The following is a 224240-nucleotide window of genomic DNA, read 5'->3' as shown; positions in this document are numbered from 1 at the left end:
GATCTAGCGGTTTGTGAGTTTGAGCCTCACATCGGGCTCTGTGCTGACAGCTCTCTCTCTGTCCCTCCCCCTGCTTGTGATCTGGCTGTCTCTCTCAAAATAAACAAACATTTAAAAAAAAAATTGTAGTTTCTGTTTTCCTAATTGGACCCTGACTGACACAAACGATTAGGAAGCTGGTACTCACTTTTCACTGGGGCCCTAAGCCAAGAGAAAGTAAATTTGTAAGTGCCAGGGGTCATCATGAGAGGTCAGCCTGCCTGGGAGGGAGGCTGAGACAGAAGACAGATCCCTGACATGTTAAAGCACCTAGATCTAGCTGTGCCTATAACAATTCTATCCTTTGGACAGTTTAGTTATCTGGGCCAATAAGTTTCATTTTCTTTCTTTTTTTTTTTCTTAAGCTATAACGGGTTAGATTTTTGTTTACAAGCAAAAGGGTGCTGACTAATTCAAATTTCTTCATCCCCACCCCCAGACGAGGTGCCCCACCCCACAGCCACTGAACAGCCAAAAGCAACCACCTCCTACTGAAAATTTTAATGAAACCAATAAGTTAATAAGTTAACAAAGTGAGGTACTTGCATATCCGAGAACTGGGTTGGTGGGGGAACCTTGATCGTGGAAGGAGAGAAGGCTTCATCCCAAGTCTCCTTTGGTCAGAGGGTAATCCCATTCTCCTGCCCCTCTCCACAGCTCTGTCTCTGAGGGGATGGAGGGTAGCTGTCTGGGGACAGTGCAGGTGAGGTGAGCCAGGACAGGCTCCATCCAGGACATGATGGTCACATGCAGAGGGTATGTTGGGGCAGAGGCTGGGCACCATGGGGCTGAGAAGACCCAGCCCCAGCCCTGGCGCTGGTGCATGCAGGTCCCCAGTCATGAGACGCAGGCAGCTGGGCTGAGCCCCTGTTCCCTGGCACCCCACAGAGGGTCACCATTGGTCCACTACCCATCACCCTCCTGCTACCTGCATTGGCTTCACAAAAGAGGGACAGGAGGATAGGGAGTACCAAAGAGGTGCTGGGGGCCTGGAGTGGATGGGGGGGTACTTATGCCAGTATGGGGGGGCTGCCAACTGAAGTGGAGAGCGGGGTGTGGAACGAGGGGAAACAGTGCGTGTGAGTGCCAGGTACGCAGCTGGTGCCCGACAAATACTTGCTAAATGCATCATTATTGTCCCAGAGAGCGAGAAAGACTAGGAAGGGGACAAGCCTAGGTGGAAGCAGGCCTGGTACCCCCGCTGGGGAAGGGCCTGGGGTCTTTCTAGTGCTGTCCAGGCCCCTGAGGTCGAGGCCTGAGTTGTGCTGTATGGACACCAAGGAGGGCCCTTGGGAGCAGCAGAAGCAGCAGATAGGGCTCCTGGACTGGTGAGAAGTAGATCTTGAGAAAGGGGAACTGGTAAAACTCTGGGGTGAGGCCTGGAGAGGCCTGGGGCCACTTCAGAGCTCCCTCCCCTACCCAGATGGAGTGGCAGGCTCCCTCTTGGTGGACATCACCCTGCAAGGCCCGCCCACTGGCATCAGCGGCAGAGGCCCAAGAGAGGCTGAGGGGCGGTGTGCTTGTGTCTCCAAGCGTGTGTGGTTGTGTGCATCACTGTGAGTGTGAGAGACTCTCTGCATGTCTGGGGAAACTGTGTGTGACCATGGGGGCACTGTCCATGAGAGATGTGGGGGCAAATACAGAAACTTGTGCTGTCAAAGGTGTCTGGAGGGCCAAGGAGGGAAGTGGACATCCAGCAGGAAGAAGGAGCCTCTGGGAGAGGGTCCCTGCAAAATGGAAGAAAGGCCCAAGCACTGCCCTTGGGGAGGAAAGGGAGAAACAAACAGGCCCCATGCGGGGTGAGGAGGGGGTGATAAGCCAAAGAACAGGGATGAGGGTCATGGCCAAGCAGCCTGAGACCAGCTACTGCTGGAGGCCCATCTCCCAAGGAGGGAGGGGCAGAGGGACCCCATGGGGGTCCCCAAAGTTGCATATTTAACATAGTTTGCATATATGGTGCCCAACTGCCTCGTGGCAGGGTCCTTTGCTAGTCGGTACCTATGGGCACCTTGGGCCCACCCCCAAGTGGGGCGGGGACTTGGCGGGAGGGTTTCCCTGCTCTGTCCGAAGGGCGGGCCAGAGACCTCACCTTGCATAGCTGGAAGCTGGGTCAGGGCCCAGGACCCCAGCGCCCCACTCTCACTCCCGGGACAGTGCCCCTGCCAGGCGGGCTGTGTCGGGCCTTGATGGAACGGGCAGGGCACTGGGGGGGGGGGGGGGGGGGCGGCGGAGGAGGCCGCGGGGCAGCTGCGGCGGCTGCCCTCGGTGCGGCCTGGCATCTCACGCTCCTGAGGTGGGGTGGGTCGCTGGCACCCCCACGGCGGGTATCTCGCCCACTCAGGCAGCTCAATACTGCGTGTGGCCTCTCTCCCCACAAGGGAGCAAGTTCAAGTAAGAGAGGAGTCCGGAGGCCTCAGAGGGCGGGTCCGAGCGCCAGGCCCAGGGGCTGGCCGTGTGCTGCCCCGCCCCTGAGAAGCCCCTCAGTCCATGTTGGTGCTGACCGAGCGGGAGATGCTGAGCGTCTGTGCGGAGACAGAGATGTCCTCGTGGTCCACAGGGCTATGGTAGTCGGAGGTGATGTCGGGGTCGAAGAGCGGCACTTGCACGGTGCCCAGGCTGGCCGAGGTGCCAGAGCGCAGGCAGCGCGAGTAGAAGCCCAACAGCAGGTCCAGCTTGTGCTCGATGGACTGCACCTGGGGGCGGGGCGCGGTTGGAGGCGGGGCTTGGGTGCGGGGGCGGGGTTTGGGGCGGAGGGCGGGGGCCAGGACGCGGGGCTTGGCCGGGGAGGGGCGCTTCTGGGAGACGCGGCTCCTCCCGCGGGAGGTGAGACAGGAAAGGCGGAGCTTGGCCGGCGGGCGGGACGAAGGAGGGAAGCGAGGCGGGGGGGGGCGGGGGGGGCGGGGGGGGGGCGGTATTCCCGGAGGGAAACTTAGTTGTGATTGGTTGGAATAGTCCGGGAGCTAGAGACAGACAACTGAGGCGGGGTTACATGGAAACAGGTGAAATTTAGACGGGTTTATCTGAGACGTTAGCGACTTGAAGGCGCGGCTTGGCAGAAAAGGGTGGGTTTATCGGGGTCGTCAGGTAGGAGTGGGCGGACTTCCTAGGAGGCGCGGCTTCTCTGTGGGGCGGGGATCGTGGGGCCCGGGACGCGTCTGCCCTGCTTGGGGCCTCCCCGGAGGGTGCTCTGGATTGCGGCTGAGAAGTGCACCCTCCCCTTGTGCTGGACCTCGCAGCCTTCCGGAGCTTCTTGGTCAACGACCAGCTCCGCCATACGAGCGAAACTCCATCCCATACTCACCTGCTTCTCCACCTTGACCACGCGTCCCATCATACTGATCTCATCCACTGCCTCCGTGTCACAGGGCCCCTTGTCTCCCTTCTCTCGGGCCTTCCGGTCCCCCGGCCCCCGGCCCACAATCTGGTCCACCCTGTGGAAGAAGGTAACCTTCTGGGCGTCGAAGCACCCAGTCACACGCCCCCCCCACCCCCGCCCCGTCCCTCACTCGAGAACTCTAGATTGCCTGCTGAACGGGGAAACACAGCCCGCAATGGGGAGAAGGGACCATTTTGCCCCTGACAAATGGAGACAGGTGGATGGAGGGCCCTGGGCCCCTGCTTTGAGTGTTTTCAGACTAGCCGAGCAAAGGCACCACACACGAACATGACAAGTAAATCCACTGCCTGGTGGGAGGACAGGTAAAAGAGGGAGAGACACAAGCGGGGATGTGGGTTATAAGGTGGACAAGCCTGGAGCTGTTCCCACCTGATTTTTCTGCTCTCCTTTACAAGCATGATTCTTGAAAATGTTATCTCTGTCCGCTTCTCCAACTGCTCTCCTCCCTTTCTCTCTTATACCTACTCCGGTCACGCTTTCATTCCCACTATCTCACCAAAACTGCTGTTGTCAAAATCCAAATGACCTCCATGTTGCTAAATTCCATGATCAGTTCTGAGGCCTCATTAAACTTGACCTTTTAGCAGCATTCGGACACATCTGATCACCCTTCCTCCTCCACTTCATTTGGGGCCGAAACCACCACCTTCTCCCAGTTCTCCTTCCTCACCGACTTCTCCTTCTCACTTTTCTTTGCTGGTTCCTCCTCCTTTCCCGCCACAAAACACTGTAGGCCCCAAGGCTCACTCCTGGGACCTCTTTTCTCTATTCACTCGAAGCGACGTCTTCAGTTCCAGATTTGCAATTCCTCTGTACGTTGTTGGTACCAAAGCTGTATCTCCAGCCCACACCTCTCCCTGGAAGTCCACACTCCTCTGTCTGGCTGCCAGAGCAATACTCCACTTAGATGTCCGATGGGCATCATAACCCAACACTCCCCAACTCTCCCGAGCGAGACGTGCCACAGTCATTGCCTTCTCCGTGTCGACAAACAGCAACTTTTTCCCGTTGCTCAAGCCAAAACCCTTGGCTTCAGGCCTTGACTCTTTTTTTCTCCTATACCCCATCAGAAAACCCTGTCAGCTCTACCTTCAAAATATATCTGGAGTCGGCATATTTCTCCCCACCTCCACTGCTGCCACCCTGGTCCAAGTCCCCATCATCTCTGGACATCTGGACATCTGAAGTAGCCTCCTTACTGATTGCCCTGCTTCTACCCTAGCTCCCTTGTAGGTCATTCTCAGCACAGCACTTAGGGTGCTCCTTTTAAAATGTAACTCAGATCTTGTCAGTCCTTTGCTCAGAGCTCTCCAAGGCTTACATCTCCCCGTGGATGAATGCCAGCGTGTTTGCAGTGGCCTACAGGGCTTTAAACAGTCCAAATGCCATTCGCCTTCTAATCTTGCCTACTTCTCTCGGGCTAGAGAACAGACACACTGGGCTCCTTCCTGTTCCTGAAACAATACCCCAGACACCTGCCCAAGTCTTTGCTCTTGCTATTACCTCTGAAAACTCTTTATTTAAACAGCCACAGGGCTGGTTGCCCCACCTCCAGTTTGTTTTTTTTTTTTTTCAAATGTCAGCTTACCTATTTAAAATCACAATCCCCAACACCCTAACCCTTAGTTTTCTCCTGAGCCTTTATCATCATCTGACATTGTCTAGTTTCACTTATTTATCATCTGTTCTCCTTCCACTAGAATCAAAGCTCCACGGGGGCTGGGAATTTTGCTTTCCACCAGAGCCTCACTATCTGGCAAGTAACAAAAGCCCAACGATTATTTAAGGAAACAAGTGAATGAATGGGCAGTGATAATTCAGGCCACAAGAGAAGGGAAAGGTGTAGGTGATTAGGGTCCTGGTGCAAGAATTCTTCCTATATGCTAGGTGGAGAGAAGAGGTGCCAGAGGGTCCCAGAGGCCAGAGGTGGGTCCCACTGAGGACAATCTGCCTATCCCCTTGGGAGATGGGAGATCACTGATTATTTTCATCCTATTCTTTTAGGACCAGGAAACAGTCATCTAAAGACGTCCCCCGAGGAGTGCAGGTCAGTAGGGTTCGCACAGAGGACCTGCGCCTGGGTCCTTCTTCAGGCTTGGAACAGGTGCAGGGTGGAGCCTCAGTGGCGAGCTGCAAGCCAGAGGCCTTGCCCAGGCCAAAACTCCAGCTCCCTCCGCGGTCCCTAGGGGGCGCTCGGGGCTCTGTTTGGGCGCGAGCGGAGGGGCTCCCACGAGCAGTCCTTGGGTGGGGGCTGGGGCCACGGCCTCACTGCCGGAGCACCCACCGAGCCTGCAGGCTCTTGATCCGGCCCAGCATGTCCAGGTGCCCGGCCGAGTACTGCTCGATGACGTCCTTCACGTCATACGGTCGCAGCGTCTCCTTGAATTTCCTTTTGGCCACCAGGAATTTCAGGATCCTGTCGGGAGAGGGGGGTCTCAGCGGGAGGGGATTCCTTCCCAGCCCCCTTTCCATCCCTTTGCTAACCATTTGCCTACCATGAGGGGATCTTCTGCTTGGGTCACCGCAAACAGCTTCTGCTGGGTCAGACTCCCAGCCTCCTTCCCTACCCACCACGTTCCACCCTCAGCCCTCATAGGTTGGTTGGTTGGTTGGTTGGTTTTTAATGTGCCTGTATCTGCCTGGGAGGTCAGGGACTGGGCCTGGTTTCTGCCTGGGCAGTCCAGGGACTGCCCTGGACACAGGGCAGGCATCTGTGAACACTGATGATCAAGACCACTTAGGGGAAGACATTTTTGCTTTCACCCACACATGCTTGTTAGTGCCACTGTGCTGGACCCTGGGTACCCAAGGGGCATCAGATCCAACCCCAGGTCTCAAGAGCCCTGCTCTGGGGTGGGAGACAGGACACACAATTATGGGGAGACAAGGGCTGTGTCAAGGAATGGAGAGACCTCTCATAGTCTGGGACCAGGAGAAGGGGGACCTCAGCTGGAGAGGTCAGAGGACAAGTCTTGAGAGTGATACTTTCCATCCCCAAGGCAAGAGGAGGATGAAGGGAGGCTTTCCGGACACAGACAGACATGGAGGCATATGAGTGAGATTCCATTCAAAGTAGCTGGAACAGAATGTGAAGATAAGGGGTCAGTTCCCCCCCCCCCCGCCCCCTAGGGAGGTAGGGTGGCACAGAAGACAGAGAAAGAGATTGGCCTTGCAAAGGAGGCTGGTGGGTAGGAGGAAGAGGTACTCAGAAGAGCCCTGAATCCCTGGCAGAGATCAGGCAATGAGCAATTGGGGTGCTGAGGAAGGGGCGCTGTGGTTTCCTCTATGTTAGCATGATGGTTCTGCCAGCCTGTGTGGAGAATGCCCTGGAGGGGCAGAGTCTTGGGCAGGAAGACTAGACCTAGGGGCTGGGCTTGAGCCAGGAGCTGGCAGCTTTAGAGCAATTCAGGACAAAAAGGGACATCAAGGCTTCTGAGTCTGAGTGCAGAATGATGCCCATGGCTTAGGCAACAGGATGGATGGTGGTGCCCCTGCCTGAAATGGGGACACGGGAGGAGGAGCAGGTTTGGGGTATGCTGGGTGTGAGTTGCTCTGTGGGGTGGCCAAGGAGAGCTGACCCAGGCTATGTGGCAGCTCAGGCGATGTGTTCCAGAAGCCTCACTTGGAGGGGGAGAGACAGCATGTATGAAAAGGGGGTGGGGAGAGGCCTCAGACTCTCTGGGGAGTAGAGGGGGACCCAGCTGACTCTGATTTTACAAAGGACACAAAAGAAAGAGCCTGTGGGTGGATGCATCAGCCAGAGAAGAGAGGAGGTGAGTCTGGAAGGCCTGGGGGTGAAGGAGGTCTCTGGAGCTAGAGCTGCAGGCCAGAGACAGAGTCTAGGCCAGGACTCCACGCCAAGAAGCTTGGGGGCTAGATGATGGCTGAGCCATGGCTAAAGGGCTCGGGGGGGACTCTGGCCCACTCTTGTCAAGGCAGGGAGACAGCCGGTAGAGTCAGCAGGGCAGGGATATTCAAACTCGTTTAACCAAGACCCACCATAAGAAATACATTTTACATCAGAAACCAGGATACACACACACACACACACACACACACACAACTTCAATGTAGGTTTCATAAACATTATTTATCCTTCCTACAGGGGATGCACTCTGCTATTTTCTATTCTTTTTTTCTTTAAATGCTGACCGTGACCCACTAAGTTGATTTCACTAAGTTGATTTCAAACTGTTGGGACCTGTGGTTTGAAAAAGCACTGCTCTAGAGCAAGCCCTGGGGGAGACCGACAAGCTGAGATCAAAACACCCAAGGAGAGAGAGAGGAACTTTGAGACACAGAAGCAAAAGGAAGATGGAGTGAGACACAGAGATGGAGGGAAAGAGCACACAGGACAGACGCAGGGAGAGTAGGTAGCTGGTACACAGCTAGGGGGAGAGAAAGGGGTGAGGAGAGGAGAGAGACACAGAGAGGACACCACGGGGGTAGGAGAGGGACCGTGGTGGGCAGCCGAGCCTACCGCCCTACCTAGCCGGCCGTCCAGACGTGAAGGGGATGAGCAAACCCTGCTGGGAGCCATATGCCCCTCCCACCCCACCCATACTCCAGGGCCCCCCGCCAGCCAGCACCGCCAAGGGTGCCAGGCGGGCAGCAGCTGGTGTGCCCGGGAGCTAGGCCAGGCCTGGCCATGAGGGCAGGCCCCAGACGGGGAGCAGCAATGGGTGGCAGACGGATTGGGGGGCCGGCGGGGGGGGCACCTCAGGCCTCAGTCTCACCTGACAGAGCGGATGACCGTCTTCACGGCAGGCATGACATCGTCCACTGTGAGCTCACACTGGTAGCTCTTCTCCTCTGCCACTTCCTCCGAGGGGCCCTCTGCAAAGTCAGGGGGCCCGAGTGGTGGCAGCAGAAGGGGGCCACTCCCAACCCCGACCACCACTTGCCGAACCACCCTTAGAGATACCGATAAAGAGAGGCTCAGTAAGGGTGCAGAACCTTCCTGGGGGCACGAGGCAGACCAGGCTCCTGCCTCCCTAGCTGCCTTACCCAGGGTGGAAAACCCTGGTTTACTGCGTGCCCATCTGCCCTACGACCAGAGTAAGAATCTGCCCAGTGGCCAGGTGAGCGGAAGCTGCTTTAGGGCACATCTGGTTTGGCCTGAGGCAAATTACACACAGCCCTGGAGGAAGGCCTACGGTCCCACCAGGACAGTTAGCCCCAGAGACAAGGGGGAAAGGCCCTGGAAAGCAAGTCATTCTCTCCCCGGGGAAGAGAAATGCTTCTTCCCAGGCCAGTACGCTGCATGGAGAGGGGATACTATCCTTGTTCCATGGGGGGGGGGGGGGGGGGGCCGGAGTGGGGGAAGGCCAGGCAGCTTCTTGGGCAGGGAAGAAGAGGCCCTGGGCACTAGCCATGCCCAGACTCCCATAGGTCAGCACCACCACCCCCCCCCAAAGACTGGTTTGTGGGATTCTGTAACTTTCCAATAAGTGGCAAAGGCCAGGATTCAAACCCAGGCAGCCGGGCTCCAAAGCCTGTACTCTTAACCACTACCAAGTGCCACCCTCTGAATTCTCATCTGATTCCAGAGGCCAGCAAAGCAGGTGTCACAACACCCATTTCACAGACCAGAAGACCAGAGCCCAAAGATGGTCCATCAGCTATAGAGCTGGGACTAGAACCGTCTTTCTGCCCCCAGCCCGGACTGTGTCCCCACCCTGCCCCCCATGCAGTTAGGTCCTGGGTCCCAGACCCCCAGGGGCTCACCCTCAGCAGAGGTGCGGGGTTTGAGTCTCAGGGAGGCCCGGAAGCGGGTGCGGTCATTGAAGCTCCAGCTCTTCTGTACCTTGGTGGGGCTGGTGGCCTCACCCACCTGCTCGCTGCTCGGGGAGGTGGGCATCGGTGGAGGTGCCAGGTGCTGCTTGGAGGGGCCCGTCCGTCGCTGGGAGCTGCCCATGCGGATGCGGTCCTTGATGGCCATCCGGCTGCTGGCAGGGCAGGTCGGGTGGGGGAGAGAGCCAAGTTAGCTGGAGCTGGGGGCGGGTGTGCGTGGGGACACCGCTGACTTAGGACTTGGGCGTGGCTACTGGCTTTTGATTCTCCACCAAGTGGAGACTCTGGGGATGGAACAAGGGTGTGGTGAGGGGGACCCTGACTCCTACAAGAAGCTGCTGCAGGGTCAGTCTGAGCCGATCCCCTCCCTACCCCCATCTCCCACCCCTCATTGCGCGGACAGATAAGGGGTGCACAGGAGACAGATGTCAGGACGGAAGGAGTGAGAGACCCAAGAAGGGAGTCAGAGACAGACAGGAGGATGGGAGAGCTGGGTCTGGCTCAGGTGGGTGGGTAGAGGTGGAGATGGCCACCCTTTGGGCACAGACAGGCTGCTGAGGGGTGGAGAGGCTCACCTGGCCATGCACACTGAGAAAGGCCTCTGGGTCCTCACTGTACACAGAGGCAGGCCGCATGGAGTCGAGGGTGTGTGTTTGTGCACGTGTGCGTGTCTGTGTGCGTGCGTGTGTGCACATGTGACGGTGTGGGTACCCAGGTACCAGGGTGTGGACACGTGTCCACATTTTCTTCCTTTCCTGCCAGAGCTCTCTGATCCCACACCGGTCAGGTCAGGGCTTTAGGACCTAGTGCAGCTTTGCAGACGGTGCAAAGGTCCGCACCACGCAGATTTCGGCGTAAATAGTGCCCCTATTACAGGGCGCGGTGTGCCGGCTACAGAGGGTCCAGCTACTGGGCCCTCATATCTGCCCCAGACGTGCCTGGTGCCCAGCCTCCCGGTGAAGGCCTGTAACCTGGTTCTGTGGTCTCCACTGCCTGAGCTCTGCCCACCTGGACTGATGTCCTCCCTCCCAGACCCACACCCCCCACTGCCTAATGAACCCCCATTTCAACAACACCCACACGTGTCTGTGTGCACGGGAACACACCTGTGCATGTCTGTGTGTGTGCTCAGACTTCCCTTCCCACACCCCAGCTCCCCACCACATCCCCCCAGATCTTGGAGGAAGACAGATGCGGGGAGGCCTCAGGTTGTCCAGGACATGCCCAGGTTAGCCAGTACCTGGTACAGAAACTCTGTGTCCAAGAGTTTCAAGGACCGTGTTATCACTGTCTGAATAGGACCTAGGCAAACATCCCCCATCCCATGCCCTGGGGTGTCACCACTGCCTCCCTGCTGTGGGGACCTTCCCAGGTTGGGGGCCCTTCCACCCCAAACGTCTGGGGCCCTGGCTCAGGAGAGCACCAGCCAGTCTTAGAGGAGGCCTAAGGTGGGGCAAGGGTTGGGGGAGGAAACTGTGTCGCCTACTGTTAGGGGCTTTCGGGTCAAGAGTTAAGCAGAGGACGGATTCTGGTTTCAGGGCTGGGTGGGAGCTAGGGTCCCCCATGCCTGGGGCATGGGGTCCAGGGTACAGAGCCAAGGTGCTGCGGTGAGGAAGACGTCGAAACCAGGGGCACCTTCGGGAAGGCAGCCAGGATGTAGGGCCATCCTTAGGAGTAGGGGCCTCTGCCCAGAAGGGAGAGGTTACATAGGTCATGGATTGGGGCCCTGAGGATATCAGAAGGGAAGGACGAGGCAGCCCCACAATCCAGCATGCTGTTTGCTGGCCCAGGATCCCCTCAATGCATCCCAAAGGTTCCAACCAAAGTTTGAGGTTGGCTCTCCCAAACTTTCCTCTGCAGAGCCATTCCTTGGGGCTCTCCTCATGCTGGCAAGCACCCCCCACCCACCCGGCCCGTGCAATCCCTTCCTTTGTCCCCCACTCCTCCAAGGGGGAGAGCAAGAGGGGGGTGGAGAAGGCCCTGCCACTTAGCCAAGGGCCTGGAACCCCGGATCTCTGCGCCCGGCACATCACTCCAATGACGTTCTGGGAGAAGGAGGTGACCTCCCTGTCATGAGAAGTGTGCAAGCAAGACTGAGCTTGCTCTCAGCGGGACTTAGGGAGGAACGGATCTGGAGGCTTGCACTAGAGGCCTTGAAAGGTCCCTTTCCAGCTCTGATGCTGTGATGGTTGAAGGAGCTTCCAGCCTGGTTTGTGGGGTTCTGTAACTTTCCAGCCAGAGGCCCTGGGCCCCTCCGCAACAGAAGGAGGCACTGTTTTCCCAGGGGTGGCCCTAGATTCCAGCTCCTTGGGCAGGGCCCAGGAAATGGCTCACGTCAGCCTCTCTGGAGCCTAAATGCTCAAACAAAATGGAAAGAAACCTGGCACACGGTGGACATCAGAAGTGCTCCTTCCCTTCCCAAGCTCCTCAGAACACTCGAGGTCCTGTCTGAATGCCTTGGCCCTCCCAGCTCTCTTGGCCACTTTGTGTGCTGGGCTCCACGTTTACAGACTGGAGTTTACAGACTGGAAAGGAGGTAAAACCGCCTGCTCAAAGTCACAGAGCCCTTGTGGATGCAGCAAGGACCAGGACCCAGTTTTTCCTGACTTGAGAGACTGTGTTCTTTTTCTGGGACTAGCAATTAGGAGAGTGTCTAGGGCAGTGGTTCTCTGAGAGCACCTTCACTCCCTAGGGGACGTTTGGTACTATCTGGAGACATTTTTGGTTGGCCCACTGGAGGCTGCCCCCAGCATCTAGCAGGTTGAGGCCGGGGAGGCTGCTAAACCAGGCTACGTAATGCACGTGACAGCCCCCCCCCCCCCCCCACCAGTGAAGAATGATCCGAACCAAACTTCCATGGTGCTGAGGTTGAGAAACTGGCCTCAGGGGTCTGTTGGTGCCTGGAACCCGGATGGGGTAGGCTTGACTGAGGCTATCCTGGGTGGGAGGTGGGGGCAAGCTCTGGGCACAAGCTGCCCTTGACTGCCTTGCTGGACCCACCCCTATGCTCGCTTCCACATGGAATGACTCTAAGGATTCTGATACCGAAGGCCAAGCTTACGCGGGGAAGAGGCAGCCTACCCCTCTGGTGCTGCATAAAGCCCCTCTTCTCACGACTATAGAGGCAGCCTCAATGTTGGCCCCTCTGCTCCGGCCCTGTCCTTCCTGGCCATCATGCCCACATAGCTGAAGTCACCTTGCAAAGGGGCAGATCTAACCCAGCGACGTCTTGGCTTAACCCTTCAGGCGTATTCCCATTTCCTTCAGCTATGGTTTCCAAGCTTTTTTTTTTTTTTTAATAAGATCTTAACTGCTCAACATACCACATTGAACAAGGCCAACCATTCATACAGCACTTCCTATGAGCCAGGCCCAGTTCGAGTGGAAGCAGATGCTATTACCATCCGTGTTTTACTTTGGAAGAAATTGAGGCCCCCAGGGCTTATGGTCACGGTCCCCTAGCTAGTGAGTGGTGGCCGGGTTCAGATCCAGAGCCCTATTCCTAAGAAGCACTGCATCTTGGATAAGCAGCCAGGAGCTCTGTCACCCATCTACTCCTGGGCCCCTCAACCCCACAAAGCTCCAGAGGCACTTTGGGGAAACCCGAGACTCAGTGAGCCCAGGCTGCCAGGCAGGGCCTACAGGATGATGCTCATGCAGGGCTCTGGGGTTCTTCGGGATCCAGCTCTGCCCCCAGCCTCACTCCTGACCCCCCCCCCCACCACCACCACCACTCTCAAATCTGGCCACACTGGGCTGCCTGCTCCCTTCCCACGGCTGTGCTCTCTCACCTCCTTGCTTTGGTGCACGCTGCTTCCTTGGCCTGGGATGCCCTCCCTCACGTCCACTCCTTTTGGGGCCTCCTCTGGGAGGTGAAGTGCCTGACCTTGGCTCCGTAGCCCCTCTGCTTCCTCCTTTTGTTGCATTCATCACACTGAATAGTAATTGCTCTTTGCAACGCTCCAGGCACCATTTTATTCATCACTGTGTCCCTAGTGCAGGGCCTAGCACAGGGCAGGTACCAAGGAAGGTAGTGGTGATGCAGCTTTAAGAGTTGGGCTCTAGAGTTAGCAGAAGAAGTGCCAATCCCAGCTCCTTCAGGCATCTTCTAGGTCCCTAGGTGGGCAGTGGGAAGCCAGGAAGCTAAACCCAAAGCCCGGCAAAAGTCAGAGTGGGAAGGACCCTCAGAGAGCCTCTAGTTCAATCTGCCCATTCCACAGATGGGAAACTGAGGTCCAGAGAAGGGAAGCAATTTGACCAAGATCACACGGGGGTCAGCGGCAGAGCCAGAACTCATCCCAAGGCTCCTACAGATGTCCCTCCTGGCAGAGTCCCTCCAGAGTCTGCCCCCCAGACCTGGCAGAGGCATCCCCAGGAAGGTAAGAGGCTCATCAGGGACCCAAGGCAGACGGCAGGCGGCAGGCACATGCACCTTGTCCTTGGCCTATCCTGTCCCCCTCTCCAGCCCCCGAACTGGCTGGGGCAAGGAGGAGTGGGGACAGGAGGAGCAGGCGAGGGGGTACCTCGGTCTCCAGCTGGCGTGGATCCGAAAGAAACTCCGTTTATTACTAAACATCTGGCTGGAAGTTGAGAACAAGACACAAACAGGTTAGTGGGGAGGGGGCAGGTGGGCAGAGCATGGGGGGCTGCCAGGATGGGGCTGGCTTCCTGTGGCTGGTGGGAGAGAAGAACCCCCACCCAAATCATCCTCCAGCCCGCATCCCCAGGATGCAGAGATTCTCAGGATCTGCACACGGATCTCCTGGGGAGCATGTTAAATAGGCAGAATTCTGTGCCTCTTCTCCAGAGATTCTCCTTCTGTGGGCTTGGGGAGACATCCGGGCATCTGCATTTTGACCAAACACCCCACAGGTGCTGATTCAGGAAGTCAGTGGACCATGCCTTGAGAAATACCAACTTAGCGCCTCATCGAGAAACCTCAAAGAGAGGAGGTGCTGACCCTGGCAATACCATCCCCCAGGAAGTTCTGTTCCTTGTAGTCTTGGAACGTGCTCAGCCTGGGTCCATCCACAAGTAGCACTAAGGGGATGACCAATGAGGAGGAGTATATAAGTGTATGTGGGTGTGTGTGTGGGGGGGGGGGGGTCCTGTCTGGAGTACCCACCCCATAGGTCCAGAAAGCCAAGAGTGAGGATATGCCCACTTGGCCTGAGCCTGATGACTGATGTCCTAGAAGTCACAGCTCTAACCCCTGGGGTCTCTGGGAAGAAGGGACACTCCACCACCATCACCATGAGCCCCAGCCACACAGACACTCCAGGGCAGACAGACGCAAGGCTGGGAGTTAGTGATGGCCAAGCCCCTAAGCAGTCATCTGGTCCTAGGCTTTGGGGGACGCAGAGTCCTGGAGCAGCGGTGGGAGGGAGGGGTGTTCCGCTCCGGGTTAGTCTCAATTTTCAGTACCTTTCTATCCAGGCAGGGTGAGACCAGAGCAAACCAGACGCTCCAGAGAGCACTGGTTCAGGCCCTGGGCAGGGCTGCTCAAATTCCAAAACTCTTGAGTCTTACCTATAAGCTGTGGTTGGGTGAGGTCGGGGAGGACAGTGAAGGGCCTTCAAGCAGGGACAAGAGAATCCGGCTAGGACCGCACCAGGGACTCTCTTCCAGGGAGCTCCCAGCCTGGCCTGCCCAGTCATGCTGCCCCTCCTTCTACCCCCTGACCTGGAGGGACCCTCATTCTCCCTGCTTCCTGTTCGGCCCCTGGCCAGAAATGCCCTCACAGAGAAGAGGGAAGCAATGTCGTTCCCAGCATCCTTTGCACCAACACTCCCTCCTCCCTGTTCCCCAGGCCTTTTAAGCCCAGAAACCCAGAGAACCCAGAGCCCCTGATCATCCTAAACATTGCTGATGTTCCCCCTAGGACCCAGAGGCCCAGAGTCCCTCAGTGACTGTCTCAAGGACACACAGCATCAGGCAGCAGAGACAAACTTTCACCATGCCACCTTCTGATCACTGAATGGCTGGTCTCTTCTCCCCTCCCTTGTTCTGGGTCCTGGCCTCAGAATCACAACTGAGTCTCAACGCCCAGATGTCTACCTGGCTGATCAGGGATGATGTGTGAAGATGAAACAAAAGAAAGAGATGGGGAGGGGTCAGGGGAGGAATGAGGGGGGATTGAATCCTTGACCTCAAAGCTACACTTCTATGGGAGCGGCCACTTTCCCATACTGTGAGTTAGTGAGCTTCCCTTATCCAAAAATGCCTGAAACTCCACTCTTTTGAACATTTATGTGGGGGTAAGCATCGTTCTTTCTTTGTTCTTCTTTCAGGATGCAAAAGCTCCAGGAGAGACAGGTTAAGGGGAAAGAGAAGGTTACGAGCAGCAAAATGTCCCTCAGTAAGGAAGAAAGGCATTATGGGAGCATCCCAAGAGGACCCTCTGGGATTAGCCAAGCTGTGGACAAGGGTTGCACAAGACAAGAGCATTAGTCATTGGTTGAGTTTACGTAGGTCCTAGAGCGGTTCTTAGGCACAGAGCTCTCTCTCCAGCTGGCTCCTCACTCCCGAGAGGCAAGTTCAGGGGCAAGCCCCTTCTAGAGGAACATGCTGGGGGAGGGGGTTCCCTGCCCTCATGCCCCAGAATGGTGCCCACGATTACCTGAGCCGTAAGCACCTGTGGCCAGCGGCCTCCTCCTCTCTCCAGCTGCCCAGGAGGGATGGGGGTGCAGGGATGGAAGAGTGAGGGGGACGCGGAAACAGAGAAAGAAAGAGGACAATGGAATGAATGGAGGAGGTGCTGGGAAAGGACAGTGCGGATAGCTCCCCCACTCAGACCCTTAGAGCCCCAGGTGACAAACAGGTGAGTCCAGCCTGGCCTCTGCAGGGAGGCTTTCCGTCTGTACCTGTCAGGCCATCCGACGACAACTACCCAGGCCTCATGACAAAGCCGGGGAGTCCCCGGAACAGGCCCAGACACCCATATGGTGGCTGCAGGCAGGTCTGAGAGAGGATGAGACAACGAATGGAAGAGGAGGAGGAGAAGCAAGAGGAGGTGGCGGCCCCGGGGGGCCCCTACCTTTCCCCAGGGCAGAAGGAGGCGCTGCCCGGCCGGTGGCAGGTGGCAACGGGCGGGTAACGGGAGGGTGCTCCATCGGGTACCGGCGCCCGCCGCACCTCCAGGGGCCGTAGGCCCCCGTTGCGGGCCCGTTGCACGTGCTCAAACAAGAGGGCCAGCTCTCTGCAGGAGAGGGCGCCATCAGCGGCAGGCAGGGCCGTGGCACCACCCGCTCACCTGGTGGGCAACGAGCTCCAGAGCTCAGATCCTGCCAGCCTCTGCCTCTAGAGGTGCTCACCAAACACCCCAAGCCAGAATAGGCAGGGTCGCAGGTGGGAGAGACGAGCCTTCCTCCCTCCTTTTCTGCACACAGTTCTTGGGAAATCCTCAGGGCTGCTGGGTACGGTTTTGCAGGCGGGGCACAACTTGAGGGCACCCTCAGAAGGTGGCAAGTGGGAGCTCAAATCCAGCCTCCTCTCTGCTCATCAAGCAGAGTGCCCAGACGTGAAACTGTGCCTCCCTGGAGGCCAGCGGCAGCCCTGAAATCCTCACCCTCCAGATCCAATGGGATCTTAGGGGGAAACTGAGGCGCAGGAGAGAGACTTGATTGGGTAGCTAGCCCGGCTTCCCACTCCTGCAGCATCCACTCCTGCCACTGGGTTCTTGGAGACCAGATTGGGGCTCAGCTTCTTCCTAAGCCTCCAGGCCATTTCCTGGTTCCATAACCCAAGGAGGATATCTCCCCTCTGCCTTCCCATTGTATGGATGGGGAAACTGAGCTCCAAGGAGCAGCAGGCCCATGGACCTAGAATCTCCATACCAAGCTCTGTTCCTCCTACTGGAGGGCCCAACACTATCCCCAAATCTTCCCTCCGCCTCACATACACCATACTTCTAACAAACCAGCCCCTGCCCCACTCCCCAAGTCTACCCCTGGAAAGGGAGGCTCCTTCTACAACCCCTGTCTCTGAGGTAGGAGCTTGCGTCTGTCAAGTGGAGCCCCCCTTCCCAGCCCCTTGTCTCCTGTTCCTCCCCTAGGAAGCCCCTGGAGGCAGGAGGGAGCAGGGAGGGGGAGCCAGGTGTAGGGGTGAGTGGAATCACGCAAGAGCTGCTCTTGGAGAACTAATCAGGAAAAAGACCTGTGCGCAGAAGCGCTGAGCACAGCAGCCTAGCCCAGCCTCGTGCTAGATCCCCGCTTGCCCGCGGGACTGAGCCACACTCTGTGGTCTCCATTCCTGCCCAAGGGCCTGGCCAGGCACCTGGCCACACAAACCTCGGAGATGGCTATTAATAATCCTCTTCGTGGAGCCACCCCCGGGGGCAGTCCTACCCTGGCCTGGGCCAGTGGGACGAACCCACTTCCGGGTGCTAGGGCCAGTAAAAATAGGGTCACGTTCACACACACGGGTGCTGGGGTGTGTCCGTGAACCCAACTCTGGCACACGCGTTCTTGCCCCTCCCACACTTGCTCTACCCGGCTGCAGTATGCCAGGCTGGTAAGGAATAACCCTACCCTCAGCTCGGAGGGGAGATGAGCTGGCTGCCCACCGCCCTGAACGGCAGCCCTGTGGGTCAGCCTACGGACGGCCAGCTCTCCAGAAACCGGGGTGCAGCCCCATGGGGCAGGGCTCCACCCCATGCCCAGTGCCCACCGCCTTCCTGGGGCAGAACAGGGCGGGAGAGAGGACACTCCGGGCTCTGCGTTACATAGGATTTGCAGAGCCAGCCCGATAACGCCTCCGGGAGCCATCACCCCTTCCCCACCCTCCAGGGCTGAGTCCCAGCCACTTGTCCCCAAGGGGTGTTACCACCAGCCCACGCCTGCCCATTCCGCCCGCCCCCCCACCCCCCGGAAGGCAGGGCCTACCTGAAGGATGGGAGGATACTGTCATAGTAGTACCAGGTGGCCGTCAGGTAGGCCCGGCTCGTGTCGGTGGAGTACAGGCGCCACGCAGCCTGGTCGAATGAGGGAGAGGAAGGGGGAGGGGGAGGGGGACAAAGCATCAGGTAAGCCTCTGAGCCCCTCAGAAGGAACCCAGTCCTTGGGTCGGCTGAAGGGCACTCAGAGCCAGAGGCCAGCTTCAATTCCATAGCCATCAGCAGGACCAGACAGACTTCCGCAAGGTAGGGATCAGGTGGGCATCCGAGCCAGGGGTCTAAGGGAAGAGCTGGGGTTTTGTAAGGCAGACATGGGTTTCCAGTCCCAGCTTCGCCCCTTACTAGCCTGGACAAATTAAGGGAAGCTGCAGAGCCCCTGTCTCCTCATCTGTAAGCCGGATGTAATACTACCTACCTAACAGGGTATCATAAGGATTAAAAGGGCAAATGTGTATTAAATGCCAAGTGCAGTGCCTGGCACATGGAAGACACTTAACACAGGGTTCCCCTGTTGAACGCTCCTGGTACCTCCCCCAACCACAGCTAGTAAATCTCCATTCATTGTGTATTTGATTAATGTCTTCCTCTCCCCCTAGACCCTAAGCCATGTCTTGATCACTGCTGTATCCTTTAGCACATAGTAGGTGCTCTGCAAACGTTAGGGGAATAAATACTGACCGCGTGAATTATAATTACTACTAATAAGTCCACCCCATCTTTTGCAGCTGCCTGTCCCTGCCCATGGGGTTGAAGAGGGAAGGAAAGAGCATCAGAGCATCACCTACCAACCCCTCAGCATCCACAGATTTGCAGGATTTCCTCTGCAGCGGGAGGGATGAGGGCTGGACAAGAGGAAGGACTGTCCCTCTCCCTCCAGGTAACGAGAAGAGCCAAGGAGAGACTGTGAGTGGGGTGATTAGGGAGGGCAGGGAGGCATGGACAGAGCACAACTGAGCCCTGGATGCCCCCCCCCCCACCACTTCGGGTGCCTCTTGTCCTTAAGGGACTGCCCACTGCTGACCTCACTGGCCAGGCACCCTCCTAGGACAGGAATATTTTTACTTCCTGCTTGCCTAGGCCCCTGGCTTGAGCTGGGGAGCAGCTGCCAGAGCTGTCTCATTAATTATGGGCACCACAATACCAGCTGTCTCTTGGCCTGGACAGTGCCAGCCGCCTGCCCCTACAATGCCCCTTGGAAGGCCAGCTCGCAGGGGACAACGGCCATTATGCCCCAAGGGACGCCGAGAAGGAAAGGCTGGGCTGGTGGCTGGAGATAGCAGGGATGGGGAGGGGCTCCCACCCTGGGGAGGAGAGATAAGTGGGGGTGAGTCAGACTTGGATTAGGGAGTGCGAGGGTGGCATGCTGGGAGAAGGCCAAGCTGGGATGTGCCAGTATTCCCTGAACTACTTCCCGCAGGGGCTTCTCTTGCACACACCCTGACTCGAGAGAAGCCAGGGCTGAGTCACAGACTCATATAAAATTGGAGCCCTTGCCTCAGCCCATGCCCTATCAGAATGCCGCAGCACAGTGGGGGAAACTGAGACCACACGCTCCTTGGTTTTCTTCCCACCCCTCTGGCTGTTCCTCCTCTGTCTCCTTGACTGGCTCAACTCTGCGGGCCCTGTCACTAACTGCTGGGGTTCCTAAGCATTCTGGACCATCTTGTCTCCTCCGTCTTTCCTCTCCCTGCGGGGTGAACTCATCCGTGCCCTGGGCTTCATTACTATCCAGGTGCAACGGCTCCAAGCCTTCTCTGCCCAGCACACCCCTCTCCTCTCAGCCGCAGACCCGCATATGCAGCTGCCTCGTCAACATCACTGCTCAGGGGCTGAGGCCCCCCAGACTCCACGTGCTCCAGCCAAGCTCACATTCCTCGTGTCTCAGATCTGGTCCCCCCTCGAGGGAGGAAGGCGATCGATCATCCAGTTGGGCAAGCCAAAAACCTGGAAGTCACCCCCCACACATGTCCCTCACTCTCTTCCTCACTCCCGATGCCGCTAACTTCACCTCCGAACTATGCAGAATCGGCCCACTTCTCCCCATCTCGTCTGTTGCTATGCCAGTCAGGTCACCCGGCGCCCTGCCTTGCCCACACTGTGGCCAGAGCCTCTTATCATCTCACACACACACCTGGGTCACCCTCCAATCCATTCACCTATTTTCAAAACACAAATCTGATCATGTCACCCACTCCTGCTTTATACCTGTCAGTGGTTCCTCCCTGCTCTTAAGAAAATGGGAAAATGGGAAAATGGGAAACTCCTCCCCGTGGCCTTCGGGTCTGGCCCTCACCCACTTCCCCAAACCCTTCCTCCTTGAGCTTTCTGTTCCAGCCTCCCTAGCTTCCTTCCAGTTCACCAAACACACCATGTTCCCCTCCACCACAGGGCCTTTGCACATGCTGTTCCCTTACCCTGAATGCTCCCCCCTTTACCTCTACACCTAGTTGACTCCTATCGGTCCTCCATCTCTCAACTCGAGTGTCCATTTCCCAGGGTCATCATCCCTGAGTTCCCCCTCAAGGTCAGATCAGGCCAGGACCCTGTTAAACACTCTTCAGAGAACAATTTCTTTCTTTCAAAGTGTTTAATCTCAGTTTATAGCTACAACATTCATTTGTGTGAGTGCTTGTGGAATGAGCTTACTGATGACTGCACCTTTGGGTGGCAGGACAAGAGGCCCTAGGCCCCATTCCAATGCAGGCCATGTAGAGTTGGGGCTGGAGCTGGACAGTGGGGCAGCTCTGGTGAGTCCTGAACTGAGCCCAGGGAGCAAGAGAAGTTTCTAGCAGTCCCAGTTAGCATCCCAGCTCTGCCTCTGACTTGGCACATGACCCCAGAAGAGTCACATCTGCTCTCTGAGCCTCAACGTGGAGCCACAATTGCGAAACTGGGACGCGTGGGTCAACACACAGAGTTGATACACCAGTTCATTTCATGCTTCCTTGGCGTCTTGTACCTGGATGAGGTTAGCTGCAGGCATCCTCCTCTTCTCGAAGTGCTTCTGCCGGTGCTGCTCCTGCACCTTCAGGGCAAAGCCAGAGCCAAGGATGCCCTAGGGGAATAGGCGTGGTTGGGGGGGGGTGTGGGGGGGACAGCAAAAGGCAGAGAAGGTCTCCATCACTGCCCATCTGAGATGTCCCTTTCCCATCCATGCAAATGGGGGCTAGGGGCTTGGCAGGCTCTGCCCCCAGGACCTCTCTCCCCCGGGATGGGAGATCCTAAATGGATGGCGACTCACGGCAGGCAAGGCAAAGAAGGAGATGCCTAGTAAGGCGAAGCCGGCAGCCAGGACCCTGCCCAGCCACGTGTGCGGTGTCTTGTCACCATAGCCAATGGTTGTCAGTGTGATCTGGGGACACAAACAGTTTACCCTCAGGGCTGGTCTCGGGAGCCACCCACAAGAGCTTGTTGGGACACAGGCAGGTGGGAGCCTGATCATGAGGGCGGTGCCCTGTGGTCACTCACAGGGGCTGGTTAGGGGCATAGATGGATCCCTCCCCATCACTCCACCATGCTGGTCAGGGGTAAGGTCACAAGGGCTTGGTGGGGAACTACATGAAGCACAAGCAGATTTACTGGGGCAGGATGGGGGCTAACACAGGGGCTGGTCACAGGGGGTCCCAGCCTTAGCAGAGAGGACAGAGACAGGCCCGCTCAACCTTGAGTCAGGGTCACAATGGTCACGCAGGGGAGGGTCCCAGGGAGAAGGGCAGCCCTGCACAGACCCTCACGCACCGTCCCCCACCAGAGCGAGTCGGCGTAGGAGGAGAAGTCAGAGTTGGCGTCCTTCTCGGCCAGATAGACCAGGAAGGAGGCAAAGATGAGCACCAGGAATCCGATGTACCAGGCGGTGATCAGCTCCTGCGGTGACAGCAAAGATGAAAACGTCAGGAGGGCCGAGCCAGAGGGGTGTAAGGAAGCGCCTAATACTGTGCGTACCTGGGAGAGGGGGGCAGGTGGGAGGTTCCCAGAATGACCCCGAGAGGCCTTCTGGAGGGGGGATAAAGGCGCCCCACCGCTTCGAGTTGCCTGGGGGCGGCTGCCCATCTTTCTTTCCCAGCTCCTCCTTCCGGGGAGACCCTGCCCCGCCTTCCCGACCTCAGGGTACGCCCCCGGCCCCGCCCTTGACCCCCCCCCCCAGGTTCCAGGTTCCGACTTCAGTCCCCAGGCCCACCGCCCCTCAACGCCCCACACACCCCAACATCCAGTCGTCCCCCCCACCCGCCCCAGCTCCCCACTTTGCTGTGCACACAGACTCACCTAACCCAGAAGCTTCCGACTGAGCCCCTCAACCCCTTACCCCTCAAGCCCCTCCTCCTGGCCTGCACCTGCCCTCCCCCTGCAGACTGGCCCTTGTCCGGCCTCAGAGATCGGCCCCTGTGGCCTGGCCCCCCGCCGGGCCCACAGTCTCCCCAACCCTGGGGCTGGACTCGGGTCCTGCCCCACCCCCCACCTCGGCCCCGGGAGCCGTCCCGCCGGCGCACCTTGCTGTGCGCGTAGACCACGGAGCCCAGCAGCTTCCAGGTGCCGCCGCGGCGGTCCATGCGCACCATGCGGAGGATCTGCAGGAAGCGCATGCTGCGCAGCGCAGACGTGGCGAAGATGTTGCCCTGCGTGCCCGCGGCGATGACGGCCACCGAGGCCACGAACACGATGAAGTCTGCAGGGGCGGGACAGGCGAGCTCACCAAGCCACCGTGCATCAGGACCCGCGGTGGGGATCCTGGGGCTGTCTGCGGGGGAGAGCGGGGGAGGGGAGGGCGGGGGGGGGGGGGCGATCCTGGGGCTGGGGGGGGGGAGGGAGGGGGGAGGACCGTGGTGGGAGGCGTGGAGGGAAGGGTCGGGAGGGTCGTGGAATCTCTGTCAGCAGCGAGGGTCTGGGTCAGGGGTGGCATCAGGGCGTCAACCCTGAGGCTTGGGGTCAGGGGTCAGGCGCGGGCAGGGCAGGCCTTGTTACCGATGACACAGAAGGGTTTTCTGGCAAAGCGGAAGCGGCCCTGCCATCCTCGGTAGCGGCAGCAGCATCCCGCGGACCACACGCGGATGATGTACTCCAGGCCAAACACCACGATCATCACGAATTCCTGCGGGACCAGGGGCCTGAGTTCTCGTCTCCGGCCTCCAGGAGCGAGGGCCCAGGTCACACAGCACCGGCCCAGCCCGGAGTCCTCGGGTTAGGGGTACCAGGATTTCCTCAGACCACCTCTGCTGGACGTTCTTACACCTGGCTGGACCCGAGGAGAATTCCAGAAGGCACGTGGCGCCTTCCACAGACTGAAAGCCCCAGTCTGTCTTCCATTTCCTGTCCACCAGCTGTCTGGCTTTTTCTGAGCTTCAGTCTGCCCTCCCCCTCCCAGCTATCCCAGACTCAGTAACCCTGACTGGGTGACCTAAGGGGTGGCTATCTGTCAGCTGTCCACTTCCAAGGTGCTTCTGTTTAGAGAGAGAGAGAGAGAAAAAAAAAAAAAATCACACCAGGGGTTGACTTAGCAGTTTGGGTCCTGAGAAGGAGTAGGGCTTTTTCAACCTCTTCTCTGAGCCCAACATCAGCCCTGGCTAAGCGGCAGGAGGTCCCTCAACACTTGCTCTAAAGCAGAAGATGAAGTCCAGAGAGGGGCAGCCATCAACTCAGGGAACACAGCATAGCAAGCCACTCTCTGAGCCACAGTAGGAGAAGCCTCTCTGTCCCTCTACCCTGAACCCCACGGTGCTACCTTACACAGCCTCGCTCAGACCCGGACTCTGGCACTCACCAAGATGAGGAGACATTCGTTGGCAAGTTCCTGGTGCTCCTGAATTGTGGACAGCACGGACAGCACCAGGCAGCTGAAGACCAGCAAAAATCTGCAATAGCAGCATGGAGAGGGTTAGAATGCTGCATGGACAGGACAGCCGAGGAGCCTCTGGCAGGGGGCTGCGGGGTCGCAGGAGGATTTGGGAAGAATTATCTGGAAGGCAGAATCAGAATGAGGGTTCCCTGGAGTTGTGGTTCTGTGCTGGACACCAAAGGGAAAAGCCCCAAGGTCTGGGCTACTGAGCTCACAGACACCTTACAGGCCTCTCAGTTCCCTTCAATGCGGGGGCTGCAGCCTGGGGAGGTGGTCATTCCTCTGGGGGGCGGCAGGTCTGTCTGGGCTGGTGGTGGAAACACACCAGCTCAAGCTCCCACAGTCAGGAAGCGCCTCCAGGCTCAGCCATTTGCAAGTGGTGCCCTCGGTTTTAAGACTGTCTTAAGTATCTCAGAGGTCAGCTGGGGGGCCAGGCACGGTCGGCAGCTGAGGGAGGGGTCTCTGCTCCCTCTGAACTCCAAGGTTGGCAGGAGCATCGCTCCATTTGCAGAATGGGGACAATTGCCTCTGCCTTCGTGGGCTCTTAGGGAATTAATAATAATGAGACAACTATGAAAGGAAAGGGGACTAAGGAGGACAGGGAAGGAGGGAAGGATTCAGAGTGGGGTAGGGAGGGGAATCAGGCCTCATGGAGCCATGCCATGGAGGCCTGGAACTCCCCTGAGGGCTGTGGGAAGCCCAGAGAGAGACGTTTAGAAAAGGGAAGAACTTTATATGCCAGCTCAGCCAACACTTCCCACAACCCCAACCACACACATGAGGAAACTGAGGCCCAGACAGGGAAAGGGATTCACCCAAGGTCACTCACTATGTCCAGGACAGAGTTGAGATTAGAGCCAGGGTCCCCCACTTCCCAGTGGACGGGAAGAGGGGGAAAGGGCATGAGGAGGGAGGCTGGAGGCCTCAGACAGTACGTGAATACGTGCAGAGGCAGCACAAGGAATCTGGACTCCCAGAAGCGCTGCTCTTTGGGAGGGGGATGTGCCGGACACACATGTGCCCTGGAAGAGACTCCGGGGGAACGGGCTTCTCTGGAAACACATCCCTTATGAACTGACCCACAGCGTTCCCCAAGTGTTCCCAGCGTCTCCCCGCCTGGGACGGCTGGCAGGGCATCCTGCCTGAAACACCCCAGAGTCGGAGCCTGCTGAGTCTCTGCTCACCCTCGGCTCTGGGAAGCCTCGGGGATGCCCTCCGCCTCACTGTTCCCTCTTCAGATCGCCCCTTCCCCGTGCTTGCCCGCGTGTATGTGGCCCACGTCACTTTCCATATGGCTTCATTTGTGTTTCACGGTGCCAGGGGCATGGGCTCAGGGTCAGAGAGACCTGGGTTCAAATCCTGATCCGGCTTATACAGTCCCCTACCTTCCCTGAGCCAGTCTCCACATCTGTACGGTGGAAGCTGATGGGGAGATAGACCCGTGAAGGGCATGGCTCTACCTCCCTGGACAGGCTGCTTGGAGGGCAGGCTTAGGGCTGCATCCCAGCACATGCCCTTGGGTAGAGGAGGCAGGTGGCAGATGTCAGCAAAGGGTTTTGAATGAATGAGTGAGAAGGAGGCTTCCTTGGCCAGTTCCAGGCGAGAGCTGAGTCAGCGAAGACAGAAGGCACAGGGAGAGGAGCGGGGAGAGCACCCACTCCTCACGTTCAATAATTAACCACAGAAAACCACATCCCCCAGGGAGGGGGGAAGGCCGCTGACCCAGGGCTCGGGGGCAGAGGGCCTGCCCCCGCAACGCCCTGCTGAGGTCATCTCATTCAACCCCCTCCCCTGGGAAGGGCTGCAGCCAAATCTTGATGGGTCTTCACCCCAGCCCTGGACAGAAATCCTTCCGTCCCAGTGCTCAGTTGATGTCAGATCCACGGGTGAGTGGACCACGCTAGGGGCTTCCTGCTGAGGCTTTCAGGAATTTATTTTTCCCAACACTGTTCTTTCTATGTCTATAAAATGGACACATCACAACAGGCTAAATGAAAGAAGCAGATCATAAAACCTGATCCCAATTTTTACTTTTTTTTAATGTTTATTTATTTATGTTGAGAGAGAGAGTGTGAGCAGGGAAGGCGCAGAGAGAGAAGGAGAGAGAATCCCAAGCAGGCTCCACGCTGTCAGCACAGAGCTGGATGCAGGGCTTGAGCTCATGAACTGTGAGATCATGACCTGAGCCAAAATCAAGAGTCAGACGTCCAACTGACAGAGCCACCCAGGTGCCCCCCAAATACCTATATTTTGAAAATGGGGGGGGAGGGTAAAAAAATTTTTTTAAAGAGGGTGGCGCCTGGGTGGCTCAGTCGTTTAAGCTTCCGACTTCAGCTCAGGCCATCATCTCACGCTGCGGTTTGTGGGTTCGAGCCCTGCGTCTGGCTCTGTGCTGACAGTTCGGAGCCTGGAGCTGTTTCGGATTCTTTGTCTCCCTCTCTCTCTGCCCCTCCCCTGCTCACACTCTGTCTCTGTCTCTGTCTCTGTCTCTCTCTCAAAAATAAATAATAAACATTAAAAATATAGTTTTTAAATCGGGGGGGGGGAATCCCTGCTTGGGTTCTCTCTTTCTGCCCCTCCCCCATGCACACGCACTCTTTCTCTCTCAAAATAAATACATAAACATTAAAAAATAAAATATAGATATTTTTAATATTCATACCAAGAGTCAGAAGGGCTTATCTCTGGGTGGCAAGATTAAGAGCGATTTGGCTTTTGTTTTACATTTTTGCTCCTCTGCATTTCCTCATATTTTGTTAGAATAAACAGGGGTGATAACAAACTAATGGGAATTTTAAAATGCATTTCCTTAAAAGTACAGAGAAAGAGCCACCTTCAATCCTGCCCCCACCTCTTTACCATAATCGCTTCTGCCGTTTGGCAGGTGACAGGGCGTGGCAGCCTCTCCCCAGGAGTCCAGCTCACATGTCCAGCTGTCTACTCAGCATCTCTTCTCAGATGTCTGGTGGCCTCTCAAACCAAACATGTTCAAAACCAAACTCCATTTGCCCTCAAATCTTGTTTCCCTCCGGTCTCCCCATCCCAGTAAATGGCACCACCTGCCGCCCAGGGGCTCGGGCCAAGTATCTAAGAGTTGCCTTTGATTTTCCCTTTCCCTCACCCTCCACATCCTGCCCTTCAGCAATTTCTATTGGCTCTACCTTCAGAATAAATCCCTGCACAGTCCACAGCTCACCATCCTGACCAAGCCGCCACCGCCTCGTCTCTGATTGGCCTCCCTGCCTCCACTCTGGCCCAGCCGTGACCCACTCTCTCCAAAAAAGCTGGCGTGATCTTCCTACAATGCAAAGTTGGACGCCATCACTCTCCTCCAACTCTCCCCTGACTTCCAAATTCCCATCACATTTGAGAGCGAACGTTAAACTCCTCAGCATGTGCAGCAAGGCCCCGTGAGCTCTGGCCCCCACCCCACCTCTCAGACTTCATCTCCTCCCCTCCCCCGCCTCCATCACTTTGCTCCGATGACCCCGACCTCCATGCCATTCCTGGAACACCAAACCCATTGCCACCTCCAGGCTTTGCACTTCCTTTGTTGCTTCCTCTGCCTATTTATTGCTCCTTTACTCATCCAGGTCTCCGTTCAAACATCACTTCCTCCGAGAGGCCTTCCCTAACCACCCCCTCTCCAGAATAATAGCCCCATCCCCACTCTCTCTCTCTTTGCTCTGCTTTATTTATTTTTCATAGACTGAGTAAATGAATAGCAGAAATTCACATGAAACAAACATTAAAGCACCATGTCACCAAAGCCCCCAATTTGTACCCACTGAGAAGGCTCCCAGAGCTCTAAGCACATCCATCCCTGACCTGTTGGACTCCCCCAGCGCCCTTCCTGAGAAGGGAAGAGAAGGCAGGTCTCTGACCTTGACCAGCTCCATGTGGTAAACTGTTTAAAAAGCCCCTGAACTTCACTTCCCCTGCCTTTATACACTGGTTGAGAGTTTCTCCACCCCAGATGCTCAATACAGTGGAACAGATACATTAAATCTGATAAAGAACATCTTGTGTCCCAGGCACCTGAATAATTACCCCCATCTTCCAGATGAAGAAATGGGGCTCAGGAAGGAGGGATAGACTTGTTCCAAATCAGTGAATCAGTGTGATCCCTCAGGCTACCTTGGCCCTCCTGAGGGGTCCTCACACAGACACCCACTCTTGGGACAGCAGAAGGGAGACCAGTGTCTGGAGCTTAGGCAGAGAGGAGACAGAGAGAAGGAGCTGTAATAAGCCAGGGTCTGGTTGTGAATGCCAGAACCACCATGTGGCTTCATTCATGCAACAAATAAGGACTAAGGATTGCCTCTGGCCCCCTGTGGGGCTCCAATTTCTCTCTCTCTAGAATTATAGGTAGTATGCAGGAGCTGGCTGGCTTGGGCCATCTACAATTGCCCCAACAGAGAGGTCAGACTGCCGCTTTCTGGAACACTTTTGCCCATCATGTCTGGCTGCAGTTTGGGGCCCGTGTCCTCTCTTGCCCGGCCCAGGAGGCAGTGCCGGGACAGGTGGGTGCTGCCTGGCTGGTTCTCCCTGGCTGGGCTTATCCTGAGACTCATCACAACCCTTCCACACCTCCACCCCCATGCTGTGACTATCCCGCTCATTCAGGAAGGCAGTGAGGAGATTAGGGACTGAATAGGTAGCTGGTTTGCTTAGATCTGTGGTTCTCGAACTACAGCTGGTGTCAGAATCACCCAGAGGACTTGTTAAGGTACTGACTTCTGGGCTTCACTCCTAGAATGTAAGTATGAGGCGGGACCGGAGAATTTGCGTGTCTACAAAGTTCCCTGGTGATGCTAATGCTGTTCCTCCGGGAACCATACTTTGAGAATCACTGGCTCAGCTGATAGGCCTGCCTGTGGCTGACTCAATTATTAGCCAACTCACGGCTTTTTAAACAACTGCCATTATTGCCTTCCCCGCCTCACTCTCCCCCCACCACCTTCTTGAAATCACTGCCCAGAAACAGCCACGGGGCAGAGGTAGCAAGGAAAGCCCTACTGGGGAGGTGGGTCTCATGCCAACATCAGCTTCGCCCCCAATTCACCGTGTGACCCCCAAACACTGGGCCAAGCCCCCTCCATGCTTATTTTTAATTACTTCTCACAACAACCCTGTGAGAGCAGCGTCAAAGTTACCCAAGGCTTATCGGTGAGAAAGCATAGGCTCAGAAGGATACTCTATGATGGCTGCCCAACTCTAAGTATACTAAAAAACACCGAATTATAAGGGGGGATTTTATGGTATGTGAATTATAGCTCAATAAAGCAGTTATTTAAAAGGAGAAAAAGAAAGGCATACTAGATTGTCCAAAAGTCATAAGGCCAGGACCTAAACCCAAGTCCACCTGGACCCCCAAGCCATACTACCTCTCTGGGCCTCAGTTTCCCCATCTATAACATGAAGTGGGGGGTGTCAGCCTTAAGACTCTCCAGCAGAGGGGTAGAAGGGAGAGGGTCAGCCATGAGCTCAGTTCCAGATTCTCTGGGGATGTCCCCGGAGAGACAGATGCTTGGAGGCTGAAGAGGTGGGGATAGGAGTTGGGGGTTTGGTTTCTAACCCGCAGAGAAGGGGTTATCTCCTAACCTCTGAGCCGCGTTCACTTAAGAAATGTTCTTTGCCATCCATACTCAGCCAGGTTGATTGCAAAGCCAGAAATGAATAACCCAGACCTCCCCCCGCTCCAAGAAATTAACAACTATCGCAAAGCAGTGATAGGATGGACAAGGGGATAACAGTTTGCCAAGGGGGTTGGGGGGGGGAGCCCTAAGACAGCTTCCATAGAGCCAATGTGGAGGGATCAGTGAAGACACGGAGAGGGTGATGGCCAGTGCCTCCAGCAGGGCAAGCAGGATATGTGCAGGCACCCGAAACGTGGGGGCCTACAGACAGCCCCCGGTGGTCAGCAGTTCTGGATGACTCGGGGCTGAAGTGAAGGGGCAGTGGAGAAACCAGAGGGCCAGATCCAGTGGGTGCCGCGAGGGGCACCCTAAGACATTACGAATGCTATCCTCAAGGCAAGGGGGAGCCATTGGAGAGTTTCGAGGGAGGAATGACGTGGTATGCTACGTGCTCCAGGACTACCACTCAGGGGTAGTGTGGAGCATGGACCGGAGGCAGGGAGACCGATGGGGAAAAGCAGGTAGAAAGTTCCACAATAATTCAGATGAGGGATGAAGGGGACAGCACCAAAGAGAAGGGGATGGATGGAGGTTTCAGGGAGGAGGATTTGGTGATTATTTGGAAATGGGGACAAAGGAGGGAGAATGACTCTCATACTTCTGGTGCGGGCACCTGGTGGGTGAAGGTGCCGTGAGTGAGCAGACACGAGAGACCCTGCTGGAGGGGCAGCTGGGGGCGATGAGCTCCATTTGGGACACGTGGAGACTGACAGGGCTGCGGCGCACCGGGCAAACGGTCACGGGCATGAAGAGAGACCGAAGCCGGAAGTGCCGACGCGGGGTACATCGGGGTAGAGGCCACGGGAGTGGCCGAGAGAGTTCGGAGAGCACGCGGCACATTTGGAGAACGACCCAATGGGACCCCAGAGGCGCAGAGGGAGGTGACACACTCCACCCAGACTCGGAAGGAGCTGCCGGCGGCGAGATGGGAGGGAAACCAGAAGAAGCAGCAAGGATGCCGAGCAAGAGGGTTTCAAGGAGGGAGCGAAAGCCAGCGTCAAATGCTGTCAAGAGGTCAGGCAAGATAAGGCCTGAAAAACGTCCACTGGATTTGGTGACAAGCCGGTCCCTGGGCACCTTGGCAAGGGCAGCGGAGACCAAGGGGAGGCCTGGCACAGGCCCAGGTGGGATGAGAAAGGGAGAGGGGCAGCGATAAAGAGGCAACAGAGGGCGTACGGATGGCTAAAGAAGCCTGACGGCACAGAGTAGAGGCAGACAGGAGCCGGAGAAGGACGCAGAGCACTGGGACTGGGCTTTGTTTTTTATTTTAAGATTCAAGAGCCAGAGTGGAAGGAGCCAAGAGAGAGGGAGAAGATGAAGATGGGGGAGAGAGAGGGAGTGATCGATGGAATGAAGTCCCCAGGACAGCAGGGAGGCCCGGATCCAGGCCAGGCAGGGCGGGTGCTGAGCAGAAGGGACCCTCCCACCCCCCAGCCCCGCCCCCAGCCAGCTTGGGACAGGCAGCAAGGAGGAGGGGCTAGGTGGAACCTGAGGTTGGGGGGCCAAGGAAGCCGGAGAGCTCCCTGGGGGCTTTGACTTCACTTCCTCTGTGACAGAGGAGTCAGGCCTCCTTCCTGGGGGAGGTGGGGAGCATTTGAACAGCTGGTGTGGAGGGAACTGACCAGGCCCCGGAGAGGGGTCCCCGTGGGAACATAGGACCATTATTCCCTGCAGTCAGCATGGGAGAAAAGAGCCAGAACATCACAGGTGCCCCACACGTGCATTTTGGGTTTGGTTTGTTTTGGGAGTTTTTGTTGTTGTTGTTGTTTAATTTTTACCCCTTGAAGTAATCTCTACGCCCAATGAGGGACTCAAACTCGTGTCCCCAAGATCACAAGTCACATGCCCAACGGTTGAGCCTGCCAGGTGCCCCCTCTGGTTTTGTTTTCAAGGCTTGGTGCTCCTGAGGGAGGAAGCAGCCAAGTGGGATGAGGGGACGCCCCAGCCTCCAATCAGGCTACAGTAAATGCAGAACCAGGCCGTGCCCCTTCCTTCCTCCTGGGCCTCCTTCCTTCTCTCCAGTGTCCCTCCTCCCAGACACCTCTACCAGGGTCTGTTGCCTGCTTGGCCACCAGCTGGCTCCCTCATTTCTACATCTGGCCTTGAGAGTATGTGACCCCTTCCTCACCTCCCAGACCAGGACCCCAAAGGCGAGCTTCTGTCTTCCCCCTGGGGACAGCTAGGGCCAGTCTGTCCCCATTCAGCCAAGGTTCCTGGAGGACAGAGGCCATAACCCCACCACCTTCCAGCCGGAAAGGGCTTCTTAAACCCCAAACCAGAGTTGATAGTGAAGGAGGGACCTCAGCCCAACCTGACAGGCTCCCCCTGACACAGGGGTGCAGTGTGGTCTGGAGGGCCCTGGGCTCCTCTGGGGAGAGCAGGCTCTTACTCTCTCTTGCAGGGGGATAGAGGGGAGGGGCAGTCAGCCAGGCCTCAGAGCGAGGCTCTTTCCAAGAATCCTCAGGGGCTGGGACGAGAAGTTTCCCCTGATCCAGCGATTCTAAATATGGCAAAGGGAGCAAAAGCACGTGACCCAGGGCCCCACACCAGGGCTGCGGCTGCGGCTGCTGCTTCTCTGGGCCGGAGGCCTATGCTGGGGGCTCAGGCTTAGGGATGAGGTCTCAGTGGAGCCTCAGTTTCCCTGTCCATAACATGAAGTTGGGGGACACTCAGCGAAGGGGGCCACCCCCTCCAGCCTTAGCATTTTCCAGAGTGGGGTGGAGGGGAGAGGGCTGAGCCCTCAGCTCAGTTCCAGATTCTTTGAGGGTGTCCCTGGAGGGACGGCGGCCGCCAGCACATAGTACAAAATATGAAAAAAATGCCCCTCTTGGAGAAGCAATTAGAAAAAGGCGTTCCCCTTTAGCCTGAAAAATTGTAAAAAGTTGACCCCTCCGGATGGACCCACCAGAAACAGGCATCCCCTGCTCCAGGCTGACCCAGCCCTAAGCAGAGCCTGGACTTCAGTGCCACTGACGTCTTCTCGGCCAGGCCCCTTGGCAATGCACAGGATGTACAAGGACATGGGCAGCCCCAGGGGCGGCTCTGACAGCCACCACAGGCCTGGAGGGGCCACATGGCTCCGTGCCGCTCTCCTCGCCACCACGGATTCGTCTAGAGCTGGAGACGGACCCAAGAAAGGTCCCCCTGTAGGCGGGGTCCAGCCAGTCAGGTTATCTTTCTCGGGAATGGAACTAAGAACCACAGAGCAAAGTTGGCAGGGATGCAGAGAAAGAAATGGACGTGAGGCCGCTGTTCCCGAACCTCATCTCCCCTTCTCTATTTGGAGTGCGCCTCCCTCCGTGATGCCACGAAATTCTTCCCGAGCCTGGCAGGAGTGTCCTCCGCCTTCACATGCCAGGTTTTCCTGAGCTAGTGTGAATGGTCTCAGTCCCAGTAGGATGTGGAAGGCAGTGTCTTCTGGACAAGGTGTTTCATGAGTCATAGCCTCGTCCTCTCCTACCTGGTCTGGCTCCAAACCCTCCCACTCGCTCTGGCTGCTTCCCTCTGCCCATGCCAGCCAGACAACCTGGTGCACCAGGTAAGTAGGCTGAGCAACGTGTCAAGGGTGGGAACAAGGAGGGAGCAGGGGCCATCCATCTGTTTAGGGCTGGCCAGGCAGCATGGACTCCTCAAATAAACAGGGAGCGTGGGCTCCCCGGCAGGAGGCCAGAAAAAAAAAAAAAAAAACCGAAAGCGAAGTAAGGGGTGGAGCACAGGCAGCCTGGATTCTGAACACTTAAACAAGATAGCCAATGGAAGGCTTCCCCAGTTCCACCTGAGAAAGCTCCATGTGGATTCGGGTGACTCAGTTTTACATTCTGGGCTTGGCATAAGATTCCACTTGAACGAAGAGCTTTGCTGCTTTTTTAAAAAGTGTGAAATCCACCAACTTACAGGCTCAGGCCCAAGCTCCTAAGCAAGGAAGGCCCTCACCACCCCCCACCTCACTCTCCACCACGCAGAGCCCAAGCTGGCACTTGACGCTCCATTGTCAGAGCTCTACCCTGCAAAAGCAAGCAACTTTTCCCCTCCCGATCTTCCTTCCCTCACGTCTGCCCCTCCTCCAGCCCGGCTGGGTCCGGTGGGAGCCCACCTCAGACTCCCTTAATCCCCCACCCCCATCTCTATGCCCATCTCGGTCGTGGCAATGACTTCAACTCGAGAAAGGCTGTTTGAGGCACTGCCTCCTCTCACAGACCAGGAGCTAGTTGAGGTCTTGTCCTTTTCCGCTTGAATGCCCCAGGCCCAACTCAGAACGGGGCTCCCTGAGAGAGAGCACAACCTAGGCGCTGGACCCCAGGCACCACCCACCCTCCAGGGTGCCCGCGCCGCCCTGCTGGCCACTCCTGGCTGCACATCTCAACCCTTCCTGCAGCAGGTGGGGTGAGTGGCCCTGAGCACGCAGGCCAGGGCCCTGGAGCACTCACTCACTGCCTGATTCACTGCTGATTTGGTATTTACTGAGGGCTCCCCATGAGCCAGACGACAAAGACAGGCACCGTCCCTGCCTTCATGCGGTGTCCTGGGGGAGACGGATAATAAGCAAGTAAAGGTTGAAAATGTGAGATGATGATGGAGAGAAATCAGGTGGGGAAAGGGGAGAAGGAGCAAGGGTATGGGAGTTGGGGACTATTTTATAGAGGCTGGTTGGGGAAATAGCATTGAGAAGGTGACTTTTCAGCAGAGAGCTCAAGGAAATGAGGGAGGGAGCCACGCAGGTATCTGGGCAAATCGGGTTCCGAGGAGAGGGAAAAAGCAAGAGCAAAAACCTGAGCCAGAGGTTGCCTGGTATATTCCAGAACATCACGAAAGGAGTGCCCCCAGAACGGAGTGAGGAAGGGAGAGAGTGGTGGGCAGAGGAGGTGGGATGCAGATCATCTACCGGCCCCTGTGAGGATTTTGGCTTTTACTCCAAGTGGGATGGGGAGTTCTGAGCAGGGAGTAACACGATCTGACTGGCTGGCGTTTGCAACAGCACAGGCTGTTGAGTAGAGAACAGACATTGGTGCAGAGAGGGGATGGGGTGGGGGACGGTTGTGTGATTCAAGCAAAAGATGACGGTGACTTGTGCTAGGGGAATGGAGGTGGCAGGAGGTGAGCAGATGCTGACTCTTTTAGCGCTGAAAGATCCCCTAGAGTGAATCAATCCTCTCATTTAAACAGGGGAAACTGAGTCCCAGAGAGGGGCCTGATCTACCTGGGATCATACAGTAGATCGGCGGCATGGCTGGGTCTGGCACCCAGATTTCTTGATTCCTAAGGTAATGTCCTTCTGAGTTCTCCTCTTCCTGTAGCAGGACCCAGGCACCTGCCCCTCCCCCACCCCCATCTCAAAAATTCCCTCATCCAGGCATCAGGCTCAGGCCTTGCCCCTGCCCTTCCTGCTGTATGTGACAGGGTGGCACTGGGTTCAAGGATTGCCCTGGCCTCCAGCTACTTGAGCCCAGTAGGGGTAAGGGTCACCTCTAAGGAGCCTTCTGTCCTCTGAATCAGCAGAACTTTCGCAAAGGGGGGAGGAGAGAGGAAGAGAAGAATCCAAACCAGGGGAAAGAGCTTAGTCCCCAACACTTGGTTGTCAGCACTCCTGGAAAAGAGAGGGCACCAAGAGCTGACAGGGTGGAACAGGAGATTCAGGGAGGGCCGGGCCCCCTGGGGAGTACAGGCCCCAAGGCTGAGCCCAGCCTGGGAGTGCTATAGGCCCAAGCCAGTGAGCATCCCACCCAGTGGGAGGTTTAGGGGGCGTGATGGGGAGGGGTGTTTCAATGCCTTTGCTATCAGCAAGCAAAGCAGTATGCAAACTCATGGGCCACACCTGGGGCAGTTGGTTACAGCTGCCCTGAAAGCCTTGCTCCCCATAGGAACCCCAAATCCAGGCCCAGCTGGACTGAATCCAGCAAGACTGACTCCAGTGGGCCCTGACAGCTGGGAAAGGCTTGCTGTATGACCTTGGGCCAGGAGCACAACTTCTCTGGGCCTGTTCTGCAGCCAAGGTGGAAGGATGGTTTAGGAGGGTCTTAGGCTGGAAACCAGAAGCACATCTGCAGACATCCCTTCAGTTTCCTCTGCTTTTAACAGGAAAGGCTGCCCAGCCCCTAGTTCCGGCTGTTTCAGAGTCCTCTAAAAGGCAGGAGCCTGCTTGATGGCTCTGAGCTATTTGTCAGGGTTGGGGCTGCAGAAAGGAAGGCACAAGGGCATGGACAGAGCTAGGAACCTGGGTCAGTGTGCTCTCTATCCTGATTCTGCCACCACTTAGCTAAGGAGTTAGGGAAGCTGTCTCTGAGTCTGGCTTTACTCCTGAGGAAGGGTCTCTGAGAGCCCTATTTTTCGCTGATCCATCTGGGACTGGTGATTTCAGCTTCTCAATTGGGAAGTGAGGCCCTAGAAGCTCCAGAAAGAAGCTGCCTGTCCTGAGCAACTTCTGGAGTCTGAGGAGAGGATCTTTTACATTTCATTTGCATGGTGCTCATTTGCATAGAAAGGCTACCTCCAAAACTCCCCCTATAATTGAATAATAATAGCAAGGAGGAGTCAGGGTAGACCAAAGCAAAACTTTCAATGGCTCATTAACCACAGAAAGGGTGTTGGAGGTCAGGGAAGGGACTTATTGCATCTCTGGTCCTGATTCACCCTCTTCTAGCGGAGGAAGACAGAACCCTACAAGCATCAGAGCCAGAGGAACAGGGCTTGAATTCCGCTCAGATCCTGACCTCTGCCAGGCTCAAGAATTCAGCCTTGTGTGTGTGACCTTGAGCAAGTGAGCCGTCCCTCTCTGGGACTCAGTTTCTTCGTCTATCGAATGGGGCCAGGGACGCCCGATCTGAGTCTGGAGTCGGGGGATGGAACCAGTGCTGAGGGGTTGCGGAAAGGCTTGGGTTCACTTAGGGACACAGAAGAGGCTGACTCCGGGCGGGACTCCTCGGGAGAGGGTGGGGCTCCTGGGAGGAGAGCTCCTGGGGGACTCCTCCCCCCCGACGGTGCTCTACCCCCTTCCGCTGCGGGGGCCCCTTCCTCTGCTGCCGACGCGCAGCAGTTCCGTGCTCCGGGGTCCGCAGAGCCCGCCCCGCCTCTTCGGCACGGGGAGGGCTTATTACAAGGGGAGGGGCAAAAGGTGGGGGCGGGACACTGTGGTGGGCGGGGCTCCGAGTCGTCCCCGGGAGGGGCGGAGCTTCGCCGACACCCGGCACCACGCGCAGGAGGGGCGGGGGCGGGGGCGGCGCTGCGGCTCCAGTTACCTCCCTGCGGCCTCCCCCGCCCCGCCGGCTTCTTTTTCCGTTTCCAAATTAACAATTGAAAACGCGGCGGCCTGAAAGGCGAGCAGCGGGCCAAGCGGAAAGTGTGAAGGTGCCGCCGCGTCCCCGAGGACGGGGGCGGAGAGGGGGGCGCGACACCCTTACTGCCCGGGGCTTGCCCACCTAGTACCGGGTGAGGGCACTGAGCGCCCCAGGGCACAGAGGTGCCAAGGCCCCTAAGTCGGGTCCTGGCCTGATCCAGTCCCTCGTACTGTCCTGGCCTAGCGTCGCGGGACCCAGCGCCCAGGCTCCGGGTGGTGCCAGCCCTCGAGGGCGCTGGCGGAGGTGGGGGGGAGGCACTAGGGCTGGGTTACTACTTTCAAGGCTGAGTGCCCAGGAGGGCAGGTGCCAGGCAGCACCCTCACAGCACCGTCCTTAAGGGCTCCAGGAGTCAGCTAGGTTTGCATGTGACCTCAAGCAAGTCATTTCACCTTGCTGAGACTCAGTTTCCTCATCTGAAAAATGGGGAGGGAAGATTCAGAGCTGGTGGTGAAGAACAGGTGAAATGAGAAGATGCCTGAGGCTGGTCCACAGTGAATACAACAGAGAGCGGCCATTATTATCTTGTGTTGATAATGATGATGATATTGAGTCCTTGGCATCCTTTCACCTCTGCTGTCCACCAGTGGGGAATACTGGAATTGACTGGTCTTTTCCTCCCCTCATTTCCTCGGGGCTTCCCCAAAGCCACACTTAACAGATAAAGAAACTGAGGCCAGGAAGGTCCTTGTAAGGGGCTCCAAGTCATTTGTGAGTGAAAAGAACTAGGGCCTGAGCCCAGAACCTGACCTCCAGGCCTGGACTCATCTTATGGAGATGAACAGTCCCTGTGGCCAGGGCCCTGGGCATTAGACCTCCCTCGCCAGTGTCCTGAGACACGGATGCTGATACTAGGGCAGCTGGAACAAATGAGGGGTAACGGAGACAGTCCCCTCTCCCAGGCATGCAGGGGCATGGATGCAGCGAGCCAGAGGGTGGACACCCAGGAAAGCTACAGTTTCTGGCCCCCAAGTCCCCCATAATGTAAGCTCCGTGAACACAGCGACTTTATCCTGTTCACTACTATCTCTCCCACACCTAGCACAGGGTCTGGTGCATTGTGGGTCATCAATAAATATCTGTTGAGTGAATAAGCGAAGGAATGATGAGCAGGTGCCTTCTTATACAGCTGTGGCCTCCCACTCACCACTGGTGTGAACTGGTCTTCCTTAGGGAGGTGGGTCTGGGGTTAGGTGCCTCTCTCCCCAGCGTGGAGACACAGGGCCATAGAACGGGAGAGAAGGAGACAGAAGGAAGAGGGGACAGAAGAAGAGACTCCAGAAGGCAGAATAGAGGTCAACTCTTTCTGCACAGCCTCCCGCTTCCTACTCCTGTCCATGGAGGGACGAGCCCCATTCCTCCTCCCTCCAGCCACCTCTTCACTGACTACCATGATTCATCCCCACCCCCACTAGTCCATTACCTCTGTCAGTCTGAGTGCTCCTCCCCCATTTACAATCCTACAATGGCTCCTTACTATTTACCACCTAAAATCCAAGCTCCTCAGCCCAGAGCTTGAGGCTGGAAACACACAAGTGTCAGACACACTCCACCCCTGTACATTTCTGCCTTGGTGACTTTTGCGTTCTCTCCTCTCCTGGGGATGTTCCCCCTTCCTCCCCAAGAATCCCTGATCTGCTTTAGGGAGAAGTGCTTCCCCCAGCCCCTTTGGATTCCTAGCCCTCTCTAGGTACCCTAGGATTCCCTCCTGCTGAGGCTGTTCTTGCCTCTGTCCAGCCCCCACCTCCCCAACCACCGCCAGATTAGAATCCAGCCACCAAGGGCAAGGCCCTTGCTGGCTGAGTAGATGCTCAGACAGTATCTGGCAGGAATCAGGAAGACCACCAGGTCACCAGGACCTTGAGCATCAGTGAGTCAGGGCTTTCCACTGTCCTGGGAAGCCTGAGAACTCTGGGTACAGGCATTTGGGGATGGCTGCAGATGTGGGTGGGTGGAGTGAGGGCAAATACAAGCCCATCCTGAACACTGGCAGGGTTGGAGAAGAAGTACAAATGGGACACACAGACTATTAGTCTAAATATTTAAAAGTTTAAATCAAGCTAGCCAGCTGTTAGATAAACTATGTTTTACCCTTCCTGACGCATATACCTTCATAACGATCTGGAAGGCCAGGTTTGAATTTAAAATCTTGGACTCTTTATAGTTCCATGCTGGAATCTGGCAGGGAGGGGCTGCTACCCCATAGTGTGCCCTCTTCTCTTCCCACACTGGGCTCATCCCTCAACAGGGGGGCCTGGGGTCCACTCCTGCGGGCGCCCCAGCCCACTCTTCCAGGCTCCATCTACACTGGCTGCAAACAGCTGCTGTTGGTCCTAGGAGAGCTCACACCACTCCGGCCCTTGGGATGATGAACCAGGAAAGAGGCCTGTACATGCCCTGGCACAGACACAGGGATTTAGGGGTCGGGGGACTTCAGGGTTACCTGGAATGTGTTCTAGAATAAGCATGGCTGTGTATAGGCACTGGGTTGCTGGTATGCAGAGCCAGACAGGCTGAGTGGGTAGGATTCTGAGCCCCTACCTTTGAATCCACCCAGGGTGGCAATGCTTTGATATGGTTTTTTTTTTTTTTCTTTTAATGTTTTTTTCTTATTTTTGAAGGAGAGAGAGAGCATGAGCAAGGGAAGGGCAGAGAGGGAGACGCAGAATTCGAAGCAGGCTCCAGGCTCTGAGCTGTCAGCACAGAGCCCGATGCAGGGCTTGAACTCATGAACTGGGAGATCATGACCTGAGCCAAAGTCAGACCCTTAACCGACTGAGCCACCCAGGTGCCCGCTTTGATATGTTTTATCTATTGCCCTCCTGTGTCACATTTCATCTAGGGAACCAGATCTGCTTAAAACAGTCTGCAAAGCACTAATCTAGCCCCTTCCCTCTTACTGAGCATAGATGCTGAGGCTATGGGGTGTCAGTGACCATAGTCATACAGCACTTTAGAGTAAATCCAGGGTTCCTGCCTCCTGCCCAGACCTTGACTTCCTTGAGCACATTTATGATCTGTAAGACCCAGTGCCTTCAATACAAGCTGTTGGGAGGTGATGAGTGCCCAGCCCCTGGTGGGGTTCAAGCAGCCTGCAGCTGTAGCCTCCTGCCTTGGTAGGGGTCTGGCTCCTCAACTCATGTTGCTTAGCTCAGGAGTAGATTGAGAGGCCGGACCAGGCCTGAGAAGGAGAGGGAGTCCTGGTATAAATAACCGTAGGGGGGGCCGGGATGTTTGGGCCAGTCTCCTGGGCTACGGCTATGTTTACTGCCCGGGGGTGGGGGGGGGTGTGTGCATAGCCCATACATTTGCCTCCCTGACTTATAGCCAAATTTCTCCAGGAAGGGGTGGCCCAGGATTAGCCCCAAACACTCCAGCTCTGCACCCCATCAGGTCCTGCCCGTAACTCTGCCCAATGTGAGCCCTAACCCCCTCAATATCGCCCCACTGTTCAGCCCCAAGTGCTACACAACACGGCGTCTCCGTGAGCCCCAAATGCCCCCAGCATTTGCCCCCATAAGTCTCAACTCTGCTCAAATCGTGGGAGGGTGAAGAGCATGAGTACGGCAGAGGAAGGCCCCAAGCAGAGGAGCTGGGTATGTGCCAGGGATCTGAGCTGGGGCCACTGGGCAGGGGGGCAGAGACAAACCTCTCCCACGGCCCTGGCCAAGACAGAGGAGGGCTGCAGTCCCCGGATTAGGAGAGTGCAAATCCCTCTCCCCAGCCCAGTGCCCATCCCATGCCTGTCATGTGCAGAGCATTAGATGGCCAGACCCCAGTGTGAGAGGGGCGGGCAGGCGCCCTGTTGGTCACACCACAGCCAGCTCCTCTCCCTAACCAGCCAAGAGAAAAAACCCTCAGTGCAGAAGGGCAAGTGGGTCCCCTTCCCCATGGGACAGCAGCTGCAGTCTGCCCAAGCATGGAGGCCCAGGGGTTGATGTGAGCTGAGTTCCAGCCTTCAGGCCAGTCCAGCTTACCATACACACACACACACACTCTGCCCAACTGACTGTTGGGTCTTGCTTGGGACACTAAACTGATACGCACTGAGAGCAGAGGCTCCAAACTGGGGCCATGTCCATCAGGGGTCTTAGGTGCCTGGACACCTGGGCTCCAGCCCCATATCAGCTACTTCCAGCTGAATAACCTTGGGCAAGTCACTTCTCCTGTCTGAGCCTCAGTGTAAAATAGTGTAACAATATCTCCTCCAGGGTTGTTGGGAGAACTCAGTGGGATTCCACTGAGCAAACATTAATTAAGCCCCACAATGGGCCAGGCATGGCTTTAAGTGCTTTGTGGACCATCCAGTGGAGAGGGGGTGTAGCCTTTTTGTTTTTGTAGCATTTTTGTTTTTGTTTTGTTTTAAAGTTCATTTATTTATTTTGAGAGAGAAAGACAGCATGCATGAGCAGGGAAATGGCAGAGAGAGAAGGAGAGAGACAATCCCAAGCAGGCTCCTCGCTGACAGCGTGGAACCCAACTTGGGGCTCGATCCCACAAACCGTGAGATCATGACCTGAGCTGACACCAAGAGTCAGATGCTTAACTGACTGAGCCGCCCAGGCGCCCTAAGGTAGCATTTTGGACCCAGAGGCCGAGGCTCAGGGATGTGAAGAGGCCTGCCAAAGACCACCCAGAAGGCACCGGGTCCCCGGTCAGCTCTGCAGAAAAGTTTTCACTGCAGAAAGTTTTTCACTGTTATTTATAGGTGTTGGGGACAACTGAGACTTTTGAGCTAGGCTGGGCTGCAATCTGAGCTCTGCCACTGACGTAAGTTCAGCCCATGCCCTGTTCTGGGCCTCAGTTTCCCCATCAGTAGAATGAGGGGATGGGGTGAGACCGGTGATTTCCACACTCTATTGAGCTGCAAGAAAGGGAGGGGACAAAGAGGTGGGGCAGGCTGGGCCACCCGAGCTCTGTCCTCCAGGACACCGCACCACTAGCTGGGCCAAACCCCTGGGTGTTCTCGCGAGCCTGTTCTAAGGCCACTGTTCTAGGGACCCACATAGATCCTCAGCCCTATCCCCAGACATCCTTGCAGACAGCCTCCGGGCCTGCACCCATCCCCTCTGCTTCCAAAGGCTCCCTGAGCTCAGCCACACACACCTTCCCCCAGGCCAGGCTTTGCATAAGCAGCTGAACTTTCCCTACAGGCAAAGTCCTAGGGCTTCAGGCCAGGTCTGGTCAGGCTGCGGCAGAGTTCGTGGGCAGCTCCAGAGGAGCCACTCAGGGGGCTGGGCCGAGGGGAGGGGAGGGCAGAGGGAAAAAGAGGCCAAGTGGATGGCATCCCCGTGGCTCCCTGCCAGAATTTCCCCCCTTACCATCCTCCTTGGAGATCCACAAAGGCATTTCTAAAATACCAATCTGCCCAGGGTACTCCTGTCTTCACTTCCTTCCTTCTCCTCCAGGAAGTCACTGCTCCTCAGCCTGACACCCTCAGCTCATGTCCCAGCCTCTTCTCTGCATACCTCCTGCTCCCTCCAGGCTCCCACTCTCCTGACCTCTTGGAGGTCTTTGCAAATGCCATGGTCAGCCTCACCTCTGGGCTTTGCCCATGCTAGTCCCTCTGCCCAGAATGCTGTTCCATGCTCCTTTTGGCTTGGTTAACTACTACTCCTACTCATGTTGTAGGGCTCGACTTAAACCTCTTCCTCCGGGAGGCCTTCCTAGCCATGCCCAATTTAAGGCTGGGTTTGGCCCCTTTGTGCTGGGCTCCTACAGGACTCTGCACTCCCCGGACAACCATCAGCTTCTGGCACATCTCCCCGGGGACCAAGGGAGGGTCTGATTCACTACTCTGTCCCCAGCACCTGGGACAGTGACGGGCCCCAAGAGATTGCCAGTGAAGGCTTCCCAAATGAGAGAGCAAGTTCCCAGCGCAGAACTGGGGTGGAGGACAAGACCATGAACTTTGAGGCTCAGCTGGTTCTCATACTGGCTGCAGGACCATGAGGGCCAGTCAGGCATAATATGATGGGTAAGCCTTTGCTATTATTATCTCTTTTATTATTGACAGACATAGTAGGAGAGGGAGGTTGAGGCTCAGAGAGGAAGGTGACCGCTGGAGGCCACCCAGCAAGAAGGTGGCCTTCCCATCCCAACCCACATCCCCATATACACTGTGAGCGCCACCGCGCGCCCCCCCCCCACCCCGCCCCCTCACACACACTGACTGCGGCCCTGAAGACCCGCTCACCCCAGAGTCCTTGCACGCTCAGGCTTAAACTCCCGCCCTCCCGGGTGTGCAGCATTTACTGTCTGTGTGACAAAGGCACATGCTTAACCTTTACGCTTCAGTGTCCTCTTCTGTGTAGTGGGGTAATGATAGTACCTACCCCCAGGGCTCTTGGAAGGATTAAATGAAGTGATATTTGGAAAACATTTGGCACAATACCTGAGATATCTTTTTTTTTCTTTCTTTTCTTTTTTAAAGTTTGTTTGTATTTATTTTGAGAGAGACGGACATCGCTTCTCAGCCTTTTGGCTAAGATCAAGTGAGAGAGAGAGAGAGAGAGAGAGAGAGAGAGAGAGAACACTTGTGCCCGAGCTAGCAGGGGAGGGGCAGAGAGAGAGAGAGACAGAATCCCAAGCAGGCTCCACACTATCAGCACCGAGGCTGACGCGGGGCTCGAACTCATGGACCGTGAGGTCGTGACCTGAGCCAAAGTCGGAAGCTCAACCGACTGAGCCACCCAGGCGCCCCTTATTTATTTATTTTGAGAGAGAGAGTGAGCACGAGCAGGGGGAGAGGCAGAGAGAGGGGGAGAGAGAGAATTCCAAGCAGGCTCTGTGCTGTCAGCTCAGAGTCTGAGTCGCGGCTCGATCTCACAACTGTGAGATCACGACCTGAGCTGAAATCAAGAGTCGGAAGCTTAACCGACTGAGCCACTCAGGCGCCCCTCCCCAGTGCTCCCTTAACTGACAGGTGAACCCTGACTGTGGTTGACCCTGTCCCCACCCACCCCCAGCCCAATCTTGGCTAGAGCCCGAGCTGGTCCTCACTGCACTCTGGGTGCACAGGCCCAGAAGGAATGGGTAGTGGAGACTGACCATCCCCCTAATCCCTCCATCCCACCCAGACTCTTCCGGCCTTCGAGCTCAGGAGGGAGGAGGCTGGGTGTCGCCCAGACTCAAGGATTTCACACACGGGGTAAAATTTCCCAAAAACACTTGGGGACTGGTTGTCAACTTTTTATTTTGCCAAGTAAGGACATTTGAAAAAAATTCCCAGCCCCATCATTTCATAAAAGAAAGGACATAATCTCAGACTAAAACTCCTTTAAGTGGAATAAATTTAGCTTTATGAAAAAGTCATCACATTGTCCTTATTTCCTTCAATTTTGCCTTAGGCCACTGAGAACCGCATGGGTCTGCTGACGTATCTGAGCGACATCCGGAGCTTGGGCCGGGGGCCACACGGACGTGGGTTCGAATCCTGGCTCCCCCGTGGACAAGCTGTGTGATCTGGGGCAAGTTATTTCTCCTCTCTGAGCCTTAGTTTCCTATCTGCAAAATGGGAACAATGGTGTTTGCAAAGCACTAGCTCCTGGGAAGAAATCAGGCTTCCAGCCAGTGGCACCTCCCGGTCCTGCCACTGCCTCTGGCTGTCCCCCACTGCCCACAGGGCAAAGTCTACCTCCATAGCCTGATGATCCAGGCTCCACCCTCAGGGCCGCGGACACAACAACAGACTCTGCAGATCCTGGGGCAGAAAGGGTAGAGGAAGAGCATTCCACCCCAGAGCCTTTGCTCTCGCTGTTGCCTCCACGTGGAATGCACTCAGGATAAAAATCGCTAAAGCTTCCAGTTCCGTGCCTGCGCACAGAGGACCTGGGGTCCTTATTCCAACCTCTCTCTAGTTGGCAAAACCGTTCTCATCCTTCCAACCGCCTCAATGCCACCTTTATTCCCTTGGCTCAGCAAACATTTACAAATTACCAACCACACGCTGAGGCCCGTGCTCAACCCCCACCGGCCAGACCTCACAATCCTGGTGCAGAAGCGTCCAGAAGAACACGCAGGGCTGGTTGAGCGAAGCCAGCGGAGCGGAGCTCTGGGGAAGGGCCCCCTGTTGAGCCTGGGGTGGGGGTGTGCGGGGAGTGACTCCAAGAAGAGGTGGTCCTCAAGCTGAGAGGCGAACAGGAGTTCTTGAGATGACGGATGGGCGAGGGGAGGGAGTTTCAGGGCGAGGGGAAAGCAGAGAGAGCATTAAACAGCACGTGCTGGAGACACAAGTTGCTGCTTACGTGGGTCACTAAGGATGCTTGAGGAAGGGGTTCCTGCCTTGGGCAGCGAGGGTATGAGCGTCACCGTCAGGGGAGACTGGGGAAGGGTAGGCTGGAGGGAGAGGCTGAGTTTGAGGTGCCCACCAGAAGAGAAGGCAAAGCGTCCACAGGAAGCTCAGGGCTGGAACTGCGGAGGGGCAGGCTGTCATCACAGAGGTGACTCCCAGTGACACAGGAGGGCATAAGCCCGGCCCCCCCCCCCCCCGCCACAAAAACTCTGTACAGGGAGGAGGACACAGGGCAGAGCCCCGAGGAACCCCAACATTCTACAGGCAGAAGGAGAAGAGCCCGAGAGTCAAGGGAAGGGCGGGCTCCGCAAGGGAAGGCCCAACAGGCTTCGACCCTTAGGGGCGACGTGGCAGCGACCCGGGGAACCACGTTGTGGGTGTGAATCCTCCCTCCACTACTTAGCAGCTATGTTGCCTTTAGGCCTTCATTCCCCCGTCTGTAAAATAGGGCTAATTTATTTTTTACAGAAAGAGGAATGAAGGGCAGAGGGGAGAGGGCCGACAAGCTTGGGCGGCCTTCACTGCATCCCCAGGCTGTACCTCCCTCCCTCTGCCAGCCCAGCCCGGGTCACACTTCCGTCCCTCCTCTGTCTCTCCCACCAGAGTTCCAGCGATCCCCAGAAGTCGGGAAATTAGACGAGTGAGTGAAATCAGGGGTGGAATGCAGAGGGAGGCATTCCTCGGTCCTGGAAGATTACAGTACAACACCCATCCACTGAGGAGGCCTCGGGCAATCGGGTCTCTCCTCCTGGCCTCAGTTTCCCCATGTGTGAAAAGAAGCTAGCCGCAGGACAAAACGAGAAGCGGTGAGGGGAGAAAGGCCTATTTGTGCCCCAGGGAAGGACATCCCGCAGGGGTCTGGGTCCCCATTGGGCCCAGGGACCCATCTCTCCGGAAGAGGGTGGCAGCCAGGCCAAGGAGGGCAGGAGCAGAGGCGCCCGGGATTGTGCTGACAAAGCTGTTCCTTCTCCCCTCCTTTGCTCCCTGCCCCCTCCCCTCCCAGGGGACAGCCTAGCCCAGCAAAAAATAAACCCAAAGACGGTGACCTGGACGGGCCTGAGGCTCCCAGGGAGGAGTGGCAGGGAAGGAAGGGTGGCAGAGAGGTAGCTTGTGACCACCTCCCCCTCCCACCAAAGCCAAAAGATACCGGATTGGACCCCTCTCCCCCCAGCCCCCAGAGCTGGGCTCCAGGGAGCAGTCTCTGTTTTCCATTCTCACACTGTTAGGGAGGGGTACCGCTTGCTTGCCGAGGATAATTAGCGGAGTAGATCTTGTCCAGCCACGCTAGACATGGGTCCCCAAGCTTTAGAAAGAGCACCCCAGGGAATTCGCTCTGCCTCCTGGTTGTTGGGCAGTCCTTCCTGCTGTCTGACCTGCATCCCTTATGCTTCAGTGGGAGCCCTGCTCCACTGATCTCCAGCAAGCTTTCCTCCCTCTCCCACCTGCCTGGCCTAGATGTCTGAGGAGTCAGGAGAAAGTACCCCCCAGATTTCCCTGCAGGGACTGGGGAGGGCCCCTAGGCCAGAGACCCCACTCCACCCACTCTTCCCCAAATCTCCAAGAAGTAAGAAAGAGGGAAGGAACTGCTGAGCTCCAGCTCTCTTTGCCTCCCTCCCTCAGGCGCTGCCCACAGATTCCCAGCCCAATTAGTCTGCTGCCTGGGGCTGCCCCTCCCATTCCCTCCTCACCCCCCACCAGGTGCCAACCCCCAGGGCACGAAGATCCTGCCCTAGGGAGAGAGTTGCCCAGAAAGCCTGGAGTCCTAGGGGCACTTCATGGGGGCCCCAGAGGTCTGACCAGCACCCTCTCCCCACCCCCTTAGAGCCCCAGCTGGGTGCTCCAGCCTTCTGGGTGCCCTTCTTGGTGCTCCCAGTCCTCTGAGGGGCCCAGGGAGAAGGTGCTGGAGACTGCCCAGGTCCTCGCCTGGCAACACTCAGAGTCTATACGGTGGCTCTTCCGGCCCTCCAGAATCACTCTGCGCCTGATAGCCCTGAATGGTCCACTTTCCAGTTCAGCCCCATTTTACAGGGGAGGAGAGTGAGGCTTGGGGATTGGGGTGGCGTGGGGGTGGGTACCTTCCCAGCAGGTGTTGAGATCTCTGAATCACCTTTGGGATTCCCTGTCCCCATTCCCCAGGATGATACACTCAGGAGAGAGTGGGGTATCGCCCTCCTCTCCCAGCAGCCCCCCCCACTGTCCCCCTGAGCACCATGGCTGTTCTTCCATCTCCCTGGGGCCAGGCTCGCTGCAGGGTTTGCTAACGTGGCTCACACCTCAGCCTGCCTGGCCAGACGGTGACCCTGTCGCATACACGCTCCTCCCCCCGCACCACACAGACATGCTCACACTTACCCCCCAGACCTCTCCGCCAGTCCCTGGGAGAGGAAGCAGGAAAGGCCAGTGGCCAGACAGTCTCAGCAGCCTTCTCCCTGGGTGCCAGTCCTAGGTCTGTCTCCCTGTGCCCAACCCCCCCCCCCCCCCAGGCCTGGTGGAGAGCGTCCTAAGGATCCAAGTTGGAGTCCTGGCACCACCCTTCACTAGTTACGTGACCTGGTACAAGGTAGCATATAGGTGGGTGGCACCCTCTCACGGGCCTCACTTTGCTCAGAGGTGAACGCGGTTACATGAGGGACCACAGGAAGGGGCTCAGGCTGGGGCCCTCAGGACCCCCGCGGAGAGCTCACACTCTGCCCCCTACTGGGCCAGCACCCGGTCGGACCCTCCCCAGGAAGAACAGTGAAAATGACAACAACACAATAAGCCGGTGCCCATGCCCGTGGCTGCGGCCCATGCAGGGCACAGAGCAGGTGCTTTAACCCACTTGGCCTTGACTATCCCAGAGGCTGGTATGGTCATTCCCAGCTTTCAGATGATAAAAATTGAAGCTCAGAGACGTGAAGTAACTTGCCCAAGGGCACATAACCGCTAAGGGTAGAACCAGAAGTGCACCCAAATGTGTCCGGCTCAGATCCCATGCTCTTAACCCTCGGTGGGGCAGCCACTGGAGACAGGACACGTCGCCCCCTTCTCCACCCCAGCCCCACGACTCCCACACTGGGGGTGTTAGAGAGGGGCTGCCCCCAGAGTTCCCCGCTGGGCCCCTTGGCCCATAGGAGGGTCAGTCCTGCGCAACGGCCCCCGTGCGTGTGGTGCGGGGAGGAAGGGTGATGAGCCGCTCTGAGTCGGGGAAGCTCCCTGCGTGGCCTCCTTTGGAGCAGGGGCAAGGCCTTGGCCACAGACTCTGCAGAGCTTTCCTCTCTCCTGCTCCCCAGGCGGGTCGAGCTCCCTTGACTGGCTCAGAGAAACTTCAATTAATCACCCACTCAAAGTGCTGCCATCAGCCCAAGAATAATCACCTCTTGAAACACTCCTGGCTCCAACATTCAAGAATCTAGGCTTCCACGGCAATACGGACTGAAGTTAGTCATTCAGCACGGCTTCCTCAACGGCAGGAACGAATGTACTACGGGGTTGGGGTGGGGTAGCAGTGAGGAATCTAACCTGCTCCGGTGACCCCCAAAAGAGAGTTCGGGCAGGAGGGTGCAAAGGGACCTAAGGGGGAGGGTGGGGAATAGAAGGGATAGAAAGCTGGCAGGATGGTCTCTCCATTCGCCCCCTCCTCACAAAGACCAGACAAAAGAATTAAGAACTTAAAAACAGCGGCACAAAAAAATTGGGGTCACGCTCCAAGGTTGTCCCCAGCATCAGGCCAAGTTCTTGGAGCATCAGCCCGGGGGGGAGGGGGTGAGGAACACTGTCATCTCAAGTCCTGACCTGGGAGGCAGAAGGCCTGGGCTCCTGGCACAGTCATACCACGGATCTGCCCCTTTCCGTGCCTTGGTGTACCCAGCAGCACACTGCAGGCCTGGGCAGAAGGGCCTCAGAGGGCCCTTCGGGGGAAGCAAAGGCCAGCAAAATTCTAGGAGGCCACCCACGCTGCTCCCACGCGGGCCTGAGGCCGCCCTCCCAGACAAACGCACAAATACACACAGACCTGTAAGGGCAGCCCCGCAGGTATGGACAGGCGGGGGGCAGAAAACTCGGGAGTGGGGTCAACTCCGCTCTGTCCTACGGGTCTGGGCTGGGGCCGCAGGCCCAGGTGTGTGTCTGTGAAGCGAGTGCAGAGTGGACACAGCTGTGCATTAGGTTTCCTTTCACTGGATGCCTGCTGTAGGTGCGTGTGTGACATCCACGGCCGTGGGTGTCCAACTTGTAGTGAGCGTGTGCATGAGGCAGGCCGCTGAGGGTGCCGCGGGGACATGTGTGCAAAGCCGTGAACAGCAGAAGTATGACTGCCTTGGGTGAGGCTGGGCAGTTTCCACCCAATCCCACAAACCCTTGTCACTGCCCACCCCCTGCTGCCTGTGTGCTGGGTGCTGGGGCCAGAGAAACCACTGACACAGGACTACCGCGCCTGGGGCTGGGCCTGGGGCTGGGCTGCTTGCCGAAGCCGAGTCGCAGGAGAAAGACAGCTCTGAGTCCGACCTAGCTCTGAGCAGGCTCCTCAGTGACCTCTCTTGAGCCTCAGTCTCCCCATCTGTCAGAGGAGGAGGAGAACAGTACCCTCCTCAAGGACGTGGTCTACGGAGAGCACTTAGCATGGTGCCCGGCCACATAACCGATGCCCCACGCGTGATGAGAAACTTCAGTTCAAATTCCAAGGGCCAACCCAGGCGGCTGCAGGGAGCAGGGGGCGGTCCTGGACAGGAAGTCAGGAGTCTTTGCGTCTGGTTCTGCATTTGCTTCTCATTCACTGTTTGACTCGGGAGCCTTAGTTTTCTCATAAGCAAAATGGGCTGTCAAAATGTGAGGACCCACCTAGTGGGGATGCCTGAGGGCTCTGGGCCCCCTCTGCTGGACTTATTTCCAACCCAGGCAGTGATCTTTCTCAGATGGTCAGGGTGGGAGCTTGGAGGACTCCCGGATTAGGAGTCTAGGGCCCCAGGAGTGGCGGCCACCTCCTCCCCTCCCCATTCCCACAGCTTCTGACCCCAGGGACAAGGCTGAGGAGGATGTTTACAGAGTGTAAACCTTCACATAGAGAAAGTGCTGGGCAGCTGGGGGCTGGAAGCAGCCAGTCTCACAGTGGCGCGGGGAAGATGGGAAGTGATGGGGCCTTGCCCTGTATCAGCCCCTTCCAGCGCTCTGGCTTCAAAAGGGAGGCTGGGGTGGCCTTTGAGAGAATGCAGCAAGGAGGTGAGCATCCTTCCCGAAGGCTCAAGAAGCAGGATGGGCAGTGATGTGGTATTTCTCAAAATTCAGAGAGCAGGGTCTATAAAGGGTTGAGGGCTTAAGCCAAAGGCTGGGGATGCAGAGGAGGGACTGGCTGAGAGGACTGGGAGCCTAAAGAGAGGTGAGAGAGCTCAGAGATGGGCCCACAGTCCCTCATGCTGGACCTCAGTAAGGAGAAGACCGGAGTTAGCGGTTCCCACTTCCCAGAGGCCACAGCTGCACTGGCAGGAGAGGAAAAATCGGGGCTTGTCTTCTGGGTAATCTCCCACACCTCGGTGCCAGAAAAGGTGCGGGGCCCAGGAGGACCTCGCTGGCAGGTGTGAGGGCGGTGTCGCCTGGGGTGAACAGACCCAGCTCACCCCAATTCCCTCCTTCTGAGCCCTCCTCTTCCAGGCTTTTCTGCCAGGGCCCTCCTACTTGGGCCTGAGCCTCTGGGAAGGGGGTGCTTGCTAACTGTGCATATTGGAACCCCTACGCTTGAGCTGCCTCTGAGCGCCATTGTGGAGTGGGGAAAGGATTTGACCAACAGTGCAGCGGGAGAGCTAGAAGTCCAACAGCAGGAAGCACTTCCTGGCAAGAACAGCCAAGACCCTACAGTGAGTGACTGAGAAACCCCACACCTGGAGCGCCTCGAGAATGGGAGAGGCTTCCTGTGTGGGCCCCCTCCACCAGCCCCAATAATAACATCCATCTTTTACACTCAGACCCTTCCAGCTCACCAAGCTCTTTCCCACCTATTACCTTATCCAAGAGGGAGGTCCACAAGGTTGGGGTTTCTAACCACTTTGATGGCCGAGACATCTAAAAGCTCAGAGAGGCCCAGCCATCAACCCAAGATCACACAGCACACAAGAGGTGGGGCTCCCAACCCCTCACTTCCTTTGATCTCTAAGTTAGATGACCAGTTCCCTGAGAACTCCTAAATGTCTGGATGTTTTCACACTGCATTTCCTTCCTCAGAGCTCCTGAGATGCCTCATCCCTGGGCTCCCGGGCACAAGTGGTCAGAACAAGCGTGCCCCTGGCCAGGGCATTCCTGGCATCTGGAAAGGGCAGGATGTGGGGCAAAGGTGCCAGCGGATTTAGCTCCTGGAGAGGAAGGAGAGGCCCTTCCAGAGGAGGCAAAGACAGTGACTAGCCAGGTGACATGAGGCTGGTCCTTCACCTCCAGTGACCCCCGTGGAGACTGAGAGGCCAGGCCTCGGGACTAAAGACCCCCACCCCAGAGGTCAACTGGCTTCCCCAGGCCCAGCCATGCCTTGGACAAGTCATCTCCCGAGAGGAGCCCATGGAAGGCACAGCACTGTCTGTGTCTCAGCCTCCTTGGGCACCCCAGGCTGCAATGCAAGCAGTACAACCACCCTTAATTAGCAGTCCCCCTGCTCCTCTCACCTGACTCCACTGTCCCTTGTACTGTCATCACTCCAGCAGTCCTCTCTGCCTCGAAAAATATTCAGCTTGGACCCTCCCAATGGGCACGGGGGGGGGGGGAGGGGGGCGGGGTGGGGTGGGGTTGAACTACTCCTAACAGCTGACCATGACCCTAAACCTGACCTCATGTCCTGACAAACTCCACTCTGCCCCGGGGCCTAGCCCAGCGGGGGTCTCTGCACAAAGTCAAGGCTACACCTCCACCCCCATCCCCACCCCTGCCCCCAAGCATACTGGCTGAGAGAGTTCTTTTCCTCCACCTTCCCTATGGCCGGGGTGGGGGTGGGGGGCTCTTTTGCTAGCATTTTCCTCCCCTGCACCTCTGAAATTCTGTGGGCCCAGTTAGGATGGGGCAGAGGCAGGCAGGAAGACAGACCAAAAGACAGGAAGAAAAAGACAAGTAGAAGAGTGAGGCAGGTGGACAGGCAGATGGACAGATGGACAGGCAGGCACACAGAGGGACGGAAACAGACAAGCAGAGGGACGGCTGGACAGTTAGGGGGAGAGATGAATAGACGGGCCAACCACACACAGGTGGAAATTCCGGCACAGGGCCAGCCAGACAAGGCAGAAAGACCGTCTGACAGTCAGGTGGGTAGGCAAGGGGACCACCCAGGAGACCCCAAGACCAGAGAGCCCTCTCTGAGAGCAGCAATAAGGAATTAATATCGGTACATTTTCCAGGGACCGGAGGTCTTTCTCGGGCACCTCCGGGCGTCCCAGCGCCAGGCCCGGCCCTTCAACTGATATCCGCGGGGCCTCTCATGTTCCCGGCTGGGCCAGGCCGTCCCCCAAGACTGAGCTCTAAGCTGCCAAAATTCACTCTTTACATCCAAGAGGGGTCAGTGTTTTTGAAAGTTGTAGGAGCCCGGCAAGGGGGAGGAGGGGGCCCGCAGCGTCAGTGTTTCCAAACCTACCCCTCTCCTCTTTCTTTTTCCCCAGGGTGCCCAGCGCCAGGCCTGGTGCAGCAGCCAGCGAGCTGGGCAAGCTAGCAGGGCCGCCCGCTGCTGCCACTGGGGAGTTGACGGTGGAGGGGAGGCTGGGTGAAGACAGACATACAGCACACACGAGTGTCGGGGCTCAGGTGGTTCACGGGGACCCCCAAACACCTACAATGGGGGGCCAGCCCCAGAATGGGGTGGAGGCCATTCCTGGACAGGGTCATCTCCAAGGGGAGCCCGGGGGGAAGCCCACTCTGCCAACAAAGTTGGGGAGATGGTGACAGAAAGTGTGTGGGGGCCAATGGTTCCTTTTGTGTCTGGGGCACAAGGAGACAGGCAGGGAAGAGGAAACGGGACCCCGCTGTAGTGGCTCCGGAATGCAGAGAGGATGGGGGACCAGAAGCTGGATGTGGGGAGTACCTGGGACAGAGGAGCAGGGGTTGGAGATCAGGATGAAAATAAAGAGTTGCGGTGGGGAGGTCAGAAGCGAGGTCAAGCGGGGATCAGGACCTGGGGATCAGGGTTAAGGTCAGACCGGGGGATCAGAATCGGGCTCAGGCTTGGGGGTAGAGAGGAGGGTCGGTCGCGGGAACTTGGGGGGGGGGGGGGTGCGGGGGGCGGAGTCATGGCTGCCGACCATCCCTGGGGAGCCCCGGGCTCGGGCAGGGGCCGCGCGGGGGTCGACACACGGGGGCGCGGCAAGGGGCGCAGGGTCGCAAACTCACATGAAGACGTGGTAGACGAAGGCCCAGCCGCGGGGTCGCTCCAGCACGTTGTAGACCCAGTTCTGCAGGCGGCGGTAGCGCTTGTGCGCGGCCGAGGAGCGCTGGCCGCAGGCGGAGCCCGAGCCCGAGCCCGGCCCAGGGAGGGGCGCGCCCGGCGGCAGGGGGCTGCCCAGAAGGCCGAGGCGGCGCGGGGAGCCGCCCCCGCCCGCCTCGCCCCGCTCGCTCTGCACCGCGGTGAGCGCCACCAGCTCGGCTCGGGGGGCGTCCCCGGGCGGGGGGGCCAGGCCGAGGCGGCGCGGGGGGGCCTCGGCCATGGGCGGCGCCGGGCAGAGGGGGGGCCGGGGCCCGGCTAAGGTCCGGGGCGGGCGCGCGCGGGGCGCTCAGCGGCGCATGGCTCGGACCCGGGCCCGGCGGGGCAGCCCGGGGCCGGCGCGGGGCGGCGGGGGCTAGGGGCCGGGCCGGGGAGGCGCGGGGGCCGGGGGCGGGCGCGCGGAGCCTGGGGGCCGCCGGAGCCCGCACTGACCGCCCGCTTCCCCGGCGACTGGGGCGGCTCTTTCCGACTCCAACTCTCTTATTACGCGCTCCATGCCGCTCGCCTTTCCACCTGCCTCAGGCGCGCCGCTCACATGTCATCCTCCCCCGCCCCGCCCCTCCCCCGCCACCCCCGCCCGCCCCGCGGCCGCCTTCCCAAATCGGGAGGGAGCGAGCGGGCGGGCGCGGCGAGGCGGAGGGGGGCGCGCGGAGCGAGCGGAGGGGCCGGGCGCGCCGGCCGCGCGGGCCGCCGAGTCGGTGCCGGGACCCGACCGCGTGGCGGCGGCCCCCGGGGGGCTGTGGCCGCGTGCAAGTGGCGTGCACCGCCGCGAGGGGCTGCCGGGCCCCGAAGGCCGGGCTGGGGTGGGACGCCCGGTGTGTGGCTGCGGAAAGTGGGGCGTGGAGTGTGGAGTTGCGGCCGCGGCCGTGGACGGGGCTCGGCGTCCCGTGGAGTTCGGGTGCGAGTGGATGCAGAAGTGCGTGCTCCGTGTGTGCAGAGCGGGCGGCTGCGGGTGCGCGCGGTGATGGGATGGAGTGCGTGCAGGTGTGGGGCGTGGGCACGATGGGGAGGGGTGTGAAGAGGAGTGTGCACGGTCCAGGCCCCGCTGGGTGGTGGCGGTGGAAGCGATGAGGTGTGTGCCCCGTCGGGTCGTGCCCTTAGTCCGCTGGGCGGCGTGTGTAGAATGTGCCGGTGCCGCGTGTGGCTCGGCGAGCAGCTCCTACCTGAAAGGCCTGCTGTCCCAGCGCTGCCGAGCTGGGTCACAGTGTGTTGCACAGTGGACCCCGGGTGTGTCCGTTCTTCCTCCCACCCCCAGCCCCACCCCCACGTCTGAGCTTCCCTTCTTCGTGTTGGGGAAAGAGCCTCCTGGCTGGCCACCCTGCCCTGCGAAGAGTCTCCTCTGATGGAGGGGCCTGCTCCCAGCCAACCCAGCCTGAACCGCTACCTGGCCTCCCTCCCAGGTCAAGGCACGTGGGTGATGGGAGGTGAGCTCTGAACTAGCGCTGCGGGCCGGACAACTTTCTCCCCAGAGGCCCACAGAATCCCACCCTCAAACGGGAGGCTCTTTTCCCACGAACTCCCTCTCCAGCTGGAAAGTTCTTGGTGCCTGACCTCCTCTAGCAGTAGGGGGCAGCCCTTTCGTTCCCTTTAGCCCTCTGGGCCCTGCGCGGAGTGGTAATTTGGGTTTCCCGATCCTCCTTCCCTCTTCCCCTGACGGAAGCCTGGGCCCCACCAGCCGCTCCTCCTCCGGCCCTGCCCCAGGGTGAAGGCTTCCGCAGCAAACTCTTCTCGTTCCTCCGGGAGGATCTCGGGGGACCGAGCGGAGCGGGAGGGGCGGGGCAGGGGGCGGGAAGGCGAGCTCGATTCTCAGCTGTCAGCAAAGGCAGCATTGATCTGCTGAGCGCCTGTGGGGGAGGGAGAGAGGCAGATCCGCAGGCGGCGGGGAGGGGGCTGCCGGGACCTGGGGGGTCCCCGAGCCCAGCTTGGCAGCTGGCCCACACCCGTGCCCGGCTAGTGACCCTTTTCCCTCTGCATAACACGGGATGCCTTCTGGGGTCTGACCTGAATCTTTCCTGCTGCTCCTTGAAGCTGCAGGTGTGCCCAGGGCCAGAGCCTGGTGCCTCTGGGCAGGTTATGCCCCGACCTCGCTGGTAGCTGGTGAAGGTTTCTGGACCCCAGGGCCCAGCTACAGATGCGCCGCATCCTTCCTGTCTCCCTGTGGGATGAAGCTAGCACCCCCTAGAGATGCGGCACCACTCTCTTGTACTCTATGGGACTGTCTGGGCTTCCACAATCAGGGAGGGGTCCTGTAGGGTAGGACTAAGAAGATCTGAGGACTTGAATGGTAGGTGGAAAGAAAAGCAGTTGTTAAAGGATCTGGGTTGTTCCGGAGATCTTTTTGAGGCCGTTCTGTGGCAGAAACGCCACTTGAACCCAGGTTGCCCTTACCAATACCCAGAATATCTGACCCTGGGTCTGTTCTTGGAAATCTGATCTTTAAGCTTAGCGTCACCTCTGGACCCCACGGTTCTCTTCCCATCTGAGATGCTGAACAAGTCGCTGCCTCTCTTTGTGAGGAGCCCTCACTGCCAGGAGAGGGCCCCTCATCACCTTTGCCAACTCCAGCTCCAGACAACCTCCTCACTGGCAGCAGGAAAAGGAAAGAGACCATGGCTGCCGGAGGGATGGAAGTTAGATCTCAGGAAGGACTTTCATAGGACACAGACTTTGCCTGTTTCTCCTGCAGGGGTGTGTGTAACGAACGGAGGGACAGGCCCACTCCTTTTTAAAGTGGAAAGACGTGGACTCTTCTTAAGGGGTGAGGGGAATGGAGAAGATGGTCCTAGGAGGCCATAAGTGGTTTATTTGGTGTGTGTGTGTGTGTGTGTGTGTGTGTGTGTGCGCGCGCGCGTGCGCATAAGGACTGGAAGAGGCAGAGGAGAAAGTCCGGTTCCGAGAGGACAGGTGGCCACTGTGAGGGTCACCCGGTGGCCTTCCTGCCCCCATCCGGATTCCCAGGACATGACTGGGAGGATGGACTTTCCTCACCACAGCCTTTAGTGACTAAGACACTTTTCTGAGCAAACAGCTGTCTCAAGCTCTCTCAGTCCGCCTCCCTGCTGCAGGGGTGGGGGTGGGGGGGGCGCTGTGGCTTCCCACCCTCCTCCTTCTCTTCCTCTCTCCCACCTGTTCCCTGCACCCCACCCTCAGCAGCTTCTTTCCCACCCCCCAGCCCCTGCACCTCTCCCTGGTAACACTGCCTAACACTACCAGAATGTCTCCACTCTGCCCAGACCCACCTGGGCGGGTCCCTTCCCCACTATGGGCCTCAGTTTTTCCATCTGTACCAGAAGAAGAGGGCAGGACTCCAGGATCTCCTGTAGTTCATCACTGTCACCATCATCCATCAATGGAGCAAGTATTGATTGAGAGGAAGGATGGGGAGGGAGAGCTCCCATTTGCAGGGCACCAGCTGTGTGCCAGGTCCTGCCCCATCTGAGACAGAGAGCAGCCATTTGCATGTGTGGAAGCCGAGGCTCAGAGAGATACAGGAACGCACTGAAGGATATACAGCCCGTGGGTGACCCCAGAACTGGCTGTGACCTGTCCTCCCTGCTGGCTGGCACCTGCCTACTATGCACTGGGATCCTGGGACCAGTGCTGTAGGCTGAGGGGAACTGTAGATGGCCTGATCCTTGTTCTTCGTGGCTCACCCCTGCCAGGGGTGGAGGCTCCCGGGTCTGTGAGGGTTCGGGTCTAAAAGTGTCTGGGACCTCTGTCCCAGGGCCAGGCTCAAGCCTGTCATTGACTATAACAGCCCACCGGTGTGATCTCAGGTCAACCAAAGGTGCAGATTCTTTTCTTGGAGTGGGAAGCGGGGTTTTAAGTCTGTGGTTTTCCGATTTTACTAACAGTGGAATCCTCCTTATAGACAGAATCGTAAAGTAGCACCCCAACATGTAAGAAGTATTCAAGCACAGGTGTTCTGCTTGGGTTGGGGTGAGGGGGGGGTCGAGGTTCCACCCACCCGACTTCCTCCTCTTCCCTCTCCCCCGGGTTTTCTTACAGCTCTTAGGGCTGCTAGAGGTCAGACAAGGGAAAAGTCTCCACTGGCAATGTCTCCACAAGGGGACAGGGGCATGGGGGACTCGGAGAGGTGCGGAGAAGTGCAGCCAATGACGCCTGCAGACCCCGTTAATGAGGTCCGGGCTAAATGCTAGGCCTTATCCAGGGTGATCCGCCTGCATTGTCTTATTTCGGCACCCCAACCCAAAACCCTGTGATGCAATGCTGCTTACACCCCCATTTTACAGACAAGAAGACTGAGGGTCAGTGAAGAGACTCATCTAATCTTGCTCTCTACCCCTGTGTTGTAGGGTGTGTGTGTATGTGTAGGTGGGGGGTAGGGATGGAGAAGTTATAGAGCAGAGGGGAGGAAGGGCAAGCTTGGCAAGGGGGACACCAGGGGCCTTGAATGCTAAGCTGGAGGGTCCAGTTTGGCCTGATAGGAAAGAGTCTGGCCACAGCCTTAGCCTGGCCATGCTGCAGAGGTGGGGCTCCATAGGAGAGGGCTCAGGAGGGGTGGAGTTGGAGGGATCGGCACCCAAGGAGGCCGGCAGTGCCAGGGGCAGAAAGAGCGCCGAACTACAGGTCATGGCTGGGCTTCCTGCCTCTACCTCTGGATTAGCTGGTAACCTTGGGCAAGCCACTCCACCTCTACCCCACCTTGCCCAGCTATCAGGAAGACTGAATGCATGGGAGAGGGGACATGCTGTGAGAAACTCCTAGTCTTAGCAGCTCTTCTCAATCTGGGAAGGCTTCCTAGGAGCAGGGGCTTGGCGTGCAGGGTGGGGTGCACACGGGGTAGTGACATCACTTGCATCATTCACTCCCAGGGCTCCACTCCACTGTGAGCAGGAGGAAGAAGTATAAAGATCAGGCCTGCTTCTGTTTCGCAGTGAGGCCAGAGAGAACAAGAGACTTAGGCCCCTTGGCAGGTGGGAGGTACCGGAGGGAACAGAGGAGTTTCTATCCCCCCAGATCTCCGTGTGCCCCTGAGCTTTCCCCAGCCCAGCCCACGCAGGCCTTCAGGGCCAGTCAGTTCAGAGACACAGGAAGTAGGGAGGGAACGGTGTTGCTGAGCTCAGCGAAAGTGAACCCCCATTGATCCTCAGGGCTGGAGGGGGGCCCACAAAGAGGAGACACTGAAGGAGAGGGGGTGTGGAGTTGAAAGTCAAAACCATCCCTTCTTTTGTGGCTCCTCCTCTGGCTTCGAGATTCTTCCTCTTTGACCCCCAACTCCTGGAAGACCATGCAGAAGGCTCCACTACGGCTGCAGGTGTGCTGGTAGGCTCCGTGTTCTCAGTGAGATCCGCTGGGACTTGTGGACTCGGTTGCAAAACGAAGAGGAAGGACGTTTCTGACTTGCTGAGGGTGCATTGGAAGAAAGCTTCCCTGCTCCCCTGGTGGGAGAAGCTTCGATGCAGGCTCAGGGAAGGAGATGAGGTTAGCAGAAGGGACTGCAGACTGAGTAGCAGAGAAGCGGGTCCAGAAAAGGGATAAGACTTGGTGAGGGAGATAGGGGTCCAAGGAGGATAATGGGGGCTCAGAAGGGAGGCTGGGGGCTCAATGACAGGGGTCGAGGCCCAGAGAGTGGGACTTCCAGGTCGAACTTGATTGAACATGTATTAAAGTCCCTCTTCCTTAAAAGATATATACAAGATAAATTCTGGACGACTTATAAAAATATATCCAAACTCAAAAGCAAGAGTGAGAAGTCTCTAAGGGCCAGAAGTAAGAGGGCATTCTGGTGAATAGTAGAGGCCATACCTCTGAGGAGGCATTCAGCAGGACAGAAGGTATAGTTGCAAACCCCACAAGTGGCAGGGGCTGCCGTAGGCTCCCTGCCTAATGCTGGGTCTGGGCAAGTGCTGCCTGCCATAAACAGGACTAATAGATCTCTGCCTGCTAGCCTCCTGGTCTTGGCTCTGGGCAGAAAAGTCCCAAGCCAAGACACTAATATAAGAACTAGTTTGGGGCTGTGCACATCCACATGGTTTGGGCAAATACAGCTGAGAAATCAGCTCTTTGGGTGGCTTCTATATCTCCAGGTATGGTCAGGAAAATGTGCTGAAAAGAACTATCTCAAGGATAAACTTTACAACATGTAAGAAAAAGTACAATATCTCGAGAGACATCTCTCTCATGGGAGACTTCATACTGAAAGATCTAGAGATAACGGAGCAATCTGAAAGGAAGTGTAATATAGTTAAAATCCTCAAGAAGATAAAAGAAGGAATAGCATCTATAAAACAAAAACAGAACGATGTCAAACCAGGTAGCAGATGTGAACAGAACTATCTAGAAATTTTAGAAATGGAAACTAAAGTCACTGACATTAAAAAAAAAAAAATCAATACGTGGGTTAGTAGAGTAAATGCAGCTGAAGAGAGAATTAGTGAATTAGAAACTAGAACCAAGGAAATCCTCCAGAACAAAGCACAGTATGATAAGGAGATTAAAAACATGAAAGAGGCATTGAAGATTGAATAAGAAATCCCAGCATGTTTTATCTCCAGAAAAAGATACTGGAAAGAGTGACTAAGATCTTTCCAGAAATAAGACATGAATTTCTAGATCGAAAAGACTCAGACTGCCTAGTAAGATATCTTTAAAAACAAAACAAAACTACATCTAGACACCTTTTAGCTAAAGTGTAGAATATCAAGAATAAAAAGGAAATTCTAAAAGCCACCGGAGAGAAAAGATAGCTTATCTACGAAGGTCCAATAATTGAACTGACAGTAAGCGTCTCATCAGCAACAACAGATGCCAAAAGACAATGGAATAGTATCTTCAGAGTGCTGAGCGCAAATAATTGTGAAGTTAGAATGCCACCCGTCGCCAAACAAAGGGCAAAATAAAGACATTTGACACATGCGAGATCTTAGAAAGCTTCTGTCTCAGAATTTCACTTGAAAGAGAGAGGCACAGGGGCTTGGGGGAGAGTTTGGGAGCTGGAGAGGTGAGGGGGCTCCAGGCTGCCGAGGGGGGGCTGGCTACTTTGGACTGTTCCTCAGCACCAGCCAGAGGAACCCAGCCCACCCTGTTCTCAACTGGGACCCATCTTATGTTCTCCCCTCCCGGGCACCAGCCTTGCTGCTTCTCCCATCCCCTCTTCCAAACCCAAGCTAGGGAGTAACACCACCGGCCCAGCTCAGGGAGCTTGGGGAGGCCACATCCAAGTTGCTTCTGTGACCAGGCACTTGACCTCCCCTCTAGGGTCCTCTCCTCCTGGGAGGTCAGATGCCCCCTTACAGAGGCCTACAGACGCTGGAGTCGTGGGACAAAAGCTAGGTCCCTACCAGGGGAGGGGAGTGCAGGAGCTCTCATTCTCTAGCAGAGAAGAATCCTGAACAGAGGGGAGGAGACCAATGGGGCTGAGCCCGGCTGGGACAGGAGGCTTCTTGAAGCATCTGGCTCCACTCGGCCAGCTGGTGACCTCAGGTAATTTCTCAACCTCTTTGAACCCCCACTTCTCACTTATAAAACGAGAATACCTACCTTATGAGGATGTAAAGATGAAATGAGATCATCTATTAGGCATCAAGCTTAAATATATTTTCCTACACAGAAATTTCTCTAAAGAATAATCTCTGTCTACTATCCCTGCCTCTCACATTATCAGAGCTCAATAAAACAAACAAAAATTGTTAACAAGGGAAAAGCAATAGCAAGAGACGAGAGGAGGTGGGAATGAGCGCGGGTGTGGAGGCCCTGTTTTCAGGGAAGGGTTTATGTTCATTCACTCTTCATCAGTCACTCGTATCCTCTTGGTCCCAGGCCCTGTGCTGGGCTCTGGAGGTGCAGAGAGGACTCTGAACTGGAGGAGGACCATCTGTAAGGAAGACAGCCAAATCCAGAAAATTCTAAGAGTGATAGGGGATTTCTGCTACTGTCTCTCTCTCTCTCTCATTCCCATCCACCCTCTCCCCTTTCCCCCAACCCAATATAAGCTCCACGATAACACAATCTCATCTGGCTAATTTTCAGCTGTTTTTACAACGTCCAAAACAATTTCGGACACACAGAAAGTGCCAAGGAAATATTTGCTGAATGACTGTGAATACGAGCGCAAACAGGAGAGGCTCTAGACGCTACCGCGGGAGCATGGAAGAGGTCTTTGCGGACTCTTCCCCAGGAGTTAGAAGTTTCTCAGCAAGGGCCATCTATTTATTTATTTTTTTTTTTAATTTTTTTTTTTTTAACATTTATTTATTTTTGAGACAGAGAGAGACAGAGCATGAACGGGGGAGGGTCAGAGAGAGGGAGAATCTGAAAGAGAATCTGAAACAGAATCTGAAACAGGCTCCAGGCTCTGAGCTGTCAGCACAGAGCCCGACGCGGGGCTCGAACTCACGGACCGTGAGATCATGACCTGAGCCGAAGTCGGCGCTCAACCGACTGAGCCACCCAGGCGCCCCAGCAAGGGCCATTTAAATCAGGCCTTGATGGATGTCTAGATCAGTAAGTGGAAGAGGAAGTAAAAAAAAATATTCCAGGCATTGGGGCCAGTACATTCTGAAAACACGGAGGTGAGGTCAGGGACCAGTGGGCAACTGAGTGCGTAGAGTGGAGAGAAGAGAGTGGAAAGACACAAAACTAGGGAGATAAGAAGGGCCTTGAATGAACTTGGGTTGCCAGAAAGTCTTATTAAAATCTGAGAACTGGGGTAACTGGCTGGCTCGGTCAGTAGAGCATGTGACGCTTCAACTTGGGGTCATGAGTTCGAGCCCCAGGCCGGGTGTAAAGATTACTTTAAAAAATAAATAAAACCTGAGAACCTACCTTGATGTAATACTTGGACAGTGTTTGCAGCCCTCAGTTGCCCTAGAGATGCCCCTGCCTTCAAAAGTTAAGGGTCTTACCAGGTATGGGGTTAAGAACTTAGGACCCACTGAAAAAGGGGACAGTCATACCCCCTTGTAGTTCCTAGAACAGCCTCAGGTCGGGATAAGGGTGGGTGAGACAGGGCACCGTCCGGAGGCTTGGGGAAGTGCTGCCTGCTGCCCCCTTGTGGCCTCAGCAGAACTGAACAGCAAGGAGGCTGGCCAGGTGGTCTTCAAAACCCCAGGGGCCTCCAGTCTCCAGCACCAGTCTGAGAGAGCCATCCCAACCACCAGCTGTCCACACACCAGATCCAATTGCTTTATTTATTCCGCGTATACCCAAGACTGGACCAATGGCTTGGGGAGGCAGAACAAAAGGAGACTGTTCACATTTGGTAAAGTCTTGTTCTTCCGTGCACCCCACCTTTGGCCGGAAAGCCACTATGTATACACACGGGGTCAGGATACCACCCTTTTAGCTTCAGCTCCACCCCTATTCACGGAGTGACCTTGGGCAAGTCACTGCACCTTGCTAGGCCTCCCATGTCTCCATCTGTAACACAGGCATCATTATCCCTCTTGCTGTCTCCCCTGCAGGGTCACTGTGAAGATCATCGGACGCTGCAAGTGCTAGGAAAAATGTTGAAAGCGTGCTCCGGATGTAAGGGGATCGTGCTGGGGATTAGACAGGGGCTCTCTTGGGCTGCACTAAAGTGTTTGTTTACACCCAGATAGGCCTTGCTGGCGGGGAAATTTAAAGGGAACGTGCTCAGTAAGGAAGCTGCTTGCCGATCACAACTGACCCAAACATCTCCAAAATGAGAGTGGAAGTCCATGGGAAACGGGGACCCTCCGGCTGGTGTGAAAATCCAGCTACTTGGGTTTTCGAGAATGAGTTGAAGAGCAGCAAGGTGGGGCAGCGCTGTGGCCTCAACATGGGAGGTCGGTGAGGAAACGAAATCGCTGGGCTGCTGCTGTTCCTCTGAGGCTGGCGTTCCTTGAGCCTGCATTTCTCCGCGTGGGGCTGGGTGAGACTGGGTACAGGACAGTGGGAAAAGCCAGATGATCCCCTTCGGAGAGAAGTTCAGAACTAGAACGAAGATAACTGGACACGGGGGGCGGGGGGGGGGGGGGCGCTAAACTTGGGAGTCAGGAAGAAGCCTGGGGCGCTGCCCCTGACTCATGGGGGCGGACCTACCGACTTCTTGTGATAGTTATCACCTGCTTCACCTACCAAGAGGTCACCAGAGGGGAACCATGTATCCAAAACCTTACAACTGAGAAAATCTTTGCTTTTGAAAGACAATGTTACTTTTCTTCCCTTTATAGTATGAATCTGTTACCTGGTCTCATCTTTTTGCCTCGGTGGCCAGGGAGCCCAGGGCCAAATGTGAAATTGAATTCAAACAGCTACGTAGGTCTTTATGGCCAGAATGTTTGTGTTCACGTTTACAATCTGGATTTCCCACTCAATGATACTCTTCTTAATCCTAATTTGTCATATTTTATTATGTCTTTCTGTATGTTTTCTACACAAGCCATCTTAATTTTTCTTGTGGAATACTATAAGGTACACTTAGGTAAATGATTGAAAATGAAATCGATGATAGGTGCCCAAGTACTTACCATGGTTAACAGCGAGGGACACTTGGTGTGAGAGTTACCAGGGTCTCAGGGTCAGACTTGCCATCACCTCCTATCAAAGCCCCTTCCCTGTCCCCATTTCACTCCTTAGGATAGTCCAAAGAGAAGGGAGTTGCCCACGGTTTGATGGCGTATTACCATCAGAGAAGAAATTAATACCTCCTTCCTCCTCGCACTCCATTCCCTGCTCTCCCCACAACAACAGGCCTCACTCAGGTTGTAAGGATGGTACAGTGAGGGTTAGGAGAAGAGGCTCACCGCTGGCCTCTGTGGCCAACAAAAGCCAGTGAAGAAGTGGAATGCTCTATTCTTCCTGCTTCGATTATCGGGAAGCACACCCTGGCTGTGAACCCTCTGATCTGCTGGCTAACAAGAGGCTTGGGCTGCCCTCCGTGGCAGATGCCATGCCTCTGGTAATGGGCACGGCTGTAGCCAGCAGCTCAGAATGGCAGCCTGCGCCAAGGCAGAAGTGGAGGGACTGATCCGGGTCCTGATTTGAAGGACAGAGACAGTTTCTTCCACGAGAGATGCTCTCTTGACGCTCAACCAGCAGGACACCGCTGCATCTGGCCCACATGTGGTAGTCTAGGAGGGAAGGCAGGCGGGCGTCTCCAAGCAGCAAACAGATTCCGATCTAGTTCATTTGCAAAATCAGCGGAAGACCTCCATTTGAATCAGATATGCAGCATTAGCTCCCTTAGCTTTGGACGCCCGCTCTTCACAAGGGTCCCGCTCCTTCACAGACACGCAACCTGAGGGCAAACAAACCTAATTTCCAAGCCTTCCCAAGAAAAGTGGCCCATGAATGCCCCAGACACAGAAACCCAGACTCTAAATTATCTAAAATGAGATTTATTGCATTTCATGCAGTTTGAAGTCCATGCAGCAAAGGAGACTAGCACAATTTTTAATGCATTTTAAAGATAAAAAATGGGGGGTGGAGGTGGGCAAATGCACAAAGTTCTAGTCTCCTTGGGTCCCTGGGAGAGAAGGGTTTGGAAATGAAACCATCCACTCTCCATGGCAAATGAGTTCACCTCTTAAACGCAAGGAATGTTTCCACGGCCTCTGGGTGCAAACACACAGAGCTCTGGGACGAGCACAGGGTCACGAGGAAGAGGACCACTAGTGAGAAAGAAGCTACGTGGTCACCTAATTCAATCTGCGGGCAGAACAAGGTGGCAAATCCTAGGGCCGCAGCTGCTCCGAGAGTCAGGAGATAACATACCCCCCTGAGGAGATGTGCTCCTGGAAAGAAGTGGCGGTAAGAATCAAAAAAAAAAGGAAAACAAAAGAAGTATTTCTTCAACCACACTCTTCAAGAAAATGCCATAAATATGTTATTTAATATTCATTTCATAGCATTGGACACACAGCTCAACATACTGAAATATTGATTCCTCGGAGAAAAAATGGAGAAAAAGGAAATAAAAAATATTGCATCTTTCTGTTGGAGAATCTCGGCCTCCAGCGTGGGGCGCAGTGCACCAGTGTCCTAGCCTGTAGGAGGCGCGGAGGTCGGCCGGGTCCTCTGGGGAGGGAGGCTGTACCCATCGCCCGGAGCTGTATGGCAAAAATTGTGTTGGGCGTCCGTGGCCTTGCCAGCTCAGGCCCTCAGTCGCCGGTCACCTGGGGGGCCTGCCCGTCGGAGGGCTGGTTGGCTGACTGGATGAACATGGGCTGGGCGAGGTCCTGGCCGGCGGGCATGGTGACTTGCTGGATCTGGTAGAGCTGCTGCGAGGGGTGGAGAGGAGAGAGTGAGGTCACCCCGGGAGAGGGGCATGCAGCTCCCTATGGGCCTCGAGTTGGCTGGGGGCCCCGGACACCTCGACCACCACCCACTGTAAGGCGTCGGAGGGAGGAGGGGGAGTGGGGCTCTGCGGGGGCTGGGCGCAGCAGACACAGGAGGCTCCGGCCCGGTGTGAGGGGGTGTGTGTGGTGGGCGGGGAAGAGGTGCAGGGAGTTGCATTTCCCGTGGCTTTCACTTCTCTGGGCTCTGCCTCTCCCGTTAGCTCAGAGCCTCGGGCTGGCTGCGCGCTGTTCCTCTGTGACAAACACAAGCAATTCGATCCACTGTACCAGCAGCTTGGAAGTCAGCATTTCCCCAACTCTTGGTAATCCTCACTAGTAGGGACAGTAGGATTACCCCCTCTCCTCCTCCTTTCCTCCGAGTACCTGGCTCAGGCCGAGGCTACAGTGAACCTGCGTTTCCTACATGGGCCCTGCTGAGGAGGTGGCCTGGGTTTAAACGCTTACTAAGCCAAGACCCGTGAGGCGTGGAGAAGCAGCTCAGGTAGCCACTATGGAAAGGCATTCCCCCCTCAAAAAGCCCACAGGCGAAGACCCCCCCCCACCCCGCACCCCACCCCGTGCCACAAGAGCCCTGGCATGTGAGCCTAGTGTGTGGTGCAGGCAGGGGCCAGACGTGGGTCCTGATGCCGGCTCCTCTCCCTTCTGGGCAGCAGAGAACACAGGCGTGGGGGCGGGGGGGTGGTCATCCTACCATGTACTCGGGGGTCTCTGGGACCATTAGAGGGAAAGGGTGACTCCTTCCTCACATGAGTTCAGAATTACTAAATTCCAGGCACCAAGAGAGCTTGAGAAGTCACATGTTCGCTGCATTTCAACTAACCCATGCTATTAAAAAGCGGCATAGCTTAGAAAAAACTAGTCCTAAAGAAGGAAACAGGAGACCCGCATTCTAGTCCTGGTTCTGCAATCAAGAGCTGCATGAGCACAGACAAGACACTTCTCATCTCTAGGACTCGGTTGACTCATCTGTAAAATGGGGATTGGGACTATATAATGTCTGAGATTATTTTCAGCTCCCACAAATCTAAATCTAAAGGATTTGTACTCCAAATTCAAGACTGAACCCACTTTAACAATTTCTGTCCCCTCATTAACAGAAAATAGGACAGCTGCCGTAACCATCCAAACCCACAGATCTCATACCCGCTATCCCCCCCACAGCCTCTCCCCCACGGCCCCTCCCCCAGTTGGGTGTCCTACCTGTCCGTCCGTGAACTGGCTGAACTGCTGCTGTCCTTGCTGCACCTCTGTCTGCGTGATCTGCAGGAATCAAGATGGCAGAGTAAGGTCAGCTGCAGGGTCTGGCCCACTCCTCCGGCAGCCCACAACCAGGAGAGGGTTGTGAAGACTGCGTGAGACAATGCACATCAAGTGCCCGGAACGAGGCCTGGCACAGAGCAGGTGCTTAATGAGTAGCAGGAGAGCAACTACTGATGGCTACTCCGAGCCGAGGGCCACAGAGGGGACCACAGAGGACCCCGGAACGTGTAACATACACAACTTCCATAACCCTCTCTCTTAATGTCCACCTGCTTCCCACCTGCTTCTCATTGCAAGCTCCTAGGTGCTAACATGACAACGCCTAACATTTACAGCTTAGGCAGAAACCCCAGGAGACCTTTAGCCAGTGAATGCAGACTGCAAAACGCGGGGCAAAGGGGTGAGTGGTCTGTTTCATTCTTGGAAGGTGGGCTCCAAACCAAACCCGTATCACCTAGATTATCTGCCTGGAATATGAAACACCCTGGCGGGGAGGTGGCCTTGGCCCTGGAAGCCCTTGTGGCACACCTATGAAGTACTTTTTCCGAGACAGGCCACGTGAAGTCGTCTGGGCCAAGCAGGGGGTGGGGGTGGGGGATGGGGGGGGAGGGTGGAGGCGGGTGGAGCAAGGAAAACATGTATCACGTGTATTTACAATCTTACGTGGGGATTTTAAGTACATTTGAAAAGAAACGTGCTGGCTGACGTGCAGAACCGCATCATATAGTGCGAGCTGCGGACGCAGCCTGGTAGACTAGTAAGAAGACGAAAGCAGGCTTACGTGTATATGTGCACCTCTGCAACATCTGACTAGGAACGTCCTCTGTGTACCATCTCCTGGAACCCTCACAGCCAACCTGCAAGGTACAGACTATCCTCTCGAGGGTCCTCACAACAGCCAAAAACACCCTGTCAGGCCTACCCGTAAGGCCGTCAGGAGTAAGGAGGGGACAGGCGTGATAGGGCTTCATGACGGTTTCCTACTGTTGTCCCTTACTGGGGGTCCTTCCCCTCCCACCAGTCTACCAGTCTCTAAGTGGCTATGTTTACAACCTCCAGTGCAAAGTTAAGTATTCAAGAAATGTCTACAGAATAAATGAATGACCCTGAGACAAATGGCAAATATTCTTCATAGATGAGAAGGTCAACTGTGCCCTGTGGCCAGCAGGACTGCTCTTCACACGAGCTGAGAAAATTTCATTTACCTTTAAATGCCATTTACATGTTATTCACTCAGCAGTCGTTCAACACACACGTACTACTACATGCCGGGCCGTCACAGTCACAACCTGTTGTAATGTAGTTGTTGTAATGGTGCCCTCTTCTTGCTTCTTCCCCCTCCTGTCTGACAACCCAACTCTCCCCACTCACTGGCTTTGGTTTCTGGCCCCCAAACTGACCTCTGAGGAACTAAAACCTCTTCCTTCTCATTTCCTCCCACCCCCTCGCCATGAAAAGTTTTTGGACCCCAGGTTAAAATCTTACAAGACTTTTTGTTTTTTGTGTTTTAAAAAGAGGGGTACCTAAGGGTGTGACCTGACCGGTTTGGAGATGTGACTCCATGCCAATCAGCCCCAAAGGAATTAGGGAAAAGGCCAAGCCCTTATGTGAGCCAAGGCACGGGTTTAGAACAGGCCCTTTAATGATCCCAGAGACTATATGGAACTCAGAAGCCTTGCTTTTGGCTCATTCCTTATATTTTCCCAAATGAGATCTTTGGAGACCTGCTCTACAAACTCAGCTCTGTCACCACTGTCAATAGATACATCACCAGAAATGCAACTGGGCCAGACGGGTCCAGCTCTTAAACGATCGCTGCTTTTTTTGGGTCTGAGGCAAAAGAATCCATTAACAATGCCTCCCCCTGACCAGCATCCCCCATCCAGTGCAAATGATGCCCATACTCCCCAACCCCCAATCCTCAAGCCCAGGGAGGCTGTCCCCTCAGCACCTGTGGCTCACAGTCCTCCGTCTCTTAGGGCACGAGAGGAGACGAAGCGGACAGTCTCTGGCTGGGCGTGCATGGGGAAGTAAAATCCAGGCTAACTTTCCAAAGGGCACAGCGGCTGCCAGAACACAACAGCTATTTAGGTTCAAAGATGGAAACTCAGGCTGACGATGAGGCAGTCTGTCAAAGTGCTTCCTCTGGTCAGACATATACACACATACATCAGGCTTTCTTCACAAGCGTCCTTGAGATTTCCCCTCCTTTGCATTTCTTTGTCCCTCGAGAACAAGATGGTAAGAGACACGCTTTGAATCCAGTCCTCCACTAAACCCCGTCTGTCCTTTGGGGTGAAGAGATGTGAAGGGTGTGGAGGTGTCTCTTGCTGAAGGGTGAGGTGGCAAGAGAGCGACTGCTGAGCCCTCCTTTCCAGCCAGAGGCCAGCTTGGGCCGGTCCCCTACCCAAGCCCTGCACCTTTGGGGCACATACCTGTGGAGCGCTGGTGGCAAGTGTCTGGATCTGTCCCTGCACGACTTGGGTGCCTGATACAGGCTGGGCTAAGCGAATGTACTGCAGCTGGCCGGCATTCAGCTGCACCTAGGGTGGGGCAGACAGACAGACGCAGGGGACTGAGTGTGGCCTCACCAGGCAAGCTTCCCCTGCGGTGACCATCCCCTGCCCCCCGAGCTCTCCAAAGAAGCTGACTCTGAAAAGCTCCTCTTCAACAGAGGTCAACACAGGCAAAACCAGAACATCCCCACCCCACAAGTCACAAAACACAACAGAGAATATGTTCCCTGAATGGACTGTGGAAAAAATTCCCAGAGGATCTGGCCACATATGTGACGAACAGCATGGCTGCACCCTCAACATTCACGGACTCTTAGCTGTTTGCTTAGTTTATCTTAGGATTTTATCCCAAAGACTGTGAGACATGATCGGAATGCTCTGTCCCTAAAGTGTGGGCCTTTCCCCCCTCTACCTCCACACCCCGCCACCCTATTTCCCGGGATGGCTGATCCAATACTCACAAGAGCTCCAGCATCTGCCAGGAGCCCAAGGCAGATGGCCGTCACTCCGTGCCCTAGCCCCAGTCCTGCCCAACCCCATGCTGCACATCTCGGAAGAAAAAGCTGGCCTGCTTCACTATCTCTGTCCCCAAGAGCCAGGACCAATGGGGGTCTGTGGGACTTTTAGGATCTTTGGTGTTCAGCACTAGCTTCTAGCCAAACTCCTCCTAAGGGGAAACTGAATCAATAAACCTTTCAGAGAAAACCCCATCACGGGAAACCAAAGCTACAAAAAGGCCTTTAGAGTCCCTCATGCTTAAGATTAAGTCTCAGATAATACAATAATACCACATGCTGCATTTAATTGTGCGCTAAAAGCCTTAACTCAGGCTCTTAACGCTCCAGTGTACCATGGAAGTCTCTGTGCCTCGAGCGGGAACGGAGAGACCAAGGCGGTTGCACTGAGAGGAGCCATGGCTCAGCAGAAGAGAGTCAGCAGAGCACTGCAGACATCCACACTCGGGATCTGGGCGATGAACGAGGTACCAGAAGGACAGACTGGTCTCTCTCTATCTGGGGGCCCAGACACCACCCTTCCTGGCTGCCCAGCCTGCCTTTGTTGCAAGGGTGAACTTCCTGACGTGAACAGGTAAGTCATGCCTCCTTGTCCCAGAGTGAGTTCTCCCCTTGCCTTCAAGAGCCAGCTCCCTGGCAGGGAACTTTACCTCCATGAGGACAGTGCTGGTAAATGCAACTGCCCGTGTGCACGCAGTGTTACGTCACATTGTTTCTCTGCAACTGCGGTCTCAAAGGGGATGCGACCCACCAAGAAAAGACCAACACTTGGTAGTCAGTGTAGACCTTGGAAGTTCTTGGTAGACCATTCCAGAATTGTCCACTTAGGAAAACGGAGGGATAGAAAATCTAAACCCGTTAAGAACCGGGTTCACAGGAGACAGGGCAAGATATTGCGACCTGCGGTCTTTTCTTTCCGAGAACACGTCAAGAAGAGCTGCTGGGAAGTTGTGATGCCAGGCCCAGACCGCCCCCCTTATATCCCGTAACGTGGCTTCCAGGCAACAACACTAAGTTGCTCGCGGGGCTGAAGGCAGCTGTGTGGAGGCTCGGGAAGCCTCGTCTGCCGACACTGATGGTGGCTGGTCCCAGGAGTCCCCGAACTCCAGACCAGGAACCAGGATGAAAGACTAAAGCCTTGTCTCAAGAACAGGGAAAGTATACTGACAGCCACAGAGATTTTACACCTCTCAGCTGGGAAGAGCTCTTTGCAGAAACAGATGTGACTGAAAAATTGTGAGCCAGAGAGTTTCCAAGCAGTTCTTAGAAGCAAGAAGCTCCTCTTTTAGGCTTATGTTTAGACGTCTAATGATGCTCTGCCCTCAGTGCTCTACCACAAGGACAGGTCTGGGGCGCCTGGCAGCTTTTTGACGTTAACTACAGGATAAATAAGCCAGCTCCTTGGGCTTTCCAAAAGAGAAGCAAAGTTTCCCTCCTGAAGGTCCCCTCTATTGGGGCGAGCACTCTTGAGTTCAGAAATGCAGACTCCTACAGAAGGTATCTGAAAATAATGAATTTGCAACAAATATGTGCTAAAGCTCTGTACCCCAGAGGGTTAAAAAGACTTGAGTTAAAGTTACTGTAAAGTGGGAACTCTTCTCTGCTTAAGTAAATTTGTTTTGGTGCCTTCACATGTAGAACAGAGGACCATTCAAGAGAGAGGTCTTGGTTAGTGCCTGACACAATGAGGCAAGGCACCTGAAACTGATGGGTCTGTATGTTGGGGGGGTGGGGGGGTGGTGGAGGGGGAAGGGGGAGGGAGAGAGGGAGGGAGAGAGGGAGAAGGAGCAAGCTCTAGCAGAGGGAGAGTGCACCAAAAGCGCAAGAAAGGGAGGGAGGGAGAGGAGACAGAATGACAGGCACAGAGACTCACACACTCCACTTTCCTAAGCTTTCTCTTGGTCTATCTGCTAACTTAGTAAGAACAGTTACAAAAACAGAGCTTTCTGCAAAGAGGAAGTGATTAGCCAAGTCCAAATGACTTTCTGTATCTGCCTCCATGTCATTTACAACAGGCAGACCAAGGGGCAGAAACAGAAGGACTGCTCCGTGTCACTCACGTTCCACGTTTTCGGGTGGCAAAATGACCAGTGTATAGATGGCAAGTGTTAAGATAGGACATTTCTTACAAAAGAGCAAGTACAAGTAAAAAAGCCAACAAATCTAAGAAATGAAATCCCTCAAGGCACACAGGAAGCAGCAGTCCACAGTGAAGGAATGGGTAAGTTAAATGAAAGCCAAAAATACACTTTGCTGCAGGCTCCACTGGGAACTGACTCATGAATATGCAACAAGTGTTATTTATGGCCTTCCCCGTACACCTCCCTCTTATTCTCTGCTAATCAAAAGACAGGACTGCCTCCCAGGGCCGTCAGGTCCTGGCATGGAACAGTGGTTACCAGCATCCTCTGCGTAGGTGGAGTGCGGGGACGTGGAGAGGCGCTGCCCCACGGTGGCAAACCTGAAGTGGATTAGAGGAAAGCAGGCAGTATACAGGGAAGCAAGTTGTGGTCTGGGTGAACAGGGACATAGGTTTAAAAAAACACGTGTACATCTACACATACGGGTATACGAGATCCTCTGTGTGTAAGATCTGGAAGCACTCCCGCCCCCACACGAGCACAGCGCCTTGCGGCTGCAAGGCAGAACGGGCCTTACCGGGATCTGCTGGATCTCTCCTGTGTTTGTGATGATCTGCTGCATCACCTGCATGGTCTGTCCGGTGCTGCTCTGGGCCTGCTGGGCTTGACCCTGTGGCTGAGCCTGGACAATCTGCACCTGCTGACCTTCTCCAACCTGCATGGTCACAGGTGTGGTCTAGAGAGGAGTTATGAGAAAAGAGGATTCAGCTCGAGATTAGAGCCACTGCGCTTACCAAGGGGTTAATAACGACCAATTAACTGGGAGCAAACCCCCTCCACGGACACCCAAACTCACCTTAACACTATTTAGCAATACTCAGAGTACAGGGCACTGCTAAAGTTACTCTCCAAGACAAAAGATGGGAGAAAGCCACGCAGATGTTTAGGCTCATGGTACAGAATATTTGCCCAAGCCCCAAACACCTCTATGCTTCAAATACTGCAATCTTTCAGAGCTCTTGCAACGAAAGAAAGGCACATCCAATACAAAAGAATCAAAAGCAACCGTGACAGTTCATTTGAGAAATGGCCAACGTCAGGTCTGGAGCAGGTGGATTTGGAGAGCAAACTGAATGGAAAGCGGGGTCAGTACGAATTTACTAGGTTCAGGATCCTGGACTCCATTCCAGGCATGCAAGACACTGGGAGGAAACTAAGGCGCACGCTGGCTGCACTCAAGCAGCAGAGCAGCGCCAGCCCACACCGGCCAGCTGGCTGCTCTGGATCCAGCACGGCTTCCCACGGGAGAGGCAAACGCCACTAAGATGTGGATGTTAACTGAGGCCACCCCTAAGTCACAGAATTTAATAAAGCGAGAATTTTATCTTTCCAGAAACAAGAATCTCAGATGTAAGAAAATTCTGTCTACCACACACGACCTGGCAGGTTCTGCATCTCTCACACAAACTTAGTGGGTTGCAGTCCTATGAAACTTACTCCTTTGAGAGACGGTAGACGTTAACTGTCAAAAGGGTTGGTCGGTCACTTGTTCAAAATCTTAAAACGTTAGCCCCAGATGTGACCTTTACAGATTACCTAGAGCAGTGGGCACAGCACACGGTTCATGTGGTGGGGGTGGGGTGGTAGTGGCACATGGCAATGGAGGGGTCAGGGGGTGGCGGTCATGGGAGTGGCAGGAGGGTGGAATCTTTTAAACTACACTCACACCCCCAATGCCCCAATTTGGGTATGGTCCCGTCCCACTCTGAATTAAGAATTACCTCAGTAAGACAACTCTGGGAATCTCAGTGAATCTGGGCTTCTACTGATGTTGTTATTCTGATGCTCTCAGACTTTGCCTGCATACGTATACTACGCATCTAGTTACAGGAGAAGGGGATGTGTCCCAGGAACTATAGAGGAGATGCAGGGGACTACTAAGGAAGGAGAAATTACTATGAACTGGACACAGCGGGTAAAGAGGACAGAGGGATCTCTGTAAAAATACATGCGGTAGGCCAGGACAACAGGAAACACCTCCTGTTCTCTCACACCACGATTTTCAACTCAGCCTATTCTAGTCCAACCTCCAGGAATAGAAGTTTCCAATTTTATGACAGAACGCACAGGATTCACTTTACCAAAATATGCTTTCCTTCCAACTTTAATATGTGTTCTGTCCCGCAAAGGTTATCTGAACTCAACCTGAAATAATCATTACTACAGGCCTAAGCAGGGGTGATACAGCACAAGGCCACCCTGAACCGGCAGAACAGAGAACCACAGCTAGGAGACACAGAGAGAGGCCAACTTCCCCATCCCCACAAGCCTCACCAGCTCCAAGCTGAGAAGTCTGGGGTGGCAAAGAGAATAGATGAAATTCTTGCTGACTAAAAAAAATGTATACTGCCAACTCATCACTGTACTTTACCAACTCAATTTCCCCAAGAGGATTTCCACGGTATTTCTGAGTCATTTCAGGAAAATGAAGGCTTGTGCTAGTTGGCAGCTGTCAAATCACGTATGGCGTGTGCCCTGCTGTCAGGACACAACAACCACGACGAGCTTCTTAGATGTTGAGTCGATGAGAGCCAGCGCTTCGTAGACTCCCTCAAAGTTTGCTCTGTGGAGGGATAAAGCTCTCACCACTGCAGAGGCACAAGCCTCGGCCAAAGAAGATCCCTTAGGCATCATGGTACAGTGAACGCCTTGAAGCAGGGACTAGGCTGTGATCATCTTTGAACCCCTCCTGCCCGGCACAGTGTCTGGCAAAGAGCGAGCACCCTAAAACTTGTTATACGGATAAAAAAGGGAGCAGGGAATAAATCCTAAAATCATAATTAATAGTTAAATCTACCTCCGTCATCGTTTTTTCCTTCTAGGCAAACCCAGATCCTTACCAGCATACACAAGACTATCTAGCATGTGTCCTCTGCCTCTATTTTCAGACTTGCCTAGATGTCCCCATGCTGACTGCACCCTCCCACCACTCCCGGTGCGGGTTCCCACCTCCAAGCCTTTGCTTGTGCTGTGCTACTGGGAAAGCCCTCCTTGCCCTCTTTATCTGATTCATTGCCACTGTTCTCCCTCTAAAAGTTGGATTATTCCCTTTCGGGAACCTTCTCTGACATCCACTTCTACCACCTCTCTCACATTTTTGTTAGGTATCCCTTTTGATGTGATCCCTTAACACCCTTTACACAGCCCTAAGAATATTTCTACACTTCTCAGGTGGTGGTGGTATGACCTTTAAGTAATTGTACCCTACTAGTTTGTGGAAATTTTTTTTTTTTAATGTTTATTTGTTTATTTACTTATTTATTTATTGAGAGAGACAGACAGACAGACAGACAGCACCAGCAGGAGTGAGCGCATGAGCAGGGGAGGGGCAGAGAAAGAAAAGGAGAGAGAGAATCCCAAGCAGGCTCCACACTGTCAGCACAGAGGCCGGTGTGGGGTTCGATCCTACTAACTGTGAGAGATCATGACCTGAGCTGAAATCAACAGTCAGGACGCTTAACCAACTGAGCCACCCAGGCACTCCGACTGTGAAAATTCTTAAAAATAGGGACTGTTTTATTCATGCTTATATTCCAGGCACATAGCATAGGACTCAATCTTTGGTGAATAAATTAATGCTTGTCAGGGAATCTGGAGTCAGAGCTCAGAGAACAGAGTTCTCCACAGCCTCCCGTGATCCCCAACAAGCATGGATGTTACTGCTTTCACAACAATACCACTGGGGGGAGGGAATATTCTGGTTGCTACTGTAAAAAGATCACTTGACACAACTATGGTGTGACAGAGAAATGACAGGGAGACAGGAGGGGAAGTACGCAAACTGGAAATGATGCCTGATCTCTTCCTTAGAGGTACAACAAATCCTAGTTCCAGTGCAGACACAGGCATGGGGTCCACTTGTAATACCTCCCATGGGGATGTTACTACTCTTCGTGGGGGCATGATATAGACTTTTTTCCTTCCAAAATGTTTTAGGTCATAGGGATCCTGGAGAGCATCTTCTCACTGCAATCTCATGTGACCCGTGAGGAAACCAGGACCCAGAGAGGTCAGGGTGACATGTCACTCTGGTGGCTGAATCTGGGGAGAAGCCCAAGTTTCTAGACTTCAAACTTGGTGTCGTAAAACGACCGGCCTGCTCCTCTGCCCCGGCCGTGCTCTCCCCAACCTAAGCGGTGCCGTGTTGCCGGTGGGCGCCCTCTGCAGCTCACAGACCTGGCCCTGCTGAGGCTGCGCGATGATGATCTGCCCAGGCTGGATGGTGGTCGTGGAGCTGGTGGTCTGCTGGCCCTGCTGCTGCCCCTGGACTTGCACGGCAGTGGGCTGCTGAGCCAGTGTGAAGTAGTACTGGACGGGCTCAGCGGGAGTCACGGACTGGCGCACCTCCTCCTGTGGGGTAGAAGGAGCAGCAGGTAAGAGGAAAAGAACTGACTCAGCAACCGCCACAGTGAATTTCCATTCTTCCCCCAAACGGACTCTGTGCAGTTGCCTGCCGAATGCTGAGCTCTCCACATTTGAAGCCAAGGGAAAGTGGAATTCGAAGAGACCAGTTGTGCTAAATCAAACTAAAAATAACAGATTCCATAGGCTTCACAAAACATACAGCCAATTTTCTGAAGTACAGAGTAATCACCCATTGCGTGATGAGTTGCAAATGGGCAAATAATTACCGTAACTAAAAACCACGCACCAGCAGTGCCTGTCAGTAAACGCTGTCAAGGCCTGTGATCTGCAAACGGTGCTAATTGCGAGCACTGGGAAGATGCTACCCAAACATCAGGCTCTCATCTCAGGCCAGCCCCCAATCTCCCCAGTAGGCAGCACTCTCCTTATTTGGTTCCTGCCAGCTCTGGAGGGACAGAGCAGGGAAAAGGGAAACAGGGCTTTCCCCGGGCTGGAACTTCAGAATTGAGTGTCAGGATTGAGAGCACTGGTAGGTAAGTGCCTAGCTTTTCACAGCACATCAAGAGCTCCGTGGTCACTGAAGGCACATCTGTCCAGCGTCAGGTCTGGTTCTGGTTGTACTTAGCCACAGAAGCGCAACCCAGGGGGCCTGAGGGACAGCTCTCCGCTGGGGGGCGGCCTTGGCTGACTAGGGAGGTCGCATTCTGTCCAATGTGCGGGATGAAGAGACTGTTCCTTCTTCAGCTGACGTTTTCCATGGCAGAAGGAGTAAACAACCCTCTCCCAGCCACCTTGAGCTCACAGCTGAGAGTGTAGGATGTTTACACACACTACAACATGGTTAGAGCCTGAGGGTCCGGGGTTGACCGGCCCCCGACCACTGACACAGAGATCGGCGTCTGCTCCGGAGGGCCCTGCGACACACGGTGCCCCTGCCTGGGACAACAAAAACAACAGAAACATACAACCACTTGGGTTGACTGAGCAGAAAATTTGCTTCATTTACCCAATTCCTTGTTCTGGGCTAAGTATGCCAGGCTCAAGAAGAGAGGAAAAGACACTTCTTCAAGGTACAGAGGCACTGTGGGCTGCCTCAAAGTTCCCCAAAATGACAATGACACAGCCGGTATTGACCCGATACCCTCACTATGTTAGGTGCCCCAATCTATGTTGTGCAGTCCTTTCCTCACTACACTTTGTTTTGCTTGTCAAGTGCCCTCCCTACTTGAGTGGAAGCCCTATGAGGGCTTAACTCTTGCTCTCCACTGTTCCAGCCATTCATTCCCTTGTAGGTACTTAGTAAGAGGTTGCTGAATGATGGATGGATTTATAGAGCCAGGCAGACAGCTGCAGGTAGGAAAGTGCTTTTTTTTTTTTTTTTTAAGTAAGCTCTATACCCAGAATGGGGCTTAAACTCACGACCCCAATATCAAGAGTCACATGCTTTATTGACTGAGCCAGCCAGGCACCCGGGAAAGTGCTTTTTAGCTTAAGTTGGTGTATGACAGTCTCTTGAACCCAACAGCTATTACCAACAGAAAAGAGTAGCTACACTCTCTTTTGTTACCTCTAGGATTTTGTGGTCATGGTGTGGGGAGTTCATGTCCCCTACAGAACAGGCCTTGCCTGGTGACTGGGGGTCCAGGATACTAGGACTGTTGACATCCAGGCTTTGAGGAACTGGGGTCTTGGCATGACAAGATTCCCTAACGGCCACACACCCAGCCTCAGCAGACACTTCTAACATTCTGGATTTCTAAGCTAGTTCTCAAACAAGAACGAATTTTCTAGGTTAATGCAGTCTGTGCTTTAGACCCAAACAATCTGAACCCTGACCATAACCATGCTGAGGCAGAAGAAAAAGGAGGTCCCCTTTATTTTCACTGAGGTCTCAGTTTCCAGAACAATGTAACTGTGACATCATCACCATCTCCATTTCAACTCAACTTTCACCATTATAAATAAAGGCCAGCCTGTCAATTAGCTCTTGGCTGTGGCAGGGATAAATACAGATACCCTCCCTTAACCAAGAAACAAAGGCCAACAGCTCTTTTCAAGGCTCCTGAAATAGGTTCAACATATTTATTTTCCACTGAGAATGCCCTTCTCATTTTATAAAAAAAACATCCATCACTGTAGTCTAGACCTAACTTACAAAAGCTCTTGGGTAATGAGAGGGTGTAGAGAACCAAGAACCCCCCACCCCCCACCGCCACAACCAACTTGAAGGAAGTCAGGGAGGAGGGAGAAACTGGCACCTCCCAGCCCCAACCTGTGATTGCTCTGTCTCCAGTTATCTCTGACTGCAACTGGTCTACAAGTGAATATAGTCTTTTTGCCAGACAAAAAGCAAACCCTTTAAGCATCCCTTTCAAAAGCCAAAATACTCCTTGCCAAAAACTGTGACAGCAGGTAAAAAGCTTCCCCTAAACTGCCCATCACTCCCCCTTAAGTTGTTTATGAACTAGGCAGTGTCTAGGTCACTCTGAGAGTACCAAGTAGAGGCGCCTAGGTTTGTGTTGTGAGGACCAGGCGAGATTGTTCTCGAATCACTGGAATGGAAGGAGGCACATCTAAGGTTCTTCTGCATTATGAAGACTCATCCGGCCAATGGAGGGCAAGCTAGCAAGGGAATGATTATGCTTGGTTTAAAGAAATGGGTGAAGAGAAAATGACATTTCAATGGGCAGGAACTTTCAACTCATAGCTTTAGTGGAGTAGAAGTCAGCCTCAACTATTCTCTGCTTCTAAATAGCCTTTACTGGCTTCCCCAAAGAACAAGAGAAATTTCCAAGCATTTCTTGAGAAGTCAAGGACCTTAGATCTACAATTCAGTATTTCTGGCTAGTTTCTCTCCCCAGCAGTGGGAAATCACCCCCTGCGCTAGGACAATCTCTGAATGACTGGATCAATCCAGAATGGGGCACTTGCCCAGCTTTCGCAGTGGCCTCCCTGACCAGAGGGCTTACGCCTGGAATCTTTTCAGAAGTGGTGACTGACAAATGTCAGAGAATGAGCAGCATCCCAGGGGCATCACTACAGAGTTGTGCAGCCAGCCCCAAACTGAAAAAAGTACATTTGCTTCAGTAGCCAGAAATGAACTGCTGCCTCCTTCAGAAAGGGTGAGTTTTGGAGAGTAGGCGCTTTTAAAGGACTTAAGGAGGTGCCAGCCAATTTGGAGCTTGGGAAAACTTTGAGTCTACAGAGGATTAAAAGTGCTATCTTAGAATTTCAGGCCAGCTTTCAGCAATCTCAACCTTTCAAAGGCCAGGCAGCAGCTGTCCCCAACAGGACGCCAATCAATGGCTTGAACACCTACAAAGACCTGAATCCAGGCAGCAAGGAGCTGTTTCAGCTAGACATACTTTAAAAGGAGATGGATCACAGCATTGTGAGCCGGGCTAGGATGGAACAAGGAACTGTCTGACACCCTGAGTCAGTCAGGCACCGAGGGCTTGAGGAAGGGACAGGACATGACCCTTCCCTGCAGCCAGCTGGTTCAGCAGACGGCCCATAGAGAACAAGCAGGAGTTAGCACAAGGCCTGACTTTGTCACAGAGCTCAACACCTTGTTTTTAAAGGGGGCTTCTGGAACAAATTCCAACAAGGAGAGCAGGGGTATGGTAGCATTTGTTTTGGGGGAAGAGAAGTAGTCGGAGTTCTTGCTGTAGTGACTTCTCAGAGAGGAGGGAAACACCCCAAGAGGAGGAACTGAGCCTGTGGGCACAAACCTGCAATTGTCTCAAAGGCGATGCGCAGCGGGGGGACGACCGTGGCAGCCTGCCGCTGTAAACATCCGACTGAAAGCTCCTCTGAACACCTTACAGCTTCCAGTCAAGGATGTTTACAGTAGCAAAGACTGCCCAGAAAGAACGGAGCCGCAGTGAGGCACCTGCTCTAGTAAGGAGGGGACAGAGGATTTGCTGATCCAAAGGCCCCCAGGCAGGGTCAGGATTACAGGTGTCCTTTAAGATGCCCACTTCTATACTTCCTGACTGATTATTAGTATGAGACAGCATAGGACAATGGTTGTCACTGAATGACTCTGTTCTAAGGATAATATATTATGAAATAATTCATTCAAAACACTTAAAATTTTATTAACAAAATAAAGCGAGGAGAACAAGGCACGGCTTTGTTCCTGTCAGACCCTGCCACTATTCCCCAAGTGTCTCTACCACACCGACTGAGTCATGCAATCCGTGTGCCTCAGACAATGAGCTCTACAGGAAAGGGGTCTATTACAACTGCAGTTAAGAGCTTTATGCACCCAAGGTGCTGAAAAGACAATCAGTGTGGCCTTTGGAGAGGGGCAGGCAGAAGAGAGGGAAAGACAGATATTCACATTCTTTCTCATGACTGCTCAGAAAACGGTTTAAGTGGTGGTTCTCAAACTTGGGTGCACGTTAGGCACATCTGAAAAGCTCGACAAAGCACTGATGCCTGGGCCTCCCCGTCAGATTCTGACTCAGCTGGTGTGGGGTGGGGCCCGGACACTAGTATTTTTTTAAACCCTAACAGGTGATCTAATGGATAGCCAGAGCACTATATAGAGAACCGCAAACCAGAGTAAGAGAAAACCAAAGTCCATTCAAATACCACTGGGCACACAGAGAAGCTGTTTCTTTGTATCTGGAAAATCTAAAATCTGTGCCTTGCTGGGAATGTTCTCCCATCCCAGATTAAGAATTCTGAGAAATTCCCTAGGATACCTTGAAATGAGCTTCACTTTCCTGTTTGTAACTTGTCTTTAACTTTCATTTTGTCTACTTTCACTGAAATACCACCTCAGAGGCACTGAGTTAAAAGTATCCATAAATGAGTAACAGAGGGAGATGTTAAGGATGGATCTGGTCTAGAGAAAGAAAAGCAAAAGGAACAGCAAATGACTTGAGAGAGGAAAGGGAGCATATCTGACACCAGCACGCAAGGTGCTCTTTGGTCAGAAGCAGCAGCAATGCCTTCCCGGCTCACCTGACGCTTTGGAGGTTTCAGTTCATCTCTTGGAACAATATCGATGAGAAAGTCAAACTGATCAAATTTTGTAATTGCCATGGCGATATCATTCCTCTGTAACAAAGAAAAGCAGGGTGAAAAATTAGCCTGGGGAGAAACTAGTTCACCTGGCTTTACACCCTCCACGTTACAAGTAAGATAAGATGATGACTTCTAAGCCAAACTCAACAACCACAGCCAAGGCTATAGCTAAAGCAAGCACAGCCAAACTCATAAACTTCACATCAGACTTCACGGAAGATCTACATGTAGCTCATGCTCTACAAGCTAGGGATTTGAGCCTCCAACTACAACTATCACCTCTGCTGGATCCTACACCAGGCCTGCCCCACAATTGTTAAATTATCATCCTCCAGCTAAATTTGTACAAACCTAGCAATCTCAACTGGCAGGTTTCAAGGTTAGGCTACTATTCAATCTTATAATCTTTCTGAATCTCTATTGAAATCCTAATAGCTTTTTACAATTATTTTCTAGTCACTGGATCTATATGTTAGTTCCCACAAGGCTATGATTTTTATTTTGGAATTCAAAGTCACAATGTTAAATCCGTGGTTTATATCTTGTTTAATGTGATATGAATAAGGGGAAGTCTAAAGTTACTAGAATTGACTAATGATACCAAAACCAAGGCCTGTTCCAATGGAATTCTAAGAGTGATACTCCCTTTCTTTAAATAATTTTTAAAATTTTGTAATTAAAAACTAACACATGATCCTTAAGATCTGTATACTTCATTGCATGAAAATTTTAAAGCAAAAAAAAAAAAAAAAAAAAAAAACAGGAAAAAGTAGTGAACTCTAGTGAGTGATATACATATTCAAGTCTTGAGGGGAAAGTAAACTTTGAAATGCACTTAAAAACAGATGACTTGATGGACAGAGGGACAGACAGATACAGGGATAAAGCAAGTAAACTTAACGGTAGGATCTAAGAGGTAAGTATACTGTAAACTTTGCTTATGTTTGAATGTTTTCGTAATAAAATGTTGGGGAGTAAATGAACATGGTAACAGAAATCCCTAGCAATCTCTCTATATATCACATCTTAAGAGAGGTGACTCACCAGACAAAACAAAAGGGGATGGAAATTTTGTTTTTTCCTTCCCTTGTCTCTGTGATGGCCCCAAGCCACTGAAATGCAAAACTCCAATCCACCCTTCTTGCCAACCACCAGCTTGACAATAACCCTCCAACGGAAGCGGGGCGCATCTTAAGGCCGCCAGGTCTCATTTAAGATCGGTACGATACAGTATCACATTCCTGATGATGTCACCTACTCAAAGCTATCTAAACAGCTCATCTATGGATGGAATTGGGGGAACAGTGGGGGTGGGGAACAAAAGAACACCTCCAAACATACACCAAAGTGTGCTACAGTATTTTGGAAACACAAATATACTTAGAGTTGGTCTTTTTTTTATTTTGCCTTTGTTAAAGCCAGTAGTATTTTACTGAATACTCATATTCAGTAAAATACAGAAGTCTTGAGGACACAGCTTGATGAATTTTAATAAATATATGTACCCACACAGCTATCAACCAGATAAGATTATAAAAAGTGTCCTTCTATCCCTTTCCAATCAACTGCCCTCCCCCCTGAATCTGAGGCAAGCACTACTCTGGTTTCTATCACCACAGATGGTGAGAGTATATGGAATCGTGTGTTATATAATTTTTTCCCCTCTGGTTTCTTTTGCTTAACATAATAATTTTTTCAGATTTCACCCACAGTGTACGGAACAACAGTTTTTTGTTATTGTTGTTGACTAGTAATCCACTTTATGACTATAACCTTTTGTTTCTATATCCCCATCTTGATGGATATTTGAGTTGTCTCCAGTTTTTGGCCATCATAAGTAAGCTTGTTATGAACATTCTTACACAATAACATCCACACTTCAGTGTGTATACGCAGGAGTAGAACGGCTGTGTCACACAGTGGGGATACGTTTAGGTTTATTGGAAAGTGCCAGTTTCCCGAAGCAACTGGACCACTTCACATCCTGACCAGCAGTAAGTACTATATGAGTTTCACTCACTCCACTCCCTCACCAACACTTGGTATTGTCAGTCCTTTTTGTTTTAGCCATTCTAGTGGATGTAAACCAGTGTCTTGTTCTAATTTCTAGTTCCCAGGTGCCAATGATGCCGCACACCTTTTCATATGTTTATTGGTCATTTGGGTATCTTTTTTGAAACACTGTCCAAGTATCTTGCTCATTTTTTAATCTGGACTCATCTTGAAGACAGCTTTAACTGGATCTCTCTAGAGTCATAGGCTTCCTTCACAGCAGCATAAAGTAAGTTCTCAATGTCTAGCTGCATTAGAATGTAGGCTTCCCAAGGGTGTGGGGGTTCTTCCTGTTTTGTGTGAACACTGCTTGGCATACTGTGGGTGTTCAATAAATACTTGCAGAATAAATAAGCACACATCTTCAATTTGGAGGTAAAGGGACGTTCACACACAATGTGAATGTTGATTTTTAAAATAAAAGGAAAATGAAAAAGAAAAGGAAAGGGTTCCCAGGAAGGCAGACAAGGAACAAAAAGGCAAATGAGGTAAGTGAGATGGATTCTCCCTGGGACTGCCCTCTCCTGGAGTCTCACAAGGCTTCCAACCAGAAGTTGTTTACATCTGGAAATAGATCAAACACTTGAGCCTCTGTCTATAGTCAAAGCTCACCAAGTGAAGAGTTCAGTCACTGAGCTGTGAAAAACGTGAGAATTGGCAATTAAGATTCTTGGTGGGGAAATACAATCATGGCTATAGAGTATGCCTGCCTCACAACAGTGGGAGGAATATGCCAATTACACACATCAGCTTGACAGAAACCTAAGGAAGAACAATCTTTGGTCCAAAACGATGCAAGAAAAGCAGACAAAGGCAAGGGCAGTTGCCTGCCCCCTTTCCCCATGTACGTCTACAACATTACCTGTAGAGTCCGGCGCTTGTTATCCTCCGTGTGGATCCAGGCTCGAAGAGTCAACTCTGTGATAAAAATCTGGGCTGCCTTGGCAAAGAGCACAGGGGCTTCTGCACTGATCATCTGCAACAGATGTAGGCCCTCCCTGTCAATCACCAGCATGTTATTCAAACCAGCCCACTTGTCCCTTGCCTCACGTCCTGCCATCGACGATGGGGTAAAGGCCGGAAAATGAGAAGGTGGCAGTCCCAAGAGATTCCAAGGTAAAGTAAATCCTTAAGAATCGGGCAAAGCAGAAAGCAAGCAGAAGAAAGGAAGAGGGAAAAAGAATACTTTTCTAGCAACTACCACATACGTTCTTATTCTCGTAACAGACTTTCAAAGAAACCTAAAGAAACTAGGGTTTAGGAGAGGTAAAGTGACTTGCCCACGGCCAAAGAGCCAGTTAAGTGGCAGCGTTAAGGTCCTAATCCAAGGACAGACAATGTGGGGAAAGATAATGAGTTTGAGAGCCAATGGATTTAGATAAAATTTCAGGCTTCCCATCCTTCTGGGTTTTACTTTTCACATACTGAAAAAGAAGACAACCTTTCAGTGTTGTTGTGGGAATCAAATGAGGTCATGTATATAAAAGCACCCAGCACAGGACCTGGCACTTAGTAAGTGCTCAAGTAATGTAAGCTGCTTTGCCATGTCTGATTTCAAAGTTCAAGCTCTTGGTCAAACAAGGCTCTGAACCCTTGGTGAGCTGGTCTGTGCAGGACAGAGCCATGGAAAGAGCTCTGGAGTTAAGGAAGGAGAAGTGAGAGCTAATAAAAGGGAAAATTGCTGTGAACTGTTAGCTTTCTATACAAACACAAGGGACTATTAGTTTTCAGTGATAAGAAGAGTGAAGGGGCACCTGGGTAGCTCAGTTAAGTGTCCAACTCTTGGTTTCAGCTCAGGTCATGATCTCACCGTTTGTGGGATCGAGCCCCACATGGGGCTCTGCACTGACAGCACAGAGCCTGCTTGAGATTCTGGGTCTCCCTCTTTCTCTGCACCCCCGCCCCCAACTCACGTGTTATGTGTGCCCTCTCTCTCAAAATGAATAAACTTAAAAAAAAGAAAAAGCTGTAAGTGTTGCTCTCTTCCTGAGAGTTGAAATAGGAGGTGGGCGCCTAGGTATACAGAAATAGCCACCTGCAAGGAAACCTCACAGGTTGTCATTCACGTAAAACAGCTCACAGATTGAAAAATTAGAACAAGAGCAGTATCTTTATCAAGCATTTCTTAGAGCTTATATTGACAAACTAGAGATTGCAATAAAATGCTAACTGAGAAGATGGCACTGTCCTGCTGATATAATTTGTGTTTACCCTACACAGTGAAAAGGATGGGTGATTCAAAAAGCAAACAGCAGGGGTGCCTGAGTGGCTCAGTCGGTTAAACGGCCGACCTCAGCTCAGGTCATGATCCTGGGGTTCACAATTTGGGAGCCCTGCATTGCGCTGTGTGCTGACAGCTCAGAGCCTGGAGCCTACTTAAGATTCTGTGTCTCCTTCTCTCTCTGCCCCTCCCCTGCTTGCTCTCTCTCAACCTCTCTCAAAAAAATAAACATTAAAAAAAAAAAGGCAAACAGCATATTATCAACATCTGGAAAACAAGATATCCTTAATTTCCAGAGAAGCACGATATAATAATTAAAACTGTTCAATTTCAGCTCACTTAACAATTTTAGACAGGAACGAAATAAAAAAAGAAACAATAACGAAATTTTCATTTTTAAGCTTTGAGCACTACAAAAATGAGCGACAAACTACCCACCATTATAACTTCAATATGAATAATAAAAACGAATGTGAATTCACCTTCACGTCTTCATCCAGTTTCATGATCTTCTTAATACGAGCCAGTGGGAGTTCTTGTACTCGGAAATCTTTCTGAAATGAGTAACAAGAGGCACATAAATGGTGGGGACAATCAACAGGGCATGACAGGCATCTTGAAACACTGTGACTGGTTTAGTCCCTCCTTTCAAAAAACATGGCAGGAGAGGAGCTACAAATTAAATGAAGAGAATACAAGTTTCAGAGCAAAATTCTTCTTAACCCATGCAGAGCTTCAGACAATTAAAGGTTTCAGGATAAACTTACAATGCCATCTAACAGTGCCCTCATGAAGAGTAGCCCCAAACAATATCATATTCTGTGCCAGCACAATATTGAGGTGCATCTTGAGTGCCCACCGCCGCCCCCCTAAGCACACCAACCAGTCTGCGATATGTAGATTAAAATGAGACTTTTGCCTCAAGGGCATTCCTTTGAGTTGCTAGTTTTTTCTTCTATTCTGGGACTACAAGGGCAAGGTGCCAGTAGCACCTGACCACTGTGACCCACAGTTGTCTTCAGCCAGCACTGGCTGATATGGGCTACTTCTGACCTTTGCACTAATCTGACACCAGAAATCGGGGAGGAGGGCCTTTCCCATCACAGCAGCAAAGGCCTGGTCTCCGAAGTTTGCTTGGGGGTGGGGTTGGGGGTTGGGGGTTGGGGGTTGGGGGTTGGGGTGGGAGTGGAAGAGTATGGAGAAAAATGGGTAAATTTTTCAGCTGCCTTTTAGGAACTGCCCTGGGGCTGGGAGGAAACCACGTGACTTTACTAGGGACAGAATTTAGGAAAGGGCTTTCTTACCAGCACTACTCAATTATTTGCGATTTAAGCCCTTTTGATACTATTGGTACTTAAACACATGCCCAGTGATGGATGCAATTCTAGAAATAAAATCAATTCTGGGTTTCAGAGCCGCAGTGAAGAGAAAGGTGCAAAGGGAGAGATTGGCTAAAATCAGCGAAACCCCTACTGGGCCCAGGTGTCAAGTGACTGATTCTATAAGTGGTCTGAAATGTGACTCACCAAACCCAACGTGCTCACCTGGGAATTTGCATCATCACATTATGGAAGGAGCAGCTATTATTTCAGATTTGACATAATGAACATGCATAAGTGAACTTTCTATTCTAAGACCAAAAGAAACTCTCAACTATATGTCAAAGAAGGCAGTGGGGCATTTTAGAAAAACATCACCAGCCTTCCCAGAATCCATTTTTATGACTACAGAAGGAAGAGTTAGTTTTATTAGGATAAAATGCACACCGAGACACTGGATTTCTCCTCACAAACCCAACGGGCTGCTTGGGACCACTCACCAACTCCACAAACCTCCAACACCAATTTTTGTACCTTTTCTCTTTCCAACTTAGGTAAAACAGTTTCCATGAGGCTTCTACTAAAACTACCTCTGGAGTGGCAGAGCTTTACAAGTTCAAATGACTGGAATTTCACCAGAAAAGGACAGGAGGATACATTCCTTCTATACTTATTTTTCTCCTCTTTCATTCACTCATTCATGCAACTCGACCAATAGTGAATGTATGATACCTGCTACTATGTAAAAGATGCAAGTCTATTCTTACCTTTGAACAGATTTATAGTTTAATTGTTAGAGACCGTCACATAAAAAATATAACCCCCTATGCTATACTAGGATGGGGGTGTAAAATCGCAGTGACAAGAAAGGAAATAGGCAGCTGGTGGGGCAAGGGGAGGGGTTGGAATGAACAAGAGGAGCTGGCAAATGTTCCACAGAAGGGCTGACATCTGAACTGTGTCTAAAGGATGTTACAAAATTTGCTTGTTGGAAAAGTATGAGAATGTTATTCAGTCAGAAGCAAAAGTATGGTGACACAAAAAACATGGCCTATTTAAGTTTTAGATGTATGATCTGAGTACAGAGGGGAGCAGCAGGAAAGGGAATGCTGGATTGGGGCCAGACCCTAAAGGGATTTTAAAAAACGTTTAACCACAGAAATCAATCACTGGTCTTCCTTCTTATGTGGCATATCACACAAAATGATGATGCTAAACAGAAATGCTAAAGAGAATGCTGGGGATAATTCCTTTGGAAGGCCTCCCACGGTGATACATACAGCACAAGATTATGACCACAAGATTTAACTCTCTTGCAAGTGTGCTCTCATTGGGCTTGGTTATTTAATGTATTTCCACACGACTGTTCTAAAATTTCTTAACCAAAGCCCAAAGCTGAGAAGACCTCCTTCCCCAACTTGAAAGAGAAGAGTATTACTTCTAGAATTTCCATGAGACTATTCTTCAATCAATAATTCTTCAATCTATTACTTCTAGAATTTCTATGAGACCATTCTTCAAACAAAAACGGGTCCCATCTTGTAGAGATATAAAATGTGGCAGAAATTTACAAAACAACTCTGCTCTAAGTCTCCCTTCCAAAAAGCCTTTTCTTTTGGGAAACTTTATCGTGATCCCCAGACCTTGAGATCTCAAGGCGCAGTGTGTGAAAAGTGGATCTTCATATGTGCGTGTGTGGTTCATTATTGCTGACAAGACCCCAGTCTTCTATAATCTCATCCTACCTTTTCAGTCACGTGTAAGGGTTTACGACAAGCTTACTGGAGAGGGGAGCCCTTTCACCAGCAACAGGCTATGGTCCACTAAATTGCCTTTCAATTCCCTGCTCCCCTTATCAATGGCAGCCATGCAACTGATGTGAATAGCATTTAACTTCTCCTGATGCTGATCCAAGTGGACGAACAATTGACACATACTGACTTTTCTTTTGTACCCTTGGGAGTGATATCAGCAAGGGGGAAGAACAGATTCACTCTCAGAAAATTCTCATGATCCTGACCACAACCAAAGAACTACATTAAAAACACTGCCATCTGAAACCGCCGAGTTTCAAGAAGTCTGAATTCACTCACTGAGAATCTGGAGCCAAAGAAAAGTCAACGGGTCTCAGGCTGCACTAAAGAACATCCGAAGTTTCAAATAATGATGAGAAATCTTTTCCAGTCCTACCCAGTCAGGCATTCCAGCAAAGTCCATGTTCTAATCCTCTCCAAAGCACTGATTCTCAGCCTTGGCTGCATGTTAGAAACACCTGGGGAGCTTCTGAAAATCAAGAGGCCTGGGCTCTACCACAGACTAACTAACTGAACAAGGAACTCTAGGGGGCATCAAGTGTTTTGAAAACTCGCCTGATGACTATGACCCACAGTGAGAGTTAAGGACCACTGCTTTATTTTTTTTTTTTTTTTTTTTTTTTTATAAATTTTTTTTTTTTTTCAACGTTTTTTTATTTATTTTTGGGACAGAGAGAGACAGAGCATGAACGGGGGAGGGGCAGAGAGAGAGGGAGACACAGAATCGGAAACAGGCTCCAGGCTCCGAGCCATCAGCCCAGAGCCTGACGCGGGGCTCGAACTCACGGACCGCGAGATCGTGACCTGGCTGAAGTCGGACGCTTAACCGACTGCGCCACCCAGGCGCCCCAAGGACCACTGCTTTAAAAGCCTTGCTACTCAAAGTGAGGTCCTCAGACCAAGCAATGGCATCACCTGGAAACTCAAAAGAAATGCAGAACTTAGATTCCACTCCAAACGTACTAAATCAAAATCTATATACATATATATGTGTGTGTGTATATATAATATACATACATTATAATATATATATAATACATATACACACACATATAAATATATATACATATATATTTTATTAACGTTTATTTTTGAGAGAGAGAGAGAGAGAGAGAGAGAGAGCAAGCGAGAGCCAGAGTGAGCAAGTGATGGAGGCAGGGCAGGGGGTGGGGGCAGAAGATCTGAGGTGAGCCCGGCACTGACAGCACAGAGCCCGATATGGGGTCCGAACCCACGAACTGAGAGATCATGACCCCAAAATGAAGTCGGATGCTCAACCAACTGGGCCACCCAGACACCCCTCAAAATCTGTATTTTAACCAGATCCTCATCTGGTTCATATAGACAATAAACTTTAAAGAGGCGCTGCTCGACAGGAAGGGCTCAAACAGCACAAGACCTGTTTTGTAACAGCCCACCAACCTTCATCTCCAAGTTCTTGTTTAAACGGTTATCTGGCTTGATTGTAATGTTAGAAATGTCACCGTCCAATCTGAAGGCACCAAAAAATAAGATGTAACTGGCAATTAAAAGAAAGTGGCCTACGCATCAAATTACAGCTAACTGAAGGCTGAACGGAATGGAGGGAATAAGAGGAGGAGATTTTTCAAGATTCAGCATTGCTGCACTTCCCCACCTGCCCCCCAAAATATGAAGTTAGCTTTTTCTTCCCCACTTTCAAAGAGGTCTAGAGGGATAAAATTCAATGCCAAGAAGTCTGTTAATTATCGTTCCCAGAGCTCTGTTGAGCAGGAATACGGTACTTTGCACAATCATCCTAGTGTACATCATTTTGGTATGATTTTTAACCAATTTCAATCCCAACTGAACATCACCTGGATTTATGGACAATTACAGAGACTTTTAAGAGCGAGGAGAACATAATGGCCAAGCTGAGATGAAAGATAAATTGCTTTTGCAAAGCTGAGACCAAAATGATTGGGTCCAGTGTTCCCAATGCATCATGAAATAGATCACCTAGCAAATTTCAATTTGTTTTTAGAACAAATTTGTCCCAGTTTTAGAGGGACTCCAACACCTTATGAATATTCGCAAAACCTTTATTTACATTTGGACAGTTTGAACCTATGGATTTTTTAAAAATCTGTTCGAAATTTTGAGATGTCAACCTAAGAGGCTCTGACATATCTGAAGAAGTCTGGTTGTAAGTACTGTTGAGTTCTGGAAAGGCACAGATTAAATACTAAAGTATTTACACAGTCAGAGAGGAAGATGCCTTTATGTGCTGCAGGCAGAGGAGAAAGAAGGGTCCTACCAAAGGAAAGAGCACCCCAACTTTAGTAGACCGCATCCCTACTTGAAGTCGCCACTGATGTTGCCTCACACTCAATCTCAAGTAGGGGAGTCTAATTCACTTAAATATTTATTGTGCACCTATTAAATGCCAACCGCTGCTCTAAGCATCTAAGGGTTCCCATGGTAGTGGTCCAGGAGTCTTTTTCAAGGGGAAAAAAGCTTTAGCCATCTATAGAAGAATCATTAAAGACAACTGTCCTCCTTGCTGGTCTTTCTCTTCATTCATAAAATGTGAACTAAAACTGAATCCCTCAGAGTAACCCACTTTGAACCTCTGGTAGACTAGCTGTCTAGAGAATAAAAGTTGGTCAACACCACCATCTGCTTTTTTGGCAATCAAACTTGCAAATTAAACCAAGGCGAATAAAAACCAAAGCCCAGAGTCTCAAAGAGATATGTGAATACACATGTTCATTGCAGCATTATTCACTATAACCAAGAGGTGGAAGCAACGCAAATACCCACTGACAGATGAATGGATAAACAAAACGTGGTATACACATATATACGGAATACTATTCAGCTTTAAAAGGGAAAGAAATCCTGTCATAAGCTACAACATTACACTAAGTGAAATAAGCCAGTCACAAAAAGGACAAATACTGTACGATTCCACTTATGGAAGGTACTCATAGAGTGGTCAAATTCAGCAACAGAAAGTGGATGGTAGCTACCAGGGGCTGGGGAGAGGGCAAAGGGTAGTTGTTGTTTCAGGGGTATAGAGTTTCAGTTTTGCAAGATGAAAAAGTCCTGGAGATCTGTTTCACAATAATGTGAATATACTTAACACTACTAAACTATACATTTTAAAATTGTTAAGATGACACAGTTTGTTACATATTCTTTTCCACAATTAAAAAAAAAAAAATCAAAACTCAAACTACAGAAAAATGCTGAGCTTGAACCTCCAGAGTTTATTTGGCCACTTGCCTGATCCTGAATTTTTGCTTCCATGCTCAAGCTGGAGTGTCGACTTGCGGCACTGGCCTAATCCCACCACAGCCCAGGAGGGCACTAGCTTTATGCCTGGCTGACTCCTGCACCAACACCTGATAAGCGTGACTGAGATTACCCACTCAAAATATGAGCAAAATACCCTACATTTTACTTTATCATTTCTTTTTCTCCTCTATCTGAGACAGTATAGGTAACCACCACCTTTACACTAAATAAAAGAAACAATGACTTTTCAGTGGAAATTCATCTGTGAATGCAAGCCACTCTGAGAAAAGCCAAGCCAAATTCAGCTGCTGAAACGTCCCATATAAACAAACATGACCTACAGGTACATCAGAATATGAACCTGTTTTTTTTTAAGCCCTGAAGTCAGTGGGGCCTTTACCACAAAGAGAAGTTATTTTATTTTATTCATTCACTACTTGTTTATAGAGTCTCTCTCTCCCACCAGGATGCATGTTCTGTGAGTGCAACGATCTTGTCTGGCCCACTACTGGATCCACGGTAAGTAGCACAGCCACAGTAGGTATATAATGAATATTTGCTGAATAAGCAAATAAACTGACCTCCTACGTCTGAGATTTAAAGACCACTAGCTCTAAGAAAGTGCAACATGAGTTCTACATTAGGAAGGAGTCCGGTATCTGTTCTGCTAGGATGCTTAATGCCTTCGGGCAGGAATGACACATCTAAAACAGAGAGATCCTTCAGTATTTGCTAAAATGACACCAAATGGAACAGTCTTCACTAAGAAAATAACACTACACTCTTGAAATATTTTCATTCTAATGAGTCTCACCTCCTTCTACCACTGTCATACCACTTTACTCCTCCCTCACCCCTATTACTCACACAGTAACCTCCAGCCACTCTGAACTTCTTGTTGTTCCCTGAAACATAACGCCCTCCCCTCTGGGCCTCCAGGCCTTTACGAATGCCAATCTCTCTACCTAAGATACTCTCACACTCATCCTTTCCATCTGGTGAATGCTTCTCCTATTTCAAGATCCAAAAAAATGTTCCCTTTACTTAAAGCCTCCCTAACTCAACCAGGGAGGAACAAGCACTATGTCCTCTGTAATCCCGTAGCACTTTGACTTTTACTGCTTTAGACTCATCACTGTGCCTGCCTCAGTAAGTATATTCACTATTATATTCAATAAATATTCACTGAATAAATGACTCTGGTTGTAATTACTAGATTGTAAGCCCCTCAAGGGCCAGGGTTATATTTGATTCTTCTAAGTCAGTGGTTCTCAACTGGATGATTTTAGCCCCCAGGAGACACCTGCCAATGTACGGGGACGTTTTTGGTTGTCACAACTGGAGAAGATTGTTACTGGCAACATGCGTAGAGAGGCCAGAGATGCTGCTAAACATCCTACGATGCACAGGACAGTCCCCCACAGCAGAGAATGATCCAGCCTAAATGTCAATAAAGCTGCTGTGCAGAAACCCTGATCTAAAGGGTATCTTTTAACACCTAGAAAGAGTGCCTGCTTACAGATTTGTTGTTGAATAAATTGCCCAACAGCATTTATGATTCCAGAAATTTGGCAGGGCCACTGAAACAGGACTAAGAAATGAGCTACAGCTACTGAAGGAAGGTGAGAGCTCTGTTTTTCCACATTCTCTAAAAGATATGCCTCACATTAAGCTATCTCTGCATCAAAGCATCCGCTATACACCCACATGCCTAAGGAAAGCCACTAAGATATAAAAAGAAAACCCCTGTAGTTACCTCACTAAGGTAAATTACATCTTCATGTTCCCACCCAAAGGTAAGGAATGAACTATGCCTTTGTAAATGTACTTGAAATGAAAAACGTTTTACTCTCAGTTATTCATCTCATAGTTCTTTACACTCCACAAGCTTCTCATTCTTACTTACCACTGTTAAATTCCGGATTTCTTCCATGACACGAGGCCAGAAGGACTGGAGGCTTTGCTGGGCATCACTGCTGCTAGTGCCACCAAATCCTCCTTCTGTGGACATTCTGACAACTGAAAATAAATACATACATAAGATACATTAGAAGTAATAACGGCAGACTTTCTGTTCAGGTTATTTATATCTTTCCTTATGGCTGTTTTCACAAATTCATTCAATTTTTCAATCTGAGAAGGTACATAATTGTGAAGAGGCTCTTGACACAAACTTAAATGTCAGCAAAAACATATGGAAAAAGTTTTCCCTTCTATCCAACCTATACCACAGACACTAACAAGGAGCTCTAACTAGAAAACCTAAAATTACTAGAAATCCAAACTGAAATCTTAATGTGAATCAGGCCTTTTAATGTCTTGTCTTAGGAGGGGGCAAAAAGGGTACTTGGTTGGTGCTCTAGTCTGGTCCATAATTTTCAATGCCATTCCCTTCAATGTTTTTTCAAGTTCAACATGGTTTCTCACATTCCATGTCACAGCCTGCAGCAGACATACTGAGGGTCCCAGTGACTAACACTGTATAGAAATGTAAACCCAAGTCTTAAAAGTAAGAGCCCATTTTATTCCTTTGTTTCAGACACCGTGGCCCCATTTCTTTGAGGCTACTGATGATTATTATTCCTTCTACTCTCAAGCTAATCTGCCTCCAAGGACACAGAAGCACTGAAGCCTTGGCCAATAATTGAGTGGGTGGCACCAAGTCTCCAAACTGGAACCACTTCCCAGTTCTTTCCTTACCTGAAGCCTTCTGTCAGGAACAAAGCCAAACAAAGCACACTGTCAACTGGACGCTTTAAAGGTGGTTGAAAAATAACAGGGAATTAAATTTAGGATGAAGAAAAGAGGGTCAAAACCTGCATGCAGTCAACTGCTTTTGTGATGGGGGAGGGAAGATGAATAAGAACCCCCATATCAGTTAGAACAGTAGATGATACTATAAAGTCTTAAAAGATTTACGGTGGGAAAGTAAAAAACTCCAGATGGCATAAATGCTTATCTGGCAAATACTTAAATGCAAGAAACAGTTTAATTAAATACAAAGAACAAGAAACTTAGTGATGTCCTAAGAATTTCTATTCTGGGAAATTATTTAAAAAGGTTTAACATGCCAGTGACAGGATGCTGGCAGAGAGCTATGTAAATCATTAAGAACTAATTCTGAAGGGCTGAAAGAAAAGCACCAAAGCCAAGCATCACGTGACCAAACGTGTTCCTTTCCAGACCCTGTGTGGACGCACACTGGGCAGATCACTCTCCGTCAGCCGAGTGGAATGAGGGCTGATAAATCATCGGTTTAGACTGTGAGGGTGTTTTGATTCCCTCTTAAATATTTGCCGGGATTGTCCTAGAGGTCTCTCTCTTTTTTTTTTTTCTTTTTCCTTCTAAAGGAAATGATGAGAGGAAAGAAATGGAAGGAAAACAAGAGTACAATCTTCAAAGCAAATTTCACTCTGGTGTAATGACATTAGTGGGTGATGATGTAATGGGAAAAGATTTGGAGCCAATTTCTGGTGGTGGAGGCCAACAAGCAGCTCCATACATCAACAGAACTCTAAGTACTAGGAAGCAATATGATCCTGGAGTTTCTGGAGGGAATTAAAGTGAAGAGTGTTGAATCACAGCTGAAACGACTAGATAAAATCTTTAGTCCTCAATAACCAAGTATGGTCCTCTCAACTCAGCTCCCACGACATTTTCATTCATCATTGTATGCACATGGCCTATACACTATTCTCTTAGATGTACTGAGAACAAAGAAATCAAAGTAATCTAGAGAAGTTTTTTTTTTTTTAATTTTTTTTTATGTGTATTTATTTTTGAGACAGAGAGAGACAGAGCATGAACGGGGCAGGCAGGGGCAGAGAGAGAGGGAGACACAGAATCTGAAGCAGGCTCCAGGCTCTGAGCTGTGAGCACAGAGCCCGACGCGGGGCTCGAACTCACGGACCGTGAGATCATGACCTGAGCTGAAGTCAGACGCTTAACCGACTGAGCCACCCAGGCGCCCCTAGAGAAGTTTATTTTTATTAACAGATATCTACAAGGTACTCAGGACAATGAAGACTGTATGTAACCTTTTAAAATGGAATAAAAAATCTTTCCAGAAATAAAAATAAGTATCAAAAAACTTAAAAAGAATCTAACTTTTTATTGTATGGATCCATGGATAGGCCTGATCTAGCAAAATTTGCCACACAAACTGCTACAGTCAAAGGAGGAAGATGAACCATTGCCAGTGTGATATTTTTGTATACTTGCTAGTGACGGGTAGATTCAGTTTGAGTGCAAAAGGTCTGTGAGATTTAGAAAGTTGGTAACAAGTTTTGGTTGTCCTGTGATCTGTTCCCACAAACATTACAAAGGTGCTCAATTCAAGAAGCACCTTTAAATTCTGTCTGTGGACAGTATGCTTTTAAATTTTGAACTATCCCAACTAAGGATGTGCTGGTATGATCAGTTCCCAAACATCTGTGCAGTCAATAGATTATCAATGAACCTGGCTGGCTCAGACCCACACACTGTTGGGAGTGAAGGTTAGGTACAAAACAGAAGTTGTCAAATATTTCTAGAATTGAAAAATGTACTAAAGGTTAAATATCTAACTTCAGATGCCCATCGGCATTAGAAAATCACAGACAATGGCAAAATATAGTCAATAATAATGTCCTTTGTATTCTATTGCATCACAGAAGTTTAGGACTGAAAAAAAAAAAAAAAAAAGACATCAAAAGCCACCAAGGCCCACCTATCTAAAGAACACTGCTCTACTCCAACCTCTGCCGAACCTCCTCAATCCCATCCCAAGTGGTCATTCAACTTCAATATGAGTATCTCCCTCCCCAGTTTTGGGAAAATGGCTTGCTGATAAGGCATTCTTTTCCATCTTTGAACAGCTCTCACTGTTCTACTTTACATTAGGTTTTATTTTCAAAGTTCCACTTGAGCTTTGGATTTAGAGTTATAGGCTTTATGATTTTTCCATCCAGAAACCTCTTTTTATAAATTTCTGACTTCAAAACCAAAGGTATTCTCATCAGAAATGGAAGATCTCATTAGGAGCAGGATTTCTAGCATCTCTGCACAGAGACTGCTTCTCGGCCTTTTGGCTAAGATCAAGTGTAGCATCTTTGCACAGAGATGATGAGTAGGTAATTCTGTTAATACCTCTTTGTTACTGTAAATTCCAAGAAAAGGTGACTACTTTCATTCAAAAGGTTTTCATTAAAGCAGATCTGGTCATTACACAGGGCTTTAAAAATTAGACCAAATCTCAGGGTGCCTGAGTGACTCAGTCAGTTAAGCATCTGACTCTTGAACATGGCTCAGGTCACGATCTGATGGCTCCTGAGTTTGAGCCCCACATCGGGCTCCATGCTGACAGTGTGGGGCCTGCTTGGGATTCCCTCTCTCTGCCCCTCCAGTGCGGGGTCTCTCTCTCTCTCTCTCTCTCTCTCAAAAAAAATTAATTGAAAAGAAATTAGACCAAATCTCAAGCAACAGATTTTATAAGAACAAATTGGTGTTCTCAATATTTTCCCACTGAGGCACAGGATTAAAATAATGAAACCTAATCAGCATTTTGCTCACCAAACACCCCAACAAGTTAAAAAAAATATAAACTGACCTTAATCTTATTACTTCTGATTTTAATAATACATTAATTGCAACTGAGTTGATTCTGCCACAGAAGTAGCCTATTCATAACATTTACAGCTCATGAAATACATGCCAGATTCATTTTCTAGAGTAATGAGAGAAGGTATGTTAAAAAGTAAGAAAGATTTATATTCCAGGATCCTTTTTATTCCATGTTAAATTGCTATCTCATCACAGGACAAAGCTATTTATACACAGCTGACAACAAAACTGCTTTAAGATCAAGCTGTATTAGCTTTAGATCACTCATGAGACATGCAGCATAGAATTTCCCAGATTTAATTATTAGTATTAGATTTACCATTCATGTTAATTACTTCATACTACCTGAATAAGATGTTTAACTATTTAATAAAGACATAAGGATCAGATCAAGTATACAGAATGGTTGTTGCCAGAGGTAATCTCAACTCCCAATATCGATTAATTTACCTGCTTTTTTAAAAACAGTTTGCTTTCCAAAGCTAGAAAGAGAAGAATCAAGGTCCATCACAAAAAGGCTGTTTCTCCAATGCTCAACTTAACAGCCATCTGTCCACAAGTCTTCTCTAAACATCCCCATCCGGACGTGATCACTCCTTCCTGTGAACCTTCAGGGCCCTTGATCTGCACCTCTTTCTGCCTTCACCAGATTATCTTGTATGATCATTATTTATGTGTATGTCTTATATTTCCCTTTCTGGTTTACAAGCTCCTTCTAGGTAGGACCTAAATATGATTTATCTCTGGATCCCTCACAGTATCTAGCACCCAGTTTGATTACTTCTGAATGAAGAGGCAAGAGAGTTGCTGGGTATGGCCTGAGAAAAAGAGGTCTCTTGAGAAGTGTGGCCCTGAAATAGACTTAATGGGATTGCCTGAACAACCAAAGGAAGTGGTTATAGGAGCTATTCTGGGAAGCTCAGATAAAGGGGGTTCTCTCTGGGCCTTTAAAGTAAGAAGGACAACAATGAGAAATCCACCTGAAACTTACTGAAGTGAATTTAAGATAAAAGGGCAGGGTAGGAAGGCCACACCCCCACACCCCCATACACACCTTGTGCAAGTTGCAAGGCAGACTGGAAAGCCTGGAAACATGGGTGCATACCATTCCCAAGTGTAAATCTTTGGAAAGACAGAACTTTGTCAGGAAGGTGACCACGATAGATTAGAAAAGTTTGAAAAATTAATGACAAAAGGTAAGTAGGAGGAGGGCAAGTATCTCTGGCCATACATTAGCAGGAAGAGAAGGAGAAAAGCATGGAGGAAACGAGATGATTCAATCATATCATTCAAGGATGGAAAATCTAGCTGTCACTCTAATATCCAGTTACTCTATCATTGATGAAGAAAGAAAAAGAGACCTAAGCAGTTTTCAAAACATCTCAGAACAGAGTGTTCCTCTTTTTAAGATCTTGGAAATATTCCAAGCTCTTACTCTTGACCAGGTACCACGATTCACCAAATCCTCCCTCAGTGACATGCCTAGACATGAAACAGGATGTATCAAAAAGATCTACCTCATAAAATTATATAGAAATGTAAGTTTTATTGCAATATGCTCTGGCTTCTAAAACTCTGTACCTTTAGACTTTAGCTCTCTTTTCTTGGCACATAACCTCATTCGCTCTATGAAAGTCCTTTACAATATTCCTAAACCCACTTTATAGCTCTTTGAAAATAACTAAAACCAAATAGATGTTGTTGGGAGATAATACCTAAAACCCTAATATAACAACTGTTCAAGGAAAAAAGATCAAAGAAAGCTCCCTTGAAATGAAACCCAACCCTTGACCAATGCTGCTTTCTATTAAAGTACTAGAGCTGACCCATTCCAGGCAGTCAGGTTTCACCTAAAAACAATACTCTTACTGTCAAATGCAAATATATCTTAGCCCAGTTTTGACTGAAAAACAAATCTAAACATTGGTACCACCATTTCCTTTTAATGACCGCCCCCCAATCCAACTTGCGGCCTTTAGGCTATAAGCAACCTTAATCATTCCTGTGTATCTCCAACTTAACATGTATCAGTTATCTCCCTATGTGCAAAGCACATACCTTCTTCACTCCCTTTTGTGTCTTGCATTTTGAGCATGCCTTCCTCTGTCATTAGATGACATGTTTTTTATCTTGCCCAACTGCCAGCATTTTTGCATGCCTTTTATTACATTCCAGTACTGTTCAGATATTTATTGTAGTTAGCTCCAGGTTTATTTGAAATAGCCAAAACTGTTGGAATGTTATATTTCAAATGGTGAGAGAGCGATACACAGAAAGAAAAAAAAAAAAAAAAAGAATGTTAATGTGAATTACTAGATGGATAAGAAGGGGGTAGGATTTAAGCTTATTTGTGCTTGCTATTTTAGATATTCTTCTAAACTACAAAGAAAAGTGTAAATGACATTTGAAAACTGAGACTTTTGAAACCAAACAATTCCACCAACAGTCAATTTGGTTCTAAAGTTTGTACAGATGGACCCATCATCAATCATGGCTAAAGAGTATTTCAAACCTTAAGGAGGCATGCGTTCTCTACAATAAAACCAATCTCAAATCAACAATTTCAGGAGAAAAACAGCATCACTCTGGAAATTAAAAGACCTACGTCTGTGAACTGGCCTACTGCCTACTAATTGGTGGCCCTGGGCCAGTCATTCCACTAAGGCACTCCAGGAGCAATGTATACTCACCATGCAGGCCAAAGGGGTGGTCTGGTATGGAAGACCGACACTTCACTAGTTGATGTAATAAATGAATGAATACAAAAGAAGGCAGGGTGACTAGAGAGAAAAGAGGGGTCAACAATCTTTATTTAAGCTCATCTAAGGTTTCTACTTAATCACGCAAGAAAGCACTGAGCGTAGTGCCAGAAACCTTCTTACTTAAGTTCTAACCCCTTACTTGACTGTGTATCAGCTAGTCATAGTTACTATTCGCAGGTGATTATACAGTATCCAGTACTATAAGAATGAATAATGCAACCTGACTAAAGACCCCTTTCCCCAACCCTGATTAACGTCAAGTTCAATGTTTGAGGGTGTGTCTGTTTTTAGCTCCAAGAGGCTAGGTATGAAGTTGCTTTTCAAACTGCCTACTAGAAAAACCATGCTTCCCAAAAGACGAAGGGTTGGAACTAGCTGCACATTGCTCTCCCCAAAGATCTGTTCACAAGGACACATTTTTAAATTGGCAGCAGAAACACTTTGCTTCAAAAACAAAAACATGTTTCTGTTTGCTATCTACTACAACATAATCTTTTAAACAAGGGCCAGATCATAATGCAGTTATAACTAGAAAATAAATGAAGGCACAGCATCTGGTATAAGCAATGAAACTTATAGGAAGGCATGAACAAAACATTTTAAGATTTGTTTCTGTGGAATAGAAAATGATGTGTAAACATCTTACTTCACACACTTTCTTCATTTCTTCAGTAATGTTCTTAAACCATCCCTCCATACAGGACAGCAATAAAACACTATTTTGTATGTTGGAGGAAAAAAAATCAAGTATTTTAGTGAAGTATTCTAAAGCAAGGGTCTGTGAACTACAGACCACAGGCCAACTTTGGCCTGCAGCCTGTTCTCATAAAATAAGTTTTATTAGAAGACTGCACCGTCATTCATTTACACTAAGGCTGCTTTCATGCTACATTAGCAGAGCTGAACAGTTACAACATAAACTGTATGACCTGCAAGCCAAAAATATTATCTGGCCCTTTACACAAAAAGGATCAGATAACATTTAGAACCCAGTTCGAAACTGTTAAGTTTTATTTCAATGAATCCTTCCATGACAGAAGAGTGTCATCCCTCATTTACTGATGGGGAAACTTAGCACCAGAGGTGGAGAAACTTGCCCTAGATCACACAGCTGTTACACAGCTCCCTCACCTGTTCAGCCTCCATCAGGAAGGAGTGAGCTGGGCCAACCCGCTCCGCCCCACAGGAATATTTGTTAATCTCTTTGACTCTCCAACCTCTGGAGAGTAAATAAATTCTTGCAAGAAGAATGGAGAGTTACTGGTTTTTCAGGCTCTGAGCCTGAAAGAGAATTCTGACATGAGTTGGAGACAGAAACAGTGCCAGGAGCCTGAGTTTTAAATTGTATCCTAAAACAAAGAGGCATTTTGCCTACTGGATTCCTTCTGAGATTCAGAAACCCTGAGAACCACCTCTTCCTGTTCTGGCAGGATCCTGTATTTGTGTGTGCCCAGGAGAGGTGAGAAGTAGGACTCTGCAGAATGTTTCGATGCCAACTTAAGAGCTGTTGAGTTCACAAACTACTTGTCACAGTCATTACCCTTAATTGATCTTCACTCAGCTCAGTGATAAAGAGATCAATATTTCAATTTTACAAATAAGAAAGCAGAGGATTAGTTATCTTAAGTTACTTGCTCAAGATCGCAATATAGTTAATGGTGGAGCTCTAAAATTCTGTTCTTGCCTTAAGTCAGCTTGTTCATCCTCACTTTTTGCACTGTTTTAAGGTATGTGTATATTCAAACTGTTCAGAGAGATAAGCAGTCTTGGCTTAGATCAATGACTCAAATCCTTAACCCAAATGATCATTTTTAAACACTTACTCCCATCATTTCTGTGACAATAATAGAAGATGCTAATAGCACTCTTATCTACTACCATATAAACATCCTTTTCTTATTTCTCTGTTGTCTCTTTCCAAGCTCTGTTCTTTTTTCTTTCCTATTTTTTCCTTCCCCTTTGCATGTCTCCAGGTCAGTAGGCAGCACCTATGAATACTCAGCTGTGAACAGTGGGGGGCAGTAAAGTACAGGATAAATACATAAAGAAAATGTACTGGACATGGAGGTTCTCCCTCTCTGACGACTAACTTGCTATGTTTATGATCTTGGGCAAATCTCTTAACTTCTTGGGGGCCTTTGTTCACCTGCAGGAACACCTCACAGGGCAGTTGCAGCACACAAATGGGAAAATACATGCTAGAAGGCCTCGAAAAATACCAAGAATCATACAAATGCCAGATGGCATATAATCTTCGCTGCTCAGAGCTAGATAAGACATCTAATCCTGGCCTGAATGGTCTCAGACAGAACATCAAGTCCAAAGTCCAACCTCCCTTAGGTACTGTAGCCAGTAACTCAACTTGCTTCATCCTCTAATTTAGACTTACTTTGTTTCCATGCATCTGAAACTGGACTCTTAGAAAATATGCTAAAAACAAATACAGAGAAATCTTCTCCCATCTCTTTTAATAGACAAGAAATAAATTTTAAAGCCCTTTAAACTATTAAATTTAGAATGAGTGTACTGATCCAAATAAGCAAAGAATTCAAATGGAAATGACTAGGAATGCTCCACATTTAAATCCCTGAGAATGTCAATGACCAGTAGCTATGCAGGTTTCCCTCCAGACTAAGCCAAAAACATTTAAATTCCTAGAACATGTCTCCTTGGACACCTCAGACTTCTGTAAGCTAGGAGTGTGTGTGGCTGCTTTGTCCTTCAGAAGAAATCTTGTTACTTTAGAGGGCACAGGAGACCTAGAGTCTAGGCAGCCTCCACCCTACCTGGCCCCAAAGGCTAAGAAAAAGATTCTGTTTTGAGCTCTGAAGAGACCTCTGGCTCCTTCCATCTCCATCCCAAACCCTGGAGTACAGGGAACATGTTCTGAAAGCAAGAACTATTCAGACTATCTCATGGACTGAAACCAATCTTTTACGTTTTTTTTTTTGGGGGGGGGGGGAGAGCACTGTTAAGAAGCTTGCTTTTTACAGTACAACTGTAACAAATTAAATATACACGCTCACTAATTAGTGACCACTAAATTTTTTTCTCCCCAAGAAACCATTCCCAGCACCCAATAAAATCTATTTCTACAATTAACATATTCACTTTCGTCAGACTTGTGTGGCATGTTATTATTTGGCACATTATTTCTTAAGCCTAAAATTTCCCTGCTCCTATCTTCTCCCCAGTTCTTATGTAATTGTCTTTGTTTCTGGCACATCCTCAAGGGAAACATGCCTTGCTCATAGTAGGAATTCAACACAAATCTACTGGACAAATACAAGCTCCTCAAGAACTATTTTAAGGGGCGCCTGGGTGGCTTGGTTGGTTAAGCGTCTGACTTCAGCTCAGGTCATGATCTCACGGTCCGTGAGTTCGAGCCCCGCGTCGGGCTCTGCGCTGACAGCTCAGAGCCTGGAGCCTGTTTCAGATTCTGTGTCTCCCTCTCTCTCTGCCCCTGCCTGCCCCGTTCATGCTCTGTCTCTCTCTGTCTCAAAAATAAATAAATGTTAAAAAAAAAAAAATTAAAAAAAAAAAAAAAGAACTATTTTAAGACTCCAAGTATCTTTGGCCTCACTCTGGGTCCTTTTCTCTGAAATGTTCACATGGGGAAACCCCTGCTTAAGTGCCTGTACTCTGCTGTGCAATAACCTTTGTGCAGTAATCCAACAGAAAAGTAAAAAAAAAAAAAAAAAAAAAAAAAAGTAGGTATGGAGAGAAACCTGTTCTTCTTCAGAAAACATACCACGAATGCAGATAATTCTCTAATCATGGACTCCACTGGAAAAATGGGAGACTGTGCTGATGAGTTAATCCATCTAAAACCGGGGGTAGGGCAGTGAGCAAAGAATTCTCAATTAAAAAACCTGCAGGGTATTGTAAGAATGTCAATGCGAGCTTGGTTGTATTGATTTGGCTGTATGGATTCTGCTGATTCACAGACACACTAAATTCTGCCCTCTGCTAAGTGTCTTTTATCATTGACTTAAATGTTGAAAGGAAGGCAGGCAATGAAAAAAGCAGAAGAAACAAATCCTCCAGGCCCAACAAGCACTGACCCTCCTACCTCCAGGTATGTAGCTGTCAGGAACTGAGAATGTAAAGACGACTTCAAAGAGTGGAAAGCAACTGAGATGGTAATGCTAGTCCTTTCCATCTGTGCATGCTGTATGTACACTTTGTACAGTAGCTCTCTTTCTGTCATCTCATTTGTTTTTCGCTATAAACACGGCACAGGTACTAATTAATATTCCCATCTGACAAAAACACTTCAGATAGACTGAGGGACTTGTCAGAAGGCACAGGGCAAGCACATGCCAGAGCTCAAATGAAAATCCACGTGTCCTGACACTCAGTTCTGTGCTCTTACACCGCATGTCCTCCTCCCTTCGTAGAATTAATAACTCAACAGAGGACCAAAAACTTAAGAATGTATGGGTCTTCGAAGCCTGGAACATAAATAAGTCCATCATTCTCCTGGAAGAAGTACTCCAAAAGACCAAGATGCCAGATTCTTATACATTTCAAAGTGGAGAGCTTTGTTTTCAAACTGGTTAAAGCTGCAGTTGCCCACAAGGACTGGGAAGTTGGGGTTATCTGGTCATTAACCAAGAGCGAGGATGAAAAGGTTTGGTAGATCAAGTTAACTCTCTGGGGGCCTGGTGATGGGAAGTCCCTTTACTGCTTCCCTTTGGTTCAGAGATAGCCTTAGCCTGGCCCTCTGGCTGGAGGTGTTTCCAGACGAGCACGTTAACAGGAGGAATCACCTGACTCAGTATTACTCAGTGTCGCAAAATTATAGCTATTGCCACATTGTGAACATGATGACAATGTTATTTTACTTGTGCAGCCATCACTCCAAGAAATCAGAATTCCTTTGTCCTAACTACCTCACTAGGGGTAAAGCAAGGATTAGAAATCACAGCTAGGAAATATAAAGCAACTGATTATCTAAAAACACCATAAGGCATCTAAAAATACCAATCTGTGGTTCCAGATAAGAACACAAATCTAGGGGGTGCCCAATACACACCATAATGTGTGCATTTGCACAACTAAGGAACACCATAGAACACATAACACAACTCTAACCTCATATCCGTTCGGAAAAAGTCCTTCAACTACTTACCTGACCTTAGTGAATTTAGGATTCAGGAAAGACAAATTTCCCACCACACTGGTGGTACTCATTTAGTACCTATCTATTTGCACTATGCCGTGTTCTGAAAAGAAAAGCGGCTATGTTTGAGAAAACTTAAAAAATAGGGGCGCCCAGGTAGCTCAGTCAGTTAAGCGTCTGACTCAGGTCATGATCTCTCTCAGTTCTGTGAGATGGAGCCCAGGTCACGCTCCGCGCCGGCAGTGTGGAACCTGCTTGGGATTCTTTCTCTCTCCCTTTCTGCCCCTCCTCCACTCATACTGTCTCTGTCTCTCTCAAAATAAATAAACTTAAAAAAAATAACTCAGGGGGCACCTGGGTGGCTCATTCGGTTAAGCATCAGACTTCAGCTCAGGTCATGATCTCACAGCTTGTGGGTTTGAGCCCCACATTGGGGCTGTGCTGACAGCTCAGAGCCTGGGGCCTGTTTCAGATTCTGTGTCTCCCTCTCTCTCAGCCCCTCCCCCACTCGTGCTCTGTGTCTCTCTCTCTCTCAAAAATAAATCAACATTAAATTTTAAAAAAATAGTAATTCAGTTTGACTATATATATTTGCTCCTTTTATGATCAACTGTTTAGTCATTTCATGTAAGATTATGTGTGATCTCTGGAGAAAAAAAAATTTTTACGTGTCTCCTTTCTGGGGAAGAGCAGCACACACAAGAAGAGGTGGAAGGAAGAATTACTCCTAGAAGATGGACACAGCTATAGCTTGTTTTTCATACAAAGTAACAAGGTGCAAAGAGCACAGGGCTTATGTCACTAGGCTCTGCCTCTTATTTCCTCACCCACAAAATGGGGATAATATTTCTGTCTTACCTACCTTAGGTAAATACCAAGTGACAGAATGGATATCAAATCATTCCATTAACTGTAACGTACTATTTCATATAAACATTACATACTATTATGCTACTTAACTACCTTCAAGGCTAGCTTCATGGGTATTTGGCCATTTAACTACCAGGAGAGACATAATCATGGAATTCAGGATATAAATTAATAATCAACGTAGGATGGCTGGAAATTTACCACTTTTTCTTCAGTGAAAAGTTTATTACTTTTATTTTAAATTGAGGGTAATTACAACATACCTAGCCTAGAAACTAAATATAGGTGCCTTATATTAAAAGTTCTGCAAAAAAATAAAAATAAAATATACAAAATAAAAGTTCTGCTAAATCCTACAGATGAGGCTATCCTATTGCTGGTAATTTATATTGTATGCTGTTCATTAGTGTTATCATGATCATGTGGCTATAAGTTACTTGCTAAGCAAATGCTACCGAATTCCTACATGTGTATTTATGCTTCATGCAGAGGCTGCCATTTGAGACTTTATTATAAAGTTAACACCAGTGAAGATCAAGCCCCATGCGACTTGGGAAACAAACCAACAACCTCGTTTTTGTTGTTGTTTTAATTTTTTTTTAAGTTTATTTACTTATTTTGAGAGAGAATTGGAGAGAATGTACGAGGAGGGGAGGAACATAGAGAGATGGGGGAGAGAATCTCAAGCAGGCTCCACGCTGTCAGCCCGATGTGGGCCTCGAACGCACCAACCGTGAGATCATGATCTGAGCCGAAACCAAGAGTCAGATGCTTAACTGACTGAGCCACCCAGGCCATCGAATGACTTAGTTTTTGCACTGGACAGAAGTGTGTATATGGTTAAAACTTAAACAAGAAAGCTTATGGCTATACATACCTACACACATATACAGAAACATATATATAACTAATCTCAAGGAACTAGTGGAAAACATTTCAAGGAAATATTTGTACATATTCAGAAGAAATGAAGGCCACCCGATTTTAAAGCAGGATTTCTAGTCTTCTACGCATCAAAGCACACACTGAAAATGTTAATATTAGCTTTCTGAATAGTTAAGCTATGGGCTGATACTGACGCCCTCATTCCGTTTAACTTGTCACAAGATCATGTATCACGCATGGTGCTCTAAGTATTCTGAGAAAAATGTGGGCTAACAATGACACCTTACTTCGTTATGTAGGCCTGGAATAGGGAAGCTATAGATATTCTCTGGTTTTAACTAAACCAACATTTTAAAAAAGGAATAAGCAATTTTAAAGAATACTAACGCATATATGGGAGTTGCACACTCAGACGATAGGGGTGCACAATCAAAAAAGCTTACAGAACACTGACCTAGACAACTCCACTATGTTCACTTCTACATGTCTCAGCTTGAGGGTACAACCTTTTGTTTCCAATTTTGACATGAAACTTTATTCTTCCGGTCCTTCTGTCTATTTTCTCCCTTGATTCTCTCTCATCTTTTCCCCAGGTTCAGCCATAATCTCTACAGCCCAAATTCCAAGTATACATTACCAGTTCTGCTATTCCTCCAGTCCTGCATGTTGGACCTCCCAACTGGAAAGCCACCCAGAATTCAAACTCAAACTCCATGTGTCCAAATTCTTCCTCTTTCCCCAAACCTGCTCCTTCTAACTTTTCAGTTTCTATCGTCCAGTCACCTAGGCTTGAAACCTCAGAGTTGTCCTAGACTCTGTTGTTCAATTCTAATCAATTCCAGGCTCTGTAGTAACAGTGTCCAACAGTGTCCATCTCCTGACCTTTCTTCATATGGCCACTATCTCTATTCAGGCCCTCATCATCTCCATATAATAACAAATATGATGATCATAATACCTAATACTGGTTTAGTGCTGTGTGTCAGGTACTAGCATTGCTCTCCCTTTTCACCCCCATAACAATCCTGTAAGGGTTGTGAACCCAGTATGCAAACTCACTGCATCGTTCACTGTTTCTGGTGCCTTCCACTCAAATTCTACTCATGTCTACATAATAAATACATAATAAATCTCTTCATAAATCTTATAAAAGCACACACCTGATACTGCCACATCAATCTATTACCCCAGATCTTCAACGGTTCACCAATTCAAGCAGAGATGGTTCAAATTTCTTGACAGTCAAGGCCCTCCAACAGCAGACCCCAACTCACTTCTCCGGACTTCTTTTTCCACTCCCTCCTGTCCCTAACTCATCTCCTTATATGGTCTAAGCAGACTGGACCATTCACTGCTCTCTTCGGCACATGCTGCACTTTTTCAGTCATGACCTTGCTCCTCCTTTCCCCATGCTTGGAATGCCCTTGTTCTTACCTCCCTGAGTCCAACGCTCAGTTAAACTGCCTTCCTTCATTCCTAAGTCAGAAGTAGAGGTCTCCCCTCCTCTGAATTGTGTCCTTTGCTTGTACTTTCCGTATCAGTTTCATGTACTTGATATACATCCTCTGTTTCTCCTACCAGATTGTTAGGTCCTGGAGTAAAATGTTATTTGTGCACGTTTTTAAGTCTCCACGTATAAGACATGCGTGCATGCTGAATTAGTGGAAGAAAGTATAGAGCGTACACCTTTGGGACTTCCTCGTAGGTAAGAACTATACAGGTTAAGGAGATAAAGGAAAAATTCATTCTATCTGGGTATTTCCAGTCAAGCAGGTCTTGCTTTAGTTTTCTATGTAAATGAAATGATGAAGACAGACCAAATGATAATACTTCCAAGAAAAAAGGTAACCAAGCGAATCAGCACTGCTGTTTGCTGTGGTTTGTCTCCTTTCTTCCTTTGAACTAAAGAATACAAGGTCATAAACTATGTTATGCCACTTTAAAGTTAAACATTTACTAGATTTTTTTTCTTTAGTTTTGCATTTACACTGGAATTTACCTTTATTTCTTACCCTTCAAGTGCCCTTTTTCACTACAGAGTGCAGCACTGTAACTCAATTTATAGCAAACAATCAACAGAGGAAAACTTTTGGTCACTTATTGAACAGTGGGGTCTGGCTTTGGGACACCAAGGGGAGAGACAGGAAGAGAAGAATGACAATACAAACAGAATCTGACCAAGTTCTAAAGATCTGGGCCCAACAGTGAGGCAGCAGAAAGAAGAGATTAAAAAGAAAACTAAGCTTCTGGGAAATTCAGACATGAGGAAGATACTATCCAGCTGTGTCTATTCTAATTTTCAGACACGGTATGCCTCAGCACTTAAACATTACATAAGATGCACATCATTCAGGCTCTCATTCTTTCAATGAATTGTAACTTTAATTCAAATATATGAAGGTGGTGAAAAGAAATGCAACTACAAAGAAAAAATGTTAAAGGTTCAGGGGGCACTTGGTGGCTCAGGTCATCATCTTGCAGTTCATGAGTTCGAGCCCCGCATCGGGCTCTGTGTTGACAGCTTAGAGCCTGGAGCTGCTTCAGATTATGTGTCTGTCTGTCTCTCTCTCTCTCTGCCCCTCTCCTGCTTGCACTCTCTCTCAAAAATATAAACAAACATTTAAAAATAAGTAAATAAAATGAAAGTTTCAAGTAGATTATAGTCTATCAGAGAATGCAAAATAAGAACAAAACCAAATCCACAACTACCCAAACACACACGTGCAGACACACAATACAACTGTTGGTGGTAAAGATTAAAGTCAACATAGTTAAAATATTATTTGGGGAGTATACAGATAACGATTTCTATTTCAGTCTTGTCTAATGCTTAAAATGATCCTGAGGGGCACACGGGTTGCTCAGCCAGTTAAGCATGGGACTCCTGATTTCAACTCATCACAATCTCACAGTTCATGAGTTCAAGGCCCACATCGGGCTCTGTACTGACAGCATGGAGCCTGCTTGGGATTCTCACTCTCTCCCTCTCTCTCTGCCCCTCCCCTGCTCATGCTCTCTCTCTCTCTCTCTCAAAATAAATAAATAAATGTTACTAAATAAACAATAAAATAAAACGATCCTGAGACCTTAGTTATAAATACCAGTTGACTCACTTGAACAACCAGGCCCAAACTTGTTTGGGAGTTAGCTTGTTTGTAAGATGTATTCACCACCACCACCACCACCACCACCACCACCACCAAAAAATCAAAACTAAACAAAACAAAAACCCAACTAACTGGCATACGGGTGTTGTGTTTGTACACCTTAGTCTACTTCCTTGTAATATATGAAAGTAACCAGCTCTCTGGGACACCTCAGCCAGGTGGACACCATTAGCTTCCTAGCTGATTCTCTACTTTCTGAATAAGCAACTGGCTGAGGCAAGAAATCTTCATATCCCAAAAGGGACTATAAGTCTGCTGTCACAGCAGACTTTCTAACCAACAGACTCCACATGGAGACTTCTGAACCTCTTACCTAGCCCATTTTCTCTGTTCCTTCTGTGTTCAAACAGCAAACCTGTATGGATATGCCAAAAGGAAGAGAAATATGAAAAATAAAAAGTAAAGAAACCTGGAATGAACTAAGTGGGAGCTGAATCTCTGAATTTGCATAGGCCAGTCATTAAAAAGCTGACAAGACTGGGGCACCTGCGTGGCTCAGTTGGCTAAGGGTCTGACTTCGGCTCAGGTTGTGATCTCACGGTTTTTTTATGAGTTGGAGCCCTGCATCAGACTCTGCGGAGCCTGCTTCAGATTCTGTCGCCCTCTCTCTGTCCCTCTCCTGCTTGCTCTCTCTGTCAAAAATAAACATTAAAATTAAAAATTAAAAAAAAAAAGCAGCTGACAGACAAGGGCACCTAACCTCTCTGGGCATCAACTTCCCCACTTTACAAGAAAGGAAGTAGACTAGATCCTGAAATGATTTCCATCAGCTTAAGAGTATAAAAACTCTGTATGCCTATGTTATTGGGGATAGAAATAGGCAAAAATAAATCCACTCATGAAGAAGACCATGTATAAATGATTAGCTTTAAGAATGCTTTTGGGGTTACTGATGCCTCCACGAAAAGTATATAGCTTCTCTAAAAGGAGATCTCATTTTGTTTTAGGAACAGAAAGCCCACAGTGACCATGACTGTTGTTTTCAAATATACACATCCCTGGAAGCGGACTTTTATTTGGAGAGGCCAATGACAATTTTGGCAAACCTTATTCTGTGTGAATGATTCTTTCAATGCACAGAAAGGAGGCAGACATCAATGCTGACTGACCACGCCTGAGAGGAAGTGACTTAATAGGACAGGAAATCAAATAGATCACAAAATATCCACCCCACCCCAGGGGAAGAAAAAGAGTCCTAAAAATAGAGGACACCAGGCATGTAAAATGGGTGATAAAGAACCCCCCCTGGGTTTCCACCATTTATCTTGGAAATTTATCTGTCACAATATGTATCAGCTATGTGAAATTCATGCTAGTGCTTATATTTTGATGAGAGACCAACTATTTTTTTTTTTTTTTAGTTTTTATCTCAACATTGACTGGTTTGCTACTACTTTGCAAGCTATAACTACCTCCCAAGCTTGAAAACTGACCAAAAAAATCATATGACCACAAAGCAAACAACAACAAAAAATGGCTCCAGTTTACTTTATAAATATTTGGTGCACAAACTAAAAATGTAACCTCTGCTTAGTAAACATCTGCAACTAACTATTAGAACTCACCTGCATTATAACACAAATCAGAACAGGTTCCCAGTTTTTACTGAGAGGTTCCTAAATCTAGTAAGGGTTTTTTAAAAATCAGCATTCCCATTTCATCTTATTCTGAGAGACTCTTAATTTTTGAAAAAGGGGTTAAAATTCTTTCAAAGGAATCCTGGTAAGGGAAGGTTTGATGGTCTCAACATATGAATTACATAGGATCATGTCAGCACAAATGGGAATATGCACGTGAAGGCACACGGAACCGGCTTACAAAGACGTGTCGAATTTAAGCAAACTCCTTTGTAAAAATATTAAAATACTGGCATTCTTTTCTCTGATGCCCATCTATCTTCCTAAGTATTTAACACCCCTCCCCCAACAGTCTGGATTAGTAACAACTTATATTAATGTAGCAATTCACAATTTGCAAAAGCACTTTGACATACATGAGCTCATTTGAGCCTCACCACTAAATAGGAAGGTGCTATTTTTAGGCCCCATTTTTACATGTGAGGAAGCTGACACTAAATGGCTGACTTGCCCAAGCTCACAAAGCTGGTGATAGCTGAGTGGAACCTGAACACAGGTCTCCTGACTTTAAATAGCCTGCTTTTGCTACTATACCATACTACTTCATATACTGTCATCAGAGTAAACAAATGCCCAAATCTAAGACCCCATCTAAGCCTCACCCATCCCTACACACCAACCCCTAGTCTAAGTTATAGTTAACTCTAGAAGGCCTTTGCTCCTTATGGAAGTAGAGTTTCCTTCCTTTTTCTGGGAAACATTTATCTGGCTAAAGTATTAAATGAGGAGATCACATAAAGACCATTCGGCATATACTGGAAGATTTCTCAGTCACCAGGAGTTCTGCATAGGCATGCCTATATGCATTTTTCCAGGTAGTGGGTCAGATTCTCAAGAGTCCATGATTCTGAAAGGTTAAGAACCCAAGCTAGAGGCAATAGCCACATATCTTTCCAAGAAGCTAAATCCACAAAGTTCTCAAGAGAAAGAGTTTTTATCAAGGCCTCGTACTGTGCCCCACTTATTCTGCCTTGCCTGCTCCAGGCCCTCTCCCAGGCTAACAGAGTCATTCCGTATCTACGAGTTTTTTAAATCATACATAAAACCTGGAGCAACTGGTAACATATAAATCAATGACTTATAAAAAAATAAATGGAAATTAATTACCTGTTAAAATGTAATCCTTAACACATACTCCTTTCTCTTATGATTTAACTTCCCAGAATGAGTCTTCTTACCATAAGCATTCCAATTCCCCCAAAGAAGTTTTACAAACATAACTGCTTTGAACTCCTGAAATGCCATTCTTCACTAAAGAACCCTCTAGATTACACAGAAGACAAGGTAGCGTGCAAGGAATTCTGAATCTGTTAGGCAGTTCACTCAACTATCATACCAAAAGGATTTAGAATTTTTTTGCTGGGGGAAGGAACGGAGAAGAGTGGGAGAGAGAATGAATGCAGCCCCATTGTCTTATTGCTTGAAAACTCCTAATCTGAATCTATAACATATTCCTACTAACCACTCGACTTGAACATCAGAAGTACAGTCTCTTTTCATCTTAAATAGAGCTTTTCAGTCTAAATCTGTATAAACAAACTTTGTCCTTCAATCTTTCAACTCCTCGGCAGTTTTTCAAGGTCACTTTTGCGAGCAACGACAGAGGCCTGCATCTAGCAACTTTCACTGCAACACCACTCCAATTCAAAGAGCCCCGAACCTAAACCCCTATCGATCCTCTCAGGTAAATCCCTTACAGGAGGGGAAGCCAGGGGAAGGCAAATCAACACCCTCCAAACTTCTCTACTAGGGCCTGTTCCTTTTCCCTACCCAGAGACTGAGTACTGCTGGCTCACTGCTCCACACTGAGTCTGCTGCAGAAATGTTCCAATGACCTTCATTCCATATTTGCAAATAAGAAGAAAACAAAGAACTGCTTTTTAAAATCAAGTGTATTATAGATGTTAGTACACGGGACAGAAGAGTGCACTATTCACAAAAACTGGCTGGTTACTGATTAGCAACCAGCATTAGCTTCCTATACCTAAAAGAGGGGAAAAATATATCAAGGGCAAAAGATAGGGTTGCCTGTACTCTTAACTTTCCAATTCACAAATTGCAGGTAAATTAGGATTCGAAATATTTCATACAGAAAATGAAAAGCACTTTGCTCACATCACTTTAAAGAACCAAATCAATGCCTGACAAAAATGTGTGAAATTGACAGAAAAAGATTTGCTCTTGTCACTACCAATATAGTGGAAAAGTATGTTCCTCACCAGCATTCTAAGCTCAAATGTGCATTTCAAAACAAAGACTGTTATTTAATTAGTTGGTACGTATCAGAATAGAAGCAGACAGGTAAATCAAGAAAGTTACCGGGAGAATTTCACACTGCCATGTGGGCCTTCACCATTAGAAGCTGCATTCGTGCAAACCGTATTTTCACACAAATTTAGCACAGCAATAGTGTTGTTTCCACCTCTGAAAACACAGATGTCAACAAAGTGCATGGAAACAGAAAAAGTCTTACAACAACTCAGCTTATTCTGTAGGAAAGCTTCAGTGCACTTGAACAAAGGAAAATTATTTGGAAAACAGTTAAGTTTACCCAATGCGAAGAGAAAGTGCCTTGTTTCTGTGTGCCCCTGAAAAATGATTAGCCTTTCTTCATGTACCTGATCTTGTCAATACTCAACTAGGAAAAGAAATCCTAGGTGAAGGGCATGCAAAATCTAAACAGAGCAAGGTATTCTAGGTGCACCAAAAGGTATGCATGGAATGTAAAGTGGCCATTTTCTGAAACAGTGCAACTTGTCTACACTCTCTGAAGCTAAACAGTTTCTACCATTTTAACACAAAACAAAGAATTAAACTTACCGGGAACTGCATTAATTTTACATGTAGTTATTTATATCTCCTCGGACAGGGAGAATTTAAGTCACTCCTAGCCCTCCCCCCCAAAAGGACGGAGGAAACAAAAGGCAGCAGGAGATGCAGAAACCTGAGTCTGGAATGTCCACTCCAGTGAAAACCCGAACAGCTGTCCCCCCACCCCCCAGCAAACTATTCGCCATTTTTCTTTGTCTTTCAGCTGACCCCTGCCTCAGTGAAAAACTCCGAGGCTCCAATGAAGCCCTGCAGCCTCCTTCCACTTTAACAGTCAAAGGCATTCAATCTAGCATGCTATTTGACACCAAACCTTGCCTCCAGAGTGGTCCCATTGGCTGAGCTGCTTTATCAGCTAAGAACACAAAGCCATGATTGGCTGTTCACGTCATCAGTTACCTCCTTTGTACACTTCCTGTTTTAAAGTTACCTTGAGAAGCAGAACAGGGGTCAGATCCAGACTTCAAACTACAGGGAACTTAAGGCTTGGAAATGCCTGGCAAATGCACACAGCAGATGCACTAGGGCCTCTTGTGCTTCCAAAACACAGGAAACTGCAAATTTACAACTGTTCTTTTAAAATCACACGAAAGGGTTGCTACAGTTCCCACCCAAAGGATTTCTTATTGGCTGTCAGAGTTCCATTTAAAAAATTTAAGGTAATTTAACTGCTTCTGATTGGCCATCAAAGATGTCTGTAAGATATTGCTACAGTATCCTATGGCAGTAAACCATAGAAGCAATGTGCACAAGATCTGAAAGTTGTGGCTTAACTATCTACAGTTTTCTGTTGAGCATTAACAGAAGAAGAAAAAGAAACCAGGGTGGGCTCATCAAATAGCTCCAGAGAAAATGTAACCTCTTTAACAGCTGTTACAAAGAGTGATACCAATGGCCTTACAACAGTTTGTAGGATTTCTAAAAAGGAATCTGTCATCTTGTCCCTGGTAATTTTAAAAGCACATATTAGGGGCGCCTGGGTGGCTCAGTCGGTTGAGCGCCGACTTCGGCTCAGGTCACAATCTCGCGGTCCGTGAGTTCGAGCCCCGCATCGGGCTCTGTGCTGACAGCTCAGAGCCCGGAGCCTGTTTCAGATTCTGTGTCTCCCTCTCTCTGACCCTCCCCCATTCATGCTCTGTCTCTCTCTGTCTCAAAAATAAATAAAAACGTTAAAAAAAAAAAAAAGCATATATTAGTGCTAGGAAAAATCACCTTACTTTGAAACACAAACTAACCTAAACAGGAAAATTCTGCAGTAATGTCAGAAGGTAGTGACAGGGACAGTGGCATTGCCAAAAAGTCTACCAGGAACCCAAGAGGGAAATATAATAATAAAGGGTGGGGAACACTGGCAGAGATAGAACACCAGTGATTACACTGTTTAAAGCATATTATAGTTCGGATTAATTTATTTAGAATGGTCATAAAATGTTTATCAGCTTTTAATCTTACAGAGTTCTGATATCATGGAAGATAAACTTTTTACCACATTTTCAAGAATAAGTAGCAGGTATGAGCCCAGGAAAGATACTCTAAGTACTGCAGTTATGGAAAACATTCTGGGGTGCTGAGGTTTACCAGTGGTCAAAGATTTGCTTATGGATTTTGTGCCCAACTGTTGAGGTATTCAGAGGAACCTCCTAAAAAAGGTGAAAATCAGTTAACATGTCTTCTTTTCTTTTTACAAAATGGGTCAAATAGAAACACTGCACTATTACTGAAAGTTCTGAACAATCTCCTTAGAACTGCTTCCTCCCATGAAAACTAAGCATCCCAGGATGAAACAAACACGACTGTTTCCTCAGGACGAGTCCTTCTCTAGAAATACCTCAGCTGACCTTACATGAAAAGTCATCATGGGCATACGCAGAGATGTGGCAGAGTCCTGAAATAGAAGCAAGGTGGTCAGGGTCCCTAGGTGGGTCAGTTAGTTAAGCCTCCAACTTCAGCTCAGGTCATGATCTCACGGTTAATGGGTTCGAGCCCCGCATCAGGCTCTGTGCTGACAACTCAGAGCCTGGAGCCTGCTTCAGATTCTGTGTCTTCCTCTCCCTCTGCCCCTCCCCTCCTCACACTCCTCTCTCTTCCAAAAATAAACAAACATTTTTAAAAAATTAAAAAAAAAAAAAAGCAAGGTAGTCCGCCTAATCACTTTGCCATCCATATTAACTTCTCTACACACATTCTACTCATTTCTCAAACTGCAATGAATTAATTTCTGAACACCAATTAGTGCCAGGTTCTATGCTAGATATTTCACAGACTTTCCCCCTCTAATCCTCACTATCCTCTTTTATATGTGAAAAAGAGTGAGGTTCACAAAGCTTAACAACTGGCCCCTAGCCATACATCTAGAATGCAAACTCAGGTCCCAACCTAGGGCGGTATTCTTTCTATTGTACCACAAGGCTGACACCAAGACATGGAGCACCCCAGGGCACATCCAAGGAAATTCTTAGGAGTCACATATATGTAGAGGTAGCATAAACCGTTAAACCCACCTTCATTAATCTAAAAATTAGAAATCTGACTGATGTTGAACTTCACCTGATGGTTAGAGACCTAGCTGAGTATATGACAAAATAGCACCCTATAAGTTGATACGCATTTTACTACTGAAGTATTAGGGGCATTTAACCAGTAGCAAATCACATTTATAATTTATCAGGACTTGGAACAACTAATGATTAAATCATTAACACAAAATAAACTGTTACGGGATTGTGTGGCAATTTTACTATGGCATCTAAATAAGAGTTTAGTTATGCCAACAGGGTGTGTTGTAGGACGACTGCTGAAGCTACAGAACTGCAGGTATTATAGTTCTTTTCTCAGAAGTTTCAATCCCAGATTCTGAATAGCTACCAGCCTGAGAAGAGAAGGCAGAGGGCCAAAAAGCCAGTTGTGTCTCATCCACACTAGAGTCTTTCAACCCCTCAACACTGGAGGTCAAGTCGGCTGGAAGGAAGCAAGAAGCTTATATGAGGTGGGAAGCAGAGGAAGAGGGAGAACATTCACATCGCTGACTATTAATTAGTTATCACTAGGAAAAAACAACTAAGCACCTGGGAATCAGGCAGAGCTCATTTCAAATTCTGACTTCTCTGCTTATTAACTGTATGACACTGAACTAACCCTGAGCCTCAGCTTCCTCATCTGTAATACATGGATGTCACCATTCTATATCCAGAGCCACCATAAGTATTAAATGAGTTAACACATGTATATTGTATTGTGCCTAGTAAGCACTGAAAAACTGTAAAGTGCTAGAAGTCATCCAGTCCAAATTCCTTGTTTTATACAGGGTTAAGATGCAGAAAGGTCTCTCTCCTTAAGGCCCCAAAGCTACTAGGAGGGGCTGTCTCTCCTCCATCTCCAGCATACCCTGCAACCCTGCAGAAACCAACTCCTAAGCCATAAAGGGCAGTGTGGGAGGACTCCCAGCTGCTACAAAAAATCTTCCCCATGCTTTTCATCACCCATCCAGGCCAAGATTTGGTTGTTGTTCCACATGCCCATCCTTTGATACCCGATTAAACCAAACATGTCCCTTAATACTCTGTGAATACCTTTGGCATAGTTTTTATTAGTTCTTGGAAGGTTTGCAAGAAAACCACTCGAACCCCTCTCATCAACAGCCACCTTACTAGAATTCAAGCTACTAGTGGGAAGAGAACTGAAATTATCCTAGAATTTCCATCTGGCGGCTTACTATACTGTACTTACTTACTATAGCTTTCCCTTCTCTTGCCTGTTGTTACTGTGGACTAACAGCCTCATGGGATCTCTGGAATTCCGACTCACATTCTTCCCTGGTCCTGGATATCAGCAGCCCTCTGCAACAGACAACTGCATTGTCTTGCCCTAAAAAAACACCCAGATCACTATGAGGCAAAATGACTGCCTCTGGTTACCTGGTTCAAGCTCTCAAAGTAGGCAGCATGGGAAATGATGCTCTTGGTCAGAAAACTGATTCTGAATCATAGCTACCTATTTACTGGCTGTTTATCTATCCCTAACTCACTTCTTCATGTATAAAATGGAAAAAAAAATAAATAAATAACACCAACCCATGGGAGCATTGAGGTTTAAATGATATAAGGTTAAAGCACTCAGCATTGGGGTGCCTGGGTGGCTCAGTCGGTTAAGCGGCTGACTTCGGCTCAGGTCATGATCTCGCGGTCCGTGAGTTCGAGCCCCGCATCGGACTCTGTGCTGACAGCTCAGAGCCTGGAGCCTGTTTCGGATTCTGTGTCTCCCTCTCTCTGACCCTCTCCCATTCATGCTCTGTCTCTCTCTGTCTCAAAAATAAATAAACGTTAAAAAAAAAAAATTTAAATAAAAAAAAAAAAAGCACTCAGCATTAACACCTAGCATGTGGTAGATACTCAATAACATCTAAATATACACTTGACTATAGCATTTATCACACATTATAATTACTTTTAACCATGTCTCTATTACCAGAGGAAGGCTTCTTGAAGTTAGTGGCTGTGTTTTATTTATATCCACATATATCCCCAATACATCAAACCCAACCTTAGCCACAGTGTCAATGAAGTAACGAGTAATGAGGACTGAGGAAAACTGGAGAGCGTATGTCCCATCTGAAGGGGCAGCTACTATTCAGCTCCAACTGACAAAAGCCATGAAGGAATACTAGTCCACTGTAGCAAGAGCCTCAGAGTCAATAAAAGAAACAAAAGTCAGATCCTGAACACAAAAAGCTGATGCCAGAACAGCTCTTGCTCTGGGATCCTGAGGAATGACTGAAGGACCAGAGTTATGACAGAAGTTGGCCTTAACCACCCTGATAAGTCTTGTCAAGGACAGTCTTGTTCAGTCCCCCAAGATTACCTATCTTGGAGGTTATGCTGTATCAATCACATCAGAAGCAGAAATAGCAGCAAAGAAACTGGGCTCTTCAGTGCCCTGAACATTTTATTGATGTTGTCCCTAACTGACTTAGTAAAGTAAGTACACTTAGAAGCCTCAAGAAATATCAGACAACCTCTAGAGAAAAATGAACCTTTCGTATGTTGTGATATGAATACAAAGCCATATTCACTTGACTATTAAATACATTGTGTGACTTATATACTAAGTTGATGAGATGGATGTATAAAGCAGTATTGTACTGATGTTATCAGTTAGGCAGATGGGCTATTTTTTTAAGAATACCTTCCTTTAAAGCAACCACTCAGAATCAAACACTGTATTTTGCTTATGTCAGTTAGAAACAAGGCTGAGTTAGTCCCTTAATATCATCTAACATATTGTATAATAATATTACACAAACTGCTTTGTAATTTTCACTTAAATATGTGAACAATTTTCCATATCAAATCTGTATCTATATCATTTACAATTGGAGTATATTCCACTGAATTCTATCAGTTTTATGTTAATGACTTCACTGTCTACAATGTTTTATAGTTTTTACCTTTTGATGTATGACACACAATGTTACACTAGTCTCAGGTGTGTAACATAGTGATTCAACTTCTCTATGTGTTATGTTATGCTCACAAGTATAGCTACCATCTGTCACCACACAACACTATTACAGTATCACTGACTATATTCCCTATGCTGTGCTTTTCACTCCTCTGATTTATTCATTCCATAACTAGAAGCCTGTATCTCTCACTCCCCTTCACCCATTTTGCCCACCACCTCCCACTCTGGCAACCATCAATTTGCTCTCTGTACTCATAGGTCTGATTCTGCTTTTCTGTTGTTCATTAGTTTTGTTTTTTAGATTCTACATATAAGTAAAAATCATATAATATTCATCTCTCTGACTTATTTCACTGAGCATGATATCCTCTAGGTCCATCCATGTTGTTGCAAATGGCACAATCTAATCCTTTTAAATGGCTATGTAATATTCCACTGTGCATGCATGTATGTGTATGTGTGTATACACACATCTTCCTTATCCACTTGTCTATTGATGGACACCCAGCTTCCACATCTTGGCTACTGTAAATAATGCCAAGGATGCAATGAACATAGGGGTACATATATCTGTTTGAATTAGTGTTTTCATCTTCTTTGGGTAGATATCCAGCAGAATTATTGGATCATACAGTATTTCTATTTTTAATTTTTTGAAGGAAAAAAAACAGCACACAAAGGTTCCTTTTTCTCCACATCCTTGCCAACACTTATTTCTTGTCTTTTTGATTTTAGCCATTCTGACAGGTGTAAGGTGGTATATCTCATTGGGTTTTGGTTTGCATTTTCCTGACGATTAGTAACGTTGAGCATCTTTTCACGTGTTTGTTGGCCATCTATATGTCTTCCTTGGAAAAATGTCTTTTCGGGTCCTCTGCCCATTTTTTAACTGGACTGTTTACTTTTTGGTGTTGAGATGCAGACATTTTTAGTATACTTTAGATATTAATCCCTCAGTATCTTCAATTTTAAAATATTGTAAATAGCATCACAGAGAACATCTATTATGCCCATTCCTTATACCCTCATTATCCCTTCCAGAACCACAGCAATGACTTCATAAATAGTATCATTTTGTCTGGTTTAAGGAAAAAATATATACAAACATGAAAGCCAGATTGTTTGAATGTTAAATCTTTCCAGTTTCAATTTTGGTTCAGTTTTTTTTTTTTTTTTTTTTTTTTTTTAATTATAAGCAGACCAAAGAAATTATGGGCTGCCAGATTATAGCTTCTGACCCATTTCTTTCACCTGACTTGGTCCTGAACAACTATTAGTTATTTCCCAAACCAAATCCACCTTTGAGGTTTAAAAAAGTGTGTCCACACATTTTCAAAAGAATCTGGCAGAAGTTCTGAAGATAACCCCCAAAGAACCCCAAAGTCCCAGAAACATTTTGAGCAATGATAGTATCATTAGAATAAGGAATATAGCGCTGGTGCCCAGTAAATCACTGCTCAACAAGTTAATGAAGTAAACTAATAAATGAGACCTTAAGTGGATTATAAATTCTGAATTTTTTTTTTTTTTTTTTTTTTTTTAATGCTTGAGAGAAAGCGAGAGAGAGCCAGTGGGGAGGGGGAGACAGAGAGAGAGGGAAAGACGGAGAACCTCAAGAAGTCTCCACACTGTCAGCACAGAGCCCAACATGAGGCTTGTCATGAACTATGAGATCATGACTGGAACCAAAATCAAGAGTCAGACACTTAAGCAACTGAGCCACCCAGGGGCCCCCTGAATTACTTTTTTTTCTTTTTTTTTTTAAGTTGAGAGAGAGAGAGAAAGAATGTGAGTGGGGGAGGGGCAGAGGGAGAAGGGAACAGAGGATCCAAAGCAGGCTCCATGATGACAGCAGCAAGCCCAATGCGCACCTCGAACACGGAACCATGAGATCATGACCTGAGCCAAAGTCGAACGCTCAACCAACTGAGCCACCCAGGAGCCCCTGAATTACTTGTTTTTAAAAATAAATTATATTCTCCAAAGCATAAATTAAGACCAATGGATGGAAAACTATTCTAGAAAACTATTCTATTCTCTCAGAGCTGTCCAAAGATGGCACAAGCTGCTTCAGAAGCTATGGATGGGGTTGTTAGCACAGGCTGTTTGAACACTTGACAGGAATATGTAAAGACAAGATGAAAAAGAGCAGCCATGTGGAGAAGCAGGGGGGAAAAAACAGTCTTTGCAGCTAGACAGATTTAGATTCTAATCCCTCTTCACCTCTTTTTAGCTGAGTAACCTCAAACTAGGTATTTAACCCCACTGAGGTCAATTTCCTAAACTATAAACCATCTTGCAAGGCTGTAAAGATTAAGGAAACTTTCACTCATTCAATAAATACTTAGGTGTAGGCATTGTGCTAAGACGTGGGGATCCTAAACAATACAGTCCCTGTCCTCAATGAGACTAAAGTCTATTATAACAAAGAGGAAAATTAAAACAGGCAATCATAGTGCTCTATGTTAAGAGATACAACAGGAACAAATGCACGGTACAGGACATAAGCAGAGCCCCTTAGCCCATGGCCTAACTCAATTTCAGGCCAGTCAGAAATGGCTTCTTGGGAGATTTAAATCCTAAGAATAGGAACTTAATGAGACAGACAAAGAAACTGTATGTGCAAAGGCCTGGAGCTGACATAAAGCATTACATTCCTGAAAGGGCTATAGTTTGGTATGGCAGTAGCCCAGGGGCAAAAGGCTACAAGTTAACTCAGAAACATGAACAGGGCTGGACAAGACTAAGATGCTAGAACTTTATTCTAAGGGACAACAGTGAGCCATTGAAGAGTTTAAGCATGGGACTGGCACAATCAGAATTACCCTTTTATTTTTTTTAAATTCTTTTTAATGTTTATTTATTATTGAGAGACAGAGAACAGGAGAGGGGTAGAGAGAGGGGGAGACACAGAATCCGAAGCACGCTCCAGGCTCTGAGCTGTCAGCACAGAGCCCAATGCGGGACTCGAACTCACAAATTGTGAGATCATGACCAGAGCCAAAGTCAGTCACCCAACCAGCTGACCCACCCAGGCGCCTCTCAGAATTACCCTTTTAAAAGATCATTTGGGGTACAGTATGGAGAAGTGGGACTGGGTGGGAGACTGGCAGCTCTAGACAGATAGCAGGGAAAACAAGACACTGCAGTACCCTAGTTACCAGAAAACGTAGCAATGCAGATGTTGAAAAGTAGATGAATGGGAAATATTAAGAAGGTAAAAAAAATACATAACATGAAGACCAGTGGTTAATAATGCATGTAGAACACCACCACCGACTGATAAACAGCAAGTGCACAAAAAAATGGTAGCTGCCACCAGTGTCACGGATGCTGGCAACGGGGTTAGATGGCCTTTGAAATCATATTCACCCCTAAGAGTCTATGTTACTTTGGAGACCTGTGTTGTATGTTCCCAGAAAAATTCTTTTCCACTACTGGCCAAACTATCCTATACAAAAGATTCATTTTTTACTCATAAGCTCTCTGCACTAGAACTGCTCAACTGGGCCCCACTACACCCCAGTCATAACATGAAATACTTATTAGATGTTCTCACGAACAGGGTTCCATGGCCAAATATGTCCAAGAAACACTGCATTATGTATCCTCTCTCTTGAAGGGTCATAAGGCACGTAAACACAAAGGCCCTGAATACTAATTCTGCAGTAAAGAAATGCATTTCACTTTAGCTATCATTTTGTCAAGGATCCTTTTTTCAACTCCAGAGGACATTTATTACATTGTATAAGAACTAAAGTTCAATGAAACAGTTTAGGAAATGCTGCGCTAAGCTGCCTTACAGATTTTAGCGGAATGAAAAGATTATAGGCAACTCTATTCTGACCACCTTCCAAAATGGTTGGAGTTTTACACACATTATGGCCTTTCCCTTTTAATTTAGTCCTACTAAAAATGACATTAAATATCACCATAAATAGCAATCCTCTGCCTCCCAAATTACTGCCAACCAAGTGTGCTTTGCTTTTTAAAAAGGCCACAACTTTGTCAGCTGATAATGAGCAAATTCTAAGCTACTTACCCTTCAGGGTACAGCAATAATTTTTAACACAGTTAAAAATGACAAAGATGTTCAACTGTGCAGATTGCACGTACTTTCACTTTCCTCTCTTAAATGAATTGATCACACCACTAGTGAGGAGGATAGGTCTTCTTAACATTGGGCAAAGAATCTCACTTCATACAGATCACTGGACAATTTGCAGCTCCTGAGGAAAGGGTGAGCAACAACAGAAACTGTGAAAACCTTCAGTACAGTAGTCCCTCCTGATCTATAGGAGACATGTTCCAAGACACCACTCGCGCCCTGCCCAGGAGATGCCTGAAACTGCAGATAGTACCAAACCCTATTTACAATTCATTTCTTCCATACACACACACCTAAGATAAAGTTTAATTTATATAAATTAGGCGCAGTAAGAAATAATAATAATAAAATAGAACAATTATAACAATATACTGTAATAAAAACTATGTGAATGTGGTCTCTTTCTGCCTCAAAATCTTATTGCTCTGCACTCACCCTTCTTGTGATGCCGCTAAATAAGATGCCTTCGTGATGAGCTGAAGTGACGTGAGGACAGACATTGTGATAGGGCACTGGGCTACTACTGATCCTCTGACAATAGTCAGAGGAGGATCATCTGCTTCTGGACCACGGTTGACCATGGGTAACCGAAACCGTAGAAAGCGAAACCACAGGTAATGGGTGGGACGACTTTAACTCTAATAGATTTAAGCCAGTGACATCATACAAAATATTCCATACTCCGATATCATTCCCTATGAGTCACTGAGGCATTCATCGAAGCACTGGTCAAGATCACTGTTTATAGCTCATACCCATGAATGTACTTAAGATTAATTCTTAGGGGCGCCTGGTGGCTCAGTCGGTTAAGCGTCTGACTTCAGCTCAGGTCACGATCTCATGGTCCGTGAGTTCGAGCCCCGCATCGGGCTCTGGGCTGATGGCTCAGAGCCTGGAGCCTGCTTCCGATTCTGTGTCTCCCTCTCTCTCTGCCCTTCCCCCGTTCATGCTCTGTCTCTGTCTCAAAAATAAATAAAAGTTAAAAAAAAAATTAAAAAAAAAATCTTTCCTTTAAAAAAAAAAAAGATTAATTCTTAAATCTGATCTGTAACAAGATACCGTTGATTTTAAATGGAGAGTATTCATCTAATGAGGACACCTTATGTACCTTGGACATGAAGATCTGAACCTTTAAGGTAAACCTATTCCACTGGAAACATTCAAATGCAAAGGTTAGCCTAGTCCCTCTCTCTAAACTGCACCTGAAGTTTATCCATTAGAAAGCTCTCACAGTATAAAAGTACACTGAATTTAGAAGTAATCTGTCTGCAAACAAGTAAGGACTTAACCCAAAACAGAAAATACAACTCTCACACTGAAAATGAGCACAAATGTTGCCTCACTGTTATCAGGTACATCACTGCTAAAACATGGAGAAGTGTGGGAAGGGTGCAGCAAATTTCGCAACCTGGCAAAAAATTTCTGCAGGCAGACAGACTTTTTTTCTTGAACCATTTTACAATGCTGTCTTCCTGCTTACTTCAAAGAAAATGTTACCAGGTGACTACAAGCCAAACTGACAGTCCCACTTCAACTGACAACTTCTACAATTAGAAAAACAATTTTTTTAAGTTTATTTTGAGAGAGAGAGAGAGAGATAAAGTGCAAGCAGGGGAGGGGCAGGGAGAGAATGCCAAGCAGGCTCTGTGCCATCAGTACAGGGCCTGATGTACAGCTCGATCTCACAAACTGGGAGATCATGATCACAAACCATGAGATCATGACCTGCGCCAAAATCAAGAGTCAGACTGAGCCATCCAGGCACCTCCAGAAAAAGTTTTAAATGACTATAATGTAAATCTTTCTGGACTGAAAGATAAAACTGGTTGTTCTGATTTTAGTAATTATTGCTATTTGGCAAATACAGAAAAGTTCTCATCTCATCAAAATCATTACCACTTAGCACCCAAGAATGAACAGAGGCAATCAGGAGACAACCTAACTCTGAAGCAGAAGATGTTACTGCTTTGTGCATTCATAAATAATACAGACTAATAATAACAGAGATCCACTATAAATCAACTCCTAAATCACAACACCACAACTAAATTAGGTTATTTCTTTCATGTCAAGTGGTTGCTCCCCCATGTAGAAATCTTACTGTACATGAAAGAACAGACGATTACAAACGACCTTCTCATTGGGGAAGCTTTAACAGGCTGACAGATTTTATGCTGTTCTAAAAGGAAAGGGATGTGTTCCCTCACTTACTAAGGTCCACTTGGTGACAGGCACCTACCATATGCTGCTGTATTCATTTTTCATAACTACTCTGTAACAGAGGTATCATTACCACTACTTTACATAGGAAGAAACTAAGGCTTAGACAGGTCAAGAATCTGACCCCGAGCTCACACAGAGGGTAAACGCAGACAGAATTCTTTCCCAGGTCTGACTCCAGCGTCAGCAACTACACTACCCCCTCCCAATGGCATTTTTTGGCCAAAGTATTTTAAATCCACTTCTTCCTATGATTAATCTACTTAAATTATGTTAGGTACTTTGAGTCACTGGGAAAATACTAAAATGACCTTGTAGCCTTCCTAACTAGTCACAGCACATGCATGAAAAACTGAATAAACAAAATGAAAAGAGACTGGAAGACATCAGATAACTCACAATAAGTCTGCTTTGAGCACAAGAAACTGAATGGAAAAGAACAACTTGCTGGCTAAGGAATGTTCTTCCTAGGTTGTATGCCTGAGGCTGGAATAAACCTCAAGAAGGTCATTTGTATCTTTAATAATGTCCTCTGCCATTCTCCTTCCTATGAATGAGGCAAACTTGTCAAAATATAAAAGGGCCTTAGAGTCATCCCTATCATCAAGCCAATGTTTCCACGGAAGAGGCAATACTGTCCAGTGGAATGAGACTGGTCTGGGAATCCAACAATCTGGGTTACACCTGGCTCTCCCCTTGCCAAGCCAAGTGACCTTGTCAAGGTCATCACACTCTAGGGCCTCAGTAAAAGAGTACCTGCCTGAAAAAAACTGAAGGTCACTTTCTGATCTAAGATGCAGGAATTTTTCTTTTCTCATAATATTTTAAGGTGTCAAGAAAACACAGTTTAAGAGTAAGGGTTCCACAAATTTTGTAGGAATTAAGAGTTATAGACTTAAGTTTGAATCTGAGCTCTGCCACCTTGTGTGACCTTGAGCAAATTACCTAACCCTTCAGTTTCTTCACACACAAAAATAAAGGTGGTAATAGTGTCCACCACATACAGAGTGTGGATAATATATACAATACATTTATACCCTAGCTGGTGCAACATAACCACTCAATAAAAGTTAGTAACTAACTATATCATTCCTGAGCTTGATTCATAGATCCTTAATGGCTCAGTACCTCTGAACTAAAAGAGATATGAATTTCAAAATTGCCTCAGAGACACCTAGCATGGCTCCTCATTTCACTTTGCCTCTGCATCTCTCTGTAAATGAGGTTAAGAAACCCTGTATCTTTTCTAGTACAATGAATCAGTTTTGACCAAATGGAAAATATGTACACATAAATAACAGAATTATGTTATAAAAATTTAGGTAACAAGACATGAACACAGTCTGTTAAGTATTAAACATTAGTATGTCTGCTTAGAAGACACAGCTGATGTTCTCAAGTTTTTACCATAAACTCAGACCTACTCAGACCTCCTGGGATTCCAGATTTTTAGGGTGGTCCATTCCAGAAGATAACAAGGCCCAGCAACCGGCCATGGATGTAAGGAGTTAATGGGAATGAAGGTGATCACCGTTGTTGAAGGGAAGGTAATTCAGAAATGCTTGCTGAATATGTGTATATTTGTTTTTGCAACCTTGTCTAGACTTACTAAAAAAGAACTAAGTCATGGATGCTGTAACATTCTTCATATTTGGCTAACTTAATGACTAAGCCAAATGAAGCTTGAGATGACCAATGTACAAAATATGGCAAGCCCTAATTCCCCTTGTATTTTAACTCTATCTCCTACACTGCAGTGTAATTGCAAATAAAAGGGAGGAGACCCTCACCTAATTGCATTAAGTCACAAAGTAACTCAGACTACCAAATCATTGGTCTCCCCTTGAAACCTGAATTATTTAAAGATTTCCATGCAAAATTGGGATTACAAATATTTTGTTGTATCCAGTTTTAATTTTACACATCATTCAGGATAAGCATATACTAGAATCACTATCCCACGGTTTGAAGAAGGCACTAGGCTTCTGGACAGATCCCAGTGCTTGGAGACAAACATCTAAAGTACTAGTGATATTTGAAAAAGCTCCCAGGTGAGTTCTTTATATACTTGGTAGTTCCTCACTCTTTGACATTAATCACTTCCATATATAGAAAAACTATGTCAGCAATATTCTGAAGACTGGTTTTAAAGAATGCAGATTCTTAAACTTTCTGTACATACTTTCCCCTATTATCTACCTGGCTTCAGAAAAACTCCAACAGTTTACTTTTTAATCTTTCTCTACACAATAAAAAACAAGAGATATGATTTAAATATCTAGTTGAAGAACCTAGATTCTACATGGCTCCTACCCTATGGTCTGAATCTTTGAAACAGTACAACAAACTCTTGTTAATTATGTTCTCCTCACTCAATATGCTCCTAATTCCCAGCAATCAAAGAAAGATGATCCACTTTGAAATACAATGCTATCTACCAAGGGCACAATGTATACACTGTATGTTAGCTAACTTGACAATAAATTATATTTTAAAAAATAATAATTACTAAATAAATAAATAAATAAATAAAATATAATATAATGCTATCTGGAAGTTTGACTAGTCAGGTTTATACTGATAACACGACACAGCAGATAACACTACAGGCTTTGCCACTGGGCAACTTGGATATGAATCCCAGTTCAACCACACAGACACTGGACAAGCTACACAACCTCTCTGATCCTCAATTTTTCTCATCTGCAATATGCAAATGATAATGCCTACATAATAGGAAATATGTGCCCCAAAATGTCAATTCCCTTCCTCTACTACTTTCCTCTTCTCTCTTGAAAATGTTGCATTCACAAACTGACCACATTTGAAAACCGGAAAAGTTTCTTGAAATTGGTATAAAAACAGATTTATAGCATCTATCTGAAATTAGAGAGGACCACCTAACATAGACAAGGAAAAACAAATTAGGAAACAGAGAAGTTTAACACAAATGGTTTCCACGATCCCTAAACCTTGGGAAATGCAAATGTAGAACAATTCAAGTCATAACAATAAATCGGAAAATGATAAAATACCTCCAACAAGCTTACTCTAACAACTCTTGATTAGAACAAAAGTTTTGTGAAATACAAACCAGAAAGTGTTGACAAGTCCTGTTACTCAAAACAAGATGCAAGGAACTATGTACTAGTTTATTCTCAAATCTGCTTATTTCTTTAAAAAAAAATTTTTTTTAAGTGCACAGGAAGATGAGTGTAATTTTTAGGTATATATAAAAGAAAAGAGGGGCGCCTGGGTGGCTCAGTCTGTTATGTGTCTGACTTGGGCTCAGGTCATGATCTCACAGTTCATGAGTTCCAGCTACACATCAGGCTCTGCACTACTAGTGTTTGGGATTTTCCCTCTCTTTCTGCCCCAACCCCACGTGCATGCACTCGCTCACGCTCTCCCTCTCTCTCTCAAAAATAAACTTTAAAAAAAGAAAACAAATAAGTCAAGGTCCAGGATCTCTGTTAAGCTCTCTTCCACTAAAGAGATACCTACCAATATCTATTCAAATAAATACCAAGTATCTAATATCTGCCAGCAAGCGTAGCTTTAGAAACTCAGCCCTGACCTATATCCTTCCTAATACAGGAAAACTTTATATAACAACATTACAAAATTAGCCGCATGGTCCTGAGACCCAATAATCTAGAATTGCTCCCTTACTATAATTCCCAATTCTGCAAATGTTCCCCCAATGCTTCGCACTTCCTCATTCTTAAAGATGTCACTACCTCATGCCCCTGCCTCTTAGACTTGAAGGCCCAGCGCACTGGTCCAATAGGATCCACCTCTCGGGCTGGGTCTGTTTATTTTCTCCTCATATCACATCCTAGGATCCACCTCTCGGGCTGGGTCTGTTTATTTTCTCCTCATAACACATCCCAGGTCTGGTAACTCTGAAACCTCGGTTTCAATGCTATCACTCTCCAGCAAAATTCTTGATCTCATCCTATCCTTTAGATAGGTCCCTAAGGCCCAGATGCCTTTTTTCCTATACCACGCCCTCAGACCTGACATCCATGGACATCAAAGTCATTCACAAACTGTGTTAAACTCCAGTCTATCTTAACTATAGAGAACAAACTGATGGTTACCAGGGGGGGAAACAGGTGGGGGGGGATAGGTGAAACAAGTGATGGAGATTAAGGAGTGCACTCCCCGCCACGAGCACTGGGTGTTGGGAATTGTTGGATCATTACGTTACACACCTGAAACTAATGTAACACTCTATGTTACCTATGCTGGAATTAAAAAACAAAAACAAAAACACCTCCAAGTCTAGCACTCTTGGATCTCAAAGACCGTCTCAGACCCTAACTCAGGTTTCAGCGTTTCCAAGCATGGCACCCTTGGGGCTTGTACGCCTCTCTATGATGGGCCACGCATGTTCCACGGAGTGTACCTCTGGAGTTAGGAGTGCCTCCCACTCCGGGCCGTGCACAGGCTATCCCCACAGTACCTGCCAGACCATCACCCTGTTTCCCCCTTAAGGTCTCTAGGCTCGCCCCCGGCCTCCACCCCAAGCCTGCACCGGACGGGGTCACCGCCCTGCCGTCCAAGCCCGAGACGCGCGCATCCCCGCAGCCTCCGACTCCTTCATCACCCCCCAGGCCCGAGCCAGCGCGACCAATAAGGTGCCAGGTCCGCGGCCTCCCCGCCACCGACCAATCACGAGCGAGCCCCCCCGCAGTCGCCTTCCGCCAATGGGAGAAAGCCCGCGGGCCGGGCCGACGAGGCGCACGGACCCCAGGAGCGCGACGGCGGCGACAGCGGCGGGCCTGGCGAGAACACAACATGGCGGCGGGCAGGCCGGACCGAACTACAGCGGCAGCCGCGAGAGGGAAGTGAGGTCTCCGCCGAAGGCGGGAAGCGCTGCCCCTCCCCCCGCCGCCGCTCGCCTCTCACCCTCCCTCCCACAGACGCTCCCGCACACTCACACGCCTCTGCTCAGGAGTCCAGGGAAGAGCAGGAGCCGCCCCCGCGCTCCTGCGGAGTCAGGCAATGCAGAGGCCTGGGCACAGCGGAGGGGAGGGGGAAGCGTGCGTCACGGAGAACGGAGCGCGCGCGAAGCGGGGGCACAAACAAGATGGCGGCCACGCCGTTTGCACCGTCTCCCCCCACCTTCCCCTCCCCCTCCCTTGGCGCCTTGACTCCCAGTATCTTGAAGTGCGCAGAAGCTGGGTTGTTTGAAATCTCGCGAGAATTAGGAAGGGGCGACGACCTGGGGAGGCGGAATGAGATCAGAGAGCCTTCTGACCCCACCCCCTTCTAGGGGACCCGGAGGCGTTGCCTGGTGACTTCCACAGGGTGTTCTATGCTTGGCGTTTGATGTGGTGCGCACCCTTGAATGTTAGGAAATACGTTTTTTTTGGTTTTTTGGGTTTGTTTAATTTGGAAGGAAAGAGCTGGGGGGACGAAGGACGACACGGGGATGCCAGATTACGTGCGCCGGTAAAGAAGATAGCTACCAGTACCATAAAAAGGGATTTAACACCAAAACTGTAAAAATGATATACTCGAGTAAAGAACAGCACATCCCAAGAATTGTCGCTGGTAACCTTACGTTGACATAGACACTGCTTTTCTCATTTAAATGCAGTTTAAAACTTCATCAAGACGATTGAAAACCCCAGTTACAATGGGCATTACATCTTTTTAGCTCTTTCATCTCCGCAACCACTTGGTCCCAAGGCGTTAGTATTTCTGTTTTACAGATGATAAAACTGATGCTCAAAGGGTTAAGTGACTTGATCAAAGTCCCACAGCTATTAAGTGTCAAAACTCAGTGTGAGTAGCTCCAAAACTTGTCTTTTATTCACCAAATATGTATGGAATGGGACTATCTACATTGAACCAATGGGTTAGGTGTAAGCACAGAGACAAATGAAACTGCTGGTGCTAGTGGTTACCTTAAATTTTATAAATGACCTTGGAGCCTTTCTGAGACTTGGGTTGCAGGGGTCTTCAACAATATAACCAACACACTATTATTATTTCTTCCCTTTGAGTGTATGACCCTGGTGATAAAGGTGTTGAGCATACTGGAATAAGCCCTTGACTTGAATTCAGGGAAACTGTTTTCAGATCCAACCTGAATAAATCTCACTTCAAGCACTCAATAAATATTTGATGAATGAATGAACAAAACCTAACTAGCTATACGACACCTGACTTCACTGAGTCTCAATTTCTTTGTCCGTAAAATGATCTAATTCCTGTCTCCTGGGAGTGTTGGTTGGGGAGATTGAATGAAATAGTGTAAGGGAGAGTGCTTCACAAACTGCAGAAGTGTCATAAAGAAGTTAGCGATAATGATGACATTTTCAGACATGAGAAATGGCATTAAAAATTCAAAACAGAGATGGGGCGCCTGGGTGGCTCAGCTGGTTGACCATCTGACTTCCACTCAGGTGATAACCTCACAGTTGGTGAGTTCAAGCCCTGCACCGGGGCTCTTTGGGTTCAGCACAGAGCCTGCTTCAGGTCCTCCGTCCCCCACTCCCCACCCCCTGCCTCTCTGCCCCTCCCCCACTGGCCCTCTCAATCTCAAAAAATAAACATTAAAAAAAATTCAAAACAGAGAGACCCAAAATAAATACTATGTTAAAATGGTACAGAGATGAGCTCAGCTAATGGGAAAAAGCTAAGTGAGTCTTTCTACAAATACTTATTAATTATTGCATATACTTTGTTGCAAAAGATGTAAAAATGTGTAGGAATGAGCACAAATTAGTATTATTAGATATTGTTATAATGAAGTATTGACAGCACATAGGGGCTTCAGTCAGTTTCCCTCTAAGAGCCTGGAAATCAGGTTGCCCTCAGAATTAAACTAATAAGAATTTACATAGTGGAGGAAATCAGCCAAAGGTGATTATAAACATATTTAACTACAAGTAGGGCTCAAGCATTGATCTAGCAGATTTGCAATCCATAAGCTGTCCTGGAGAGAGCTTTCTGTGCCAGATATTAACCCTTTAGTTGCTAATTTGTGAATAGTTCCCAGGAGTGGGGAGTTCTCAGGAGGCTTGGGACAGCAGGCATTAATCAGTACAAAACCATTTCACTATTTTGATATTATAACTGGTACCAGTCATACTGGTGCACAGGCTGAATACTAGTCCTTGTTGTAGACTATTATTATCAATATTCTCTGCCCCTGCCTTTCTAAAACCCTGCCTATCTGGTCTGTCTGTCCCTGGGAGATTATACTTCTCACACTAATGTCATCAAGCTTGGTGTTATTTTGATCAATGAAATATGAAATGACATGAGCCACTTCTGAACAGAAATAAATGGGCCATCTAATGATTCCACCATATTGTTTTTCTTCTGCCATGAGAGCAGCATGTCCCAAATAGAACTGCTTCTCCAAGGTTGGTCCCAGAACGAAGATGTGCAGAGCCACAGCTGATGTACGTGACCTGTAATGTAAGGTGAGTGAGAAATAGGGGCGCCTGCGTGGCTCAGTCGGTTGAGCGTCCGACTTCGGCTCAGGTCACGATCTCACGGTCCGTGAGTTCGAGCCCCGCGTCAGGCTCTGGGCTGATGGCTCAGAGCCTGGAGCCTGCTTCCGATTCTGTGTCTCCCTCTCTCTCTGCCCCTCCTCCATTTATGCTCTGTCTCTCTCTGTCTCAAAAATAAATAAATGTTAAAAAAAAATTTTTTAGAAATAAACCTTTGTTGTAAGCCACTGAAATAGGTTTAGTTGTTTGTTTCCGTAGCATAACCTAGCTAGCGTAAGCTGACTAATACAACCCTAAAATTAGCTATCTGTGGCAGTAAGCCAAGAGTTTCTCTACAAACACGATCAAAAAGCAAACCAAACTCTGGGCCAGGTCATACAGGAGGAATCTCACGAAAGCAAATGTGATTGTAATTTACTAAATAGATGCTTAGTCAATCTTATCAACCAATCATTCTATATCCTATTTGGAGAGAGATTCTGTGAACCAAAGGGCTTAATCAGCCATGACAGCCCAAAACAGGGCAGTCACAGAGGCAAACTTTAGCATTGCCCTTCTACGCCCTGCCTCAGTCAAGCTGACCTAAGCATTAGGATTTCCTTGTCCGTGTCATCCCTATAGTGGGTGAGAGTATCTCAGGCTGCCTCAGCTAAGAAAAGATCAACGTGCTTCCCTGGTGTGATTCTGTGCTCACCCAGCAAATGTCTCCCCTGTGGGGACAGAATTTAGTGATCTGCTGCCTAGAGGATCTCAGTTCTTTTGATAATGACATTTTTCATTATAAATCAATCTATTGGATTCTGGCTTATGTAACTTCCAGTCTCTGTGAACTTAGTGGATACAGGAGCCCCCTTGAGAGATGATTCCCCTCTGTTTACTTATTAAAATCAGGGTTCTGAATTTATAAAGTTGAAGACCAGTTCTGGGATGTTGGTAAATTCCTTAAAGTTGTAGCACTGTAGAGGGACCTGTCTAGAGTGCCAGCTAGACTACCCTCAACTATATCTCTCTATCTCCTTGTGTGCCTTCTGTGATCCAAAAGGGGTGCCTGGCTGGCTCGGTCGATTGAGTGTCCGACTCTTAATTTTGGCTCAGCTCATGATCTTGCTGTTCATGGGATGGAGCCCCACTCAGGTTCTGAGCAGATAGAATGGACCTGCTTGGGATTCTCTCTCTCTACCTCTCTCTCTCTCTCTCTCTCTCTCTCAAAATAAATAAATAAACTTTAAAAAGAAAAGAAAAGCAGTAAGTGTTAAAGACAGACATAATTCACAAGCTGTAGGAGTTCAAAAAAGGGAGTGATTACTTCCACGTAGTATGAAACAGGGAGGAGTTCGGGAAAGATTTGCAAGGATGTGACCTTTGAAGGGGGTCTTGAAAAAAATGAGAACTAGGGGAAGAGCATGCCCTTTGTAGGTGGCCACTGGAGCAAATATAGGAAGCAGGAGATCACTTGAGGAAACATAGAGTAAGAGGAAAAGGAAGAAGAATCATCTGGAAAGTTACATATGGTCAGATTAAGGTTCTTGGGTTTTATTTTCTGCTAAGTAGAGTTAGTGTGGAATTTTGTTTTTGTTTTTGTTTGTTTCACCACTTTAGCCATTTTTAAGTATATAGTTCATTGACATTAAGTACATTCACATTGTTTTGTAAATATCAGCACTGTCCATCTCCAGAATTGTTTCATCACCCCCTGTTGAAACTCTGCACCCATTAAACAATAATTCCCCATCCTCCCTTCCTCCAGCTCCTGGTGACAACTGTTCTGTTTTCTGTCTCTTTGCATTTGACTATTCTAGGTATCTCATGTAAGTGGAATCATTCAATATTTGTCCTTTTGTGTCTGGCTTATTTCACTTAGCGTAATGTATTCAAAGTTAATCCGTATCACACCAAAATTTCATTTCTGTTTATGGCTGAATGTAGTATTTTGTTATGTATATATAACACGTTTTGTTTATCGTTTATCCATAAATGGACATTTGGGTTGTTTCCATCTTTTGGGTACTGTGAATAATGCTGACTATGAATATTGGTGTACAATTATCTGAGTCTCTGCTTTCAGTTCTTTGGGGTATATACCTAGAAGTGAAATTTCTGGGTCATATGGTAATTCTGTGTTTAATTTTTTGAGGAGCTGCCATACTGTTTTCCACTGTGGCTACACCATCTTATATTCCCAGTGATAGAAGTTTTTACAAAGGGATTGACATGGTCAAAACTGCATTTAAAGACAATCTGGCAGAGATAATAAGATGGAATGGGATTGTAAAATGACCACTGGAGACTTTCACAGTAGTTCAGGCAAGATACAATGAACTTTTGAATACATCAGTAGCAGTGAGAATGGAGAGAAGAGTGTACAAGTGCAGGGGTGACATTTCCAAGGTAGGATTGGAAGGACTGGAGAACTGATTGACTATTTCAGGGGAGAGGGGATCAAGAGGTGTTTAATATGACTTCTAGCTTTCACAGTTAGGAGGATGGTGGTCTCCAGATGAAGACTCCTGGACTTTTTCAGAGCATGGAGAAGTCACGGGTTCAGGTTGGAACAGGTAGAGTTTGAATTATACATGAGACATTGTAAGCTATAGGTGGACATTTGTTGTCTTGCCTGCTCAATGTCTTTGCCCTTTCAACTGAAATGGCACTGTACGTTTTTTCTTCTTTTAGATTGTAGAACCATCCTTCTTCATCTGCATGTAGTGCTGGGCTGGGAGAGTGTGTGGCCATGAGAATGCACTTTTCAGATCTCCAACTGGGAGAAGTGTAACTCCTCAGCAGCCCAGCTGCTGAGCTATGAAATCCATCACCCCTCACTCCCAGGCTTCACTCCCCATGGGCTGCTCCTGGCCACTGACAGCCCAGCAGGAATTTCAGGACAGGATTTTTTTTTTTTTAGGATAAACGGATACTCTTCTGATGGGTGACTGTGGCTCAAGGACTCCTCAATGGCCTTGCCAGACTTTCCTTAAAACTACACTGCAGTCAGAGACCCTTCCACCTAGAACTCCTTCCTTCTCACTCCTTCCTTCAGGGTCGGATTTGCATCACTATCTGGTGGTCCTCAGTCAGTCTCTCTCAGCTTCTGCCCCATTTTCTCTCACAGGTCTTTTTCATAATAAATCCCTTGCATTTAATCCTGCCTCAGTATCTGATTCTCTGAGGATCTGAACTGGCATAAGGGGAAGAAGGATGGTCTATTTCCTTCCCCAGTGTTTCTTCCATATCCCATCAGCTGTAGGGATAGGCATGTGACCCAGTCTGACTGATCTCAATGATCCCCACATCTTGGCCCAGTGCCTCTTCAGTCTCTCAGTGTGATTCACTCTCAGACCATTAGTTATTTGGTCCACCTCACCCACAGGCATGGCTGATCAATTCTGAGTGAGGTCTCACAGCTCTGCTGCCTGAGGCCAACTAATTGCAAACGTATATTCTCTGGCTTCTGCAAACTTCCAGACCCTGATGACACACCTCCTCACAGAACATGAGCTCTGGCTTCCCGAAGGGGCCAATGAAGCAACCTAGAAGTACAGACTTCATTACCCATAGGGCACAGTGATCACTGGGAGACAAGAGACAGGAAGTGGCAGGAGAGAACAATCCACTCTCTTTTCCTTCCTCTGATGGTCTGTTTTAAGGTGTAATTTCTCTATACAACCTGTCTAGAGACATTCTGCATGGCCAAGTAGGTGGACCTCTCAAGAGAGTAGCTGTGTCTGTTCACAGCTCATTGTGAAGAAGTAACAAACATTTGCTTGCATTGCTTCCCATCTTTTCCTGCTTCCCCCTCCCCTCATTCTCACTGCCCTGGAAATGTGCGTCCACAAAAGCCTTTGGCACATAATCCCTTCTTCAGGCTTTGTTTTCTAGGAACCCTTGCTAAGACAGGTCACAGTTTCTGAACAGATGAGCACATGACCCAAACTAAGCTGAGCAAAGCCCTCTGAAAGATGTGAAGCACAGGTACAGTAGAGACAGGACGTTTCTTCTGGAGATCTTGAGCCATAAGGATCTGTGAGTGGCCATCATTTCTGCTTCATGAAGAGAGTCTGCCTGGGCATGAAGGGATCACTGAATTTTTATTTCATTTTCAATTTAAATAATTATATGCACTTAATGACTACACATTGGACAGCACAGACCTAGACTACTGGTCTGCTTGGGAAGGCAGTAGGGAATGTTGGCTAAAGCATGTGCTTTGGAGTCAGTCTACTCTGGGTTCGAGTCCCAACTCTAGTTCTTAGTGGTGTAAATTGAACAGGTTACTTAACCCCTCTGAGCTATAGAGGTGAAAGATGCAAAGAACAGTAAATGATATGTGATACCAGAAAGACCTGCAAAGGCACAAAAAGTCCATTGAATTTGGCAGTTAGGAGACTGAGTAGATTAAGACAGAAAGTGTTAAAAGTGTGTTGGGGTGAAAACCAACCAGCAATTTATCTGTCTTTTGGACATCTGCTAAGTTTCTTTCCTCTGGAGGGGGATCCCAGGCAGGGAGAGACAAGAAACACAAAAATTTTCTCTTAATCCTGATGGCCCATGGGGAGTTGAGAACTGAAAGGCGTGTCCTAAAAGTAGGGCTCCAAAGTCAAGCCAGAAACACAGAATCAAACACTATCAGTCATTAGGTCTGGAGCCAAAGATGGGGTTGTCTAGACCAAGGAAGCCACAGGTAATGAACATCTCCTATACATCCCCTCACTACATAACACTTACTACGTGACTGGATTGTGAGTCCTTCGAGGTTCAGGGCCTCGTTCATCTTGGTATCTCCAACACCTAGTAAGTTCCTGGCACCATAGTAGGTGCTTAACTAACATCTGTAGAATGAATGAAATGTGAGTAAGTCAGTTGACTTCCTGATGCATGGTAGACACTCTATAAATATCAAGTACATCATCAGGGGAAAAAAACTCTGCAGTAAGAAGGTGGCCAGGGAATCCTTGTTGGCTTGGAAACAGTTGGAAAGGTCCTTAGCATATTGCCTGGCACAGAGGAATTAATTGCTTAACAAGTGGTCACTATGGTAATTATTATTGGTGGGGGGAGGTAAGGTTTTGTATAAGGATGGGAAAAGGCCTTAATCATAAGAGCTAACACGTATTTATCTAATTTAATCCTTAAGCCAGCTTGATAAGGTAGGTTTTATTAGACTAATCTTACAGATGAGAAAACTTAAAGAAGAGATGTGATTTATCCAAAGTTAGCCAGCTCAGAAATGGCAGAGCTAGTATGGAACTTGAGCTTACCACTCCAGATTCCAGGCTCCACCAACAAAGGAAGGAGCAGGATTCTCAAAAGTGGGGTTTAAGGAAGGCAGTTCTTGAGTCAAAATTTGCTTGTGATTTCAGGACACCTGGGTGGCTCAGTCAGTTAAGCGTCCAACTCTTGATTTCAGCTCTTTGATCTCACGGTTGTGAGACTGAGCCCCATGTTGAGCTCCACACTGGGCATAAAGCCTGCTTAAGATTCTCTCTCTCCCTTTCCCTCTGCCCCTTCCCCACTCAACCTCTCTCCCTCTCTTTCTCTCTCTCTCTCTCTCTCACACACAAAGAAAGTTTACTTCTGATTTCTGTCTGTTCGCATAAATTGTGATGCCTTCTTCTCCCTTCCATGCCCACTACTTGCCTTCTTGACAGAGTCCTCATCCCTCTACTGAGTTCACCTCTAGGCCACCCTTCTTCTTCCTATCCCATTCAACCATATCTGGGTTGACTTAAGGAAGTGGCTATTGAAATGGGATCAAAGGAGACTTTTGAGACTCTAGAGAAGAGAGACTCAAGAGAGTTTAGAGAGAGACTCTAAAGAAGAGAGACTCTAGGGGCAGCTGGGTGGCTCAGTTGGTTAAGTGTCTGACTCTTGATTTTGCCTCAGGTCGTGATCTCACATTTCGTGACATTAAGTCCTACATCGGGCTCTGTGCTTACAGTGCATAATCTGCTTGGAATTCTTTGTCTCCCTCTCTCTCTGCCTCCCCGCCCCCCTCACTCGCTCTCTCAAAACTACAAAAATTTAAAAATTAAAAAAAAGAGAGAGAGACTCTAGAGCAATTTTATAAACTCAACATTCCAGTAGACAGGAAGAAATTGGCAATGCAAAAGAGAATAGCTACAGAGGTAAATTCTTGGTGTTCTTGTGTCAGGTTGGAGAGAGGTTCACCTCCAATAAGACATGGGACATTGTAACTTTCCTTCAGAGCAAAGGAAGACAGGGAATATGGGTACAAAAGCAGGAAAGTTAGCAAAGGTTAGGATGATTCAAATCAAGAGTTAAGTTTTACAGCAATTGATGATGGCATGGTATAGGGCAATGTTTTTCAAATTGCAGGTCCTAACCGTTAGATCATGAAATCATTTAGAAATTTATGAGCAGCTTTATTTAAAAATGGAATAGAATTGAAAATTTGAATTAATTGCACATAGCAGGGTAAATACAGTGAAAACTGTTGTGAAGCTTTATTTCAGTTATTTATACAGCTACATGTGTACTGGTCACACATGTATTGAAGGTACAATAAAAAACGTTTAAACGCCACTGGTTCAAGATGTGACCATGGGAAAAGTGGCTGATTCCTAGAACTTTCTTTCTCTTCCAGATTTTTCCATGATGCTCATAAATTGGTCTTGCTTTGTGGATTGCTAATAGGCACCATAAAGGGCACAAGACTGATCACCTCTGCCAGAGCTTCCTACACAGTGGCCACAGCATCTGGGTTATGTGCCCCCAAATCAATCTCCCAGTCTTCAAGGCCACTCTTTCTTCCTGGTTTCTGCTCCTATTATTGTCCCAAGATGACTGCCAACAGCCCCCAAGGCCTTCCTGCTTCCTCATTCATTGCTAGCAAGGAAGAGACAGCCTGTGTGCCAGCCTTCTCAGCAAAAATCCTGAAATTCCCTCCGATTGGACTGGCTGATTCATATGACCACCCTGAACCAATCATTCTGGCCAGTGGGATTGACTGACTCAGCCCTGCTCTGCTCCCAGGGAGCCAGCTTCCTAGAAACACATGGATCCTAGAAAAGGGAAAATGGAGTCATGAGGTAATCAGCTAACGTCCAATACCTATGGCCTTTAAGGTGCCCAAATGAGGTGTAACTTTCAGTAGCATTTGTGCTGGTCATTTGCCTATTGCTCTAGCCTTTCAGTGCTCTGCTTTGTACAGAAGAATGCCGGGCCCTGAAAACTACATTTCCCAGGCTCCCTTTGCCAACTGGCTTCCTGTCAGATTCTGCGAATGGGAAGTACAGGTGAGAAACGGTATGCCAGGAGATGGGACCGGAGCGGGACAGGCAAAGTCATTTCCTCTCTGCATCCACTGGAGACTCTGGCAGCAGCTGGTGGTTATGGGCTCGGAGACATTCAGCATTTCCAGCAGTGGTGGGTTACTGTCACGGGCTCTAGCAGTGTTGGTGGTCCTGGCGGGGGGGTGGGGGGGCAGCAGTGGGTACCTGTGGGCTCCAGTGACCTCGAGCAGCTCTGCCAGCAGCATCATTTCAAAAACTAAGCTCGCACACTGTCAGCAACAAGTGCACTTCAGGAGCCAGGAATACCCTTCCATTTGATCTTCCAAGCCTGGTAGAAGCTTGCTGCACCTATTACTCTCTAGCCTGCCCCACCCTGCCCTTTGGCTCCTACAAGCCAACAGGTTTCTAAGCTGTCCTCTGGAATAAATTCCCTCTGTTCAAAATTCCAAGCACATTTTCTATTCTCTTGTCTTCACCTGAGCTGACATACTGCCCGGGCCATTGGATAGGCTGACTGCCTTGACTCATTTCCCAGTTGTGCCATTTGGAGTTGCGGGGCTGGGTGATGCCACAAGAGAAGCACACTATGCCCTCTAGGGGGCGCTGGGGAAGGAGCAAGGGCAGACCCTGGAGAAAGCACAGAGACTTCCCACTCCTTTTGCTTCCTCGCCTACCCCTATTAGAACTGTGAGGTGAGAACTTACTGCTGTCTCCCAGGATAACTTGAATCTGTGTTATGATTGGGAGGGGTGGGCTCATCCTGACCAGGTGACAGTGCAGCAATGAGAACAGTTCGTGAAGGGGCCCAAAACAGAGGGGCCAGGACAGGGTGTCCTTGCTGCAGAGTAGAGTTGAGGAAAGGAGGATGGGCAAGAACTATTACTTCTGCTTCCTCTTTTTCAGAGGTGCTGGTTGAAGGAGGGACTCAGCCTTTCCTTTCCTGTCTTACCTTCTGTGAAGGGCTCTGTAATCAAAGCAAGAACACGGACTCTTCCAAAAGCACTTATCTTTGCCAATATGTAAAGAACCATTACTAAATGCTTGCATCTAACCTTCTGTGGGCTCCTGGTGCTACCCATGCCACTGTAGGGTAGCCAAGTCTCTGCAGGGACGAGAGCGGTAAGATGGTGAACGATCCCCAGAGGCCTCAAAAGGGCAGCAGGGTGGGGGCGCCTGGGTGGCTCAATGGGTTGAACGTCTGACTTCAGCTCAGGTCATGATTTCGTGGTTTGTGATTTCGAGCCCCACATCAGTCTTGCTGCTATCAACACAGAGCCTGCTTTGGATCCTCTGTTCCTTGCCCCGCCTCTGCCCCTACCTGTTCATGCTCTCTCTCTCAAAAGTAAATAAAACATTTTTAAAAAGCGGCGGGGGGGGGGGGGGGGGGGGAGGGACAGTAGTGCGAGCACACCATGTCTCTCAGAGGTCCCTTGCCATGGCCAGCAGTGTTTTGCAAGATGTGTCCTGCTTAAGTGTGATCCGTGACTGGAGACTCTAGTTCCAACTCACCTGTCTACCTGCCCTGTGATCTTGGGCAAGTCACTTAATCAAGCTCAGTCTCATTATTTTCATGTATTTTAAAAAGAACAGAGGGATAATTTTTTAAGTTCTTTTAAAATAAATTGTTTCGGGGGGGTGGATGTGATGGGAGAAATGATAGGTATTATCCTCTACACCTCACTTCTTGCCCATTCTCCCTGGGTTTCTGTGAGTATCAAATAAGACAACAAGCATGAAAATGCTCTGAAAAGGACAAAGTACCATACAAAAGCAAGGAAGTATTATTATCAACATAGTTGTTAGTTTAGAAAGCTGACGGCAGGGCACAGGCTGAGAGCCAAACAGCTGGAAGGCAGGAAATCTTAGCACCAAAGAAGGAAACTTTCTTTGTTCACAATCTTCCTGGAGTGGCACTTTCTTTGGAGCAGACCTGGCACTGGACTCCTCTGAAATGCTAAAGTGGGTCCAGGAAAGTGTTAAGGCAGTAGGTAGGGCATTCAGCAGCCAAAGACACTGGAGAAACACCAGCCCTGGTTTCTCAGTTCCTTTGTGATCCAACAAAGGATGCAATGGACAGGGGGAGGCAGACTATCAGCAGGGCTCAGGTTCAAAGTCAGGTACGTGTTGGATCCTCCTACAGGCTCTTTAACCAGTCACCAAGCTATTTCGGGAGCCAGGATGTCATGGCACTCTGTAACTAACGCTGAACTCAGTGGCCAACAACCTAAAATTCATTCTCTCTACATGGTGTTCAAAGCAAACATTGATCTGGAGAAGACCATGGAGATGGTCTAGTCAAACTGAGGTGCAGAGAGAAAGGCAGAGACTGACCAACATAACAAGTAGAGTCAGCCTCATTGGGCTGCAAGGTACAGAAATCTACCCAATGTAGCTGAAATATAAAGAATTTTTTTCTTGTGAGGACTGGAATTGAAATGCCAGCAGGAATGAGGCAGCCCTAGGACTCACTGTTCTATTCATTCTCCCTCCCCTGACACCCTCCCCATCTCTGCACAGGGCTGCTCCTTTCTCCTCTTCCTACTAACCAGCTTCTGCTGCTTCTTGGTCTCTGCTCTGTCTTATCTTGGCTTGCACATGGCTTTACTGGCTGAGGCTCACTTGTCTCTGACCTCCCTACTCCAACTCCCTCCGCTACCTGACAGTTTCTTTCTGTTCCTTGGTCCAAGAGAGCCTCTAATTGGCCTGTCTCAGATTGTTGTGGTGGGCCATTAGTTAAAGGTCACCGGCTAATATTTGAAATGGTAACCCTTGGCTCTGGTGCTGGCCCCATTTGTTCAAGTCTAGAAGCTGAAGGGGCCAAGTGGTCTAAAGCAATGGGCTCAAAAGGGTTTGCGGTTTGGGCAGCTTTTCTTCCAAGTGAGTGTAAGTTGGGCAGGCACTGTGCCATCACTGGGACCATGTGACTGGAGCCCAAGGCTCCAGATTTCCTGCCCAGAACTTTTTCCATAGAATTTGTCATTTCTTTGATTTATGCAGCAGACATGTCTTAGGGCTTGTTCAATGTCATTTGTAAAGATCTTCCTCCTCCTTCCTCTCCTCCTCCTCCTCCCTGCCCCAAGGAACTTATGGTATAGTGAAGATAAAGACAGGAGAATAATTAGAATACATGAGTGCTTTAGAAGAAGTATAAACAAAGTATTAATACCTACCGCTTACTGAGTAGTCTGTACAAATCACTGCAGATCACTTTACATACATGTTCTCATTTAATCTTTACAACTCCCCTGTGAAGTCAGCACCACATTTTCCACATGTGGAAACCAGCTCAGAGAGTGGTTCACAGATGATAAATAGCACAGCAGGGCTCTGATACCAGAGTCTGGTTTGCACTATGCAGCCATGCTGTTAGGGCACAGAGGACCACCTTGGCCTAGGGTGGAGGCAGGGATGGGTGGTGAGAGCAGTAGACTTTCAGATAGAGCTGAGCCTTGGAGCAGGAGTGAGCTTTCACCAGGCCAATGGGGGTGGGGGAGGGTCTTTGTAAACAGAGCCCTGTGTGTGGACAGCAAGATATGAGCACCGGAGAGTCTGGAGTGGGGGTGTGGACGGGGAGCAGGGCCAAGGACACGTTGCACACCCTTGACAGTGAGTGCCTCCCTAAGTTTGCACTCTGGGCACCTCTCTTGCTGTGCCTTCATCCAAGCCCTAGCAAATGCTAGCATGTGGAGTTGAGGCCACAAGGAGCATTGAGGAGAAGGATCTAGAAGACCAATTTAACACAGCCTATGAAATGCAATTACTAGTATCTGGGCCCTGGCACCTGAAATAGACTCTCAGGGCAGAGTCCAGATGAAAAATTCGGGAGGGATGAAAATCTCTAAAATAACCACATAAACAATCTTCCCCAGACCAGATTCCCCACAGGGCTTTCTTCTGCCTGAATTTCAGGTGTTGTCTTGGATGTCAGTTCCTCTAGGAAGCCTTCTTGGTCTCCCAAGCTTACCTTCGGGTACTTGGGTTACATTTTTGTAATTGCCCTTTGCTTTGTCCCAGCACCAAACTGAATTCCCTGAGGGCAAGGGCAAGGGCAAGGTCTTACTCTTCCAACTCCAGGAGAGCTTTTGGCTCATAGTAGCTGCTCAGTAAAAGGTAGTCTGATGAAAGAATAGCAAAGAGCCTCCAAAGAGCCTCTGCCAAATCTTTTAGGCCACGTGGATTTTTTTCTCCTTGTCTCTGTGGTCCTACCAGCCTCAACAACTGGAATCTTACACATGTTGGAGAAACCTTAAAAATCATCTAGCTATTGGGGCTCCCGGGTGGCTCAGTCAGTTAAGCGTCCAACTTCAGCTCAGGTCATGATCTCACAGTTCATGAGTTCAAACCCCAGTCTGGGTTCTCTGCTGCCAGCACAGAGCCTGCTTCAGATCTTCTGTCTCCCTCTCTCTCTGCCCCTCCCCTGCGTGCGCTCGCTCTCTCAAAAATAAATAAAACCTTTAAAGAAAAAAAAAATCACCTAGCTATCTCCTTCCTCCTACCATTTACAGACGGGATGATTGAGGTCAAATTTTCAAGTATTTGCCAACAATCTCAATTTTGTGTCTGCAGCCACTATTTCTTCCCTGGACTCCAGACCCAATCAGCTGCTTCTGCATCCCGTATCTAGGACGCCCCACAGTGCCTGTGCCTGAACACATCCATAACTGGCCTCAGCACCTCCCCCAGTCCTGGTCCTCCTCCAAGCTTTCCCAATCTGGTGAAGAACATCACCACCCACCCTGTTGCTAGGGCCGAGATGTTGGGAGCCCCTTGCCACCTCCCGCAGCCTCCTACCACTAAACACCAAGGCCAGTGGTTTCGCCCACCCGAATCACAAAATGTCTCCAAATGCTCTCTGCCTCCTTGGTTTAAATGCCCCACAGCTCTCAGTGGGCCCCTGCAAAATCGCCCTCATTAACCCCCCCAATCTGCTCTTTCCTTGTTCCAAACCATGCTCCTCACTGCAGCAAGAATGACCCTTAAAAAATACTTCTTTATGATTTAACTCCTTTGCTGATAAACCGTCATTGGCTCTCTACTTAAAGCAAATTTAAATAATAATTATTGTTACTATAGCTAACATTTACGGAAAATTTATTATGTCCTAAGACCTGTTCTAAGGACCTTCTATATATTCACTCACTTAATCCTCACAACTATAAATAGCCCCATGGTACAGATGAGGAAACTGAGACTCAGAGAAGCTTTTTTGCATAAGCTCTTACCCTATCCTTGACTCTGCTCTGGTTGCTATTCACTTGAGATGGAGTACCTTGGGGGAGCATTCTAGCACCTCCCTTACTAGGTCAGGCCCTCCTAGGGCACATATTCCAGTTTGTAATTATGTATTATTTTGGTGTGGGATTCATTTGATTGACGTCTGCCCTCCTAACAGACTTTAAATTCTCTGTTTTTCTCATTGTTGAGTCCTCAGTATTTAACATGTAACAAATGCTCGCTTGATATTTGTTGAATGGGTCAATGAAAAGGGTTTTCAGTAGGAGAGTAGATGTGGACAGATTTGTTTTAGAAGGCTTTCTCTTGTGTGAAAGTTTGGAGGTGTTGAGGCCTCCACACCAAGTCACTGCCAGCAGTGGATTCAGGAGCGAGAGGAGGGCAGTGTGGACGAGGGGAGCGGCCATGGGGGACGGATAGCAGCAAATGAACCTGGGGAGTATTTAAAAGGTAGACTGCGCAGGCCCTGATAATGAACTGGATGGAGGTGAGGACGAGGGAGGAGTCAAGGGTGACTCCCAGCCTTCTGACTTAAGCAACTGGTACCCTGAGCTCAGGTGGGGACTATCTGGGAGGAAAGAGGCAGGTTGGGTCAGCAGAGCAGGTGACCCCTAGACCAAGTCTATGGAACCATAGAAAAGTTCTCAAAATCTTCTTGCCCAAACTCGAACTTGGCCCTAGTATATTTGTCCAGCCTCATCTCTAACCTACCCCAGAGTCAGACTCAGACCACTGCTCCTCCCCTAAGTTCCACTCATCCTCCACCCAGACTTGTAAGTGTTGCCCCACTCCTTCACCCCTCTCTCAAACTCCACAGGACTCAGCTTCAAGGGCCTGCACCTCTCCTCTCTCCCCCGTGGTTAACAGGGCCTTGAGTGTTCCCAGGATTCACTGTGTCAGAAATGTTTCTCTGCCTGTCTCCCCTAATGACTGTTTTTCTCAACTGAATCCTCAGCACCTGGGACAAAGCCTGGCTCAAGGTTAACTTCAAAAAACTTTGTTTCATTGAATTCTTCCAAGGCCTTGGCTTTCTCGTATCAAGAGTGGGACCAAGAGTCAGGCTTTGAATCCTGATGCTGCTACTTCGAATTTGGACAAGTCACTTCTCCTCAAATCCTGTTTCTTCATGTGTGAAATGGAGGTGATAATAAAGTGGACGTAGAAGAGCAGCTTTGAGCGTTAATGAAATGCTGTATGTTAAGTGTTTGGTACAATGCCTAGAACATTGTTAGCTTCCTCAAAAATTTAGCTGTTATTTATTTTAAGAAAAAAAGATCCCATGGGGCGCCTGAGTGGCTCAGTCGGTGAAGCGTGCGACTCTTGATCTCTGGGTTGTAATTTCAAGCCCCACCCTGGGTGCAGAGATTACTTAAAAATAAAATCTTAAAAAAAAAAAAAAAATCCCACCTTAACGTCTGAGAGCTGCACGAACTGGAACCTTGGATTACAGGATTACAGTTCCCAGGATGGCCACACGAGGGAAGTGGTGAGCAACATCGGGGCTGACTCTGGCTCTGCTGTGCTATAAGCACCTGCTGTGGACCCAGATGGCCCGGCTGGGATTTCCGGGTCTTCCCGGCCCCTGAACAGGTGGGCGCTGGCCAGGGCGCTGTGGGAGGAGCCTCCGCAATGTGCTTGGCCCGCTCACAGCCGCCGCCGTCCCTTCTGCTCACCCGTTTCTCAGGGGACAGTAGTAGAGGGCAGCTGGGATTTAGGGTCTCCAGTCTGTCATTTGTCTCTCAAACTTGAGTATGATAATTTCTTCTCTATAGAAGTTTTTATAGTGTTTATAGTGTCTATCGTCTTCTCCATAGAAGTTTTAAATTTTATCAGTATTTTTCCTTTGGCCTCTAGCTTTCACCATGCTTAGGAAAGTCTTTTCCGTCTCTAGGATTATTTTTTTTAACGTTTTTATTTATTTTTGAGACAGAGAGAGACAGAGAGAGACAGAGCATGAATGGGGAGACAGAGCATGAATGGGGAGACAGAGCATGAATGGGGAGACAGAGCATGAATGGGGGAGGGGCAGAGAGAGAGGGAGACACAGAATCGGAAGCAGGTTCCAGGCTCTGAGCCATCAGCCCAGAGCCCGATGCGGGGCTCGAACTCACGGACCGTGAGATCGTGACCTGAGCTGAAGTCGGATGCTTAACCGACTGAGCCACCCAGGCGCCCCCGTCTCTAGGATTATTAAAACATCCATTCATGCTTTCTTCTGGTACATTTGGTGTTGTTATATAAATATGCTCTTCACCTGGAATTTACTTCGGTGTACGGTAAGGACACAGCTTTCTCTCATTTCCTCAAATGACTTGCCAGTTATTTCACCCATTTGTTGAAAGTCCTATTTCCTCCATTTACCTGAAGTGCCATCTTTATAACACCCGAATTCCTTTGTGGAGTTGAATCCATTCCTCTACCCCATTTTGCTTCACTGATTCGTGTAGTCCTGCTTCAATACCATACTGCTTTAAGTACATTGACTTTATGTCTTAATATCAGGTAAGTAATATTGGAATTGTAATGGAAAGGTAATATCTTTCCATTCCTTTTTCTCTAGATTTTTTTTTATTCCTGCATATTTATTCTTCCATATGCACTTAAGAATCAACCCTCCACCCAATCCTTTGTCCCTAGAGTCCCTAGAATTATCTGCAAAGCATACATTGGCACATTTGTCTAAGTTGTCATCAAATGCGCAAAGGGACCATGATTCCAAAGGGAGCCCCTGGTTTCCATGTCTCTGTGATAGGGAGCATGGGAAGAGCACAGGGGAACCTCAATTTCTCCCTCCTCTCCCACATCCTCACAGGCTCTGCTCTCCCTACCGTTCACCTCTACCATTGTTCCAGCCGTTTCCCTGGTCTCTGTCTTGTCCCTCCAATCTAATAATGCCCCTGCTGCTCCAGAGCATTCATGCTACAACACGGGCCCTAGTTCTAGGCGTGATGTGGATTAGATGATAACAAAAGCTTAATTAATGTGTGAATGGAATTGAGTCCTGGCTTCCCCTCTGGCCAGTTGTGGGATCCAGCTTCAGGTCTTCCACATTATCCGGTCACAGAAAGTTTTTTTTCCTCACAGCAGGCACTTGCGCAAGGCTTTTCTCCTCTCTAGGCTTCAGTTTTTCCACCTATACATTGCATTTGAGTTTGTAAGTCATTTCCTCATCTCCCACCATCTGACTTTCCTGGATCTGGTCCAGCAGGGAGTAGCGGTACCATGGTGCCAGTGATGTCCTGCGAGGTTCCCCAAAGAGGAGGAAGGATGAAAAAGTGCAGATATAAATGGTGGTGGAGAGGGGGACCAGTCATGAAGCCAGAGTGTCCGAGAGACGCGGAGAGGCTTGAGGCGTCCTCTAGACCCCAAACCCTTCGAGGCTGGTCTTGTTACCCTGGGTGGCCTGCAACTGGGCAAATCCAGACTCTCCCCATTCCCCTAGGTTCCGCCCACCACCAAAGGCCCTGCCCCCATTAACCCCGCCCCTCCAGTGGCCCCACCCGCTGGCCGAGGCCCCGCCCCCGTCAGGCCCCGCCTCCCTCTTCGCCTCCCGCCGGCCGGGGCTTGGGCTTTGCACCCGGCGGCGGCTGAGAACCGTGGCGGCTGCGGAGCCAGCAGCGCAGGCGGGCGGAGCGGAGCTGCCCGGCCCGGTGTCGGGCGATGCCCCCGTGAGCCTCTTTCGCCGCCCCTCCCCGCCCCGCGCCCCTACCCCCTCGGAGTCCGCCGCCCGCCTGGGACGGGGCCGCGCCCACCGCCGGGTCCGCGGGGCGGGGTCCCGGGGCAGCACCTGCCCCGCCTTGTGGAGCCGCCAAGCCCGGCGGAGACCCCTCCCTGTCTAGACCCTGGACCCACCTCCGGGTAAGTCAGTAGGCCTTGCTCGCTTGGGAGTGGACGTGGGGAGGGGGCTTCGGAGGTCTGGGGGACTACCAGCGGGGGAGGGGGGCTCGGGCCGTGAGGAGCCACGTAAGGATGTGAGTGTGCAGGGTCGGGGGGGGGGGGGGCGGGGCCTCAGGGGATCAGCAGAGTGTGTTTGATGGCTCTGGGGTGGGGGCTAAGGTATGAGAGGGGAACGTGGGGTGTTTGAGGAAACCTGGAAAATGGGGTAGAGGACCCCAGAGTCTTGAGTTCTTTGCTGATTCTCAGAGCACCTGGGGCCATGGTCTTCAACAGCATTGCCTCGCATGGCATTTTTGGAAAGTGCTTAAAATCTCTCCTGGAAAGGGAGCTGGAAGGCAGCCTGCTTTCTCCCTCCTGCCTGTGCCCTGGTTGACAAGCAGCCACTCTTTCCTCCCAATGAAACACCATTGTGGTGCCCAGAGAACCCCCTCAGCCCATGAAAGGAAAGGGATGGTGCTCACTCCGGCCCTAGGAGGGGAAGAGGGGGCTTTTGGGAAACTGGGAAAGGCAGTTGGTCAATCCATGGTGGGGAGTTCAGGGAGGCTTGGCAGGACTCTTGGTGGGCAACCTGGACACCCGTTCATTCAGGGGGAGGGTAGCTTCACTGGCTAGCCTCCAGGCTGCCTGGACCCATGCCTACATCCCCTTGTCTGGATAACCCAGCCCAGAGGAGTGGGTTTCTTCCCAGTATTCTGGGCCTGGAAATCCAGGGAGCACCCATAGCTCCTGTGGTCTTGATGGAGTAGGCAATGCCATACTCAAGGCCAGGGAACAAGGGGTGCTGGCTGGCACTGCCGCTTTGGGGCTGGGGAGCCTAGGTGAATGTCAGAGTCTACCTCTAGCCCCATGGATGTTGTCTGGGTGTGGAGAGGAAGCCTGATGCCCCTTTGGTCCGGTCCTCTGCCTATGATGCCTTCTTAAGTCTAGGGTCCTTGGGTTTGAGGCCTGAAGTGGTGGGGAGAGGGCCTTTCTGGGCTAGGCCTGGTCACCAGAGGGTTAACTAGCCACCACCACCACCACCCCTCCCACCCCCCAAGAATTGCTGCCAGCCACCAATTAGTCTGTAATCAGGCAGCTGCCAACTGTCCCTGGGGGCATGTGGGCAGCCTAATGGGGCATTCTCTGGTTGGGGGTTGGGGGAGGTGACTGGGGAAGGGGTCTGTGAAATCTGTGCTTAAACCAAGCACTGTGCCCTTCTGAACCTGTTTAGGGCCCATAGACCCTCCTTCCTGACCTCAGTGCTGGGCTGCCTGGCATAGGGACCTCCAGCCCTGGGGTTCCACACGTACTCGACCTTCTGCAAGGTATGAAGTCCAGAGTCAGGCAAACTTGACTTCAGACCCACCTCTGCCACTTTCTGGCTGCTATTGAGGAAATCCCTTCCCCTCTCGGAGCCTCCTTCAGTAAAACAGTCCCACCTTCCAGTTCTGCTGGGAGGAGTGAATGAAATGGTGGATTTGAACTGCTTCACATAGTACCTGGCACTCAGGGAAGCTTGGGAGAGAACTACTGAACTCACTAGCAACCCCTGTGCCAAGGACTTGACGGGACAGGCAGGCAGAAAGAAGCCAGGTATTGGGGACCCAGCCCGGGACCAGGTTCCCTTCCCTCAGGGCATGTGGTTGTGGGCCAGGCGCTGTCTCTGTCTTAACTCTCATCTCTCCCTCCTTGCTCACAGACGTTTCTGGTCTCGGGCATTAATTGGATTTTCCTCTGCAGAGCCTGGGCCAAGCCTCTACTTTCTGGGCTCCCCCTATCCCTAACCAGGTGCTACGCTCTGTGGGGTCTTTCAGGGGTCTGCGTGATGTCTGCAGCTGCAACAGCAGCTGGCCCTTTAAGGAGGGAAGAAAACAATTATCTGGCCTGGGCATTGCATCAGCTGGAGGCTGGAGGGTCCCTGGGGAAGGGGGGGCAGGCTGGTGGTTGATTTCATTAGTGCCATGTGAGAACTCTCACCCGAGTCTGCCCCGCTCCCCAGCTGCAGCCTCCTGCCCCCAGCAGCTGCCGCCCCAGCCCCATTGCTTCCCCCTACCCCACCCCAAAAGCACCACCTTGGAGGACTCTGTGCACCCCCAGAGCATGTCATGGGCCCTGGGCAGAGAGGAGTGAGGAAGTTTCTCTCTCACAGCAAGTCATTGCTGACTTGGGATGCAGGGTATACCTCCTGTACCAGCATTTTGCTGACAGTGGGGGTGTCTCCCCCATTAGTGTTTGGCTGACCTGGGGGGTATTTCTACTACACTGGCATTTTGTTGACCCAGGGGAGGGGTGACTTCTACACCGGCCTCTCACTGATGGGGGTGCTGCCTTCTGCGCTAGGGTTTTGCTGATCTCACAGGGTAGCTGAGCTGCCTGGGTGTGTGTGTGAACTGAAGGCATGGGTGAGAAACAACTCTCCCTGGTTGGAAGGGAGCTGGCTCCAAACAGTGAGTCATAGGGACAGAGGGGATGCCACGTATTTGGGCACCAGACAGGCCTGGGTTCAAATCCTGCATTCTCCACTTATAGGTTCTGTTGCCACTTCAGGCAGGTGGTCTCAGACTCCTCTGGAAAATAGGAATAATTTACATTCATAGTGCCCACCCCCATCTGGAAGGTGCTTGGGGATTAGATACAGTAACTGGATGTACAACACCCAGCCCAGGCCTGGCAGGTGGGGCGTGGGGAGGATACTCTATGATGATTCTCTTCCCCTTGCAAGTTTGAGCTTCTCCCACCTTGAGCTCGAGATGCCTGGACAAGAAAAAGAGGACTAGGGGGGAGTGGAGAGAAGGGGAGAAGGAGTGCAGGACCCTCCTGCCTCTGTTGCAGGGGGATGCCTTCAGACACCTGATGTACCAAGCGTTGTGAGCCAAGCAGCCCTGCCTCCATGGAGCCTGCTTTCTAGCCCAGGATGGTCCAGGGCAGGTGATTGCCCCTGTATCGTGTGTCAAAAGGAGAGATTCAGGGAGCCTAGAGTGACCAGGAGTTAAGGCAAAGAAGCAGCGATGAGGAGAGGGACCAGTGTGGGCTAAGGCCTGGGTGATGGCAGGTGGGGCCTGGTATGGGGGAGGGGAGGACAGAAGTGGAGGAGAGAGGGTAGAGAGTGCACAGGTAGCAGAGGGCGGACCTCCCTGGTCCAGCAGGATACTAAAGGCTTGGGAGTTATCCTGAGGCCAGTGGCAGCCCCTGAAGGGCTTTAAGGCAAGGAGGCAGGGTTTCATGTCCAGAGAGCGTGGGCTAGGGTCTGCGGCTCTCGGGCAGAGCCTTCTCAGGAGTGACCTTTTGCCCTCTCACACCCCCTTCCCTGTGTAGCAGCCCTGGTGCCCAGGGAGCTCGTTGTTTATGTGGCTCTCCCCAGGAGGGGGCCAGTCCCAGTCCCTTCAGCTCCCTCCCCCTGGGCCTTGTTGACAACGTTCACCCCTTGGGGCCAGGTTCTCCCTACCTCCCCAGGAAGCCAGAGGGTAAGAGGCAGGGCTTCGGCACCAAGCTGGTCTACGTTCACATCCTAGCTCTGCATTGCACGAGGCAGGTGACTTCTGGCAAGGCACACCCCATCTCTCAACCTCCGTGTCCTCAACCATAAGACAGAATTGATGTTATTTCTATAGGAAGGATAAAACGAAATTCCAGATGGAAATTATGGAACCCATTCCAATGTCATTTGGCACGTTACTTTGTAGCATGGCACTGACGTCTACTCCAGGCCAGGCCCAGGGCTGGGTGGGGGCGGGGACAGGGCTGGCTTCACGAGTCTGGTTGCACGGAGCCCTGGGTTAGAAGGACCCCACCCTCAGTTTTACTGTCACCGTCTTGAAATTCCTAATTTTGAACAAGGGGTCCCACATTTTCCTTTAGCACTGGGCCCTCCATCGTACATAGCCCTACAAATTGGGTAAGGGTAGGGAGAGGCCGGGAGAGACACAGACTGACAAATAGTTCCCAAGTGGAGGAGGTGTAAGGTGGAGGGCATGACTAACTGTCCCAAGGTGGGCGGGATGTTAATAATAGTAACATTTATTTAGTGCTTACTGTGTGTTAGGTTCTCTGCTAAGTACTCATCCTCAAACAGCCCCATGAGGTAGGTAGTATTATTGCCATTATACAGATGAGGAAAGTGAGGTTACATTTGGCCAAAGTCACACAGCTATCAAGAGGCAGAACTGGGATTCAAACCCAGGTTGTTGGACAGCACAGTGCATGCCCGGACCAGGGAAGTCTTCTCTAGGAGAAGGGGTCCCCTGAGCCAAGTCTGAAGGTAACTCGGAGGAAGAAGAGGGCTGTCTCTGCCGGAAAGCGTCTGTGCTGAGGCCCGATGCTTGGCCAGGAGAGTGGGAGCCAAAGCCTGATGCCCCCTGGGGCTGAGGGAATTAACCTTTGGATTTTGTGGTTCTCACTTGCCAGGCTCAGAGCTCTTGGTCACTCTTGCCCCCAGGCCCTGCTGCCCCCAGGATTCCTCCCAGCTGTCCCTGCTCTCGTCTCGCTGCCCTGCCCTCTCCTCCTCCGCTGCCCGGTAATCTCCTTACCCTCTTGAGTTGAGTGATCTCTTCTGGGCTCAAGCCCTGCAGGTCTAACCACATTTAGATGTCTCACAATCAGCCTAGAGTCCAAACCCAGGTCCCCAGCTCCGCCTGCCAGCACCTGCTCTGCCTCCAACATCCCCAGCTCATCTCTGCTGCCACCATCCACCCACTTGCTCAAGCTGGAAAGCTGGAAGTTCTCCTGGACACCTCCCTCTCCCTCACCCCCACAGCCCACAGCCATCCTCAGCAATCGTGTTAGCTGTCCTGTGTTTCTCTCCCTGCCCACCGCCCCATGCCAGACCACCATCGGTGCCCACCTGAACCGCAGCGATAGCCTCCTAGACTGGGCTCTGTACGTTTCTGTTCTTGCCCCGCTTTGTTTCATTTTTCACACTGTGGCCAGAGTGATCTTCTAAAGATAAATGTTTGACTGTATCATTTCCCCGTGTAAGACCCTTCTAAGACTTCTTGGAATAAAAGCCAGACTCTGATGTAGTCTGCAGGGCCCTGCGTGATCTGGTCCTTGCCTACCTTTTTCGATCATCTGGTCCCATTCTCCTCTCTCCCAGCAGCAGGACTTTCACACATGTTCCTTCATCCCGGAATGCACTCCTCCTAGTGCCTTGTTAACTCCTACTTATCCTTCAGAGACATATCAGCTCTTGTGGCATTCCCACAGTGAAGCGTAACAACCAGAAACTGAACACCGCCCCCCTCCGTGGGACCTCATACTTCTTCAGGACACTCAGGACACTGGAGTTGCTTCTCCCTTGTTTCTCTGTCTTGCTGGCCTGTGAACTCCGTGGGGTCAGGGGTCCTGTTTTGCCCAGCCCCAGCACCCAGTAGGTACACAGTGAGCTGCTCAGTGGATGAAAGGGCTAGATGAATCATTGCTGCAGTACCCTAACTGGCCTCCCTGCCTTCAGGCCTGCCTTCTCCAGTCCTTTCTTCGCGGGGGCCCCAGAGCGATCTTTCTAAAGCACAGAACTGACCCTGTCACCCCCTGCTACTTAAAATACTTCAATAGCTCCCTATTGCTGACAGGAAAGGCCTCATCTTCTTAGCATAGAATTCAAAGCCCTTTGTGATCTGCACCCGACCGGCCTCTCCAGCTTCGTCTTCCCTGCTCCCCCACCACACTTTGAACTGCTGGCAGTTCCTGTAACACGTCAGGCTGTTTTGTGCCTCTGTGCCTCTGCACTTGCTGTTCCCGCCGCCTGTAATGCCTCCCCACCCCAGCTTTCTCTCCCTGGAGAACGTCCTTCACTCTTCAAAACTGGTTTAGCTGCCACCTTTGCTGGGAAGCCTCTGAGGACCCTCCTGGCGCTTCCTGGACAGAGCTAACCCACCCTCCCTCGGCCACATCTTCTCAGAGTCTGCGTCTCGACAGACGTCGACTCTTCCTCATCTCCCGGTCAGCTGAGCTCATCCAGGGCAGGCACAGTGATTTTTTTTTTTTTTTTCCCTCCAGGATTGTCCATCTTTGTGCCTCTTAGCTCCCAGCTTCTCCCCCGTCTTAATTGGGTCTCCGCTTGTATATAGAAACCGACTCAGGTCAGCTTCGGTAATAAAGAAGGGTTTATTACCAGGACACAAGAGATTCCTGAGAACTGAGGGGCAGAAAGATCGTTAGCCTCTGGGAGGCAGAAACTGTAGGCCAGGAGAAATGGAAGCAGCCATTCTCTGCACCTTGCTGGCCGCCTTTAGCTTGCTTTCTCCACGGACTGGTTTTTCCTGCTTTACCAGACCCTGAACTACCTATAGTTCCTGTACTGTGTCCTGCGTTCCCGCCACATTCAGAGAGGGAACCCAGGGTTCGCCAGATCCAAATCCAAACTTGTATGAGAGGATCTGATTGGCTCAGCGTTGGTCAGGTGCCCACCCTGGTCCAATCAACTGCAGCCTGCTGGGAAGGATCTCAAAGTCAGATTTGCAGACGTTGCTCCTGACCCCCTTATGGAAAGGTGGTGGTGGGGAGAGTCTTTGTTATCTGGGCAAGTACTTTTTAAAAGACATCTGCTAGAATCCTTAGAGCACCAGGCTGTGCCTGGCCCCCACCCTTCCATCTGGATAGCACCTGGAGAAAACAACCCAGGCATGTGACTTAAAGGGGTGTCTTTTCCTGGGGCAGCAATGCTAGGGCAGGCTTTGAAGAGCCTGTCAGTTGTCATTCAAAGGCCAGAGCAGAGAGATAGATAGATGAGACCCAAAATTTTCTCACTTGTCTTTGGAGGAAGAGGAGGGTGGGAGCAGACAGGATAGTTCTCCTACCAAAATCATATTCATTCTCTAAGATGGAACTCATTTCCTCTCCTCTATGAAGAACCATGCCATGCCTACCTCCCCGCTCCCCACCGTCAGCCATTTTTTATCTGAATTAATGCTATTCTTTGTACTTCCCTCGTAATAAACATTTTTGAGCCCTTACTTTGTGCCAAACACTATGCACATGCATTATTTCATTGAATCCTCACGCCCTATTAAATAGGTACTATTATTATCCCCACTTTACAGACAAGGAAACAGGTTCAGAGAGGTGACTTTTATGGCTAGGGACACACAGTGTGACTCCAGAGTAAAAGTTCTTACCCTCCACTACTTACTCACTTGCCTGTTGGCCTTTCAGGATTGTGAGGGCCTCGCAGGCAAATACAACATTACCATTCTCCCTCTCCTGCCCACTGCCCAGCAAGGGGCCAGCCCAGAACAAGGGATCCCAGAGATGAGACAAATGGAGACAGGTAGAGTTGAGGGTCTCCCACTCGTGGACTTAACCCTGTACAGCTATGTGATTCTGGACAAATCTCTTAATCTTTTAGAGCCTCTATTTTCTCATTCGGAAATGGGATGATAATTCCCGGTACGCAGCTCATACTAGATAGTGGCTCTAAGGATAATTGGTAAATGGGAAAGAACTGAGCAATTTCTAAGGATTATTATTACCAGATTGGACTGTGGTAACAGGGCTCCGGCTAGCCACTGTGCCCAAGCCTAGAGCTTCCCACTGTGGGTAGTAGCACCTTCAGTGAGACCTGAGGTGACTTGCAGTGGCTCGCAGACCTGTCATGACAGAGCATTGGCTCCCATAGTGAGAAAGTTGGTTCCCTTTCCACTCCATCAAGTCCAAATTTGTCCCAGGGAGAAAGTGCCAGTATGTCTTTAACAACTTGCCAACACTGCTGCCCTTCCCTTTTTAACAAAGAGGTCTTGACTGGCAACTCCAGGTAACTAAAATTTAGTAATACAGCTTTGCTTTTACTGTAGGTATTGTACTTTCATTTTCTACTTATTAAAAGCAATAATAGTTGCATTTATAGTAGTAACACAAAATTTCTACTTATAATAAATGCATGTAAGTTAAAAGTGTCAATGTCAGCACAATAAATAAGGAGCAGTACAAGAGTATGGCAGAAATCATTGAGAGGGCACACAGTGTTATGCGGATAATGCAAAATTGGGAAGTGTTGTGGGGATGTCAGAGACATGGACTGTTCACCTGGGTAATATTGAAGGTGCCTTCCACCTGCCTGGAAAACGTAGGGGTCTCTCCCTGCTCCGCCAGCCTGCTTCCCTCTCCTCACCACATGCCCCGTCTTGAGATTCTTTCAGAAAATCCTGCCATGATTATTCTGCAGACAGAATTTGTGCCACTCTTCCCTCAGTCCACGAGAGAGGGAGGCTCTTGGAGTTGGGGTGTCTAGACGGCGGTAGGATGCCCCCTCATCTCTGAGGCGGCATGTGGGCACTCCTGGGGAGAGCAGGAGCTGTAGACTCCACAGTTCTCCTGGTCCCCAGGCACAGCACAAACCTCGGGGCCTCCCAGAGGGCAGGAGTCCCAGGGAGCACAGAGGCCGTGGGAGCTGCCAGTGAGGGCAAGGCCATCCCTGGAGCCTGGTGCCCCAGAGCTTGGGGCCCCGGGGCCACAAAGCCAGGAGGCTTCGGGGTCTCAAAGGTTCCCTTTCCCCAGTTACCCCCTTCCCATCCCTTTGTGCCGGTGCCTACTTGCCCCCGGGGATTGGGCAGCAACCCTGGGAGTCCTCAGAGGACACAGAATTTATCCACAGGAGTCAACACTGGGGCCAGGCAGGAGGGGTGGAGGTCCCGCCTGACTCTTCCCCAGTCCCCAGTCCCATGTCCACAGCAGGAGGGCAGGCCTGGGCTCCAGGAGGGTGGGGGGCCTGGGTAGTGTGAGACATGTGCTCCTGTATCCACGGTGAATGTCTGAGGGTCTCTGTGAAAGCATATTGTGTGTGTGTGCACGTGTGTGACAGAGAGTAAGTGTGTGTGTGTGTGTGTGTGTGTGTGTGTGTGTGTGATGAATGTAGCTCTCCAGCATACTGTGTGTGTGTGCACGCGTGTGCGTGCACATGTGACAGTGTGTGTGTGATGAATGTAGCTCTCCAGCATACTGTGTGTGTGTGTGCGTGTGTGTGATGAACGTAGCTCTCTGGCATGGTGTGTGCATGTGTGTGTGCCTGTGTGACTGTGTGTGTGTGTGTGTGTGTGTGGAGTGTCGCTCTCCAGCATACTGTGTGTGTGCGCGTGAGTGTGACTCTGTGTGACTGTGTGTGTGTGTGTGTGTGTGTGAGACGAGTGTCGCTCTCCAGCATACTGTGTGTGTGCACGCGCGTGTGACTCTGTGTGTGTGTGTGTGAGATCCATGTAGCTCTCCGTGGTGATGTACTTCTGAACGATATATCTGAAGGACTCTGAGCGCATGTCGTACGTGTGTGCGCACACAGCGTGTGATATGTGCATCTGTGGTAAATGTATTGCGTGGGATAAATCTGAGGTTCTCTGTGAGGGAGTTTTTGTGCAGCATGTGAGTTTGCGTATGTGTGGCAGGGCGTCTGATGTGCGTGTGGGTCTGTAGTGAACTCATCTCCACGTGGTGCGTGTCTGTGAGGCATATTGTGTGTGTGCTGTGTGTCTAGGTGGCTGGCTGCTGGGTGCGGTGTGTGCCTGTTATTCTGTGTGGCCGCTGGCTTTGTACAGCGCGCATCCGAATACGTGGTGTGTCTGAGTGGCCGCGGGAAGCCGTGTGGCGTGCGCGCGGGTCTTTGTGCCCGGGCAGGGGCGGGGGCGCAGAGCAGTGGGCCCGGGAATGCTGAGCGTGCCTGAAGGTGGCGCCTGCCCCAGCCGTGCCGTGCCGTGGGTGTGCTGGGTTCCCGGGGAGGGTCCCCAGAGCTCGGCGAGAGCGGGTGGCGCCTTCCGGCTAGGCGCGGGGCTGGTAACCAGAGCCCCTTCCCCCATGAAATATTGATCGGCCTCGCAGCGGCCCTGGAGAAACAGGGGCCAGGGGGAGGGGAGCGAGCGGACCGGCCGCTGTCCATGGTGCTGCCGGGAGGGGGGAGAGAAATCTTCCCCATCCACCAACATGCTCTGGCTGGGGCCCCTGCCTCGGAGGATGAGCTTGCCTGCTCCTATCCCCTGTGTCTCAGTTCCGCCACCCCATCTAGGAAGGGAGAACAGGGATCAAACGGGCATTTTGGAGGATCTACCATCTTCTGCCCCCTTCCCCCCCGCTGTGGCTAGGCTAAAAGTAGGGCTGTGTTTGGCTGAGACAACCCTAATATACACCTGTGGTCCTGGTGTGATTGTTGGTAGCATCTCTGCTTACTCTCAAAAGTCTTATTTGGATGATAAATTATGTGCATCCCCACAATAAGGTTTTGCTCCAAAGACCTCTTATCCCACCTTCTCTGCTCCGGGGTGGGGGAGGGGTTCTGTAGGTTCTGGGGGTGTGAGCACTAAGTGTGTTTGCAGGTGAGGGGATGGTCCTTCCTGTGCTAGGGCTGATCTGGAATAAGTGCTTGGGAGCCCCAGGCCCCTTGGGATCGTGCTGAAGCCCAGACATTCCCCAGGGAATCCGTCCTCTTCTCCACCAATCCAAATCCTGCTTTCTATTCAAGCTGTGCTTTTTTTTTCAGGCCTAGACTTTCCTTGCCCATCTACATTCTTGGCTGGGCAAGTCTTCCCTTGGTTTTGATGTGACGGTGTGGTAGGGCCTCCAGGTTGGCCATCTGTATACTCATGGCATTTTCTCTGACTTCTCTGCTGATACTCCCTTCTTCACTGGATTCTATATTCCTCCTATCCCTCGCCCTTTGCTCACTTTGTACTCCCCTCTGGGCATTCTCTTTCCTTTCCATATGCCACTTTTCCCCTCAGGGTACACATCCAAATCCTGCCCACTTACATTGCTCTCCTGAGCTCCAGTGAATCTGCTTACCTGCCCAATGCCTCTACGTGGGAGTTGCAGTATTATCTCAGACTCATCACATCTAAGATGGGACTCATCTTCCCCTTAAGCCAGTGTTTTCCTCTGGGACCTCAAGCCTTGCTGATGGCACCTCCCAGTCTCTACCCTTCCTATAAATCACTTTGGATTCTGTTTTTTCCTCTCCCCAACTTCGTCCCATCACTAACTCTAGGCAATGCCCCAAGCCTTCTCATGACTCCTGACCACCCTTTTCCTCTTCCCATCTGCACTGTCTGAAGCAGTGCAGTCTTCTTATCTGCTTTTTGACTGTTTTTCCTTCTGTCAGGCTTTCTTCTGATTCTGCACTCAGTGTCAGATTGAGCTCTGTAAAACATTACATCTAAGTCATGTCAGATTTCACTCCTTACAGGATTAAAGTCAAGCTTCTTAGCCCTGCATTCAGAGCCCTTCACTGGCTGTGCCAAGCCTACCTTTTTAGCCTTCTCTTCCGCAATTGTACTTACCTCCTGTTCTATCTGCACTGCCCTATTCACCATCCTGTGAACATAACACTTCCTCTCTGGTCCTTCCCAGGTAGTTTCCATTTCTCTCCTGCCACTTCTATCTCTCCTAATCCTGCCGATCTTTTGAGGTATTCTGCAATGCACTTCCCAATGTGCCTTTTCTAGTCTCCTCATCCTGAAGCATTCACTCTTTTTTTTTTTAATGTTTACTTTTGAGAGAGAGAAAGCATGAGTGGGGGAGGAGCAGAGAGAGAGGGAGACACAGAATCCAAAGCAGGCTTCAGGCTCTGAGCTGTCTGCCCAACGCAGGGCTTGAACCCATGGACAACAAGATCATGACCTGAGCCGAAGTCGGACGCTTAACTGACTGAGCCACCCAGGCACCCCCTGAAGCATTCACTCTTGAAGAACAACCAGAGTATTTAATTTTTAACTTTCAGTGCCTTGGGTCGCCCATAGACCAGCAACATGGGTATCACCTGAGACCTTGTTAGAAATGCAAAATCTCAGGTTCCACTTGGGACCCATGGGATTGAAATCTGCATTTCAACAAGATCCCCAAGTGATTTGTGTGAATATTTAAGTTTGAGGGTAGGATCTTTTGTTTGGGAATGGCCTTCAGCCAGGGCTGGTGGTGTTCTTAAGTGCCAAGTCTAACAGCCCCCATCAGGTGACAGGTGGCACATCTGGCCAGATCCCACGAGCTATGAGAAGGGGTGGATGGTTGAGATGGCTGTGAAGCATGCATACTTTGCCTGGCCCCTCCTACCTGGAATCTATGCCCCAAAAGGCCCCAGAACTCAAGCTCTGTAAATCTGACTCGAGAAAGTACTCTAGCGACACAAGGAGGAATCAATTAATCGATGAAAAAGTAGTTATCAAGCATATAGCAGAACTTCTTCCTCTTCACAAAACACATACTGGTGGAAATGACTGTTATTTTAATGTATATTTTGAAAAGAAAAATATGTATTTTAGTTTTTCTTTATGATCGCATCAATACAGTTTCTAAAGTGGGAACTTAAAAAAACACGGTATGTCACATGAAGAAAATAAAAATAACTCACAATTCTACTATCCAGATATAAATATTGTCAATTTAATATTTGTTTGAGATTGTCATTCATTCCTTCAACACATTTAAAAAATTTTTTTTTTTTTTTACATTATTTATCTTTTGAGAGACATAGAGAGACAGAGCACAAGTTGGGGAGGGGCAGAGAGAGAAGGAGACACAGAATCCGAAGCAGACTCCAGGCTCCGAGCTGTCAGCACAGACCCCGACGCAGGGCTCAAACTCACAAACCGTGAGATCATGACCTGAGCCAAAGTCGGACGCCCGACCAACTGAGCCACCCAGGCGCCCTCAACACATTTTTACGGAGCCAGGCCTATGCCAGGCACTGGAGGTTCAGGGTGAAGAAGACATGGTTTCTGTTTTAGGTGGAGTGTGGGAGACAGGCATTAAACAAATTAAGAATAGCAGTATATGAGTTTCCTAGGGCAGCTATAACAAACTGGGTGGCCTAAAACAATAGAAACTTATTCTCTAACAGTCCTGGAGACAGGTGGCAGGATTGGTTCCGCTGAGGGAGATGCTGTTCCGTGGCTCTCTCCTAGCTTCTGGTGACCGCTGGCAATCCTTGGTGTTCTTCAGTTTGTTGCTGTATCAGTCCAAACTCTGCCCACATCATCATGTGGCATTCTCCCTGTGTGTCTCTGCCTTCATGTGGTTGCATTCTAACATTTATTTATTTTTGAGAGCCAGAGACAGGGCAGGAGTAGGGGAGGGGCAGAGAGAAAGGGAGACACAGAATCCAAAGAAGGCTCCAGGCTCTGAGCTGTCAGCACAGAGCCTGACATGGGGCTCGAACTCATGAACCGGGAGATTGTGACCTAAGCCGAAGTCGGACGCTTAACCAACTGAGCCACCCAGGCGCCCTTCATGTGGTTGCATTCTTATGAGGACACCAGTCATATTGGATTAGAGACCCACCCTACTCCAGCATGACCTCAGTGTAACTAATGACATCTGCAATGACCCTATTCCAAAACAAGGTCAGATTCTGAGGTACTGGGGTTACTACCTCGACATATCTTTCCCGGGGGGAGAATTCAACCCATAACAGGCAGGGACAGTACAGAGTCTGGGAGAGCATGACAGGGGGAGTCATTTTGGGAAGACTCTCCTAGGAAATGACCTTCCAACTGGGACTGAGCAATGAATAGGGATTAGCCAGGCAAAGGCAGCACACAGAGAAACAGAGGGCATCAGAACATGAGGGTGGGGGTCAGCTGGAGAAGAACATTCCAGGCAGACAGGAGACACAGGGCACTTTTGAGGAATGGAAAAAAGGCAAGTGCAGCTGGAATACAGAAGCAGAGCAAGAGCACGGGACGATCTGGCTCACTTGGCTTGTGGGCCTTGGTGTGAGGGGTTTTTACCTTCTCCTGAAAGAATTAGGGAGCTATGGCAAGCTGTCTTGCAGGAGTGATTCATTCTGCCTTGTGAGTGATCTCACAAAACTGAGCTGTCTGAAGGCTGTGTGCTTCCTCTATATTCCCCAGTTCTGAGGGAAGACACATGGCCATGTCCTCAGGAGCCCCCTGGCTGAGGAAAGACACACGGTAGCTCTGTCTGAGGAATGGAGGCATGGCCGTGTCTTCAGCAGCCCCTGGTTCAAAGGGGGAGGACAAGCCCTGCCCTCAGGAACCTTGATCTGAGCAGGACACAGGGTGCAACCAGCTCTGGGTCTATCTTGCCCTTCAGTGTCCTGAGCTCTTGGAGTTGTGGACAGAGCTTTGGGTCCGGCTGCCCCACCCTCTGCCCTGCCATGAAGACTCTGTCTAAGAATGTGTCCAGGGTAGGCACATGACCCACGTAGGTCCCTGGAGCCAGAGGCGCCAAAGCTGAGGGAGGCCAGGGGCTAGGTTTTGCAGGGGCTATATCCTGAGCACCTTGCTGCCCTCAAAGAATGTCTGGCTATTTCCTTTCTATGCAGGAACTAGCCTGGTGCTCAACCCATCCCTCACCACACCCTCAGAGACTCTTTACTGTGTGTGACAGGAGAGGGCCCCCCTGCCCAAAGCTGCCTTTCCTCCCTTGCCTGGGCTGGGTGGGCCAGGCTGGGTGGAGGAGAAGTGGGTCAGCTTGGTAGCCATGGTGACAGCAGCTGCTCCCTGCCAGCCTTCTCATCTCCTCACCACAAACCTCACCGATGAGCTCTTTTGTCCGGCCTGCAGGGATGGGGGCCAGGAGGGTGGTACTCAGGGCTGGAGCTGGTATGAGTGTGTACGTATTCAAGCTCGCACAAGCACCTGCTCAGAGCTGGTGTGCGTGCCTCAGCCAAGAGAACCCAGGATCCAGGTATGACCCTTCCTACTTCCCTGCCCACTAAAGGGATGGGGCTCCTCCCACCTCCCTGGGCTGGGCAGAGGCCAAGGAGGGGTGTGTGTGTTTGAGTGTGCGTGGGTGTGTACACATATGTGAGTCTGCAAACGCCTGTGACTGTCAATGTGGCTGCTTCTGTGCACCTTTGTCTTGGGGGTGCATGTGCCTGTCTGTGTACGTAGGGGATTATGTCTTTTAAGTGTATATCATCCGTCTGGGTCGGTATGGTGTGTGACCACACATCTGAAACTCAGTGCCCTGTGTCTCCCCCTGTGTGTGTATAGTGTTGTGCATGTGAGTCTGGCTTGGGGGAGACAAAGGTCACATAATCAGGAGGAGACCTGGCATGGTGCTCCCCATGCAAGCTGGGTGTGCTCCCTCAGCCCAGCCTGCCTCCCCCACCATATGCCAGCCTTGTCACCCGCCCATCTTTTCCTGGGGGTGGGGTAAAGCAGGGCTAGAAAAAAAAGAGAACCCTTCTCCCCTTCTGTGGATGCAGACACTGGCCCCTGACATGGACACAGATTGGTACGGGAGATGTAGCGGGAAGCCCTGGTGGTGGACCGGGATTGGGTCGGGGCCCTCAAAAGTCAGACCCAGCACCCAGTGAGGGCCCAGGAGCTGAGAGGCTGGCAAAGAAAAGCACAGTTTCACGTGCCAGCTCCCACCTCAACTGAGAGGCACAGGGACCCACATCCCACGCTGTCCTGCACTCTGGGGGGAAGCAGGTGAGAGGTGATCCTCTCGGTCTCTGAGCCTTCCCATGAAGTGGTTGCACCCGGTGCGCAGTCCGGCCCAATGAGCACTGACACCCACACAGTCCTTCCCTGTTAACAAAGGCACCATTATGAGTAGTAACAGTGTAGTTGGCCAACCGAGCATTTAGCACGTTACCGATCCTTATTTTGTAGCATCTCATCTAATAATCCTAAGGCAGGCATTATTATCCCCACTCTAGTGGTGAGGAGCAGTAGGCCGGGGGCGGGGGGCGGTTGTTAAGGAAATTGCCCGGCGTCATACGGCTCGCAAGTGACAGATCTAGGTTTTGAACCAAGTAGGTCTGCCTCCAAAGCCTGTGTTTTTAATCAGCGTTTTCCTGCTCCTCGTTATCCCATCCGACACCAAGTCCAGCTTGGAAAGTGGGGCTGCGTCCAGGTGGCAAGTAGACCCCCCCCCCCCCCCCCCCCCCCCCGCACAGAAGAGGAGACGGAAGTTCAGAGAGGCTGAATGACTTGTTCGGGGTCACATGGCTGGGGGTGGAGCCAGAAGTGCTCCACCCCCCATCCCGGGGTATCTCACAGTATCTGGGGAGGGACATCCCTTCAGTGGGAGGAAGGACTGAGGAAGAAAGAGTAAGATGTAGAGCTCCTTAGCCGTTGGACCTCCATTTGTCCCTCGTGTGTTAAAAGTCGTAAAATTATGGGTGGGGCTTCAGCAGCAGTTTGACATTAACGTGCCTACAGGCAGATTCGGGGACCCAGGAGTTGAGATGCTTTCTACAAAGTAGGAAACAGAATCAGAGAGTTTAAATGATTTGCTCAACATCCCACAGCCATCTCAGAAGTCTGTCTCTTAACTCTGCAAGCTCCTGGAAGCCCTTAAGGATAGATGTTTTCACTACCTTCCTCTAAACTCCCCTCTTTCCTTCCAGACTCTTATCACATCACCTCCTCCTAGAAGCTACCCTGATTGCCTTCACCTCCTTTCTTGAAAACTGGTGTCTGGGCAGAAGTTAACAGAAGCCTCGTGTAAATGCCCTAGGGGTGTGCTGTTGGTAGGGGCACAGCCCCCTGTGATGTGGAACACCACGCTCAGATTCATCAGTTGGGTGAGTTTGGGTTTTCTTCAAAGTGGGGAGGAAGCACCTGCCAGGTGATGTGGGACCTGGGAGTTAGGAGAATTGGGTTGGAGCTCTAGTTTTGTCACCAACTTCCTATGGGACCCTGGATGTGTCTCTTTCCCTGGGCCTTGATTTCCCACTCTGCAAAATGAAAGACTCAGGCTGGAATGGGGTTGGCAAATCTGTTTTAAATCACGGGCCACTTTTCACCAATTGGTGCTGGAGCTGTGTTGAGAGGGATTCTGAGGTTAAATCTGTCCTTGGTGGGAAAGAGATGGATTAGTGATGTCTGCTGTGGGTGGGAGAAGGAGAGAGGTGGTAAGAGCCTCAGTTATTTGCCATCCCTTCCAACCTACCAGTCCATCACCCTGTGACAGATTCCTTGGTCTCTCCTGTTGAAAGAGTGGGTAGCTAGGTTTATGTTGGGCTTTTGGATGGCCCTGTTTGACTCTCAAAACAGGCTTATGATCTGGTTAGACACATGAGGGACCTGGGTAGCCTGGCAGAGCTCTGAAACCCTGTCAGGATTCAAGAGATGGTCTGGGGAGCGCTTAGGGTACTGTGACTCCAGGGTAGAGGCCAAACATCCATAACTGGAAAGAAAACACTAGCCTCCTTGCTTGGGAAGCTTTGAAGGTATCTGCGGGCATGGAGCTTTGGCAGGAGTGGGGACAGTAGGACTTGTCCCTGGAGGGGACACCCGAGCCATAGTAGTAGATGCTGCTGTGGCAGTAGATGGGGGTCAGCGGAGAGAACTCCAGAGTGAGGTGTCTGTGACCCGGCGAGGAAGGGCCCCCTTCCTTGAGGTGCCATGAACTGGGCTGGGAAAGGGACAGTCCTGCTCAGAGGCAGAGAATTGTTGAAGTGACTTTTGTAGAAAGGATATAGGTCATTTAGCAATCTCTTGGAACCACCAATATGTGAGATGCTGTGCTCTGTGGCTTGCTGGCCCCTCACACTCTGCCCCCATCCCTGCCTGCTGCCCCTTCCCCGTCCCTGTGGTCTCATGGCTCAGAGGGCGCTATGAGTAGGACTTACATGGGGGCCAGGTGGCTGGCTCTGTCTCTCTGTCTACCCCCCCCTTTTTTAAGCCTTTTTTTTTTTTTTTTTTGAGAGACAGAGACAGAGCATGAGTGGGGGAGGAGCAGAGAGAGAGGGAGACACAGAACCCAAAGCAGGCTCCAGGCTCTGAGCTGTCAGCACAGAGCCCGACGTGGGGCTCGAACTCACGAACTGTGAGATCATGACCTGAGCCAAAGTCAGACGCTTAGCTGACTGAGCTGCCCAGGTGCCCCATACCCCTCTTTTTTTTTTAAGTTTATTTATTTATTTTGGGGGTGGGGGAGAGAGGACGAGTGGGGGAGGGACAGAGAAAGAAGGAGAGAGAGAGAGAGAGAGAGAGAGAGAGAGAGAGAGAGAGAGAGAATCCCAAGCAGGCTCTACACTGACAGCACAGAATCTGATGTGGGGCTTGGACTCACGAACCATGGGATCATGACCTGAACCGAAGTCAGACACTTCACCGACTGAACCACCCCGGTGCCCCTCTGTCTTATCCCTCTTGAACTAGACTGTCAGAGAAGCAGCCAGAGCCCCCATTCTGCCAATGCAGAATGTGTTCTTAGGCTCTGCTCTCCAGTTACAAGGACTTGTAGAGATCACCTAATCCAACCCCTTCGTTTTACACACAGATGAGGAAACCAAGGCCCAGAGAAAGTGACACAAAGAATCCATAGGCATTCTAATCCCACTTTCTGATTCTTCATTCTCCCAGGCTGCCCTGCCCAGCACTCCTGCACCAGAGGTCAGGCCCTAAGACCTTGGGTCCACTGCTTTGGGTCTGGTTCCTCCTGTCCCCTTGAGGGTGGCCTATCTGGCTGGGCCCTCTGAAGCATTCACCAGCTCTCTAGGCCCCTCTGGGTGATCCCTGGGTAGTTAAAGATGAGAAAGTGGCTCCAGATGGTGCAGAGTCCTGGATGTCAAACCATCTGCTTGTCAATGTCATTCATTATTCATGAGGAAACATGAGCCCCTGGGTTGGCAGGGTCAGGAATTTTGTCCCATACTTTCTTCCCTTCTCAACCCCTGGGAGTGATAATCTTGAGCTGCCTGTAGGCTGCGCTAGGGAAGCGCTTCCTTCTCCAGCTGTGTCTGGGTGGGGTTTCTACTGCCCCCAGATGCTTGTGCCTGCTGTGGAAACCTGGCCCAGAGAGGTTTTTCTCATCAGGGATAATTTTCTTGCAGAGTTTTCAAAAAGCCGGAGACCCAGGGCAAAGCCTGAGTGAGAGGGATGGGCCTACACCTTTGGGTGAGGTCTGGGTTGATGGGGCAGGAACTGCTGAGTATGTTCACATCTTTGTGGGAAGAGGAGACCTGGGTTCGAGTCCAGGTGTTGCCATTTCGTAGCCAAGTAGGATGGGCAAGGCCTTGACTTTTCTGATCTGTGACGTGGAGATTACCATACACCTAACAAAAATAATTTAAACATTTTTAAAGTTTATTTTATTATTTATTTTGAGAAAGAGAGAGAGAGAGAGAAAACGAGTGGGGTATGGGCAGAGAGAGGAGAGAGAGACTCCCAAACAGGCTCCGCACTGCCAGCATAGAGCCCGACTCAGGGCTCAAACTCATAAACCATTAGATCATGACCTGAGCTGAAACCAAGAGTCAGACGCTTATGACTGAGCCACCCAGGTGCCCCTAACAACAATACTTTAAAGAGTAAGTTAGGCTTACGCTGGAAGCCCTCTCCCACCATTCACCAAAAGACCATGCAGGTACCCAAAAAAAAACCACACAAATTGGCACTAGAATTGGAAACTGAAGAGAAGAGATCATCATAGGCCCAAGTCCAGGGGGACTTTCCATTAGCTGCAAGGTTAACGGGGGATGGATGGAGAAATACAATCCGGGACTCTGTGTACATCACAGGGTGAGCGAAAACAGTCCAGACAACCACAAAGAAGGGAGAACACAGCTTTGACTCATCCCCACTGTCAGCCCTAATCTGCCTGGTTGGCAGGAGCCATGCTGACCAGGAGGCCAAGTGGCCACCGTTTACAGCTACCTGGGGCTGAAATCCTCTAGAGTGGCATCCTCCCTCCTCCCTCCTTCTCCCCTGACCTGACACTTCAACTATGTCCTTTTGAAAAGGCAGATTCCCTCAGGGTGACAGGGCTGAGAGCAGAGGGTCGAGCAAAGTGACCGGAGATGGGCTGCCCTGGGAAGAGCTCTGTAGGCTGAGACAGAGCTGGGAAGGGCTGTGTGCACAGCCTGCCGGAGCAGCCGTTTTTCCCATACTCTGAGCAGAGGGCACCTGCTGCAGCATTGGACCTTCAGCCAAGTTGTAGAGGCCGATAGCTGGAGATCCCATCTCTGTGCAACATTGAGCCACCCAGCTCCCCCAGAGTGGCTTCCAATGCCCTCTGTCTTCCCTAGCACTCATCAGAACAATCCGATTTAATATTTAATTACATAATCAGTCACTCGCTGTCTGTCTCTCTTGGACTGGAGGCTCTGAGCGGGCAGGACCAAGTCGGCCTGGCTCGCCGCTGCTGTATCCTCGGCACTCTGCACAGGCCTTGAAATTTGGGGGGGGCTTCGATATTTTTTGAACCCAGCTTTGGAAAGGAATTCGGCAATATTTTACAAGAATCAGAGAAATGTTTATGTCCTTGGTATCAGGTAGGATGCTTTGGGATGTAACTGAGACCACTGATTCAAATTGGCTTAAGCAGTGGAAAACACATTATCTCACATAACCAGAAGGCCAGAGAAAAGCAGGCTCCAGGGTGGCTGAGGTCCTTTCTGTCTGTGCTGTGCTGCACTCGACAACACTGGATTCCTCTTGGGACTGGGCCCTCTCTAGGGGGAAGAGTCTTGAGGGAAGAAGTGGGGAGAGAGACCCCACTTCGCTGGTAAGCATGGAATCCAAATCTTCCCCTTAAGTCAGATGGGGCCAACTTAGTCATATGCCTGCCCTTGTACCAGTATGAGTTACCAAGATGAGGGCCGCTCACTGATTGGCTTGAACTAATCAGGATCTGCCTCTGAAATGGGATGGGGTGGTGGCTGCACAAAACCAGCGCTCTGTCAAGAAGCAGGAAGGGAGTGTGGCTGTTGGGGAGGCTCCTAGCGGTATCCACACTCAGCCTAGTGACTCTGTTTCTGGGACTCAATCCTAAGGAAATAAGTAGATCAAAGTAGTGTTGAGTGATGTTGTTTAAAAGACAGGAGAGGGGCGCCTGGGTGGCTCAGTCGGTTAAGCCTCCGACTCTTGGATTTTGGCTCAGGTCATGATCTCATGGTTTGTGAGATGGAGCCCTGTGTTGGGCTCTGTGTTGACCACATAGAGCCTGCTTGGGATTCTCTCTCTCTCTCTCTCTCTCTCTCTCTCTGCCCTCCCTCTCCTCTCTCTCTCAAAATAAATAAATAAACATTAAAAAAAAAAAGAAGAAGAAGACAGGAGACAGAGGAGGAAGTCAGACCCGATCTAAGAGGTCACGATATTGAAATACTTAAGTCAATTATGCTACCTCTATACAATGAAATATTATGGTGGCGTTAAAACATGTATACCAAGCGTTCACGACAGTGGGAAATGCTTGTGATATGATGTTAAATGAAAAATACCAGGATGCAAAATTGTATTTGCACTATGAGTTCAATTATTTTTAAAAATGCATAGAAAAGAGACTGGGAGGAAATCAGATCAAAACGCCTCCAGGGGCCGCCACTCCATGGTGGGCTTCAGGGCGACCTGTGCCTGCTTCTTTCTACTTTTCTGTGCTATCCCTTCCAGCAGGAGGGCCCCTTCTGGAGCCGCCACCCCCACCCCGACCCCACAGGCTGGGGCCAGTCTTGCTGTCTCTGTTCTTATTATTGGCCATGACAATAATCACACTTACTATTTACTCCGTGCCTGGCACTGTTTTGGCGCCTTCACATGCTCTAATTTAATCCTTACGACAGTCTTGTGAGGTGAGTGCTTTTATTTCTCGTTTTGCTGAGGTGTTCACTGAAGCCGCGAGGTACTTGGTCACAAGATCACACAGGCAGTGTGTAGAGGCCTTTGGAATTCAAGAGTGGGCCGTATGACTCCACAGCCTCTGCCTTGACCTGGCCAAACCAGGTCACTTGCCAGGATAGCCATGTGCTAATAGGAAGAGTTCCATTATTGAGCCAGACCCTGTGCACACGCTTTACGTTTATTGATTCATTTAATCCTCACAGCCTCAGAGAGGCCAAGTGACTTGCCCAAGGTCACACAGCTAGGAAGTGGCGGGCTGCCGTAGAGTGGCCCCAGGGCCTGATGTGGCACCCCTTTGTTTCCTGCCCTCCCCCCACAGGATTGCCTGAGGCCTTGCCGCCCCTCGGACCATGTTTAACGGGGAGCCTGGTCCGGCCTCGGCCGCGGCCTCCAGGAATGTGGTTCGGAGCTCCAGCATCAGCGGTGAAATCTGTGGCTCCCAGCAGGCTGGGGGTGGGACCGGGACCACCACGGCCAAGAAGCGGCGCAGCAGCCTTGGGGCCAAGATGGTGGCCATCGTGGGCCTGACTCAGTGGAGCAAGAGCACACTCCAGCTCCCCCAGTCTGGTGAGGGGACGTGGGACACGGAGGGGGTGGGGTGGGGTACCTTGCAATGACAGGGCACCCAGGGGGTGTCCTCATGCCTACAAATACTTATATAGCACTTACCGTATACCAGCTGCTACTCTGGGGCCAGTGCGTGTCCTGACTCATTGGATCCCCATCAACTCCATGAGGCAGATCCTGAAGCAAGAGAAGGGAAGTAAGATGCCCCCAACTACATAGCAAGCGGGTCACTGGAGCCTGAATTCAAAGCAGCCGGGCTGCGGGGTTCATGCTCCTGAACTTTACGCTGTGCTGCCTCCGTGCGCACCCTTACGCATTCAATAGCCACCGTATTCCTGGCACTGTGCTAAGTGGCACGGCTTCACAGACACGCATCCACAGGATACAGTCTCACCTGCATTCTCTGAATTTCCCAAGTACAAATAGCCGCAGGAGTGCAGCTACACATCACCAAGTCACAAGAGAGACACACACACCTTGTATCGTCATACGGTGTGTGCTGACTTGCTCAGGTGACTCACCCCTACTGCCAGGAAATCATACTGCAGTCATTCACGCTTGTACATGGTCACAATAAAGCCAGTCATGCAAATCACACAAGCACGCTCCTCTGAGTAGTAATGTACAGACCCAGATCACTGAAGCACAGTCGCGTACGCACACACACAACAGCCCATGGTCACAGAAACATGTCGCACATGTATACGTATACGCACATACCTCCCAAAGCCACGTTCACACACGCCTTAACAGCTACATCCTGAAAAATGTATTTTCTCAGCCACCTAGTTTTGGAGTCCTAGTGATGCTCGGACTGGGGGGTGACCCACTTTGTCACACACAGTCACCCTGGACCCCACATCATGGAGGAGGAGCCAGCCCTCCCCTCCCAAGACCTCCTCACTTTGTGGCATCAGCCCAGACACCAGCTGGTTTTGTTTTAAAATCTCTTCCTGCTTATTTTGTTCAGAGTAACAACTTCCCCAGGAAACCTTCAAATAGGCAGCTGGATGGGGGTGGTGAGGGGGCGGGGGCGCCGGAGGATCCAGAGAGAATGCTCATCAAGACTCCCAGTTGAGGGTGGGAGACTTTTCCAGGCCTTAAAATAGATTTTTACAAAGCCCTTCACAGGAGCACGTGGGATGGTCTTTTCCAGCAATCAAGCTACAGTGTGTTTTTTAGCTCAGAGAAATGTTAGATGGGGAGGGGGCTTCAGGTTATCAGTGGCCCAGGAGGCATGGCCTCTGTGTTTGCAGTGTGGGCCTGGTGCTAGGGAATCAGGGGGATGGGGATCCAGGAGTTCGGCTGGCACAGAACCAAGGGGTGGGATTAAGGTTGGGGGATTAAGATTAGGAGGTTGAGGAGGTATTGGGCTCCAGGAGTCTGGCTTTAGGAATCTGGCTGATTCAGCTTCAGACCCAAAGGCTTCTTCATGCCCGAAGTGATTTGAACAGATGGTTTTCCAAGGTCAGGGCTGGGGCCTGAGTCACTGGGAGACCTTCTGGTGATCTGCCTGGGGCTGTCCACCTACCCAGACTCCACAGTCAACAGGCAGGGACTGGAGTAAACACCAAGAAGATCTCAAGCCTCGAGGGGAGATGAATGACGGTGAGGCTTCTGGATCACTTGTCTCCATGGTATGCATGGGTACAGCTGAAGGCCTGGGGCCTGAGCCAGGAGAATTGCCCAGATGCCCTTTTAACCAAAATTCTCTGTGAATCATCCAATCTCCGAATGGGAGAGCAGGAAGGGCCCCTTGGGATCATCTAGTCCCCTACACTCATTTTATCGATGAGGCATCTGAGCCTGGAAAGGAGAAGGCACTTTCCTGAAGAACAACTTCAAGTTGGCCTTCAGAGCCACACCCTGTCATTTAGTAGTTGCATGACTCAGGCAAGTTACTTCGCTTCTCCGAGCTTGCTTCCTTGATTGTGGAATAAGGACAATGATACCTGTCTTGCAGACTTTCCAGGGAATTACATGAGACAGGATATGCAAAGCCACTCAGCCTCATGCCAGCACATAATAGATACCTGGTAAATTGTTGGTATTATTATTTCCCATGGCCACACAGTAGGACCCAACAAGAAGTGAGTTCTCTAGCCCCCACAACTCTGCCTCTCACCAGTAGCATACTCCTCTCCCATCTGTAATTCTTTCTTTCCATTTTTTTTCTCCCCAGTCTTGAGGTTGCCAGTGTCCCAACTTGGAGCCCCCTTCTGGGTAGGAGAGTCTGGCCCCAGGGGGATGTATGGGCTACCTCGCACTGGCTCTGGAAACTCGGTTCTGGGAAAAGATCCTAGCAGGGTGCCCCTGCTGCCCCCAGATGGGATGGCTCAGTTCCCTGAAGGGCTGGGCTGTGTGAAGTGGGGAGAACTCCTCTCTTGGACCCCAGCTTCTGAGCTCTAGGTCTGCCCTTCCCAGCAGCTTCCTTCCTCCTGATCTGTCCATACTCTGCATTGGCTCCAGCCCCACCCATCTCCTCCTCTGTCCTAGTTCAGGACCCATGATATCTAGCCTAGACTATTGCCCCAGCCTCCTCTCTAATTCTCCTGCCTCCGGCCTGCCCCTTCCAGTTTTTTCCTCACATTTTCCTAAAGTGGCCTTGAAGAAACTCACCCTGAAACTTCAGAGTTTCATTCTAGCTCTGTAACTCCCTGTGGGTCCTTGGGAAAGTCACATTTCCACTGGGTCTCTATTTCCTCTTCTATAAAATGGAACTATAGAGACGGTCTCCCAGCTTCCGGCTATATCTAACATTCTCTAAGTTGTGGGAGCAATGATGAAGGTAGGGTCAGAGTTTTAGGGTCCTAGGACATAGGTGGGTTCTGGCCTGGCCTTAGGCTGGGTCTACTCAGGGCCCACCCTGGGCTATTCCAGCCCTTGCCCAAATGGAGCTCCTCTTTTCAGTACCAGGGACAGCAGCTCTTCCCACCTCAGCTCTGGGCTCTGGGTCAAGGTGGGGAGAGGACTCAGGACCCTTCCAGGAGATGCCCTGTGAGTGGTGCTGAGCGCTCTGACTGCCTCTCCCTTCTATGTGGTGGGACAGATGGGATAGTTCCTTGAGTCTTTCAATTTCCAGGAACCACAGAACTATTGCAAGGAACCCAGTTCTCTAGAGAGAGAGAAGCTACATAAAGTTATTCCCCAGATGGACAGAATTCAGACTGGAGTAGAGGAATTTTCTCTGATGTTGCAAGAACTTTCTCCCCACTCAGAAGACACAGAACTGAATCTCTGCTGAATCACCTCTCAAATCGTTGTGGAGTTGGTGGAGGGGGTGAAAAGTTGGCTATCAGTAGACTGGGAGAGTGTGGGCCTGGGGTCTGGCCCCAGCCCTATGAGCATGTGGACCTTGGGCTCCCCATCTATGGCAGTGGGAGGTCAGCGAGGTGTCTCCAACACTTCAGGATTCTGTGACACCCTTCCCAGGGGCTCGTAGTGGGTTGGGTAGGTCAAAGAAGGTAAATTTTCTCCCAGCTGGGTCAAAGCTTCTCAAGTTGTAGAAGAGGGGGGTTTGAGGCCATGGGGTGGTGAGGCTCTGGCTTCAGCTTAGGGTGTGTATTGTTGGGGGGGATATGAGAAGGGAGGGTAAAGTGCAGCTCCCACAGACCCTCTGACTCCTAACTGGGTTAGGGGGGGTGTGGCAGTTAGGAGCCAGGGACACCGTGAGTCCCCTACACCCACTGTTATTGCCCTGTGTGTGTGGTGGGTCACACACCATTTATGAGTTTGTATCTATGTGTGTGACTGAGTGGATGGGTTCAACTCCAAGTGTTAGGGCATGAAGGTCACATGTCCGTGGCAGAGTATGTCATGTGTACGTATGACTAAGACCTGGTAGGACCATTTGTGACTGTGTGCCCATTATATGAGCATACGTGACCTGGTGTGTGAGATCACTGTACTCATACGTGTGATCATTAGCACTCATGTATATCTGCTTATGTCAATGTGAAAGAAATACACATGAGCTAAAGTGACTGTGTGTGTGTGTGTGTGTGTGTGTGTGTGAGAGAGAGAGAGAGAGAGAGAGAGAGAGAGAGAGAGGTGGGGGGGGGGAGAGAAACAGGCCGGCAAACAGACAGTCATATCAGCGGTCTCATTGACTCATGGATAGTAGCTATTCCAATATCCCAGAAGCTGGGGTGGTTTCAGAGAAGACATTCCTCCTCACCACCAGCCCATCCCCACTCCCAGGACCCCCATCCCATCTGCTAGTGATGCCGGCCCTCTCAGCCATCCCTCACCCAGTGGGACTTCCTGAAAGGTAAGTAGGACGAAGCAGGAGGAATAAAGTTCCCCTTTGCGCAGGCTGGTGTTTTGAACATCCCCTCCCCAACTTACCATTGGGTGTGACCAAGAGAAGAGGTTGCCAGCATAGCCAACTCTCCCTCCCCACTGCTTTTGGAGGCTGTGTTCCCGGCCCCACTCCCAGCCTCCCCATCCCTGTCAGCATCTCCACTCTTCATTTGCCCAGGCCTCTAACCAGTGACAGCAAATGGCTCCTTTGGTATAGTCCTTATCTGAGTGCCTCTTCCTCCCTATGAAGCTCCGTAGGCAGCAAAGCGCCAGCAGGGGAAAGCCCTGCAAACCTTCCACTCGTCTTCTGCTCCCCCCACCCCCAGGAGGAGAGGGTGTCTAGTGGGACCTCACTGCAATGCTGAGGAGGTTGCCATGGAAACCCAGGCAGGATGGTGCGCTGCTAGGAGAGGCAAAGTGCCCCGTGTTCCCTGCAAGGCTCAAGAGGGGGGCTGGGGTGAGGGTAGAGGGCCCTCCAAATGAGGTACAGAGACACTGAGTAAGCTCTCACCGCATGGCTTCTGGAGTTCTTCTGCAGACCTCTCTTTCAGAGCCAAGGTCAATTCAGGCCAACCTAGTGGTCCCTGTCAGTCTTGCTTCCCTAACGGCCCTTCCAGCCCGCCACACACATCCCTTTCCACATTCAGGCCCACATTGAGAATGTGGGTTAATGTGAGAGTGGCTAAACTTCACATGGGGGTTTTCATTGGTTCTGTGAAGGAATCAGAGTCAGAGGTGGATTGTGAGGTCGGGGTGTGATGGGGTTCATGAGGGTAAGGGGGAAAGCAAATCTGGGAATGCCAGAGAAAGCAAACTTTCCAAAAGAGAAAAGAGCACGTAACCATTTGGGGCAAAGGCTGGAATTGCGTTGGGAAGGTGGCCATCAGGGAGCCTGGCAGGGTTAAGGCTGAGTGAGGGCTCCAGGGCTGGTCTCCACCTGGTGACCCCCCGACCCTGCAGCCCCAGCTCACCTGTGCCCCTGCCTCCAGTTCGAGTCCTGCCCATCCTGCCCCTTCCCGGGAGGTGACTTTGGCAGCACGCTCTCCGAAGCCTCTTCAGCGATCTGACCTTGTTCCCTTTCTGTGCTTTCGGGGGGGTCACAGAAGGGGCCACCAAGAAGCTGCGCAGCAACATCCGGCGGAGCACAGAGACAGGCATCGCCGTGGAAATGCGGAGTCGGGTCACACGCCAGGGCAGCCGGGAGTCTACCGATGGGAGCACCAACAGCAACAGCTCCGAGGGCACGTGCGTGCAGCCCATGCCCACTGTGGTCCCCGCCCCACCCTCCTGCACCCTCCAGGGGCAGGGCTGGGAAATCTTCCTGTGGGGGTTTCCAGTCCAGATGTCCGGGTTCTTCTGCGTCCCTGCCCCCCCTGGACGTCCGCCGCCTGGGCCCCAGTCTTCCTCTGCTCCAGGCTGCTGTTTCCCCTCCAAATAACCCCCCCAGCAGCCCCAGGGCAGTGTATCCCATCTGTATGTCTCATCCCCACCCCCTATCCCTCCCCCCCCCCCAGCACCTACATGCTGCCCTGCTCCAGAGGAGAGGGCTCGAAAGGAAAATGTGATCCTAAAATTCTTCTCTGAAACCATTGTTATGGCTCAGATGAATGGAGTTCTTGCAAGTGGTCTTGCCTGGGGCTTAGAGGAGGAGGTTGGACTAGATCAGTGTTTTTCAAACTGTGGGTGGTGACTCAGGCAGGAAGTAAAATCAGTTTAGTGGGTCAAAACCAACATTAGAAGAAGAAATGGAAAATTCAAACATATCCTGTGGAGTGAGGATGAATTACCTTGGGAATTTTTGGTTTTTTAATATATGGATACACAGAGGTCCGTGGTGTTAAATATATTTCTTCTGTTGCCTGGGGGTGGGGGGGAAGGGGGGGGTTACAGTTAAAAATTTGAAAGTCACTGGGTTAGATATTCCCTTGGTCTCTCCTAAATCTATGCAACTGGTTATATGACTAAGATTTTTTGGTTTGGCTTCATCAAGGCCCATTGACTTTAGGACCTTGTGGCTCTATTATTTAGGATTCTGTGACCTCATATGTCACTACTGTGCCCACTTCCATGAATGCAAATGGCCAGTGACATTTATTGCATCTTACTGTATGCAGGGCATCAGGTGAGTGCCTTTTACTCTGGGATCTACCAGCTACTATCAGAGCAAAAATAGTATCTCATTCAACACAACAACAACACTGGGGGATGTCGGTACCATTATAACTCCATTTTACGGGTGGAGAAACTGAGGCATGGGAAGAGGGTGAGGTCCTTTACCCCAGGTCACAGCCATTCGGTGGTGGTGGAGTCAGGATTTGAATTAAGGCCATTGGACTCTATAACCTTTTTTTCATAACCTCTACGCTCCCTCTAATTCTGTGACCTTGAGAGTCTGTTACTTTATGTATGTAACCTTCTCAGACAGAATTCAGTATGAGGCTATTGCTGCTGGCCAGTAAGAGCGGGTGGGCCTCGAAGCCCCTTCCCAGGAAGTAGAGCCCAGCCAACTTCCTAGTTGGGGAGATCCAGGCCCTCTTCAACAAGGGTATGTGCTGTGTCTTTCTCCCTGCCTGTCACTGGCCAAGGGGAACTCAAGGCCAAACTCTCCAACAGGGAGTCATTCTGGGACAATCTGACCTCTCAGGCCAGGAACCGAGGCTATGCTAGGGGGTCTTAGAACTTCGGTCCTTCGTAGGTCCTGAGAAGACCCGGGTCAGCCCTCTAGTAGCTGGCCTTTCTCTGCTGGCCAACTCCAGAACATCTAGGCTTGAGGACATGAACAAGTAGCACTTCCCCTTGATGTTAACAGCAGCAACATAATAACTACCATTTTTTTGTTTCCTGTTTGTCTGGGGCTTTCATGCATCACCTGCCCTGATCTTCCCTCTCCGCACCCCCCCCCCCCCCCCGCCATGACCCTATGAGTTGGGCATCCTCTCTGTTTTGAAGTCAAGGCAAGTCTCTTACCTCTTGGAGCCTCTGTTTTCTCATCTGTAAAACTGAGTAATAGCCCCTGGAGCGCAGAAATGGCTAGAAGGATGAAATGATATAATGTATGCTGAGCATTCAGTGTGCTGCTGGCGTCTGGCCAACTTTCAATCACTGTCAGTTTGCTTGTTACTATTTCCAGGCCCCCACAACCAGGGACCACCCACCATCACTCGCCTTTTATCTCAACCCTGTAATTGTGTTATTTTGGTCTCGGCTGCTGTTTGGGGCACCACCTCAGATTATTGACTTGGATTTCAAACATATGGTCAACTAAACCTCAGTTCTCGGAACTTGCTCCAGGCATTGAAATTCCTGGCCTATGTTTCTGGTTCTTGGCATCCATACCCCCCTGGGGAGGACACAGGTGCCCAGCAAGCCCTGCCTTCTAAGGGTTATCTTAGAAATCCTGGTGCTTGAGGATTGAATAACATTATTATCTTTATTATTTCTCAAGAGACATCAAAGTATTTTTCTTCAATGTGCAGAGATGAGCAGTTCTGTTTGTTCCCAGCTAAAGTAGTGTTCTCGTACTGTGTAGGGGGTGGGGAATTGAGGCACAGAGGGGCATGGCCCAGTGTCCTTGGGGCAAAGCCACTGCATCTCACTATCTAGACCACCTCATACCCCTCTGCCTCTTCCTCCAGGTTCATTTTCCCCACCACCCGGCTCGGGGCTGAAAGCCAGTTTAGTGATTTCCTGGATGGGCTGGGACCAGCCCAGATTGTGGGGCGACAGACATTGGCGACACCACCAATGGGTGAGTCTCCTTGAGGGCAGAGCGAGTAGGGCGGAAGGGGTGAGCTCGGTGGGGGCCCTGTGTGATACAGTGTGAGCTGCGGAGAGGAGCCCTCACTCCGGCTTTTGTGCCCCAAGAAGGAGCCCGGCACTCCTCAGTCTGTCTCTCATCAGAGAGGACAAGGGGAGCCAGCCTTGCTCTGCTGGCTACCCTGCAGCAGCTTTAAAGCACACCCCTGCCCTCACCACCACGCACCCCCCACCCCCCCACCACCTGCTACCCGCCTGGCGGTGCTGAGTGCTGGGCGGAAAACGGTGAACAAAAATCATCACAGCATTGACGTTCACCAAGTCCATTCTGCCACTGATGCCCTGTGTAACCTTGGCCATGTCACTTCCCTTCTTTGGGCCTCAATTTCCTCATCTGTAAAATGGGAATAATAATACCTGCCTTAGTACTGCAATCTAACAACAATTCACTGAGTTCCTATTCGGTGCTTTGAGTGAAGTATTTCATTAACTCCTTAGAAAGTGTGTTTTCTTTGACTTGTTACTTAATAGTGCCTGGCACCTAAAAAAAAGCCTTTTAAGTAATTTTTTCATCTCCCTTCCTTGCAGCTAGGACCTATTTCCCAGAGTCTACCCTTGGTCCTTTTAGCTGCACTCTGGTTCCCTCCCTCCCTCTTTCCCTCTCTTAGATACTGTGTTGGCTTTAAGCAGCTCCTCCCAGGAACTAGCTTCCCCATCAGTCCTACCTAGGAGTCTGCCCCAGACATCTGGACTCAGTCTTCATTTGAACAGTGTTCAGATGTTGACCTCACAGGTTCAAAGTGTTGAGATTCAAAGTGCTGACGTCACAGCCCATGAGAGAGCTGGGCTCAGACAGCGCTCTGCCGTAAGCCAAGCTGTGGAGCTGGGTTTCCATCCCACCATACTGCCCTGTCTTGCTCTAATGTGCTTACACAGGAGGCTTTGTCTGCTGGGAGGGGCGGTCCACGGGGACCCCTCAGCTCTCCTCTGGCTCTTGGGTAGGATTTGGCTAATTCCCAGCCCTTGCTTACAGGCTCTTACGGGCCTGGGGAATCTGCTTTTCCCAGCCCTAGGCCCAGCCAGGGGCTGGGAGGCAGTGAGAGGAGCCAGCCATCTCCACAAGGCTTTTGCACCACCACAGCCTAGAACATTTGTGTGTGGTGCCGCCTGGTGTCCAGAAGTGGAAAGGACAGGCTTGTATTTGCTCATCTTGTTAGGGATGTTACAGTGAGACCTCCCCCTTCCCACTCCCCCATGGGGAGGTCAGAAATAGCTAGAGGGAGGGCGATGACTTCCAGGAGGTTTCCTGAAAGTAATAAATCCCCGTCTTCCCAAGTATGCAAATACAAACAATTGCACGATAGCTCAGTGTATCTAAAATGGGTGGCTGAACCCAAAGTCTGGCCCATTTTAATCTTTCCGCATCAGGCTTGTGATTCTGCACTTCTTTGAAGGATGCTCCAAGTGACTAATGCATAATTTCAAATTCTGCTAACTGGTGTCGAACAAAGCGAAGAGTTCTAGAAATAACTGACATGACTTCACACAGAACTTGCCTCAGCGAGATAATCGCTTGTGGGAGCATAGTGAGGAATTCTGAGCTCTCTGCTCCCAGGAAAGCCGGCCTTTCCTCCCTCCTTTGGCAAGGGTACGAACAGGCCCCTCGTTCCCAGGCAGGGGCCTCCTGTCCCACATGAGCTCCTATCTCTGTGTCTCTTCAAACTGGTATTTTGTCTATATTTGTTTGACAAAATGTATTTTGGGGTGTGGTGGAGGGCTGCCGTGTAGAAGGTGAATAAGAGCCGCTAAACCCACAGCCTCCCTCGCTTTCTTCCTGACGTCGGAAGTTCTGTCCCCACACCTGCTGTCCTGTTCGGTGAGACAGAAGCCCCCCAGGAAACCAGCCTCGCCTGGGAATTTGGCAGCCATTTGTTGTTACTCAAGCATGGCCCCCACTGAGGGCCATGCCCCTGCCTCTCCTCAGGGGACCTATCAAAGTATTTCACAGCCTGCTCTCAAGTGGCCTCCCAGAGCAATCCTGGCACATGCAATTTTTTGCATATTGTGCCCTTTCCAGTGCTGTAGCATCCTCTGCAGACGCCGTTCTCTACAGCAGCTGGCCGGCCTGCCCCTGCGTCTGCCTCTGCCTGGACTGTCCCTGTTCTCCCTTGCAGGGGACGTGCACGTTGCCATCATGGACCGGAGTGGCCAGCTGGAGGTGGAAGTGATTGAGGCCCGGGGCCTGACCCCCAAACCAGGCTCCAAATCCCTCCCAGGTAAGGCAGAGCAGCAGGGAGAGGGGTTTTCCATCTGGGGTCCTGCCAGGGAGGGGTATGCAACTGAGCTCCGGGTCTAGCACATCCTCAGCTGCCCTTGGCCTAGAGCCGCGTTCTCGACTTGGCTTGCCTGGAAGGCCAGTGGACAGGGTTGGGGGGAGGGGAGGATGGACGAGTCATGTTTGAGTCCATCTTTTCTACTGCTGTCCACTGGTCAGCTCGTCCCACTCACCTTGCTCACCTCCAGGGCCAGCTGGATGTCAGGGGGTGGAGCAGGGCATAGCATTCTCTCCTGGACCCTTCCCATCATGCTCTCTCCCGTCCCGCAGCCACCTATATCAAGGTTTACCTGCTTGAGAATGGGGCCTGCTTGGCCAAAAAGAAGACAAAGGTCGCCAAGAAGACCTGTGACCCCCTGTACCAGCAGGCTCTGCTCTTTGACGAGGGGCCCCAGGGCAAGGTGCTGCAGGTGAGTGCGATGGGGCAATCCTCAAAAACCGCAGGTTGTCATTTCAGATCTCTTCCACGTACGATGTGTCCCGTGCTGGGCACCGTCCCAGGTGCATTGATGCGCTTTACACGTTTGTTTTCACAGCCCAGGGAGGTGTTATTGCCCCTGGTTGATTCATTAGGAAACCAGAGTTCAGGGGGACAGCTCCACTGTCCCCCAGGTTGCCCTGCTGGTAGATAGAAGCAGGGTGTGACCGCCGCCTTCTCTTTCCAGCCGGCGCTAATGTCTGTTGCTCATCAGCTCCATGCCAGGCTCTGTGTTAAGTGCTTTCCAGTCCTGACCTCCTTTTGTGCTCGAGATGGTCCTGGGAAGTAGGTACGATGATCCCCATCTTGCAGTCTCAGAAAGGGGAAGTGACCCGTGTGAGGTTTCAGCTGGTAACTTGCAGAGCCAGGGTGACCCCCCGGGGCCGAAGTGACCTCGCCCCAACTGCCTGAGAGTGCGGTGCCCTCCGCAACAGCACTGGGAGGGAGGGATCATCACCCCCAGCCGCAGATGAGGCGCCTGAGGTGCTCGAGAGGCTAAGTGGGGATAGTTCACAGTGGGGCTGGGCTCTGGGTTCAGTCCTGGGTTCAAGTTCCAGCTCCATCACGGTCTGCGGGTGGTATGTTGTGAAGAGTAAACAAGAGGTGCATGTGAAGAGCCTCACATAGCGCCTGGCGCACGGACAGCTACTCGCTAGGTACTGGCGGTGGTGGCTGTGGCTGTTGGCCTTGCCGGAGGCCACGTGGGCGGCCGAGGGGAGGCCTGAGCCAGGGACTGTCTGGGCTGTGCGACTGTTCATCTAGGGCTGTTCCTCTGGGCTGAGGCGGTTGCATGGCAACAGCCCTCAGAGTTGCAAATGGCAAGGGCTGTGGAACTCCAGGGTTCTGTGGGGGAAGGGGTGATCTTGGGTGTCTGTTTCCATACACACACGCACGCATATATTGGGATTCCGCTTTGAAAACGGGATCCACCGATAAAAACACAAGTGTGAAAATCACTGAGCTCATCTAGTCCCCTCTTCCAGTTTTATGGACGGGGACGCTGAGGTCCAGCGAGGGCCAGGGGTCTCCCCAAGCTCCACCATGAGCCAGCGGCCGACTGGGAGCTATGACTCAGGTCCTGGACTCTCAGTCTGCTCCTTAATAGGGAAGGCTGTCATCTGGGATGCTGGGAGGCTCTGGAAGGCAGACCCAGGTTCCCATCCCAGCTCTGCCACCAATTGCGGTATATCTCTGCGTTAGTTAATCAACCTCTCTGAGCTCCAGTGTCCTCTTTGTCAAAATAACGATACGTAACACCTTTACCTAGATGGTTGTAACAATTGAGATAATAGATAGAAGTCTGTAGGATCGAGCCCGTGGCTCATCTTAAGTGCTCAGTAAGCTGTTGCCCCAGATCAGTCTTCGTTCCAGCTCTCTCTGTCTCATCTGTGCTCTGGTGAAACTTGCAGGTTCCTGGGCCCACTACTGAGCCCTGGAGTCAGGGAGTTGGCTCAGTGCCTCTGTCTCACCAGCCACCCCCAACCCCTCCGGCAGGTGATCGTCTGGGGAGACTACGGCCGCATGGACCACAAATGCTTCATGGGCATGGCCCAGATCATGCTGGACGAGCTGGACCTGAGCGCCGCGGTCGCCGGCTGGTACAAACTCTTCCCTACGTCCTCAGTGGCAGACTCTTCGCTTGGATCCCTCACCAGGCGCCTGTCCCAGTCCTCCCTGGAGAGTGCCACCAGCCCCTCGTGCTCCTAAGGACCTCCAGAAGAGGCCAGGATGTAGTGTGGGAAGGGATGCCTGATGGCCTCCCCTCCCTTGTACATAGTCTTTGTGTCTTTCTGGCCCCCTTGCCCTGCTGCATGCCTGTTGGCTACTGGGCCCGTCCCAGCTGGCAGTGGAGACTGTAGTGTGTGCGTGTGTGTGTGTGTGTGTGTCTGTGTGTGTGTCTGTGTGTGACCACGTTATATCTGTTCATCTGTCTGGGTACAGTCAGTCTTGGTGACTACATGGGCTACAATCCACATCCCTCTGTGTCTTGTTGAAAAGAAACCCAAAGGAGTGTTGTGTGGGCACCAATCCCCCCGGAGTCCAGGGGTAAAAATGGGGGCCGTGGCTGCCAGTCCGTCCTGCCTGGCCCTGTGCCCGGGGCCGAGCCCACATGTCCCCGCCTGGGCCGCCTCTTGGCGGTCCCTGCTTAGTTTTCTGTCTTGTCCTTTGTTCCACCTTTGCTTCTCCCAGCACCACTGCTCTTTTTTGAGGAATGTAGCACCCACTGCAGCTGGCCACCCCGAGGCCCCTCTGGGACCCGACGCCCTCCTCCCCACCCAAGCGCTCTGGCAGCTCTTCCCACTGAATGCATCTGCAGCATGTGCCATGCTCATCTGGTGCCCTGGCCAGGGGCCTGGGGAGCAGAGGATGCCCAGGGAGCTGAGGGCTTGGAGACCATCTTCTCCCTCGGGCCGGAGCTGCCTCCTTCCTATGGGTGAGATGCTAGGAAGTCTTAGTTCCCAAGGTTGCTGGCCAGGCCCCTTAGAGGGAAGTGCTGGCACCTCCCTTAGGCATGTTCTTCACCTCCTGTCTTCCTCCGAACCTCCTCACTTCCAACATGCCAAAGGAGCTCTCCCAGTGGATCCCAGGAGGTGTGGACGTGGAGGGTCTTGACATCCAGGAGGCTGGCCTCAGAAGGGGGATGTTATCTGCCCCAGCAGATGGTCCCTGGAGGCACCTGTGTCCTCTCCAGGCCCTGGGGGTGGTCCTGTCCCTCTCTGGGCTCATGCTGGGGGGGCCTGGCTTGTGGAGGAGGTGCTGAGGGTGGGGCTGCTTACTGGAATGGGGGGCGCTGGGGCTGACCTGCCCTGTGCCCTTTGAGAATCCTGTCTGACCTTTGGGGATTAGCTGCATGAGGTTGATCATTTGGGTCTCTCTTTGTTTGCTCATTTCCAGACCAGGGTCCCTGTGTGGGAGCTCAGACTCACTTGGGCTCCAGCCTTCTGGCCCCATGGACAGCCTGGCTCTGGACTCAGCTAGACTGCCATAGACACCAGCTCTGTACAAGCAATACTTTCCCCTTTCTGCCTCCCCACCTCCTTGCGCTCCGCAGCTGCCCTCTGGAGAGTGGCCTGGCCGGCCCTAGGCGCCTCACCTGCCTCTGCTTTCTTTCTACCCTTGTCTGGAGCTTCCCAAAGCCACTCAAAAACCCTGACTTCATTTGACAGCTGGGCCCTGTGGGTGGGGACCAGGGCCTGGACTGGCCCTGTGAGATGTCTGCTAGGAAATGCCCAAATCTGTCCTCTTCCTCCTCGGGTCTAGGGCAAAAGGCTAGAGGTTGCCCAGGGGATGGACACAGTAGCCCTTGGGTCCGCGTCTGGTGGGGAGCAAAGAGGTGGCAGGAGGGGTCAAGGTGTGGAGAAGACTGTCCCTCTGCCTCTTCCCCCGGCGTCAGCCCCACGTGTTGCGATGACTCTGACCCACCTACTCGAGGTGGAGGGGAGCTACCCCGCCGAGCAGTGGAGGGGTCTCTGGGCCTGAGTGCTTGGGCTCCATTTGTAACCAAAGCTGGATGGATGGGCAGAGAGGCGGATTCTAAGGGCAGGTGGAGGTGGAAGCGTCTCTGCGCAAAGGGCCTCCTTTCCTGGCAGGAAGCCACATCAGGTTAAAGCCAGAGCCCGGTCACCTCTCTCCCAGGAAAACCCCATCAGCCCTGCCCACAGACAGAAAGTGGGTACAGGCAGTAAGAAATGAACCGAATGGGCTCCTGGCTCCTGCCGGAGCCTTCATCCTTGTCTATCACAGATGAGGACTGCTGTGGGCGTAGAGCGAGGGAGGAGGCAGCTGGGTCGAGTTTTCTCTCTAGGCAGAAATTCTCTCCCGTTGTCGGGACTGGGTAATGCGTGCATTTCTCATGTTTCTAAAAATAAGGTGAAGGGCTCTACTCTTTGACCCTAGGGTCGGGAAAGGGAGGAAACTCGCTCACAAAAGGGTATTTTTTTTGTTTTGTCCGTGAGGTGTTCACCTTCAGAGCGGCCTCCCTCAGGACGGTGTGAACGTACTCTACACTTTTGGAATGGTGGGATTCGTAGCGATCCACAGGATAGTGTAGACATTTGCTGATGTAGCACTGAGTGGTCATACCCAGACCACACAGTCATCCCCAGGGAACGGGGGATATCACTGAGGGGTATCACCTTCATTCCTCTAGGGGCCCAGGAAGACAGAGAAGGTGGAGGGCTGCCCGCAGAGCAATGGCCTCTGGGTAGCTGCAGGCAACGATGCCCTCACCTCTGGGGGAGGGTTGGTTAGCACCGTGGAACTTCTAGCCAGAGATGGGGCCTGACGTGTGGTGACTTGGGCCTGCCTACAGTCCCTAGCTGCCGAAACTGCCCAAGAGCTGGGCCACTCACTCTCCCACCTCTCTAGCGGGAAGCAATCCTCCCCGGGTAGACCTTAGGGAATTATTCTTTTTAACCCTTGGCACCAAATAAGTTACTAATCCCCAGTGGATTCCCTCCCCCCCCGCCCCCCATGATGGTGAGGTCACATGAGACTGATGTGTGTGGGACGGTGAATGGCTGGATTTAAGGGTCTGTTTCTCACCCTCCTGGATCCAGGGGTTTGTCTGAGAAACCGTTTGGGAGCGAGCCTGTCCCAGGAGGGGAGGGAGCACTAGTGAGACTCCTGTCCTTCCCTGGGGAGGGCAGCATCTTTGAGGAGAGGATGGTGGGGAAGGAAGGAACCATCTCCTCCAGAGTTCTCCCTGAACTGGGACTGACTCGCTGCCAGGTACAGCCTCCTGGCTCTGAAGGCCTCCTCACCCCAGGTGAAACCCAGAGCTGAGTACAGGATGGGACTCTGCCATTCCCCTTCCTCTGCTCAGGCAGGATTCGTGGAGGATGTGGCGGAGATGGGGGTGGCCCCGCGGCATTGCTGGGCTGTGGGCAGGAACCGTGACGGATGATTCAGAGCATCTGTCTTCACGTTTCTGCTCTGTTCCATGTGTCCTACTTCCTTCTTAGACTCCTTCCCTACAGGAAGGTCTGAGGGCCTTTGGTATGAATCAGGCTCCAGTAAACGGGGCCAAGTCTAGGTTTGACAAGGGGGATTTGATCCTTCAGGGAAGAACCATCTCCAAAAGGACTCCCCATGCGGTCTCTTCCACCTCCCAGTTCTCCCAGGAAAGGAGTGGTGGGCTAAGGAGGCCCTCTGGGGCATGCCAGCATTCCAGGGGGCTGAGGCAGAGCCCCGGGGCTCCAGAGAGAGGGCACCCGTGTAGCCCATCGCTGGTGGGATCGCCGGTTCTCCCAGGGGCATGACGCCTGCCAGGGCCAGCCTCCAGGAGAGCAGGCCCCTCCCCCACCCCTTAAAGACACTAGAGACCTCCAAGGGTCCGTCTTTGGAAATGAAATGTAGCACAATCTTAGACTGCGTTACCAGGAGCCCTGACCCGCGACCAGGGCTCTTGCTCCTCGCCCTGCTGCCCAGCAGACGCTGAGCTCCTCCCCCACCCTGGGACTCCGGGGCTCCCGCTGCCTCCCATTCCCTCTCTTCCTCGGCCCAGAAAGCAGCAGAGCTTCAGTAAGGCCGCTCTTCTGTGTCTCTGATTGCTTCCTGCACTGTGCAAACTCTGTGCAAGAAATGGCTGCCTTTGTTGATGGTGTAGACGAGGTGCCCCCCGCCTGGGCGCGGGAGATGGTGTACCATTCCGGGCCAGGTTGTCCAGCAGCGTTTCCGCGGCGTCTGCAAGGAGCCGGAAAAGAAGAGGCCTGCCTCCCGGCCCGACTCCTCCCTGTATCTCCCTCTCCTCGCCGTTTTCTCCAATATCCTGGCCCGCAAAGAGGTTCTCTAAAATGCTGCTTCCTGTACCGGATTCTCTCTCACTGAACGAAGAGGGAAGCGATGGGCGTGTAGACTGCCCCCTGCCTTCTCCCTCAAGTCTGCTTTTCACTCAGGTCAGAAGAGGACGGGGCAAAACCAAACACTCGCGACTGAAGGCAGGGGGGTCCCGCCCAATCAGGCGAGGCCTGATGGCGGCTGGATTGGCCTGGTCTGGCTGGGAAAGGGTTATTTTGAGAGTGCCTGAGCATCTCAGAGCAATGTCGGTGATGCCAAAGAGAGCAACTTGGTCTCCCCCCGGGCACCGACTGGGCCGCAGGTGTTGGCGTGCCTGATGGTGGGACCTTGTTCTCTGACAAAGGGCTTAATCTTTCCATGTAGCAAAGCAACTCCTTCTCCCCCCCTCCCCCAACCCTGAGCTCGGGCTTTTGTGGGCCCAGCGTGGCTGTGCCTGTGAGGAGAACCACACCAGTAAGAGAATTCTGTCAGGGGCCTAGACTAGTTTGGGGCGATGCTTGTTGAAAAGTGCATTACTGCTTTGGGAAAACATTCCGGGGCTCTAGTTGGACACTTAGCCAGTAAGGCCAGGGGCCCTGGTCCCCACCCCCCACCCCCACCCCAAGGAGTCCACCCGGTTGTCAGGAAGGGTCCGCGAGACTGGGGCCCAGAGAGTTTGGCTAACAGAAATGGGCCCTGGGAATCCATGGGCAGCAGAGCATCCGCCCCACGGGTCAATGGCCTGGACGGCTGGTTACAGGGAATGGAAGGCTGTTATATACAGTTTTGTCCAAAACTGTGATCTTGGGCAAGACTCCTCTCTTTTCCGGGCCTCAGCTTCCTCATCCGCAAAATCAGAGCATTTGCTAGTTGCTGCATGGTTCCTTCCAGGTTTTAAAAGTCTGATCTGGAGCTGAGGAGGGTTTTGAGCCTGGTGCACCTGGTTCCACGGGCCGGAACCTTCCAGCCCCTCGTGCCCCAACTGGGTGCAGGTCCTCATCCGTCCATGCCCAGATGCTGCTTCTGACAAGAACTCTGGGAATCCTAACAGACTCTGCTTCCCCCTCTTCGTGGTTTGTTCTCCCTCTTTTCTTCTTGCATAATGATGAGAAATAATTAAGGGTTGTCTACAACGGACAATTTTCACGGTGCTGATGTGATGTCACAACCTCAGCTGCGCCCTGCGTAGGTCAGTATCCCCACCAGCAGATGAGACCGGGTCAGTCCTCATTTCTGCTTCTAGAATGACATCCGTGGGAGAGTTGAACACCTGAGGACGTTGAAGGCAATGGTCTCTGATGGGAGGAGAGAGGGCACTTACTTCCTGTCAAAGTATTTTGCTTCTTAAAACCGTTCCTCTCTCCAGAATCTCTCACCAGACATCATCTCCGCAGGCAGAGTGGCTGCTTCCTTAGGAAAAGTTGGCCTGATTATTCCATCCACTCCTTTAGAATGTAAATTCACAGGAGGCAGGAACCCCTTTTTTAGAATTTCCAAATGCATCCTGCAAAGAAAGAGATAGCTGATAGGGACTGACAAGCACACTGTTTAGATAAGAAGCAATTAGCCTTTTATATCTGCGCTCTATACATTTTCTATGTGCACCATCTTCCCAAACTTGCTGTGGCTCCTAGGTGGCAGGTGGACGGCTGGGAGGACTGCCGGCTGTTTCGTCCAACATTCTTGCCAGTTCCCTTGAGGAGAAAATTCTTCACATGGCTTCTGCATGTACAATATTTGGGCAGCAAAAAAAAAAAAAAAAAAAAAAAAAAAAAAGATTAAAGTCAGTTTGAAAATGGTTTCATGTGTTGCCTTCTGAAGACGGTTCTTAATTCTGCGAGAGAGAAAACCGGGTTCCAGGTGACTAAAACGAGGAGGACGATGTGAAGGCTGAGAGGCAGGAGAGGGCAGTACGTCTCGGAAAAGGGCCTGAAACCTCGACCTGGGTCTCTGAGTCCTGTGCGGGGACTCTGTTGCCACAGGGATGTCCGTGGGCCATGGAATGGGACTGGGCCGGGCAGCTTCCTGGCTGTCTCCCAGGGTTCCTGCTTACAGGCCCTCAAAGCCTTCTCTCCCCACAGACTCCGCAAGGGATGCCCAGAGTCAAATAGAGGGGAAGGTAACGTGGAGCTAAGGCCACTGTTTTTGACCCCTCATACATTGCTTTCTGAGCTCCAGGTCCAGGAGCTCTGCTCATGCATATGGTGGGGACAGTCTTGTTTATTTCAGCCACTCGATACCAGCAGTAAACATAGCAGTTGACCTCCACCCTGTGAACTACAGCAACCATTGACCCCTGGAGCACCCCTTCCCCTCCCTGTCAGGAAGGGACAGAAAGGTATGTTAACATTTAGTCACTTCTGGCCAGTGTCACTGTCCTCCTGGGGCTGGGTCTATGGGTACGGGAGATGGGTAAAGGAAGTGTCCCAATGTCGCATGCTTGCCAGGGGCAAGGCTGGCATCCTCCACTCCAAGGGTCCTCCAGCATGACCACTGCCTTGGCTCTGGCCCGTGGCCTTGCAGTTCCAGGGGGCACCCTCTCTTGAGAGAAGGGTCATGAGGCCAGGCTCACTATATGAGCTCGAGTGCTTCCCAGGGTTCTGTCTTTCATTTCTTTTCCACTTCCGCTCTCTGCGTTATCTGGGTGGGCCCGATCTAATCACTTGGGTCCTTAAAAGTGGAAAACTTTTCCCAGCTGTCATCAAAGTGAGATATGATTGCAGAGGAATGGTCAGAGACGTGTGGTGTGAGAGAACTGAAAGACTAAATATATGGAGAGTAAGTCATACCATGTTCATGGATTGAAAGACACAACAATTATGAAGATGTCTATTCTCTCCATATTTATCACCAGATTCATTGCACTTTCAGTAAAAGTCCCAACAGGCTTTTTGGAGAAATGACATACTGACTAAAATTTATTTGGAAATGCAAAAGACCTTGAATAGCTAAAGGAGTTTTGAAAAAGAAGAACCAAGTTGAAAGAATGATGCTACCTAAGACTTACATAAAGTAACATTGTATTGGCGTATTGGCGGAAGGATGGACCTATAGACCAATGGAACAGAACAGTGTGCAGAAATAGACTTATGCATGGCCAATTGACTTTTACAAAGATGCCAAGTAATCTTTCCAACAAATGGAGCTACAGCAGCCAGATATTTGCATAGAAAAATATGAATCTTGACCTTCCACATTGTACACAAAACTAACTCAAAATGGGTCATAGACCTAAACATAAAAGTTGAAAACTTCTAGAAGAAAATGTGGGGAAAAAATGTTCATAACTTTATGGTAGGCAGTGGTATCTTAGAACATAAAAAGCACTTAACCCTGAAATATAAAGATAAATTGGATTTCATCAAAACTAAAATCTCTTTAAAAGACACCATTAAGACTCCTAATAAAATGATAATTTCATAAGAGAACCAAAGTAAAAACGGGCCAAAAGTCAGAACAAATGTATCACAAAAGAAGATATACAAATTGCCAATTGGCACATAAAAAGACACGCACCATCTGGGTGCTTGGGTGGCTCAGTCGGTTAAGCAGCCACCCATGACCTAACTTCAGCTTAGGTCATGATCTTGCATTCGTGAGTTCGAGCCCTGAGCCAAGGCTCTGTGCTGACAGCTCAGAGGCTGGAGCCTGTGTCTCCCTCTCTCTCTGCCGCTCCCTGCTCATAAAATGAGCTCTCTCTCTCTCTCTCTCTCTCTCAAAAATAAACATTTAAAAAAATTTTAAAAGGGGTGCCTGGGTGGTTCAGTCGGTTAAGCGACCAACTTCAGCTCAGGTCATGATCTCATGGTTCGTGAGTTCAAGCCCCACGTTGGGCTCTGTGCTGACAGCTCAGAGCCTGGAGCTGTTTTGGATTCTGTGCCACTTCTCTCTCCGCCCCTCCCCCACTTGTACTCTTTTTCTCTCTCTCTCAAAAATAAATAAACATTTTTTAAAAACCCACTCATCACCATTATGCGTCAGGGAGCTGCATAGCCACTAGAATAGCTGAAATTAAGGACTGGCAATGTGAAGGTGCTGGCATGGAGGTGAGCAGGCCTTTGGCTGAAAATATTAAATGGTACAACTACTTTGGCATATGGTTGGGCAATTTCCCTTAAATATCTTACACACTTACCACATGACCCAGCAATTCCTCTTCTGGGTGTTTATCAGGAAAAATGACCACATATGTCCACCCAAAGACAAAAATGTTCACGGCAGCTTTATTCATAATAGCCAAAAAACTGAAACCATACAAATGTCTAACATATCTGTCAAGGTTCAATCAGAGGACAGGAACCACACAGTAATTTGAACACAGAAAATTTAATTGTAAAAATTATTACCTTAGCAGTGGAGTAGCCCTAAGAGAACTGTACAGAACCTTCTAAGGCAGGAGAGTATCCAAGGAGGGAACAGATGGGAAGAGGGTCCTCTCCTTCAAGCTGGGATTCACACCTTGTTGAAAAATGTGCAAGGCCTGGCCGATGGTCTCCAGGTCAGCATCAAATGTCCCTCTGGGTTGCTGGTGGCAGAGGCTGGCGGGGAGTGCCCTGGGAGAGTCCAAGTCAGGAACCTACTTACAGGCAGAGTGGTGAAGGCCTGGGGTGCTTGTGCCCGTGTCTGGACGGCCCCTGGAAACACTCCCGCCGGGAGCCGGTGGGCTGAGGCCGGCAGGCTGGTGTCCAGGGGAGTCGGTGGTCTGTTCTCCAGCAGGGCATGTGAGGCCTGAGGTTTGCAGAGTCCATGAAGTGGGCCGTAGTGAAGTGGGCACTGGGCTAGGCCTGAGGCCGTGAGCCCACATCTGGATGCATGGCTGGGGCAGAGCAGAGGATGTGCCCACAAGTTCATTTCTGGTAGCAGGTGCAGTCAGAGGAGCTGAAGCAAACAGAAGCGCGCTGGGCCCCGGAAGGGAAGTTTCTTCCTCCTGCCGCGTCCCTCCAGCGCCATCTACTGCCATGGCTCAATATTGTTCTCGATGCAAGTGAGAAATGCTTCAAAGAGCTATCTTACTACTGCGGAGCAGGTAATGAAGGGTAGATTTGGAGTTGAGAGGCAACAAATTGATAACTGTCACACCTAGCAACAAGTGCAATGGAAAAACAATTTGATGTATTAATATAATGGGATCCTGTTCGGCACTAACTAGAATGAACTACTGATAGACAAAATAACATCGATGAATGGCAAAAACAGCATACGGAGTGAATGAAATCAGACATGAAAGGGTAAATCCCGTTATATGAAATTCCTGACCACACAAGACTAATCTACAGGGATAGAATGCCAATCAATGTTTCCTGAGGATTTGGGGTGGATGGTATTGACTGCAAAGGGTCATAAAAACATTTGGGGGCGATCCTATATCTGGATGTGGTAGTGATTCCCTAGGCATATACCTTTAGCAATGCTACCTTGTACATTTCAGGGTGAGGGCCACTTGAAAAGATCATGGCTTTGATACAAACATTGTAAACCTTCCCTCTTCCTGCAAAAGGTGCGTTCTCAGCATGTGAAAGCCTTGGTGGTCACAGAGGACTTTTCTGGATTTTTCCGGGATACAGATGAGATGGTGCACCTGGAAGGAAGTTACCCAGGACCCCCCATCCATGGTCTCTCTGAGGGCAGGCCCCTGCATTCTTTCCGGCTCGGCCATCACCAGTCCCGCATCTTCCATGGTTTAGCCATAAACCCAGGTGGTATAAGAGGACAGTTACCGGGGCGCCTGGGTGGCTCAGTCGGTTAAGCGGCCGACTTCGGCTCAGGTCATGATCTCGCGGTCCGTGAGTTCGAGCCCCGCGTCGGGCTCTGTGCTGACAGCTCAGAGCCTGGAGCCTGTTTCAGATTCTGTGTCTCCCTCTCTCTGACCCTCCCCCATTCATGCTCTGTCTCTCTCTGTCTCAAAAATAAATAAACGTTAAAAAAAATTAAAAAAAAAAAAAAAGAGGACAGTTACCAAGGGAGACTGGCCAACCAACCAGACAAGGATTAGGGACACAGGGAAAGTAATCTGCTTGAGGAAAAGGAACTTACCAAAGATCCCAACAGCTTCTGAAAGTGTGAGGCATTATGGACTGGCATAGAGCAGCAACTACTGTAATTAGTAATACTCAAAATTACAAGAACAAATGGCAAAGACGTTGCAGAAGATGTCCAACAAGCAGTTCTTTTGTAAATAAAGGCCAACAATGAGGCATTGACCCATAGCTAATGTTGGCCAGTGCTGGCGGTCAAGTAGAGTGTCTACAGTCTTGATTCATATGCGTGTGCACTTGCCTCGAAACTCCAGAAACTGATTTAAAAAAAAAACCCATCACCTGAGATCCAGGAAAATTTGTGAAATGTAGGCTGGTTATTAAAGGCCAAAAGTCATCTTATAGGTTTGATAAAATCATTTCACTTCCTAGGTCTTGGGCATAGATGGCTCAGAAGGAGTTTACTGAACTCACTTTATGAATAACATTAAATGAACAGTTTCTCATCCCAACAAGAACACTTGTTTGTGAATGATGGAAGATGAGGCTCTTTAACTCAGTGCTCTCAGTGCTGGGCACCCATCCCTGAGAACTCTCACATGGCGTCACAAGGGGGCCTATACAAGGACGGTTGGTTTGGAATTGTCCACAGTGGTGAAGAGTCAGAGCGTTGGGGGTGTGTGACTGTCCCTGGGGAAATGGATGAGTGTCCTCTGGGGGAGAAGCTCGGCAGGAGACAGTGCAGAAGTTAGAAGCAGAGATCACACACACACACACACACACGTAGGCACATCCTGAAAATAGAGTGCTGGGTGAAAGCAAACAGAATGAAACCTAGTGCCTAATCTCATGTATGAAAATTAAAAATACAGCTCACAAAATAACACCACAGATTTTGTGAGAATACATACACATACCTGTCAAAATATTTTGAGCAGTGTTTACATGAGGAAAGAAGTGAGAAATGGGCATAAAAGTGAATAAACAGAACACGAGAGGGGCCTTTCTCAGGCCAATGATACAAGCATGTTGGGAACCCAAGAGAATGATTAACTCAGCTGACTCTGCTCCTGGTGTTAAAAAAAAAAAAAAAAAAAAAAAGGTTCCTCAGAACACCTGGGTGGCTCAGTTGGTTAAGTGTCTGACTCTTGATTTTGGCTCAGTTCATGATCTCATGGTTCTTGGGATTGAGCCCTGTGATGGGCTCAGGGCCAGCTTGGGATTCTCTCTCTCTCTCTCTCTCTCTCTCTCTCTCTCTTTCTCTCTCTCTCTCTGCCTCTCTGCCTCTCTAAACAAACAAACAAACAAACAAACAAACTTGAAAACAGAGTTTCCTTATCCCAGGAGAAAGGTCTTCTATGACCAAATGGACCTCAACCAATCAACATGATACAGAAGCAAACTGAGAGATCAGAACCAAGTTTTTCAGACTGCATAAAAGGGCTGGAAAACAGAGCATCTCGGAACATTCCATTCACACCATCATCAGGCCAAAGCTGCCTGGACCTCCCGTGCTGATCTCTGGTGACCTGGACCTGGGGGTGTGCACAGATACCTGTGTGTGTGTGGGTGTCTGTGACTTAAGTGTTGAGATGAACAACGACCATCAGAATTCAGCAATCTTCCCCAAGCTCTATTCCCTGCGGAGTCTCTTAAGTAAAAATAATAAGATCCTCATTTTTATATGATGTAAGGAATGGATATGGAGGCATTTGCTATCCTCAGGCAGCAAGATAACCAGGACATGGGGGAAAGAGACCTTTACCTGAGGGAAGTGCCCCTCCTGGTTGTGTGCCTGCTGGTCATCATCCAGTGCCCCCCATGTTCACCATGTCACCAGGATGCTGGACATCACCTTCCCAGGAGTTCTGGGAGGGACGCGAGGCTTCCATGATGGAGTGTGGGAATCATCAGGCCTGGTGAGGGCTGGTTGGGGGCAGATGTCCTAGCAGGAGCAGGGGAGGCCTATCTGGGCCCAAGGCCCATGAAGGTGGGGGAAGAAGTAGGGTGAGGAGGAGGGGCAGGGGTAACGGGAGAGGGGTGGAAGGAGAGGGGGGCCAGTCGGAAGGGGCGGCGGATGCAGGTGACAGAGAGAGGGGGGAGGCGGGTGGTGGGAGGAGCAGGGGGGCAGGCAAGGGTGGAAGGGCCCCAGGCAGGGAACTGGGAAGGGGTGAAACCCGTTAGAGGAGGCAGGTGGTCTGGGCATGAGGTAGGAAGAGAACCAGGTTGGTCTGAGTAACTGGTGACCGAGGCAGGCATAGGCTGGAGAGGCAGGGAAGTCACAGGGACAAGAGGCGGGACAAGGGGCAGGGAGGGGGCAGGATGAGTGCGATGAAGAGGACGCTGAGCAGGAGTGAGGCCAGGCAGCTTCTTCTGCATGGCTCGCAGTTGAGAAATGAGGGTCTGTATGATGGCCTCAGCGTTCTGTATTCTTTCTTTGCTTGATTCCATTGTGACTCCGACTCCGTCAAAAGAGAGTCCAAGATTCTACAACATTTTGACTTGGAAGGCACTTTTGAGATCCTCGAGTACAGCTTTCTCCACCTGACAAATTAAGAACCAAAGGCCCAGAGGGTTGTCCCAAATCACCCACCAGTCAGTTAGAGACATGGTGTGGGCAGAACCCAATCCAGAGCTCATAAAACCAGTTCTAGGCAGACTGGCAGTGGGTCATAGGACAGGGCTCTCCAGGGAGTGGCGGGGGCCCCTCTGCCCATTAGGGTCCGCCCTAGGTGGCCCACAAGGGAGGTGGCCACTCTCTATCATCCTGGAAGGAGCCTTGACAGGCGCCTTCTGCTCCTGTCCAGGCATTGCCGGAATTTAGAAGAAGCCCCTTACCTCCCTACCATGAGAAAGCCTGGTGCATATGCCAAGGAAAGAGATTGAACATGAAATGAAAAGCAATACTGACCCACTCACCGAGAAACCACTGAGCTCCCATCCAGGCCTGGGTATGGGGAGCCGGGGAAGAAGGTCCTGGAGCAGAAGAAGGAATGAAGGAGAGTTTAGAGCTTCCCTCTGGTCATTGCATTAGCTGTTCCCATACTTTTCTCACTCTGTCCCACTAGAATGTCACAGGGCAGGCGTGTTACCTCCATTTTAAGGAAGAAGAAACTATGCCCAGAGAGAGATAGACAGCTGCCCAGGGCCACACGGCCTTGGAACAGTCCCAGAACCAGAATCCGGACACCTGGTTCTGTGCTCTTGTCATTAAATGACCACTTGGGGAAATGGGAAGGGCATATAAGGGGACGTGGATGTAATGACAGAAGCCACAACCACCCCTTCTGTCTCCGTTGTGCCTCTTTCTTTTATGATTTTAGAATTCCTCAAATGTGTGGGATTCTCATGTACTCATCTTTGTCGCTGATGTGTCCCTGTTAGCCAATCTAGCTCTGGCTTTCAGGGATTCCTAATCGTCTCTGGTCCATCAAGGAAACCCCTTCTTGGTTCCCAGTATTATAATAGATTTAAAAAAAAAATTTTTTTTAAGTTTTTGAGAGAGACAGAGACAGCACAAGTAGGGGAGGGGCAGAGAGAGAGGAGACAGAGAATCCCAAGCAGGCTCTGTGCTGCCAGATGGTGCCTGATGCGGGGCTTGAACTCACGAAACCGTGAGATTATGACCTGAGCCCCAACCAAGAGCCAGAGGCTTAACCGACTGAGCCACCCAGGTGCCCCTGAGCACCTCTTCTTTAAACCAAGATACCAATAGTAGCCATTTCTGAGGGTCTTCCAGAGGAAGAAAGGCCGGATGGCTCAGGCAGTTAAGCCTCTGGCTCTTGGTTGGGGCTCAGGTCATGATCTCGCGGTTCGTGAGATCAAACCCCTCGTCAGGCTCTGTGCTGATGGTGCAGTCTTCTTGGAATTCTCTCTCTCTCTCCCTCCTTCTCTCTCTGCCCTCCTCCACTTGTGCTTGCTCTCTCTTTCCCCCACAATAAATAAATAAAAACTTTAAAAAAATATTTTTTTCTTTTATTCCTCTGATTCAGGGCAGAAGCGGGAGGTGATAGGAGTACTAAGCCTCCCACCTTGGAGCAGAACCTCTGCTTTATCAGTGAACCCTGTCCTATTTCTGTCTGTATGTGTGTGCATGAACTCCTGAACTCCTAATAGACCGTATTCATCATGGCTCTCCAGAAAAACAGAGCCAGCAGGACAACAGCCCTCTGTGGTCGCAAAATGGTTACCATCTGACGGGACACGAGCAAAAGGTCATCAGAAACCCCTGTGAAAATTGCCGATAGGGGAGGCCCAGGGTGCCATGGAAGCACATAGAAGGGTGCCAAGCCAGACTCGGTGGCTCTGGAAAGAGACAGAGACTTCCCAGGGGACACCTATAAGGAGACTGAGAGCGGGACGCACGTGGCTGGAGTGGAGGCCGCACTGTGGCCAGATCACATCAGGAGTCCTTGCCTGGGCCCCAAAATTAAGGGTGGGGTGGGGAGAGAGGTGCAGAATTAGCAGAGCTAAAGACGTGGGGTTGTTATGGCAGCAACATCCGGGGAAAAGAAACGACACAGAAGAAGATCTGGCATCGAGAGAGCACTCTGTAGTGACACGGTCATTGCCAGTGGAGGTTTTAGGGAGTTTCTGCAAGAGAGATGCCGAAGAGCTGAGCTGCGGTCTCTCCTGGTGGGGCTCCGTAAGCCACCTTACAGAGAGTGGACTTTATCCCGTGAAATGTAGGAGGCTCGGAAAGCTTTTGAGAAGGAGAAAGGCATGGCTACAATCACGTTTTAGAAACACTGCTCAGATCCCGCGTGTGGACTACACCGAAGGAGGAAGCAAGGAGTGCAGGGAAGAAGCTATCGCACAGAATCTAGACTGGTCTCCGCTGTGCCGGGGGTGAGGATGGAGGGGGCCATCTGAGATGAATTAAGGAGGCAGAATGGGCAGGACTTACTGACTCGTTGGGAGCGAGATACAGGGAGAGGTAAGCTTAGCACTCGAGTTTCTGGCTTAGGCAGCAGGGTGGATGGGGAAGATTAGAAGAGCAGGTGAGGGGCACCTGGCTGGCTCAGTCGGTTAAGTGTCTGACTTTGGTTTCGGCTCAGGTCACGATCTCACGGTTCGCGAGGTCAAGCCCCACATCGGGCTCCGTGCTGACAGTATGGAGCCTGCTTGGGATTCTCTCTCTGTCCCTCTCTCTCTCTGCCCCTCCCTCTCTCTCTCTCTCTCTCCCAAGAATAAATAAAAATTAAGAAAAAAAAAGAGCAGGTTTGTCTGACGGGACAAAGAATGGGCAGGTGGAGGGTGCTAGCTTTGAGCTATTAAGAATCAAGTGCACTGTAGGACATGGGTTGACATTTGGGTGTCCTCCAGGAGCTCAGAGAGAGAACTGAGCAATGCGTGCCATTTGAGAGGTGTCTGCAAACATATACCCTTCAAAAGGGATATTAAGGGAGGAGGGACAGCACCTAGGAGCAAGGAACAGCATTTATGGCCCCAGACAGACTGAGGAGTCCACCAAGCGGACTGGAGATGAGCACCCTGAGAGGCAGAAGGAAACCCAGGAGCACGGGGTGTCATGGGGCCCACGGCAAGAGAGTGTTTTAAGATGAAAGGAATGATCAGAGAGGTAAAATAGGGACTTTTTGTTTCTTTTTTTTTTTAATGTTTATTTTTGAGAGAGACAGAGACAGAGACAGAGCGTGAGCAGGGAGGGACAGAGAGAGGAGACACAGGATCCGAAGCAGGCTCCAGGCTCTGAGCCATCAGCACAGAGCCCCATGCGAGGCTGGAACTTGCGAAATGAGAGATCATGACCTGAGCGGAAGTCAGAAGCTTAACCGACTGAGCCAGCCAGGTGCCCCAAATAGGGACTTTTTGTATCCAAACAGGGGACAGTAGGCAACTTCAGTCATGTGATTGGAAGCGGTTAGTCAGGGGCTTGGAGTTGACATGCCCATGACTCCTCAGAGCGCCTGCATCTTGTGGCCTTACCCGGGGAACAGAGGCGCCCTGCCTTTCACTTGAACCTAGCCGGCACTGGACAGTTAAAGGAAATGAGTTCAGTGGATTTAAAATAATCCGGTGAGCTCCCACCATCACTGGTATGCTGGGGGAGATTTCACCTGCAATCGAATCAAGGTGATGGAATGATCAGGCCAGAGGTGACCGGACCCAATCAAGGAACTCCCTAAAGGTGGCAAGAAACCCAGGTGTGGTGAGTAGAGCCCTTCTCACTTTTAAGGGAGGCAGCCTGGGGCGGTAGGTGTAACCCTGGCTCAGCCGAAAACGCCCCCCAAGCTTTCAGTCTGTGCAGGTGAGTGCTGGCCTGCCCCCCCCCCCCACCCTGCTTCCTTTCCTAGAATTCTGCTCACTCCGCACTAGGTTGCTCCTTGCCTGGGGCAGGAGAGGGCACTCGGAGAGCTTATCTTGAATGTAATTTCTCAGCTCCTTCTGGTTTGAATGGCTTTGGATTCGATTTGAACGGAGTCGGAAGGTTTCTCCACGTAGGCCTGAGAAAACCTAGCGGGGCAGGTATCGGAGTTGTGGGGGAGGGGGGTCGTGCCACACGGGCTTTAGGAGCCTCCAGGTGGGATTGCTCTGCCGGCACCCCAAAATATAGGCCGGGAACCCGCTAATCCTGGGGGCCTCGACGCCTCCGCCCAGACCACCCAGGTCACGGTGGCTGTCCCCGTGCTGGGGCCGAGATAGCAGGGAGGGTGGCCCCAACCTGGAGGGGGGACTTGTCCCTAAGGGCCTCTACTTTTGTGCCCAAGCGTTTTCTCCTGGTCAGGAGAGACTGGCGGACACGTTAATGAAAAAAAATATTAAGAGGGAGAGCGCGAGCCCATTAGAACTTGCCAGCCGGCAGGCAGAAGACAAAGGCGTCTGGTTGATCAAGCGGGATGAGGCTACAATATAGGGAAATATTGAAGTGACTTACGTGAATTGTACCTCGGATTTGGATTCCTAATTGTTGCCTAAAAATGGCTTTTGAAGAGATTCCCTTCTGGCAGCAAGCACTGCAGGAAAGTTTACCATAATAATAGCACCAAGAACACTAGCTAACGTTTATGCGCTTGCTGTAGGCTAGGTGCTGTGCTCAGGACTTGACGTTGTTTATTAGGTCATTCTTTTCTCAGTAACCCCATGGCAGAGATGGGGGGCTCTCTCCTTTCTTCCTCCCTCCATTCTGCAGAGCCTGCCGAGGGATGCAGGGTCGAGGAAGGGCTTGGGATTTGTTGTTGTGGTTGTGGTTTTTGTTTGTTTGTTTGTTTGGGATCTTGTTCTAAAAGTTCTCTCTGCATGCACTGGAAATGGGGGGGGGGGGGGGTCAAGTCCCTGAAGGGAAACGGGGTGGCGTCTCGAGCACAGGTTGGGGCGGGGTGGGGGGTTGGCAGGGATAGTTTCAACGGGCAGAGGAAGGAAACAATATCCGCACGGATGCAGGCACGCCGGTAGATTTGGTGGCCGGAAGAGGAGGGCTTCCCTTTCCGGTTGTCTTATTCTTTCGGTCAAAGGAGGGAAAGCCATCAGGAGACAGCGAGGAGTTGCACCTGCTTGCCAGAAAGGGCAGAGAGTAGTAACAGCTGGCACCGAGGGCGCCCTAGACGGCAGGTGGCCTTCTAAGCACTTTGCTAGCGTCCACTCGTTTCACCCTCCTACCGCTGAGAAGTAGGTGCCGTTTTGAGCCCATTCTGCAGATGGGGAAATTAAGGCACGGAGAAGTTAAATAAGTTGCCCGAGGTTAGCCAGCTGCTAAGCGGGCGGAGAGAGCCCTGCAATTCAGGCACCTTTGCCCCGACTCTCCAGTTGTCTTGGAAAGCCGGCAACACGCTGATGGGTGAACTGTAGGATTCCTGTGGGGCGGGGAGGGGAGGGCGTTGCTGAGGCCTCTGCTAAGTGAACCCAGTTGTTAAAGTTGAAGTCTTGACTTGGCAACAAGATACAGCTGATGCAAGACGGGAGATCCCAGAGTGAGGGCCCAAGTCGCCCTATGAAGACCTACAAAGAATGTGACCTAAGGATCTTTTCCAGAACTCATACCTTCTGCCAGACAATGGAGGCAGAGAGGAGACGTGTGAAGGGTCTTCTTCAGGGCAATGTTGCCGATGCCAAGCTGAGGGTCCTCCCTCCTCTTTGGCAGCTGAGTGGGAGGATGCCACTCTGGAATCTCAGCCTAGTGAAGGGGGCTTCAAAAGCACCCACCTAAGCCGGGAGCAAAGAGGCTGGGGGGCGCCTGGGAAAAGGGGATGCCCAGTGCAGCGGCCTGTGGATGTGGAAGTCTGGAGGGCTGGAGGGGGTCTGTCTGACGGGCATCTTGCTGCCCTGGGGCAGATCCCATGCCTGAATGTGCCCAGGCAAGAAGATACAAATGTTTCCTGTGCCAGAAGCTAGAGAGGAGCTGTCGTAGTGTTGCCTTGGGTCTCCATCAACGGCACTGTCTAGCGGGATGAGGAGACCTTGGCGGACAGAGGCTGAGACGTGGTGCCAGGGCTGAGGAAGGAATCATAAACGGCCACCTGAACAGAAGTGCGTTCCAGAGTCCAGCTCACCGAAGAAGAAACGTGTCAGTGATGTGAAACCTCTGAGTAACAGAGCACCACAAGAGCATTGGCTTTCTTCATCTACCAGAAGCAACCGGAGAGCCAACTTGCACCCAAGGGCTTGAGACCAGTTTTCAAGAGCACTCATTCACATACTACTTTTATTCCTCCTCCTCTTCCTCCTTCACCTCCTCCTCCGACCTTACACTCTAATGGGTCCCCAACAGTGATTAATGGATAGGGGAGGAGGTGAGCGGGAAGAGAGGAGAGAGCACAGTGATGAAGCCCTTTCCCACCGCAAGCTTCCTACCAGAAGCCGTTCCCACCTGGGGCAGGTGGGAAGGCTCCACGCCAGGTCACGTCTGGACATTCTTGTCACTGTAGCCAGACTGGGTTTGGGACCAAAAATGAGGGTAGGACTGTCTGTTTGCTAAGAGAAGAAAAGTTACAGGTCTGTTGGACTCCCTTCCAGGAAAGGAGATTACCCCCACTAAATATTTAAAGGGATGGTAAGAGGCAAATCGGTTTATGTCGCGTGTGGTACTTACTCCCCACATCTGTAGTCGGGGAGGTAAAGCGAAGGCAGTCATTGTTCTGTGGGCCTTTCTCCGGCACTGATCAGCTGCTTGAGTACAGGCCCAGAAGTCAGAGTTGGGTTTATCAAGGCTGGAGATTTCCTAGATTAGTATGATGGGTGGAGAGGGGAGAGAAAAGGTTGAAGTTCTTCAAAAAGACCGTGGAATCTATGCCGGGAAAGGTAGAAAGTGGAGACAGGAGGGGAAGACTAGTTGGTGGAAAGTCGTGCGTGTCCGGTCCTGGAAATCCCAGTGAGACTGAAGAATTATTAGAATGTGGGTATCAGGGAACCCGAACTAGAAAGACAGGAAGTGGGGGTCAGTGATGCCAAGTAACTACTGTAAGGTCCTAGAACCACCAAGAGGGGAAGCTGGTAACCTGACAGCAGATTGGCCTCTGGTTCATGGTCTCTGTGCTTTTCAGAACCCTTGGAATAACTATGACCTTTCTATCTTCATAGCACTCTTTCTCTCCTAGAAGCAATAGTGTTGGTTTGAATAAATACTATATTCTATACTACAAATTTCCTCGTTTTCTATAGTTTTTTCTAGGGAAATCCTGTCCTTTCCTATCGTAAGCTGCTGAGCTGGGTCTCCATCAGTCTATGACTGAAAGAGGCAACTCCTTGTGAGCACTTCCTGCTGTCACACACTTTCTAAGTAATGTTAATGTCTCTGCCAAATTTTCTACCCGAAACATCCAATGTTGTTTATTCCACATCTGGGATAAATCACCTTAAGTGATTCCTTATTCACTGCTTTAAGTCACAGACCTCTACCTAATTTTCTAGGCCATCCATACTTTATTCTGCTATCCTGAGCGCCTTCCATGAAATCTGAGTTCTAGTCAGTCCTAGAAGATGCATAAAGGAAATCCTGCTTTAAGTGATCTCATTGATGTCTGCAAAAATGACCATTCTTATTGAAATTCCAGAATGCACCAAGTGACCTGCCTCGTGCTTGCCAACCTCAGCTGACTCACAGAGAGGACAGGCATTTCCAGACCACACAGAGGGGTGCACGGAGGGGGAATGAGTAGGCCAGCCTTTACCCATCAGATTGCCTGGCCCAGGACTGGCACTCCACGAATGCCTCTTACATGCGTGAATGGCTTTCAATGCAGGAACATTTACTAAATATATCCATCCAATTAGACTGTCAAGGACAATTCATGGTTGAATTTAAGTCCATTTGAATGGGTAACTGAAGCTCTGGACATTTTAAGAGCAAGTGCCTAAAGTGGCTCTGAGGACTTTCTGGCTGGGAGGTTAACAATATTTGGAATTAAATGAATATCAGGATCACATAAATTCATTTGGAGGGTTGCAATTCATTTCCCTAGAATAATAGGATTAAATTAAGCAAAGCTTCGCTCAGTATCCCAAATGTAGGGATGTGATAAAATTGTATTTGGAACTGGTGGAGAGGGGGGCGCCTGGGTGGCTCAGTTGGCTGAGCATCTGACTCTTGATTTCAGCTCCGGTCATGATCTCATGGTTCATGAGATCGAGACCCATGCCAGGTTCTGTGCTGAACATGGAGCCTGCTTGAAACTCCCCTTCTCTCTCTCTCTCTCTCTCTCTCTCTCTCAAATTAAAAAAATGTTTAAAAAAAAAGGGAGTGAGGGGAGGCTGGGAGAGAGGGCCAGCTATGTGGTACTACACAAGTTGCTTTCTGTATAGCACTTCCCTCTAATGATACCATTTAAAAAAACTCAGTGCTAACCAAGACAAGTGTAGTCACTGTCACCATACAATGTTATTACGATATTATTGACTATATTCCCTATGTTGTACTTCTCATCTTTACAGCTTATTTATCTAACTGTACGTTTGTACCTCTTAATTCCCTTCACCAATTTCACCCATCCTCCCAACCAGTTTCCTTCTGGCAACCACCAATTTGTTTGCTGTAATTAAGAGTCTTTGGGGTTTTTCTTGTTGCTGTTTGTTTTATTCTTTAGATTCCACATGTAAGTGAAATCATATGGTATTTGTCTTTCTCTGATTTATTTCATTGAGCATAATACCATCTGGGTCCGTTCATGTTGCAAATGGCAAGATTTCATTCTATTTTATGGCTGAGTAATATTCCATTGTGTATATATATACTACATCTTTTTTTATCTGTTCATCTATCCATGGGCACTTGGATTGCTTCCATATCTTGGCTATTGTAAATAACGCTACAATAAATATAGGGATGCACATATCTTTTTGAATTCGTGGTTTTTTAAAAAGTTTATTTATTTTGACAGAAAGCAAGCATGAGCAGGGGAGGGGCAGAGAGAGAGAGAGAGAGAGAGAGAGAGAGAGAATCCCAAATAGGCTCCACACTGTCAGCATAGAGCTGGATGTAGGGCCCGAACTCCTGAACTGTGAGATCATGACCTGAGCTGAAATCAAGAGTCAGACACTCAACTGACTGAGCCACCCAGCTGCCCCTTGAATTAGTGTTTGTTTTCTTTAGGTAAATACCCAGTAGTGGAATCACTGGATCATAAGGTATTTCTATTTTTAATTTTTTGAGGAACCTCCATACTGTTTTCCACAGTGGTTGCACCAAAGTACATTCTCAGAGTGTATGAAGATTCTTTCTTCTCTGCCTCCTCAACGACACTTGTATTTCTTGTCTGTTTGATACTAGCTATTCTGACTGGTGGGAGGTGATATCTCATTGTAGTTGTTTGTTTGTTTTTTTTTTTTGTTTTTTGTTTTTTTTTTTTTTTTTTACTGTTTTAGTTTTATTTTAGAGAAAGAGAGCATGAGCAGGGGAGGGGCAGAAAGAGGGGGGGGACAGAGGATCTGATAGCAGTGAGCCCGATATGATGCTTGAACTCATGAACCGTGACATCATGACTTGAGTGGAAGTCAGTTGTTCAATTGACTTAAGCCACCCAGGTGTCCCTCACCGTAGTTTTTTTAAATAGAATGTTTTATTACTTATTTCATGTTTATTTGTTTTGAGAGAGAGGGTGCATATGAGTGAGGAAGGGGCAGAGAGAGAGAGAGAGAGAGAGAGAGAGAGAGAGAGAGAATCCCAAGCAGGCTCCATGCTTCTAGTGCAGAGCCAGCGTGGGGCTTGATCTCATGAACTGTGAAATCATGACCTGAGCTGAAATCAAGAGTCACATACTTAACTGGCTGAGCTACCCAGGTGCCCCTCATTAGTTTTGATTTGCATTTCTTTGATAATTAGTGATAATGAGTATCTTTTCATGTGTCTGGCCATCTGGATGTCTTCTTGGAACAATGTCTACTCAGGTTCTCTGTCCATCTTTTTTTTTTTTTTTTCCAACTTTTTTTTTTTTATTTATTTTTGGGACAGAGAGAGACAGAGCATGAACGGGGGAGGGGCAGAGAGAGAGGGAGACACAGAATTGGAAACAGGCTCCAGGCTCCGAGCCATCAGCCCAGAGCCTGACGCGGGGCTCGAACTCACAGACCGCGAGATCGTGACCTGAGCTGAAGTCAGACACTTAACTGACTGAGCCACCCAGGCGCTCCTTTGGTGGAGTTTTTAGGGATGTCTATATATAGTATCATGTCCTCTGCAAATAGTGAAAGTTTTACTTCTTCCTTACCAACTTGGTTGCCTTTTATTTCTTTTTCTTGTCTGATTACTGCAGCTAGAACTTCCAGTACTATGTTAAATAAAAGTGGTGAGAATGGACATCCTTATCTTGTTCCTGATCTTAGGGGCAATGGTTTCAGTTTTTCACCATTGAATATGATGTTAGCTGTAGGCTTGTCATAATGGCCTTTATTATGTTGAGGTATGTTCCCTCTAAATCCACTTTGTCAAGAGCTTTTATCATAAATGGATGTTGTTTTGTCAAATGCTTTTCCTGCATCTATTGAGATGATCATGTGGTTCTTTTCTTTCCTCTTGTTAATGTGATGTATCGTGTTGATTTTGCAAGAATTGAATCACCCTTTCATCCCCAGAATAAATCCTACCTGGTTGTGGTGAATGATCCTTTTAAATATGTTGTTGAATTTGGTTTGCTACTATTGTTGTGTTAAGGATTTTTACATTTATGTTCATCAGGGATATTGGCCTGTAGTTTTCTTTTTTGCAGTGTCTTTGGTATTGGTATCTGGGTAATGCTGGTCTCATAGAATGAATTTAGAAGTTTTCCTTATTCTTCTAGATTTTGGAACAGTTTGAGAAGAATAGGTACTAACTGTTCTTTAAATATTTGGCAGAATTCACCTGTGAAGCCATCTGGTCCTTGACTTTTTGCGGGGAGTGATTGGATTGCCAATTCAATTTTGTTACTAGTAATCAGTCTGTTTAGATTTCCTATTTTTTCCAAATTCAGTTTTGGAAGATTATATGTTTCTAGGAATTTCTTGTAGGACACCCAATTTTTTGCATATAATTTTATATTAGTGTCATAATTATATTTTGTAGTGTTGCTATTTCTTCATTTCTGATTTTATTGAAGTTCTCTCTCTTTTATTCATTTTTTAAGTTTATTTATTTTGAGAGAGAGCGAGAAAGCGGTGGAGAGACAGAGAGGGAGAGAGAAAGAATCCCAACCAAGCTCCACACTCAGTGCAGAGCCCAATGTGCGGCTCAAACTCATGACCTGAGCCAAAATCAAGAGTTGGACGTTTAACCGACAGAGTCACCTAGGTGCTCCTCTCTCTTTTATTCTTAATTTAAATTTTTTTTTTTAATTTTAGAGCGCAAGTTGGGGAGGAGGCAGAGGGAGGGAGAGAGAGAGAGAATCTTTCTTTTAAAAAGTTTATTTATTTTTGAGAGAGAGAGAAAGCACAAGTCGGGGAGGGACAGAGAGAGAGGGAGACACAGAATCTGAAGCAGGCTCCAGGCTCTGAGCTGTCAGCACAGAGCCCAACACAGGGCTTGAACCCACGAACCGTGAGATCATGACCTGAGCTGAAGTCAGATGTTCAACCAACTGAGCCACCCAGGAAGCCCCAAGAGAGAAAATCTTTGGCAGTCTCCACACTCAGCAAGGAGCTTGACACAGGGCTCGATCCCACAACACTGGGATCATGACCTGAGTCAAAATCAAGAGTTGGACACTCAACTGACTGAGCCACCCAGGTGCCCCTTCTCTCTTTTATTCTTAATGAATCTGGATAAATGTCTATCAATTTTGTTTATCTTTTCAAAGAACTAGTTCTGGTTTCATTGATTTTTTTTTTCTTTTTTTTGTCTCATTTGTTTCCACCATAATCTTTATTATTTCCTTCTTTTCACTAACTTTGGTTCTGTTTGTTCTGTAAGGTTAGATTATTTGAGATTTTTATTTCTTTATGTAGGCCTGTATTGCTATAACCTTCTCTCTTACAACTACTTTTGCTGTGTTCCAAAGATTTTGGACCTTGTGCTTTCATTTTCGTTGGTCTCCAGGTGTGTGTATTTTTTTTTAAATTTCCTCTTTGACTTCTTCATTGACCCATTGGTTGTTTAGTAGCATGTTGTTTAGTCTCCATGTGTTTGTGTTTTTCCAGTATTTTTTTTCTTGTAATTGTTTTCTAATTTCATATCATTTTGGTCAGCAAATATGCCTGATGCGATTTCAGTCTTTAAATTTATTGAAACTTATTTTGTGGTCTAAAATGTGATCGATCCTGGAGAACGTTCCGTGTGCACTTGAAAAGAATGTGTATGCTGCTGTTTTTATTTATTTACTTACTTATTTATTTAATTTTATTTTTATTTATTTTATTTTTTTAACTTCCATCCAAATTAGTTAGCACATAGTATGCTGCTGTTTTTAGATAGAACGTTCTGTGTATATCAGGTCCATCTGGTCTAATGTGTCTTTCAAAGCCACTGTTTCTTTATTAATTTTCTGTCTGGATCCTCTATCTGTTGATGGAAGTGGAGTGTTAAAGTCCCCTGCTATTGTATTATTGTCAGTTTCTCCCTTTATGTCTGTTACTATTTGCTTTACGTATTTAGGTGCTGCTATGTTGGGTGCATGGATATTTTCAATTGCTATATCTTCTTGCTGAATTGATCCCTTTATTATTATGTAATGTCCTTATTTGTCTCCTGTGACAGTTTTTAAAATCTATTTTTTTCCAATGTAAGTATTGCTACACTGGCTTGCTTTTTCCCCCTGTTGCATGGAATATCTTTTTCCATCCCTTCGCTTTCAGTCCGTATGTGTTTTTAGGTCTGAATTGAGTCTCTTGTAGGCAGCACATATATGGGTCTTGTGTTTTTATTCATTCAGTCACCCTGTATCTTTTGATTAGAGCAATTAGTCCATTTATGTTTTTTTAAAACGTTTTTAATGTAATGTTTTCTAAATATATATATACACATACTTATATATGTATGTGTACATGTGTATTTGCATGTATAGTTCATTTACATTTGAAGTTATTAAAATATCTTATTGCCATTTAACTTTTTTGGGAGGGTTGTTTTTGTAGTTCTTTTCTCTTCCTTTCCTCTTGTTCGCCTCTCTTGTGACTTAGTGATAGCCTTGGATTCCTTTCTCTTTACTTTTTTGTGTGTATGTATTTTAGGTTTTTAATTGGTGTTACCACTGGATTCATTTATAACACCCTATGTAGATAACAGTCTATAATAAGTTGGCCACTTAAGTTTGAACAACATTCTAAAAGCACTAAAATTTTGCTACCCCATCCATGTTTTATGTATGTCATGTTTTAAATCTTTTTTAAAAATGTTTATTTTGAGAGAGAGAGCAAGAGAGCGAGCGAGAATATGAGTGGGGAGGGGGCAGGAGAGAAGGAGAGAAAATCCCAAGCAGGCTCCATGCTCAGCGCAGAGAGTGATGCAGGGCTCGATCTCAGAACCCCGAGATCATGACCCAAACCAAAATCAAGAGTCGAATGCTTAACTGAATGAGCCACCCAGGTGCCCCATCTTTTTATTTTGTGTACCCCTTGACTAATTTTTGTAGCTATAATTGACTTTACTAATTTTGTGTTTTAACCTCCATACTGGCTTGTAAGTGATGGATCTACTACCTTTACAATATGTTCGCTTTTACCTATGAATTGTTTTCCTTTCATGATTTTCTACTAGTTGTGATCTTGTCTTTCCACTTAAAGATGTTCCTTTAACATTTCTTGTAAGGCTAGCTTGGCAATGATTAACTCCTTTAACTTTTGTCTGGGAAACTCTTTATCTCTCCTTCGATTCTGAATACTAACCTTCTGGAGTCGAGTATTCTTGGTTGCAGATTTTTTACTTTTATAACTTTGAATATATCATGCCAGTATCTTCTGGCCTGTAAAGTTTTTGGTAAAAAATAAGCTGATAGACTTATGGGGTTTCCCTTACATGTAATTGTTTTCCTTTTTCTTGCTGCTTTTAAGATTCTCTTTTTATCACTACTTTTTGCCATTTTAATTATTATGTGTCTTGGCATGTACCTCCTTGGCTTCTTATTAGGGTCTCTGTTTCCTTGACCTGGATGTCTGTTCCCTTCCCCAAATAAGGGAAGTTTTCAGCTATTGTTTCTTCAGATCTGCACTATTGTCTCTCTCTTCTCCTTCTGAGATCCTCATATTGTGAATTTTATTATGTTTGATGATGTCACTTATTTTCATTTCTTATTTTTTATTTTTTGCTGTTTGGCTTAGTTGCTTTCTATTACCCTGTCTTCCAGATCACTGATCCATTCTTCTGCATCCTTGAATCTGCTGTTGATTCTCTCTAGTATATTTTTTCATTTCAGCTATTGTATGCTTCAACTCTGGTTCTTATATTTTCTATCCCCTCTTTTTTCAAGTCCACGGAGTATCTTTGTGACTATTACTTTGAACTCTTTATTGGGTTTATTGCTTATCTCTAGTCCATTTAGTTCGTCCATGATTTTGTCTTGTGATTTCATTTGAGACCTATTCCTTTGTCTCCTCATTTTGTTTGACACTCTGTGTTTGTTTCTACATACTAGGTATGTCAGCTACATCTTAGTTTTGAAAGTAGTGCCCCTGTATAGAAGTTCCCATGGTGTCCTATAGCACAATCCCTTCTGGTCACCAGGACCAGGCTTTCCAGGGGTGTGCCCTGGGTGGGCTGCAGGCACCTTTCTGTTGTGGCCGAGGCATGATTGCCTTCATCTCACATAGTTGCGATGACCAACTTTGTCTGCTATGGGTGCACTGAGTAGGGTTTACTCACCTTACTGCTGAGAGGCCCAGCTGCTGCCGCCATGGGCTCTTTGGTGGGTGGGGTCAGCACTCAACCTAGTTGTCAGCAATTAGCTTCTCTGCCATAGCTGAAGGTGCATGGAAGGGCAGAAACTACAGATGTACTGGTATCTGGGGTTATCTCCTCCCTTTCCTAGGGCAGGAGTCACTTTGGAGTGCTGCTAGTCCTGGCCAGGCATGCCTGCTAGATGTGGCAGGGCAGAAGCCACTTCAGAAGAATGGTTACCCAGTCAGGCAGGTTGGGTAGGGCGGGTGCGTACAGGAATGCTGGGGCAGGGCATCCAGCACAGGCAAGGTAGCAGTGGATGGAGAGTGTTAGAGCTGGCTTCTATAAGCATCCATCTACCTAGGCTGGGGGAGGGCAGAAAAAAATGGTACCTGCGAGCGATTTTGTTCCTGGAGAAAGCTGCAGATCCTTAGAATCTGGCACACATTCTAAGATGAGTCCATAAATCTCCTTCACCTGTATCCCAGGCACTTTTCAAACTACTGTTTCTGTGCTTTACCCCAGGCTGAGTTACTTAGCTTGCTGGCTCTTTAAAGGAGGGGACTTCATGTTCTCCTTTTGCTCTCCCTGAATTAAGCTGCACCAATTTCTAAAGCTCCTGGAGTTAAGCCCTACTGATTTCCAAAGCCAGACACGATAGGGAGTCATCTCAGTGTGGGTCCTCCGGTCCAGGGCTTCCCAGTGTACAGTCTGATCCCCTTGTTCCTGTGTTTGTGGTGTCCTTCTCATTTATAGCTAGTCAGGCTGGAGGCTTGGTTCCTGACCACATCTCTGTCCCTTCTACCCTTTTCCACGTGGCTTTCCCTCTACAACTAGCTGTGAAAGATATGTTTGTCAGTCTTCAGGTCATATACAGAGTTAGCTGCATAGATGCAGATGTTGCCCTGGTGTGTCCATGGGACAAGGTGAACGCAAGATTCTCCTAGTCCACCATTTTCCCTGGGAATCCCGTGGCCACTTTCATGATTGCAAATATTTTTATACTTCTGCCATCCACAACCCACTCATCTGTAAGTTCACTGTGTGAACTCTAAGATAAATTCTGCTGAAGCTCTTAACATATTTTTTCACAAATACATAGCATCTCCCCTGTGCGGATTGTCTGAGGTAATCAAAAATCCACACTCGAGCTGAAGCCCTTACCATACCCAAATTTTTGCAGTGTTTTTCTCATTTGTGGCGTGTCTGAATTTGAAGATAAGTGCTACGGGGCTCAGCTAGATTCAAGACATTCATATATATATATTTTTTTTTCATATTATATATATTCATATTCATATATATAATTTAAAATTCATATAATTATATACAATTCATGTATATATAATAATTTCTATGAATTATTTTATATCCTTTTAAGTTTGAGGTTTTATAAAGGATGTTTCCATGGTTATTACAAATTTAGGACCTCTCTTCTGAGTAAGCTCTTTGGTGCCTATTTATGACAAATTATGATTTTCAGTTACAAATGTTCTTATACTGATATACATAGAGCGGAATGAGGTTACCTAGCCATTAGGCAATGAAGAGTTTTGCTCTGTAAGCTCAGGCAACAGTTGACCTTGGAGCTTCTCTGAGCAATGGTCTGTGGGAGATGTTCTTTACCCCCCATTTTACTTCTCCTTCAACATTTTTCTGGGTCCCAAAGTAATCTTTGCTGCCTGAAGAATGGATTTTAGTCTTTACTCACATAGGATTTTACACAAGGCCCTGGGTGGGCAGATCTCTATTTTTCAAGGTAGATATTCTTGGTTTTCTAGGTTCTTAGAATCAGCGTGCGGATACTACATGTTTTTGAATCTGCAAGTCCTCCTTCCCGTCTATAATGGGGCAAGATCTTGTTCTATGTTTCTAAAATCCTTCCCCTTGAAGAGTCATAATGTAGTTGTGACTCCCACTTATTTGACTGTCACCTTTCCCTAGATATGCTGGCAAGGAAACTCTATCTGTAAAATTTCCTAAAGTTACCTGAGGATTTCCTAGACAGTTTTAATTCCAGCCTTCTGTGAGAATCAATGAGGGCAAGTAAGTCCTCCCTCACTGCCCCCGTCCCCTCATCCCCCAGACTTTAGTATTCCAGAATAGGAAGACAAGAACGTTCAAAGACAGGCCTGGGTTCAAATTCTGAAACTATCACCAAACAGTATAACATGGAACATGGTATGAAATCTCTGTCCCTTGGTTTCCTTTTTCCGTAAAAAAAGGAATAGCAACCTGGTTCCACCACTAGGGCTATAATGAGGATGATAAATGGTTTTGATTATAAAACCTATTGCACCATGGCTGGTACATAAGGAATACTAACAATACCAATTTCCCGTTTGGGTTCTTACATTGCAAAGGAAGCACAGAAGAAGAATTAAGAACATGGCTCTGGGGCCAAGTCTTCCTGATCTCAAATCCTTATTAGCTGTGTTATTTTGTATAACTTCTCCTTGCTTCAATTTCCTCATTTGTAAAGTGTGCATAATAATGGTATCTGCCTTTTGGGATTGTTGGGAGGATTAAATTAATTAATACGGGCAAAGCACTTCATACCTAGTATGTAGTTAGCATGCAATAAATGCAACTGTTATTTTCAACTCTTCACTATTGCTGTCTCTACCCTTTTCTATGTCTATTACAAAAATATATATTCACTTCTCAAATGTCTAGAAGATTAAATCTTTCCCTAGTACAAAATCTCTATGGACTTAAGGAGCCCTCCCTGATGGAATAAAGTTGGTGTCTCACTGGTCCCAGCAAATGTGCTCTGCTTCAGTCAAGGAGAAGTATCTATCTAGGATGTGCAACTGTCCTGGCAGATATTTTTTTTGCATGGCCCCTGTCTTTAGAAACAATTTTATTTTTGAGTACATCAACAATTTCATGCGTTCATGTAATGCATGGTGATATACTGATGAAGATTTAGACCAGGTAGAGAAGACGTATTTATTGTTTAGTCAGTGTTTATTGTCTAGTCAGCGCCCATGAAGATTCCTTATAGTGTCTGGGTACCCTCTCTTCCTCTTCAGGTTCAGAAACCACCTCTGTGCTTTTTTTATTGTCAAATATACTATTCCTGGCTAATTTGTATTCAGACTCCTCCCCCTGTCCCTAACCCTAGCAACCACTGATCTGTTCTCTATTGATTTATTTTTGCCTTTTCCAAAATGTCCTATGACCTATACATGAAATCATACAGTATGTAACCTTTGGGGACTGAGTTCTTTCACTTCGAATAATTCATTTGTGACTCATCCATGTTGTTGCATGCATCAGGAGTTCATTTCGTTCTCTTCTGCTGGATAGCGCTGGATACCACAATCTGTTTATCCATTTACCCATTCAGGGACATTTGGACTGGTTCCAGCTTTGGGCGATTATCAATGCTGCTTTATACCTTTGGTACGTGTTTTGTGTGAATGTAAATTTTCATTTTTCTAGGATAAATATCTAGAAGTGGAATTGCTGGGTCACATAGTATATGTTTAACATTTTAGGAAACTCAGTTTTCCAGAGTGGCTGTAACATTCTGCATTCCCACCAGCAGTGTATGAAAGTGCTGTTGCTTTGCTCCCTTGCTAGCCCTTCGGATTGTCAGTACTTTAAAATTTTAGCTCATCTAAAAAGGGTGTGTGGAAGGATGCTTCTGACATGGCTCCCATAGTGTTCATTCTTCCAGATAATCACATCTTTGGATAATCCCCTCCTCTTGAATTTAGGTTGGACCTAATAACTTGCTTCTAACCAACAGAATGAGAAATACTAATGATATTAATTTCCTTTGCATTTTCTTAGACTGAAATGATTATGGCAGCAGTAACGGGGCGGGGGGGGGGTGTATTACTTCTGTGATTAGATTACAAAAGAAAAAGACTGTGACTCTTATCTTGCTGACCTTCTCCTTCTGGCTTTTCTTGAGAGAGAAAAATCTCTCCCTGATGGAGAGAGAAAAATCTCTCCCTGATGGAGAGATTCGCCTGGCAAAAAGGATTAAGGCAGCCTTTAGCCAAGAGCCAGCAAGGAACTAAGGCCCAAAGTCCAATAGTCATCAAGTAACTGAATCCTACCTATGGCCATGCGTGGCAGCAGGTCCTTTGCCAGTGGAGCTTCCATTTGAGGCTGCCCCCATCTCTGGCAGAGCCAACATCCTGATTGAAACCTTACAAAAGACTCTAAAAGAGAGGACCCAGTGAAGCTGCGCCAAAAACCATGACCCACAGAAAGTGAGATAAGAAATATATGTTGGTTAGGGGCGCCTGGGTGGTTCAGTTGGTTGAGCGTCCAACTGCGGCTCACGTCATGATCTCGTGGTCTGTGGGTTCGAGCCCCGCGTCGGGCTCTGTGCTGACAGCTTGGAGCCTGGAGCCTGCTTTAGATTCTATGTCTCTCTCTCTCTCTCTCTCTCTCTCTCTCTTTCTCTCTCTCTCTGCCCCTCCCTTGCTCATACTCTCTCTCTCTCTCTCTCTCTCTCTCTCAAAAATGAATAAACTTAAAAAAATTTTTTAAAAAATGTATGTTGTTTTAAGTTGCTAAATTGGGGGATCATTTGTTATAGCAATAGATGACTAAGACAGTATGTCATAATACCTCATTGTAGTTTTAGTTAGCACTTCCCTAAGGGCTAATAATATTGAGCATCTGTATATTCTCTGCTGTACTGTCCATTCATATTTCTCTTTTTTTAAATTTTTTTTTGTTTCTTTTTAAATTGAGTTCTTTGGTTGAGTTTTGGGAGGTTTTTTAAAAGATGTATTCTGGATATATCCCTTTATTTATGTGTCATACAAGTGTTTTCTCCCAGTTTGCGATTTTGTCTTTTTATCCTCTTTACAATGTCCTTCCCAGAACAAAAGTTTTAAATTTTGAGGATATCAAGGTTTTTTTCTTGCCTTCTTGCCTTTTTTCTTGCCTTCTTGCTTTTGGTATCCTAAGAACTCTGCTTGACTAAAGGTCATGAAGATTTTCTATGTTTTCTTCTAGGGGTTTTATAAACTTACGCTTTACACTTAGGTCTCTGATCCATATTAAAAAAAATAGCTTTATTAAAGTATAATTTACACACCATACAACTCACCCATTTAACATGTACATATAATGTTTAAGATTTTTACTTTATTTTTACTATATTCAAGTTGTGTAATCATCACAACAATCTACTTTTGGAACATTTGCATCCCCACCTCAAAGAACTCCTTGCCCGTTAGCCATCAATCCCCTTCTCCACTTCCCCTCCTTAGCCCAGCAACCACTAATCTATCTTCTGTCTATAAATTTGCCTGTTCCGAGCACTTCATGTAATTGGAATCATACAATGTATGACTTTTTGTGACTGACTCCTTTTCACTTAGCATATCTTCAAAGTCCGTGTTGTGACATGTTATCAGTACTTCATTTCTTTTTATAGCCAAATATTCTATCGTATGAATACTCTATGCTTATGTATTCATCAAGGGAGGGGAATGTAAAAGTTGATGAACATTTTGGTTGTTTCAACCCCTTAGCTATGATGAATGCTGCTGCTATGAACATTTGTGTACACATTAAAAAAATTTTTTTAAGTGTTTATTTTTGAGAGAGACAGAGACAGGATGCGAGTGGGTTAGGGGCAGAGAGAGACAGGGAGACACAGAATCCGAAGCAGGCTCTGGGGTCAGCACAGAGCCCGACGTGGGGCTAGAACTCACAGACCGCGAGATCATGACCTGAGCCGAAGTCAGACGCTCAACCGACTGAGCCACCCAGGCGCCCCTCGCATTTTTATGTGGACATATATTTTCATTTCTCTTGGATATACCTAGGAGTGGAATTACTGGGTCTTTTGGTAACTAACTTTTTGAAGAACTGACAAACTATTTTCTAAAGTGGAAAACTTTACATTCCACCACGGATATATGAGAATTCCAACCACCATCACTTGACTATTTTGACTATTGCCATGATAGTGGTGGTAAAGTGGTATCTCACGGTGGTTTCATTGTGATCCGTTTTGAGTTAATTTTTATATAGTGCAACGTGTAGATCAAGATTCATATTTTTGCATATAGATGTCCAGTTCTAGCACCATTTGTTGAAGACTGTCCTTTCTCTGAATTATTATTGTACCTTTGTCAAAAATCAATAGATTCACAGGAATATAATCAATTTCTGGATTTTCTATCCTGTTCCATTATTCTACACTATCCTTCAGCCCATAATACACTGTCTTGACTACTGTAGATCTATAGTATGTCTTACAAATCATATACAGATCCTTCAACTTTGTTCTTCTTCAAAAAGTATCTTGGCTAGGGGCACCTGGGTGGCTCAGACACAGGAGCAGATGACTCTTGATCTTGGGGTTAGTTCAAGCCCCACAGCGGATACAGAGATTACTTTGAAAATTATATCTTTAAAAAAAATTGTCTTGGCTAATCTAGTCCCTTCACCTTCCTATATAGATTTGTTTGTTTGTTTGGGATTGCATTAAATCTATGTATTAGTTTGGGTAGAACCAACATCTTAACTATATTGAGTCTTCCCATCTGTGAACATGATAGGTCTCCATTTTTTAAGTTTTTTTGTCACCTCTCTCATTAACACTTTGTATTTTTTATAGCCTGTAGAACCTACATGTATTTTATTACATACTTAAGTATTTCTCTTTCTCTTTTGGAGCTTTTACAAATGGTAGTTTAAAAATTTTCAGTTTTCACTTGTTCATTGGTATAGAAATACAATAGATTTTGTATATGGATTTTGTATCCTGCAACCCTGATAAACTTATTAGTTCCAGGAGCTTTATAGGTTCCTTGGGATTTTCTACAAAGACAATCGTATCAGCTGCGAATAGTTTTACTTTTCCTTCTCAACCAGAATGCCTTTTATTTTTCGCTAGCCTTATTGCATTTGCTAAGACTTCCAGAGCAATATTCAATAGAAGTGATAGTGGACATTTTTGTCTTAGTTTCCAATCATAGGAAGAAAGCATTCCATCTTTCACTATTAAATATGTTAGCTGTAGTATTTTGCATATGATCTTTACCAGATTGAAGAAGTTCCCTTCTATTCTTAGTCTGCTGAATCTTTATTATGAATGGATGTTAATGCTTTTTCTGCACCTATTGATATAATCATGTGGTTTTTCTTAAGTCTGTGGAGAATTACATTGATTTTCAAGTGTGACACCAATCCTGTATTCCTGGGATAAATACCATTTGGTTGTTTTAATTTTTACATATTGAATTTGATTTGCTAATAATTTGAGGCATTTTTGCATCTATATTAATGGGGGATGTTGGGCTGCAGTTTTCTTGCATTACTCTTTGTCTAGTTTTGATATGAAGGTACTCTTAGCTTTATAAAATGCCTCCTTCTCTTCTGGAAGAGATTTCGAAGGATTGCTAATTCTTCCTTGTATGTTTGGTAGAATTCACTAGTGAAATTATTTGGACCTGGAGTATTCTTTTTTGGAAGCCATGAATTAGATTTAATAGCTTTAGTACTGTTCACTTTATTTCTCCTTGAATGAGTTTTGGTAATTTGTGTCTTTCAAGGAACTGGTCCATTTCATTTAAGTTGTTGCATGTATATGTAGAGTGTTCATAGTATTTCCTTATTCTTTTAATGTTTGTAGAGACAAGGGTAATGTCCTCTCATTTTCGTCAATTTGTCTTTTTTTTCTAGGTCAGTCTGGTTAGACATTTATCAACTCTCTTTTTAAAGAATCAACTTTTGGTTTCATTGATTTTTCTCTTTCTGTTTTGGATTTCATTGATTTCTTGCCTTTATTATTTTCTTCTGCTTGCTTTTGAGTATATTTTATATTTGTTTTTATAGGTTATTTGGGTGAACTACCCCATTTTTGAGACTGTAAAACCATAATAACAAATCCTGACTAAAATAAAAACTCAGACAAACCTATAGGTGCAAAACTTATGTATATTTTATTAAAAATAACATAAAATAGGGAAGCTGATGTAATATCAATAAATGCTAAAAGCCATTGGCATTCATCCAGCATTGTTTTAAAAATACCATGTTCAGGGGCGCCTGGATGGCTCAGTCATTAAGCATCCAACTTCAGCTCCGGTCCTGATCTTGTGGTCTGTGGGTTCAAGCCCCGGGTCAGGCTCTGTGCTGTCCTAACAGCTTCAGATTCTGTGTCTCCCTCTCACTTTCCCCCGCCCCCACTTAGGCTCTATTTCTCTCTCTCTGTCTCTCTAAAAATAAACATTAAAAATTTTTAAACAGCATGTTCAAATAAAAACTATATTTAAAAATACAAAAACAGAAAACCCTCACTCTGACCCCTGGTCCCCAGACAACCATTTCATTAGCCCCTTGTTAATCCTTTCAGTGTGACATTATGCAAATATAAGCAAACATGGATATACTCATTGTTTTTAATAAACTATATTATGTTTTATACACTATACTTATACATGCATATATGCACATTGTTCTTCACCTTGTATTCATTTCATATTCTATCTTGGAGATCTTTCCATTTCAGCATGAGACCTTCCTTTTCATTACAGCTGCACACTGTACGTCCACAGAATAGTCTATTAAACCAGTCCTCTATTGGCGGACATTTGTGGTGTTTTCCATTTGTTACTATTGGAAACAATGTCAGATATTTTCAAAGCACACATGCAGGTGTATCGATAAATTCTCAGAAATGGGATATGGGGGGGGGGGGGGGGGGGGAAGGTAAAAGTATCTGTAGTTTTGGTAGACACTATCAAATTCCCCTCCCTAGGAGTTCTATTTTATAATCCCCACAGCAATGCATGAGGATGCCTGTGTCTCTATAGCCTCATTAACAATGAATTTAACTTTTCCATTTTCTGCAAATCTGTTAAGTGAGAAATGGTATCTTAGCATGGTTTAGATTTGCATTTCTCATATTAGAAAAGTCTGACACCTCTGTACATTTTAGAGATAATATAAATGGCCCTTAATAATCTCTTCACATTTTTTAATGCTTTGCCCGATTTCTAAGAGCTCTTCATAAATAGGGAGATGAATCCCTTTGTGATATGGATTGCAAATACTCTCACCAGTTTATAATCTTTACTTAGTTTGGACTCTTCTTCAGGGAATTGGTGAGGGAGAAAATCCTCCTCTTTCCTAAAGCCCTCCGTCCCTTGGGGCCTCTCTTTCCCACTCAATATTCATTCAACCCAGCAATCAATCAGGGGAATTCAACAGAATTCAACGAGTGAAGAATTCACAGCATGAAGGCAGTGGCTGAAAAAAAATAAAACTGTTTCATGATCTTATATGCCCCACTGAATTGACACTCCATAGTAAACCAGTTACTTTTGCTTCATAATATTGTGATATTTGACAACAAAAGAACCAGCATTTTTTGTCAGTAGGGACTGGGAAGCATTAGAGACTGCTTGCAAAATAATGAAAAGCACAAAATAGAAAATAAAAAGCAAACATTTACACTGTTAATATATTAGAGGGAAAAACTTGAAAAATACACTATTTGTGTCTTTACATCTGCTATATTGGGTGCATTTTTCTAAGTCATTAAAAATGACCCAGAATATTTTTCTTGCTGAATACTGCATTGTATAAATCCTTTCCTTTTTAAAAAACAGTAGAAATGAAATGGTAATATATGCCTTTTATATATAATTCATCTGATTATGTCCTTAATATAGATTCTTAGAGGAGCACCTGGGTGGCTCAGCCTGTTAAGCGTCCAACACTTGGTTTTAGCTCAGGTCATGATCTCACAGTTTGTGGGTTTGGGCCCTGTGTCAGGTTCTGTGCTGATGGCAGGGAGCTTGCTTAGGATTGTCTCTCTCTCCCTCTCTCTCTACCCCTCCCCTGTTTGCATGTTCTTTCTCTCAAAATAAATATATTTTTTTAATTAAAAAAATATATATAGATTCTTAGACGTGAAATTTGAGTCGATGGTATAAACACTTTAAAGGCCTTTGACACAGATTGCCAAACTGTGTTCTGGAAAAGATGCTGCCAAGGTATTCACAGGAAATTTAAGTCACTGAAATACAGAAAATATTAGAAAATAAATGCTAAAAATAAATAAGCTCTAAACATGTAACTCAAGCTAGAAAAAATGACAAACCTAAAAGTACAAGGATAGAATTAAAAAAAAAAAAATAGAAAATAGCACGCAGAAGCACAATATGTCCTGATTAGAAAAAACAGAAGTAAACCCACACCTAGATATATTTCATAAAATGGCAGAACACTTCTCTACTTTTCACGATTTTGCTAAACCTTTTTAAAGATAAAGTAATCTGGGTTGTCTGGATGGCTCAGTTGGTGGTGTGTGTGACTTCTGGTCTTGGGATTGTGAGTTCAAGCCAAATGTTGGGTGTAGAGATTTCTTAAAAAATAAGATCTTAAAAAGGTAACCTGAAAATTGACCAAAGACAGTGTCTCAGAGGGAACAATAAATTGGTTAATTATGGACTTTCTTTATTTATTTTTGTATTTATTTTGGGGAGAGCGCAAGTGGGGAAGGCTCGGAGACAGGGGGACAGAGGATCTGAAGTAGGCTCTGTGCTGACAGGTTGACAACAGTGAGCCCAATGTGGGGCTCGAGCTCACAAACCATGAGATCATGACCTGAGCCAAAGTTGGACATTCAACCGAGCCACCCAGGTGCCCCAATTATGGATTTTAAAATTTTTCTTTTTTTTAACATTTATTTATTTTTGAGACAGAGAGAGAGCATGAACGGGGCGGGGCAGAGAGAGAGAGGGAGACACAGAATGGGAAGAAGGCTCCAGGCTCTGAGCCATCAGCCCAGAGCCCGACGCGGGGCTCGAACTCACAGACCGCGAGATCGTGACCTGAGCTGAAGTCGGACGCTTAACCGACTGAGCCACCCAGGCGCCCCCCCAATTATGGATTTTAAAAAGCAGCCCCAGAGGCTAAGGCACTGCTAAGTAAAAATAAATGTCAATTTAGAATTCTATGCCTTGCTATGCTATAATTCAAGAGTAAGGGAGAAATAACTTACACTCAGGGAATAATTTACTTCTATAAGAAACTCTTATAACGCTTACTATGGGCCAAGCACTATTGTAACCATTCCACAAATATTAATTCATCTGATCCTTCTAACAACCCCATGAAGTAGATACTATCATCATCCCTATTTTATAAATAGAAAAACTGAGGCACAAAGAGATTCAGTAATCAAAGTCAAAGGTCACAGAGCTCGTGATCAACAACCGAGCTGCACAGCCACCACAGGTCATCTGGCTGCAGAGTCGGTGCTTTTGACCAATGCACAAGCTGTCTCTGCTCTAGGATGCCGAGGAGGGGAATTCACAAGGAAGGAGGAAATACAAGAACCTGTGG

General features: G+C 49.2%; 3 protein-coding genes and 2 long non-coding RNA genes across 9 annotated transcripts; 2 read left to right on the top strand and 3 right to left on the bottom strand.

The window, feature by feature from the left end:
• Positions 1 to 2519: 2519 nt before the first annotated feature.
• KCNQ4 (potassium voltage-gated channel subfamily Q member 4) lies at positions 2520 to 53914 on the bottom strand. The gene is made up of 14 exons (XM_042952167.1): positions 53601 to 53914; positions 23878 to 23968; positions 23082 to 23208; positions 22610 to 22785; positions 21861 to 21986; positions 21364 to 21474; positions 21082 to 21177; positions 18112 to 18200; positions 16266 to 16427; positions 9164 to 9384; positions 8173 to 8272; positions 5721 to 5852; positions 3341 to 3470; positions 2520 to 2732 (listed from the first exon to the last, which is right to left on the bottom strand). Exons 1-14 carry the CDS (start codon positions 53912 to 53914, stop codon positions 2520 to 2522), a joined length of 2088 nt encoding a protein of 695 aa, XP_042808101.1.
• An 11085-nt stretch (positions 53915 to 64999) lies between these two features.
• NFYC (nuclear transcription factor Y subunit gamma) lies at positions 65000 to 132418 on the bottom strand. Of its 3 annotated transcripts, none has more exons than XM_042949574.1 (10): positions 132084 to 132408; positions 94380 to 94492; positions 86565 to 86636; positions 84724 to 84837; positions 81747 to 81842; positions 76584 to 76757; positions 72925 to 73083; positions 69671 to 69778; positions 67176 to 67235; positions 65000 to 65894 (listed from the first exon to the last, which is right to left on the bottom strand). In XM_042949574.1, the coding sequence occupies exons 2-10, from the start codon at positions 94482 to 94484 to the stop codon at positions 65778 to 65780; spliced, it is 1005 nt and encodes a 334-aa protein (XP_042805508.1). In that variant the 5' UTR covers positions 94485 to 94492; positions 132084 to 132408; the 3' UTR covers positions 65000 to 65777. The 3 variants fall into 3 exon arrangements, with proteins under 3 accessions (XP_042805508.1, XP_042805507.1, XP_042805509.1); XM_042949573.1 differs by having other exon boundaries at positions 65000 to 65897; positions 132084 to 132403; XM_042949575.1 differs by lacking the exons at positions 65000 to 65894; positions 67176 to 67235 and adding an exon at positions 67250 to 68092 and having other exon boundaries at positions 132084 to 132418.
• A 1275-nt stretch (positions 132419 to 133693) lies between these two features.
• On the top strand, positions 133694 to 143033 carry LOC122226439. Of its 2 annotated transcripts, none has more exons than XR_006205629.1 (3): positions 133694 to 134582; positions 141214 to 141865; positions 142766 to 143033. It is a non-coding gene; the product is annotated as an uncharacterized LOC122226439 (long non-coding RNA). The 2 variants fall into 2 exon arrangements; XR_006205628.1 differs by lacking the exon at positions 142766 to 143033 and having other exon boundaries at positions 141214 to 141658; positions 141781 to 142022.
• A 7836-nt stretch (positions 143034 to 150869) lies between these two features.
• Positions 150870 to 191435, top strand: RIMS3 (regulating synaptic membrane exocytosis 3). Of its 2 annotated transcripts, none has more exons than XM_042951926.1 (8): positions 150870 to 150952; positions 167262 to 167438; positions 172799 to 173046; positions 178452 to 178593; positions 180984 to 181096; positions 183279 to 183380; positions 183710 to 183849; positions 185412 to 191435. In XM_042951926.1, exons 3-8 carry the CDS (start codon positions 172830 to 172832, stop codon positions 185622 to 185624), a joined length of 927 nt encoding a protein of 308 aa, XP_042807860.1. In that variant the 5' UTR covers positions 150870 to 150952; positions 167262 to 167438; positions 172799 to 172829; the 3' UTR covers positions 185625 to 191435. The 2 variants fall into 2 exon arrangements, with proteins under 2 accessions (XP_042807860.1, XP_042807861.1); XM_042951927.1 differs by lacking the exon at positions 150870 to 150952 and adding an exon at positions 166604 to 166765.
• Positions 191331 to 198205, bottom strand: LOC122227440. Its single transcript, XR_006206061.1, has 3 exons — positions 197436 to 198205; positions 194042 to 194774; positions 191331 to 191417 (listed from the first exon to the last, which is right to left on the bottom strand). It is a non-coding gene; the product is annotated as an uncharacterized LOC122227440 (long non-coding RNA).
• Positions 198206 to 224240: the final 26035 nt, after the last annotated feature.

The sequence above is a fragment of the Panthera leo genome, chromosome C1, assembly GCF_018350215.1.
Source record: "Panthera leo isolate Ple1 chromosome C1, P.leo_Ple1_pat1.1, whole genome shotgun sequence".
Taxonomy (NCBI): domain Eukaryota; kingdom Metazoa; phylum Chordata; class Mammalia; order Carnivora; family Felidae; genus Panthera; species Panthera leo.
The sequence above is the reverse complement of the archived record's forward strand: the minus strand, read 5'-3'. Positions and strand labels throughout refer to the sequence as shown.

What these genes read in the sequence shown, in the direction of transcription:
- KCNQ4 (XM_042952167.1), bottom strand. Translation starts at nt 53,914, where the DNA reads ATGGCCGAGGCCCCCCCGCGCCGCCTCGGCCTGGCCCCCCCGCCCGGG. An exon ending in TTCGTCTACCACGTCTTCAT is followed by an intron (nt 23,969 to 53,600) that starts GTGAGTTTGCGA and finishes CTGCTATTGCAG; the next exon opens with ATTTTTGCTGGTCTTCAGCT. An exon ending in AGTATCCTCCCATCCTTCAG is followed by an intron (nt 16,428 to 18,111) that starts GTAGGCCCTGCC and finishes CCTCTCCTGCAG; the next exon opens with AGAGCTGGCCCTCTTGTTTG.
- NFYC (XM_042949573.1), bottom strand. Translation starts at nt 94,484, where the DNA reads ATGTCCACAGAAGGAGGATTTGGTGGCACTAGCAGCAGTGATGCCCAG. An exon ending in ACAAGCGCCGGACTCTACAG is followed by an intron (nt 81,843 to 84,723) that starts GTAATGTTGTAG and finishes TCTTTGTTACAG; the next exon opens with AGGAATGATATCGCCATGGC. An exon ending in TGAAACCTCCAAAGCGTCAG is followed by an intron (nt 76,758 to 81,746) that starts GTGAGCCGGGAA and finishes TCTACCCCACAG; the next exon opens with GAGGAGGTGCGCCAGTCCGT.
- RIMS3 (XM_042951926.1), top strand. Translation starts at nt 172,830, where the DNA reads ATGTTTAACGGGGAGCCTGGTCCGGCCTCGGCCGCGGCCTCCAGGAAT. An exon ending in AGGCTCCAAATCCCTCCCAG is followed by an intron (nt 183,381 to 183,709) that starts GTAAGGCAGAGC and finishes CCCGTCCCGCAG; the next exon opens with CCACCTATATCAAGGTTTAC. An exon ending in CCCAGGGCAAGGTGCTGCAG is followed by an intron (nt 183,850 to 185,411) that starts GTGAGTGCGATG and finishes CCCCTCCGGCAG; the next exon opens with GTGATCGTCTGGGGAGACTA.